Source organism: Mytilus californianus, unplaced genomic scaffold (genome assembly GCF_021869535.1).
Source record: "Mytilus californianus isolate M0D057914Y unplaced genomic scaffold, xbMytCali1.0.p SCAF_4, whole genome shotgun sequence".
Taxonomy (NCBI): domain Eukaryota; kingdom Metazoa; phylum Mollusca; class Bivalvia; order Mytilida; family Mytilidae; genus Mytilus; species Mytilus californianus.
Genome location: NW_026262690.1, coordinates 5081884 through 5340211, shown reverse-complemented (window position 1 = coordinate 5340211; position 258328 = coordinate 5081884). Strand labels below are relative to the sequence as shown.

The 258328-nt window shown below is 32.1% G+C and overlaps 7 protein-coding genes and 2 long non-coding RNA genes across 23 annotated transcripts; 3 read left to right on the top strand and 6 right to left on the bottom strand.

The window, feature by feature from the left end:
- Window positions 1-9221: 9221 nt before the first annotated feature.
- Window positions 9222-32242, bottom strand: LOC127739403 (sodium/potassium-transporting ATPase subunit beta-like). The gene is made up of 6 exons (XM_052251157.1): window positions 32061-32242; window positions 26558-26698; window positions 26166-26273; window positions 25479-25660; window positions 14535-14651; window positions 9222-12733 (listed from the first exon to the last, which is right to left on the bottom strand). The coding sequence occupies exons 1-6, from the start codon at window positions 32173-32175 to the stop codon at window positions 12461-12463; spliced, it is 936 nt and encodes a 311-aa protein (XP_052107117.1). The 5' UTR covers window positions 32176-32242; the 3' UTR covers window positions 9222-12460.
- Window positions 16840-18780, bottom strand: LOC127739422 (uncharacterized). Its single transcript, XR_008000440.1, has 2 exons — window positions 18197-18780; window positions 16840-17560 (listed from the first exon to the last, which is right to left on the bottom strand). It is a non-coding gene; the product is annotated as an uncharacterized LOC127739422 (long non-coding RNA).
- Window positions 32243-58458: 26216 nt separating the features above from the next.
- On the top strand, window positions 58459-102060 carry LOC127739391 (serine/threonine-protein kinase 26-like). 9 transcript variants are annotated; one of them, XM_052251118.1, is made up of 15 exons: window positions 58459-58693; window positions 74957-75232; window positions 76537-76702; window positions 77718-77875; window positions 81311-81496; window positions 82127-82272; window positions 82883-82991; window positions 84169-84231; window positions 88160-88225; window positions 88774-88872; window positions 90797-90895; window positions 91457-91555; window positions 94216-94329; window positions 97549-97757; window positions 98837-102060. In XM_052251118.1, the coding sequence occupies exons 1-15, from the start codon at window positions 58682-58684 to the stop codon at window positions 98844-98846; spliced, it is 1812 nt and encodes a 603-aa protein (XP_052107078.1). In that variant the 5' UTR covers window positions 58459-58681; the 3' UTR covers window positions 98847-102060. The 9 variants fall into 9 exon arrangements, with proteins under 9 accessions (XP_052107078.1, XP_052107080.1, XP_052107082.1 ...); XM_052251120.1 differs by lacking the exon at window positions 84169-84231; XM_052251122.1 differs by lacking the exon at window positions 88774-88872.
- A 6469-nt stretch (window positions 102061-108529) lies between these two features.
- On the bottom strand, window positions 108530-142613 carry LOC127739382 (BRCA2-interacting transcriptional repressor EMSY-like). 2 transcript variants are annotated; one of them, XM_052251083.1, is made up of 25 exons: window positions 142503-142613; window positions 137861-138027; window positions 137185-137259; window positions 136198-136373; window positions 135098-135220; window positions 134458-134678; window positions 133902-134079; window positions 131767-131864; window positions 130759-130894; window positions 130231-130389; window positions 129520-129663; window positions 128067-128173; window positions 126618-126746; window positions 126159-126324; window positions 124820-124976; window positions 123403-123470; window positions 123003-123103; window positions 120756-121113; window positions 115635-115834; window positions 114854-115067; window positions 113104-113242; window positions 112445-112527; window positions 111838-111917; window positions 110429-110593; window positions 108530-110097 (listed from the first exon to the last, which is right to left on the bottom strand). In XM_052251083.1, the coding sequence occupies exons 2-25, from the start codon at window positions 138019-138021 to the stop codon at window positions 110035-110037; spliced, it is 3501 nt and encodes a 1166-aa protein (XP_052107043.1). In that variant the 5' UTR covers window positions 138022-138027; window positions 142503-142613; the 3' UTR covers window positions 108530-110034. The 2 variants fall into 2 exon arrangements, with proteins under 2 accessions (XP_052107043.1, XP_052107044.1); XM_052251084.1 differs by lacking the exons at window positions 136198-136373; window positions 137185-137259; window positions 137861-138027; window positions 142503-142613 and adding an exon at window positions 135774-135992.
- A 224-nt stretch (window positions 142614-142837) lies between these two features.
- Window positions 142838-154873, top strand: LOC127739407 (centrosomal protein of 19 kDa-like). The gene is made up of 2 exons (XM_052251167.1): window positions 142838-142955; window positions 154016-154873. The coding sequence occupies exon 2, from the start codon at window positions 154024-154026 to the stop codon at window positions 154519-154521; it is 498 nt and encodes a 165-aa protein (XP_052107127.1). The 5' UTR covers window positions 142838-142955; window positions 154016-154023; the 3' UTR covers window positions 154522-154873.
- A 5470-nt stretch (window positions 154874-160343) lies between these two features.
- LOC127739379 (putative leucine-rich repeat-containing protein DDB_G0290503) lies at window positions 160344-218605 on the bottom strand. Its single transcript, XM_052251076.1, has 24 exons — window positions 218065-218605; window positions 216859-216929; window positions 216107-216141; window positions 208818-208878; window positions 208017-208080; window positions 207632-207712; window positions 205589-205698; window positions 204195-204232; window positions 187687-187769; window positions 187384-187423; window positions 186398-186469; window positions 182271-182401; window positions 178695-181078; window positions 177491-177566; window positions 173169-173241; window positions 172476-172603; window positions 171229-171375; window positions 170835-170923; window positions 170163-170194; window positions 169186-169308; window positions 168599-168675; window positions 167617-167749; window positions 164669-164848; window positions 160344-163093 (listed from the first exon to the last, which is right to left on the bottom strand). Exons 1-24 carry the CDS (start codon window positions 218182-218184, stop codon window positions 162804-162806), a joined length of 4638 nt encoding a protein of 1545 aa, XP_052107036.1. The 5' UTR covers window positions 218185-218605; the 3' UTR covers window positions 160344-162803.
- LOC127739419 (uncharacterized) lies at window positions 187777-190387 on the top strand. Its single transcript, XR_008000434.1, has 2 exons — window positions 187777-188004; window positions 188731-190387. It is a non-coding gene; the product is annotated as an uncharacterized LOC127739419 (long non-coding RNA).
- A 6713-nt stretch (window positions 218606-225318) lies between the features above and the next one.
- LOC127739388 (basic immunoglobulin-like variable motif-containing protein) lies at window positions 225319-244874 on the bottom strand. Of its 6 annotated transcripts, XM_052251112.1 has the most exons (12): window positions 244858-244874; window positions 240395-240518; window positions 238237-238344; window positions 235482-235667; window positions 233746-233881; window positions 231520-231987; window positions 230521-230626; window positions 230055-230150; window positions 229439-229543; window positions 228202-228429; window positions 227528-227611; window positions 225319-226811 (listed from the first exon to the last, which is right to left on the bottom strand). In XM_052251112.1, exons 4-12 carry the CDS (start codon window positions 235659-235661, stop codon window positions 226304-226306), a joined length of 1911 nt encoding a protein of 636 aa, XP_052107072.1. In that variant the 5' UTR covers window positions 235662-235667; window positions 238237-238344; window positions 240395-240518; window positions 244858-244874; the 3' UTR covers window positions 225319-226303. The 6 variants fall into 6 exon arrangements, with proteins under 6 accessions (XP_052107072.1, XP_052107071.1, XP_052107073.1 ...); XM_052251111.1 differs by lacking the exons at window positions 240395-240518; window positions 244858-244874 and adding an exon at window positions 240231-240343; XM_052251113.1 differs by lacking the exons at window positions 240395-240518; window positions 244858-244874 and adding an exon at window positions 239933-239967.
- Window positions 244875-249201: 4327 nt separating this feature from the next.
- On the bottom strand, window positions 249202-251415 carry LOC127699067 (glucose-dependent insulinotropic receptor-like). Its single transcript, XM_052202807.1, has 4 exons — window positions 251394-251415; window positions 250937-250947; window positions 250132-250269; window positions 249202-249996 (listed from the first exon to the last, which is right to left on the bottom strand). Exons 1-4 carry the CDS (start codon window positions 251413-251415, stop codon window positions 249202-249204), a joined length of 966 nt encoding a protein of 321 aa, XP_052058767.1.
- Between the last annotated feature and the right edge of the window lie 6913 nt (window positions 251416-258328).

Below are 258328 nucleotides of genomic sequence, written 5' to 3'. Positions count from 1 at the left end.
TTCAATGTTATTGAAATTTGAAAAGGAATGCTTTCTTTACATTAGTATGAAACAACATTTAGTTGACCCAAGTGTCTGGATGTCTGCTTTCTTTACACCAGTTTGAAACAACATTGAGGTGCCCCAGTGTCTGGATGTCTGCTTTCTACACACTTGTATGAAACAACATTGAGTTGCTCAAGTGTTTGTTTGTCTGCCTTCTTTACATCCTATGAAACAACATTGAGTTGTCCATGTGTCTGTATGCCTTCTTTCTACACACTTGTATGAAACAACATTGAGTTGTCCATGTGTCTGGATGCCTTCTTTCTACACACCCGTATGAAACAACATTGAGTTGTCCATGTGTCTGGATGACTTCTTTCTACACACTTGTATGAAACAACATTGCGTTGTCCAAGTGTCTGGATGCCTTCTTTCTACACACTTGTATGAAACAACATTGAGTTGTCCAAGTGTCTGGATGTCTTCTTTTTATACACTTGTATGAAACAACAATAAGTCAAGTGTCTGGGTGTCTGCTTTCTACACAATAGTATGAAACAATATTTAGTCGCCCTAGTGTCTTGTGCATTCTTTCTACACACTTGTACGAAACAACATAGAGTAGCCCCAGTCTCTGGATGTCTACCTTCTCTACATCACTATGAAACAACATTTAATTACCATAGTGTCTGGATAGATATAAGAAGATGTGGTATGAGTGTCAATGAGACAACTCTCAATCCAAGTAACAATTTGTAAAAGTAAACCATTATAGGTCAAAGTACGGCCTTCAACACGGAGCCTTGGCTCACACCGAATAGCAAGCTATAATGCCTGCTTTCTACACAATAGTAAGAAAGAACATTGAGTAGCCCTGTGTCTGGATGTCTGCTTTCTACACAATAGTAAGAAACAACATTGAGTAGCCCTGTGTCTGGATGTCTGCTTTCTACACACTTGTAAGAAACAACATTGAGTAGCCCTGTGTCTGGATGTCTGCTTTCTACACAATAGTAAGAAACAACATTGAGTAGCCCCTGTGTCTGGATGTCTGCTTTCTACACACTTGTAAGAAACAACATTGAGTAGCCCCTGTGTCTGGATGTCTGCTTTCTACACAATAGTAAGAAACAACATTGAGTAGCCCTGTGTCTGGATGTCTGCTTTCTACACACTTGTAAGAAACAACATTGAGTAGCCCTGTGTCTGGATGTCTGCTTTCTACACACTTGTAAGAAACAACATTGAGTAGCCCCTGTGTCTGGATGTCTGCTTTCTACACAATAGTAAGAAACAACATTGAGTAGCCCCTGTGTCTGGATGTCTGCTTTCTACACACTTGTAAGAAACAACATTGAGTAGCCCCTGTGTCTGGATGTCTGCTTTCTACACAATAGTAAGAAACAACATTGAGTAGCCCCTGTGTCTGGATGTCTGCTTTCTACACACTTGTAAGAAACAACATTGAGTAGCCCCTGTGTCTGGATGTCTGCTTTCTACACAATAGTAAGAAACAACATTGAGTAGCCCTGTGTCTGGATGTCTGCTTTCTACACACTTGTAAGAAACAACATTGAGTAGCCCTGTGTCTGGATGTCTGCTTTCTACACACTTGTAAGAAACAACATTGAGTAGCCCCTGTGTCTGGATGTCTGCTTTCTACACAATAGTAAGAAACAACATTGAGTAGCCCCTGTGTCTGGATGTCTGCTTTCTACACACTTGTAAGAAACAACATTGAGTAGCCCCTGTGTCTGGATGTCTGCTTTCTACACAATAGTAAGAAACAACATTGAGTAGCCCCTGAGTCTGGATGTCTGCTTTCTACACAATAGTAAATAACAACATTGAGTAGCCCCTGTGTCTGGATGTCTGCTTTCTACACACTTGTAAGAAACAACATTGAGTAGCCCCTGTGTCTGGATGTCTGCTTTCTACACAATAGTAAGAAACAACATTGAGTAGCCCTGTGTCTGGATGTCTGCTTTCTACACACTTGTAAGAAACAACATTGAGTAGCCCTGTGTCTGGATGTCTGCTTTCTACACACTTGTAAGAAACAACATTGAGTAGCCCCTGTGTCTGGATGTCTGCTTTCTACACAATAGTAAGAAACAACATTGAGTAGCCCCTGTGTCTGGATGTCTGCTTTCTACGCAATAGTAAATAACAACATTGAGTAGCCCCTGTGTCTGGATGTCTGCTTTCTACACACTTGTAAGAAACAACATTGAGTAGCCCTGTGTCTGGATGTCTGCTTTCTACACAATAGTAAGAAACAACATTGAGTAGCCCCTGTGTCTGGATGTCTGCTTTCTACACACTTGTAAGAAACAACATTGAGTAGCCCCTGTGTCTGGATGTCTGCTTTCTACACACTTGTAAGAAACAACATTGAGTAGCCCCTGTGTCTGGATGTCTGCTTTCTACACACTTGTAAGAAACAACATTGAGTAGCCCCTGTGTCTGGATGTCTGCTTTCTACGCAATAGTAAATAACAACATTGAGTAGCCCTGTGTCTGGATGTCTGCTTTCTACACAATAGTAAGAAACAACATTGAGTAGCCCCTGTGTCTGGATGTCTGCTTTCTACACACTTGTAAGAAACAACATTGAGTAGCCCCTGTGTCTGGATGTCTGCTTTCTACACAATAGTAAGAAACAACATTGAGTAGCCCCTGTGTCTGGATGTTTTGCTTTCTACACAATAGTTAAAAGTAAAATAACAAAAATAACGAACTCCAAGGAGAATTCAAAACGGAAAGTCCCTTACCAAATGGTAAATTCCACGCTCAAATACAATGTACATCAAACGAATGGAAAACAGCTGTCATATTTCTGGCTGAGTGGTCTAAGTAGTTACTACTGTAATCAATAGCCAGTCAACACTGAGGTTGTGAGTTCGAACCCCGCTCGTGCGGGTGCACTCGACTCCAATCTTAATTGACTAGGAATGTCAGTTTTCCTATCGAAGGTCTGTGGTTTTCTCCGGGCACTACGGCTTCCTCTGCCAATAAAAACTGGCCGCCATGAAATAGCCCAAAAGCGGTGCTTAAAAGTGGCGTTAAAACACCAAAAAATCAAATCAATCATATTTCTGACTTGGTACATGCATTTTCTTATGTAGAAAATGGTGGATTAAACCTGGTTTTATAGCTAGCTAAACCTCTCACTAGAATACCATTATATTGACAACAATATGTGAGCAATACAAACAGACATAACAGATAAAAATGTTAAAAAAAAAAGAAACAACATTGAGTACCCCTAGTCTCTGGTTGCCTGCTTTCTATACAAAAGTAAGAATCAATATTAAGTAGCCCAGTCTCTGGATGCCTGCTTTCTACATAATAGTAAGAAACAGCTTTGGGTAGTCCTAGTGTGTCTGGGTGACTCCTTTTACTGTGACCTGACTATAGGTGTTGCTGTTTACCTTTACCTATTATTAAGAGTGCATTTCTTTCTAACACAAACGATGCAAACAGCTAAGCGCGCACATGTTTTGATCATTTGTTTCTAATATACGTTTGCAAAGTTTACATAAACTTTGACAAACTATGCACTCGCTAAAAATGCGTCTACAGTTTGTCGTTCATCGTTTGTTAGTACAAACGCTACATTTGTTTCTAACTTCAACCTGATTAAACGATGTATTTGTTTCTACGTTTGCAAAAAGTCTGTTTACCAACAACATGTGCATGCATTATTGGAAGTTCAAACAGGGTCAGTAAACACTGATTTAACGATGTATTTGTTTCTACTTTTGTAGCGTTTAGAAAACAACAACAAACGCCACACAACATTTACAAAATTTTGGTTAGAAAGAAATGCACTCTAAACCAGATTGTAAAATTGACAATACAATTGGGACCAAGTGGTATTGTTAGAGTTGAATCTACCCTGATGCTACCTGTACTGTTCTTTATTCACCTAACCCAACCTTACAGCATGCCTTCTTCATGAAGTTTTTTCTACACCTAGGGATATTCTATTATAAAATTGATAGGGAAGAAAATATTATTGGTTTTCATTGTTTTAAGTCCCCATTTTAGATGATTAATCTAATTTTGACCCAAAAATCTTAAACAGTCGAAGATTTTCTTAACTGCATGTTAATATGTGTACAAATTAAAACTGTTTTTACATAATAAATGAATCTTTAAATTTTTAACCCTCATACATAGTATTGTCCAGTTATCAGTGAAATTAGAAATAGCTATTCAGGTATTTTCAGTTTCAGTTTTCAGATGGATATGTTATGCATTTCTTCTTATATCCCTTCTTTTTTTTTTGAGTATTATACGCAGTGTTTGAAATCTATTGGAATCAATGTGCATAAAATATTTGGATTTATTTTATTTGAATTCACTTCTTAGATGCCCTCTATTTTTGCTTCTTTGAATGGGACTTGGTTTTTTTCCTTTCCAAAAATGGATTGTCATGAATGTATCAAGTAGGAAATGATTCATTCATGATGTTTGTGTGGCTTTCACATGATGATGTACATATAAAAGCCAAAATAATTTTGGAGTATATCTTGCAGTGTTTTTCTTTGAAATCTATTAGGATTTTTGTGTGCATAAAAATACTGTGTTTACTCAAGGGAATTCACTTTTTATAAGATGGGATTTAGTTAATCTAAAAGGTAAAAAAAATCAAAACTGGAATGCAAGTAGGAGTAATAAGTTCATCCAACAAATTGAAAATAATCATTATAAAATTCTGGATCTAATAGGAAGATGATTCACCTATTTAAATGGGATATATATCATTGAAATGCAATAAAATGTGAATATAGTGGATTTACTCAAATCTAGTGATAAAGTGAATAATAAAAGTAAAATATTCCAAAAAAATCATAATGTGAGGATAATAATATTGAATGTGATATTGGAAATAATCATTATAAAATTCTGGATCTAATATTGTTTAATTTTGACATATATCATGGGAAATGAAATAAAAACCAAATACTGTTGATATAGTAAAATCAAGTGATATAGTGAAAAATATAAATAAAATAGTAAAAAAAAATTGTATAGTGAGGAAAAATATTTTGAATGTATTGTAATATTGGTAAAAATCAAAAATTACAAAATTCTGGATCTAATAGAAAGACTCTGCACCTGTTTAATTATGATATATATCATGGAAATTAAACAGAACACTGTGGATATAGAAAATAATATCTAGTGATAAAGTGCAAAATGTAAGATCGTATTCAAAAAAGTTAATAAAATTAGGAAAATATTTCATAACTACTTCAAAGAGCGAAACTGGAATAGTGGATTGGATACTGTAAATTCAGATATTATTGCGATGATTTTATTATTGTGAAAAATGCGAACGGGTTATAATCTCACTAATTAAAACTTGCATTTTGAAATTTTCTATATGAGTTAAACAGGATTTTTCTTAATATCGCAAAAATTAAAATTGCATTTTAGTCTAAAATGACAAAATTGCAATAATAAATGCACGCAATAATTTCTGAATTAACAGTATCAAATAAAGTGTCCATAAATATATAAATGAAACCTGGGACTATTACTAGTATACCAGAGACATATATACATATACACATGTGTATATATGTCTCTGATTATATTAACGTTAGTATAATAATCCCAGATAAAACAGTTTATTCATAACTATTATTTTTGATATTTCATTATGCATAAACACTTTGTATAATGCTCATGTCAATAAGTATTGAACAAATGTCTAAATGAAGGAATGCACACACTGGTTCTGGTGTTTACTTATCCTGGAAAATTATGGAAATTATAAAATAATTAAGATTTTAACAAGAGTAAAAAAAAATATTTTGAGTTATCTCCCATTAGAAAAAGCCAAAGCGATAAAAGAGGTCTTTTCAACAATATAAAAGAAATCGACGCACTCATAGTATTTGGCTATGAAAACATTAAGAGGAAATGTAGTGCATTATATAACATGCAATTAAATAACCTGCAAGAAAAAAAACATATGTATTCTTGTTCTGGCTTGCTCACTCATAAAATTTGAAATGACAGTATAATAAAAAATCTCTCCTTTTCCTTCTAATTGTGTTTCTTAGGCAATGGTATGGCCAATTACTTTAAGGAATACATTCATTTCATTGAAAGAAAGACTGTAATTACAATCTTTATTTCCTTAACTTGCTCTACTATTCTCTAAAGAAAAACATGGGGAAAAGAAATTTTTAAAAAATCAGCAATTTTTAGCACAAAGATAAAACTTGAAGCATAAATGCCACATGGATAAGTTTACCTACCTCAGTTATACTACACCAGTAACAATTAAACAGGTAAAGTAATGGGACAGCATCAAGGTAGACTCTAATTGCATGAGTGATCACCTATTCATCAACTCTGTCAATTTAAATTTCCCAATTGTATTGTAAATTTTACAATCTGGTTGAACAATAGGTAAAGGTAAAAAGCAACACCTATAGTCAAGTCACAGTAACAAACTTGTTTGAAACAACATTGAGTTAACACAGTGTTTGGATACCTGCTTTCTACGCACTTTTATGAAACAACTTTGAGTTACCCCTTTATCTGTATGTCTGTCTTTTAGTGTCTAGAAGACCTAGATAGTTCAGATCTAGTATATACATGCCTTATGTTACATAGTGTATTGCATCTTGATCTTGATATGGTATGGTGATTGCCTGACAGACATTATTACATTATGTAAACGTCATGTAGCACTTATTCTACATAGCCCCACCCTAACAATATCTGCAATAATCTTGTGTTGTCTGTTGAAGATTCTATCTTATTTAACATGTCTGGTGATATTTAGTTCCAGTTCTTCTCATAGTAGTCAGAATGAAGTTAAATTTGAATGAGTCTGTTCTGGTTGGAAGTCTGGAAATGATATTTAGGCATGGAACTTGTGATTCTTCCTTTTTTTAATGCCTTGCTGGTAAATGGTCTTGATTGTTTAGTCCTTTATGCAAAAGTATTCGCCTATATGTGTTCTTCTTTCTTTTAGTGATGGTAAATAGAGCTGTTTCCGAATTGCTGTCATTGATCCAGGTCCATAGTCTTTGTTGTATACTGTAATGAAGCTGGCTCCTCTTTTTGAACATTCTGTCTAATTTGTCTTAAACAGAAGTTTGACTTGGTTACCAAGCAGCTCTTAAACATTCAAGGACTGGCTGTATAATTCCTTTATACACTTGACATTTTACTCCCTTGGGGCAAAATGATAAACTCCGCTTTAATAATCCCTATGTTCTGTATGATTTATTAGGATTTCTTAAATGTGTTTCCCCCAATGTAGATTACCTTTGACTTCTGGAGACATACAAGTTACGTGTCTTTAAGAATGTAATTAATCTCTACAATATTTTATTTCCTGCTATCAAAGTGCCGGTTGGAATCTCATACCCCAGTTGTTGCCGATTTCCTAGTCTGTACGTCTTCCTGTAATTTGGTACAATCATTGGGGATGCATTTGACCGTGGCCTCATTTTCATGGTTCAGCAACTGCTTAAAAAGCTGTATAGTTCATCAAGTAAATTTCTTTTCAGTAATAGGATAACTATAATTTCACACTTGTGAGTAATAAGATAACTATACTGTCCATTGATTATAATTCGTGGGATACCAATTTTCATCGATTTCATGGGTATAGGTAAAACTCGAATTTAAATGTTCAGCAAAGAAAAAAATTTCTAAAGCCTTGTATGTAGACTTTGGTAAAATATCCACGATAATACAATGTTTCCTCAATCCACAAAAATTGGTATCCAGGGAAAATAAATGAATCTACAGTATTTAGTTCAAGTCTGTCAGACAAGGTTATCTAACCATGACCTCGTGTGCATGATGCATTGGTCAATGTTTAGTTTTCAGTGTTAGGTCAAGACCTCGAATAATTTAATTGAGATGTCAACTATATTTGGTGTATTGTATGATTCCCAATGTGTACATGTCCTCCCGGCAGTGTTCATCTGACCGTGACCTCAGTTTTACGGTTCATTGGTCAACGTTTAGTTTTCATTGTTAGGTCTTTGTTCAGATGCTATAAGCAAACTGGTCAACTTTATTTGGTGGATGGAATGACTAAAATGTGAACATGTCCGTCTTGCAGTATTCGTTTGATCTTTTCGATCATTTTCATGGGCCATTGTCCAATGTTATGTTTATGTGACATTTGTTGTTAAGCCTTTCAACATAGATTCATTCATGATTAGTAAAGCAGGACAGACATTTCAGCATGTGAACTTTATTAAAATTTAAATGAACACTGAATTTGAGATAAATCACTGGTAAACAAAATCTATAAATGAACATGTTATAAGTTTACATGCCAAATATTCAACCTACAAGGAATAAATTAAGAGCTCCACGAAGAAATTCGTCTACAAAAGTTTAAAGAGGAAATGTGACATATGTGAGATGAACATCTACTCCTCCTATTCTTCTGATCCTCATACCAAGATGTGTTAATTGTCCATATATAGTCATCAGAAAACTAAATCTGACGACTGGAGCATGAAATCAGATGTCAAAAATGTCAGATTGATAGGTAATCCTTGCAAACAATTAACATACAGATTATTGACTACCAATCAACTAATGTTGCCAAAAACTAAACCCGTTGTGTGAAATTGAGGTCAAGGACATGGTCAGATTTATGCTGTCTACAACCCATCAACATACCAAAATTTGTTGCCCTATCATGTTAAGTTATGAGGAACAATTCTTATCCTGAAAACCTGAAAACTGGAGCATGAAATTGAGGTAAAGCTGATGACATTTGTCAGACAGGCAACTAATCAATGAATGAGATATTGTTGGTTATGCTGCTGAGTCAACTTTACCATGTTGTGTTTTGTATACTGATATTTGTCTTGTTTTTCTTTTCTTGCCATATCTGTCTGTTTGTTTTTGACTTATGAGTTTTATTATCACTTTGGTATCTTTTGCCAGTTTTTACAGTATTCAGAAACAAACCTGTATGTCCAGGTTAGTAAATATACAGTCCAAACAGGGTGCTCATTAAACACATACATGGAACTGAAATGAGTTATTTTAAAGTCTCATCTATGGGTTGGTGTTCAATATTTTTTGAACAATTAAAATGCAAGTGACATTCTAAAGTTAGCTCCATAGATAGCAACTTCATTTAGAAAGTGCCTTCCCTGTGTACCATTGTTTTGTAGGGAACATTCCAAAGACTTGAAGAACACCTTTCAGTCAAAATAAACACAAAGAAGTTCATTTTTAATGTTTTTATTGTATTTCTAATTTGTTAAACTTCATGTAATAAAAAAGTGATTTAAACATACCACAACTGACAATATATATTCACAAGTTAAGCATTTTGTGGAGCAGACATACTGCATACCTGTTATCCATCCCAAATGTTGAGGGAGACTTCAAAATGGAACCATATCTCCTTGAAGTATCACCCTCAAACACCTTTTTCTCTCCTTTAACATTCTCTAAAAGTTTTTATCATTCAAGCAAACTATTTTATAGGACCTTTTATTCTTGTCAGGTGAAATAACATAATGTATGGTTTTTGATAACATTGATATTAGAAATGTTCTTCTTTTAAACCATGAAATAAATTTAAAGTTGGCAAAGTAAATTCAAATTGATATCATTTGATTTATTTTCTCTTACATTGAAATTCTTCAGCTTTAATCACTTTATTTCTATTTTCTATTTATTAAACTAAGAAATACAATTCTTTTGTTCAAGAGAAGCTGTCATGAAAAATGCACTGTCTACGCTAAAGAAGAGATGGAATTGGAAAGTTCAATCTTAAACAGCTATTGGAAGGTTAACAGGTATGATACTATAATTTAGGCCAACATTCTTTCATTTTTAGATATGTAATACCCCAATCTTTAAAAACAATTTAATATATATCTATACTGAAAATATGCAAACTGTTTATAAACTATCAACTAAAAATTATTCTTGAAAGAATAAAAGGCATTTATATACACTTTTTGAAATTTAATTTAGTCATGATAAAAAAAAAAGAATTGAAATGCAATTTGAAAAACTTATATATGAAAGAGATTTCATGAAAGTCCTCCATCTTTTTAACCCATTAATAAAAAAATGTTGGCCTCACTTGTGTGAACACCTGAGAAAATACAACTTGAATCCTACTTTATCAAAAATCAAAATAAGACTAGAAACACATTAATTTCGGAATTTTTTTGAAAATGAGATTTGGACAAATTTAAAAACAAAAAATGTGCTAATTAAACATAAAATTTTGAATTCTAATACAACCAATGACAATTGAGTGAAGTTTAAGTAAAACAATGGTGAACAGAATGAAATCATGACAGATGATCATGAACTTATGTGCTATATTCAGATCAAAATTCAATTCGTAAATGATATGAAAAATAAAATAAGTCCTTTTCAAAATTGGACAAACTTTGTACTATTGCACTCAAGTCCTATTATTATATTAATGATTGCAAGAAATATAAATATTATTAACTGGTCAACCGAGTTTGAAATTTAAGCATATGTATAGTTCATGAAAATTTCATTTTAGATAATAATCAACACATCTTTTTTTTTCAAACAACAGTCAAATTAGATATAAAGTAATGAACATGTCAGGAACCAAGTGCTTAACATATTTTTATATTTATGATGTAACTAATTCAAAGAAGATGGTAATCTTTGATTTCTAATATATTTACATATTCATTACTTGTAGCTATTTTGACCATTATCTTCCTTTTTTTTATATTATAAACTTTTAATTCTTTTTTTTTTTAAACTTTTTTCGGGGTACTTCATTGACTGTATCAGACTACTAACACACATCCACACACATACTAACACACTTCCGCACACATACAAACACAAAATTAGGGAAAATTTCACGAACTATACATTAAAATAAAATTCTTTTCTTGAAACCAATAATAAATGATAGGACTAGATACTTCATAAACATAAAAAATTCCACTCAAAACAAAATTCTGAAATCTGTTAGGAGGCTGACTATATAAAAATCTAATTGACACAAAGGTTTAAAAATCAGATGTGTTGTGCTAAACAAGCTAGAACCTGTTTAACAAAACAATCCAAATCCAAACCCCTTTCTGTACATGCTAACTATTTACATTTATAATAAAAACTATATCCAAGGCAAAAAAATAAAAAAATAAAAGTTAACAATATTATAAAAACATCTTATTTCTTACACATAATTTTTTTACCAGCTGTAACTGCCAAATCTTCGGTTTAAAAATTACTTAACAGTTTACTGTAAATACATTTCAATCGTTGTCTCATTAAATGCACTGATTAATTTATAAGCTCTTCCATTTGTGGAATGGGTTTTGTTCAAAGTTACTTTCCTGAGTGGTCAGGGTTTCACCTCATATTGGAAATATGAATCAGTAAATGTACTGTTAATGAATTTACAAGTAAAACACAATCTCTCTCAAACTATGAAATATACTGTTTTCTTAAATCTAATCGAGATTCTGATTAAAACCAATCATTTAATACATTTTTCATACTGAGTATTAAATGCTATTAAATTGCTAACGATATCAGTGCTCTTTCACTTTTCAAATGGATTATGCTTCGGAACAACACGTAAAAGTCTGGTTTAGATTCAATCCTCACACTATCTAGAATCTACAGAATACATACAACATTTCTATTGCATACAAAAACTATTCCACTCGCATGGAATGTATAGAATCATTATCATAACATGTACATATATGTGTGTGTGTGTGTGAATATTACATTGCTGAGCATCAATTACAGTAGTCTTAATAAATACTTCCCATAATAAAATATAAATACAACAAATTCAAAATGCAGATAACAGATATTTGCATGGAGATTTTTTTATTTTTCTAAGATTTCATATTTACTTGTATATCTAATTTGCTTACAAATTCTAGATTGCATGAATGTCTAAGTTAAACAAAAATCTTTATGTATAAATTAGTTGCTCATCAACACCAAAGACAAAATATATATTTGTTTAACTGATTAACTACTGCACCCATTAGATACCAAAATATGTTGCAACAAAAACAGCATTTAACTTTCTTTTAACAATTCATAAAAATTACTTCATATTTCTTCTTATAAAGTTAACAGTAGTCTGATGTTTACAAATATTTCCAACGAATTCAAAAAGGTTCTGATTAAATATATAGAAAAATAAAATGGAAAGGAAAACAATTTTACAATGGTGAGAAAATAACTGTTTCTCCCCTTCCAATCATTGAAAGCTTCTGCTATAGCTAGCTTTATTCAGTATTTAATTTGTTTTTTTTTTTTAACTTTTTATATTAGCTTGCTCATATTGTAAAAGCCTTTACATTTTCTTTTTTTTAAATCTACAATTACTGTTTTTATAAATGAATCCTTTAAAATATCTTCCATAGAGATGACTCAAATTTAGTTTTCAAACCTCCCCCCAATTTGTACCTAAATTTATTTATAATTATTTTCCCACAGAGGACACATTCCTTGGGCCAATATCTACCATCATTTCAAAGTGAACAGCTCCATCTAATTCCAACTTGTCATATTTAATATTTCTGGCATAAGCTCTACATTCAATCATAAGTAGAGTCTGGACTTTAGGGGCCTTAAATTTGACCATGACTATTGGAGAAAGATATCCTTCCTGGTTCTTGTATGGAAAATACTTGTATGCAAGTCCACCAGATGGCAGATACATGACATCTCCAAGGTTATCAACATCAGCTGGATTCTGTAAAAATAAACATAAGGTCAGGTAAGAAATATAAACTCAATAAAATGCTTCGCTGAGAGCAGCCTTATATGACCGCAGAGGTCGAACCCTGAACAGTTTGGGCAAATTTGGACACAATATTCAAGCTTGATACTGTCTGAATTTGGATTGTGATCAAATTTTTGACATAATATAGGTTTCTGACACAAAATATATGTGGTCAAAGATCTTACAAATATATTGCGCAATACTGTCGATTGAAGATTTCTTCTTGAAACTTTTCAAAAATTCACGAAATTTGAAAAATTTTGAAAAAAAATATGAATCCCTTAAAAGAAATTGGAAAAAAAATCCCCTCCCCCACCCCAATTTTTTGAAACCCCCCTTGGAGCAATAACCCCAAAACTCAATCCCAACCTTTCCTTTTGTAGTATAGAACATTGTAGTACAATTTCAGAGAGATCCATACACTTTAACACAAGTTATTGTCTGAAAACTAGAAAAATGCTTGTTTTTGGCCCCTAATTCCTACATGTTTGGGGCAATTAACCCCAAACTCAATCACAGCCTTCCCTTTGTTATATGGAACCTTGTGGTACAATGTTAGAGAGATCCATACACTTACACACAAGTTATTGTCTGGAAACTAGAAAAATGCTTGTTTTTGGCCCCTTTTTGGCCCTTAATTCCTAAACTGTTGGCCCCATAACCCCTAAAATGAATCCCAACCTTCTACTTGTGGTATTAAACATTGTGGTACAATTTCAGAGCAATCAAAATACTTATACACAAGTTATTATCCTGAAACTAGAAAAATGCTTGTTTTGGGCCCCTAATTCCTAAACGGTTGGGACCATCATCCCCAAAATCAATCCCAACCTTCCTTTTGTGGTATTAAACCTTCTTAAAAAATTTCATAGAGATCCATTTACTTAAACTAAAGTTATTGTCCGGAAACCAATGTGTCTTCGGACGACGACGCAGACGACAGCATACCATTATACGATCCTAAAAAAATTTTTGCGGTTGTATAAAAAGAATTAAAAAAGACTTCTTTCTATTTTACAGATATAGCTTAACATCACTGAAAAGGTTAATGACAAATGAAGTCTACCCAATTAACACCTGTGCCTCCAAGAAGTTTGAAAATTTTGAAAGTTTGAAACATAATCAGGTACTGCACTAACCTCCAAAATGTATTCCCCCGGAAAATTACCAGCATCCAATTTTTGTCACCAGATTTAAAATATTTGCCCAAAGTTCCATGTATCCCCCTCTTTTCAGACAAGTATCAAATTTATTGTGCTTCATATGAAGTTAATTCATACATACAAGACATTAAATATTGTACCAAAGGTTTCCTTGTTCATTGTTAAACTGGTGGAAAAGACTTTTCAACTTAAGTAGCAAGCACACTAGCACATGGATGATCTTCAACTTTAAAACCAAAAGTGATACCTAATAACCTTAAAGTAATTGCAAAACATTCATTTTGCTTAAAAAAACAAAAACTAGTACCACCTTTCAAATTATCGTTATAACTTCCAATTTTCCCTAGAGGGTCAAAATGACAATTGAACTGATGATAAACAGGTACATTTTTGGGTCAATCAGTTGGTAATTTGTTTACACAACAATAAGGGGCTATGACATTTGAATTGTCGAATGATCAAAAGAAGTCATAAATAAATGAACCTGTATATTTATCTATAATTCTTACAATACTATACTGAATCATGTACAATGGCAACTTCATTTAATAAAACAGAGAGGAAACTCCATTGTTATACCCTCACTATGAATATCTTATTTGACCCACCTGTCCTGAACATTTCACTGTGACCATATAATCTTTGTACAAGCCTTTAATTGCTGCTGGAAGGGCAGCAGTATCATTCAGTGTATCCGAATAGGCCTCAGGCTGCCATCCATAAACCTTCAGAAAAAAAGAACAATATTTCAAACTAATGTCTGCAAATCGTTTTCACAGGTTAGGCAAAACAATGAAACAAACTCCAGAATAGAGGGATTTGACAAATTAAATGTCTCACATATTGAAATAAAATGCTCCGCAGGGCGCAGCTTGATACGACCACAGAAGTCGAACCCTGAACAGTTGGGGCAAGTATGGACACAACATTCAAGCTTGATACAGCTCTGAATTTGGATTGTGATTAAATATTTGACACAGCATAGGTTTCTGACACAGAATGAATGTGGTCTAAGAACTTAAAAATTTTAAATTGGACATTCACCTATTATGGTCCAATATCCAAAATCTAAATACATGGTTAGATTCAGCATATCAAAGAACCCCATATATTCAATTTTTGATGAAATCAAACAAAGTTTAATTTTGGACCCTTTTGACCTCAATGTGGACAAAATTGATAATGGGGCCCAAAAATCAAAAATCTAAATACATGGTTAGATTCAGCATATCAAAGAACCCCATATATTCAATTTTTGTTGAAATCAAACAAAGTTTAATTTGGGACCCCAATTTGGACCAACTTGAAAACTGGGCCCATAATCAATAAAATGCTTCGCTGGGCGCAGCTTGATACGACCGCAGAGGTCGAACCCTGAACAGTTGGGGCAAGTATGGACACAACATTCAAGCTTGATACAGCTCTGAATTTGGATTGTGATTAAATATTTGACACAGCATAGGTTTCTGACACAGAAAGAATGTGGTCTAAGAACTTCAATTTTTTTAATTTACCTATAATGGTCCAATGTCCAAAATCAAAATACATGGTTAGATTCAGCATATCAAAGAACCCCATATATTCAATTTTTGTTGAAATCAAACAAAGTTTAATTTTGGACCCCAACTTGGACAAACTTGAAAACTGGTCCCATAATCAAAAATTTAAACACATGTTTAGATTCAGCATATCAAAGTACCCCAGGAATTCAATTTTTGTTAAAATCAAACTAAGTTTAATTTTGGACCCTTTGGACCTTAATGTAGACCAATTTAAAAAACGGGACCCAAAATTAAAAATCTAAAAACACAGTTAGATTTGGCATATCAAAGAACCCCAATAATTCAATTTTTGATGAAATCAAACAAAGTTTAATTTTGGACCCTTTTGACCTCAATATGAACCAATTTGATAGCGGGCCCACAAATAAAAAATCGAAATACAGGGTAAGATTCAGCATATCAAAGAACCCCATATATTCAATTTTTGTTGAAATCAAACAAAGTTTAATTTTGGACCCCAATTTGGACCAACTTGAAAACTGGGCCAAAAATCTAAAATCTAAATACATGTTTAGATTCAGAATATCAAAGAACCCCATATATTCAATTTTTGTTGAAATCAAACAAAGTTTAATTTTGGACCCCAATTTGGACCAACTTTAAAACTGGGCCAAAAATCTAAATACATGTTTGGATTCAGCATATCAAAGAACCCCAAAAATTCAATTTTTGTTAAAATCAAACTAAGTTTAATTTTGGACCCTTTGGACCTTAATGTAGACCAATTTAAAAAACGGGACCCAAAATTAAAAATCTAAATACACGGTTAGATTTGGCATATCAAAGAACCCCAATAATTCAATTTTTGATGAAATCAAACAAAGTTTAATTTTGGACCCTTTTGACCTCAATATGAACCAATTTGATAGCGGGGCCCACAAATAAAAAATTCTAAATACATGGTTAGATTCAGCATATCAAAGAACCTCATATATTCAATTTTTGTTGAAATCAAACAAATTTTAATTTTGGACCCCAATTTGGACAAACTTGAAAACTGGGCCAAAAATCAAAAATCTAAATACATGTTTAGATTCAGCATATCAAAGAACCCCATATATTCAATTTTTGTTAAAATCAAACAAAGTTTAATTTTGGACCCTTTGGACCTTAATGTAGACCAATTTGAAAACTGGACCCATAATTAAAAATCTAAATACACGGTTAGATTCGGCATAACAAATAAATAAATGTGGTCAAAGATTTTACAAATCTAATGCGCCATACTGTGCAATTAAAGATTACTTCTTGAAATTTTTCAATATTTGAAATTTGAAAAAAAAAACAATATTTGAAGAATAATTCTTTTTAATTTCTGAAATCTGAAATGAGAAAAAATTGACCCCCACAATTTCTTTTTACCCCCCCCCCCCCCCCCCCCCTTTCCCCTAAAAAATTCTTTCCCTCAAGATATGGTCATAATCTCAATTCAAATTTCCAATGGAATTTGCAGCCATAATTACCCATTTAAATTTACCATAGTGCTAACTTAATCTATTTTATAATAGAATTTAAAATATAGTGTCAAATCTTTCATATGGATTTTTTTGTAAAAAAAAAAGATGCAACATTTGCAGATATTTTTACTGGTCTTCCTTTATAAATCTGCATTTCTTTAAACATAATTTAAAAGCAGTGTAAGGGAAGTAACCAAAACGTTGTATTTGGATTACCTCCCTTACACTGTTTTAAATTATCTTAATTGTTCATTAACCATTACTTTATACATAATTTAATAGCAGTGTAAGGGAGATAATTTCAATGATGTATTTGATTTATCTCCCTTACACTGCTTTAAATTATGTTTTGTACTAAAGTATTTGTCCATTAACCAGGACAACCTTGTTTTTCCCCCTTTTTTGCCCCTAATTCTTAAACGGTTTGAGCCATAACCCCCCAAACCAAATCCTAACCATCCCTTTGTGGTATGGAAACTTGTAGTATAATTTCAGAGAGATCCATACACTGTTCCACAGTTATTGTCTGGAAACAAAAAAATGCTTATTTTTGGCCCCTTTTTGGCCCCTAATTCCTTAACTGTTGGTACCATAACCCCCAAAATCAATCCCCACCTTCCTTTTGTGGAATTGAACCTTATGGTAAAATTTCACAGAGATCCATTCACTTAAACTAAAGTTAGAGTGCGAAAACTAATGCGTATTCGGACGACGACGACGACGACGCCGGACGACGACGACGACGACACCAACGTCATACCAATATACGACCACAAAAATTTTTTTGCGGTCGTATAAAAATCTCAGAGAGATCCATACACTTGAACACAAGTTATTGTCTCGAAACTAGAAAAATGCTTATTTTTGGCCCCTTTTTGGCCCCTTAGTCCTAAACGTTTTGGGCAATTACCCCCAAACTCAATTCCAGCTTTCCCTTTGTGATATGGAACCTTGTAGTACAATTTCAGAAAGATCCATACACTTACACACAAGTTATTATCATGAAACTAGAAAAATGCTTGTTTTTTGCCCCTTTTTTGGCCCTTAATTCCTAATATTTTGAGGCAATTACCCCCAAAATCAATCCCAGCATTCCCTGTGTGATATGGAACCTTGTGGTATAATGTCAGAGAGATCCATACACTAACACACAAGTTATGTCTGGAAGTTACAAAATTGCTTATTTTTGGCCCCTTTTTGGACCCTTATTCCTTAACTGTTGGTACCATAACCCCCAAAATCAATCCCAACCTTCCTTTTGTGGTATTGAACCTTATGGTAAAATTTCATAGAGATCCATTCACTTAAACTAAAGTTAGAGTGCGAAAACCAATGTGTCTTCGGACGACGACGACGCCAACGTCATACCAATATACGACCGTTGCGGTCGTATAAAAAATAGCTATACAACATGTTGTATCCTTTTTTTAATATATGATAGTCTTAAAAGCAGCTATATACATTTCTAAACAAGCATTCTGAGAGTATTGCATGGCAATACATAGTCACCTACCAGGTAAAAATTCATTTTACTGGAACAAAATGTTAACTTTTTCTATAACTTGTCATGGTGTAAACAAAAAGTAAATATCATGTCAATATCTTCAAGCATGACTAAAAACAGTTTGGAAAACTGATTATATGAGTGAAAATAAAATGCTTCGCTGGGGCGCAGCTTGATACGACCGCAGAGGTCGAACCCTGAACAGTTGGGGCAAGTATGGACACAACATTCAAGCTTGATACAGCTCTGAATTTGGATTGTTATTAAATATTTGACACAGCATAGGTTTCTGACACAGAAAGAATGTGGTCTAAGAACTTGAATTTTTTTAATTTACCTATTATGGTCCAATGTCCAAAATCAAAATACACGGTTAGATTCAGCATATCAAAGAACCCCATATATTCAATTTTTGTTAAAATCAAACAAAGTTTAATTTTGGACCCCAACTTGGACAAACTTGAAAACTGGGCCCATAATCAAAAATCTAAACACATGTTTAGATTCAGCATATCAAAGAACCCCAAGAATTCAATTTTTGCTAAAATCAAACTAAGTTTAATTTTGGACCCTTTGGACCTTAATGTAGACCAATTTAAAAAACGGGACTTAAAATTAAAAATCTAAATACACGGTTAGATTTGGAATATCAAAGAACCCCAATAATTCAATTTTTGATGAAATCAAACAAAGTTTAATTTTGGACCCTTTTGACCTCAATATGAACAAATTTGATAGGGGGGCCCACAAATAAAAATTCTTAATGCATGGTTAGATTCAGCATATCAAAGAACCCCATATATTCAATTTTTGTTGAAATCAAAAAAAGTTAAATTTTGGACCCCAACTTGGACCAACTTGAAAACTGGGCCCATAATCAAAAATCTAAACACATGTTTAGATTCAGCATATCAAAGAACCCCAAGAATTCAATTTTTGTTAAAATCAAACTAAGTTTAATTTTGGACCCTTTGGACCTCAATGAAGACCAATTTAAAAAACGGGACCCAAATTAAAAATCTAAAAACACGGTTAGATTTGGCATATCAAAGAACCCCAATAATTCAATTTTTGATGAAATCAAACAAAGTTTAATTTTGGACCCTTTTGACCTCAATATGAACCAATTTGATAGCGGGGCCTACAAATAAAAAATCTAAATACATGGTTAGATTCAGCATATCAAAGAACCTCATATATTCAATTTTTGTTGAAATCAAACAAAGTTTAATTTTGGACCCCAATTTGGACCAACTTGAAAACTGGGCCCATAATCAAAAATCTAAATACATGTTTAGATTCAGCATATCAAAGAACCCCATATATTCAATTTTTGTTGAAATCAAACAAAGTTTAAATACTGGACCCTATCTTGGACCAACTTGAAAACTGGGCCCATAATCAAAAATCTAAACACATGTTTAGATTCAGCAAATCAAAGAACCCCAAGAATTCAATTTTTGTTAAAATCAAACTAAGTTTAATTTTGGACCCTTTGGACCTCAATGTAGACCAATTTAAAAAACAGGACCCAAAATTAAAAACCTAAATACACGGTTAGATTTGGAATATCAAAGAACCCCAATAATTCAATTTTAGATGAAATCAAACAAAGTTTAATTTTGGACCCTTTTGACCTCAATATGAACCAATTAGATAACGGGGTCCACAAATAAAAAATCTAAATACATGGTTAGATTCAGCATATCAAAGAACCCCATATATTCAATTTTTGTTGAAATCAAACAAAGTTTAATTTTGGACCCCAATTTGGACCAACTTGAAAACTGGGCCAAAAATCAAAAATCTAAATACATGTTTAGATTCAGCATATCAAAGAACCTCATATATTCAATTTTTGCTAAAATCAAACAAAGTTTAATTTTGGACCCTTTGGACATTAATGTAGACCAATTTGAAAACTGGACCCAAAATTAAAAATCTAAATACACTGTTAGATTCGGCATAACAAATAAATAAATGTGATCAAAGATTTTACAAATCTAATGCGCCATACTGTGCAATTAAAGATTACTTCTTGAAATTTTTCAATATTTGAAATTTGAAAAAAAAATAATATTTGAAGAATAATTCTTTTTAATTTCTGAAATCTGAAATGAGAAAAAATTGGCCCCCCACAATTTCTTTTTATTCCCCCCCCCCCCCCTTTTTCCCCCAAAAAAATTCTTTCCCTCAAGATATGGTCATAATCTCAATTCAAATTTCCAATGGAGTTGGCAACCATAATTACCCATTTAAATTTACCATAGTGCTAACTTAATCTATTTTATAATAGAATTAATAAAAATATAGTGTCAAATCTTTCATATGGATTTTTTTGTAAAAAAAAAAGATGAAAACATTTGCAGATATTTTTACTGGTCTTCCTTTATAAATATGCATTTCTTTAAACATAATTTAAAAGCAGTGTAAGGGAAGTAACCAAAACGTTGTATTTGGATTACCTCCCTTACACTGTTTTAGATTATCTTTATTGTTCATTAACCATTACTTTATACATAATTTAAAAGCAGTGTAAGGGAGATAATTTCAATGATGTATTTGATTTATCTCCCTTACACTGCTTTAAATTATGTTTTGTACTAAAGTATTTGTCCATTAACCAGGACAACCTTGTTTTTCCTCCTTTTTTGCCCCTAATTCCTAAACGGTTTGAGCCATAACCCCCCAAAGCAAATCCTAACCATCCCTTTGTGGTATGGAAACTTGTAGTATAATTTCAGAGAGATCCATACACCGTTCCACAGTTATTGTCTGGAAACTAGAAAATGCTCATTTTTGGCCCCTTTTTGGCCCCTAATTCCTTAACTGTTGGTACCATAACCCCCAAAATCAATCCCAACCTTCCTTTTGTGGTATTTAACCTTATGGTCAAATTTCAAAAAGATCCATTCACTTAAACTAAAGTTAGAGTGCGAAAACCAATATGTATTCGGACGACGACGCTGGACGACGACGACGACGACGGACGACGACGACGACGACGACGCCAACGTCATACCAATATACGACCACAAAATTTTTTTGCGGTCGTATAAAAACATTAGATATGATTAATAGTTCTCTAAAATTAGATATGATGTAATTCAGTGTATATCTTTTTTTCAAATTATAATCAAATATAATTAATAGTTCCAAATATTCTTTCTTTCATTTGTCACAAACTAATATAGATTTGTAACTTATCTATAAAATGTCAACAACTTTTATCTACACAATGTAATGTATTGAAATATATACCTTAATAAAAATAGATTATTATCTAATTAAAGGATTTCTCTTCATAATTTTTTTTTTATTTATATATATATATATATATAGCATTCAGAAAATTAGTTTAAACAAACCGGCCAAAAAATTCTTCAAATAATTTAACAAAGAATGCTTTTAAAAAATGAGTTATCTCCCTTTGTACAGAAATATGGTTTAACATAGTACTCTAACATTAGATATGGTCCAGAGTTATGGTCCATAACTCTTGACTAAATCATCAGACCAGAACAAGATTCGAACTCGATCTATAACTTGTCATGATAAAACTATATAACAAATATCAAATCAATATCTTCAAGAACTAAGAAAAAAAGTGTGGAAAGCTGATTTGCCGGACTGACGGATGGACAGACGGACAGATGGACAGACGGAAAACCTAAAGTCCCCTTCGACTTCGTCGGTAGGGGACTAATAAATGAAGAATGTACCCATGGGACACAGATGTAATGCAAAAAGGGACATTACTCAAGAATGATAAAAGAGACACAACCCAAATTTGAACTTGATTCTGTGTTTTGTGGTAATAAGCATTGTGTATAAGTTTCCTAACTTTTGGTTGAGGGAAACTTAAGTTAGAGAATGGAAACTAATTATGGGATGTACATACGGACAAGGGTAACATTAAATGTCACCTCCGCACGACGAATAATAACTAGATGCAGAAAAAACTTAGCAAAACAAGAATGTATGTCCATGAAACACTATGTCCTGCTCCCACTATTACACAGGCTGAAACCCAGTTGAAATTAAACAAAAGAAATGAAACTCTTTGTTAGAGAAGGTAAAAAAGGCCAAGTTGGTAAATTTGAATTGTTTACATCTGTTTCTATGGGCTTTAAAAGTTTAATGAATGTGCCTTATTTAGGATTTTATGCGTCTTACGTATGTGTTTTTACTTAAATTATGGTATGGAGCTTCGAGTTATTTTTAAATTTTAAATTATGGACAAATTTTCACAAAACAGTCGATTGTGGTAGGTGCAAATACATGTGGATCTTTTTTGTGCATAAGTATAAATTCCACCCAAAAAAATTCCAAAGAAAGATAATAGATTGATCTTTATAAAGCATTAATTTGCATCTCTGCCCCCGGCAACAGTTTTTTGGGAAAAAATCCCAAAAATACAATAATTTCATCAAAAAGAGAAAGTCGAGTGCACCTTTTTCTGTTAGGTGTGTTTGAGTTGACTATTCTGTCATGAAAACGTATAAAAGAAAAATATTTAATACATCATCTCGCTTCAGATTCTTTTATTTTTATATATTTAGGCTCTAGGTTAATATGATAATATTAAAAATTTACAGTACTAGAAAATGAAATATATGGGTCAAGTGAAATACCTTTCTAATGAGTCAAGACAACAGAGTAGGTGTGTTCGAATAACAATTTTTTACTAAAAGTACTTGACAGACTTTTCAAGTGGATCTTAAAAATACATAACTTCAAAAAAAAATCTTTATTTTTTGTGTGTGTTATCTAGGGTAATTAGTCTTCAACCTCTGAAAATTTTTAGTCTGCCCTTCCAAGAAATATTTAATTAGAATTTTTTTAAATATTTTTGAACTTTCAAAAAATTCCCCCTGACAACCGATCAGACAACAGTTTTAAGTTGACCAAATGCATAAAATTACATTAAATAATGCTCAATAGCTAGTAGATACATTTGTCTTTTAAAATACAACGGGCATATAAGGATCGTAATGATGCGTGGATAAATTTTTCAAGAGCTAAATTGACAGCGCGTCATCACTACAATGGCTTCCATTTTTACGATTATAAAAATTAGGTAGCGTAATGGGGAGATAATTTTGACGAAGTAGAATCCGGACTGTACATTTCAATGCTGAATGAACTGTGAAAGATAGGTCAAAACCCTTATTTGGCATATATAATAAACAACTCACTTCATGTTGAACACATGTACAACAAAAGGTTTCAAATTGATTTTACCATAAACTACCTTAAATCAAAACTTTAATTAGAACCTGATATAGGATGTGTGGACTGAGTCTAATAAAGGTCATATATCACAGCAAGCTTCACATATTTTTAACATTTTTTTTTAATAGAAAATAAGTTTAGAAACGTTCTTTCAAATCTTTGTTTTGGCTAAAAAAAACTTTTTGATAAAGGTTATCATTATAGTTTTTGTAGTATGAATTGTATCTGGAAAATTTTCAAATTAACATCAAATCACTGTTTATGCCTTTTCGTATATATTCTTTACAGCTGCCGATAGTGTGTAGGAGACAGCATGATTGCATAACCCTGCCACATGTTCATGTGCCAATTCCTAGTGAGGAAACTCTTTGACTGATTGCCTTAGTTAATTTGAGGAATTGCGTATAGACAGCAGATATTTGCTAACTCAGATATATCAGTGTTCTCCTCAGGCCCTTAAAGGACCGCGATGTATAATTTTCTACCGTGGTGGTATCGTTCTCGCCGCGATGTATAATTTTTCTCCGTGGTGCTAAAATTTTCGGTAAAAAAATCGTAAATCGGTAGTTTTAAACGCCTTATTAAACCTTTTCCGTGGGGTATAAAATTTCAGATGAAAATTGACCAGTTCAAACCAGTTCAATCCAGTTCTTACAACTAGATTGTTTACACCACGTGATCGATTTACCTTTTGAGGTTAACCTTGATGATTGGATTTAATCGATGTACATGATTCTTTTGTGTTTTAATTAATTAAGAGATCATAATTAATGATCAGATTTGTGAGGGACAAACAGACATTTGTTAATTAACTCTATTACTCCAGCCGTTGGTCATAAATAATTTGCGTATTTTAAACGTGTTGGAGTTACTTCCCCTGATTTAGCTTATTACAAATAAGTGCTCCTAAAATATTATCTATCATTGAAAATAGAAATAAAGTACAAATTGAATGCAAAATTATATAAGAATGTTACCTTAAGGATAATAACTTTCTTTGAACATACCAAAAAAATATATTGCAAATTATTTTTGATAATCATACTTTTATTAATGCACAGACATATTATAATAAATAAGTAGTATTTTCCAATTTGAATTTGATTTGTGTTAAAGTAGTCCCAGTCTTCAGATCCCGATTGGAACTCAGCTAGATATGATACATGGGTGTATAGATATATGATATATATTTACTCTTCATGTCTGTCTACCAAGTAATACAATAATGATTCTAATAATAATTGTATTATTGTGTAAAAGAATCATGTCTAAAGCTAAGGAAAATAGTTTTTAATTTACTAAAGGTTCTGCATTAAAATTTTATCTTGTTTAATTTACTACAGGTTCTGCATTAATATTTAATCTTGTTTAAATTTAATTGTTATGGTGTAATCTAACAAAAATGGAGAATGTGTAGTGTAACTACAAGTATCAGGACAAATTGGCTTGATCAAAATATAAAAAGTGACTTTAGTTTAAAGACTAATAGTGCTTTCTTTTAATTATTCTTAAAAGAAATTACCAGTAATTTTTTGACCCAAAGTCTACATAACACAGTAAACAAAACAAAGACAAAAAGGTAATGACACAAAAACTAACAAGAAAAAAAAAGCGATGCAACGCGACACAACATATTGTACAAATCATTTTGACACGCGTTACCCTGGTGCTATCCAAAAATCCTGGGGAGAACACTGTATATTCTTATGACTTAAAAACAATTAAAACATTATTTAATTATATATTTATAAAATAATTGATATATATACAAATTTCAATCTATTTTAATCTTACCCTGTTCAACTTGATAAGCATACATGGTTTTCCTTGATCATATCCATACTTAGGGTCAGCAGAGGGGTTACAATCTCCTAAATCATTTATGTCAAACTTACAAGCTTTATCATGGGCATTAGGATGTCTTGGAGAATTATCACCTGGACAATCAATGGCACCATCCTGGCTTCCAGTGTATGCTATAAACAAGTCAAGCAAATGGTCAAATTTTATCATCAATAAAATAACTTTTCAAAATGGTGTATTTATCTTTCAACATTGTTTTTATGTCTGCTACTCCAACTCTAGTTAGAGAGTAAGCCAGTGTAGGACACAGTCACATAATTTGATATAACCTTATCAAACTTGAAGAAAGTCAACTCTTATAGAATATAGATGTAGAATGTATACATGTAGTAGCTTTCTCGTATAACCATAGATATTAAAGTAGAAGAAAAGGACAATATAATATCTTAATATCTGAGTATGTCGAAAAATAACTTGGTTGAAACCATTCCATACAAGGATGAAGCATCCGTTTTTTATCTTCTGCACCAGTGTATGAAAACATTTGATCTTATATTGCAAAAAGTTAAAAATGATTTGTTGGTCCTAGCAAAGTACAAAATTTTCTAAAATTTAACACAAAAAAATCTATAAAATATGAAGGGGTTAGTATCCCATCAGTTTACTTTATGTACTCACGTTTGAGGAAGGTATCCAAATGGTCTATGTATGTCTGGTATGACTTAGGGTCAGCAGTAAATCTTACTAATGTTGTTTTTAACCCTGGCATTGGTCTATAACCCAAAGCTATAAAGAAATTCAACTTATGTCAATACAAAATCTTTATCACTAGTCTTGACTTGATGAAAACCCAGGTCCCTATTCCTTCTTATTAAGACTGGCAAGACTAGGAGGTCAGCATAAAAATAAAACCAAATTTGCCCAGGAAAAATTGAACTCATTTTGTTATCATTTTGTTATTTTCTATATAACAATGAAAAGTTTCAGGAAAGGATTCGTCTTTGTAATACATTAATCAACTTAATCATTATACTGTAGATTTTTGGCAGTAAATTATAACAAAAACTTACCTGGATTAGCTTTGAGAAGACTGTCTGCTCCCATTAGTCGTGGTTCTTTATCATCAACCAACTGATAGAAGATGGCTAAGGCAGCAGCAAAGAAACCAGAAAGACATATGTAGTAGATAACGTAGAAGAAACCAATTCCAGCTGAAAAAAATACAACTGACAATGAATATATATCAATTTAAAATGGTAAATTGGTAATGAAGCAAATTTTTGCATTTGATTTGCTAACATAGAATAATTTATAATTTTTAACTGCTATCATTCTACATGTATCTATAATTTCAACCTATCAAACCTATCACAATGGCAAGTCATCTTTTACATGGGACCCTCATTCATAAATCATGATTGTCCAATTGGTCCAATTTAGTTTTCTTGTTTGAATTGTTTTACATTTGTCATTTCGAGGCCATTTATAGTGGACTATGCTTTATGGGTTTCAATCATTGTTGAAGGCCATACAGTCACCTATATTTGTTAATTTCTCGGTCATTTGGTCTATTGTGGAATGTTGTCTCATGGCAATCATACCACATTATTAAATATGAAACCAGAAGTCTGCTCCTCTATATCATAAAATCAATCTAGCAATTCAATTTTGCATCTGTGTAACCTTTACGTAAACTTGGTTTGTACCCAGTTATATAGCTACATGGTATTGGTGTACAATATTAAATGACTATAACAAGACTTGGAAAACACCATTTCATTTTCAAGATAAAATGCTCTGCTGGGCGCAGCTTGATACGACCGCAGAGGTCGAACCCTGAACAGTTGGGGCAAGTATGGACACAACTTTCAAGCTTGATACAGCACTGAATTTGGATTGTGATTAAATATTTGACACAGCATAGGTTTTGACACAGAATGAATGTGGTCTAAGAACTTAAAAAAATTTAATTTACCTATTCAAACCATATCATTATTATTTGCTTTTATATATAAATCAGAAATAACCAATTTAAAATGGAAAATTTTAAAGAAAAAAAAAGGAAAAAAAAAATCCCTCCCCCAAATTTTTTGAACCCCCTTATGATTCATGATCACCCCCAAACTCAATCCCAGCCTTCCCTTTGTGGTATGGTACCTTGCAGTACAATTTCAGAGAGATCCATACACTTGAACACAAGTTATTGTCTGGAAACTAGAAAAATGCTTGTTTTTAGGCCCCAAATTCCTAAACGTTTAGGGCAATTACCTCCAAACTCAAACCCAGCTTTCCCTTTGTGATATGGAACCTTGTAGTACAATTTCATAAAGATCCATACACTTACACACAAGTTATTGTCCTGAAATGAGAAAAATGCTTTTTTTTTTCCCTTTTTGGCCCCTAATTCCTAAAATTTGGAGGCAATTACCCCCAAAATCAATCCCAGCCTTCCCTTTTGTGGTATGGTACCTCGCAATACAATTTCAGAGAGATCTATACACTTGAACACAAGTTATAGTCTGGAAACTAGAAAATGCTTATTTTTGGCCCCTTATTCCTAAACGTTATGGGCAATTACCCCCAAACTCGATTCCAGCTTTCCCTTTGTGATATGGAACCTTGTAGTACAATTTCAGAAAGATCCATACACTTACACACAAGTTATTGTCATGAAACTAGAAAAATACTTGTTTTATGCTCCTTTTTTGGCCCCTAATTCCTAAAATTTTGAGGCAACTACCCCCAAATTCAATCCCAGCATTCCCTTTGTGATATGGAACCTTGAGGTAAAATGTCAGAGAGATCCATACACTAACACACAAGTTATGTCTGGAAGTTACAAAAATGCTTATTGTTGGTACCATAACCCCCAAAATCAATCCCAACCTTCCTTTCGTGGTATTGAACCTTATGGTAAAATTTCATAGAGATCCATTCCCTTAAACTTAATTTAGAGTGCGAAAACCAATGTGTCTTCGGATGACATCGTCGACGAGGACGCCGCCAACATCGTACCAATATACGACCGCAAATTTTTTTTTTTGCGGTCGTATAATTAGTGTGGTGACCCCTGACTTGGTAACTTTTTTATTCAGGACAATTTGCAGGTGAAATCTATGCATAAGGCATCTACTGATATTATCTGTACATCAGACTGTTCATAAGTTGATACTTCAATGTGTTTATAACGTGCAAGTAAATGTTCTACACTGTTTAATTCTGTTAATGCACCTTTCACAATGTATGCAAGTTCCTTGAAAAGGCCCGAGACCACAATTAATGACCCCGCTTTTCGATGTCTACGAATATAGTTCATTGTTATTTATATGGTGTCTTTTTTCTTTATTTTTGTTCTCTGCCTTCCTGATTAATTTCTTATTTTTTATAGGGTGGACATGAAAGAAGAGAGTTAGAATAAATGTTTAGATGCATTATTTTAACTATTCAGTAGTGGGAATGAGTGATTAGGCCAGTTGCAAAAGGTAACATTTATAGTTTTCGGATAATCTCTCGACTTGTAGTATGGATGTGTTTTGGCTAATTTAATGACCTGCACAGAAGGGATTTTCCTAAAAGTTGGATATATTGTGAGACTTGTACTGTACATTACACATACCAAAAATTTGGAAATTTTCAGGTAAATTTTTTTTAATGTAAAAAAAGTTATTAAGAAATGACAGGGAAATTAATTGTGGTCTCTGGCCTAAGAGGTGCATTTCAGCAAATATTGAATTTGTACTTTGACATCTTCCCTGAATGATCTATTGGTATTAATTTGTCAAACTACATGGGAATAAATGATTTCCACTTTTATTTGATAGAAATTTTGTAAAAAAAATCACATTTCAGCTTACATGCCCCAAATTTAGCTTTTTCAGTTGTTTCAATATTTTTACAAAAGTAGCATGCTAATTACTTTCTCTCTGACATTATTATTTTAGTAAAATATATATATATATATATATATATATATTATGATAAAAAAATGTATTTCATCATAAAAAAAAACACAATATGTTTTTAAGCAAGCCAGATAAAAATGACATTTATTTTACTACAATACAATATAATACTAACAAGCAAGCTCTAGTGTTATAAACAGTTCAAGTAAATAAACATAATAACATTTACACAATTAATTCCTCCTAGACATACATTATACAGTATATTTGACTCTCCTGTCAATTCTTTACAATGAAGTTATGTAACATTACATTAACACAGAGATAATGAATTACCTGGTCAGTACAACAATTACATCACATGCCCTGGAGTTCACACTTAAAATTACAAAATAAATCTCAAATGCCAACATTCAAACCTTTGTTCTCAGACAATACAATTCATATTATTATCATATCTTTGTAATAATGTGATAAAATATCAAAATTTGATAATATCACAGCATGTTTTTAAGCTCTTATAAATCAATGATTTTCACCCAAAAAAAAAATGATTTTTTTGTGAAATATATTCTGCAATAAAAAATATCCAGACTTTTTAACAAAGTGTATCAAAATAGTCATTGTATCAGATAAGAAATTTTAACTATATAGATTCCCTGACATACATTTGTATTTCAAATTTTTCATCTTCAGCTTTTTTGAGCACTTTGTTGTCAAGGTTGAAGAATTAAATAATTAAAAGAACTATGGGGTGTTTAACGACATTGACTACCCATGAGGGCTTTGCATGTTTCATTTCAATATACTTCATTGTTATATCATTGTGATATCAAAAGTCATTTAAGATTGACCCGAAAAGTTATGACTATGAAATTGTTCCAGTATACAAAACAAACAAATGCACTTAAAAGGCCTTTAAATTTTAAAACCTGCACATATATAATTCACTCAAAAATGCAGCACCATGTCTTGAGGAACTAAGGTCCTGTAACTTACTTCTACAGTTAATGTATGAAATTAGGAAAATTTCAAATTTTAACTCAAATTATGTTTGAAACTTATTTAAATCCACTAGAACAGCATGTGCCAGCAGCCTAATAACTAAATTGGCTTTCTAGCTTGCTGACAAAAGGTTCTGGAATAGACTTCATGTAATTAAACTATATGTGCTTTATTTGTCCTGGAATTTTTTTTTAAAGTAACCACCTCCTTTCCAACTACTTTGTCAGGTTAGACACAACCCACCAAATGGGGAATAGTTCCCCAAATGAGTTTAAGGGATATTTTTTCAAGAGTTAACAAAACTTTTTTTTATTCCAAATTCATTACTTGTAAATGCCTCATGGAAAATGCAGCTGCTTTTCCAAAAGTTGGGAGTCCTTAACTGATATACAAAGACAATAGATTTAAGAAAATTATCATGACATAATTTTTGGGCTTGAACACCTTTAATACTGTCATTTGGCTATTTTTCCTATATTGAAAGTCCATAATTGTTTATCAAGCAATTTTCTACTCATTAAGTTTTCATTATATTCGAAGATTGTTTGAAGTATATTTGTTTGTTATTTATATAATTTTGTCTTCCTTTGCTTTCTCTTATTGTGAACATGTGTACATGTATTTATTTTACAAATTAATTTGATTGAAATATATATATATGACAAATTTAGACAAAAAATACTTGTTCTTTATCATCAGAAAACCAGAATGCTTTAAATTTGAGAGATAATATTATGAAAAATACCCAAAATAAGCTAGTGACAATCTAGTTGCGGAACCGTAGCTCTTAGGACCTTATGATATTTTTTGACAATTTGCGGACAAGAGCTACGGTTCAGCAGCTAGTGACAATCATGCTTCCAAATTTTTGGTACCACTGAGATTTAAAGCCAACCACAATATTCTTGTTTAACTGTGTAGTTTTATGTGAATAAGAAAAAAATGTAGAGGCCCATACTCATTGCATAACACTGCAGTACACGTCATATGCATGTGCAGATTTAAAATATCAGAATCAACATGAACTATACCTCAATAGTAATATTGAGAATTATCAAATCAAGAAATGTCATTCATAACTAAACAAGTATTTAGACAGATCAACTTTCATGTTCATTTATATTGTGTACACATCCCATGTATTAATCACATGAAAGTTTCTTTTGACATACAATTTACTTGCTACCTTTCTTTGACCTTTTGTGGTTCACTATAGGTAAAATTAACTGTTCAAGGTGACCTATTTGAAGTTGTCCTATCAAACATTTTGTCCAATATCAGGGTAACAATTAACAATTTTCAAAGCGATGATAAAAAATTATCTGTGATGTGAACATGTATTTAAACTTATATTTTTTTAAAAGTTTATCAAGGAAATGCATGGGCATGCTTGCAATCGGATTATCAATAATTTGGTTTATACCCCAATCGTGCCCCAAAGCAAGGACGATTTTACAAAGGTCAGAACCAAAGTTATATTTTAGTAGGAGTAAATATTAAATTTTAATCATTCAGGGGTTTAAATATATTTATTTTTTGCATGAAAGGACATTGAATTATTGAATATTTAAGGAAAACAAGCAAACCGGCATATTCAAAGCAAAGTGTACCGAAAGGTGCCAAGAGGTTTCGGATCTGTTAGGTAATCCAATTTCAGCGAACTTACCCCAGCTTTTAGCTCCTCGACCCATTACAGTTCCATCTTCTGTGTTGCAAAAGAACTTCCCACAGGCTCTGGCTTTGTCGCCTATGGTCTCTTTATGTGGTCCTTTATCCGCCATTTCGTGTCCTTGCTGCTCAAGATGCCAAAATACTACTGAAGCCCCGGATGTAACATTTGTACATTACCCACGTGACATTGACGTAAATTTATTCATTGCGAAATTCAAGCTAATCAATTATACATGCGCCCTCTGTCGGCCCTGTCATCGAGTAGTACGCGAACAACTGGATTATTCGGGATAAATAAAATTTTTACGGCTTGCAGTCTTGTTATTGACTGCTCAATAGGCTAACATGCTAAACAACTGATCTTTGAAAATAAACAAAAAATGCTACATAGAATTTTTTTCCATGTACATATCATGCAAATCAAATCAAATAATTTTATTGGTGTAAATTCCAATACAGGAATGATACCAGCTGACATTTACAAATGTACAAGTACAAAAATAAACAAAAAACAAAGACATATTTTCTGAGTTGTCTCTTATCATTGAGATTCTCAATGATAAGAGACAAATATTTTATAATATAACTGCATTGCGTATGTATGTAGTAATGTGAAATTGTGATTTAATGAAAAAAAAAGTGCCTCATGCCACGAAGAATAAAAAGTTATGAAACCTAGGACTAGTATACGAGGGTAGGAATGCCCGTTGACGTCAGGCGTCAAATGAGCCTTAATTTTCAGTTATCGTCATTCGTCAGATCTCATTTTGTAACTACCGTTAGCGTCTATTGGAGTAAAATGTTTATCGTTAACGTTATCCTAACAAATATATTCATGATCGTCATTCCTACCCTCTTATACTACATAAACATTATTGGTTTTAAAGAAAATAGTCGCACTGCTGATCACATTTTTACACTAAAATCAGTAATTGATCATTTTAAACAACAAAATAAAAAGGTATTTGCAGCTTTTATCGATCTTAAAAAAGCCTTTGATACAGTTTGGCGACTATGATTGTTTTATAAACTTTTGATACATGATATTCCAAATAGATTTTTTTTAGAATTGTTTATTCATTAATGTATACTGACTCAGTATGCAGAATCAAGTTCTCAAACGGACTCAGTTCGGCATTTTTATCTGAGCGAGGAGTAAAACAAGGAGATACATGTACTGAGCCCTGTACTTTTTAATTATTTATATTAATGACCTTACCAATGCTTTAAGCAGTTATAACTCTGATCCAGTTGTAATTGGGGTCTTTTCTTTAAATATTCTTCTATATGCAGATGATGTTGTTTTATTGTCTCAAAGTAAATAAAATGCTCCGCTGGGGCGCAGCTTGATACGACCGCAGAGGTCGAACCCTGAACAGTTGGGGCAAGTATGGACACAAAATTCAAGCTTGATACAGCTATGACTTTGGATTGTCATTAAATATTTGACACAGCATAGGTTTCTGACACAGGATGAATGTGGTGTAAGAACTGGAAAAAATTTAATTTACCTATTATGGTGGAATATCCATAAACTAAATTGTTTGTTAATTTCAATATATCAAAGAATATGTAGAATTCAATGTTTGATGTAATGTAATAAAGTTGAAATTTGGACCGTTTTTGTTCAATGTGGACCAATTTGGTAACATGTATAAATAATCAAAAATCTAAATACATGGGAGCCCATTTAAATACATCATAAAGGTATTAAAATAGAAAGTGACATCATAGTCATGGCTAAAAATAAACAAAAATCCTTAATCAGCAACATTTAAAGTAATATCTAAAAATAAAATTCCTTTGTAACCATAAAAGCCCATTTAAATACATCATAAAGATATTAAAATAGAAAATGACATCATAGTCATGGCTAAACATAGCAAAAAACCCTTAATCAGCATCATTTAACAGTAATATCTAAAAATGGAAATTACATCATAAAGGTATTAAAATAGAAAAGACATCATAGTCATGGCTAAAAATAAACAAAATCCTTAATCAGCATCAGCAACATTTTATAGTAATATCTAAAAATAAAATTCCTTTGTAACCATAAAAGCCCATTTAAATACATCATAACAGATATTAAAATAGAAAATGACATCATAGTCATGGCTAAACATAGCAAAAACCTTAATCAGCATCATTTAACAGTAATATCTAAAAATAAAAATTTCTTTGCAACCATAAAAGTAAAATAGAAAATGACATCATAATCATAGCTAAAAATAAACAAAATTTTTTTTTATTGGCAAATTTTAAATGGAGTTTATTATACTAAAACAATAAATTTGCAACCATAAACATGATAAAACCCCATTTAAACACATCATAAAAGTATTAAATAATTCAACTACATCATAAGGCTATAAAAATAGAAAATGACTTCATAGTCAAGGCTAAAGGTAAACAAAAAACCTTCATCAGCAAAATTTTATATTGGCAAATTTCCAATGAAGTTTATTACACTAAAATTGTTGGCAAATTTCCAATGCATTTATTAACAATAAAGTTATTGGCAAATTTCCAATTTACATAATTTAAAAGCAGTGTAGATGAGATATTTAAATGAGTTTGAATTACCAACCTTACACTGCTTTTAAATAATGTTGTTTACTCAATTATTTGTCTATTAAAATGGAAACCCTTGTTTTTTAACCTTTTTTCCCCTTATTCCTTAAACATTAGAGCCATAACCACCCCCCCCCCCCTAGCCAATTATTACTTTCCAATGTAACCTAAATTTCCAATATACATAATTTTAAATTTCAATTCTTCATGATATATAACCGTATCATTATTATTTTCTTTCATATATAAATCTGAAACAACCATCTTTAAATGGAAAATTTTAAAGAAAAAAAAGGAAAAAAAAAAATCCTACCCCCCACACATTTTTTCAACCCCCTTTTGATTCATCATCCCCCACCTCAATCACAACCTTCAATTTGTGGTATGGTACATTGCAATACAATTTCACAGAGATCCATACACTTGAACACAAGTTTTTGTTGCAAACTAAAAAAATCTTTATTTTCGACCAATATTTGGCCCCTTATTCATAAATGTTTGAGCAATTAACCCCAAAACTCAATTCCTACTTTCTCTTCGTGATAAAAAATAACTAACTTAAAATGTAAATTTTAAACAAAAAAAAAAGGAAAAAAAAAAATTACCCCTTTTTTGACCCCCGCCCCCCTTATGATTCATCACCCCCACCCCCCTTTCCCCCCAAACCAAGCTCAATAACAGCCTTGCCTTTGTGGTATGGTACCTTGTAATACAATTTTAGAGAGATCCATACACTTGAACACAAGTTATTGTCTAGAAACTAAAAAATGCTTATTTTAAACCCCTTTTTAGGCCCCTTATTACTAAACGTTTTGGGCAATTACCACAACACTCAATTCCAGCTTTCCCTTTGTGAAATGGAACCTTGTAGTAAAATTTCAGAAAGATCCATACACTTACACACAAGTTATTGTCATGAAACTAGAAAAATGCTTGTTTTTTGCCCCCTTTTGGCCCCTTATTCCTAAAATTTTGAGGCAATTAACCCCAAAATCAATCCCAGCATTGACCCTTTGTGATATGGAATCTTGTGGTACAATGTCAAAGAGATCCATATGCTAACACACAAGTTATGTCTGGAAGTTACAAAAATGCTTATTTTCGGCCCCTTTTTGGCCCCTAATTCCTTAACTGTTGGTACCATAACCCCCAAAATCAATCCCCACCTTCCTATTGTGGTATTGAACCTTATGGTAAAATTTCATAGAGATCCATTCACTTAAACTAAAGTTAGAGTGCGAAAACCATTGTGTATTCGGACGACGACGCCGGACGACGACGACGACGACGACGACGCCAACGTCATACCAATATACGACCTCAAAATTTTTTTGCGGTCGTATAAAAAAAGGAAAAAAAAAAATCCTACCCCCCACACATTTTTTCAACCCCCTTTTGATTCATCATCCCCCACCTCAATCACAACCTTCAATTTGTGGTATGGTACATTGCAATACAATTTCACAGAGATCCATACACTTGAACACAAGTTTTTGTTGCAAACTAAAAAAATCCTTATTTTCGACCAATATTTGGCCCCTTATTCATAAATGTTTGAGCAATTAACCCCAAAACTCAATTCCTACTTTCTCTTCGTGATAAAAAATAACTAACTTAAAATGTAAATTTTAAACAAAAAAAAAAGGAAAAAAAAAATTACCCCTTTTTTGACCCCCGCCCCCCTTATGATTCATCACCCCACCCCCCTTTCCCCCCAAACCAAGCTCAATAACAGCCTTGCCTTTGTGGTATGGTACCTTGTAATACAATTTTAGAGAGATCCATACACTTGAACACAAGTTATTGTCTAGAAACTAAAAAATGCTTATTTTAAACCCCTTTTTAGGCCCCTTATTACTAAACGTTTTGGGCAATTACCACAACACTCAATTCCAGCTTTCCCTTTGTGAAATGGAACCTTGTAGTAAAATTTCAGAAAGATCCATACACTTACACACAAGTTATTGTCATGAAACTAGAAAAATGCTTGTTTTTTGCCCCCTTTTGGCCCCTTATTCCTAAAATTTTGAGGCAATTAACCCCAAAATCAATCCCAGCATTGACCCTTTGTGATATGGAATCTTGTGGTACAATGTCAAAGAGATCCATATGCTAACACACAAGTTATGTCTGGAAGTTACAAAAATGCTTATTTTCGGCCCCTTTTTGGCCCCTAATTCCTTAACTGTTGGTACCATAACCCCCAAAATCAATCCCCACCTTCCTATTGTGGTATTGAACCTTATGGTAAATTTCATAGAGATCCATTCACTTAAACTAAAGTTAGAGTGCGAAAACCATTGTGTATTCGGACGACGACGCCGGACGACGACGACGACGACGACGACGACGACGCCAACGTCATACTAATATACGACCTCAAAATTTTTTTGCGGTCGTATAAAAAGGACTACAAAACAGTCTTAATGCTTTATATGATTATTGTGAATGTTGGAAACTACTAGTAGTTAATACGGATAAGTCCAAAGTTATTGTATTTAATTCAAATGGTAAAACCTTTTTGGACGAATTTACTTATAATGATTCTTGTATTGAAACTGTTACTCTTATTTAGGTATTGTAATAAAATGACATGGTAATTTCAATTTAGCCATTAATACTCTTTTGGAAAAGGCAAGAAAAGGGACTCTGAACCCTTTGAAAAACTACACATTAAATTTATCAAAGAAGCACTTGGTTTTCATTGCAAGGCTTCAAATGTTGCTTGTCGTGATGAGCTTGGTCGAATTCCACTCAAAAATAAGATCGTATTTTCAAGCATAAATTTTTTAGAACATATACTTTCATCAGAAAATACACTTGTAAATCAAATTTTCTGTGCTACAATGTTATCAAACCCCTGGATCAAAAAAACTAAATACATTTTACAAAATTTAGGATATTCATAACTTGCAGATAAAAGTTGTTTAACAAAGCAGCACTTGGGACAAGTAAAACAAAGAATTTATGATCAGTGCTTGCAAAATCAAAATGCAAACATACAGGAATCTTCTAAACTCAGATTCTTTTGTCAAGTCTACAAAATGGGTCAAAGACCATGATATGTTGATTCATTAAACAGTTTAAATGATAGAGCAGCAATATGCTAAATACGCATAAGTGCACATTCTTTAATGATTGAAAGGGGAAGACATCTTAACATTCCTAGAGAGGAAAGATACTGTCCTGTCTGTAATAATGGGAAAATTGAAGACGAACAACATTTCTTATTACAATGTAATAGATTTACCTCAAAACGAGAAATATTAGAAAATAAAATAAATGTTATATTTAAAATACAGCGTAACATTAACACTGTTGAAAAATATCTCTATTGGTTAACAATATAGCTCAGCATTATTACTTAGACTGTCTTCCTCTTTCAAATCAGAGTGTCTAAATATAAGGAATATAGTGAACTAATATGATACATCAATATGTAACTTTTCATTCTATCATGTCAATTAATATAATTATATATATGCAATATAGGTCTTAACCATTTATTGTTAATGAGTTTGTGCCAATAAAAATATTTGTATTTGTATTTGTATTATGTCCAAGATGAAATCCAGAAGTCAAAACTACTTTTTTCCACTTTCTGTTTGCTGTTTTAACAAGGCTGCACCACTTCCAGTAAACATGATATCCATCCACTTTCCTGGTTTGATATCCCTAAAAAGATGCAACATTTTTTAATCAAAGTACTGAAGTACTGAACATCGGATGACCGCAAGTTCTTGTGGATGGTCACAAGCACTTGTCTCAGAAAAAAAAATCACATCTCTATACCTGAAAGTGAGGTTAATGTACAGAGATATATTTTTTTCTGAGACAAGTTCGTGCGTGGATGATGAATAAATGACCGTAATAACTATTATATTGAAGTGATACAAATCAATATACGCTCGTTTGTTGGTATATATTATATTAATATTTGTATATAACAGTTACATGTATATTTAATTTTCATCCATTTGTATATCATTCTATTCTACTATTCTAATAATAATAGATGGATGGCGTCAAAAATAAAATAAAAGTTTTTTTAAAATTTTTACTGAACTAAGAAGGACAGTACTTGTTGACCAAATTCATTACTGTACTTCAGTGCTACCATACCACACAGATGATAAAGATATGAATTTATTTTACACATTATTATGTATCTCAATGAGTGTATGAAATTCACACGAACCTCTTTGTTTTAAGAATAAAATCTTGATAAATAAGAAAATACTCAGTATTTTCAATGTCGGATATCAAAGGATTACCATATAGTAAGTTATGTATATTAGGCTGACATGACAAGTTACTCAGCATGAACTATCTAAGTAGTTGGTATTGCGGACAACTCATTTAACAACATTATGTTAATCTTCCATGAGTCCTTCAAAAACCAATAATACTAATAGAAAAAATACAAACAAACAAAAAGCATAATACAGTTAACAATATCAGAGACATATAATACAATTTATTTTTACTCTGAATATATGAATCAGCTTAAATATTGAATAAGCACATATGTCACATTTGCCTTCAATCAAAGAAAAATATATCTGATTCAGTTATCTTCATTCTGTAAAGTAAAATGGTAGTTTTAACATTTGATCTTATATGTATCTAGATTTTCCTTATAATTATTTGGCAAATTATTCCAGGTAATAAGACCAGAACATGACATTTAAATGTGGTTTTTTTTAATAATTAATTATCCGTGATCTCGGTTTCCAATACGTGATTTCAGATAAGTAATCCTCGATCTCGGATTCTCAATCCATGATCTCGAATTCCCAATCCGTTATCAGAATCTTATCTCGGTTTCCCAATCTGTTGTCTCGAATTAATAATTTGTGATCTTGGCTGGCCAATCCGTGATCTCGGATTCCCATTCAGGTCACTCTGACCTTGACTTTGACCCCTGTGCTCGTAAAACAGTGTCTGATTTGTGAACGATGCGTTACCGTACGTAGCAGTTAGATTGCATGTCAATTAAAACTTTGTATGAAGAAGAATCATGATGTGACTAATATCAAAAATCAGGTAACTTTGACCTTGACCCCTATGATAGTTATTTGGGTTTGGGCATAACTGTTCTCTGTAGAACTTAGGTTAACCAAACTATGTCAAAAATAAGTGTGCAGATGCATTATTACTATTAAACTTTTGACATTTCTACCCTATACACAAGTATTCCCCATCTCAAACTAAAAGGACACATTCTTTCAATTTGTCCTCCTTTGTTCAATAAAAAAGTATGACCAACGTAGATACAAGTATCTTGTCTAAGGGAGGATTGATCGTTCTTTGTAAAAAATCACTCATATTCAAAAAATCTCTGAAACTGACATTATCAAGATGCTTCATTTTTGTTACGTTTGGAGGACGTGTATTTCAACAAAACAATCGGCATTACTAGGGAAACTAACTGTGTTCCTCTTCTTGTCGACTTATTCCTTTATTAACATGAGACTGACCACCCAGTAGCATAATATGCACGAATTAACGAAGATCAGACGGAATACTGGCTCGGACGTCTCCCAGTATAAAAAGCTCCGAAACAGACGTCACCATGGACACAGTGTCGTCTGAATGGCAAGTGTCCCCCTCATCACCAGACATGACAAAGTATCTCGAATATGCACATTCAGATTATCATACTAATGGCAACAGCAATAATCTTCGTACACGGCGTGTTCTTCTGTAAGACATTTTGAACTTAAATGACTCTGAACAACACTTTCCCCATCTTCACTAGCCAAGGGTTACGATCCAGAGGAGGCAACACTTGGCTAGCGAAGATGCACTTTCTCATTTCAAAATAAAAAACCAAAAACTGCAAAACTTGCAAATTTGAATTACAGATGCTCAATTCACTAGGAATTTAACTAAAAAAAATACTTTACCAGTAACTACGATGATCTAAATTGTAAATCAACAAATCTCGTCTACGGATTAAAGTGTAACCTTTGCGGATTGGTATTTGTCGGTGAAACGAAAGAAATGCTTAATAAACGTATGTGCGGCCATAGATCAGACATCAACAACAATGCTAGCGACATTGTTTACCAGCATTTTAATCAGCCTGATCATTTAATACTTTCTATGCACGTTCGCACTATCGAAAAAATGTACTACAGGACTAACAATCCTCATCTTCCAACACCTCTCCGTAGACAAAAGGAAGACTACTGGATTTGACAATTGGAAACTGCGACACCATGTAGTTGCAATGACAACATTGATGGTATATTTATTCTATCTAGTCCTTTCTGTAGCTCGATGAATGTGATGAACATTTTCAACTTTACTCCTCGACGTAAACGCAGTCATGGTCATCGTCATTACTTACTCTCTATGATGTCTCTATTAATGACCTGCTGCCATTTACACAAAAACCGTTAGGTATTCATCACATTCGTACGAAGCTTTTTTCATTATCCCTTTCAAAACTTCATTATCTGTACAACTTATGCTTGGAAACACTGTTACAAACCCCCATTCAAACCAATACAAACTTACAGCTATCATCTCGGATATTGCCAGTCACAGACTTTACAAACCAGTTCGCACTGAAAAAGATGAAAAGGAGAAAAGATCTTATTTAAAACTTTCTTTTGCCAACAAAGGTCTCGATGTCATCGACTTGGGCAATATCCTTGTCATAAATCAGTTCACTCGAAAATAACTCCATATTTCAAAGACCAGTCTGTACCTATATCATTTCTTATACAATTGGAACTCAAATTTTCAATTATAAACACGTGTTACAGGATCTCAATATTGACGACTTCAAGCCTAAGCCTCCTGATTGCACCTGTGCTAGTAGAGATTTACGGAAATTCTCGGTACCGACTGTTTGCACCAACCTAGACAGGCAAAATGAAGGGAATTGTCTCAAAATAAATAAGTACTAAACAATTAGCATTTCAAGGTAAAATATGCAGATAACTGTTAAACAAGATTGTACAAAACGACTTATTTAATTCGATAAAGATTGTTGTCGGTTCACAAGTCCTGTAGAGGTCTTCATAACTTGTCTGAGCTTTTGTCTTGCGTGCCTCCATAAAGGTTTTTTATTGATAAAAATGAAATGTGGTATGATTGCCAATGAGACAGCTCTCCACCAGAGTTAAAATGAAATGATAGTTAGCAATTATTGACCGCTGTATGGACTTTAACAATGAGAAAACCCATACCGTATAATAGTCGGCTATTAAAGTCCTCGATATGAAATATTTGAAACAATTCAAACGAGAAAACTAACGGTCTAATTTATAACAAAACAATTTACGAAAAATAAATATGACAGACAGGAACCCATGCACAACAACAACTGTACTACAGGTTCCTGACTTTTGACAGGCACATAAAGAATGGGGCGGGGTTAAACATGTCTATGAGCTCTTAAACCCCCCTTAAACCGGGACTGTGGTGTAACAGCAAAACATGAGAACAAACTGCAAAAAAATAGTTATAATTGGCTCAACTCAAAAAGATCGAAACGAGGCACAAAAACAACTAGCATAAACACAATAGACACAAAGCACCAAAGTAAGGTACTCGCAGTTAATGAAAGCTAGTTCAAAGCAAATTACAGCTAATTAATAAGTCATGAAAATACGGATACTGTTTTGATTGAAGTTTACTGTTATGAAATTTTAGAAATTAATTCAAATTAAGGAACATATCTCCCTCATGCAAAGCTTTGAGTCCTTGTCCGATTTTGGCTATACTTTAGGTTCTTTTGGTTTATCAGCTCTTCAACGTTTGTATTAGGTTTTGGATTTTTAAATATTTTGGCCTCGAGCATCACTGAAGAGACATTAATTGTCGAAATGCGCATCTGGTGCAGTAAAATTGGTACCGTTTATATTATTCTCCCAGACTAATGTCTGCTGCTTTGCTGACTCGCAAATGATGTAATTACGGGATGCCGATTTTGATTAATTTTATCTCCTATTGTATAGCAGCTCATATTCTTCCGAAAAAAAAATCGGTGGATCAGGTCAATTCTGTCTCATCATCATGTACGGTTGTGCGTCATTTTGATGGTCTAAAAATTCTCTTTCACCGTAACAAATGTTCCATCGTTGTCAACTATAACTTGCATATGCATGGTGTGGTAGTGACGACAGGGTTGGCAAAGTATTACCCGGGTGGGAAAACCCGGGTCCGGGCAATACTCACAGAAACGGGTAATAGTGGGCAATACTGGGTAAGTTGATTTTTTAAGTTTATTTTTACACAAAATAGTAAAAACTTGTTTTAGTTTAATAGTATTATAGCTACATATATGCATTTTATACAGATAACCATTGAAAGTCATTCCTGAGGATTGAAAATTCAATATCTTTCTTTTCTCCACTTATTCTATGTAGGCAAAATACAAGTTTTGTACATTTCAGGATACCTTGTTAATTTCCAAGCTTTGTTTCAATAATCCAATTTGAAACTTTGAAAAAATGGGTGTCTTCTGGCTATTCCTACATGGGAGATTATGGGATGAACAATACGTAAGTGGTTTATTTCCGATTGTCCCACTTTTAAAAATTATAGAGTTCTGATTGTCCCACATGAAAAGTTCTGATTGTCCCACATTATTTTATTATGTAAAATGTTCCTAAATAAACAAGGTAGTTGTTGTTTGTATTACTAAATAAACAAGAATTAAAATATGATTTTTTAAATCATCACATTAAAGCACTTTTGATGAAATAATATAAAATTTCTGAGTTATAAAATATAATGTTACTCTTATTTGTAAAACAAATATCAGTATTGTATTTTTAATTACATTTTTTTATTAAAGTTTTTAAATAAATTTATAAATAATACATGCAATGATTCTAAATGCTCCTGCGGTTCTCCTGTTGAAGATGCCATCCATTACTTTCTAGAATGCCAATTATATTATAACCAAAGAATATCTCTAGTTAATGATCTTATACATATGAACATACACATTGATATTGAAACGCTATTGTTTGGAAAAGATGCATATAATTACGAAACTAACTCTAAAATTTTTGATAAAGTTCGTTATTTCATTTAACAGTCAAAAAGATTTTAACGTTCTAAGTCAGCAGCTTTCTTTTTTCTCTCTGTCCTATTTGCTTTTTTTTGTTGCCATGCCAATGTGTGACTCCTTCCTTTATAAGAATAGCGAAGTTATTGAGTTTCAGTATGCTGACATTGCTTCTAACTTATTTGTTACATTTTGACTAAGTTTGTTGCAATTTTATGATGTTTTGTGATGTTTAAGTTATTAATTATGTGTGCTTTATTGTTGTACCTTATGCATTGTGCGTGCTTAATAGTATCTGCTCTTCGTGTCATGTGTCATGTGTGTGCTTTAATGAATTAATTTGTTTATTGTGTGTACTTTATTGTATTTTGCTGTTTGTTATGTGTGCTTAAGTGAAACTCTTTTTATTATATATCAATGTAGAATTGAGAAGTTATTGATATGTGCTATTTTATGACTAAATATATATTATAGTCTGTGTTTGTTGATACTTTGTTGCTAATATATGCAAAAAAGAAATATTTAAATATTATTATTTGTTCATGTTTATTTCTTATTTTATAAGTTACATTGGTTAGTTACCTTTAATTACCTGCTACACACTATAAAAACAATTTAATTACTATCAAAACAATTCCCAATTGTCCCACATTTAAACTTCCCAATTGTCCCACAAAATTTCATTACTTTTTTCCTGTAATTTCAAAAAGTGGGACAATCGGGAAGACACCACTTAAACACTGCAATAAAATTCATTTTTTCGGTTTATTCTGGCTATTCCTACATTTTGAATTTTATAGGTAAAATAGTAAAATTTTATGTTGGAGTTCCCAGAATTTTTATGTAAACAATGGGATTATGTAGGATTATGTTGTAACAACACTAAACTAGTGAACCAAGGTAAATCCAGGTAAATCTTGTGGAAAATAAAGATAAAGAATAGTTCATATTACAATATTTTATTTAATAATTTCATAATTTTGTGTAAATAATATTCAAAAGCAAAATATGAATTTATAGGCACAATGTTATTCATAAGTAATTGAAATTAAATATTTAGGTGAAAACATTAATATATATACAAGTAAATAATGTCAATTGAAATATAAATATATTAACATTGTAGTAATTACTCTTTGAAACAAAGCACTAAATTTTGAGTTACACTACATGTTCATTGAAAAAAAGCACCGAAAAGTACAATAAAATGACATTAAAACAGAGCACTAACACAGTAATACATTGCACTAAATTGAACACACAAGAGAATATAAAGTCTCAATCAATGTGCAGGAGATGAGATTAAGCAGCATCTCCATACACTACTGGACTGGTGTAAGTTCATCATTCTGTGTAACCTTGTTTTCAGTGTTTGAAGTCTGTCATCTATTTCCCTGTATTTTCTCTTTCTTGGAACACGTTTCCCACCGACTCTGTATTGGATAAGTGTGAGAGCATGGAAGGCTTCTTCTTGTCTCAACAACTTGATTATGCCGGAGATGTTTGGGTGAGGTGTTTACAATGCCAACCTTCTAAATGATTTGTTATTCTAGGACCTTCTGTTGCGTAGTGATTTCATAGGCTTTGGTTGTTTTCTACCCAGTAGCTTGTTACATAGTCTGTGAAGTTAAGAGTTGGTGTATAATCATTTGCAGCATCGATGTCCTCCAGTGTATTAAACCAAACATCTTCGACTGTATTGGGTGGTAAAAGTGGCAGAACTGCAGCTCTCCGAACAAGTTGGTGAATGTCGCCTTTTTCACTGTATGCAGTCTGCAAACCACGCTTCTGTGCATTTCGCCAGATACACTGAGTGTAGTAAAAACAGCACCCTTTAATGTTGATTCCTGGGAAGATTGAAGTGACTGCGTTTCTGATGAATATTTCGTAAATGCTTTTACTACCTTTTCTTTTAAATGATTTTATTTTCGATAAATCTATATTAGAAACACTTAATTATAACACTTGATATATGTTTTCAAACGAAAAAACCCATTTTTATACGACCGCAAAAAAATTTTTGTGGTCGTATATTGGTATGACGTTGTCGTCGTCGTCGTCGTCGTCGTCGTCGATCGGCGTCGTCGTCCGAAGACACATTAGTTTTCGCACTCTAACTTTAATTTAAGTGAATGGATCTCAATGAAATTTTACCATAAGGTTCAATACCACAAAAGGAAGGTGGGGATTGATTTTGGGGGTTATGGTACTAACAGTTAAGGAATTAGGGGCCAAAAAGGGGCCAAAAATAAGCTTTTTTGTAACTTCCAGATATAACTTGTGTGTAAGTATATGGATCTCTCTGACATTGTACCACAAGGTTCCATATCACAAAGGGAATGCTGGGATTGATTTTGGGGGTAATTGCCTCCAAATTTTAGGAATAAGGGGCCAAAAAGGGGCAAAAAACAAGCATTTTTCTAGTTTCATGACAATAACTTGTGTGTAAGTATATGGATCTCTCTGACATTGTATCACAAGGTTCCATATCACAAAGGGAATACTGGGATTGATTTTGGGGGTAATTTCCTCCAAATTTTGGGAATTAGGGGCCAAAAAGGGACAAAAAATAAGCATTTTTCTAGTTTCCAGACAATAACTTGTGTTCAAGTGTATGGATCTCTCTGAAATTGTACTGCAAGATACAATACCACAAAGGGAAAACTGGGTTAGAGTTTGGGGGTAATTGCCCTAAACGTTTAGGAATTTGGGGCCAAAAAGGGGCCAAAAAACAAGCATTTTTCTAGTTTCCAGACAATAACTTGTGTTCAAGTGTATGGATCTCTCTAAAATTGTACTTCAAGGTACCATACCACAAAGGGAAAGCTGGGATTGAGTGTGGGGGTGATGAATCATAAGGGGGTTCAAAAAATTTGGGGGGGGGATTTTTTTTTCCTTTTTTTTCTTTTAAATTTTCCATTTTAAATTGGTTATTTCTGATTTATATATAAAAGCAAATAATAATGTTATGGTTTGAATATTATAGGTAAATTAAAAAATTATAAGTTCTTAGACCACTTTCATTCTGTGTCAGAAACCTATGCTGTGTCAAATATTTAATTACAATCCAAATTCAGTGCTGTATCAAGCTTGAATGTTGTGTCCATACTTGCCCCAACTGTTCAGGGTTTGACCTCTGCGGTCGTATCAAGCTGCGCCCCAGCGGAGCATTTTTTTTTACATAAATTTCATATAAATAACTATTTTTATTTAATTTTCACAGGTAAATTTACCTGTGACCTAATTAGACACCAAGTAATTTGAAAGAATGGACATTCAATCTCACTTCAGATTTCGTTTATGGTAATACATAATTCTGATAGTTGTGTAAGTTTTTGTTTTTAACTTAATTTCATACACTTTTTTTTTGTGCATTAATTTTCATACTGTTATTGTTACACCAAGATTGTTCAGCATTAAAATCATTTTGCAAAATGCTGTTATTTTTTTTCAATTTTCTTATCATTTAAATGCAATGTTGAATCATCAGCATATAAATCCATGTTGGATTGTTTAACATGAAGTGGTAAATCATTGATGATAAATTAAAAATAACAGATGACCTTAAATAGAACATTAAGGCACTCCATATTTTAAAAACGTTTTATAAGATTTAATATTTTCGTATTAAACTTCTTGTTGTCTTTCAGACAAATATGATTTTATCCAATTTATCATATGTTCTCCGATATGATAAATTTTTAGCTTTTCTATAAAGTATGACATGGTTAAAAAGGTCAAAAGCCTTACTGAAACCCCAAAACACAGTACCAACTATTTCTCCATTATCCGCTAAATATTTCAACCAGTCGTCAATTAGTTTAGTCAGGGAAGTTTGACATGAATGACCTCGCTCGTCTAAAACATGACTGAGCTATATGTTATATTTTTTTATTATTCAAGAATTCATATAACTTTATACATACATGTCTTTCAAAAATCTTAGATATGGTATTTAAAATAGAAATTGGACGATAATTGGAGGGAACATCTGTTGGTCCTCCTTTATGTATAGCAGTTACTCAGTCTTGCATGTTTTAATCTAGTTTTCCTGGAAAACGATTATAGATGTTATACTTTTGTTTATTAGAAAAGTAAGTGATGGCGATCGTGATTATCTCTTCACTAACCTTTAAAAATCGGTGTTGGGACCAATTCCATCTAAACCTGTTGATTTATCAACATTGAGTGTTTCGGTTGTGTACATGTATACCTTCCCAACAGAAATGAGGTTTAATCTAAAGAAAAATCCGTATCTGAATTATAATTTGTAATAAGTTTTTCAGCAACCGAAGAAAATAGAACATTTAATGTTAACAATATTTTGGGGGTAATAAAAAGTTTTATTGCTATAAACTAATTTTGTTGTTGTTGTTACGTTTTCAACGTTGTGGACATTGGTAGCAAGTGTCCTTAATATTTCGGTTTGTATCTTTCCATACACGTTTTCCTCATTCTAAAATTCATAACTGTGATCATGTCTGTTCTATAAAAGGTAAGATATATAACTGCTAACTTATTGAAAAGAAAGCCTGATAAAAACTATATTTCTTTGCATATTTATTAGTGATGACCAAAACAAACTTCGCACAAATAAAAAGCTACAGAAAAATTAAACCTGAGACATATACAACTTGAATCATGACTTCAAACTGACAATATGTATAAAAAGTAAAATCACAAAAATACCGAATAAAAGCTCCGGTAACACAAATTTAATTTACAAGTTGAAAGAGGCAGTTCTACAATGGAGTTAAATAATTAGTAAGTAATGCATTGGTAAAAAAAATTGAAGAAGAAAGAAGAAAGTTTAACTTAACAAAGAAGTTTCTACGTAAGTATCGTATATGGACAAATAAACCGTTCCCCTCCCCCCAAAATATCTTTAAGCAAGGTTGAATGACAAGGAGCAGGTTTACACCTGAAGCTTTTTGATATACTGATTTAGATTGAAGAATGCATTTTATATCATAGATAAGATAATAACATAAATTTCCGGCCAAGTTACAAAAATATTTGTGAATCCGATTTGGTATTTAGAAATTCTCTTGAGATGGTCAACTACAAAACCTGACAGCCCTATGCAATTTTCAAAATGGCCATCGCAGCCTTTGAGCGGTCGACTTCTTGTCAAAAACTACTTAATTGGTTTGAAATTAGGTGAGAAATGTTCATGTGATTATCCTCCACCAAAACTGGTTCTGATTATTCCGACAAATTTAAAAATGTGGCCACCATGGCCGGTGATTGGTCGGTAAATCTTCCACCAAAACTGGTTCTGATTATTCCGACAAATTTAAAAATGTGGCCACCATGGCCGGTGATTGGTTGACTGATTTTTTTTCGAACCAAACTTGATAGAAATTTACCTGGATTGCCATATTCCAAAACTGTTTCCGATAGTCCATGAAGGTTGTCTGAATCATCGGGCCCCTACAGACCCTAATTGGTTGGCACATTTTTTTCAGCACTGATAATCTGCTCCCGCTTCTCCCGCTCCCCCTTGTTTTAAACTAACCTTCCCTCTTTTTCAGTATTTGTGGAACAGGAATGTTTTTCTATCAGTAAACTGGATTTGTTTTTATTTGTACACAATCCATGGCATTGTAGAAAAAAAAAGCATTCAAAAGAGCTTATCTGGCTTCATATATATATGGGGGGGGGGGGGGGGTCATACATGCCATTAGCTTGACGCCATATCTGATTGAAATGTTCTGTTATACGGAATATCTGGATTAAAATTTTGCTGCTTATTGTCGGTGGAGTGATAGTATGCTCCGTCCATGGGATTCTAGTTTTATTTGCACAAAAATACCTTTTGAATCAAGTACACCGTAAAATTCACATTTGAGACGACCCCTTTCATTTTATCTGTCAAAGTCGGTGTCAACAGTCAGTATCGAGACTTTCCGTAAATCTCTAGTTCCTCATTCATACATAATCCGACTGGCCACGTTATTACTGGTGACCTAAACATTGTCTATAACAATTCTCTGCGAAATGTGTTATCAAAAGACCCGAAATGTCGTGAGAATTGGAAAAAAGTTAAATAACAAATAAACCGAACTCCAAGGGGAATTCAAAACGGAAAGTCCTTTATAAAATGGCAAATCAAAAGCTCAAACACATCAAACGAATGGAAAACAACTGTTATTTTCCTGACTTGGTACAAGCATTTCATTATATTGGCCTGAGAAAATGGTGAATTAAACATGGTTTTATAGCTAGCTTAACCTCTCACTTGTATGACAGCCGCATAGAATTCCATTTCATTGACAACAATATGTGAGCATAACAAACAGACATAATACCGGGTGAGATAGACACGAGAAAGGAGACGTAGATACTCTTTCAGAATGGAATAAGGCTATGAGGTCGTTGATACAAATCAGAATTAAAAAGCTGCATAGGTCTATGAATACCCATGCTACATCAATCTTTAAAGACCCAAATGTTGGAAAACACCTGTCCTACCTCCATGACGAATATGATGTTGTCCCCGCGGTGTCTTCAACCTATGCCCACATTTGATAAAAACATATTCGATCTATGCCCACATGCAAAATACAATAGGTGTTGTTTTTACAATTGACTATTGATTACAGGTAAAATATAGTCAGTTTTTTTTAGCATTAAAATTTTACCTATAGTTGTAAATAAGAAAAATAGAACACTGTGTATCAATAATTACTAAATTTAAAAAAACAATCATAAATATCTATCAAAATAGAAATAAAAAAGTTAAAAACATTATATTAATTTTATTCTTCATATTCAAGTTGAATTTAAACCATATTGTTGTAGAAAATATGAATTAATTAAAATAAAACACTTTAAATGACTGAACAATTCTAATTCAGTTCTAATTCTAATTTGGGTTAGTTACGACCATGGTTACGACTAACTGTTTCAAAGTGTTTCATACATATCGTTACTATTAAGGTAATCCGCTTTTTCATTTTTGTTGATTTCCATTGTTGTCGGGAAAACGCACTTTAGCGTATTGAGCCATCGGACTTTAACATGTTCCATTTAATAACACAGACCATCGCACTTTAGCGTATCAAACCATCGCACTTTAGCGTGACCATCGCGTTTTAGCGTCCCCATCGCACTTTAGAGTCCTACATATACATATATAAAACAATCATTCATACATTTAAATTTAAACAGTTTTCAGATTCTAACCATAAAAGAAAATGTTTTAAACTTGCATAGAATTTTCAAGAAAATGATTGTAACAATGTTTTTTGAATAATTCCACATTACGACAATGTTTTATTGTGAATGGTAAATCATTCCATACCTTGGTTGCAGAATAAAAATTTGTATTTGGTCTTGGAACAAATAGATCGTTGTTAGAGACAGGTCGTAAGTTGTTTTATTCCACTGTTTAAACATATTGATAGTTTAATCAATATTTGATTGGTTGAGACTATCCCACGTGTCATTGAACAAATCTTCATATTCCATTCTGAGGATCATATTCCCCTCTGAAATGTCGGGATTACTTCGTGCGACGTTACGCGCGGTTAATGTACATAACGTTTTGAACTTCTTATTCTTCTTAAAATAGCGATAGCAAAAATCATTATCATGTTCAAATTTATTTCAGACGATAAAACAAAAAGACTTATAATTAAATTTTGATCCTTACTGTTTATCAATGGGTATGTCGTGTTTAGTTTGATTTAAAAAAACAAGCGGATAAGAAAAAAAAATGTATACAAAATAATATTTAATGTATTGATAGTAAACAAAGCATAGGCAGTGGAATAAAACATTCATTTCCCTTTGCCTCGGGAGATATGAAGATTTGCTCACCCTCGAAAAATCATATTTCCCTCGGGCAAAGCCCTCGTGAAATATGAATATTCTTGGGTGAACAAATCTTCATATCTCCCTCCAGCACGGGGAATAAATGTATAGTGTTGAACATCATCATTAATTAGCATTGATAAGTAATCAGGTGTTAGTCCAGTTGGTATTTTATTTTTTCTGCAAAGGATAGCCATTTTAAAGAAGAAAACATAAAATTTGATGAAACAGAAATATAACATCTAAGTATAATTCTTGCTACTCTTTTCTGAAGTTTTACAATACTTTCTGAATCTGTTTGTACTAAATTTCCCCAAACAGAACTACAATAGTCTATATATGGTAGAATATATACATTATAGAATAGTTATCTTATGTATACAGGCAAATATATTCTTTTTTTTAAGTTCATACAAAAGTGATATTTCAGATGAGATAATCTTACATATACGATCAACATGTTCTTCCCAGCATAAATTTTCATCAATGTCAATTCCAAGTAATTTGAAAGAATGGACATTCAATCTCACTTCAGATTTCGTTTATGGTAATACATAATTCTGATAGTTGTGTAAGTTTTTGTTTTTAACTTAATTTCATACACTTTTTTTTGTGCATTAATTTTCATACTGTTATTGTTACACCAAGATTGTTCAGCATTAAAATCATTTTGCAAAATGCTGTTATTTTTTTCAATTTTCTTATCATTTAAATGCAATGTTGAATCATCAGCATATAAATCCATGTTGGATTGTTTAACATGAAGTGGTAAATCATTGATGATAAATTAAAAATAACAGATGACCTTAAATAGAACATTAAGGCACTCCATATTTTAAAAACGTTTTATAAGATTTAATATTTTCGTATTAAACTTCTTGTTGTCTTTCAGACAAATATGATTTTATCCAATTTATCATATGTTCTCCGATATGATAAATTTTTAGCTTTTCTATAAAGTATGACATGGTTAAAAAGGTCAAAAGCCTTACTGAAACCCCAAAACACAGTACCAACTATTTCTCCATTATCCGCTAAATATTTCAACCAGTCGTCAATTAGTTTAGTCAGGGAAGTTTGACATGAATGACCTCGCTCGTCTAAAACATGACTGAGCTATATGTTATATTTTTTTATTATTCAAGAATTCATATAACTTTATACATACATGTCTTTCAAAAATCTTAGATATGGTATTTAAAATAGAAATTGGACGATAATTGGAGGGAACATCTGTTGGTCCTCTTTTATGTATAGCAGTTACTCAGTCTTGCATGTTTTAATCTAGTTTTCCTGGAAAACGATTATAGATGTTATACTTTTGTTTATTAGAAAAGTAAGTGATGGCGATCGTGATTATCTCTTCACTAACCTTTAAAAATCGGTGTTGGGACCAATTCCATCTAAACCTGTTGATTTATCAACATTGAGTGTTTCGGTTGTGTACATGTCAACAGAAATGAGGTTTAATTTAAAGAAAAATCCGTATCTGAATTATAATTTGTAATAAGTTTTTCAGCAACCGAAGAAAATAGAACATTTAATGTTAACAATATTTTGGGGGTAATAAAAAGTTTTATTGCTATAAACTAATTTTGTTGTTGTTGTTACGTTTTCAACGTTGTGGACATTGGTAGCAAGTGTCCTTAATATTTCGGTTTGTATCTTTCCATACACGTTTTCCTCATTCTAAAATTCATAACTGTGATCATGTCTGTTCTATAAAAGGTAAGATATATAACTGCTAACTTATTGAAAAGAAAGCCTGATAAAAACTATATTTCTTTGCATATTTATTAGTGATGACCAAAACAAACTTCGCACAAATAAAAAGCTACAGAAAAATTAAACCTGAGACATATACAACTTGAATCATGACTTCAAACTGACAATATGTATAAAAAGTAAAATCACAAAAATACCGAATAAAAGCTCCGGTAACACAAATTTAATTTACAAGTTGAAAGAGGCAGTTCTACAATGGAGTTAAATAATTAGTAAGTAATGCATTGATAAAAAAAATTGAAGAAGAAAGAAGAAAGTTTAACTTAACAAAGAAGTTTCTACGTAAGTATCGTATATGGACCAATAAACCGTTCCCCTCCCCCCAAAATATCTTTAAGCAAGGTTGAATGACAAGGAGCAGGTTTACACCTGAAGCTTTTTGATATACTGATTTAGATTGAAGAATGCATTTTATATCATAGATAAGATAATAACATAAATTTCCGGCCAAGTTACAAAAATATTTGAATCCGATTTGGTATATAGAAATTCTCTTGAGATGGTCAACTACAAAACCTGACAGCCCTAGGTATGCAATTTTCAAAATGGCCATCGCAGCCTTTGAGCGGTCGACTTCTCGTCAAAAAATACTTAATTGGTTTGAAATTAGGTGAGAAATGTTTATGTGATTATCCTCCACCAAAACTGGTTCTGATTATTCCGACAAATTTAGAAATGTGGCCACCATGGCCGGTGATTGGTCGGTAAATCTTCCACCAAAACTGGTTCTGATTATTCCGACAAATTTAAAAATGTGGCCACCATGGCCGGTGATTGGTTGACTGATTTTTTTTCGAACCAAACTTGATAGAAATTTACCTGGATTGCCATATTCCAAAACTGTTTCCGATAGTCCATGAAGGTTGTCTGAATCATCGGGCCCCTACAGACCCTAATTGGTTGGCACATTTTTTTTCACCACTGATAATCTGCTCCCGCTTCTCCCGCTCCCCCTTGTTTTAAACTAACCTTCCCTCTTTTTCAGTATTTGTGGAACAGGAATGTTTTTCTATCAGTAAACTGGATTTGTTTTTATTTGTACACAATCTATGGCATTGTAGGAAAAAAAAGCATTCAAAAGAGCTTATCTGGCTTCATATATATGGGGGGGGGGGGGTGGGGGGGGGGGAGGGGGGTCATACATGCCATTAGCTTGACCGCCATATCTGATTGAAATGTTCTGTTATACGGAATATCTGGATTAAAATTTTGCTGCTTATTGTCGGTGGAGTGATAGTATGCTCCGTCCATGGGATTCTAGTTTTATTTGCACAAAAATACCTTTTGAATCAAGTACACCGTAAAATTCACATTTGAGACGACCCCTTTCATTTTATCTGTCAAAGTCGGTGTCAACAGTCAGTATCGAGACTTTCCGTAAATCTCTAGTTCCTCATTCATACATAATCCGACTGGCCACGTTATTACTGGTGACCTAAACATTGTCTATAACAATTCTCTGCGAAATGTGTTATCAAAAGACCCGAAATGTCGTGAGAATTGGAAAAAAGTTAAATAACAAATAAACCGAACTCCAAGGGGAATTCAAAACGGAAAGTCCTTTATAAAATGGCAAATCAAAAGCTCAAACACATCAAACGAATGGAAAAACAACTGTCATTTTCCTGACTTGGTACAAGCATTTCATTATATTGGAGAAAATGGTGAATTAAACATGGTTTTATAGCTAGCTAAACCTCTCACTTGTATGACAGCCGCATAGAATTCCATTACATTGACAACAATATGTGAGCATAACAAACAGACATAATACCGGGTGAGATAGACACGAGAAAGAAGACGTAGATACTCTTTCCGAATGGAATAAGGCTATGAGGTCGTTGATACAAATCAGAAATAAAAAGCTGCATAGGTCTATGAATATCCATGCTACATCAATCTTGAAGACCCAAATGTTGGAAAACACCTGTCCTACCTCCATGACAAATATGATGTTGTCCCCGCGGTGTCTTCAACCTATGCCCACATTTGATAAAAACATATTCGACCTATGCCCACATGCAAAATACAATAGGTGTTGTTTTTACAATTGACTATTGATTACAGGTAAAATATAGTCAGTTTTTTTTAGCATTAAAATTTTACCTATAGTTGTAAATAAGAAAAATAGAACACTGTGTATCAATAATTACTAAATTTAAAAAACAATCATAAATATCTATCAAAATAGAAATAAAAAAGTTAAAAACATTATATTAATTTTATTTTTCATATTCAAGTTGAATTTAAACCATATTGTTGTAGAAAATATGAATTAATTAAAATAAAACACTTTAAATGACTGAACAATTCTAATTCAGTTCTAATTCTAATTTGGGTTAGTTACGACCATGGTTACGACTAACTGTTTCAAAGTGTTTCATACATATCGTTACTATTAAGGTAATCCGCTTTTTCATTTTTGTTGATTTCCATTGTTGTCGGGAAAACGCACTTTAGCGTATTGAGCCATCGGACTTTAACATGTTCCATTTAATAACACAGACCATCGCACTTTAGCGTATCAAACCATCGCACTTTAGCGTGACCATCGCGTTTTAGCGTCCCCATCGCACTTTAGAGTCCTACATATACATATATAAAACAATCATTCATACATTTAAATTTTATAAAACAATCATTCATACATTTAAATTTTATAAAACAATCATTCATACATTTAAATTTAAACAGTTTTCAGATTCTAACCATAAAAGAAAATGTTTTAAACTTGCATAGAATTTTCAAGAAAATGATTGTAACAATTTTTTTTGAATAATTCCACATTACGACAATGTTTTATTGTGAATGGTAAATCATTCCATACCTTGGTTGCAGAATAAAAATTAGTATTTGGTCTTGGAACAAATAGCTCGTTGTTTGAGACCGGTCGTAAGTTGTAGTGTTGAACATCATCATTAATTAGCATTGATAAGTAATCAGGTGTTAGTCCAGTTGGTATTTTATTTTTTCTGCAAAGGATAGCCATTTTAAAGAAGAAAACATAAAATTTGATGAAACAGAAATATAACATCTAAGTATAATTCTTGCTACTCTTTTCTGAAGTTTTACAATTCTTTCTGAATCTGTTTGTACTAAATTTCCCCAAACTGAACTACAATAGTCTATATATGGTAGAATATATACATTATAAAATAGTTATCTTATGTAAACAGACAAATATATTCTTTTTTTAAGTTCATACAAAAGTGATATTTCAGATGAGATAATCTTACATAATACGATCAACATGTTCTTCCCAGCATAAATTTTCATCTATGTCAATTCCAAGTAATTTGAAAGAATGGACATTCAATCTCACTTCAGATTTCGTTTATGGTAATACATAATTCTGATAGTTGTGTAAGTTTTTGTTTTGAACTTAATTTCATACACTTTTTTTTTGTGCATTAATTTTCATACTGTTATTGTTACACCAAGATTGTTCAGCATTAAAATCATTTTGCAAAATGTTGTTAATTTTTTCAATTTTCTTATCATTTAAATGCAATGTTGAATCATCAGCATATAAATCCATGTTGGATTGTTTAACATGAAGTGGTAAATCATTGATGATAAAATTAAAATAATAGATGACCTTAAATAGAACATTAAGGCACTCCATATTTTACAAACGTTTTATAAGATTTAATATTTTCGTATTAAACTTCTTGTTGTCTTTCAGACAAATATGATTTTATCCAATTTATCATATGTTCTCCGATATGATAAAATTTTAGCTTTTCTATAAAGTATGACATGGTTAAAAAGGTCAAAAGCCTTACTGAAACCCCAAAACACAGTACCAACTATTTCTCCATTATCCGCTAAATATTTCAACCAGTCGTCAATTAGTTTAGTCAGGGAAGTTTGACATGAATGACCTCGCTCGTCTAAAACATGACTGAGCTATATGTTATATTTTTTTATTATTCAAGAATTCATATAACTTTATACATACATGTCTTTCAAAAATCTTAGATATGGTATTTAAAATAGAAATTGGACGATAATTGGAGGGAACATCTGTTGGTCCTCCTTTATGTATAGCAGTTACTCAGTCTTGCATGTTTTAATCTAGTTTTCCTGGAAAACGATTATAGATGTTATACTTTTGTTTATTAGAAAAGTTAGTGATGGCGATCGTGATTATCTCTTCACTAACCTTTAAAAATCGGTGTTGGGACCAATTCCATCTAAACCTGTTGATTTATCAACATTGAGTGTTTCGGTTGTGTACATACCTTCCCAACAGAAATGAGGTTTAATTTAAAGAAAAATCCGTATCTGAATTATAATTTGTAATAAGTTTTTCAACAACCGAAGAAAATAGAACATTTAATGTTAACAATATTTTGGGGGTAATAAAAAGTTTTATTGCTATAAACTAATTTTGTTGTTGTTGTTACGTTTTCAACGTTATGGACATTGGTAGCAAGTGTCCTTAATATTTCGGTTTGTATCTTTCCATACACGTTTTCCTCATTCTAAAATTCATAACTGTGATCATGTCTGTTCTATAAAAGGTAAGATATATAACTGTTAACTTATTGAAAAGAAAGCCTGTTAAAAACTATATTTCTTTGCATATTTATCATGTGATGACCAAAACAAACTTCGCACAAATAACAAGCTACAGAAAAATTAAACCTGAGACATATACAACTTGAATCATGACTTCAAACTGACAATATGTATAAAAAGTAAAATCACAAAAATACCGAGTAAAAGCTCGTAACACAAATTTAATTTACAAGTTGAAAGAGGCAGTTCTACAATGGAGTTAAATAATTAGTAAGTAATGCATTGATAAAAAAAATTGAAGAAGAAAGAAGAAAGTTTAACTTAACAAAGAAGTTTCTACGTAAGTATCGTATATGGACCAATAAACCGTTCCCCTCCCCCCAAAATATCTTTAAGCAAGGTTGAATGACAAGGAGCAGGTTTACACCTGAAGGGGTCAATCAGGTTAAAATGTGTAGCGGATTGATATGAAATACAAAGATTTGCCTGGATAAATTAATTGATAGCTTCTTTTAAATTCACAGACTACTAGTATGAAAGAAAAATGATAAAATAAGATTAATAATACATGAATATCGTACCAAATCAGTCCGATTTCTAGAACTATTTTGCTACCTTTAAAAACTGGAATGATAGCCACGCCCATATTACATGTGAAGTAAGATGGCGGAAACAACATGGCTGAAACAGGAATAGATCGCCTGATGGAGCGAAATTTGCATTTATCCGACATCATTCAATTAATTATATTCACTAATGATATCAGAAAAATTCAAAACATTTAAACTGAACATTTTAGAAAGGCATAAAATCTGTCCGTACTCCATTTTCACACATAGGCCTTCAGTTGTTTTCGTTGTGGGATATTTGACACTTGTGTAAAAATGATGGCGCAGGTAAGACCATAAAAACGACTTGACAACCCCATCTGCCGTTATACAAGATTAAATTGTGAATTGAGAATAATATTTATTTCACTCCGATAAAGTTGTATAGCCCTTCTTTGATTGCTCAGACAAGCAAACTAGTCCAATGATAATTTCTTTGGACTATTATTCAAGGATTATGTGCCCCTTCTGAAATCTTAATCATAATGTACTCCAAATACACAGAAAGAGTTATGCACTTTAAAACGTTTAAGGCATGATTGGACTAAGAAGTTTAATGCATTTTTTTATTCAGAAAATCAAAACTTTCCTTGAGATTTTGAAGTGCAATTTTTCTGTTCCTACATCATGTACATCATACATGTACTGTGTATATATACAGAAGGTAAAGCTAATGTTTTTATTGACATGATATGTGATTCCAACTGTGTAACTGGGAGGACCATATCAAATGAAACTCAATTGTTTGTTTATTTGACAATTCATTATAAAATTAATCACAAAATCCAAAAAGTTTTTAATTGTCTGTAACACAAAATGCATATTACTTCTACGTCTACCATTTTGCGGCCACCATCAATATACTGATTATTTTGCCACTTTTTGATGCGCATGTAAATATTTTTTGAAAATATAATGTGAAGATTTGTACTATACATTCTATATACAGCAACAGTGAGGTTAAAAACATCCTGACGGCGGTCTAAAACGTCTCCTGAAACATTCAAGATTACCTGCACTGGTGGTGGTTAGTGGTGGTGCTTTCCAGTCCCTTATTGTTCTTGGATAGAACGATTCTTTCCTCACTTCTGTTCTAAATGATGGAAATTGGAAACCATTTTACAGGATACTCTGTCTGGTGGAATGAGAGTGTCTTCTATATTAACATTAACCATCCCGTTGGCAAGTTTGTACATCATTGCAAGTCTTGCTGCTTTTCTCCGATCTTCAAGGGTTTTCCGTTCGAGTTGGGTAAGCATGTCACTAACAGATGAGGTGTTGTGATATCTGTTAGTGACGTATCTTGCTGCTCTTCTTTGTACCATTACCAGCTGGTGTTAGTTGTTCAGCTGGAAAGGGTCCCATACTGTGCATGCATACTCCAAGGTTAGTCTAACTAGGGATTTGTATACAGTTTCCTTTATAGTGGTGTTGTTGATGTTGAGGTTTTGTTTCAGAAATCCAATGGTCTTGTTTGCTTTGTTACATATGTTTCTGATGTGTTTGTTCCATTTCAAGTCTGAACTGATTGTACAACCTAAATATTTAGCAGATTTTACAGATTCAAGGGTGTGGCCATGCAGTGTGTACTCTCTACCAATGTGTTTGCGTTTTCTTGAAATTGTTAGTACATTGCATTTATTGAGATGAAAGACCATTTTCCATTTTGTTTCCCTGATTGCCAGTTTGTTGACTCAACAATGTTGAGGTCCTCTTGTAAGTTCTTACTGTCTGCATCTGATGCAATGGTAAGATATACTATGGTATCATCAGCAAAGAGTCTAACCCTTGAGCGAATACCTTCTGGCATGTCGTTTGTGTAGAAGAGGAACAAACTGGGTCTGAGTACTGTACCTTGTACATGTGGGACTCCTGATTCTACGTTGATTGTATCAGATTTTCCCCCTTCTACAACTACCACTTGTTTCCTGTCAGAAAGGAAATTTTGTATCCATTTGTTGGTTTTACATCTGATACTTATTTGTATCTAGGTCTGTACATGGAGTAAATAATGTGGTGTAAAAATGCCAATATTTGTCAATACCTTGGGATGAAGTTTAAACATGTTACAAATATACATGTACGATGTATTGTAACAGTATACCCCGATTTTCCTTTCATTTAAAATCAAGGAATCGCTGATAAAAATCAGAATACAGGACTGCTGGTTGAGATAACCATTGCTCTACCAACTGAGCTTAAGAAATACATGTACCCCACTTGATAAATTATACATGAAGAATATCATGAAACTACTAGACCAAGGGAAATACCTCTACACATTCCACAACCTTATAAATTATATGATGTAACTCTTTTCACACATAAATCCTACATTTTATACCTAAAATCATTCAGCTTCTTTAACCAGTATTGGTTTTTGTCTTGCCTGCGACTGCAAGACGGGTATTACTATCCGGCGGCAGCATAAACTTTTTGTATAAAGCTTTATATTTCACAAGGTAGGAGACCTGGATGCTTTATATCTTGTATGCAGATACCTTATGTTACAAAGATTCCAACTGTCATATGTCCATTGTTCTTGACCTCATTTTCATGGTTCAGTGACTGCTTGAAAAAAAATTGAGTTTTATTGTCGTGAATTTCTCACTTATGAGTAATAGGATAACTATATTTGGTATATGGGTTCCTTGCAACATCTACATGTCCATTAGACAGGGCTCACCTGACCTTGACCTTAGTTCATGGATCAGTGAACAAGGTTAAAGTTACATAATTAGGTGAACTCTATGTGGTGTATGGAATGACTGTAATTGGTAAATGTCTGTCTTGCAGGTTTCATTTGACCTTGACCTCATTTTCATGGTTCATTGGTCAATGTTTACTTCTTGTGTTTTGGTCTGTTTTTCAAGTACTATAGTCAGTGATAGTACTATAAGCAATAGGTCAACTATATTTGATATATGGAATGATTGTAAGGTGTCTGTCTGGCAGGTATCATCTGACCTAGACCTCATTTTTATGGTTCATTGGTCAATGTTAAGTTTTTGTGTTTTGGTCTGTTTAAGCAATAGGTCAACTATATTTGGTATTATATGGAATGACTAAGGTCTACATCTCTGTCTGGCAGGTATCATATGACCTTGACCTAATTATTCTTATGGTTCAATGTTCAATATTAAGTTTTTATGCTTTGGTCTGTTTTTCAAATACTTCTAGCAATATTATAGGTCAGCTATACTTGGTGTATGGAATAATTGTAAGGTGCACATGTCTGTATGGCAGGTATAATCCGATCTTGACCTCATTATCATGGTTCATTGGTAAATGTTAAGTTTTGTGTTTTGGTCTATTTTCAATTACCATAAACAATAGGTCAACTATATTTGGTGTATGAAAAAATTGTAAGGTGTATATGTCTGTCTGACAGGATTTATCGGACATTGAACTCTTTGTCATAGATCTTTTAAAATGTTAAGTTTCTGTGATGCTTTTAGTATTAGAATTTAATACCAACTGGTTATAAAATACTTAATATTCAATGTGTATGATACAGTTTGCGAAAAAAAATGATTTTCTGTAAGAAAAACTTGATGTTGAAAATCCGAGTGTTCACTCCCGCTTTGGAGTCATAGAATATTGCAACAAAACCAAGTTTATTCTTAAGCTTATGTTCGAAAAATCAGAAATTTAATGAACAACACTGAGATATGCAGTCGAGTTCCTACAATTCTTTTCTGACCCATTATGGACAAAAATATATCAACTTGCAAAATATAAATGTGCTTGGGGAATCCCATTATACGACTTCCTGCGAGTCAAAAAGTGGGTGGGAACATACCAATTTTAATGACCAGAAAAAACGTTCAACTTACAATCTTCCAATGTTTTTGCTTATAGAAAGTGACATTTAAGTTTCAATCATAATTATTTTTATTTTTCAATCAAATTAACGAGAATAGCGAATCATTTAACAATATTCTGAATCCGTAAGTTGTGATTCTAAGCCCCGCCCACCGATCGGATTTACCGTTTTTACAGTGATTTTTTCACAAATAAAAGATGATAGATATTTTTTCCGCCATCTTTATTTCAGCAACCATAAACACATACTGTTCCGTGAACGGCTTTGTTTAAGTAGTAGCAATTTGACTAAAAAATTACAGAGCCTTAACTTTTATGTTTTGCCGTTTTTTTGGTTATCTTGAATATTATTATAGATAGAGATAAACTGTAAACAGCAATAATGTTCAGCAAAGTAAGATCTACAAATAAGTCAACTTGACCAAAATGGTCGGTTGACCCCCTAAGGAATTATTGCCCTTTATAGTCAATTTTTAACCATTTTTCGTAAATTTTTGTAATCTTTTACAAAAATCTTCTCCTCTGAAACTACTACGACAAATTTAACCAAACTTGTCCACAATCATCATTAGGGTATCTAGTTTGAAAAATGTGTCTGATGACCCCGCCCGCGAACCAAGATGGCCGACATGGCTAAAAAATAGTACATAGGGTAAAATGCAGTTTTTGGCTCACATCTCTGAAACCAAAGCATTTAGAGCAAATCTGATGAGATAAAATTGTTCATTAGGTCAAGATCTATCTGCCCTGAAATCAATCAATCAGGCAACACGCTGGGTTGCTGCCCCTGAATTGGTAATTTTAAGAAAATTTTGCAGCTTTTGGTTATTATCTTGAATATTATTATAGATAGAGATAAACTGTAAACAGCAATAATGTACAGCAAAGTTAGATCTACAAATAAGTCAACATGAACAAAATTGTCAATTGACCCCTTAAGGAGTTATTGCCCTTTATAGTCAATTTTTTACAGTTTTCATAAATTTTTGTAAATTTTTACAAAATATTTTACACTGTAACTACCGGGCCAAGTTTATTATAGATAGAGATAATAGTAAGGAGCAAGAATGTTCAGTAGAGTAAGATCTACAAACACATCACCATCACCAAAACTCTATTTTGTCATGAATCCATCTGTGTCCTTTGTTTAATATGCACATAGACCAAGGTGAGCGACACAGAGCCTCTAGTTACTTATTTATGAAAAATTATGATAATAAAGATAAAAACATGGACATATAGACGTATTTACACTTGTATGCAAATTTGTCCACTATTACGTAAAATCACACAGGTTCCCGTAAACTTTTGACATCATAATTCAAAACATTTGACGTCACAATTAAAAAGTGATTGTTGTCTGACGTCAAAGGGTGATTCGGAGTAGATCTAAGGTCATTCGGAGGCAAAATATAGCTAAATACCAAAAGTGTAAATACGTTTATTGCTGAGAATAAAATAGAAAATTAAATATAGAAATGTACTTTGAATTTATATTAAAGGAATTTCCGAATATTTCATACATGACAAGTACTGAGAAAGAAAAGGCTTAACCCTGCCTTATTCTTTATATGCTGTCGCAAGTCGGGAGCCTGTAGTTCAGTGGTTGTCATTGGTTCATGTCAGTCATATGTGTTTTGTATAAATTATTTTGTTATTAGTTAGGCCGTTATAGTTTTCTCGTTTGAATTGTTCACATTTCAAAATATCTAATAATGAACAGTAAATTTCAATCTATATTTATACATAACAGTGTTCCAGCTTGAATCTCAGGGCAGAAGGGTGCTAGTTGTCTGAAAGGGCACTTTAGCGTAATAACCTAGATTGTAAGGGCACTGTTGGACAGTGTATAAATAATTACCTTGAATACTGCTAGGCTCAACTGGAGAACATTAGTTGTATTTAAACCATATTCAGAAATTAATCTGTTCTTGATGTTGGTTCCAGTAAGAATTTTTTTTATCAAATTATCATACCATGAAGCAAAGCATATCATTTTGATGTTAATCTAAACAAACTTGTACATTTGATAAGGAAAATAATTATCAGAAATTTCAATGTTTTATAACTTATACCAGTCTACAAAAATAAACAAGTATGTTTTGAAAGATGGAGTTATATATGCAAAATTGAATGTTTAATCTAATTAAATTATCTACATTTAAATTGCTTGAACAAAGATATAGTATATTGTTATTAAAGTTATTTATTATCATTTCAATTGTTACAAAAAAATATTTTTAAGTGCACACCAAAGTGCTCCTAAGTAAGGAGTTTTATAAATATAACAGGTGAGACAGGAGATGATCATATTATATTGATGCAATAATATATTGCATATATTGCAGAAGTTATAAACAGTTACTTTTTTCTCCATCATTGTTAAAAATAAAAGCATTTGTTGAGTGCTCCTATGAAAGGAGGATTATAAAATACAAGAAGTAAAACAGGAAGTGGTGCAAACTTGTTATGTTCAAAGTACAAATTTCTTTGATTCTTCTTTAAATTTCATACTCATGGTTATGAAACAAAACATTTTTTTTACTAACTAAGTCAAAACTATGTGTGCCTTTAAAATTGTTTTAGATTTTATTTTTTATATTATGCCTACTGAAATACATTTTTTCAGGTGTACATGCTGTACATAAACATTACAAATGGATAACATGTGGACATTTCATTCTGTATTAAATATCTAGTATTTCTTCAATTATCTTAAATCCACTAATTAGCAGTAAACAATCATTAACAAAGGTGATAAAACTGTTAAAGGCATTAGGTATTTAACTTAATCCCATTGTCAGTTAATTAGTGTTACACAATCAGGTAACAATTTTACCGGAAACGCCGATAGGCATGAAATTTGGAAATTTTAAATTTTTGAAAAGGCAGAGGGGTGCATTCTTTTGCTTTGGAGGGCAGAAGGGCGGGGGTAAGGGCACCAAGGGCGGGCCGCCCTTCTATTTAGGGCAGGCGGGAACACTGCATAACATCTTCTCTAAAATTAAAATTTGAAGATGTATCTATTTTGAACTATGAATCTACTTACATATTTTATTAATTGTGCAATACTGATCTGAATTTGGATTGTGATTAAATATTTGACATAGCACATAGGTTTCTGACTCAGAATGAATGTGGTCTAGTGTGTGCCCTTATATTTTACAGTTATGGGTTTTTAGTAGAAAATTTTTTTGGTCGTATATTGGTATCACGTTGTCGTTGTCGTCGTCGTTGTCAGCGTCGTCTGAAGACAGATGGTTTCCTGATAATAACTTTAGTATAAGTAAATAGAAATCAATAAAATTTTAACACAAGGTTTATAACCACTAAAGGAAGGTAGGGATTGATATTGGGGGTTATGGTCTCAACTGTTTAGGAATTAGGGGCCAAAAAAGGGGCCCAAATAAGCATTTTTGTAGTTTCCAGACAATAACTTGTGTTAAAGTGTATGAATATCTCTGATATTATACCACAAGTTTCCTTACTACAAAGGGATGGTTAGGATTGACTTTGGGGGGTTATGGCTCAAACCATTTAGGAATTAGGGGCAAAAAAAGGGGAAAAACAAGGGTTTTTCTGGTTAAAGGACAATTGAGACAATTTAAAAGCAGTGTAAGGGAGGTAATCCAAATCAAAATCCAAATCAATTTAAACAACAATGTTTGATTACCTCCATTACACTGCTTGTAAATTATGTATTAAGACATGATGATTGTTTGAGATACTGACCATAACTTGAGGGAAAGAATTATTTTTTTGAATAAGGGAAAGGGGGAGGTGAAAAAAATTGGAGGGGGACGATTTTTCTTATTTCAGATTTCAGAAATTAAAAGAAAATTTCTTCAAATCTTTCTTTTTGGGGGTTGATATTCAACAGCATAGTGTATTGCACAAACGCAAAAAGACGGGGTAAAATTTAATTTTTTTTGGGGGGTCAATTCGCATAGTGTAACGCACAAAAGCAAAAAATTGAATATAAATTCAAATCATGTAACCAATTTGAAGTTCTTTGACTACAGATATTCTGTGTCAGAAACCTATTATGTGTCAAAAATTTAATTACAATCCAAATTCAGACCTGTATCAAGCGTGAATATTGTGTCCATTTTGGCCCCAACTTTTCAGGGTTGGACATCTGCGGTCGTATCCAGCTGCGCTCAGCGAAGCAATTTATTATTATTACATTTTTTCTGTTTCTTTAAATTTAAATTGAGGTTACATCCACTTTATTTTAACATTGGTGGATAGTTGTCTCATTGGCATCATACCACATCTCCTTATTTTTATAAGAACTTAAAAAAAAATTTGAAATTAGACATTTACCTATTATAGTCCAATATCCAAAATCTAAATTCATGGTTAAATTCAGCATATCAAAGAACCTCAAGAATTCAACTTTTGATTAAATCAAACAACGTTTAATTTTGGACCCTTTGGAACTCAATGTGGACCAATTTGATAACGGGGCCCAATCCAAAATCTTAATACACAGTTAGATTCAGCATATCAAAGAACCCTATATATTCAATTTTTGTTGAAATCAAACGAAGTTTAATTTTGGAACCAGATTTGGACCAACTTGAAAACTGGGCCCAAAATCAAAAATCTAAAAACATGTTTATATTCAGCATATCAAAGAACCTCTTGAATTCAATTTTTGTTGAAATCAAACAAAGTTTTAATTTTGGACCCTTTGGACCTTAATGTGGACCAATTTGAAAAAAGGCCCCAAAATAAAAATATCTTAATACATGGTTAGATTTGGCATATCAAAGAACCTACATAACTCAATTTTTGATGAAATCAAACAAAATTTAATTTTGGACCCTTTTGACCTCCATGTGGACTAATTTAAAAATGAGGCCTCCAATCCAAAATCTAAATACACAGTTAGATTAAGAATATTAAAGAACCCCAAGAATTCAAGTCTTTGAATTAAACCCAATTGAAATTGGTCAAGAAATAGTAATTTGTACAAAGTATTAGAAAAGTACTGTTTTTGGCCCCCATTTTCCTCTTTACTCGCAAAATCAATCCCAACCTTCCTTTTATTGGTATGGAACCTTGTGTTGCAACTTCATACAGACTTATACTCAAGTAATTGTCAGGAAACCACACAATCCTAGTTTTTTGGCCCCTAATATGAAACGGTTTGGGCCATTACCTCCAAATTAATCCCAAACCTTCCTTTTTAGCTCACCTGGCCCGAAGGGCCAAGTGAGCTTTTCTCATCACTTGGCGTCCAGCGTCGTCCGGCGTCGGCGTTAACTTTCTACATTTTGAACTTCTTCTAGAGAACCTCTGAATGGAATGAAACCAAACATGGCATGAATGTTCCTTATGAGGTGCTGACCAAGTGTTGTTACTTTGTAGCCGATCCATCATCCAAGATGGCCGCCAGCGGGGGACTTAGTTTAACATAGGACCCTATGGGAAATGCATACAAATGACTTCTTTTAGAGAACCACTGAATGGAATGAAACCAAACATGGCATGAATGTTCCTTATGAGGTGCTCACCAAGTGTTGTTACTTTGTAGCCGATCCATCATCCAAGATGGCCGCCAGCGGGGGACTTAAATGAACATAGGACCCTATGGGAAATCCATACAAATGACTTCTTTTAGAGAACCACTGAATGGAATAAAACCAAACATGGCATGAATGTTCCTTATGAGGTGCTGACCATGTGTTGTTACTTTGTAGCCGATCCATCATCCAAGATGGCCGCCAGCGGGGGACTTAGTTTAACATAGGACCCTATGGGAAATACATAAAAATGTCTTCTTTTAAAGAACCAGTGAATGGAATGGAACCAAACATGGCATGAATGTTCCTTATGAGATGTTGACCAAGTGTTGTTACTTTGCAGTCGGTCCATCATCCAAGATGGCCGACAGCAGGGGACTTAGTTTAACATAGGACCTATGGGAAATACATACAAATGTCTTCTTTAATAGAACCACTGAATGGCATGAAACCAAACATGGCATGAATCTTCCTTATGAGAGGTTGACCAAGTGTTGTTACTTTGTAGCGGATCCATGATTCCAAGATGGCCGCCAGCGGGGGACTTAGTTTTACATAAGACCCTTTGGGAAATACATAAAAATGTCTTCTTTTAGAGAACCAATAAATGGAATGGAACCAAACATGGCACGAATGTTCCTTATGAGATGTTGACCAAGTGTTGTTACTTTGCAGTCGGTCCATCACCCAAGATGGCCGCCAGCGGGGGACTTAGTTGAACATAGGACCCTATGGGAAATACATACAAATGTCTTCTTTTAGAGAACCACTGAATGGAATGAAACAAAACATGGCATGAATGTTCCTTATAAGGTGCTGACCAAGTGTTGTAACTTTGCAGTCGGTCCATCATCCAGGATGGCCGACAGTGGGAGACTTAGTTTAACATTGGACCCTATGGGAAATACATATAAATGTCTTCTTTTAGAGAACCAGTGAATGGAATGAAACCAAACATGGCATGAATGTTCCTTATAAGGTGCTGACCAAGTGTTGTTACTTTGCAGCCGATCCATCATCCAAGATGGCTGCCAGTGGGTGACTTAGTTTAACATAGGACCCTACTGGAAATACATACAAAATGTCTTCTTTTAGAGAACCTCTGAATGGAATGGAACCAAACATGACATGAATGTTCCTTATGAGGTGTTGTCCAAGTGTTGTTTCTTTGCAGTCGGTCCATCATCCAAGATGGCCGACAGCGGGGGACTTAGATTAACATAGGACCCTATGGGAAATACATACAATTGTCTTCTTTTAGAGAACCACTGAATGGAATGGAACCAAACATGGCATGAATGTTCCTTATGAGTTGCTGACCAAGTGTTGTTACTTTGCTGTCGATTCATCATCCAAGATGGCCGCTTAGGGGGGGGGGGGGGGGGCTTAGTTTAACATAGGACCCTATGGGAAATACATACAAATGTCTACTTTTAGAGTACCACTGAATGGAATGAAACCAAGCATGGCATGAATGTTCCTTATGAAGTGCTGACCAAGTGTTGCTACTTTGTTGCCGATCAAGATGGCCACCAGGATATTTTATTAAATAACAGGACCAATATTAATCAAAATATGGCCTCAATCATTATTTGGGTATCTGTTATGATTTTTATCTATCTTTACATGATTTCTAAAACCAAAGTAGAGTCAGGTGAGCGACACAGGCTCTTGAGAGCCTCTAGTTATACGACCTCGTATATTGGTATGACGTTGGCGTCGTCATTTATAAAAAAATTATATTCTCTGCCAAAATTAGACTTTTTCCATTAAAGGTTAACATTGGCATTTATTTAAAATAATGACTACTAGAAAGCCATTTGTTTGGTTTAATCGATTGAATAATGTTTACTTTGATTGGTTATTTATACATGTTATACATCAGCCATTTGCCTTATTTTTATATATACCATATTTTCATTAATTAATTTAGGTAGAGGTATCATGAACTTATGTTTTGTATTTACATTGCAATGAGGAAGTTCTTTTTGCTGTTTCATAGTAATAGAGATCATGGGCGTTTTCTTAAACTTGACATAAAATTGATGAGCAATTTTCTATATTGGGTCATATTTCAACTTATTTCATTGTATTGAATACATATATGTCAATTCAGAACATTCAAGATAAAATGTGTTTAAAGATAAACTTTTGGCCTTTAAATAAAAACAAAAGCAAAACTAGACACTTCTAGTCTTGTTATCACTATTTAAAGAATCCATCGCCTCACAGCAATTTGTTTATTTGATAGGTAAATTAAATTTTATTCATTTTTTAAGGTTGAAACATGAACATGTGAATGTATACATTTCTCAAATAAAATTAAATGTAATCTGTAAGGGTTATGTGACAAAATATAGCAAATTTAGAAAGAAGGAAGTAAAATTGGCGGATAGTTTTATTGTTTAAGTGCATTTGAATTAGATTGTTATGTTAAATGTTAAGCATTTATGCAGATAAGGTATCAGTGAAGATGGTATCATATTTTAGATTTGATTACACTTTTTATAATATTGACTTATTTGCTGTATAGAGCAAGTAAATTCTGTAAGGCATCCTCAAATTTGTTTAATTGCATGAGATGAAAAAAATCAATATATCATCAATAGTCTGTTTAATCTTTTATCTAATTATGTATTTATAAATACATAATTTATTTGATATTGCAGAGTTAATATTAATTCGCCTCCCCTTTCATCTTCAAATTCTCTTGTCATTTGAATTTCTTGTCCTATAAAGTGAAAGTTTGATTGATATATATGTAGGCTTGTTCATTTTATCATTATGGACCTGGTTATTCATCCTTTGGTTAAATTATTCAACAGAGGGTTACGTAACCAAGGGTTAAAAAATTCTGTTGCTTAACTTCTTTTAACCCTTGGTTATGTAACCCATGGTTATGTTTTTTTTAACTTTCGATTTTTTTCACAATAGAAAATTATCATCCCTTTCCTTAGTCCTAGAAACTGTTTTGATCGAGAAATATGATTACTTATTAAAAACAAAATGTATCTATGTTCAATATTTAGTACAACTACAACACGAGCGTGGCAGAAAGCACCTTTTGTTTTGAAACTTTATAAGTGTTGATTGTTGAATTGTACTTGTTATGGATGCATACATTCTCTTATGGTTGTGGCCTGTTATCTATTTCTTGCTTGAAGAGAGATATCTCGTATCACACTGCACGGAGTGTGATATGAAAAAGTGATACAAAAACTGCGTTTATTTGTTTGGCTTATCCAGCATCATGAGACGATATTGTGACATTTCCATTGGCTATTCGTTAGGGCATTGATAACTTTCAAAGGTTAAGACGATGAACATTTCATCATGGCAACCGACATATTTGATTTCATCAATAATATAGAAAACACTCACACTTTTCGCCTGGAAATCTTCTTTTTGTCAAATTTTATTACATTGTGATGCATACAAAAAGTTTTAAAATGTCTGATGTTAAAGTTTGACGCCAGAAAAGGACATATGACGTCACTCATGGTATGTGCAAAAGACTTGATAAAGGATTCGTGGAATTTTTAATATAACATAGAAACACAAAAAGAGTTTTGACCATAAGACTAAGAGAAATAGTTTTAAGAACTCATGAGAATTGGATATCCCTTGATATCAACTCTCGTTATTTAATTTAAAAAGTAATAATAAACGAGCCTTTTATATTAAAATTAAATAACTAGTTGATATCAAATGATATCCAATTCTCACTCGTTATGAAACCTATAATTATCTTACTTAAATATACTTAATTTTGCTGCACAATTTTTGACTGGGTTTTCGGAAGGATCTGAACAATTCAGTTATTAAATTGATGAAGTACGATGGGTGGGTGGACAGGCAGCTGCCAACAGTTTCCATGCAATAACTTGTGAACCGTTCAATCTGACACTAATGACAAAATGGAGGTCAAGTTAGATATTAACGATTTTTATACGACCGCAAAAAAATTTTGTGGTCGTTTTTTGGTATGACGTTGGCGTCGTCGTCGTCCGGCGTAGTCGTCGTCCGAATACATATTGGTTTTCGCACTCTAACTTTAGTTTAAGTGAATGGATCTTTTTGAAATTTGACCATAAGGTTAAATACCACAAAAGGAAGGTTGGGATTGATTTTGGGGGTTATGGTACCAACAGTTAAGGAATTAGGGGCCAAAAAGGGGCCAAAAATGAGCATTTTCTAGTTTCCAGACAATAACTGTGGAACGGTGTATGGATCTCTCTGAAATTATACTACAAGTTTCCATACCACAAAGGGATGGTTAGGATTTGCTTTGGGGGGTTATGGCTCAAACCGTTTAGGAATTAGGGGCAAAAAAGGGGGAAAAACAAGGTTGTCCTGGTTAATGGACAAATACTTTAGTACAAAACATAATTTAAAGCAGTGTAAGGGAGATAAATCAAATACATCATTGAAATTATCTCCCTTACACTGCTTTTAAATTATGTATAAAGTAATGGTTAATGAACAATAAAGATAATCTAAAACAGTGTAAGGGAGGTAATCCAAATACAACGTTTTGGTTACTTCCCTTACACTGCTTTTAAATTATGTTTAAAGAAATGCATATTTATAAAGGAAGACCAGTAAAAATATCTGCAAATGTTTTCATCTTTTTTTTTTACAAAAAAATCCATATGAAAGATTTGACACTATATTTTTATTAATTCTATTATAAAATAGATTAAGTTAGCACTATGGTAAATTTAAATGGGTAATTATGGTTGCCAACTCCATTGGAAATTTGAATTGAGATTATGACCATATCTTGAGGGAAAGAATTTTTGGGGGGGAAAAAGGGGGGGGGGATAAAAAGAAATTGTGGGGGGCCAATTTTTTCTCATTTCAGATTTCAGAAATTAAAAAGAATTATTCTTCAAATATTTTTTTTTTTTCAAATTTCAAATATTGAAAAATTTCAAGTAGTAATCTTTAATTGCACAGTATGGCGCATTAGATTTGTAAAATCTTTGATCACATTTATTTATTTGTTATGCCGAATCTAACAGTGTATTTAGATTTTTAATTTTGGGTCCAGTTTTCAAATTGGTCTACATTAATGTCCAAAGGGTCCAAAATTAAACTTTGTTTGATTAGGTAAAATTGAATATATGAGGTTCTTTGATATGCTGAATCTAAACATGTTTTTAGATTTTTGATTTTTGGCCCAGTTTTCAAGTTGGTCCAAATTGGGGTCCAAAATTAAACTTTGTTTGATTTCAACAAAAATTGAATATATGGGGTTCTTTGATATGCTGAATCTAACCATGTATTTAGATTTTTTATTTGTGGACCCCGTTATCTAATTGGTTCATATTGAGGTCAAAAGGGTCCAAAATTAAACTTTGTTTGATTCCATCTAAAATTGAATTATTGGGGTTCTTTGATATTCCAAATCTAACCGTGTATTTAGGTTTTTAATTTTGGGTCCTGTTTTTTAAATTGGTCTACATTGAGGTCCAAAGGGTCCAAAATTAAACTTAGTTTGATTTTAACAAAAATTGAATTCTTGGGGTTCTTTGATTTGCTGAATCTAAACATGTGTTTAGATTTTTGATTATGGGCCCAGTTTTCAAGTTGGTCCAAGATAGGGTCCAGTATTTAAACTTTGTTTGATTTCAACAAAAATTGAATATATGGGGTTCTTTGATATGCTGAATCTAAACATGTATTTAGATTTTTGATTATGGGCCCAGTTTTCAAGTTGGTCCAAATTGGGGTCCAAAATTAAACTTTGTTTGATTTCAACAAAAATTGAATATATGAGGTTCTTTTATATGCTGAATCTAACCATGTATTTAGATTTTTTATTTGTAGGCCCCGCTATCAAATTGGTTCATATTGAGGTCAAAAGGGTCCAAAATTAAACTTTGTTTGATTTCATCGAAAATTGAATTATTGGGGTTCTTTGATATGCCAAATCTAACCGTGTTTTTAGATTTTTAATTTGGGTCCCGTTTTTTAAATTGGTCTTCATTGAGGTCCAAAGGGTCCAAAATTAAACTTAGTTTGATTTTAACAAAAATTGAATTCTTGGGGTTCTTTGATATGCTGAATCTAAACATGTGTTTAGATTTTTGATTATGGGCCCAGTTTTCAAGTTGGTCCAAGTTGGGGTCCAAAATTAAACTTTTTTTGATTTCAACAAAAATTGAATATATGGGGTTCTTTGATATGCTGAATCTAACCATGAATTTAGATTTTTTATTTGTGGGCCCCGCTATCAAATTGGTTCATATTGAGGTCAAAAGGGTCCAAAATTAAACTTTGTTTGATTTCATCAAAAATTGAATTATTGGGGTTCTTTGATATTCCAAATCTAACCGTGTATTTAGATTTTTAATTTTAAGTCCCGTTTTTTAAATTGGTCTACATTAAGGTCCAAAGGGTCCAAAATTAAACTTAGTTTGATTTGAGCAAAAATTGAATTCTTGGGGTTCTTTGATATGCTGAATCTAAACATGTGTTTAGATTTTTGATTATGGGCCCAGTTTTCAAGTTTGTCCAAGTTGGGGTCCAAAATTAAACTTTGTTTGATTTTAACAAAAATTGAATATATGGGGTTCTTTGATATGCTGAATCTAACCATGTATTTTGATTTTGGACATTGGACCATAATAGGTAAATTAAAAAAATTCAAGTTCTTAGACCACATTCTTTCTGTGTCAGAAACCTATGCTGTGTCAAATATTTAATAACAATCCAAATTCAGAGCTGTATCAAGCTTGAATGTTGTGTCCATACTTGCCCCAACTGTTCAGGGTTCGACCTCTGCGGTCGTATCAAGCTGCGCCCCAGCGAAGCATTTTATTTACTTTTATTAGTGTTCAGGAGTTTATGTTCCTTGATCTATTGAGAAATGGCACTTTAAGTTGTTTCTGTGCAATTGTAATGAACCACTTGACCAATGCTCTTTAAATTTTAATATGTTGTTACTGATGAAAAATGGAGGTCAAGTTCGATATTGATGATTTTCACTTTTGCCATGTCACGAACAAATGATCAGTTATCATTTTTTATTGATACACAATACATGCAATATAAATAAGTAGTTACAGACTAAATGTAGGTCTTTGTTCATTGTATATGTATACATTTAGTTATTTTTGTCCTAAGTATATATACACTGGATGTTAAGCAATCAACAATCAATCCTAAGTATATAAATGATCTTTTACAGCAGAGAACACGCTCTAGAGAAGAGCCTCCAGTAGAAAGAACATCAAAGATGTATGTTGATCCTGAAATTCGATTTTCAAAAATGGAGAAGATTGGAAAGGGATCTTTTGGTGAAGTGTTTAAAGGAATAGACAATGAAAGTCAGCAAGTAGTCGCTATTAAAATAATAGACCTAGAGGAAGCAGAAGATGAAATTGAAGATATACAACAAGAAATTATGGTCCTTTCACAGTGTGACAGTCCCTTTGTCACTAAATATTATGGTTCATATTTGAAGGTAAGCAATGTTTGTATGCTCCTAAAATGTCTTTAATATAAAATTCCAGGCAATGTTGGTTAATAAGTTGTAAAAAAATACATCAGTTGCGACTTTTCCAAGCAGTATTTTAACTTTGGTTTTAGATTTTGTTATCAAATTTCTTACCAATTGAGAGAGAAGAGCAGTCTGCCAAAAAAAAAAGTCAGTCAATGATCTATATTCTATGTTTTTACTTGGAGTAAGTTATAGTTGCAAATTTAGATCAAAGATATTAAGTTACTCAATCATGTTACTTGCTATATAGATGTGTGTTGAAAGATATAAAGTTGCTTATTATACCCCACTGAACTTTGTTCTGTGGGGTATAATGTTTTTGACCCATCCGTCAGTCCTGTTCTTGTCATTGCAAATCCTCTGAAACCACACAACAGAATTTCATGAAACTTTGTAGATAATAAGGACATACTATGTATATGTGCATATCGTCAGGGAAATTATGATTCAATTTTTTTTCTAGGAGTTATGCCCTTTGAACTTAGAATTTTTGCCTAAATATACTACTGTAACAGTTTGTCATCGCAACTCCTCTGAAACCACACAACAGAATTTCCTGAAACTTTGTAGATAATAAGGACATAATATGTAGATGTACATATCCACAAGAAATTATTATCAGTTGACTTTTCTAGGAGTTATGCCTCTTTGAACTTAAAATTTCTGCTTGAATATACTACTGCAACAGTTTTTCATCGCAACTCCTCTGAAACCACACAACTGAATTTCCTAAAACTTTGTAGATAATAAGGACATAGTATTTAGATGTGCATATCCACAAGAAATTATTATCAGTTGACTTTTGTCAGAGTTATGAGTCTTTGAACTAAGGAATCTAGTGAGATTTTGTTTGCCCACTGACAATGTGGGGGCGTGGGGTATGTGAGCGTGCTCACAAAGGTTCTTTAATTAAAAGTATGCTTTTCTTACATACATTAATCTCTTCACCCTTCATTGACATTTGAGTACATATTTTAGATAATGTCCTACAGACATATTGCTAATGTCTGGATGCATTTAAGTACAACAATATCTCTCCTGAAATGAGTCAGTCAATTAGACTCATATTTCACTCTTCGTTGATTCATGTTAATTTTTTAACATTTAAGTTGATTTCTGAGATGGAAATATTTTACTTTGATTCTTTTTCATACTCAATTTGAATTTTACTAGACAATCATTTTAGTAATTATATTAGGGTTGATAAAAGCAATTTTGAGATCAGACAAATTTTGTAAATGTATGTTACCTTTGTTTTTATTTTGCAGGGTTCAAAATTATGGATTATTATGGAGTATTTAGGTGGTGGTTCAGCATTAGATTTAATGAAAGCAGGACCATTTTCAGAAAATGACATTGCTATTATAATAAGGGAAATTCTTAAAGGATTAGATTATTTACATTCTGAGAGAAAATTACATAGAGACATAAAAGGTAAATAGTAAATATTTTTTTAAGAATACATTGAAAAGATTGGGTTACAACCAAAACAAGAATATGGTTAGAAGTTAGAAAAAATTAGTCAAATTCAATACACAGGCAGACATACATTAGAAACAGAAGGACATAATTAAGTCAGCCCTATTTAAAGGTATTGCTTCAGTTTAATAATGGACATTTGTATTATGTTGTTTCTGTACTTATAACCTGAGGGGTGTCATACAACTGTCAAAGTGGAACATGTTATAGCATATGGTTGTCCGTCTGTCTGCCTGTCCCTGAGCATATCTTGAACAATCATTTTGTTTAAATTGATGTTCGAAACAATTTCACACTATGATAAGTTTGCTCAGACAAATCTTTTTACAAAATTTTAACAGAATGTTTGGTTCCATTTAAACAAGCTATGCACCATAAAAGTGGTCTTATAAAGTGAAGGGACTTTTTAGCCATCCAAGTTAGATATTACAAGAATGAATTAATCTTGTTAAAGCCCTTCAATGGTGCCTTTAAGTTTTCACTTTTTCTATCTGTTCAACAAATTTTGTGTTAGCAAAAACTTGAAAAGGGAGGAAATTTTGTACAGTTTTACATGATATGTAGATTTGCATATTATATTTATTTTCAAATTGGAAACCATAAATTTTTTGTTGTTGAAAATGTCACAAATTTTGAAAATTACTTTTTGTGAACACAAAAGTATGAGTAGGACTGGTGTCAAAAGTTATCCGTTGGCTTTTATTTTCAAAATATCTGCAGGCATACATGTAATTTTAAGATTAATACACAAGAAATCCAAGGAAAATATATATAATTTATGTAAAATTTTAACAAAAAATATTCTCTGAAACTACAGTTCTAATTTCAACCAAACCTGAAAAGAATGATCCTAATAGATTATATCTAGTAATAAGTTTGTGTTTTTTATTCCTCTCAATCAACATACATGGCCGCCTCAATCCACTACATATTGTACTATCCACATTTTATGTAATCTTATTTCACACAGCTGCCAATGTATTACTGTCAGAAAATGGTGATGTTAAATTAGCAGATTTTGGAGTTGCTGGCCAACTTACCAATACAACCAATAAAAGAAACACATTTGTTGGGACGCCATTCTGGATGGCACCAGAAGTTATTAAACAGTCAGCTTATGATACAAAGGTAACATTTACAACAACATAAAACAAGCCATTTTCCTGTCTGGTAAATATTTTTGTGTAACATAATTAATTTCATTTCATTGGGTGTTGCTGAATCTTCTATTATATAAGGGGCAAGAAAAGGTAAATATTGACAGGGGCGTAGCTAGGCCAATATGATGTGTACTCAATGCCGGAGGAGGAAGTCAAACGGCAGGGGGTTTGGGGGCCGCTTAAGGCCCCCAGAAGCTCTGGGTAAATGTTGCAAAATCCTGCATTCTCGCAATTTCCTGGGACTTAAAATGACCTCACCGAAATCTTATTTTCATGAGTAACAAGTCAACTTTTGAAAAAAAAAAATCGAGAAAAACAAACAAGTACTGTTGGCTTAGGAATTTGGATTTTCTAATCAGTAATGTGTAGTGGGTTGAGCTTGATTAAATTAAATTAAAAATAATATTCGTTGCTAGTTAGTTTAGGTTAAAAGGGGTGGTAAAGGGTGGTACTTGCACGAAAAAAACGTTAAATACCAAGAAGGAATAACGGTGAACGTGAAATAATTTCGTCCATGAACGTTGAAAAAAAGTACTATATAACGAACGCATATCATAGATTGGAAACCTTTAACTGGCAAGTATATAATATATACGTTATAACAGAGACATATATACACATGCGTATATATGTCTCTGGTTATAAGTCCCAAAATCTGAATCAAATCTGTAAGGAAAATCATCAAATTATTTCCGATTTCTTTTTATTCACTTCCTAAACGATAGTCTTTTAATTTTACCAAGCATGGAATACAAGCACTTTAAATCTCGAAGCATGGAAAATAAGCACTTTTAATCTCGAAGCACGTATAATTAAGTCGGGGAAACACTTTGAACGAGGCACCCGTCTTGCACAACCGAACGTAAAAATAAAAAAAAAAGTCAAAACTCGATTATCGTCAATTTAAATAAAAAAAAAAAAAAAAAAAAAACGGCAAGCACTATGCACGAAAATTACCCTTTACAAACCCCGTTAAACTTAAGTCAGACTGGACTTTTAAAAGAATCTGTTATGACGACGTATGTAGTTAAGACTATACATACCTCACATAAAAATCATGAGAATGAATCGTTGTCCATGGTCTCTTTAGAACGTCATATTTTATTTCGTCAGTTATTTTGAAATCTTCAGAAAAGATGTCAGGACTGGGTAAGGAGGCATAGAATTTTTACTTGATTGCATCAGCAACATAATCATGATGCTGGTTCCGAAAATTAAAAGTAGTTTCAGGAGGAACGGAATATAGCTACAAAGTGATTATTAACATGTTTGTAAGATAGTTTTTAATTTGATTTATTACTTTAGTTTTATTCTTACTAGATTTACCATATTTTTATTTTTGTAAAATTTTCGATGTGTACGCAACTGCGTTTTTGCGTACGGGTTGCTACGCGCCTGATTGATAGTGATTTCTGATAGCCAAATTGATATCAATACAAATGTAAACAGATGAATACTTAACACCTGAGTAATTATTCAGATCAAACATGCATATTCAAGAACACTTTTATGAATTTAGAATATGATAAATGTTTTTCCTGTCATTGAAATTTAATCAGGGTTCAAGCTAGTTGCTGGCACATCCCTTAATATCTCTTCCACTCTATAGTATGAGAAAATATGATTTATTTATTGAGTGATAATTTGAACTAGCTTTCAGCAACTGCAAGTTCTCTTAGAGCTGTAATTTGCATCTTTTGTCTTTATGTTTACTGTTTTTTGTTCTTTGTACCAATCTGAAGGGTCAAGTCATTTCCCAGCTGATCGTGGGAGGCAGAAAAAGGTCTAGTAATTGCTCTACTCCTTCTGTCTGTCTGTCCATCCGAAAGAAAACTTTTGTCAAGGTTTTCTTGGCTTTTATGAAATGGAATGATTTAATATTTGGTCTGCAGCTTAATAATGTTGACTTAGCAATTTAGTAAGCAATTTAGACATCTGCCGTGTAGCCACTTCCTGTTTATCGATAGATTTTTACAACACTCATTGTACAAGGAAGATTTTTGTCAAACTTTTCTTGGCTCCTATTGAAGTGAATGACTTTAATATTTGGTCTGGGAATGATCAGTTATGCTTGGGTATACATGTTACCTCAATCAATTTCATGCAGTGACGCAGGTCTAGACCCAGTATTGATCTTGTTACAGTTTGTTCTTAAGGTAGCACTCCACAGTTAGGTGTGTAGTTTCGCATTTTGGCCCCTGTGGATTTTTCAAATATGAGAGCTAGTGTGCAATAAAATTCATTTTTGGATAGCTGAAGATTAACATAGCCTTCATAGTGGGTTTATAGGAACATCAAGATTGTGTAATGTATGTATTATGGGCTGTTTTCTGTATGACAGTCCGTATTTTCATATCCATACAATACATCAGTCCGGCAATTATTGCATTGTTTTTTTCTAACTTTTTGTCGCACGAACTTTGTGATTAAATTTTACAAAAAAATGAGGCGAAAGTCACCCAATTTTCATTTGATCACTTTGAAGATTAATGTCAACAGTTTCAGAAAAGGTATCACTCATAGGCATTGAAATTCTAGTTTAAACCAAATTTTGGGGGAATATGTGACATTTTCATGCCCCTTTTTGCAATATTTTATGATAAATAAATGCAGAATGTTGCCATGGATACACAAAGAAAGGAATTATTTTCCACCATTTTAACTTTTGAAAATTAAATCTATGGAAGATACTGATTACATACATATGCACATGTATGACACAAACAGTTGGCAGAATGTATTAGAAAGCCAGGAATAGAAGATGATTAAACATTTTGTGGTTCAATTTTAATTTTATTTTCTAACTGTGGAGTGCTACCCTTATGGTGTGGTGTTAAACCAATGTCCCAGGTAAGAGAGAGAGTTAGGCTATCACAAACATGTTTAAACCTGCAACATTTTGTATGTACCTGTCCCAAGTCAGGAGCCTATAATTCAGTGGTTGTCATTGGAAACTGTCTGTCTTTTTGGTTTATTATTTGTCATAAATAAGACTGGTCTTCTTGTTTGAAATGTTTCACGTTTATTCATGTTTGCCCATTTATAGTTAAATACACAGTATGTGTTTTGCTCATTGTTGAAGGTAGTACAGTGACCTATAGTTACTAACATCAACATCATTAGATGAATTTCTCATTGGCATTTAAACCATATTATTATTTTTAAATCAGTTCAAAAAATTCTTTAGTAAGATGAAAACAAGTAATTTTGTTCTTTCCATATGTCTTCATTTTATGTTGTGTCCAAAAAAAGCAGAGACTTATTTGGACAACCAAAATTCATACTTTCCGTATATACATATATTAAATACCCACACAATCAGATATCTGAAAATTAACATGACCTTATTTGTTAAAAGCATATTTGATGCTGTCAGAATTATATTGAGAGCTTTTAATTTCAGGCTGATATATGGAGTTTAGGTATAACTGCTATAGAATTAGCTAAAGGAGAACCTCCAAACTCAGAACTTCATCCAATGCGGGTATTATTTCTCATTCCAAAAAATCCTCCTCCTCAACTCACGGGGAATTACTCAAAGTTTTTCAGAGAATTTGTAGAGCTTTGTTTGAATAAAGAGCCTGCAAATGTAAGTACCTAAAAATTATTTCATTTATCAAATAACATATATGAGTGATTCTGCATGTTTATTTTTTATAAGAATACACATTTTTTCAAAAAGCATATATACATGTATACCGAATCAGAAAAGTTATGGCAGATATGCTCTTGCAACAAATCTTGAAGTAAACTAAATAAATGTCTTGACATGTTCTTTCAACTTACAATAAGAAAAGGAACTTGTCTACAAGCAAGTGAGAGATGTCGGATAAAATTTGCAGGTCTTTGTCAGAATGAAGTGTAAACAAGGCTACACAGCAAGACCTAAAACAAGAAAATATGCAACAGTTCAAAAGAAACTACAATTTAAATGAAAATGATTTAAGAAATATAGCAAACCACCTAAATATAGGCATCCATTGTAAGACATCCACATGGTTGAAAAACAATGGATAGGCTTTACACCTAAATATAGGCATCCATTATAAGACATCCACATGGTTAAAATGGATAGGCATAACCCCTGACTTGTGACAGTGTTATCATAACAATTACAAAATGACACATTATATAAACAAGGAACCAACTGAAAATACTTTATGTTACTGAAAGCTATTTCGCAATTCCAGTTTCATTAACATAAGCTTTTATTTAATAGCGACCAAGTGCCAAAGATTTATTAAAACATAAATTTATACTAAGAGCAAGAAGGACAACATATCTTCAAGATTTAATAGATCGTTACAAACGATGGAAGTCTGAGAAAGGAAACACTGGTGACTCTGACAGTGATGAAAGTGAACCGTATGTTTATCATTATGTAGAACTTTTTACAGATTCATTTTAAAGGAAGTAATATTTATAGTTAATATAAAGAATTATTAATATCTTCTTTTTAACTCAGTAATTGTATTAATTTAGTTTAAAATTGTTAATTGTAGTTTGCTTAGCATCAATGGCAGATGTTTTTGTATATATTCATCATATCCCAACAAGGCAGTACACAATTGTATTCGCTTTTCATCTTAAATCCCAAATCTTGATTTAATGAAACTTTTTCAGAATCTTAACCAGATAATGCTATCTCCTATTTTGTTTTTTTTGGTCCAAATTATTTATGGGATTTTCCAGAGCAAAACATGGACTTTGCAAGGGTTGGGGGGTATTATTTTGTGGGCTTTGCTTGCAGTACCTCTAGTTTTGTATTTGTATCATCATTAATGATCACTCCTTCTAGACATTTCTGAAATGTGGTAAGTAGATTTTTTGGATGAAATGACATTATTCATTGGTATTCTTGTATTAGGGGAAAAACATATTTTTATTTATTGATTATTAGTTTATTATGTGGAGTGGTAAATATAATTAGTTTTTCAAATTGAATGAATGTGTTTTTGTTATTGCAACTAAATAGAGATGAAGAAGACGAAGCAGATGTAGATACAGACTGGATTATGACGATCAGACAAGCAGATCAAGATTTAAAGAAACAGTTACAGAATGGAGATAAGATGCCAGATCAGGTAACTATAAGAAATACAAATATATCTACAGTTCAAACAAGGGATATATATCAGAAGAAAAAAAGGCTTCAAGTTTTAAAGAAAATCTTGAGTCATATAAACAGTTCTTTTTTATGGGCTTGAAATACATATAACAATATGATGTAAATAACTGAATTGTGATAGAGTAAGCCAAGCTATATTTTAAGTTAAGCTGCTGAAATTGTTCTGACAAAGACTTATGCAATAGAAATTTATTGTTGTTTAAAGGAAAAAAATGTATGTAATTTAAAGACTTCAATTTAATATAAGATAAATTTATAAGATGAAAATATTACAAGAGCACCCTTAATGTAGGTTTATAAGCAGAGAAAATTGGTATTTGTTTTATGTGTTGTTATTAACAATAACATTGATGTTGTAGCAGTTTTTTTATGCATATTAAATCTCTATTAAAACACATGTGTTTGTAAAATTGTCTTACTAAAATCTATAAATGCTTTTTATTAGAAATGAACCCAATAAAACACTATTCTTAAAAATTTTGGAAGCTTAATTATTTTATTTCCAGTACTTATAGAACTCTTTTTTTTTTTTTTTTTTTGCTTATTAAAGATCAATTAATTTGTAACTTAATTTGAAGATTGAAGTATTAAGAATGTGTCTTGTAACAGTATGTGAAGCTTTATAGCAGTGATGGTGATGGATGCATGGAACTGGTTTTAACTGGTTATAAACATTAACTGCTTTCTATGTTCAACATTGCATGTCTGTTCTAGTAACAAAAAAGTACCCACAGGAAAATCAGTTGCTAAGTAATTATACATCAAATGTGTGTCATAATTTAACTTAACACATGGGCATGATTTGGATGTTTCAAGACCCTAATTGATTTTGAGTCTTGAATTATATATGTTATTGCTTTAAAAATCAAATTTATATGTTTTGTTGCAGTGTGAATGAGTTGGATTTGTTCATTATGAAAAAAATAAATTGTAGCAGGAAAAACAGCAGTAATAATTTAACTTAAAACGATTACAATATTTATAAAAAAAAAATTCAGGTTACAAATAAAAGTCTATTTTGACTTATGCTGTATAACCAATACTTTGATCAGCAATAACAATGATAAGTCATTCTTGTTTAGAAAAGTGGATTTAATTTGTAAGCTGCAGCAAAATTATATTGAATTTTACAGAATCAACAGAAACGCCCTGCCCCTCCGGCTCCCCCCAACAATCCCATGCATGAGGACACTAATGTAAGTCCTGTGGTGTGCAGTTTAGTGTGGTGTGATAGTCAGATATTTACTTACAGCTTACTTTCCATTTAGTGTACTGTAGTTGAGATATCAAAATTCATAGCTTTAATGTAACAGTATTTAGTTTCTAAAGCCTAAGTCTGGTATGTCCTGATGGTTTGGTTAATCTCGTAGACATAAAAAGAAAAAACATATTGTTACTTTCACCTCACAGTTTAAAAACTTTTAGGAATAACTTTGATTTGATTTGGCAGAAAGTTTTTCAGTCATAAAATGGTATGCATGTTATGTTCACTGTTTCATGTGTTTTAATGGAAAGTGTTGTTTTTCTAAATCATCAACATTTCAAAAATTTCTGAGGGATTGTTGGACTCAATAAATACACCCTACTCATCATAAGCTTCTTCTGTCCCCACTGGGTAAAAAAATAATCTGCTCATACAGAGAAGTTGGCTGACAGTATTGAGAAAGTAATATGTTTAGATATAGATACCTGAAGTTTCATTTTATTCCCCCGCCAGAACAGAGGGGGTATTAAGTTTTACCCTTGTCTGTCTGTATGTCCTTCCATATGTCCTTACGTCCTGAAATTGGTTTCCATTCTCTAACTTTAGTTTTCCTCAACCAAATGTCATGAAACTTGTACACAATGCTTATTACCACAAAACTCAGATCAAGTTCGAATTTGGATAGCGTCACTTTTATCGTTCTTGAGTTATGTCTGTCCCTTTATAACAATTTATGCGAGAGGGGGCATCATCTGTGTCCCATGGACACATTGCCCATTTATTTATTGAATATTTCAAAGCTTCTTATGTATTCTCAATTACAGTAACAGAAATATTAACATTGTCAATTAGCATATAGTGTAGGATAAGATTACCCCTAGTTTAACTTGATAGTTTGAGCTAGATATACTTCTCATCAATAATATTCCTTGTGTTGGTTTTCACTGTATTTGATTTATTTCACTAAATTTTGAGGGAATATCATGTGTTTTTATAACTATTCCTGTCATATGTTCAGCAACTGTTTTACATAAAAATTTGAAAGCTTTTTTTTTTTTCATTTTCATTAAAATTCTTAACTAATTATTTTTTTCTCACATTTTTATATGACCGCAAAAATTGAAAATTTTTTGGTCGTATATTGGTATAACGTTGGCGTCGTCGTCGTCGTCCGAAGACACATTGGTTTTCGCACTCTAACTTTAGTTTAAGTGAATGGATCTCCATGAAATTTTACCATAAGGTTCAATACCACGAAAGGAAGGTTGGGATTGATTTTGGGGGTTATTGTACCAACAGTTAAGGAATTAGGGGCCAAAAAGGGGCCAAAAATAAGCATTTTTGTAACTTCCAGACAATAACTTGTGTGTAAGTGTATGGATCTCTCTGACATTGTACCACAAGGTTCCATATCACGAAGGGAAGGCTGTAATTGATTATGGGGGTAATTGCCTCAAAATTTTAGGAATTAGGGGCCAAAAAAGGGGCAAAAAACAAGCATTTTTCTAGTTTCATGACAATAACTTGTGTGTAAGTGTTTGGATATTTCTGAAATTGTACTACAAGGTTCCATATCACAAAGGGAAAGCTGGAATTGAGTTTGGGGGTAATTGCCCTAAACGTTTAGGAATTGGGGGCCAAAAAGGGGCCAAAAATAAGCATTTTTCTAGTTTCCAGACAATAACTTGTGTTCAAGTGTATGGATCTCTCTGAAATTGTACTGCAAGGTACCATACCACAAAGGGAAGGCTGGGATTGAGTTTGGGGGTGATGAATCATAAGGGGGTTAAAAAAATTTGGGGGGGGGGGGATTTTCTTTTTTTCTTTTAAAATTTTCCATTTTAAGTTGGTTATTTCTAATTTATATTTAAAAGCAAATAATAATGATATGGTAGGAGATACACACCAAACAGGATGTGTAAATTATTATATAATAAGTATTGTGCAATAGCAAGAAATTTTCAATTCCACAGTATTGCACAATAGCAAGAAATCTTCAATTGCACAGTATTGCACAATAGCAAGAAATCTTCAATTGCACAGTATTGCGCAATAGCAAGAAATATCCAATAGCACAATATTGTGCAATAGCAAGAAATTGTCAATTGTACAGTATTGCGCAATAGCAAGAAATATTCAATTGCACAGTATTGTGCAAAAGAAGATAATCGTATAAATTGCTTATTTCTTGATCAATTTCAATGGGGTTTTATTCTTGAATTCTTGGGGTTCTTTAATATGCTGAATCTTACCGTGTATTAAGTTTTTGGATTTTGGGCCCCGTTTTTAAATTGGTCCACATTGAGGTCCAAAGGGTCCAAAATTTAACTTTGTTTGATTTCATCAAAAATTGAATTATTGGGGTTCTTTGATATGCCGAATCTAATCGTGTATTTAGATTCTTAATTTTTGGTTCCGTTTTCAAATTGGTCTACATTAAGGTCCAAAGGGTCCAAAATTAAACTTAGTTTGATTTTAACAAAAATTGAATTTTTAGGGTTCTTTGATATGCTGAATCTAAACATGTATTTAGATTTTTGATTATGGGCCCAGTTTTCAAGTTGGTCCAAATCGGGGTCCAAAATAAACTTTGTTTGATTTCAACAAAAATTGAATATATGGGGTTCTTTGATATGCTGAATCTAACCATGTATTTAGATTTTTGATTTTTGGGCCCCGTTATCAACTTTGTCCACATTGAGGTCAAAAGGGTCTAAAATAAAACTTTGTTTGATTTCATCAAAAATTGAATTCTTGGGGTTCTTTGATATGCTGAATCTAACCATGTATTTAGATTTTGGATATTGGACCATAATAGGTGAATGTCCAATTTAAAATTTTTAAGTTCTTAGACCACATTCATTCTGTGTCAGAAACCTATGCTGTGTCAAATATTTAATCACAATCCAAATTCAGAGCTGTATCAAGCTTGAATGTTGTGTCCATACTTGCCCCAACTGTTCAGGGTTCGACCTCTGCGGTCGTATCAAGCTGCGCCCTGCGGAGCATTTTATTTTACTTTAAAACTTTGGAAGATTTGCATGAATTACTTTTATTCTAAGCTAATGATTCTCATACATTAAATCACACTGGATTCTCTAACAAACCAATGAATGTTAGTTTTTGTGTAACTCAGTGCTGATAGCTTAGTCATAGGGTAGCAGGTTAGATTAACATGTTGAGGATTTTTTTCAGCGGAAGTCATCAGAAGAATAATTTTGTATATAAGTTTTAGTTTTATATAGTATGAAAAGTATAAAAACCAAATTAGATTGATATGCCTGTCATTAGACTGCCATTCAGTTTTAGTAAACTGATCAAGTAAACACATGTAAAAAAATAATTTAAAAACCAGACAGTTTCTTCTGAATTCCGTGATTACTAGTAAAACTATAAATTTATATAGTATTGCTCATCTCTAATGACCAGTGAGTGATTCAGTAGCTCAACATATACTTGCTTAATGTTTTTTAAATGAATAATTGCCTTTTCAGGAATAGTTTTCTGTATATAATATGCTTGTTTGCTAAATTCTAGTATTTATTTCAGTAATTGTTGTAATATTGATAATCTTTATAACTGTTTTATTTATTTCTTTTATGGCCAATATAGGGACATATGTTATCCCCCAAATTTGCACATTCATTGGATATTCTTGTAAATAAACCATTCCTTTCCTGGTCATAGATATTCACTATCAAATTGTTAAATAACCATACATCAAAGTATTTTATATCCTGAATAATATATGCTACCTGTCCCAAAAAAGAAAAGGAAAAAACTTGCGTCATAAAAACAAAAAGTGCAAACATATTACATCTTGTATTGATAATAAAAGCAGATACCAAATATTTTGACCACCCTCCCCTTAATCTGTACATTGCATGTGATTCGAGACTGCATGATTCTTTGTGTTACAGAATTACAATATTGGTCCTAGAAAACAAGAGAGAATACCGGATAGTCAACCATATAATCACCCAGCTGTAAGTTTACCTATAATCTTCACATGTTAACCTTTTGAGCTTTAACCCTGTTGATGATGGGGAAGATTAATGACATTGTTTTATTAACCAGTTTTATTTGTAATATGTTTAGTTAAAAGTAGTAAAAGACACCTTGAATATCTCTGCTTCTGGGAAATTTGGTAAAAATTTCTAAATCTCTTATCACTTTGCTTGATATGTTAGAGTAGAATTAATGGTGTAGGTAGTTTTTTCCCTCATTTATTTGAAAAAGAATCTAGGCAGACAGGAAATCTACGGGTTGACAAGATTTGATAATAAAACCTTGGAGATATTATTCCTGAGTGTTAAAATTTATAGGATAAGGGCAACATGATGCCAAAATGAGATAGGGAGAATAATGTTAAATTAAGGAGAAAATTACCTTGTTAATGTTCTGTTAAAAGTAGAAAAGAGAAAGTTAAATTAATAATTGCTGTGATTTTGAAATTTTTTTGGTAAAATCATTTGTAAGAGAAACAATTTACATGTGTATAAAGTTATTGACATTTTGTAAATGTCTCTGACAGAGAGGTCCTACTCATGGACCAATAGTTGGACATATAGGTCCACAAGGACCATTAATTGGACGCACAGAATCAGCTCCAGTTTTAAATGACCGTAAAGATGTAAGTCAATTCTTTCAAGGCTTTGGTGGTGTTTCTATATATAGTACTAAAATTTTGCATCGTTATATCAACTATAGCTTCACTTTAACCTCTCTTTCATATTCTGAATCTTAAGTTCTTACTAAACGTATGACACCATTCATTTTGATAGTTGTATTTTCAGCATGATAAAAAAAAGGGACAAATCTTGATTTCAATTCATTTGAGGGATTTATCATTACTAAACAGAGATTTTGCCTTGCCTATACGAATAGAAGGTTGGATATGAATTTGTGAAATATGCTCATGTTTTTCAAATGTAGTTGGGCTAAAATCCTCTGATAGGTAAAAAAATGTTTCTACTTTTACAATAACTAAAGTTTCTTTACATTGATAACACATTTACATTAAAGAAATGAAACCCACTTGAATTTGATGGTTTTGGATTTTTTCTTTCAAATATGTATAAGTTATGGAACTTAAATCATCAGAAATTGGCGAAGATTTTTTGGTATTTTTTTTCCATGGAATTAATTGTTTTTATGTCATTATCTATAAATGATATTTAACTTTTGTGCAATACTGTCAAAGGTACATCTGTATCGCTGTAACCAACAATTTTGTCATTGTCTTGTAAGGCACGTCAATTGGTTTATATTTTATGTTTTGTTTTGTGTGTTAGGCACTTGTTGAGTCAATGTATTAAATTGATATTGCCAAATTAAGACAGACACTTTTAATTAACTTGTGGTACATCAAAATTTATAAAACTGGTCAGAACCAGTTTAAATGAATTCTAATTAAAAAAAAAACACATAAATTATATACACAAAAATAGAACATTGAAACCTATATCATAGATTTAAAAAAAAAAATACTGATGCTATGCAAGTGAATCTAAACAGGTTTGTAAACAGAAATATGCTTTACACTTGTAACGGTATATAGAAATCTCGTAGGAAATTATTAAATACTTTGTGTGTATAAAGATTCATGTCTTTAAAATATCTGTTATTGTTTAGGTGATGATATTATATATATACTGTGGGTTTAGTATCATTCTTAGTGTAATAATTTTGATAGATTTCTTGGGAATTGGCGAAAAACTATTTCAATGTTTAACAAAAGAGTTTTTATAGACTTGTATGGAGAATTTTTCAAAACCATGAAATCAAGTATCCACAAAATTACAGTTTTTCTTCGAATTCCTGAAAATTGGTTTCTAATAAAGTAAATAATTAGGGTCATATTGTCAATACTTTCGTTTATCCAAATGATGCATTAAGTCTCAGTTATTGTTTTGGGAAACTACATCATCAAATATACTTGGGAGTTTACTTACTTAAAAAAAAGCATTTTATTTTATTTTGTCCCTTTAATAAAAGTGGTATTACTACTTAATACCAAATACTCATTGTTGTTATATATTAGTTTTCTTAAGAAATTATTGTATGTAGACTATTAAGACTTCCTCAAGTCATTTCCAGCTGCATATTTGCCTCATTACTAGTAATGCATTTTGCTTATTTTTAGTCAATAAATCTTTTGACATTCATTGAGTTTGTCAATGTAATGTGACATATTTTATTTGTAAGATAAATATACCTATATATTCTTTAACAGTCAGTTGATTTATTTTATTATACCTCAGGGAACGAAGTGCTTTATTTTTGTAGGGAACTTGAACGGTTTCTGTTTAGGTGTTTTCTGTTCTAAATCAAAGTATATATGTATGTGTATGTTGATTATTTCTAAATCAAAGTATATATGTTTATGTGTAATGATTATTTCTAAATAAAAGTATATATGTATATGTGTGTTGATTATTTCTAAATCATAGTATATACATGATATATGTCTATGTGTAATGATGATTTTTCTCTTTAGTTGCTTGCTGTTGTGTTGCTTGACAGTAGAATATTATGTGTCTGCTTGGTATTTACAGGGCGCACCCATTCACCAACGTAGTCACTCTGACGATGCACAACCTTCATCTTCATATTACCCTGCGTATCCTGCAAACCCATCCAATCATGTCAATCGAGTAAGTCTAATGCGTTGTCTTACATCCAATATTCGATTGTGTGAAAGGTTAGGTATTAACCCTAATGTGTTGAAGTGGATTTAACTATTAATTGTGTGAAATTTCGTAAAAATAATGATTTATTAACAGATTTGGTTTAATTATGTGAATTTATTGAAAATAGTGATTATATTAACTGTGTGAAGTTTTTTGAGTTAGTGGTTTACTAATAATTTGAAATGTGTAAAGGGGTCAAGTTTGAAGAAAAAAAGAAACCATGTTGTACAATACAACTATAAACTGTAGTAAATATAAATAGAATTTATCATGAATCGATTTCAAAGTTAATTTAGCATACATTTTATGAAATTCTTTGAAAATATCTATTTAATAGATTCATTTAGAAAAATATTTACTTCAAAAGAATGTTTCCAAAATATTCATAGTCTTGATTTTGGGTGGAAAACTAGATTTTGTATACATAGGTCCTTAGTAATTTATTATAACAGACACAAGATAAAATAGATATATGTCACGTCTGTATATACTTTATAGTTATGTCACGTTTCTATCTTTATTTAGCCATCATCACGTCCTAAATCTCAGTATGATATACCTGCAAATATACCGCCAAAACCATATGGGGTCAACAGGGGCCCTGATATTATACAATTTAGACATGTGAGTCCTTCCTTTGTTTCGCCTCTTGATATAACAATCTGTTCTATTCTCTTACACATTTCTAAAAGAATGTATTTCATATATAATATATTTATATTAACTAACACCTTGGCTAGATGAATTAGAAATGAAAGTTTTCCAAGTTTTAGAGATCTGTTAAGGTTTTGATGTTTTGACTCCTGAAAACATCTCATAAAAACTTTGCTAGTATCATCCAATTGTGGGTGTTGCATTGCAAATTCAAATGTAAATTTACCTTTTCTTGGAGTTCTGCAGCTTGAAATTTTGTGCAGTTCTTGCATCAAATTAAGCCCAAAAAAGTTCATCTAATCAAGGGTGCATGTCAGTCTAGTACATTAAAGCTTCTCACTAAAGTCAGGGTTTGTATTTTATGGTATATGTAATAATTATGAATTGTTTGCATGTTTAGTCTGTGAATACAACAGTGAATACAGCGATTAGGAGGGGGATCAAATTTTATTTTGATAGTTGTCTGGACTTACAGTTGGTTAAATGATCTGTTGTATACGGTAAATATTTAAATTGCCGTGATAGAAACAAACTAATTTACAATGACAGTCGTGATCTGCTTTACAAACATCTAAAATACTTTGACAGGAACTAAACTAATTTTACAATGATAGACGGGATCTGCTTTATAAACATCTAAAATACTTTGACAGGAACTAAACTAATTTTACAATGATAGACGGGATCTATCACCGAGACTCCTTTTAAAAATTTGTATTTGCCAATCCATCTTTTGATAGCCTCTACTTGTGTTCCTGATTGACATAGTCCACGACATCGTTTTTTTTTTATTACTATGTATTTCTTAAGCATTTTATTTAGAAAATTTTTGACAAAGATGAAATATTCTCAGTATATTTTGATTCATTAATTTATGTTCTCCAATTGTTCTACAATGCTCATTAGGCATAATAAAAACAACCTGTCTATTTTTGTCCTGATCAGAAAAAGTTTAGTTTTTTTTAAGCTCCCGACACGGTGGATGGGGCATTAAGTTTTACCCTTGTCTGTCTGTCCATATGTCCCAAATTTGGTTTCCCTTTAACTATATGTTATGAAACTCAAACAATGCTTATTACCACCAAATTCGGATCAAGTTTGAATTTAGGTGGTGACACTTTCACCCTTCTCGAGTTATGTCACTAAATATAAATGAAAAAATTGCTAAATTTGCTGTTTCCACACTCTAACTTTAGATTGCCTCAATCAAATATACAACAAACACAGATCAAGTTTGAATTTGGGTGGCGTCACTTTCACTATTCTCGTCCCTTTATAAATGGAGAAATTGACATTTTTGCAGTTTCCCCACTCTAACTTTAGTTTGCTTCACCCAAATGTTATAAAACTTTAACACAATGCTTATCACCACCATACACAGATCAAATTTGAATTTGGGTGACATCACTTTCGTCGCTATTGAGTTATGTCCCTTTGTTAATTAAAAATTGCAGAATTTGCCGTATTTTTACAAGCGGTTGCATCTGTGTCCCATGGACATATTCTTCATTTATTGGTATATGTGCCAAATGAGGATGGATTTTTTATTGTAAGCATGTTTATATGTTATTAAAACAGTATTTCTCACTTTATACCAGTTGTTGTTCACTGTTTAGGAAGAGCACATGATGTCTTCTACATGAACCTAAAATGTGTAATTATTGAAGCAAATTCATGTTTTATTTAACAATCATTACTTGTTTATGTTGTTGTCTCTATTAATGTTTTCTAATTATATATAAGGAGGAAATGTAAAACTTTGCAGGTTAGGCTATGATTTATGAAGGAAAATTATTTTTCGGTGTTTCAATCTAAATTAATCTGAGTAGAAATACCAAAATGTGTGTAGCTAAAATAAAATAAAACTTGTGTAGAAATATAATTGAGAAGGACATGGTGTTAAGCATCTGAAAGTTATTCAAAAGAACTAGAAATAAGGACTCTTAATTTTTCTTATGTGCAATTTTATGTACCAATAATATGATTGTGAAAATTATGGGATTCATATAGTACTGCAGAAAATACATAAAAACATACATGTTATACCTTTAGATTTAGTATTTTGTGTAGATTATTACCTTAATAATGGGACCTGTGCATGAATATTAGCATGATACTTGCATATGATATTGTAGATTATTTTGTAACTGTTTTATATCTTTCTCTATTCTCCAGTCCCTTCAAAGCTTGTTGAAGTTGTCACGTTATATGTTATATTGTTTTTACTATTAAAAACGACTCTCTCACAGGCAAACTTTTCTAAAAAAAAACAGCTACAATAAACATAGCTATGCTGCTAATTTATTTATTTCAGGTGATTGTTTGTGTTATTTTATAATGGTAATGAGCTCTTTTAGATAGATAAGCTTTCCTAAGTATAATATTTGATAATAGTAATGAGGTCTTTTTAATAGAGAAGCTTTCCAAAGTATAATATTTGATAGTAGTAATGATAATGAAATGATTATGTTGTATTTGATGTTGTACATGTATATCTTAAAAATGTATTATAACATTCTTTCAGCAGCATGTTCTGTCAGTTTGGACAATTGTTTGAGCTTCAGGAGAATTCAATGATTAAAATGGAAGTCGAGAAAAGAAAAAAAATAATTTGTTTTTGTATATTGTAGCAAAGTCGACAGCCAGCTCCCCAGCCCCCAAGTCCAGGCCGACCAACGTCTATGATAGAATTACCGCGCCAGTCTTCCAGTCTTTCTAACACAGTAGTACCTTTACTTTCTACAGTAAGTGATGTCTTTTGATAAACTCCTTAATCTTTTATAGACTACATACTGTTTTATGGCTATATCAGGTTTTTATCACAACTGCATTTTTGGCCAAAACACTGAACAAAAACTACCCTGTCTGCTATGGGTAGATGGGTAGATTTTTTTTTCTCCAAATTATGAAAGGTTTAAAGTTTGTATATGAAAATTGTGTCATAAAATTGTGTCATTTACATTGACATTACTTGCTAAAAAACATTTAGGTTGACCACTGAAGATGAACCAAGACATAGTGACTGATAGTAAACAATCTATTGCACAATGCAAAAAAAGTCTGAATTGGACGAAGCATTCAGCAGAAAACCACTAAATACCATTTTATTTATATTTGAGGCATCAAATATGTACACTTGTTTCAAGTGTACACAACAGGATGAAATTATTTTTAATGCTGTAAACATAGCTTGGGTAGACAGTCAGAGATATAACTCTATAGGGTTATTACAGAAAATAACTTGCGTGTGTTATTACAGATACTTTCATGAGTTGTCTACTCTTTATTCCTTAAATTTTCAAAATCTGCAATAACATATGTTAGTTATTTGTAAAATAAATCAAAAATATTTTAATTTATATTGGGCTCTAGGGAACTCTTGAGACTTTGAGCAGAAACTAAATGCATAGCCTTGATAATTAATTTTTTAATTAAATTAATACATTTTTTATTAACCATGGTAAATCAAATAGGACGAGGCTTTTAAGGGATAAAATTAGCTGTAATAACATAGCTTAGTTATTAAAGGAATTTAACCTATTATATTAGACACTTGGGAATTACTGGGAAGCTTGCCCAGAACCTCATTACATGCTCTGGTCATTATTTCTTACAATAAATTAAAATACATTGTAATTAAGCATGATGTATGTCTGAGAAAATGCTTTGGAGTGATATAGAGAAGCTGTGATAACACCCTTTAGTTATTACAGGCATATTTTTTCTGTAATAACATATAGGTGTACTATGCAAAATTGGCAAACTATGAACTGTTATATCTTTCTATAGTTAAGTATACATAAAGGCAATAGTAATATCAATAGAACTTGTAATCATTTTAACTAAACTAGTGATGTATATTGTCCCTTTGAAACATGTAACATACATATGTTATTACAGTTCTTTGATTTTTTAGTCCACAATAACAAATGTATGTTATTATTCTGTAATAACCCTATAGAGTTATATCCTTGACTGGTAGAATTTTTTTTAGCAGACATGCTATTCCTACTCCTGTAAAATAGTACATTCGATCATTTTTGTCTTGCTTGCAGTTGCAGAATGCACCATAGAAATTACAATCGGCAGACAGCATTAAATATTTGTAAAAAGCCTAATATTTTAGAAGTATGCAGATACTTTGTTACGAATAAGGAGATGTGGTATGATTACCAATGATACAACTATCCACCAGAGTTCAAATGAAGTGGATGTAAGCAATTATAGTCATGTCATATGTCCATTGTTTTTGACCTCATTTTCATGGTTCAGGGACTGCTTGAAACAAGTTTATAGCTTACGGTTCGGTGTGAGCCAAGGCTCCGTGTGGAAGACCGTACTTTGACCTATAATGGTTTACTTTTATAAATTTTGACTTGGATGGAGAATTGTCTCATTGGCACTCATACCACATCTTCTTATATCTATTTATAGTAGTTTTGTCATGTGATTTTCTCGCTTATTATGAGTAATAGGATAGCTATATGTTGTGTATTTGTGTCTTTGTGTCTTTGCAAGGTCTACATGTCTGTCAGACTGGTCCACCTGACCTCAACTTCAGTTTAATGGATCAGTGATCAAGGTTTAGTTTGTGTCCTCAAGTTTCTATCTCAGATACTATAAGTAATAGGTCAGCTATGTTTGCTGTATGGAATGATTGTAAGGTGTGCATATCTAACTGGTAGGTTTCATATGACCTTGACCTTTTTTCATGGTTCATTGGACAAAGTATATTTTGTGGTTTGGTCTATTTCTCAGACCATTTATGCAATAAGTCCACTTTATTTGGTGTATGGAATGATTGTAAAGTGTCCATGTCTTTCTGACAGGGTCCATCTGACCTTGACCTCAATTTCATGATTCATTGGTCAGTGTAATTTTTCATAGTTTTATTAGTATATCAGATGCTATAAGCAGTAGGTCAACTATATTTGGTGTATGGAATGATTACAAAGTGTACATGTCTGTCTGACAGAGTTCCTCTGACCTTGACCTCATTTTTATGGTCCATTCTTCAGTGTTCAGTTTTCTTTATTAGATCTGTTTCTAAGATTCTTATAGCAATAGGCTTACTTTATGTGTTGTATGGTATGAAAGTAAGGTGAACATGTTCATCTGAATTTGACCTCATTTACATGGATCATTGATAGTGTTAAGTTTATGTGATACTTGTAGTCAAACCTTCATATTACAGACTTTCATCATACATTCAATCATGATAAGTAAAGGAGGGGAGACATTTTAGCATGTGCAATCTTGTTAGAAGTTATACTTAAAACAATGAATTAGCATTCAACAATAGCATTTAAAGACACAAATTAGGCTTAAAAAGGTAAAATACACTGAATTGTATATGACATTATATTAGAAATACAAATGACCAAAAAAAAAAAAAAAAATTATTCTAGTCTTTGAATTGAAACTTATCAGAAGAGGATGTTAACAAAAGAAATAAAAGTAGTATGGAACAGGCAATACATACACACAGTACAGCTTATATATATAAAACTGTGTACCAAATAAGTTGTTGTACTTGGTCAACTATTTTTGATATGCATTTCATATTTATATAAACAGAAAATACATATGTTTGGCAAATAAGTAGGATAAGTGAGTTAATCTCTAAATGCAATTAAATAAAGCTTGATATTTAGATATCTCACACCTTTTCTAATTACTCCACATTCCTCTGCAACCACGCAGCACTGAGCTGGTAGTGCTACCATGTTCTGTGACCATCTTGCTAGGATTTGTTTTTCTTAACCCACTTGATAGAAAGTAGGCGGCACTTAGAGAAAACATTAATACTAACGTTGTAATTAATAATCTTCTGTAATATCATTGCATACACCAGTGTTTCTTCCAGATTTTTTCTGAACACATTAAATGGTCTTATGAAGATCAAAATTTTATTTTGGTGATGTCTTGTCATTTTAAATGTAATCTTTATGATGTCATTGCAGCTAAAATCAGAATACTATGAAGATTATCGACGCAACGGTAGACCTGTTCAAAGAACCGAAACGGTAGATGAACTCAAAAATGCTTTTGAATTGGTTGAGAGATCATGTCCTGGTATTGTTGACGAATTTTTAACGAGTGTTGTAAGTCGTTTAGCCTCAGTATCACAGGGAGGAGTTGATGTTAGACGAGCTGTAGATAAGATTAAAAGGTAAGATTAACAGGCTTTCATATAACGGCTGATATTATCATTGTGTAATGGTATGTTGACATTTTCAGTTGATCCAGAATAAAAGCTTTGAATAAGTCAAATATGTATATCTTGTCTCTGAGTTTTGATTATTAGATAGGCTTATATAATTATCTAGTCAACAAGATATGATGCACTCAGTTTATTGACCTCAGCTATTGAAAGAAAATATTAAAAAAAAAAATAAGCAGAGTTTTGACAATGTAAATAACTATACACAACTCTGGTCTGTTCCAGAAACAACCTGTGATGACATTGGGTTGAGAATCATTAGAGTACCCTCAGAGTTCTGAGACCCATTACAACCATTAAACTTTGTATGTAGCTGCATTTAAATGTATATATATATATATATATATGAGTTATGAGACCTAAAGGAACCTAAACAGAACAGCCAAAATCATCTAAGTTCAATTTTGTCTGAGGGAGTTGGAACCTTAAGTTTTTTTAATAATTTCTTATTTTATCAACAGAAAATTTTAAAAAGAAATATATGCTATAAATCATAACAGTGTGGAAGCCATGGACTGATGATGCTCTGAGGGACTAGTAGTCCACCAACATCTGTATCAACCCAGTGCTAATTAATTTTGTAACTTTTGTGTGTCCACTGATGTTAAAAAAAGGGGTGTTTGTTATTTGGAGTGATTGTCTTATGTTAAATCTTTATGTTGTTTGTTATTTGGAGTGATTGTCTTATGTCAAATCTTTATGTTGTTTGTTATTTGGAGTGATTGTCTTATGTCAAATCTTTATGTTGTTTGTTATTTGGAGTGATTGTCTTGTGTAAAATCTTTATATTGTTTGTTATTTGGAGAATTTGTTGTGATTGTCTTATGTCAAATCTTTATGTTGTTTGTTATTTGGAGAATTTATTGTTGACGGCAGATCTGTAATAGTCTATATTTGATTTACTCTAAACATTTTAGACTTGACAACTAAAAGCTTGACGTCAAGTATAGACATCTATCAAATTTTGACCCTGAATCTGTAAGGATTAATTGTAAAATGTTATATAATGTTTACTTTGTTTATTTTAGGCCTTCCTAGCAGTTGTAGTTGCCTAGGTTACACCAGTTAGCATTACCAATACGGTTACATACATGATGGTCCATAGACTGATTCTACTGTGATAAACAAACATTTTATAGAAAGTGCTAACATTACTTGACATGGCAAGAAGTGATGGTGCTCTCCTTCATTACATCGTCAATCCTTGTACAACATCATTATAAATGGGTCAAAATGTATATCTGACAGAAAGAAAGCTTAAACCACTGCATTATTGTACAGGAATTTCTTATTGTTGGAGCCTATCAACATTTTGTAAACCTTTATTATTTAAGTAAAAATGTTTGTATTCAAAAGATTTGAATACAGGCAGCTACAAAACTAATTGTTCTTTGATATCACATGAATGCAGGTTATATAGGATCAATGACTTCTAGTGCAGAAGAAAACACAGTGTGTTGAATTTTTATGTAGAACTCATTTACTATTCAAAGCATTAATGTTCGTTAATCAAATTTGAAAAAAATGGATCCTATTTCTAATTAGAAACATTTCATTGTTCTGATGAATATATTATATTGACTTAAAAATGGTATAATCATTTTGGTCAACACTAGGATTAATTATAAACATATATATTCTAATTAAACTGTGTTGCCATGGAAATGGAACATTTATATACAGATAATGAGGAAAGATTTGTTCCTGTGATCCTCTGTAGACTGTCTTTTATATAGATAAGAATCATTTCTAAAAACAAAATCAGGAAGTTACTGTTTTCCTCCCAGTTTTAGCCAATTATTAATTTGTACTAATTTTGATCATTTTTGAGAACATTGGAAGGATAACAGTGCCAACTTAGTTGTATAATTTCATGTTACTTTATTTATCTTTGTTAATGTATTATTATATATATTATGTTAAATGGCTATAATTGACCAATATTTGATAGTGACCCAATTGATTAATCTGTATATGTATTTATTTAACAAATTTAGACATAATTGTGCAATTCTATATATAGACTTGAGCAACTATTCTGTAATATCACTTTTAAACATTATATAATGATGAACAACAAATTATTTCCCTTCTTTCTTGTTTGAAAGTTTGTTTGTTAGTGTATGTTTTCAATGTGTTATAATTTGAATATGTCAGTGATGAAAGAATGTATTAGACAGAATGGGTGTAGTTTGTTATGGTAAAGTTTATTTTCTTATGTGAAAATGGCATGGCATACCAAGGCCATGCTCAAAATACTTTTACTTGCAGTAACTTGAATGGCTGATAAAAATGTCTGCTCATTTCCTGCTTGTTATTTTTTTTAAACTAAGGATGAAATTTAATTTGAAGTTCCCTTTCATAAAAAAAGATCTAATGTGGTCAACTTATTGAAGTAGCTTGAATTTTAAGTTGTAGCATTTACTAGTTTATTTTCAGAACTGTCGTTTAATTTTAATTTCAACATAGAATGCTTACAAACTCATTGAATTAAATTTATTCTTGTGTAATTTAGATCAGCAATCTTACCAAAATTGTTAGATCTTTTGGGTATCCAATGATAGTTTAGACAAAATTAGACGAAGTAACATGTTAAATATGGGTGATAATTATAACAAAGGGTGTTTATGACCTTTTAAAACTTTGTTTTTCTTGTTAATTATAGGACATGTAATAGAATATAGTTCTAGTATAATTTTATTTTATCTATTTTCTAAACTTTGAAGATATATTATACCTGTATTTATGTAGTTCTTGTAAGTAGTATATCATAAATCAAACAACCAAAATGATATATGCATTTTAAAATCAGTTAATATTAAACCTGTCATATTCTCTTTGATGTTAGACTAGAAATGCTTAAACTTTAAGTTAGCTCAACAAAGCTTCATATTTTGACTGAAAATAGTAAATACAAAGGGGCCAAAAGTTAATGAGTTTCATCAATGATTGACAATCAGAATTGTTCAGGATAAAGTGTACATATATACATTTTGTAATTTATAACAAACTATGTACATTTTCATTAAGATTGAGATCTAATTTCTTATGTTTTTTTTTGCGTATGAAATGTCTGTTTCTTTGGATGCTGAAAATGTTAACATTAAACCAATATTGATACCAGATAGGTTACATCTGATTGTATTTCTGAAAGATAAAATTAGGTTAATACATTCATCATTTGATTTATTGTTTTTATGGGAAAATATTTATTACTGAAACTTTAATATGTTTATATTTGAAAGAAAATCTGAGGGACAACAATCAATTTGATATGGCTTTGAAAAAGCAATGTTATTTTCCGTGTCCGAGAGAGCTGCAATTTCCGTTTTCAAATAAATAGAACAATGATCAGTGACAACGTATTGTTTTTGAAAATAATAAAACAATGGTAGCTGACAACAAAGTTTTATTTTGAGATAATTTTTGCTACCATGATTTTGATACATCACCAAGCTTTACAGGAATACTATACTTAGTTAATTTTAACGACTGAATGCCATGCTCACATAACTCTTCTGGTATACAGTTATTTTCACACATTAGAATGACTTGTGTTTTTTAAAAATCATAAAGCAATTTCATTGATAAATTTCTTTTTCTATTTAGCTGCATTCAAATTTCTAAAATGTATAACTATTTTTGTTCTATCTTCAAGCAAATGTCAGTCTATTTGTATGTGCCATCCAGTGAGATCTTAATTTAATAGTGATTCAATATGGTTACAATAATTTAATCTCTCATTTTTTGTAGATCATCTCTTTGTAAGAAATTTTTTTCAAGAGTAGTTGGCATTGGAAGCCTGGTGAATAAATCCTCCATAAAAAAAAGCTCTATTTTGAGGAGACATCAACATATTCCATATATTAAATGCTAAGGGCTGTCCCAAAATTAAACACATTGGGACATGGAAGGCTCTTTTTTAAGACCTGACCACCCATAAAATAAAAATTCTGAGGAAAATTCAACCACCAATATTTATTTAATTTGAGTGCCTGTCATACCCCCACCCAAAAATTTTGAAACAGCCCTTAGACAGACCACTATACCAATTCTGTGAAATCCACAACATTTGTGAAGAGAGGATGATGTATTTATTTGCATCCATTATATATGTATGGTTATGTTTGTATATTAACAAATTTATTTGTAAATATTTGCTTATAATGTATATTATATACATATATATATATATCATATCATTCCAAAGGACTTCTCAGATGTATTACTGAATAAATACATTTTAACTTTTTCCTTTTTTCAATGATTTTCAACTTATTACAGAACTCACTTATGTCCAGTTTGGCACTGATTGTGATTGATTTTTGCTTGCTTAACGTCCAATGGCAAATATTTGATGCATATTCAGGACTAGAATAAACAAACAAATTATACTTAGTTAAGGATATTTGCTCCTCTGTCTCAAAATAACAAGCTTTTTAAAAGACCATTATAAATTGATAGTTTATAAATAACGGTACTTAATAATCAGAAAACAATTACAGGTCCATGTCCTTGTTTTTAAGATATAATCATTTGAAAATTTGGCGGGAAATGATTCTCTCTAGACTTTTCATACATTTATCATTGCTTCCTATTCTCTCTCAAAAACTATGAAAAAATAACAAGGATTTTATAAGATTTTCAAAAATGGCCTTTAAGAACTATATGTTATAAAATTATAAAAAGAAAAGTAATGGTTAGCGGGCAAAATTTTTATTGGCACTACATGGATAAAACTAGAGGATTCCGAATATCTGACAAAAAGTCAAAAACAAGAGTAGCGAACATCCTTAATGTATATTCTGCAAGGTATGTCAACCAGGTTGAAGGGTTGGAAATTTGGACTCGCTGGAAAATAGGTATAACAAAAATACTGAACTCCAAGGCAAATTTAAAAAAGGGAAGTCCATAAAAACTGACAAAAACAAATGCTATCAATCCATGTAACAATTGAAAAACAACTGCCATATTCCTGCCTTAGAATGTTCTATAGGAGCAGAACATTTACCCAAGCAACAGGCATCCTACAGACCCCTCAGAGTTTTGTCCAAAGAATTCTTAATTTAATTTTGGCACTCACCCTATACGAGGCATCAAATTTAACGTCCTAAATCTAACTGAACATGAAAAGGTTTTACTGCTTGAGTGCAGAAGTTTAGCAATTACCTTTATTCTATATCCCAGTCAACCATTGGGGTATGAAGCTATGAAAGAAAGGGTTAAACAGGATTGAACAGTTACTTGCAGTTATAGTGGGTACGTCGATGAGATTAGCTAAATAAAAGTGGAACCAAAGAATGAACATGACCAAATTTGTGGCATTTAAAGTTTAAAGTACTAGCGATAAGTGAAGAAAGATCAAAAGGGCATTAAAGAGCAGTCACGAACCTCATCAGTAGTTGTCATATTGTAATTTTTTTTTTGTCATTTGGGGAATCTGTTGATGGCGGATCTTTTATAGTCTAATTTGTTTATAACTTTTTAAAAATATGGGTAGTAAAGAGCTGGGATGGTCGAATGGTAAACACATTCATCTGTTTTTGTCTAGCCTGCGATGAAAGTCGCTGAAAGCAAGACTTAAGAAATGCTTTTCCGGCGACAGTTGTGATGACATCATCAACAATTGTTAAGTTTTCTGCTTAAGTTAGTTTGAAGGGAACTACTTGTGATAGATCAATGATATTTTGTATGAAGTTGCATTACTAGCAGTACATATCAGTTTGACGACAATTTTGAGGCCCTGCCCCCTAGGCCATGGTTCAGTGACTCAATTAATTAGCAATTTTCAATGTTAAGTTTTCTGCTTAGTTTGATATGAACTACTTGCGATAGATCAATGATATTTTCTATCGAGTTGCATAACTGTCTGTACATGTCAGTTTGTCAACTACCAACTAGTTGGTCCAGCGACTTTGAATTAATTAGCAATGTTGCTGTCCATCAGATTGTCTTTTTCTGAATTTAATGCCAACAGGCGAGATATATCTCTGTGTAAACAGTTTATTGAAGATCATGTTTACCTCTAGATCCTTCTATATTGTGTATACCGGTAAGTTTCATAACATTTGGTTGAGGCAAACTAAAGTTAGAGAACGGAAACAATTAATTCTGCAGTTTTTATACGCCCGTTTACGGGACGTATTATGGTATACTGTTGTCCGTCTGTCCGTCTGTCCGTCCGTCCGTCTGTCCGTCCGTCGTCAACATGTCGGACATTAACTCATAAACGCTTTAACCAATTTGCATAAAACTTTGGTGAATTGTTTATATCTATTGAAGTGAGCTCCCTTTCGTTTTTTATAAATTTTGAATTTTACGTTTCTGAGTTATGGGGTTTTATTCATTAAAAAAAGGGGGATTTTCCAGTTTTCGGAAAATAACTCAAGAATGCTTTCACCAACTTGCAAGAAATTGTGGTGAATTGTTTATATCTATTGACATGAGCTCCCTTTTGATTTTTATAAATTTTAGATTTTACGTTTCCGAGTTACAGGGTTTTATTCATAAAAAAGGGGGATTTTCCAGTTTTCTGACAAAAACTCAAAAATGCTTTCAGCAGTTCTTATGAAACTATGGTGAATTGTTTAAATCTATTTAAGTAAGCTCTCTTTAGAATTTTATAAATTTTACATTTTACATTTCTGAGTAATGGGGTTTTATTCATTAAAAAAGGGGGGATTTTCAAGTTTTCGGACAATAACTCAAAAATGCTGTCAGCAATTCTCATGAAACTTTGGTGAATTGTTTATATCTATTGATGTAAGCTCCCTTTTGATTTTCATAAATTTCTAATATGACATTGAGAATTAATTGAACTTTATTTGTTTATAGTATGACAACAGATTTACTAAGTATTGCGCAACAGCACAGTGTATTGCACAACAGCAAGAAATCTTTAATTGAATATAAATTCAATTCATATAAACAATTTCAAGTTCTTTGACTACATTTATTCAGAAACCTGTAATATGTCAAATATTTAATTACAATCCAAATTCAGACCTGTATCAAGCTTGAATATTGTGTCCATTTTTGCCCCAACTGTTCAGGGTTGGACCTCTGAGGGCGTATCCAGCTGCGCTCAGCGAAGCAGTTTATTATGTTTCTAAAGGGGCATAACTCAATAATTGTAAAAGTGACACCACCCAATTTCGATCTTTATCTGTTTTATGTGGTAATAAGCTTTGTGTATACGTTTCAAACATTTGGTTGAGGCAAACTAAAGTTAGAGAAAGGAAATGAAAAATTCAGCAATTTTTATACGACTGCAAAAATTTTTGCAGTCGTATATTGGTATGACGTTGGCGTCATCGTCGTCGTCAGAAGACACATTGGTTTTCGCACAATAACTTTAGTTTAAGTGAATGGATCTCTATGAAATTTTACCATAAGGTTCAATACCACAAAAGGAAGGTTGGGATTGATTTTGGGGGTTATGGTACCAACAGTTAAGGAATTAGGGGCCTAAAATAAGCATTTTTGTAACTTCCAGACAATAACTTGTGTGTTAGTGTATGGATCTCTCTGACATTGTACCACAAGGTTCCATATCACAAAGGGAATGCTGGGGTTGAGTTTGGGGGTAATTGCCCAAAGGGTTTAGGAATAAGGGGCCAAAAAGGGGCAAAAAATAAGCATTTTTCTAGTTTCCAGACAATAACTTGTGTTCAAGTGTATGGCTCTCTCTGAAATTGTACTGCAAGGTACCATACCACAAAGGGAAGGCTGGGATTGATTTTGGGGGTAATTGTCTCAAAATTTTAGGCACTAGGGGCCAAAAAACAAGCATTTTTCTAGTTTCAGGACAATAACTTGTGTGTAAGTGTATGGATCTTTATGAAATTGTACTACAAGGTTCCATATCACAAAGGGAAAGCTGGGTTTGAGTTTAGGGGTAATTGCCTCAAAATTTTAGGAATTTGGGGCCAAAAAGGGGCCAAATAAACTGTTATCACAGAGATATGTCTCGTTTTTTTTATAACTTTGATAATGCAAATGTTGAAATTAAAATAGCAATACTTTAACATGTAAGTTATGCAAATATATTTAAAGTCGATGAACCATGACTGAAGGTACATGGCTAAACAATCTCCATGGAAGGAGATATGCCAATGCTAATACAACTGCATACCAAATACCATTGACTTATTATAAGTCGTTCCCTTTAAACAAACCTAAACACAAACATTAACTTGTAAACTATGTAAAAGTTTCAAAGTCAATGAACCATGATCAGGGGTGGGGCTATATTATCTCCATGGAAACGATACTTGCAAATGCCAATAAATTTGCATACCAAATATCATTGACTTAACATAAGCAGTTCATCTTAAACTGATCTAATCACAAACTAATACATGTAAACTAAACAAAAGTTTCAAAGTAAATAGACCATGACTGAGGCGGCGGGGCCAAATATTCTTCATGGAAATGAGATGTGCTAATGCTTATACAACTAAATACCAATTAACATTGGCCTACCACTAATGGTTCCCCTTGAACTGATCTAATCACAAACTAATACATGTAAACTAAGCAAAAGTTTCAAAGTAAATAGACCATGACTAAGGGGGCGGAGCCAAATAATCTCCATGGAAATGAGATATGCCAATGCTTATACAACTGCATACCAAATATCATTGACCTAACACTAGTGGTTCCCCATAAATTGACCTAATCACAAACTAATACATGTAAACTACGAAAAGTTTCAAAGTCAATAGACTTTGACTGAGGGGGCAGGGCCAAATCATCCCCATGGTAATGAGATGTGCCAATGCTAATACAACTGCATACCAAATATCATTGACCTACCACTAGTGGTTCACCAAGAACTAGACCTAATCACAAACTAATACATTGTTGACGCCGCTGCCGCCGCCGGAAACAGAATACCTATGTCTCGCTTTTTTACTCCGTCAAATTCGATCTGTGTTTTGTGGTAATAAGCATTGTGTACAAGTTTCATAACATTTGGTTGAGGCAAACTAAAGTTAGAGAAGGGAAACCAGCTTTGGGACGTATGTACGGACGGACAAGGGTAAAACTTAATGCCCCCTCTGCTGCGGCGGGGGCATAAAAATACAATTATCTTTCTGAATTTAATGAAAGAGTGATATATCAAGGTTTTTTTTTTCAAAATGACTGGATAACAGCACCGACAATGCTTTGATTTTATTGTGTTGTTGGGTTGCTATCTCATTGATGTATACCCTATTTCTTCGTTCACATTTATCTTGTGTACACTTTTCTGAAGGAGTTTAAACCATAGTAATAGTGGAAAATATAACCTTAAAGACTGGGTTATGTCAAAATGTGTGGATCATCATAATAATGCTGTAACACAGACTATCTAAATATCAACTGAGGCGAACAACAGTACTCGATTCCCGTAATTTTAATCTTCTGATAAAATGAACATTAAATGAAACATATGTATAAACACCTATTGCTGTTTTTTTCTTTCCCTTCGAGAATAAGTAATATTGACCAATTTGCATCCAAATTAAATCACGTTGGATAGGTTTTGACACATTTGGACCCAATGTTAAAGCTTTTGATGTTCATGTATTATCTTTGAATTGGAGTGACTTATGCACATATTTTTCCACCTTAACACTGCAGTTTTACTGAAAATTTGACAAGAAGGAAAAAACTGTAACTGTCATAGCTGCTTTGTTCTCAACACAACCTTGGTTTCCTGTGCAATTGGTATGCAAACAACCGTATATTCTCCCAAACATTCAGACTCTTAAAAAAATCTAATCATAAGCCAAAGTCATCAAAAGCAAAACATTAGAGTAGCAGTTTTCATGATCTTAGGGCAGTGTTCTCCCCAGGGCCTATTACCATCATGGTAATGTGATGCTACATTGCTTGAATGTGATGCTATCTAAGATTATTATGTTATAGATTGTGTTATGGATGTGATGCTATAATTTCTAGAAATAATATGGTATTTTAAAATTCCCTGTTTACCAGGATGCTATATGAAATTTGTGGGGAGAACGCTGCAAGTTGGGGTAGAAATTGTGTGAAACAGGCTTATCAACAGACATTGCCAACATTTGCATTGGATCTTGATGAGAAAGTACTCAAAAACAATATGAAGCATATGTCTAGTTGCATTTTTGTTAAAAAGAAAAAAAATATAAATTTGATCCATCTACAAACAATATTTTATAGTTAATATTGAAACTAAAAATTAACTAAATATTTACTCTCATTTTTGCCTCTGTTACCCTTTACATGTCTGTTGAAAGAAACAACAGGTTGGTCGGCTAGCAGTAATCAGATATACTTTTAAGGTAAAAATCCTTTGTAATATTGTGACAGTTTGGTTTAAATTGGCTCTGTCATTTCCAAAATTTTTTACTAAGTTAAGTCTCTCCGTAACACAAGCCACACTGATGTGAAAAGCACACAATGGACCTTTGGGCAAGCTGAGCTTAAAAGCAATACCCATTTATAATGATGATAATGATGATGGATGGCTGTTTTCTGCACTGGCAATTTAAATGCAAATTCAGGACAAAACATGTTAATCAGGTATGAATATAAACCTTTCTTTGTACAAGACCAACTGTGGATGGAACCCACATTTGAGACAAGCATGCTACCATGTATATGAATCTTCAACTACAAATGGGCAATCTTATTTGAAAAAGAAAATATAAAATAGCCACTACTTTTGGTCAGTAAACAAGAAACAAACTATGCTATAGATACTATTTGTTTTTATTATACTTAACAATGATCATACATGTCAACAATAATGTACAGTTTATAATAGTTTATGGTCTGAATGAGACCAAATGACTTGCACCATGCCCTTCATTAAAACTTAGTATTTACAAGCACTTGTTAAAAATTTGATTTAATGATAAATACTAGTATCTTATAACATCTTGTTCACAATATTTAATTAGATTAAAATAATAATTTTGCACCATCATTAATATTCTACTTCTATCATGTATAAACAGCAGATCTTCTATCATCAACACTCAAAAGGTGTAGGATATTTAGGCCAATCACTTTCATCATTTTAACCCATGTCAGTTTTGCTTGAACTGCTTTCTTTACCATAATGTTCTATTTTTAACATGGCAGTGATGCTTGTTGTTTATGTACTTTCATACACATGACAGAATTAAATGTAATAACCAGCATTAGTCATACTCAAGCTATGGCAATCAATCAACTAGACGACTTGACTCTCATTGAACCTAATATTTCACCATGACTGACCAAAAACTGTGTCTGAACAATGAAGTACAAACTGAGTACAGAATGTTTCATCCTATGGCATCAGAATTAGGGAAACTGGTAATTTCCTTCCATGACAAAGGAATATTAAAATACCATTTTAACTTGAGGATCAATAGCATTTTCAAACAATTTAAGCCATTAAATTGTTACAAAAAAGAACAGTGAAAAAATATACTATACAACTGTACACCATTAATCATTTTCGACGTTTGTCGTTTATAACCATGATTCAAGTCTAGACATAAAACATAACAACTGGACATAACAATATATCTTTTCACTGCATATGAATACAATATTTTTGGCACATTGACTGCACATGATCAGAAAAAAAAGTAATGAATACACTCAATAAAATTCAAGATGAATAATTTATAATTATATTACAAGATGATGAGTTTTGAGTACTGATGTGAATTCTTGACGAAATCATGCAAATAAAACAAGACAGTTATGCTATGGAATAATTAGAACACATTACACAGGTCATCTGAACACACTACACAGGTTTTGCTGAATGACTAATCTGAACACACTACACAGGTATTGTTGAAGGACAAATCTGAACACACTATACAGGTCCTGCTAAAGGACTTGTATGACTTCACTACACAGGTCACACAGAAGGACTTGAAGACTCTGATCAACCATGCTTTTCACTGTACTGTATTTAAAATTTTACTATTTATATAATGGCATAAATAATAGAGAAACATCCTAGGCACAGAAGTTTCTATCTTTCATTCATTCTCACTCAACTAACTTAACCATGTAAATGACTTGTCTATTGACTATACTGTTTCAATGCACAATCAAACTGGTTGGTATAACACTGAACATGCTTGGCATGTTACTTTACTGTTAGGGTACAGTATATTCAAGTTGGTTAACAACTGTTCCAATTAACACATGTGTTAAATTACTAGTAAAAACGTTCATGTTATTAACTGGTTCACTTCACAGGACTCCTGCTTTCAAATTTCAACTTTTTTGATGCTGGTGATGGAAACTGCACCTACAAAATTCCAATTTCAAAATATTTGATGAAATTCTGTAAATGTCTGAAATGATTAAATAAGAAGAAAACCACTAAAAAATCTTTAAGAATTCATCAAGTTAAAATAACTACTAATCTTGCAGTGAAAAAACAAAACAAACCTCCCCTATGCCACAAATTTTTACACAAAAGTGAGAAAAAAAATATCCTAATATTTTGCTCTTTACATTCTACACAGAATCTAACCAAACATGTGTTCTGCCCTTAACTCTATATGTACAATTATTAATTTCAAAATTCATTTTAAATCAGGATTTGATATTTTTCAGAGAAATGAAGCAATATTTACCTTCTGCCATTTTTCTAATAATTTTTCATATTCTGACATATAGAATGCGAAGACTTCATCACAGTCCCTTCTCACAACACTGCCTGGTGGATTATATGTTCTACAATTGTCTCTTACTAACAACATGTCTGAATGGAAATCCTCATAATCATTGCAACTTCCCATCTGTAAGAAGAAAATTAGGTTATAGTAGCAGTATTTCTCAATTAACTGATGACCACAAGGGTCAAATAATGTCTATTTCTTCCTTTATATTTATCAACTTGTGGCTTTTTGTTAAAACAAACATGAATGAAATAAAAGTTACTACTTTTAATAATCAAAAACTATAGAGGACTTAAAGAGGGGTGGCAGGAGGAGGTGTCATCCCAAATTCCCCCAAAAATTAAGTATTTTTTTCTCTGATCCTAAACAAGAATGTGTCCACAGTACATGGATGCCCCACGGGCACTATCATTTTCTATGTTCAGTGCACCATGAAATTGGGGTCAAAACTCTAATTTGGCATTAAAATTAGAAAGATCATATCATAGGGAACATGTGTACTAAGTTTCAAGTTGATTGGACTTCAACTTCAGCAAAAACTACCTTGACCAAAAACTTTAACCTGAAGTGGGACAGACAGATGGAGGGATGGACGGACGGATGCACAGACCAAAAAACATAATGCCCCTAGGTGGGGCATAAAAATTGATCATTAATTCCTGAATCCTGATAGGTGTAAATCCTGAATTCCCACGAAAATAAAGGCCCAATCCCAAAATCCAGCAAGAATACAGGCCCAATCCAGAAGTCCTTCCGCCCCTCTAAAAATAATGTTATTTGTCTCTTGTATGATTATGATAATAACAGTGTAGGATGGGTTCAGTCATTCAGTGTCATGCAACAGATTTCTTTAATTTCTTCTGATATCGAATTTTTACTATATAGGAACATTTAAAGTTCCAAGTTTTCAACTAAACAAGAATTAAATAAATTGTTGACACAGATAACATGATTTATTAATTCAGTCCCTGGACCATTATCTAAAAGGCAGGGCCTGCAAATAATCGTCAAACTGATATGAACTGATAGTAATGCAACTTTATGTTAAATATCAATGATCTATCACAAGTATTTCCAATCAAACTAACTTAAGCAGAAAACTTAACATTGAAAATTGCTAATTAATTCAAAGTCACTAGACCATGACCTTAGGGGCAGGGCCTCTAAATAGTCATCAAACTGATATGTACTGATAGTAATTCAAATGAAAATTAAATATCAATGATCTATCACAAGTAGTTCCTATCAAACTAACTTAAGCAGAAAACATAACAATTGACACCGTCGCCGGAAAAGCAATACTTATGTTTTGCTTTCCACGACAGGCAAGACAAAAACTACACTCTTATTATAAGCAGTCATACTTCTAATTTTCTTTTGATTGTTCCAAAGTCCATTGGATTCTTTATAATGTTGTAATAATCAGGAGCATCATTGGGATCCACTAAAATAAAACAAATCTTATATATTTCATTGTTTCAAATAATCTAAATACTACAACTAATTTTTAACAATGAAAAGTAACTTTCTAGTTCATATCAAATAAAAAATATGAAAAATTTAGCAAGTCAAATAAGTTTTACTTAATCTTATTGGAAAAAGACATATTTCAATCAGCTATGACTTCATAAAAAAATTGTAAAGCAATAAACGTTAGGTAAGAAAATTGTATAGCAATAAATGCTTGGTACAATAAACAAAGGTTTATTATTAGCATTATTGTAGGGTTTATTGATGGTATTCCAAACTTATGAACAATAGTATAGAAATTAACTTTAAATGGTATCCACAACTCGACTTTGTCATAAATCTGTCAAATTAGAAAGATGAATTATAACTGGCATATTATTTGGATTTATATGAATAATTTCAAGGGATGCTTTCATTTCTGAACTTTTTTAATGAGGCTTGGTGAAAGCTAAGGCAGTGCTTTTCAAATCAAATTTGTATTTAAAACATCATTAAAGATACCTGGTTTTAAGAACCATGATGCAGCATTCATTTCCCCTTTGTCTCTACTCAAACCTCTATACTTAGATACTCTCTGTATTAACCTGTAGAAATATATCTATATGTTAATGAGTCTGAACACCTTGTCATTGGTTGTCTGTAGTTTTAAGGAACCTTGTCATTGGCTGTCTGTAGGGTTTTGTGTTGTCGGGTTGCTGTCTGGCTGGCATAACCCCATATCTCCTTTTATTCATTCAGGTATGATTACTAGTGTAACATGTATGTTCAGTGATACAATACAACTTAATAGTTAATAACAAAGTAATCAGAATATTCAATAACACACAAACTAGTGAAAGCTGAGTTCAACTGAGATCAGTCACAAGTCAATATAAGAATTCAGTAATATAACGATTTATAACAGTGCTTTGAATGCTAAAATAATTATAAAATATATTACAATATTGTATATATCCTTTGTGTAAGCACTTATTTGGTATTAACCTTGTAAAACAACCTTCCAAAGTCAATACCTGATTCCTGTACTGACATTTTGCTAATGTTTGCTTGTATCAATTCCACGAAGAACACAGTATTCAATTTATATGTAAGGGCATTTTTATCAATGTCCATGACAGAGAGGTCTGAAATTTCTTTAAAAAAACCCAACATATACTTACCATAGACAAGATTTGGCCCAACCAATGGATTGTGAAGTAGGACTGTCCTCTAATGCACTGGGTGGTCGACGTTTTCGTTTACTTAAACGTACACTAGCGTCAAGATTAGAGTCTCCAGAATCAACACCACTATTAGCACCTACAAAATATAATTAGATAAATTTGATTATCACATATAAGTTTTGATAGATGTAGACAGATAAACTGTATTACACAGTGTTATTAACTGCCCATTTCTATATTTCTATGGTATAGATTTTCATCAGCTGTATTGATCCTCAACCCTTCAGTGTCTAGGCTAATACAGTTACAGGAAAAATACAGAAGCAGCCTGTTGACAACACCATTAGAAAGTAATTATAGATCTTAAAAATAAATTAAGAAAGAACTGGAATTAATATATGAACTAATCTTTTCTCAGTTATGATGCATTTTTTGTCAATATCAATGATATTTTTAATTCCCCGTCCCAAGTACTTAATCTATGCTAATACAATTCATTTTATCTAATAAATAAACTGTTGACACATAGATATGTCTCTGCTGTCAGCATATAAAGTAGAAAAAGACAATCTGATGGACAGCAACATTGCTAATTAATTCAAAGTCACTTAACCTTGAACTGGTGGGCAGGGCCTCGGAATGGTCGACAAACTGAGATGTACAGAGAGAAATGTAACCTTATAGAAATATCATTGTCTATTGTAAGTAGCTCCTATCAAACCAACTTAAGTAGAAAACTTAACATTGAAAATTGGTAATAGTTGAGTCACTGGACCATGACCTACAGAGGCAGGGACTCGTTATAGTCGTCAAACTGTTATGTACTAATAGTAATGCAACTTTAAAGAAAATATCATTGATCTATCACAAGTAGTTCCTATCAAACTGATTTAAGCAGAAAATTTAACATTGAAAATTGCTAGTTAATTCAAAGTCACTGGACCATGACCTACAGGGACAGGGCCTCGAAATAATCGTCACTGATATGTACTGATAGTAATGCAAATCTATAAAAAATATCATGGATCTATCACAAGTAGTTTCTATCAAACTGATTTAAGCAGAAAACTTACTTAACATTGAAAATTGCTAGTTAACTGAAAATCATTGGATCATGACCTAGGTGGCAGGACCTCAAAATATTCGTCAAACTGATATGTCCTGATAGTAATGTAACTTCATACAAAATATCAATGATCTATCATAAGTAGATCCTATCGAACTAACTTAAGCAGAAAACTTAACAATTGTACCTAGGGAGAGTTAGACATTTAACAATCTGAGTCCTTGCAGTTTTAGGTCAACCATAATGTAACTCAGCTATTCTTTAATTGACTGATTTTATACAAGTCATACTAAGTCATTGTTGAATTAGAAATTGATTGTTGGTGTTGAACACAATTTTCAGAACTCAGCTATTTAATGGTGGCCAGGAGAAAATCGCCAACCCTCCACAGGAAAACGTGCATTCCTAGTTAATTAAGATTGGAGTGGAATACACTTTGCCAAGAGCAAGGTTCCAACTGACAATTTGAGTGTAGACAGACTACATCACTGTAGATGAACTACATAAAGTGACTCAGCAATGAGATGATAAACACTTCTTATATTAAACATTACTTTAATAACAGTAAAAATGAAAAAAAAATTTCAAATTCGAAAAATTAATTTCAGTAAAAGAGAGAAATACATTTTTTTCAACACAATTTTCTTTTATTTGTACTTGATGATGAATTGCTGACCCTACCTAGGTCTTCTAATCCAACAATTTCTCCTTCAACTTCTACTGGGTCAACTGAGGTTGTTTCTATGGTGACTGGCACATCACTGGATGGAACAGTAGTTATGAAGGAGGAGTCTATGTTTTGAGTGATGTTTGGGTTAGAGTCGTCTATTATTTCAGCTGTATAGATGCCTTCTTCTTGTGATAAAACTGCTTCATGTATAACACTTGTTGATGGCTAAATAATAAACAATGTCTGACCCCATTAACAGAAGTAAAGAAACAGAGGCTTATCAACACAATATGTCTAGTCACAATGAACTTTTTGTTTTGCAAGTTTTAGTTTTGACATGACATGAACATGTTTACTAAGTGTCTAGTTGATGTGACCATAACTTCATAGTAAAATACCGTAAACCAAAACTTGAACCTGAGTCAATGCTATGTTCAAGTGTAATTTTACAACTGAACTAGAAATTGTGATTTGTTCAATAATTATGGGATATATATATGTATCATTCTGTAAGGACCTAAGTGTTAACCTAAAATCAGTCTAAATAGATTTAAATTGGTCAATCTAGAATCCAATAGCAGAAACTATGCAACAGTCTGAAGGGATCTCAGTATCAATCTAAAATCATTCTGTATCAATCTCTAAAACTACTGTAAACCAAAACTTTAACCCAATACTGAACAGATGTACCAAAGGGCACATAGACCCCCCAAAAATGCACCTTTTCTATTGTAGAGGTCATTATATAATGTACATGTCATTAAAGTAAGAATAATAAACACTATAGCGTACCTGTGTATGTGTGGTGATATTTATGGTTGATGATTTTGAGATCTCTTGTATTGGTATAAAACTGCTAGATGATGCTGATTTGATCCGGATCATTGGACCCATGTGAGAACCTTCATTGCTACTGGATACAATAACAGTTTCCTGGCCAACAGATTCCCCAGTACCTGATGTATATACTTCATAAGGTGTCGATGATACTTCTGTTCAAAAATAAAATATCAAAATTTACCAATTCTGATAAAAATACATCACTGTAAAGAAGGTAGACATACTGGAAGTCTTCATACAACCTTTATAAGGTGTCAGTTATATGATTATTAAAATTGCAAGGTATGTAACAAACAGGTACCACAACACATCATCAGTTGAATCTATGCTACAATAAAATGCTTCGCTGGGCGCAGCTTGATACGACCGCAGAGGTCGAACCCTGAACAGTTGGGGCAAGTATGGACACAACATTCAAGCTTGATACAGCTCCGAATTTGGATTGTGATTAAATATTTGACACAGCATAGGTTTCTGACACAGAAAGAATGTGGTCTAAGAACTTCAATTTTTTTAATTTACCTATTATGGTCCAATGTCCAAAATCAAAATACATGGTTAGATTCAGCATATCAAAGAACCCCATATATTCAATTTTTGTTGAAATCAAACAAAGTTTAATTTTGGACCCCAACTTGGACAAACTTGAAAACTGGTCCCATAATCAAAAATCTAAACACATGTTTAGATTCAGCATATCAAAGTACCCAAAGAATTCAATTTTTGTTAAAATCAAACTAAGTTTAATTTTGGACCCTTTGGACCTTAATGTAGACCAATTTAAAAAACGGGACCCAAAATTAAAAATCTAAAAACACGGTTAGATTTGGCATATCAAAGAACCCCAATAATTCAATTTTTGATGAAATCAAACAAAGTTTAATTTTGGACCCTTTTGACCTCAATATGAACCAATTTGATAGCAGGCCCACAAAATAAAAAATCTAAGTACATGGTAAGATTCAGCATATCAAAGAACCCCATATATTCAATTTTTGTTGAAATCAAACAAAGTTTAATTTGGGACCCCAATTTGGACCAACTTGAAAACTGGGCCAAAAATCTAAAATCTAAATACATGTTTAGATTCAGCATATCAAAGAACCCCATATATTCAATTTTTGTTGAAATCAAACAAAGTTTAATTTTGGACCCCAACTTGGACCAACTTGAAAACTGGTCCCATAATCAAAAATCTAAACACATGTTTAGATTCAGCATATCAAAGAACCCCAAAAATTCAATTTTTGTTAAAATCAAACTAAGTTTAATTTTGGACCCTTTGGACCTTAATGTAGACCAATTTAAAAAACGGGACCCAAAATTAAAAATCTAAATACATGGTTAGATTTGGCATATCAAAGAACCACAATAATTAAATTTTTGATGAAATCAAACAAAGTTTAATTTTGGACCCTTTTGACCTCAATATGAACCAATTTGATAGCGGGCCCACAAATAAAAAATCTAAATACATGGTAAGATTCAGCATATCAAAGAACCCCATATATTCAATTTTTGTTGAAATCAAACAAAGTTTAATTTTGGACCCCAATTTGGACCAACTTGAAAACTGGGCCAAAAATCTAAAATCTAAATACATGTTTAGATTCAGCATATCAAAGAACCCCATATATTCAATTTTTGTTGAAATCAAACAAAGTTTAATTTTGGACCCCAACTTGGACAAACTTGAAAACTGGGCCCATAATCAAAAATCTAAACACATGTTTAGATTCAGCATATCAAAGAACCCCAAGAATTCAATTTTTGTTAAAATCAAACTAAGTTTAATTTTGGACCCTTTGGACCTTAATGTAGACCAATTTAAAAACGGGACCCAAAATTAAAAATCTAAATACACGGTTAGATTTGGCATATCAAAGAACCCCAATAATTCAATTTTTGATGAAATCAAACAAAGTTTAATTTTGGACCCTTTTGACCTCAATATGAACCAATTTGATAGCGGGTCCACAAATAAAAAATCTAAATACATGGTTAGATTCAGCATATCAAAGAACCCCAAGAATTCAATTTTTGATGAAATCAAACAAAGTTTAATTTTGGACCCTTTTGACCTCAATGTGGACAAAGTTGATAAGGGGGCCAAAAAATCAAAAATCTAAATACATGGTTAGATTCAGCATATCAAAGAACCCCATATATTCAATTTTTGTTGAAATCAAACAAAGTTTAATTTTGGACCCCGATTTGGACCAACTTGAAAACTGGGCCCATAATCAAAAATCTAAATACATGTTTAGATTCAGCATATCAAAGTACCCTAAAAATTCAATTTTTGTTAAAATCAAACTAAGTTTAATTTTGGACCCTTTGGACCTTAATGTAGACCAATTTGAAAACGGAACCAAAAATTAAGAATCTAAATACACGGTTAGATTCGGCATATCAAAGAACCCCAATAATTCAATTTTTGATGAAATCAAACAAAGTTAAATTTTGGACCCTTTAGACCTCAATGTGGACCAATTTAAAAACGGGGCCCAAAATCCAAAAACTTAATACACGGTTAGATTCAGCATATTAAAGAACCCCAAGAATTCAAGAATAAAACCCCATTGAAATTGATCAAGAAATAAGCAATTTATATGAAGTATCTTCTTTTGCACAATACTGTGCAATTGAATATTTCTTGCTATTGTGCAATACTGTACAATTGACAATTTCTTGCTATTGCGCAATATTGTGCTATTGGATATTTCTTGCTATTGCGCAATACTGTGCAATTGAAGATTTCTTGCTATTGCGCAATACTGTGCAATTGAAGATTTCTTGCAATTGTGCAATACTGTGCAATTGAAAATTTCTTGCTATTGCACAATACTTATTATATAATAATTTACACATCCTGTTTGGTGTGTATCTCCTACCATATCATTATTATTTGCTTTTAAATATTAATCAGAAATAACCAACTTAAAATGGAAAATTTTAAAAGAAAAAAAAAAGGAAAAAAAGAAAAAAAAAGAAAAAAAAAAATCCCCCCCCCCCAAATTTTTTGAACCCCCTTATGATTCATCACCCCCAAACTCAATCCCAGCCTTCCCTTTGTGGTATGGTACCTTGCAGTACAATTTCAGAGAGATCCATACACTTGAACACAAGTTATTGTCTGGAAACTAGAAAAATGCTTATTTTTGGCCCCTTTTTGGCCCCCAATTCCTAAACGTTTCGGGCAATTACCCCCAAACTCAATTCCAGCTTTCCCTTTGTGATATGGAACCTTGTAGTACAATTTCAGAAATATCCAAACACTTACACACAAGTTATTGTCATGAAACTAGAAAAATGCTTGTTTTTTGCCCCTTTTTTGGCCCCTAATTCCTAAAATTTTGAGGCAATTACCCCCAAAATCAATTACAGCCTTCCCTTTGTGATATGGAACCTTGTGGTACAATGTCAGAGAGATCCATACACTTACACACAAGTTATTGTCATGAAACTAGAAAAATGCTTGTTTTTTGCCCCTTTTTTGGCCCCTAATTCCTAAAATTTTGAGGCAATTACCCCCAAAATCAATTACAGCCTTCCCTTTGTGATATGGAACCTTGTGGTACAATGTCAGAGAGATCCATACACTTACACACAAGTTATTGTCTGGAAGTTACAAAAATGCTTATTTTGGCCCCTTTTTGGCCCCTAATTCCTTAACTGTTGGTACCATAACCCCCAAAATCAATCCCCACCTTCCTGTCGTGGTATTGAACCTTATGGTAAAATTTCATTGAGATCCATTCACTTAAACTAAAGTTAGAGTGCGAAAACCAATGTGTCTTTGGACGACGCCGGACGACGCCAGACGACGACGACGACGACGACGACGACGACGACGACGACGACGACGCCAACGTCATACCAATATACGACCAAAAAATTTTCAATTTTTGCGGTCGTATAAAAACTACAATGGCCAACACTAGAGGAGAGAAGAAAGAATGCTAGACTAACCCTCTTATACAAAATTTCAAATGAGGAAGCAAAGATTGATGCTGATGACAAACTGATACCACCAGACAGATTATCATGACATACTAACGTTCACTCTTTCCATATACCTTCTTGCAAGACCAGCATCAGGAAAGAGTCCTTCTATCCACAAACGATAAGAGATTGGAACACTTTACTAGCCTCGGTGATCGCTGCAGAAAGTCTTCAGTAGTTGTCGTTTGTTGATGTGGTTCATAAGTGTTTCTCGTTTCTCGTTTTTTATATAGATTAGACCGTTGGTTTTCCCGTTTGAATGGTTTTACACTAGTAATTTTTTGGGGCCCTTTATAGCTTACTGTTCGGTGTGAGCCAAGGCTACGTGTTGAAGACCGTATTGTGACCTATAATGGTTTACTTTTATAAATTTTGACTTGGATGGAGAGTTGTCTCATTGGCACTCATACCACATCTTCTTATATCTATTGACACGTTCAAGAGACTACTGCATGCACATTAAATTTCAAGTCCCATGTTTTTATTAGCACCATGTATGCAAGCGCACACCAAACAGTGACAGGATAGTCAACCTAATGACGGTGGTCACTTAGTGGAAGAAGTAGAAAATGCTGCATCTGTTTATAATAATCTTAATTGTTTATAATGTGATAATAAATTTAAATTCTTGTCAAATGATGAATATCTACATTGATAAAATCTGATTTCCTATTACTGCATATTCTTACACTGTATAATGGCATGTTTTAGTTATACACAGTTTGCCATAACTCTTTTTAGAGTGGCTCTTGTTTTACTTATCATTCATATTCTGTTAAAACCTAATGTGAATGTTTGATTTGAGTAAAATATTGTATTTCCAATCAATATAATGTTATTTTTTTTAGTTCATCAAAACCGTAAATTCAATATCTTATTAAATCCAAACTCTCCATTTATTTCTACTTCAAAGTTCCAATCTACAAACACCAATGAAGCAATAATAAGACACCATTCCATGAACAAAAATACTTTATGACAGAGTTATATCTCTTCTTTCTGATATTATATAAATATGTATGAACCAGATATCTCATGAAAATGCATGCAAATAAACAGTAAACATACCTACAACTTCTGTACCAGGTTGACCGACAGCTTCTGCAGTAACCTTTTCTGTTAAAATATCCTCTTCCATAAACTGATAAGAATCTAAGTTAATTTGAGCTTGTTCTAAGGAACTACTTAACAAGTCAAAAGATTTGGCACCAGCGGACACTACTATCTGAGATTGTGTTATGTCTGAAGATGAGGATGAAGAATTATCTGTAGACGAGTTTGTGTTATAGAATATTCCAGTCTGAGGATCAAGCTCCCCTTGTAAATTTAAACGTTGTGCAATTTGTTCTAACTCAGATTGAGAATTTTGATTTGACACTTGAATTGCTGCACCAGGGATTTCCTCTTGAATTACTGTTGTTTCCACCTGAAACAAATAAATTATCTTATTGGACTAATACTAGGAAATAAAACTCCATATCAAAAAGTAGTATTATAGTGTAATACTAGAGGCTCTTGAGAGCATTTACTCTTCACTTGGGGCTCTCTTACAGGGTTTTCACAATTTTTCATTGCATTTTAAAATTGACCAGAATTAAAAATGACTCCAAAATATGGTGGGAATGCCCTGTTTCTCAGTTGTCTGGAATGAAATGTGAATTGTAGATGCATAACTTTAACAAGAATGTGTTCATAGTACACGGATGCCCCACTCACACTATCATTTTCTATGTTCAGTGGACCGTGAAATTGGGGTCAAAACTCTAATTTGCCATTAAAATTAGAAAGATCATATTATAGGGAACATGTGTACTAAGTTTCAAGTTGATTGGACTTCAACTTCATCAAAAACTTCCTTGACCAAAAACTTTAACCTGAAGCGGGACAGACTGAAAAACATAATGCCCCTCTATTATCGTAGGTAGGGCATAAAAAGAAGTCATGTTCCAAATTTTGATTTTGGCTTATTGCTTCTCCTCAGAAACCGTACAAGATATGGACAAATTACTAAACTTTTAATTGCGACATGTTGTAACATAACAATTTTGGTTATAAGGGGGCATTGACATTAAATGGGAGTTTTTTTCCCTTCTAATGTTTAAAATTAGCTGCATTGTGATATAACTCTTTAACCATATATAGTATAGACTTAGGGTCTTTTGATTTGAGGTCCTTGCTTTATGATCTTGAAATTAAGGTCAAGGTCAAAGCTAAAGTTGTCATTCTAGATTTTGGCCTTTGCTATAAATTCATATATATATATATATATATATTTATACATGATAAAGCCATGGGGTCTTTTGCATTCAGTTAGTAGACACAACACCTTGAAAAGGTCAGTTGGAATTGACCTAATGTTGGGAAGTAGCCATTTGCCACACTGATTTCATTTGAAAGTACCTATAACCATATGTTTTGGGAATCAGTGTGAAGTAACCCAATATTTGCTTAGCATCCGTGTGAAGTAACCAATCAGTTGATACCGGAAGTAAAATTTTGTAAACCGGAAGTAGCAACTTATCTCCCTTATTTCAAGCAAAAGTATATAGAAACCATATATTTTTGGAATCAGCATAAAGTAAGCTTTAATTTGACACCAGAAGTGACTTTGATTTAAACGGAAGTGGCTTAATATCTCCCTTAATTTGTGAAAAAAAGTGCCTTAAACATTTTTTAGTTTTAGTTTTAGTTTCTTGTGTATAATTTGGAGTTTAGTATGACGTCCATTATCACTGAACTAGTATACATATTTGTTTAGGGGCCAGCTGAAGGACGCCTCCGGGTGCGGGAGTTTCTCTCCCTGCATTGAAGACCCAGTGATGGCCTTCGGCTGTTGTCTGCTCTATGGTCGGGTTGTTGTCTCTTTGACACATTCCCCATTTCCATTCTCAATCTTATTATCCAAATTTTCTTATCTTAAATGAATTTGGTTGAAAAGACCTACAATTGTTCTCCGAACAATAGGTTATTCATTCTAATTGAAATAATTGTCAAATTGTATATCTTTAGCATATAATGGTGGCCAATTGCAATGTTGAATGTGATTAGAACCTTGACTTATAATTCTTTTAGGAAAATCTCTAAGCAATAAAGTTGGTACCAATTTGGAATTCACATGATTTTTTTGAAAGAATTTTTTGTTAATTTTCTATTTTCGCAAGCAGCATTGACCATTTCTGAAGGTCCTCCAGGGAACAAGAAATCCAGTCGGAAAACAGAGACTGGGTAGTAAAAGAAGCAGAAAGCTTTTATATTTTTGTTATAAAGCAGGCATTGCCTCCAGGGATTTATGTTTAGGTAGAACACTGAACTGACCTCTGATGTCTGCTGAGGCTCTCCTTCAGTAGAGTCCATTCTAAGAATTGATACTCCCTCAGCTGTTTTGTCTGGTTGATTTAACATCCTCATGGCTTGTTCTGAAAATAGAAATCATTACTCATTCTTTAATTTGATACATTTTAACTGCAATCAAAATGACATAGAATAATAATAATTCCAGTTGTATAAAAAGTTTTCAAAGACAAAAAACATTCATGAAGATTTTATTTTCTTCAGTTTCATAAGTTTCATACCATACAATAATATATTGGTGGCTATAAAAGAAAAAGCACAAGAAAAAATATTTGCTCTTATACCCTTTCAAATTGAATTTTTATAAAAAGTTGTCATAAGATCTTTAAATTGTAATTAACCCTTTTAATGATACTGATCTTACCTATTGTGTAGTATTGTTGCTGAGATAACTGATCAACATTTAACTGACTCAAATCTATACTGGAAGCCCTGTAATTATATAGGTTTGATTTATTGTTCCATATTTAACAGGCTTGTATGTGTTCAAAGCTTAAAACAGATCACAGGTTTCTAATTTATTAATTAATAAATGTAAGTAAATACTTGAAAGCTACATATCCCTCCATTTCCTTTCATATCTCTTCAATGATATGTGACCCCAAGGGTTGACTGTTGTATAAAAATATGGCCATCCCTGGATTTCTCCCATTTGGCGGGTAGTCTGTTGAGTGGTTCTCCACAAACAAAGATCTGAATGTGAAGTTAACAGACAGAGAAGGGATGACAATTGATGGCTTCCAGATGAGATAAAAAGTGTAAACTGGTTTCTCCTGAGTAATAATTTATCCTTAATTTGCTTTCTTATCAGTATCTATCAATTGGCATAATTGTCTATCGCATCATTTGTTACTCATTCAAAATAACAATAGGTTTTTTAATACCATAAAAGTTAACAAGAATGTTGATTCTTAAAAGTGCTGCCATCTTTACTGATCATGATTGAATTTAGGTTGAAATTCTTCAACATAATGTGACAGGTATCAAATAAACTTTCACATTATTGTAAGTCTATGAAAATGTTGTTGATCAGATAGAATCTGCCAGAAGGACATGTACTAGATACTTCTTTAGGTGTCTAAGTTCAGAAACTGTATCTGGTCTGTGCATATATTTTCTAATCAAAACTAAGAAGGGAGTCTTACCTCTGTGGATTTTTCATGAAAAGTTGAATCAATAATGGCATGTATGGCTTGATTATCTAAGGGGAAGGGGGCCTTACTTCTGTACATAAACCTAAAGTTTATCCTGAGAGGTGGAAGGCTGAGAATCAATGGTTTGGTTATTTAAGGGGAATGAGAGCCTTACCTCTGTATGGTAACCTTAGGTTTATCCTGAGAGGTGGAAGGCTGAGAATCAATAATGGCCTGCATGGCTTGGTTATCTAAGGGGAAGGGGGCCTTACTTCTGTACATTAACCTAAAGTTTATCCTGAGAAGTGGAAGGCTGAGAATCAATAATGGCCTGTATGGCTTGGTTATCTAAGGGGGAGGGGCCTAACCTCTGTACTGTAACCTTAGGTTTATCCTAAGAAGTGGAAGGCTGAGAATCAATAATGGCCTGTATGGCTTGGTTATCTAAGGGGAAGGTGACCCTACTTCTGTACATTAACCTAAAGTTTATCCTGAGAAGTGGAAGGCTGAGAATCAATGGCTTGGTTATTTAAGGGGAATGAGAGCCTTACCTCTGTATGGTAACCTTAGGTTTATCCTGAGAAGAGGAAGGCTGAGAATCAATAATGGCCTGTAATGGTTGGTTATCTAAGGAGAAGGGGGCCTTACCTCTGTACGGTAACCTTAGGTTTATCCTGAGAGGTGGAAGGCTGAGAATCAATAATGGCCTGTAAGGCTTGGTTATCTATACCCTGACTGGTGTAGGCCTGGTTTCCATCATCATACTCAAACCATTCATTACTAGGCAGAGCTTGACTAGTTACAACTGCAATACAAAAAAAAAATAATCTAATACATCATAGTTGTTAAAGAATGCCTACACAAATCTCTGTTTAATCAGAACTGTCTATAAATTGACTGATTTACATATTTTCTTAGGCTACTGGCCAGATGGTTATAAATGTTCACCATGATCTTATTTATATTTAGATTTCATACCCTAAATATGCAGTTGGGATAACAGAGTTCCAAAGAGGTGATATTCACAAGATAAATTTAATTTTTGATCTGCTCAGATATAAAAATAACAAGAAAATGCACAAGTTGTTGTGAAAAGCATATCCATTTTGTAATTCTATTTCAGGAAAAAAGTACTCATCACTGCCAAATCGCTGACTAAATATGAAGTCATTCTGTTCAAAAGAACATGAGAAATGTGTGACAATTTTTTTTCCAGTTTCTTCAACATATGACAATCAGTGCTTGTGAGCACTGAAGAATGAAAATTGCATTCATTTTGCAGTGGAAACTAAAAATTAAACACTGCATTGTATAAGGCATTGGAAGGCAATACTATGAATTGGAGACATAATTGTAATTGTTTCAACTAAAATTAGGTCTAATTTCTTGAAATTTTCATAGCTAGGATGTATAGAATGTTGTGCTCAATGCACTGTTTTCTGTGTATATCAAAAGCAGTGATAAAATCAGTAAAATTGAATGCAATCTTTACCCCAAAAATCATAGTATCAGTTAATAGGAAGTAGGTGCTTAACTAACTGAAAAGTATTAATTTACGTTTTTTGATTGAGTTCAGCCTTCCAATTGATATTTTATAGTGTGTCTTTCTATGTTGTGATGTTATACTATTGTTTCAGAAAAAGGGAGAAGGTTTGGTACCATTAAAACGTTTAATCCCGCTGCAAATGTTTGCACCTGTCCTAAGTCAGGAATTTGATTTACAGTAGTTGTCGTCTGTTTATGTAGTTCATACGTGTTTCTCGTTTCTCGTTTTTATATATATTAAACCGTTGGTTTTTCCCGTTTGAATGGTTTTACACTAGTAATTTTTGGGGCCCTTTATAGCTTGCTGTTCGGTGTGAGCCAATGCTCCGTGTTGAAGGCTGTACCTTGACCTATAATGGTTTACTTTTATAAATTGTTACTTGGATGGAGAGTTGTCTCATTGGCACTCATACCACATCTTCCTATATCTATTTAAACTAACCTCTGTTCTGTTCGGATCCCTGACTGGATGCTGTAAGAGCAGCCATTGTAGCCTCATCCAGATTAATGGTAACATCTCCACTACCTTCCCCCTCTTGTATGCCGGCAGCCTTTATTAAATCTGCTAAAATGTTGTTATTCTTGGCTTCTGCTTCCATTCTGATTCTCTACAAAACCCAGTACGAAATAAATAGTATTTTCATTTCTGCTTGATTTAATGGTATATTAATATTAATCTTTAAACAATGTAAGGGGACAAGGATAAAAAAATAATGAACAAATACAATTTCTACCACATTTTATTTTGCAAGGACAGTGATTCTGTCAAAAGTAAGTACAAAGTTTTAATTTGAAACTCATCATTATACATAAACAAATTAAAAATCAAGCTATATATACTGGATAAATGTAAGTCTAGTCAGATACAATATTTGTGATGTTTTCTGAGAGTATAACAAACCTGTCTAGTGGCTTCCAGCTGACCTGGAGTAGTCACAATAACCTTTCTCTCTATTGTTCTTTGACCACTTGGTGTTGATACTACAATATGTTTTGTAGAATCTTGTCTTTGCAAAAAATTTACCAATTCCTAAAACAAATAAAAAGTATTTCGTTATTGTTATTCTTAATAAACTGTTATCACAGAGATATGTCTCGCCTTTTTTGTAATTTTGATAATGCAAATGTTGAAATTAAAATTGCAATACTTTAACATGTAAGTTATGCAAATATTCAAAGTCGATGAACCATGACTGAAGGTACATGGCTAAACAATCTCCATGGAATGAGATGTGCCAATGCTAATACAACTGCATACCAAATACCATTGACTTATTATAAGTCGTTCCCTTTAAACAAACCTAAACACAAACATTAACTTGTAAACTATGTAAAAGTTTCAAAGTCAATGAACCATGATCAGGGGTGGGGCTATATAATCTCCATGGAAACGATACTTGCAAATGCCAATAAATTTGCATACCAAATACCGACGACTTAACATTAGCAGTTCATCCTAATCTGATCTAATCACAAACTAATACATGTAAACTAACCAAAGTTTCAATGTAAATAGACCATGACTGAGGGGTGGGGCCAAATATTCTTCATGGAAATGAGATGTGCTAATGCTTATACAACTGAACACCAATTAACATTCGCCTACCACTAATGGTTCCCCTTGAACTAACCTAATCACAAACTAATACATGTAAACTTAGCAAAATTTTCAAAGTCTATAGACCATGACTAAGGCAGCGGAGCCAAATAATCTCCATGGAAATGAGATATGGCCATGCTTATACAACTGCATACCAAATATCATTGACCTACCACTAGTGGTTCCCCATAAATTGACCTAATCACAAACTAATACATGTTAACTATGAAAAGTTCCAAAGTCAATAGACCTTGACTGAGGGGGTGGGGCCAAATAATCTTCATGGTAATGAGATGTGCCAATGCTAATACAACTGCATACCAAATATCATTGACCTACCACTAGTGGTTCACCATGAACTAGACCTAATCACAAACTTATACATTGTTGACGACGCCGCCGCCAGAAACAGCATAACTATGTCTCGCTTTTTGACTCCGTCAAGGCGAGACAATAAACTAAATAGTATACCAATTTGTTACCATTATATGTATAAAACTGTCTTCTATAGATGCAGATTATTCTTACTACTTTTTTTTTATATAAATAATTAATTTAGGCTAATGCTCCTTTTACATATGAATAACAAAATCGTAATTAAGGATATATATATAAGATTAAGAACTCATCTCTTATTCATCATGCTTTGTACATCATTTAAGACTTTTTAATATATCAAGGGTATTTTATCTCCAGTGAAATGCATACTGCTAGTATTTAATATTAAAATCAAAGCACATCAATGTTTACCTTTTCAAAAGCAGATGATTTGATTGTTTTGGATGCAGTACTAGTTGGAGTACTGATAGATCGTCTTGGTTGAGTTTTCTGTACCACTATAACATTTGGTTTACCTCCTGAAATTTAAATCAAACTAATATCAGCTCACACAAATGTAACAAAGATACTATTAGCCAACACAATCACATACAACATATCTTATTTCAGGATATTTTTCTCACTGATAACTAATTCCAATGAGAAATAATATTTCCACTGTAAACAAGAGGAAATAACTACAAACTGATTTGATCAACAAGGAGTTAAAATTGTGATTTTCATTCATATGAATAAATCATATCAAATATATTTTTGACAGGACCATAAGCCTAGTTATATAAGTTGAGCCTTTTAAAGACATCCCACTAATAAACATAAGCAATGCTGAGGGTTCATTAACATTAAAAATACGGATTGATTGATTGTTGGTTGCTTAATGTCAAGTGGCAATTTTTTTCATGCATTTTCAGGATGAGAACAAATTTACAATAAATACAATAGATAGGTCCTGTAATAGAGGCCATCTGGGATGAAGGTCAGGGATATTTGGACTGCCACTTGAAAATGATGGTAAATAGGATAGGGACAGAAATTTTGCCTTGCAACAAGCCACCTATGGACCCCTCTCAGAGTTGTTGCAAGGGTTCTTAATGTGCAGAGAGCGCATTGGATTTAAAGTCCCCATTCTAACCAGACATGGCTGTGTATTTGTAACATATTTGGTTCTTACACAAATGGTTATTTTTTATGTAATTAGGTGTAAATAAAAATGAAATACTCACAAGACATCTATCCCTTAAGGCATTGATCTTTTCAAACAATAAAATTAATTTGAAATTGAAATTAATCCCACACAGCCAAATGGACGCCCCATTTTGGCAACGGTTTTACTGCCGTCAGAAGATGACCTGTAGTGACCATATTTCAAATCCCCAGGCACCTTCGGGGGGAATAATACGGAGGGTGCTATACTCCTGATAAGCAATTGTGTTTCTAAGAGGTTAAATCTTTTTCTCTGTGTGTATACACAGTAAGCACATGTATAAAGTTCAAGGTAATAAGTAATACAAAACAAACTTTTGTTTTGATATTTTCATTTAAAGAATGTATTCGATTAAAAATTGTCCTTTTTTGTGGCAGAATAACTTGTTTTTCTATACTGTTGACAGTAATATATTCAAAGTTCTTTATTCAAAGAAAATTTTAAACTGGAATCAACCATTAACCATTGACAGATTATAAACAAACTGCTAGTAAATTGAAATGCAGCTTGCCATCCTGCCATTTATTATCATGATCCAGAATAACCAAGTGCAAAATAAGTCTCAAATAGGATTGCGGAGAAATCTGCAATGGGAAATAAATCCACCATGGTCAAGCAAATGCAAATACCAAACCATATTTGTAATTCAGGTATAATTACCAAGTTTATTTCCAGAGGTTTTAACAGCATGAAGTTGTAAAGTTTTAGGGTTGACAGTGACAACATTAGGGTTCCTTGCTGTCCCTGTTGAGATTATCTTTCCACCTTGTGTTGTGATATTTAAAATCTTTGCTCCACTCTGACCTACAAAAGTAAATTATGTAAAACTTTGCCAAATGAGTAAAACTTAAGAATAATGGAACTCTAGTTATTAAGAATTAACCATTACTTATAGCTAAGCATTACAGAAGATAGTCTAAAATTTAAGGACATATGTATACTTACTAACAAACACATTTGAAACTTTTACTATTCATTAACAACATTGTAAGTTGAAAATCTTATTCAGCCTGTCTTACAAATATATAATAAATACTAATGTAAAATGTTGAAAAAAAATCATTTATTGGTGTTATCGTATGGACATCTACTGATTAAGCCAACTTTCAAAAAATAACAATAATACTCTATCTGTTTTATTCATTAATTACTGTTCATTTACAATGAGATTTCAAGTTTGAAGATTAATCCTGCAGTGGTAACAAAAAGCCTTGGCAAAACCTTAAAGATTACAATATAAAATCCTCCGTATCTTTTTACTGATTGCTAATATTACTAACAGGAAAGTTAAAAACTGTAGGAAACTGTAATAAAAAAACCTATTATATGACTCATGCACATATATTGAATAAATGTTACACTATGTCATACCTATTGAAGTGATAGGTCTGGTTACCATGGTAACATTAGATGAACTTGACAATGATGAACCAGCACTAACCACAACCACAGGGGTACCAGAAGCTGATGTTGTCTGAGAGATTTTTGGTAATATTTTCCCAGATCCTCCAGCACTAATTATTTTCATGCCTATAAATGTATATCAAAGCAAAACTGTAAGTCTATTGCAATCTTGTGTAAGTTATGTTTCAATTATGAAATTGGATATCAAAATCTATTTCTTGAGCAAATAAATTTTTCTTACCAGATTTCTCAACTTCCTTCTTTTTGGTTAATATTAACAGATCTATTTTATAATACACAGTTGAGGTTTAGCCTATGCTGGACCTAAAACTAATCATGAAAGAGTACCATAACTGAACAAATAGCTGTCTCCTTTGAACAGCATACACAATTCTTCCTGTTGGCATGCTTGTTGATCATATTTTGTTTGTCTTTACTTATATTTTATATGCATCCTTTTAAGTTAGAATTTAAATATCAGTATAATAAACATACCTCCTTCCTGTCTGATCTGGACATTGGGTGATTTGACAGATTTGATGTGTATGTTTTGAACAGTTTGAGGATTTGGCTGAACAGGTTGAGGACCCATTGGTATCACAACGCCTGGTTTCTGCACACCTTGCTGGACCTATAAGTAAATGTTAACTTAAAATTGATATTCTCAGTCCTTAGCAAATATTGAACTTCATGTCTTGTAGAAGAATTTAGGTAGGATACTGTCAAGATGTCTTGAAGTTGTTGCAATTAACAAAGTGGTGACTTAGATGACAACAACACAAGACAACAGATCTAATCGTTGCCCCAGCTTGACACGGTCAGACAACAACACAAGACAACAGACGTAATCATTGCCCCCAGCTTGACACGGTCAGACAACAACACAAGCCAACAGACGTAATTGTTGCCCCAGCTTGACACGGTCAGACAACAACATAAGACAACAGACGTAATCATTGCCCCAGCTTGACACGGTCAGACAACAACACAAGACAACAGCCACTATCGTTGCCCCAGCTTGACACGGTCAGACAACACAATAAATGTAAGCATCATCAAATAAAGCTCACTGCATTAAATGAATGTTTAAATTTAGTGACATTTGAAGACTGTAATATATATAAGACGTTTGGAAATTTAACCCTTAGTTGTAAGAGAATGCAAGTTTGTCCAAATCACCTCAAAAAGGTATTTTTGAAGAAAAGTCAACATCAATATACAGCTGAATTGATGTTAAAAAATTATTTTTATAACTCAAAAGAATCACAAATCTACAAAAAAAAAACTGTATTTGATTATATCTCGTAAGTTTTATGCCATTCAAGTGGTTTGATATTAACTGTTAGAATGTTATAGGTACAGAGCAAATGTTTTTAGTGCAGAAATTGTAAAAAAAAATAATTAGGAATCACAGGATACAGACAGGTTTTCTCATTTGGGTGAAAGAACTTCAAAGTTAATTACATTTGTAACTTATCACAACTGTTTTCAGATTGTACTTACATTAGGAAACCTCTGTCTGGGGAAAGTCTTCACTCTAGGTCTTGGTATACTAACTGTAGGTGTTAAGAAGGTCATTGTAGAACTTGTAACTGAAGTACCTGTCAATAAATTATTATTATTTCTCAATTTAATGGGGCATTAGCTATGAAAAATAAATAACTCTAGAACCAAAATTCAAACTTGATCTGTGTTTTGAGGTAATAAGCATTGTGTATAAGTTTCATAACATTTTGAGGCAAACTAAAGTTAGAGAACAGAATCGAAAAATTCAGCAATTTTTCCATTTGTAAAGGGGCATAACTCTAGAAGGGTAAAAGTGACTTGATCTGTGTTTTGTGGTAATAAGCATTGTGTATAAGTTTCATAACATTTGGTTGAGGCAAACTAAAGTTAGAGAACGGAAACCAATTTTGGGACGTACAGACGTACATACAGACGGACGGACAAGAGTAAAACTTAATTCCCCTCCGCAAGTGCAACTGTGAGCTTCTGCTCACTGATGATACCCCCGCCCAAATACTTGAGGGTAAACAGGAAGTTGTTGAGTGATGAATCTGAAAACGCATCACACGGTATAGCTGACTTATATAAACCCTGAAACCAAATTTCAGAAATCCTTGTAATGTAGTTCCTGAGAAAGAAGCGACGAAAAATATTCATGGGATGGACGGACGGACTGATGGATGAACGGACAGACAGAGGTAAAACAGTATACCCATACTTTTTTAAAACGGGGGTATAATTAAAATATGATTTTATTTTTGTTCAATTATTATTGAAAGTGAAACAGTGAAATAATAATTCCCTTTACAGTGATATTGTTTGCCTCAAATTACAGCCGAAATTCGGCTTTTTCCCCTAGAGAAAATTCCCAATTACTAAAAAAAAATGGCTTAAAATTCCTCCCAAAAACGTTTTACATTTTCTCAAACAGTGATGGCATTGGTACTAATGTTTGTAAATATCGTATTCATGTATTTTGATATTAGAAAGCACTTTTGAGATCCAGTTTTCTGATCAGAATTATCATGGTGTTTGTAACACATGTGGTTTTCAATGCATTAAGTACCATCATTGCTTCTGTTTCTTTCCCCTCTCTGAAAAGTACCTTTCAGATTGAAAATGTCTGACAACCAAAATATACATAAAAAAACGGTGCAAAAAAGACAGCAAAGGTCAGCAAAAAATTGGAGATGTGTTTAGAATAAAATATACAAATTTCCCAATAAAAAACGGTAGAGGTAGTTTTGAAAAAAAACAACAATATCACTGCTTTAAGCAGCCAGCTTGGTTAAATTTTGTCAAAATAAGCTAAGAAACATCGCTGATGAATTATTCACTTGCAAGTGAATAATTGGACCTCATTTAAACCATATTCATGTGACCTTCAAGTTAACCCCTTAGCTAGAGATGGCTTACGAATTAAGAAGGCGTGTTCAGCTTTTAAAAAGGAAAGAATGTCATTATTGAAAGTTAAACAAGAGTAAACCATTTGGTTGACTGACTCTATCCACAAAAACTCATTTGTATACAGGTACAAATGAGGATTAACATATTTTTTAAGCTATAATATGAAATAAAACAGAACTAGAAAAATCCAATGGCATGTGTTCTATATTTATGTTTATATCGGGTTATATGACCATCGGCAGTCTTCGGAGGTTACCCCGATGGTTTATTAGATGACATCTAGACTAAAATACACATGAAATGCTGATACATATTATCGAGTCCATGCATCGTTAATTGTTTATTTTAGACTTTTTATAATTCACATATACTTTTCAGTATGTTATACATCAAATATGAGAATTTGAGTCAAATCGATGAATATAAATTTGAAAGCTAATACCCCTTTAAGTAATTTTGAGGGTAATTAGTAGACAGAATATTCATAAATATTTCAAAACAAATCACATTTACTACCATCTTCAATTTTATGCACTACCATTTCACACACAATCCTACGTTGCTTTTAAAAACTTCTCTTCTTTTTAAAATAACACCATGAAATAGGCACACCATCAAGCAAGTACTGGTACTATTTCTATGTGCATTCTCAGCAACATTTTTTACTTTTTCAAAATTATTATATTTTTAAAACTTATATGATATATATATATATATCTATCTACCTGAACCAGCAGATACCATAGTTGGTGTGGTGATGACAGTAGATGTCCCTGTTGAATTTGGTAGTATAATGGAGGCTTTATTGCTTCCTGTCAAGTTGGTTGATGTTTTTACAACTGGAACTGTGATAGATTTCTGTAGAACATTTGGAGAAGTTTGACCAGAAGATACTAAAATAACCTAGTAAAAATAAAATAAAATCTCTGTTATACCTATATTTGTTTCATACTGTTTTGTTTACTACCAATCCAATAAATATTACCCTATATCTTTTTTTAATAACACAAATTATAATGTATCCCTTCATATTTAGTACTTATCAGGCATTGGTAACATTCAAATAAATAGCACTATAGCAAAATCAAATGAATAGAAAAGAAAAAGATATCACAGTAATCAATCAAAATTCAATTTGAAAATTACTTTATTTGATAATTTAACATTACATCCCATGAAATAAGGCATCATTTATGAAATTTTAAATCACTAAAAGCCATGAATTTGAATTCAGAATTTCGAAATAAACATTCTAGTTGAGCTAATAAAAATATTGAATACCTTTTGTGACTGAGAAGCAGTGGTTGTCATTTGACTTCTAGGACTTTTACTGATAGTAATTTTCATTGGGGATATACCAGTAACAGGACTGGGGGTTGTTGTAGTATATGTTACTCTTGGTGTCTGTGTTGATGCTGATGGAGATACCAAGCTCTCGCTGGAATGACTTCTACGTCTTTTCCTTTCAGGTCCTTCGTCTTCATCTTCTGTGTTCAGTCCACCTATGAACGTAAAATCATTTGGTACAATTAATAAGTACATTCAAACAGATAGCAGCCAGTTTGCTATCACAAAATATTTATCAGGGCCTTGTAAAAAAATCTCCTTATTTCACTTTTCAATAAATGTGTGGTAAAAAAACAATAACTTTTCTGATTAACTTCCTCAATCATGCGTATTAAACCCTGCTCTCAAAAACATTCCATAATTAGTAATTAAGAATAATTATACTGAAGCATTACTTAATTCTGAATTTACAGTAGCTACAACAAATCATTCTTCAAATGTCAATGCACTAAGATTCTGTACACAAGGGTGGGTATAAGTGTACAGTTTTTAAACCTTGCCTTTTGCATTACTAATCAATATAAAACATATCACCCTGTCCAATCTTATAAATTTTATGCATATTAATAGTTACCTTTGATGTGAATTGACATTCCACTAGGCAGGACTACAACATTAGAATTTGGACTACTTGGTCTGTTTGTTTTTGTCACAATATTATTATTCACTGGTAATGGAGGAGAAGAGCTGACTGTCACTAAAAAAAAGTAAATGATTTTTTTTCAATCAATACTATACTATATTGACTTCCAGATATAACTATTCTCTCAATATAATAGAGTTGTCACAAGATTTTTTGGGTGGTGGAGAATATTAATACATTAGATAAATTGTTCACTTATATGCTTATAGCAAAATCATAATAAAAAAAATTAAATGTGCAAATCTATTGTGTTCTCTTATCTTGTTTCAAGACAGAACAGAACAGTTAAATCCATTACTAAGGGAAGGAGTAGGCATTTTTATTGATGGAAGTTAAACATATGTTTAACTAGATGAATATATGTGTATACATTTATTTGAATAATGAACACTTACAATCTTTATTGCCTGTCAATGATGGAACAGGCATACTAGTAACAAACACTTACAATGTTTATTGCCTGTCAATGATGGAACAGGTATACTAGTAACAAACACTTACAATCTTTATTGCCTGTCAATGATGGAACAGGCATACTAGTAATGAACACTTACAATGTTTATTGCCTGTCAATGATGGAACAGGTATACTAGTAATGAACACTTACAATCTTTATTTCCTGTCAATGATGGAACAGGCATACTAGTAATGAACACTTACAATGTTTATTGCCTGTCAATGATGGAACAGGCATACTAGTAATGAACACTTACAATGTTTATTGCCTGTCAATGATGGAACAGGCATACTAGTAATGAACACTTACAATGTTTATTGCCTGTCAATGATGGAACAGGCATACTAGTAATGAACACTTACAATGTTTATTGCCTGTCAATGATGGAACAGGCATACTAGTAATGAACACTTACAATCTTTATTTCCTGTCAATGATGGAACAGGCATACTAGTAATGAACACTTACAATCTTTATTTCCTGTCAATGATGGAACAGGCATACTAGTAATGAACACTTACAATCTTTATTTCCTGTCAATGATGGAACAGGCATACTAGTAACGAACACTTACAATCTTTATTTCCTGTCAATGATGGAACAGGCATACTAGCATTCTTTTCTGCCTGCAAGTTGGCAGCCTCATTAGCTTTAGCAGTAAAAGCAGTCTGTGGAACCAGTCTTGGCATTAATGGTATCAATCTCCTGCCTTCTATCAGCCATTCTGACATTGTATTTGGCCCTGAAATACTACACAGACATTCCCTTAAATAGTACATTTATCTCTGATAAACAGTATGATGTTGTTACAATAGCATCTTGGAATATGTCCAAAGGATGCAATGACTCTCGCACTTTCACATTTTCACATAATCAGCAAAACCTGGGCCACAGCCCTAATTCGGCATTTATTCTGAAAAGTTCATAACCTTAAAGAACAAGTTTATGTTGGTCTGCCACTGATCCGTGGCGGTGATATCATAAATTTCAGAAGGGGATGAGAAAAATTAACAAAACTAAACAATATTTGACATCTGATTTGGAAAGGAATATAACGTGTTAATGCAATAAATGGATTAAACATTAAATAAAAGCAATTTTAATCACCTTTAAATGAAGTGAAATTTCTTTTGCTTAAATCCTAATCTTTTGATGTTTGCTGGTGTAACAATAGACCGGAATTAAAAGAAAATAGTTTAATTTGTTTGCATACAAAGTTGTACCTTCAAAAACATACCACAAGTCTACAAAAATCAATGCTGTCACTTCGTTTCTTAAGAAATATATTGTCTTTGAATTTCTTTAATCATAAATTTAAAATTACTGTTACATCAACTTGACAAAAAAAAGGAAAATTACTGATGATGAAAAGGACTGTTTGAATACTCAGGCTACTAGATGTTCGTTTTGGTGGTGTCAACAGGAAAGAGATTTCTTTATCCTAGTCACCCAGTCACATGAAACCCTGATCATAAAGGGTATTCCAGATAAATTTAAGATAACAATTCAATCTTCACTGTTTAGTCATTTTTCACAACTTAATAATAAAATAGCTACATACTAATCAGCTACTGTGCAAAGCTTTTCATCATTAATGGCCCTTCGTACTTCAGCTCTGTGTCTTTCTGTTGAAATACTAAATAAATATATACATGTATAATTAAACAAACATAATGTGTCTGTAACAGATACCTGCACTCAACTAAAAGTTAAAAGTTTTTCTTGGTTATGTCAATGAGTAACCATGTCATAATACTCAAATATAGACAACAGACAAATATAGACAACAGACAAATATAGACAACAGACAAATATAGACAACACACAAATATAGACTACAGACAAATATAGACAACAGATAAATATAGACAACACACAAATATAGAAAACAGACAAATATAGACAACAGACAAATATAGACAACAGACATATATAGACAACAAATATAGACAACAGACAAAATTAAACTGCTACTGGTTGTCTTCCTGTAACATGAATGTTACAATGACCAAATTGGATAGATTTTTTTGTTGAATAGTACAAAAATTTTAAATATATCAAGCAAAGAGAATGACACTTAAAATGTCCCTTAACTATGTTGTACAATGTGATTGGATAGAAATGGTGGAATATAATTATCCTTCCAACCACCCACATATAATAGTTAACCAGTCATTCATCTATAAAATGGTGATCATAGTGTCCAACTGTGGTTTAAATCTGTTGTATCCTATTACCTCAAGTAGTACTGCAAGTCCTGTAAAATCTTCTTCTTTTCTTTGGTCAAATCTCCTTGAGCTCGGAAGGCTGATATTAAAGAAGAGTATGCTTCTAATTCGAGTCTCCGTAGTATTCGTTTTGAGTCATCACGAGTCATATCCAGCAGTAATGGCCACATTTTTACCTAGAAAAAAGGATGCTGCTATATCATTTTAATGTACTTACATGTATGTACAAGATCATTACTGGACAGCTATTCCTCTAATCTTGAAACAATGAAAAAAGTATCAAGGAAAGACATCTATCTATTTGACATGCTGTGTATGCATTCTGATAAGGTGAATTCAGATAGAGGATGAACTGAAGTCCTTCAATTATTGCCTAATAAGTTTGATTACTTCTCAGCGGCAATAATTAACCTGACTAAAGTAATCAACATTTCATAATTTAATTAGAAAATAAACACTCTCAGGAGTTTTTCTGGTTATTTTGGGAAAAAGGACCCTGGGCAGTTTTTGGAATTTTTCACACGGTTTTCAATGAAATTGGGAAAACCCAACAAATATTCCAGATGTGAGTTTTAATGTGTATGGTTCATTAGAAATGATCTTTTTTGTGAAAATAAAGTAAAGTAACTACATGATTGCCATTTATAATTTTATTTTCCTGTCGTTTTTGACTTCAAACTTGACAAGGCAATCAAGTTTATATTAAAATCAAAATACCATACTTCTTAAAGCGCACATGTGATAAGAATTTACCCCCTTTTTCACCTTCATAGACAGTAACAGTTTAAAATAATAAATTCAGGGATATCCTGAATAAAATTTTTTTTAACTGGCAAAGCAGACTAACACTTTTCTAAATTCAATTGCCAATCCAGATTTTTACTGTCCCTTCAAAACTGAGAAGAAATTACCTCCTAGATCTGTAGAAATGGTTTTACATTATAAAAACATCCAATATCAATTTTTTTTTAGTGATAAAGAAAAGTGAAAGTAACATTTTATTGGATTTTAACAGGAACATTTGTGAAATAAAAATGTCTTCAAGTTTCTGTAAAAAAATATTTCCTGTTTCTTCTTTCTTTTCTATAATTCTTTTAGTAGCCATTTGTCAAAGTTGTACAAATGTATTTTGTCAGTCGGATATGTTTTTACTCGGTTTTACACATTACTTAACTTGTTTGCGATTTTCAGCATAAAGCTAGCGGTTGAACAAATAGAACATCGCTGTCACAAATAATATAGGTGAAAACGTAACTTGAACAATTTTCAGATGTCCCTAAAAATATTGTTGGGAATTTTTCCTCATGAGTTGGGAAAACTGTAGGGGTTTAGCCATCGGGAATGGGTCCGAATACCGGACCCTGTGGAATGCTAGAAAATTCCATGACTTTGAAAGATTAACAATTAAGGCACAGTGGATCAATAATGTAAGCACTGTAGTCACAACGAAAATATTCTGAAGGCACTGCATGTCCCCAATGTCATATCGGCCTAGGGAGAACACTAAGGATACTGCATTTTTCAAAATGAAATTACATTTGTAAAAGTTCTTCCTATTTTCCTAGTTTGTCCAGGTCTTCATGTATATTTTGGCAGTCGTAGTCCAAGGAAATGGAAAGGTACTATAGAATACAGTATCTTCCTATATAGTCTCACTGTTGAGTGGAGGCCTTGTGGTAGGTTGCTGATGTAAAAAAGAAAAAGACATGACCTAAAATTGATCCTTGTGGTTCTCAAGATTCTACTTTCACTTCGTCATATGTTTTTCTTTTGATCATAACTACTTGTGCTCAGTTTGTGAGAAATTACTTTATCCATGTGTTCATCTGACTTTTAATGCTATAATGGTGTAGTTTATGTTGGAGTTTACTGTGAGAGACCTTGTCAAATGCTTTGGAGAAGTTTAAAATTAGCAAATCTGTTTGTTTTCCTTATATCAGATTTTTACTTGTATTTTCAATACCGGTACGTTGAATGAGCTGTGTTTCACATAATCATTTACTCCTGAAGCTATTTTGGACAGTGTATAGGATTATATGCCTCTGCAAGTTTAGTCTTGTTACTGGTAAATTATTTTACAACAGATGCATGTTGGGGATATTAGCCTGTAGCTTGCTAGTATGTATTTCTTAATCTTTCTTGTAAGCTTGTGTGACAGTTGCTGTTCGCCAGTCATATTTCCTTTCTCCATTGCAAAATTATAAATGATCGTTGAATTAGGACAATTTCTATTTTCAGTTTTTATTTATAATATATACTATACATGCTATAACATATACCAGTTTACTAAAAATATTCACTATTGTAAAATTGAGAATGGAAATGGGGAATATGTCAAATAGACACAACAACCCGACCAAAGAGCAGACAACAGCCGAAGGCCACCAATGGGTCTTCAACACAGCGAGAAAATCCCGCACCTGGAGGTGGTCCTCAGCTGGCCCCTAAATAAAATTGTGTACTAGTTCAGTGAAAATGGACGTCATACTAAACTCCAAAATATATAATTGAACTAAAATTAAAAAACATACAAGACTAACAAAGGCCAGCGGCTCCTGACTTGGGACAGGCGCAAAAATGGGGCGGGGTTAAACAAGTTTTGTGAGATCTCAACCCTTCCCCTATACCTCTAGCCAATGTAGAATAAAGAAACACATAGCAATACGCACAGAAAAACTCAGTTTAAAAGAAGTCCGAGTCCGATGTCAGAATAGGTAACAAAAGAAACTAAGCAAAATGACAATGATACATAAATGAACAAAGGACTACTAGCAGTTACTGACATGCCAGCTCCAGACCTCAATTAAACTGATTGAAAGATTATGTCTTCATCATATGAAAATCAAGTACAATCCCTCCCGTTAGGGGTTTAGTATCATACCATCATAAAATATATGAGAAGAACATAACCTGTATCATGCCAACAACTGGTTTTAGAATAAATGTGTTTATTTCCAATGCAAAGACCCTATGAGTGAATCAATACTAATACCAAAATATGCAATCCTTAATGACTTGAAAACAGTATCGTAACTATATCCTTTCCGAATAAGTCTGTTTAAAGGTTTGGTTAGCTTTTGAGGTGAATGCTGACATTTTTGTGCTTTGTAAAGAATATTACCATAAAATATTGGATGTGAAATACCTGAACGTATAAGATGTTTATTTGTTAATTATATAAATATTTATCATCAATTAAATATCTTTCTAAAGCAATGCCCTTTAATTGTTTTATTCACAATACTTTTTATAAATGAATTTTATAAACCTCAGCTATAATTAGAAATCAGTTTTGGGTAATATGCTCCTTTACACAGGAGGAAGATAAGAGAAAGAAGAAGCAAGTATGTTTACTTCCAGTGCAATATCTAGAGCATATGGATTTGACTCGAAGATTTTATATTTAAGTGGTAACAAAATTAAATGGTTTAAAATAGTTTATCAGGGACTTGTATCTCTCCAACAGAAATGTATTAAGAGGTTCAAATTGTTTCAAAACGATTTTTATAGGATAATTGATATTTGCAAATGGCAAATCTTATAGTCAGGACATAGAATTGTATGTCAAACTTGACTGGCCTTAACTTTCTGGGGTACAATTAACGAAATAATAAGCGATTTGTTACTTTTCAAACAAAGGAGTGTCAAAATATGTTTTGATAGCTGTATTCATTCAATTAAGGGCAAGATGAATAAGCAAATCCTAAGTTTTGACTTTCATTGACTTTTATTGTTTTCTTTTTTAAAATGTATATTTCACTTCTAAATACTGGTATCAATACCGGTCAGAAATATGGGTGAAAACGAGTCATTTTCTGAATTCCTGGGTTATTTGATCACCAGACGGGTATTAAAAACACAGGTGTGCCCTGCAAAATATATGTTAGTTGACAGGTATGTACATGATGTAGCTAATTCTTTCAGGATCATTAGCTTCATGACGTCTTCTCCAGCAACCTTGTGTGGATAAATATTTTTCTGGCTTTTTTTCCCACTCAACTATTTGTGATGATATTTTTCAATGTTTGGATATTTTCTGGTGGATCTGTCATTAGTTTTTTTTTCTATCAAATTCTCATTTACTGTTTGGTTGTGCATGGGAAAAGACAGATTGGAATTGATCCATTTTTTGTTTTATTTATATGATCAATTTCAAATTTGCCATTTTTTATAGTGAGGCTACCCTGTTTTTAACAGTTGTCTTTTGTTTGATGTAGGTCCAAAATCCTTATGTGGTAATATGTGTCTTCATTAATATGTTGAAAAGCTCATGTTTTCATTCTACTTTGTGTAAATATATTTCGACCACTTTAAATAAAGTTTACTTACTTACTGTCACTGATAAATGCCTAAATGGTTTCCCAACACAGGGGTTTACATACAAAGGTAATGATTTTTAAGGACAACTGAGCAGTTGAGATTAATTTTTTTCAGAATTGTCACTGTGTGCACTATTTGACTGTATTAACATATTAAGCCAAAAGTTTGCATTTCCAGGAAAAACTGCTATTGACCATTCTGAGACCTGAATTGTGTTAGGAGGGTAAAAATTGTGTTCTTCTGAAAGAAATATAAGCAATAAAATGCAACATTTGGAACTTTTCTTTGTTTAAAGTCTCACTAAAAGTAACTTGTGTCATAAAATACGTACTTCAAAGATAATTAATGCGTCTAAATCAGGAATTGCAATCAACACCAAGCAGAAATAAAAGAAAAATCCAATGCAGCGATATCACATCGTTCCCTTTTCTTCCATCTTGGAACGGCGGGTGACTGGAGCGCATGCGCCAAAAAGTAAAAAGCACAGGAAAACAGATAAATTTACAGATCGCAAAGACAAATTAACTGAAAGTAAGAGAAAATTATCTTTAATGTGTAATTGAATTAAGTACAGTGATGAATATATTAATCAAAATTTGGGATTGAAGGGGTTTTCAGTTTTGTTATCATTTATATTTTACTTGCAGAAATAATTTTCTTTTGCGCCTGCGTTGTTTACAATATGGAGGACACCTGAACTGAAAAATATAAAGAAATGAAATTTCATAAACAATATAGAAATAACAGCAATAATTTCACTTTTTGCAAAACAGAGATGTAATAGGTATGTCTTAATTTGGGTGAATATTTAAATGTTGTAGTAACTTAGCACTAGCATCATAAAACTGGTAGCTCAAAGCCAAAGGATATTTTCCAAGATTGTTACACTGCCCGAATATTGACTATTGTAGTGGAAACAAGGCGTTTCGGCCATGGAGCCGTTTCTGCCTTGGTCCATTCAGCCTTGGTCGTTTCGGCCACATACCACTTCGGCCATGTAATAAAAGACGTATTTTTCCCAAATTGGCCTTTATGAAATGTTTATTTTTTATAAAATAATTGTACAAAATCACGCTCAAGTAACTTTATATTTGTTGAAATGTTTTTTCCGTAAATAGAATATAATAATTAAAATTCTTTACGATAAGCTAAAAACAATCGTGACATTCCGTAAATGTTCGATCAATCAAAACGCTTCAGTACCATTAGCTCAACGATGGCCAGGTGCTTGCCTGTCAACGAAATTTTGACAAATTATGTAGTCAAACAAAATGTTCTGACATAAAACTTGTAATTCCCTATACCAATATGACATGAAGAAGCTTTACAGATAAGTAAGTTCATATGACACAATCAAAAATGTACTTACGAGTCAAAAACATCACTCGTTCAATGAAAGTGATAATTACGGGGATTGTCTCATAACAGTAAATAATAAATACAATTTCAATATTTCCCAAAGTAAATGTTACCACAATAAAAAAAAGACTGGCATTATGGTTTATTTTGTCAGTTATCAGTTATATGATGCTGAATAAAAATCATAAAAATAATCCTGAACAAGAATGCACTGATTCCATCTTTTATATCTCATTGTAGAGAGAAATTTAGGAATGAATGGCATACAAAATATAACTTTTATGAATATGAAGGAATAGTTAAAGTTAAGTACAATTAACAAATTGGTACCCGTCACAATATTTTCATTTATGCAGTCATGAAAGTAGTGTCCAGTAATTCCACCCGTCCGTTAAACCGCCCACTCCCATTTACTTCCGTAATTGTCACTTTCCGTGAATATTTCGTCTTCTATTTTATTCAAGGGACTGTACTTATCATCACTGCATGTCAAATTTTAAAGAAAAATCCTTTATTACGAAAATATCTAGTAATATATATAATACAGTTCCTAAAGCTAAGGATAATCATATTATTGCTTACAAAACTCATTTCTGACTTGAAATTTTTTTTTGGATTATCTGGAATCCCTTTATAAGTGGTCTTTTGATAAATAGATCACTTTTCCTTTTATAAATTTGTGATAAATTGGCCCTCCATACATATTTACTGTGCATGGGCGGATTTACCGGACAATCACATTTCCGATAAAAACACTTGTTGTGTTGATTTAAAAATTTATTTCAGATATTTTTTGGGGAAATGAGATTAACTACTCAAAGTTGATTTATCAGTGAATCGATTTATATTAAATTTGATACGATTTGTATATAACTAAGCATAAATACACACAATCAAAGCCTTATGTGGGTGGATTTACCAGACTGCATTGTACACCTTTTTTAACTTAAAAAATAACTTTAATGCACTTTTATAGTAATGTCCAATGATGTTTTAATAAAAAAAAATGTTTTAAAAGGTTATGTAGATAAAATTTTAAAAAATCATGATTTTTAGTGAATAAAAGTGCATTTCTTTGTCGTTTTTAACCCTCATTTAAAACATTTTATCCATTGTTAGGTAGATGTTTTACGATGTCGGTACTGGTGTCAAGACTAGATCTAATACACTATTTTGTTCTTTTGTTTGTATGCAACTGCCTACATACCTTCACAGTGATCTTCACAAAATGACATAAGCAAATGAATTGGTGACAGTCTTGTTTTGAAATGATTAAATTAAATAACAAGTTGATTAGTTTATTATGAGACACACACCCAGTGTTCTCCCCAGGGCCTTAAAGGACCGCGGGCCCGCGATGTATATTTTTTTACCGTGGTGGTATTGTTCGTACCGCGATGTATTATATTTCTCCGTGGTGCTAAAATTTTTAGTTAAAAAATCGAAAATCGGTAAAGTTTTAAACGACTTGTTAAATCTTTTCCGTGCAGTATAAAATTCCAGGTGAAATTTGACCAGTTCAGATTGTTTACACCACGTGATCGATTTACCTTTATGAGGTTAACCTTTGTTGATTGGATTTAATCGATGTAATTAACACATGTAAAATGATTCTTTTGTGTTTTAATTAAGAGATCATAACTTTATGATCGTAGACAACTATTTTATGGCTTCACTCACCACCTGACAAGTCGGCGTATACTTTGTACACAAACCGTGTTGACCCGATAGTTGTACACACGACGGTACACATTTTGATCATTATAAAGATGGCTCATTACGTATAATTGACCATTATACACTTCTCAATACTTATATGATAGTATTATATGTCTCTGATTAAACCATGGCCAAATTATCTTTAATTTTGACATAATTTATATTGCATGATATTCCGGTTTCAAACTAGTTATCATAGTATCTGTCAACAAGTAATTCAAAGGGGACGGATCACATGACCCAGTTAGTTCACATAGAATACCCAAGATTATTTACAATTAACTGCAATCTATTCTATTTTATAAATAAAATGCATGACTGTACCTTCAAACTGGATATCTATATCCATATGATAATTAATGAATAACAGAAGTGATTTGCAAATTTTATCCATAAGCACATGTTAAATCTATTTATATCTACTTCCTGTCATTTAGGCGGGAAAATAGGGAGACTTAGTTGTTGACATTGAATAGGGTTACTTATCGATCTATAGAACTAGGATAAATTTATAGATTTAGGAATTCTTTTTAAATGGATCATGACAAAAAAAGATTTAGATTTCAGTGCAGTATAAAGTCTGTATCTATGTTTGATTATCACTAAAGACAAGTAAAGTTAATATTTACATGAAATCTAAGGCAAAATGTTTAGAAATTTATGAAAAATTTCTGTTAATAAAATTTAAGAAAGAAACTGGTTCAAATAATAATACAATATTTATTCTTGTTAGTTTTATATCTCCTTATAACAGTAATCCTTTCACAATACAACATCTTTCATTCTAGAAATAAGAAAGTTTTTTAAATTGAACATTTTTGTTCTCTTTTGAATGATATTTTTTTCTTATTGATCATTGATTTTATAAAAGATTTAATAACTTTAAATTTAGATGAATATTTTGTAATGTATCATGTTTTATTTATTTTTAAAAAATATTAAAGTTAGTATACATGTCAAACTGTTTATTGATTTACTTCTTTTTTACCAATAATATTCAATGTCTACATAACACAGTACCACAGCATTAAAACAAAACAGGAGACATAAAAACTACAGTTACTAGAAATATAGCTAAGCGACGTGACGCGGCGCGACACAACTGATTGTATGAATCATTTCACCAAGCAGTCCACACACGTTACCCTGGTGCTATCCAAAAATCCTGGGGAGAACACTGACACCTTTTCAATCACTTAGACACTAATTTTATCACTTAGCTAATCTAATTATCTAATTAAATATACAAACGTATCTGTAGTGGAATCGAGAATCTTAGTAATATAATAAATATAAAAAATGTATTAGTAAATCCAGTACAGCATTATTATAATATTTTGAAGCAAAACAATACATTAATTTTCTTTTTTTTTTTTAAATTTTTTTTATTGATCATTTGAAATAATAGATGTGGGGTATATATTTTCCAGACTTCAATCTACTGATAAAAAATAAGAAAATTTTAATCTTTACCTGGCTCTGCTGACTGTGACATTTTCTAGATCTAATCATATATAAAGAAATATTTACTTACCTCTTTTTTTTGATTCAAAACATTGACAAGCACAGACATTAAGAAAAAAGGCATAATGGACCGAAATGACCAAGGCGGAAGTGGTGTATGGACGAAACGACATATGGCCGAACAGATTTATGGCTGAAACGTCTCAAAAGCATTGTAGTCTCTTCGGCACCCGGTATTGTCAAATCGGGACTTGGTTAATTTGGCACCCATAGTTAACATGATGGTTTGCAAGTAAAAAACACCTCTTTTCCTTATTTAAAGAAAAAAATCACTCGATAATTGTGCCAGTAACAGGTTGGGGAGGATCTGTAACATGAAATTTCGTTTGTTGATGTAGTTCATAAGTGTTTCTCGTTTCTTGTTTTTTATATAGATTAGACCGTTACTTTTACTAATTTTGACTTGGATGGAGAGTTGTCTCATTGGCACTCATACCACATCTTCTTATATCTATCTACTCCATGAAATGACAGACAAATATTTCATATAAAATATTTTCCGCAGATACGATTTCATAAATTGTCCATGAAATTTTGTCACTTCCTTTTGGACAATATTTCACTATGAAATTCTGTCCATGACAATATTTCTCTGTGAAATACTGTTCATGAAAACATTTTTCAATCTAATAATGTCTTCCCTGAGAAATCCTCTGCCATAAAATTGTGAGCACTTCTGGATTTTTAAAAATAGTTTTCATATAAAGTATGTGTATAATCCATAAATTGCTGCATAAATAGTAATGCAAAGTTTGTTTGTTATTATCATTCAACAAAAATGCCTAAATGATATCTTCATCCAAAATATTAAATGTTTATAACTTCCCTTTCATGGGACAAAATTTCATGAAAATCCATCTATGAGTCTCAGTATACACAATATATAACCTTGGATAATCTCCCTTTAAAAATTCTAAATTTCATACTATCCATCTATGAAACATTGTCTGTACATGTATATGGACAAAATTTCATATGAAAATTTGTCCTTCTCTGGACATTATTTCATAGATGGGGACAAGATTTCATGATACAAAGTCATGAAATATTGTCTTGGGGAACAATATTTTGCTTTACAGATCCTCATAAATGGGTACTATCCTCATTTATAGGTATTATACCCCAAAACACTTATCAATTTTCAGTTATAAAAATGTGAACTTTGCATTTACAGATATTTTCTGTCATGGCGCAAACATTCAGGTAAAGGACAACATTTTGCCTAAAGACACCATGACTGAAATATTATCAGGATATAAAAAGCTAACAGCCTTCAAAAAGAAAGATTTTTGAAGTCAATTATCTTTGTATTCAGCTCTCATTTGAACTATGGTCTTAAAGGGAAAAATGTTGCCATTTATATGAATATTTGCGCCATGACAACTTTTAGGATGAAATATATCACTGTTTAAATTGATACCGGATTTTGGGTAAAATACCCACAAATGTGGATAGTACCCATTTATGAGGATCTTCCCCAACCTGGGTAAGTCAGTTCGGCCCTTTATTACTGATCTCACTAATTAGCGACAAGAAGAAAAAATTAGTGACAAGAATACAAAGGACAAGGTACGATAAGGCCTGTTTTTGGCCCCCTATTTTCTCATTTTTTAAATTTTGTTTTGGAAAGCTACTTATCACCTTAAAATATTCCATTAGGTTTGAAGTTTGTTTGGATGAACTTCAAAACCATTAATTTCAGAAAATGGGTGAGGTGAGGGGAGTAAAAGGGCATCAAAAACGCCAAAAGAAGTAAAAAGTATGATTTTTGGCCATTGTTTCTTAAGATTTAATAGCGTGCGCCTACGTGACCCGGAGAAAATTATGGCGATTTAGACAGCAAAAACAATTCTCATGACATTGGAATAAAAAAATTCCTGGGTCAAGTTGGTGCAGGCACTAAAAAACTAAAAATTAGTTGTACGGAACACCTGCAAAGTGAATAATAATTACAATATTTGAATAATAACAGAAAGATTACCCCCCTCACCTCACCCAGTTGCTAAAATTAGTGGTTTTGAAGTTCATCCAAACAAACTTCAAATCTCAGGGAATATTTTAACATAATAAGTAGCTTTCCAAAACAGAATTTGAAAAATGAGAAAATAGGGGGGCCAAAAACAGGCCTTATCGTACCTTGTCCTTTATATAATTAGCGACCAGAAAGTTTATATTCTATTAATACAATAAATTTACAGTAAAGGTAAATTAAATACAGTTGCTTATTTGTTGTTTTAAAGAGTTTAAAATTTTGTTTTAATTAATAGCACTAGTCTTGTAATGAATTTGTAGTGCAAAACAATTATTGCATTAATTTACTTTAAAGTATGTCCCAGAATCATTATAATGTCACAACAGTGAGTTAATTGAAAAATTAATTATGTAAATAAAAGCACAGAACAATTACTCTAAATATAAATTTAAGAGGATACGGGAGGAGCTAGTTCTTCAATCATATGATTATACTAAGTGTCAAATAACTATAATCAATAATGTAAATATTTTAACATTTTGTTCTGTTTATAGACATAATAATATGTATCTAAAACATATCTTTGGAAATAAAAAATAACTCTTTTCTTGAACAAATGTTTATTTTCTTCTATCAGTACCAGTATATTAAAATAATGAAAACACACATAAATTAAAAAAAAAAACACACTGTAATGTATTTTTTCGATATATATTTATTTGAAATATTTGATATTTAGATTTTTTACGCCAAATTTAGTTTCTTGACGCTAAATTAGTCTTTTTGTCACTAAAATATTCTTCTTGTTGCCTCTTGTCGCTAATTAGTGAGACCCTTTATTACTTGTATCTAGTCCATTTGCTCCCATAACACATATGCACCCAACACGTTGGCCCCCTAGGTTTGTTCGCACCCTATTTTTAATTAAATACAGGTTGAATTATTAGATGTTTTCTGGATGGATATAGGCCTATATCAAAAATATTTATATTTTCATAAATAAAATTTTTTTAATGAAATATTATTTTGTTTGTGATTAGATGATTATTTATTAAATGTTAATTAATTATTATTACTGTTATAAATTGGTATTTGCTAAGCTTATTTGGTATTATTGTTATTAGTTTGAAAATCAAATCTGAAATGCAACACTATGAACACTGTGCCTTTAAAAAAACATGTGTGCTTTGTGGCCCAATTTAGCTCACCTGGCCCATAGGTTATTTTAGATTTTGATCTTAGTGAATTTTGGGTTTTCCCATAACAAAACATGGACAGCCATTTCTGCTTATAACAGTTTATTAATTCACAACTCCTTGAAAATGGAATGACAAAATTTCACCAAACATATATTTTTACAGGACTCAAAGCTGTGCTCTTGCCAATTTAGTTTTTGATCTGGGTGTTTTTGGGGTTTTCCAACTTCAAAGCATTGACATTATTGAAGCATCTGTATAAAACTTTTTCATGACCTTAATCCCAAATACCATTTCAGTCATTGACTTTTAAGATGAAGACTTGTGTGGCAAGTATGACTGTTTCCGAATCCTTGTTTTGGTGATTATATTTGTAATACTCTCAAAAGTGTCCATCCCCCCTAATGTGTCCCAATCCCGCAAACCCGTCTATTTTGCTAAAACGTGTCCTACAATTGTTATTCGCCGAAACGTGTCCATTTTAACAACGCCAAAACATCTGAAACCTTTTAGCGCTAATATGTCGTCTGTGACGTCAGTTATGTTGCAAATTCACTCAATGGACACGATTGAAGATGTCGGATTTCTGCCCCGTTCAAAAGAAAAACAAATAATAAAAACGGCTATCCTAGTTCAATGCAGATGCATTTTTGGCACAAGCTCGAAGATTAAAAACAATACACATTCAAAAGATAAAAATGCAAAATGGAGACTTCGTAATATTCGAATGGATGGTCAGAGGTCCAAAATGTGAATTGAAACTATTTCAAATTGCAACTTTTTTCAATTTAATGAACAAACAAAATAATAATCATATTTGTTGTGAAAGTCAAGCTGTGGAAACGTACATGGTATAAACATGATAAATGAGATGTAAAAATGAATTCATGAAAACTATCTGATACACAGTGTTCTGTCTTTGCAATTTTCAATTTGGACAGCGCTTGCACATTTTATTTGACATTCTGTTCCCATTTTCCTTAAAATCGTGGAACCCTTGTTACTGTCCTACTGTCACCTTTTTAGCTCACCTGGCCTGAAGGGCCAAGTGAGCTTTTCTCATCACTTGGCGTCCGTCGTCGGCGTAAACTTTTTACATTTTGAACTTCTTCTAGAGAACCACTGAATGGAATGAAACCAAACATGGCATGAATGTTCCTTATGAGGTGCTGACCAAGTGTTGTTACTTTGTAGCGGATCCATCATCCAAGATGGCCGCCAGCGGGGGACTTAGTTTAACATAGGACCCTATGGGAAATACATACAAATGTCTTCTTTTAGAGAACCACTGAATGGAATGAAACCAAACATGGCATGAATGTTTCTTATGAGGTGCTGATTGAGTGTTGTTACTTTGAAGCCGATCCATAATCCAAGATGGCCGCCAGCGGGGGACTTAGTTTAACATAGGACCCTATTAGAAATACATACAAATGTCTTCTTTTAGAGAACCACTGAATGGAATGAAACCAAACATGGTATGAATGTTCCTTATGAGGTGTTGACCAAGTGTTGTTACTTTAAAGCTGATCCATAATCCAAGATGGCCGCCAGCGGGGTACTTAGTTTAACATGGGACCCTATGAGAAATACATACAAATGTCTTCTTTTAGAGAACCACTGAATGGAATGAAACCAAACATGGCATGAATGTTCCTTATGAGGTGCTGACCAAGTGTTGTTACTATGAAGCTGATCCATAATCCAAGGTGGCCGCCAGCAGGGGACTTAGTTTAACATGGGACACTTAGGGAAATACATACAAATGTCTTCTTTTAGAGAACCACTGAATGCAATGAAACCAAACATGGCATGAATGTTTCTTATGATGTGCTGACCAAGTGTTGTTACTTTGAAGCCGATCCATAATCCAAGATGGCCACTAGCGGGGGACTTAGTTTAACATGGGACCCTATGGGAAATAGATACAAATGTCTTCTTTTAGAGAACCACTGAATGGAATGAAACCAAACATGGCAAGAATGTTCCTTATGAGGTGTTGACCAAGTGTTGTTACTTTAAAGCTGATCCATAATCCAAGATGGCCGCCAGCGGGGTACTTAGTTTAACATGGGACCCTATTAGAAATACATACAAATGTCTTCTTTTAGAGAACCACTGAATGGAATGAAACCAAACATGGCAAGAATGTTCTTTATGAGGTGTTGACCAAGTGTTGTTACTTTAAAGCCGATCCATAATCCAAGATGGCCGCCAGCGGGGGTACTTAGTTTAACATGGGACCCTATGAGAAATACATACAAATGTCTTCTTTTAGAGAACCACTGAATGGAATGAAACCAAACATGGCATGAATGTTCCTTATGAGGTGCTGACCAAGTGTTGTTACTATGAAGCTGATCCATAATCCAAGATGGCCGCCAGCAGGGGACTTAGTTTAACATGGGACCCTATGGGAAATACATACAAATGTCTTCTTTTAGAGAACCACTGAATGCAATGAAACCAAACATGGCATGAATGTTTCTTATGATGTGCTGACCGAGTGTTGTTACTTTGAAGCCGATCCATAATCCAAGATGGCCACCAGCGGGGGACTTAGTTTAACATGGGACCCTATGGGAAATACATACAAATGTCTTCTTTTAGAGAACCACTGAATGGAATGAAACCAAACATGGCAAGAATGTTCCTTATGAGGTGCTGACCAAGTGTTGTTACTATGAAGCTGATCCATAATTTAAGATGGCCGCCAGCGGAGGACTTAGTTTAACATAGGACCCTATGAGAAATACGTACAAATGTTTTCTTTTAGAGAACCATTGAATGGAATGAAACCAAACATGGCATGCATGTTCCTTTTGAGGTGCTGACCAAGTGTTGTTACTTTGAAGCTGATCCTTCATCCATGATGGCTGCCAGATGGAGACAAAGTTTAACAAAGGACCCTACGGACAATACATACAAATGTCTTCTTTTAGAGAACCACATACTGAATGGATTGAAACCAAACATGGCATGAATGTTCCTTATGAGGTGCTGACTAAGTTTTGTTACTTTGAAGCTGATCCTTCATCCATGATGGCCGCCAATGGGGGAACTTCCTTTAACATAAGACCCTATGGGAAATACATACAAATGCTTCTTCTAGAGGTGCACTGAATGGAATGAAACCAAAACATGGCATAAATGTTTCTTATGAGGTGTTGATTAAGTGTTGCTACTTTGTTGCCAATTTACTGTTCAAGATGGCCACCAGGATTTTTTATTAAATTACAGGATCAATATTAAACCAAATTTGGCCTCACTCATTATTAGGGTATCTGTTATGATTTTAATATATTTTTACATGATTTCCAAAACCAAAGTAGAATCAGGTGAGCGACACAGGCTCTTGAGAGCCTCTAGTTACAATAAAATAGCACCCTTTAAAATAACAATCAACGAAGAACATTTTCAATATTTTCAATATGGTCCAATATTTTTTTTCTGTGCACTAAGGTCCTTGTAATAACCTCGACTGGAATTTATTTCAAACAACATTTATCAAAACGAAACACTTTTTCATTAAGGTTAATACTTTTGGGCGTTTTTAAAATATGGATATGCGTTTATGAAAATAAAAGCTTTTTGGGTCTTTCATCAACTTATTGTGATTGGGAGTTCAGTGAAGTCGTATGACATGTTTGGGGGATCTGTCACGTTTGGGGGGATGAACACGTTTCTGATTTAATAGATCAGTCATTCTGAAGGTCCATCAGATATTGGCAAATGACTGGTAAAATTGGGTTTGGTCGGGAAAAGTTGTTACGCAACTGGACCAAATGTCTATTTAAAAATATTCAGAATTTTTTATCTAATGAATAACAAAATGACCGGTAAGAATGGTCTTTGGTCCAGTGAAGTCCCCTCATTAACTGGATAGAATGTCTGGTAAGATTTGAAAGACCCTGAGAAATATTAGATAGAGTAAAACTTTGACAAGCAATCTGCTTCATTGATGTTGCCCAACATCTGTTTTTTTCACAATTATAATAAGCTTTCATTACCAGAAGATAATAATACATGTACCTATTATGTAAATATTAATCAAATGTCTTATATTTTTTCCAGTGTAAACGATGGGTGAAGAAATTGAAGTGAAGAAATGTGGGGTTAAATTCAAGCCTCCAGCTATTGTTGTAACTTACCTACTGGTAGAAACTAGTAAATTACACAGGAGAACTATGCCTCTTCGTAATTTCAATAAAAACTCTGATGTTTCAAAAGCTGCTAGTGATTTAAGAACACATCCACGACATGGTCAGTTTGTAAAGGGTCTTCCTAAAAGTCAGTTAGAAAGACTTATTTGTATTATTCGTGACAAACTTTGTGGAATGAGCTTAGAGGCTAGTTTAGCTAGGAATGAAGAAATGCAGAAGATTGATTCTGATGAAGACTTGAACAAGGTTGACCCAGAACTTCTTGCAAGAAAGAAATCCGTAATGGAGGATACTTTTGAAAAGAATCAGAAGAAACCAGGTGATGCAGACTTTGAATATGATCTGCAAGTTGATTTTGATAACCAAATAGTAGAAACTTGTGAATGGGACTCTGAAGGATCAAATGAAGATTTTTAGTTTTGATCTTAATGATTGAAAAAAGAAAATGTCTATGCAATTGAACACTGATTATTGTCTGATAAATTAAAACTATCTTATACAAATTATAGGATTTTTAAAAACTTTAAACTGTAAACTTTAGGAGTGTTGGTTATATGGCATTCACCATGTCAGTTTTTTTAGTCCATCAAATATTTTTGTTACACATTTTTCAAGTGCAACTTAACAGAACATCTTCATATTTTAGCTTGACAGTGATGAGTTGTAACATGTGAGAGTTTTTCTAATTTGTCAGTCAAATACTTCTTTTTTTCTCATATTTCATAGTGTTTGATTTTGAAAACATTAAATCACAGACATGACAGATATAACAGGATCAATGAGAAGCTTGTAATGATCCATCTGCTGATCTGCAGAATTCAGTGTTGAAAGCTTCAATAAGAGACCAATTTATAGACTCCTGTCTATTGAATTGAATTTGACTCACTAATAAAAATAAGAACAAATGATTTATATGAACTTATAAATGTCAAAATGCTTAGAAGTTTTCGTAAATAAATTGAAATCATGTTCAGAATGATTTACCAGACATTGTTTTGGGATAATATATTATCTTATCCCTTAAAATTTCTTTTAAAATAATGTAAGGAGATGTGGTATGATTGCAATTAAGACAAGTAATCATCAGAGTTTAAATGACGTGAATATAAGCAATCATAGGTCACTATATGACCTTCAACAATGAGAAAACCAATACTATTTAGTCAGCTGTAAAAAGCCTCGACATGAAGAATGAGTAACAAATTAAGTGAGAATACTTACTGCCTAATTTGTAACAATGCAATTAACAAACAAAAAATAAAATATGACAGACATGAACCAGCAACAACCACTGAATTACAGGCTTGACTTTGGACAGGAACATAAAGAATGTGGCGGGATTTAACAATTTTGTAAGCACTCAACCCTAATTAATCTATTTGAATCAAGGAATTTGATATTGACTCACTAAAGCTTGAATGTAGCTCATCTAAATAGATGCATATATCTTAATTTTACAGTATAAAACAACTAGAGCAGCTAAATCATGTTGTACAGTAATATATTGATGTATAATTACTGATAGAATTCTCATTGCACATACATGTATATGTACATACCATGAACATAAGAAATTATAATTGAGTAATAGCTATGATTGGCTGGTTTATAGGGAGATTATATAAATGTTTCATTTACACTATATTATAACTTGTATTGTTTGTTTGTATGTCCATGAATAAGAGTACATATTAGCTGAGAAACATATCTAAAGCCTTTTTAGGATTTGATAGCTATTTACTTACATGTAGTATAAATGACATTAAGGAAAATTAGTAAGGGAAACATCATCAGTATATCAGTTACATAGATAAAGTTTAGTTCAGATTAAAAAGAAACCCTTTTTAAAAACTTAGGGGAAATAGGGTATTACTAAATACAATTTAAATTTAATTTTGCTCTTTTTGCAATGTTTAGAAGAGAAATCCAAATCACTAAAGCATTTTCAGATTTGTTAGAAAATAACTGGTAAGGTTTTGCATAAAATTATTTTTTTTATTGCACACTTTTATCTAAAATATTTTTATCCATATGTATTGCTGAACTGGTGATGCAGGTTTTTTTTCACTTAAGGTATCTATTTTCTAAAAAGTGCTCTTACAGCCCATATCTTAGAAGTAGAAAATCCTTGACAAAATCCCCTAATTTTGGACAGGTCCTTAACATGTGCAGGGTTAGCATGTAATCATATTTCATAAAATAAAAATACTTTCACCAAAATACATGTATAAATGCTAACAAATGTTCACATGTGTTCCATGTTTTTTGTCTTGCCTATTTGTTTTAATATATGAAGAAATTTATTAGAGTGATTTAGTTTATGAATATGTTGATGAAATGTAATAAGAGACATGCAACCTTTCTTGAATAGTAGTCAAACCAAATAATTATGATATCTGCAAAAACTATGTGATTATTTGGTTTTTTTCTCTCATTTTCTTTGAGGATTTTAAACTTTTTAACAGCTACAATGAAAGAATAGGAAAAAACCTTGATTATCAGTACCAAGTAGCTGTCAGAACATTTAAAAAAAAAAAATTTATTATTGGAAATATGGAGATTAGACAAACTTGCAGACTTTTAAGTGTATTATATTTTATCTTCCAATAAGTGTATAAGTGGTGACATTTGTTATGTTGTAGTCACTTTATATGACATTTCCATGGAAGATTCTTAATCTACTGTTATGTTTTTACATTTGATGCATATTTTGTTTTATCTGAGAGGTGGAAGAAAGTTTTCTATATGAGTATGTTTTATTATTGTATTATGAAGCAGCTTATGTTTTACTACACAATAAGTTGTACATATGATAAACTATCATATTTATAAATTAAAGGCTATACAAACATTTTTGCTTATGAATTATTTTTGGTCATGTAACTCACAAAGACCAAATCATTCCAAATACTATTGTGAATAACAGGTAGGAAGGATTGATTGATTGATAATTGTTTGCTTAATGTCCAGTGGCAAGGAAGTTGGGAAAAAAAGTGCCTGTTCTGTGTAATCCAGTCTTATAGTTTTCAACACTGAAAATATTTCTACTTCGAGCTTTTAAACTTTGTACTATATTTGTACATATGTATAGACATTGAAGATATATACACTCATAGTCTGTGTACACATTTGGATAAGTTTTGCAGATTTTTGAGATGGTGAAACATTGTCTAGTTTTAGCAGCAATCTATAAGGATGGTACATTTATCGAATTCTTCTTACAGTTTTGAAGACAGTCTTCAAACTTTCTAGAAACACAATGCTACAGATATAAGTCTTGTCTTAACGACGAATAATATCAATTAAACACTTATTTCCAATTCTGAAGTGATCTTTTTTGTTCTTGTCACATTCTGTCAAAATACACAACCGGACAAATAATGCTATGAATGATCTGACCTTACATGAAAACAATGGCAAAAGAGACAACATTACATCAACAAGAAACTATAAAAAGGTAAAAGGACAGGTATTCACAATGTTTAACTCCAATTGTTTATTTCTTTTGTCTATTTTGTTATGAATGTTGCCTATTAATCTCCTGGCTGGGTCAAACCAGTCACTGTTAAACTATTCTTTGCTGCTTCTCTACCAAACAACAGGCATTTAGGAGCATTACAGAATTAAGACCTGTCATCTCCGAGTTAAAATAATGTTTCTTGAGTAGGTGAAATGTCTTTTTGCGGACTATTACTATGTGAGTTGGCATGTTTATAAACCCAAATAGGCATGTCAGTCTAGTACAAAGGAGGTTATATTCATATTGCATTACTATGCTATCGCACTTTATGTGCATGCAATGTTTTCTGCTGGATGTTAAGAAGACATCCATTTTTGAATTAATTATTCTAAATCCAGGTTTTTGTCGAGCCTGCGACTTTTGTTGCAGAAAGCTCGACATAGGGATAGTGATTCGGCGGCAGTAGCGTTAACATATTTCTTAAAAGCTTAATATTTCAGAAGGTAGAAGACCTGGATGCTTCATACTTTGTATATAGATGCCTTATGATATGAAGTTTCCGTCTGTCATATGTCCATTGTCCTTGACCTCATTTTCATTGTTCAGTGAGTACTTGGAAAAAAAGTTTAGATTTTTTGTAATGTTAATTTCTGTCTTATGAGTAATAGGATAACTATATTTGGTATGTGCGTACCTTGCAAGGTCCTCATGCCTGTCAGACAGTTTTCACTTGACCTCGACCTCATTTCATGGATCAGTGAACGAGGTTAAGTTTTCATGGTCAAGTCCATATCTCAGATACTATAAGCAATAAGGTGCACATGTCCAACTGGCAGGTGTCATCTGACCTTGACCTCATTTTCATGGTCCAGTGGTCAAAGTTAAGTTTTTGTGTTTTGGTCTGTTTTTCTAATACTGTATGCAATAGGTCAACTTTATTTGGTGTATGGAAATATTTATTGATGTACATGTCAGTCTGGCAGGTTTTATTTGACCTTGACCTCATTTTCATGGTTTATTGCTCAGTGTTAAGTTTTTGTGTTTTGGTCTGTTTTTCTTAAACTTTAAGCAATAGGTCAACTATATTTGGTGTATGGAATGATTGTAAGGTGTATATCATCTGACCTTCACCTCATTTTCATGGTTCATTGGTCAATGTTCAGTTTTCCTGGCTAACTTTGTTTCTTAATACTATAAGCAATAGGTCAACTATACTTGATGCATGGAATGATTTTAAGGTGTACATGTCTGTCTGGCAGGGTTCATCTGACCTTGACCTCATTTTTATGGTTAAATGGTCAATATAAAATTTTCAGCTATATTCGGTGTGATTGTATTAAAGGTGTACATGTAGTTCCGGCTTGGTTTATCTGACCTTGACCTAATTTTCTTGGATTATAAATGTTAGTGTGATACTTGTAGTAAAACTTTATATTTAGGACTATCAACATAAAATCAATGGTCAGTATAGTAGGCGAGACATTTCAGTGTGTGCACTCTTGTTTAATATTTTTTGTACAAAATAGTACATAATTTAGAAATTAAATGAATTTATTTGAAAGTCCCAAGGTCTAAATTGTTATCAGTTGAGTTTATGCTTTGTGTTCATATTTTCCATTGTATTTTAAGGTTTTAGGACTGGTTTGTTGATTTGGATTCTTACTTTATTATGACATCAAATTGGACTTGTGATTTGAGGAACTGAGATTGGTTTGAGACTGGATGTCCATCAAATATAGTAGACCTGTTGCTTCTATTAATTGAAAAGATCACCTAGCTAACTAAAGTTTGATGTTATTTAGTCAATTTGTCATTAAAATTGGGTCAAGGACAACTATATGTCAGATGTAATTTTCAATCTATATGGCATTTTTCATACAAAATGTGAATCATGTTGTTCTTGTTCTAGAATATCAAGCTTTACCCAAAAAGCTTATGCCAATGCCAGATTAGCATACATAATTCTAATCTTCAGTGAAATCAGACCCAGGCAAAAATCTACAGTACTAGCTAGGGTTGACAAACTTCAAGTCTCACCTGCTGCGATTTCGGAATTTATTTAAGTACACAATGAACTTGAAAACGTCAATGGTCAAATGCAATCTTTAAGGTGCACATGTTCATGTAATTAGTTTATCATGCAGAATATTTTCAACTGCTATCTAGTTTCTGAGCTATACACTTCAATCACAAGCTTAAATTATCACTGGAAATAAGATCAAGGCCTTATGGCACATATTAGACAAACATACTCTTCAAAACCAATCTTCATACCAAATATTGTTGACCTTATTAAGTATAATTACTGAGGAACAGACTTCATTCTGAAAACTTAACCAGCCCAAACAGCTATATGGTTATATCAATCAGCTTTCATTTTGGTGGAAATAATTTTCCCTGTATTCAACATGGCAGTCATAAACAAACAATCTAACATAATTTTATGCAGGGCATTATAGGACACAGTTTTCAATGTTTAATTCTTGGATGGACTTGATCATTCTGACACATTAATTATCAAATTGTCCCATTCAGAATAATATATGTGTGTCAAATGTAACACTTGTATGAAGTAAAAAATCTGTACGGAAGCATACAGTATCAAGTTATTGTTCAAACACATTTTTTCATCTTAGTTTGGTGAGTGTAGTTGATTTAAGGTTATCCAAAGTAATAATATGGAAATTTATTTGCAGCAGATAAGTGCATCTTAGCTAGTCCAAAAATCTTGAACTTTTGATACAAATGCAATTAGCATGCAGGCATAATGAAAACAAAGTTATTTTAAGCTGTCATATAAATTTATCAAATATAACAAACAAACAAGTTCAAATGCATATTCAAAATCATAGCACTGGTTTATAAGCAAAAAATAACAACACTATTTCAACTTCAGATTTTCAACCTTAACTGAAAATATGATATACATGAAACTTTTGAAGATACATTTTCAATATAATGGAAAAAAAATAATAAAAAATATGAATGAAACAGCTCCTAAAATATCTTGATATGTTTCTAAGAATACAATTCTGTTTTACTAGTCAATTGCAGTAACTTAAATGGGTTAATTAAGTGTGTCCCCATATATATAGGTGCTTCACTTGATAAATTGCAAACAAGTATCAAGCAAAAATTAATCACTCCAGTTGAAAATGAAAAAAATAAGTTATCTAAGATTATAAAATTTGTCTTGTTCTTGAATAATAAGTTAAAACTCAAGTCAAGAAACATTTGATGTAAACTTAATCCAAAACTAGTTCAGAAAGAACAGTAGTCCAATTTACCCACATAAAATGTTGACATACACTTTAAAATACAATTTTAAGCCAGTTGAAATTCACATAATAAAGCAACCAATAAATGAACTTTTGACCACTGGCAGTGATTCATGTAAGGGCTGTTCCATTAAAACATACATGGTACCCAGGGAAGGCACTTAAAAAATGGGGTAACCACCTATAGAGGCAAATTAAAATTTCACTAACATTTCCACTATGCAAAAACAAAGATGACACCCACCAATAGTTGAGATTTGGAAGTGCCTTCCCTGGGTCCCATGTATGTTTTTATGGAACAGCCCTAACTTAATTTTATCTTGTAATGACAGAAGGCACATGTATACTTTAAACTAGATGGAACTACAACTTAGAGAGTTCTGATGTGTACTAGATGCTAATTTGGTGAGTTGGTACATTTCCATGGTACTATAAATGTGAGTTCAGCAATCTCAGAGAGATGGATTCTAAGAGTATTGGAACATCTATTCTTATTTCTTGCTGGAGAACTAAATATCTTCAAATTAACTCAGTTTATTCATAAAAATTTGAACCTAATTGTTGTTTTAAGTTTATTCCTGTAATATTTAAAGGGCCATTTAATCTTCTTTGAACTATACAGAACTTGAAGTGATGTCAATTTTAGTAAATTTAGAGGCATCATGGTTACGAAAAATACACGTTTTTAATTCAATCTGTATTTGTAGATGCAATCTGTTATTTTCTATTTTTCTATTTTTGGAGCTTAGAATATAATTAGGTAAATTCAGTCATATACATCTAATATTGAAGCTGCCACTTTATTGCACAATTAATGGTATCCAAGTACATACTTAGTATTTTTATGTAATATACATATGATAATAATGTTTTGTTCTTTTCAACATTCTGATTTGTACAGTACAATTTTTTCCAGAGTATCAAGATATAATTTCACTGAATATGAATATTATATAAATATTATTATTGTGGTATAAAGCTTTATGAACCTTCATTTTACTTCTACATGAGCGATGTATGTACTCATTTGTCAAAAATGATTTCAGTAATCCAAAAAAGTCTTTTGAGGAAATAAAAATAAATAAGATGAAATTTCACAGAACTAAACTCTGTTAAACTGCAAAGTAAGTGTTAAGAGCATTTTACTTTGACAACAACATGAATATAAATAAAAACAAATTTCAAAGAACATGAACCATAACTATAAATTTTTCACAATAGAAAAACAAATGATCGTGATTAACTATGCTAAGAACATTTGAAATATGCACCTATTATATTTTATTGAAAGTTAATTGCATTTTGTGATTTTTTTTACCCCTTATTTCAATGAAATCTCAATAACTGATATCATGGTGTTTTTTTGCCTAACTGCCAATATTGGTATCAACATCTCTGCTAAAATCTTCTAAATTAACAAATTTTAAAATGAAACTTCATAGTTCATTATTATAAGTATTTTCCAAAGTGTTTACTGGAATCCCTGCAACATGGTAAAATAATACACAGCATCAAAGATAATGTTTCTAATTTTGCTTCTTTTTTTTGACAAATGCAGTGATGAAAAACCTCCTAGTTTTATTAAATTGTATATTGAGAAGATATAACCAGGTAAAAGTGGTTTTGTACACATTGAAATTCTTACATGACCGGTAATTCTTCTTTTCATTACAAGCCTTGGCTTCAACAATAGTAATGTTAAAAGATTATGATCAATTATTCTGAAATGTTGGATGCTAATTAAACATAGAACATACAAATGTGCCTGGACTGATTCCTATATATAGGAAATGATTCATGAATATGGTTAATGATTTAAATGCATACATGAATTCAAAAATAAAATACAACACATATTTGTTTGTATAAATCTAATTCATATCAAGACAACAAATTTAAGAAAATTCTAATACTGTTAATTTAAAACATGCATAATGGTCAAAAGAAAGAGATCAGGAACATCATCTAAATGAAAAGGAAGACAATTTCCCTTCATATGATGTCAACACAGTTCTGGTATGTTCAAGACGTTGTTTTAGTTGAGAAGATATGCTTTTCTGGTCTTTCTGAAACCATTCTTTTAACTGAGTAAAAATAGGCATAGGAGCTATAAATGCAATATCCAACATAGCATTGGCAATAATTTCCTTTGCTTCCATGGAAACAGTTGCTAATATCAATAGGCCAAGCATAAATTTTCTAGTATTTTTTTGTGCAAATTTAGGATCCATTTTTCTTCCCAATATAGTAGCTGAAATTAAAAGAACAAATAACATGTTATATTTCGAATCCTTGGTTAGAGCTTACATCTAGAAAACAACTGTCAGCATAACAATATGGAAACAATGCTTTAAATGCTGTTTTTGTGAAGTTCTAAATTTCCACTATAAATACATTGTGCAATATAATTATATTTAACTTTCTTTTGTTTTTGTTTTTTGTAGCATGTAATTGACAGTAATCGAAAAGTAATGTAATTACTTTTGATATAGTAATGGATTGCAATCGAATCGATTACATACAAAAATCAGAGAAATCAATTAATAATAATCAATAACACAAAAATCCTTCAAGAAATTGAGTGTTAATGGATTACATTTGTCAGTAATCATGCCCATACCTGAGCATAATTATCCTTTTTTACATAGAAAACTGTATTCTATACGTTTGTCTTCTTATTTGCTGGCTATTTTTATTGGCTTTATCTGTATCTTAGCAATCATGAAAGTTACATGCAACATTTACAATATTCATATGCAATTATGTGTGCTCTAGTTGCATTCAAAATTTCATAATAAAGTTGATCTAAAACAAGTGTTACACAAAAATATTTTAGAATCTGGTAAATTAAAAAATTAAGAGCATGTATAAATATATACATTTGACACAACCAAAAAACAATATTCAAATATGAAATGTGTTTATATAACCTTTCTTTATATAACAATAATCTAAATACTGTTGCTGCATAATAAGCAAGAGACACATTAATGATTTTTTTTTTGGTGTCATTTTGATATCCATGGCAGTAACAATTGTTTAGAATTTCCTAACAACTATTGCAATGTCATATCCAAAGCTAGAACATATGTAGCCCATGTTCAAGCCACAGTAAATATCGTTTTTTGCATAAAGGTCACCTTAAAGTTTTTATTAAAGAACCTTATTTGTTTTTTTAATTAATTCTTGATTCTTTGTTTTTTTTAATTTTGTGCTGTTGATTTCTGTCTTAATCTTGCTCTGTGTTTTGTGTTTTTGATGTTAAATATTTGGATCATGATTTTGTTGTTGCTAATTTGTAATATCTCTATTGTGTTCTGGAGTTTAATGAAATTAATTTGTGTGTTGTCATTCTTACATTGTGATTTTGTGTGAACTATTAAAAAATAGTGGAACTGTTTTTTTAAACTAGTAATGAAATGGAATATAGAAAGGTTTATTTAGTGGAGCAGGATCTGATTACCCTTCCGGAGTACCTGAGATCACCCCCAGGTTTTTGGTAGAGTTTGTGTTGCTCAGTCTCTAGTTTTCTATGTAGTGTTTTGTGAACTTCTTGGTCGTTTAGTCCTTTTCCATTTTTTTTCAATGGTGTTGACAGTTTCTCTCAACTTATGAGTTTTGAATGACTTCTTGGTATCTACAGCCTCTTTTTTAATTGAACTACACAAATTATAGTTGATTTAGCTACAAGGTTATGGATATATTTAAAGTAGGTTGTTCTGAAATCAAAGATTTAAGGGGACCTTCTCATACAAAAAAGGGTATAAAATGATTTTCTCAGGCTTTAATCTTTAGATGGATTCTTTTATTTCTAACAATTACTTACCAGCAATATTGACAATACTTTTAATGTACATAAGAGGAAATCCTCCATTCATATGAATATTTCCTTTTACTTTTTGAAAAAACTGATTCAAGCAAATTGGAGTAAAACTGTTCTTGAAGAATTCTGAGTCCTCTGTCAACAGCAACAATTCCAAACTTTTGTAAACCTCAAATTGTTGGTCTGAAATAATAGAAATAAAAGCAAAGTCATATATTTATACACTGTCAGCTTTCCTATGTATTGTTATATATAGGGGTATAGGTTGATACTTAGGAATTTAGCCCCACTCTATAGCAGTTGATACCTATGTCTTGTCTTAAAAAGATCAATCATGCTGCTAACAATTGTTTATCTTATTGAGAATATATCAAAGTTTAATTTCATTTTGGTTTTCCAATCCAAATTCAAAAGAGACATCACATTTTAATTTTTAGATGACGTTCTGATCTTTCAATCAAAGAAAGTTTCCTTCCAGTGTGATTATTTGAATTCAGTTGTATATTCTCCCAAAATAAATTCATTAAAGTACCTTACATTCTTTCGAGTGTTTCCATGCAATCATCAATATAAACAAAATAAAATGTGTAGGGTATACATCAATGAGAGAATATTTACCAGAAATGGAATATGTAGGGCATACATCAATGAGTTAATATTTACCAGAAATGAAATGTGTAGGGTATACATCAATGAGAGAATATTTACCAGAAATGGAATATGTAGGGCATACATCAATGAGTTAATATTTACCAGAAATGGAATATGTAGGGCATACATCAATGAGAGAATATTTACCAGAAATGAAATGTGTAGGGCATACATCAATGAGTTAATATTTACCAGAAATGGAATATGTAGGATATTCATCAAGGAGTGAATATTTACCAGAAATGAAATGTGTAGGGCATACATCAATGAGAAAATATTTACCAGAAATGAAATGTGTAGGGTATACATCATTGAGCGAATATTTACCAGAAATGAAATGTGTAGGGTATACATCATTGAGCGAATATTTACCAGAAATGAATTGTGTAGGATATTCATCATTGAGTGAATATTTACCAGAAATGGAATACGTAGAGTATTCATCAATGAGTGAATATTTACCAGAAATGGAATACGTAGGATATTCATCATTGAGTGAATATTTACCAGAAATGGAATACGTAGGGTATTCATCAATGAGTGAATATTTACCAGAAATGAAATGTGTAGGGCATACATCAAGGAGTGAATATTTACCAGAGATGGAATATGTAGGATATTCATCATTGAGTGAATATTTACCAGAAATGGAATACGTAGGGTATTCATCAATGAGTGAATATTTACCAGAAATGAAATGTGTAGGGCATACATCAATGAGAGAATATTTACCAGAAATGGAATATGTAGGATATTCATCAAGGAGTTAATATTTACCAGAAATGAAATGTGTAGGGCATACATCAATGAGAGAATATTTACCAGAAATGGAATATGTAGGATATTCATCAAGGAGTTAATATTTACCAGAAATGAAATGTGTAGGGTATACATCAAAGAGTTAATATTTACCAGAAATGAAATGTGTAGGGCATACATCAAGGAGTGAATATTTACCAGAAATGAAATGTGTAGGGTATTCATCAAGGAGTTAATATTTACCAGAAATGAAAGGTATTCATCAAGGAGTTAATATTTACCAGAAATGAAATGTGTAGGGCATACATCAAAGAGTTAATATTTACCAGAAATGAAATGTGTAGGGCATACATCAAGGAGTGAATATTTACCAGAAATGAAATGTGTAGGGTATTCATCAAGGAGTTAATATTTACCAGAAATGGAATATGTAGGATATTCATCAAGGAGTGAATATTTACCAGAAATGAAATGTGTAGGGCATACATCAAGGAGTGAATATTTACCAGAAATGAAATGTGTAGGGCATACATCAATGAGTTAATATTTACCAGAAATGGAATATGTAGGATATTCATCAAGGAGTGAATATTTACCAGAAATGAAATGTGTAGGATATTCATCAAGGAGTTAATATCTACCAGAAATGAAATGTGTAGGGCATACATCAATAAGTGAATATTTACCAGAAATGGAATATGTAGGATATTCATCAAGGAGTGAATATTTACCAGAAATGAAATGTATAGGGTATACATCAATGAGAGAATATTTACCAGAAATGAAATGTGTAGGATATTCATCAAGGAGTTAATATCTACCAGAAATGAAATGTGTAGGGCATACATCAATAAGTGAATATTTACCAGAAATGGAATATGTAGGATATTCATCAAGGAGTGAATATTTACCAGAAATGAAATGTGTAGGGCATACATCAATGAGTTAAAATTTACCAGAAATGGAATATGTAGAATATTCATCAAGGAGTTAATATTTACCAGAAATGAAATGTGTAGGGCATACATCAATAAGTGAATATTTACCAGAAATGGAATATGTAGGATATTCATCAAGGAGTTAATATCTACCAGAAATGAAATGTGTAGGGTATACATCAATGAGCGAATATTTACCAGAAATGGAATACGTAGGGTATTCATCATTGAGTGAATATTTACCAGAAATGGAATACATAGGGTATTTATCAATGAGTGAATATTTACCAGAAATGGAATACGTAGGATATTCATCAATGAGTGAATATTTACAAGAAATGAAATATGTAGGATATTCATCAAGGAGTGAATATTTACCAGAAATGAAATGTGTAGGGCATACATCAATGAGTTAATATTTACCAGAAATGGAATATGTAGGATATTCATCAAGGAGTTAATATTTACCAGAAATGAAATGTGTAGGGCATACATCAATAAGTGAATATTTACCAGAAATGAAATATGTAGGATATTCATCAAGGAGTTAATATTTACCCGAAATGAAATGTGTAGGGCATACATCAATAAGTGAATATTTACCAGAAGTAACACTGGTTGCCTCATCTTGTTTAGTAATTTTTAGTAACTCTTGTAACAATATCCTCAACACTGCAGCATTCTCCATGTTTTGTGGTTTAGACCAATTACATAATCTAGAGTAACAGACAATTACCTACAATACAATTATTATTATTATACCAATAAAACATTATTGTAAAGTACTGATGTTGACATTAGGTTTTTAATAGGTCTTAAAAATGTTGTCAAGTTAACTCACACATTTCTACAATAAGTTTTTTAATAATTTTGTACAGTTACATCAAACCAAAGATAATAACATATATATCAATTTTCTATATTAATAAAGAAATGCAATTGATTCTTTGGTCTTTAATCAACTTAAAAAATTTTCATCAATACATGTACTTCAAAATATCAGACCTCCATCAACTTTTTCTCTTTCTTCCTCCCTGATCTAATTACTTATTACTGACAATCAAAAGTTGTCAGATGCTATAAAGTTTACAACCCCAAAAAGGTAAATAACAAGTAATTTGATCTATTTAAAACATTAACGGTACCAATTTTTCTGCACCAGATGCACATTTCAACATTGAATGTCTCTTCAGTGATGCTTAAGGCCAATTGATATTGATATGCAGTTATGTGATAAGTGTGTGTTTTCACTTTCAATGTTTTTAGTGTTTTTTTTCTTCATGCAAAAATTAAACATTGACCAAATAATCATAAAAAAGAGGTCGATATCTGGTGAACAGAGTCAGATGGATATATTTGCCTTACTAATATTTAATATGCTAAATATATTAGACCTATTACATATAATATCTAAGGAACTGACCTGATCACAAAAACTAAACATTGGTCACAGAACTTTAAAATTAGGTCAAGTTCATGTTGAACCCTTTCTTTAATACCTTACGATGATAATAAATACCACATATAGGTGAACAATGAAAAGATTGTGTGATAAAAAAAAAACTATACAATAAACATTTCTTACCTTTTCATGTTTTTCTTTATCTGTTAGTAAAATTTTCATGATGCAAAATTCAAATGTTGTCAACAAAACACTTGGATCTGAAAAGGAAACAAGATGGAATGTGAACTATCGAACACTAATGATATCCACAATATATGATTTTGATAAACAGGAAGATGATGAGCAATGGATGTGAAGATGCATTACATGGTGTAGCATGTTCACGTACAGCATGGTAACAGATTTCAGGAAGCCTGGATATAGTTCCTATGAAAAATGTGACCAAAACTTGATCACCTAAGACTGGTTAAATTCCCCACATTTGTACAGAGTCAGGCTATCTGGACCATGTTTTGTTGATTGTTGTTTGTCTTTTTGTATGGCAGGTATGGTCTGTTTTGCTATAAAATATTGTTATTCCTGATCATCTTTATTTTTCGTATTATCCAATTACTAGAGGGACCTTTGGTAACAGGCTTGAGACATGAAACACTAAAAACTTTCCATTAACTTATTTTTATGAAACGCTGGTATTTAATTTGTAGACTTCAGGCAATGCCCCAATTATTGAAAGAATAAAGGTTATATCACTAGGATATCCAACTCACCTGTATTAGATTTGTACAAGACTTCAGGCCAAACTCCTATTATTGACAGACCAAGGGTTATATACCTCGGGTAACCACTGGTTACTATATGGTAAAACAATACTCTGACAGAGCCCACATTTCCTGTCAAAACATAAAATAAACAGAATTAACCTCAATGTGAAATACATTCATCAAACCATTCTGTTATAAAATATGTAATAAACAGCTGTGCCAGAAGCACAAGATACACCAAATCATCTGCATATTGATATTGTTGCAAGAATAAAATAGAATATTGGAGAGGACATTCTATCAGAAGTCAGTACTATAAAAAAACTCAGTCAATGCAGCATAAAATGAGGCTCAGAGTGAGTGAATTCTCAAATTGAGAGACTGCTACATTCCCCTAAAAAAGCAACTTATTACCATGCTATAGGATTGCAGTTTCCTTTGTTTCTTTAAAATGAATTTTGTTTTAAGATTCAAATACCAAAATTATAGAATAAAAGAACAGAGTTCCAATGTCCCCTGCATTGCATATATTCTATATGTCCAAGGGCAACTTTTTTTTCTGGTTCTTTTAAACATTTTTATAAATATCTTAGAGAAATGAAGGCTTGAGAGCAAATGCAATGCAATTTCCGATTAATAGTTAATATTTCCAAGGGGCATAACTCTTTTAAAAATATTTGACCAGCACTGATTTTCAAAATTGTCCAAAACATTATTGATATATTGTACATGTGAGAGCACTTCAGTGCAATTTTCCATATAATTAATATTTCCAAGAGGCAGAACTCTTTTAAAAATAATTGATCGGCACTGATTTTTGAACTTGTCAAAGACATTGCTGATATAAGCCTATGATATATTTTTCATAAAAATCTGGCAAAAACTATACACATGAGAGCGCTAACAATGCAATATTCCAAAAAATTGGAACAATCACATAACAATAATTAAACTTTTTTCCAGACTTAAGATATATCACTTACCTTCTTTCTGGCATATTCCTGTGAACATTCGACTGAAAATATGAAATACAAGTTGTTACAAAACTTTCTTTTTTCAAGAAAAGTATTCAAAACACATTTCAGGGAAGAACAATTTGAGTTGCAAACTAAATTATCAAGATAAATTGTTAATTTCTCCCTATCTTTATAATTCACCTTCAAAGAATGTTAGTTTGTTTGATGCTGTGATTTAAAGCTGAATTCTATAAACTCCAGGGGTTAAATATTCTGACAGACCCACCATTAGCTGGGGTATAAAAAGCAAAATGGAAAACTTAATGACTGAGGTGGACGCTTTGCTATAGGTAGATTTCATTAAGTTATCTAAACCATTCCTCATGGTAGATTTTTATTTTTACTGAATAAATAAATTACTGAAGATTCTCAAGAAATAATAATGACAAAACTTCTTTAAGAAATAACACTGATAAAACTGATCTAAGAAATAACAATGATAAAACTGCTCTAAGAAATAACAATGATAAAACTGCTCTAAAAAATAATAATGATAAAACTGCTCTAAGAAATAACACTGATAAAACTACTCTAAGAAATAACAATGATAAAACTGCTCTAAGAAATAACAACGATGAAACTGCTCTAAGAAAAAATAATGATAAAACTACTCTAAGAAATAATAATGATAAATGTTACCATAGTGATGTTCTTCCTAGTATGGTTACCACATCTCTAAGCATAATACAATTCCATAATGCATCCAACAATCTGGTCTTAAATTCAACCTAAAATTCAGCAAATTGAAAAATAATTAGAAGCAGACCTTTATAAAACAAAATGAAATATGTTTGTAATCTTTCAATGACAAATGTCATGATAAATAGTACTGGGAGTCTAATAAATATCTATCTACAGTTTTTGTAGTCTTTTAAAATTGTTACTCATTTAATGTGTTATAGTCAAATAATATCTTTCTCATTTTATTCATGAAATCAAATATACTGTTGTCTTTCTAAGGAAAAATAAAGTCAGCCTCAAGTATCGATTACTTGCCAATAAATAAATACATCTTTTAATACATTGAACATACCCAAATGTTGTTGTGTATTATGTAAACAAATAGATCTACAAGTCTTGACTCCTGTGTAGTGAGGAACGGTCCTGGTTTGGATTCCTCTCCATTTTTACAGAATCTATACATACTGTTTAACATCTCTTCCTCACTACTTCTTAAATACTGAAAAAGTTATAGCATAGATTAATTGTTAAATAGAAATTTCACTGATGCACTTTCTTCCAAGTTTGGCTACAAATTTCAAGATTAAATAAGGTGTTTATTTATAGAAAGCTTTAGCATCAGAATATGATCTTTTATTTATATCAACATTGTAAGGCAAACACTTACAACTTACATTTGGCGAAGCAATAATCTAACGTCTTTTATTTAGATGGGCAATATTTCTTTAAATATACTGTTCACACAGAGATATGTCTCGCCTATTTATTATTTTGATAATGCAAATGTTGAATTTAAAATAGCAATACTTTAACATGTAAGTTATGCAAATATTCAAAGTCAATTAACCACGACTGAAGTTACAGGGCTAAACCATCTCCATAGAAATGAGATGTGTCAATGCTAATACAACTGCATATCAAATACCATTGACTTTTCATAAGTTGTTCCCTTTAAACAAAGCTAAACACAAACATTAACTTGTAAACTATGTAAAAGTCAATGAACCATAATGAGGGGGTGGGGTTATATAATCTCCCTGGAAATGAAACTTGCAAATTCCAATACATTTGCACATCAAATATCATAGACTTAACATTAGAGGTTCATCTTTAACTGACCTAATCACAAACTACAACATGAAAACTAAGCAAAAGTTCCAAAGTTAATAGAGCATGACTGAGGGGGTGGGGCCAAATAATCTTCATGGAAATGAGATATGCCAATGCTTATACAACTGCATACCAAATATCATTGATCTACCACTAGTGGTTCCCCATAAACTGACCTAATCACAAACTAATACATGAAAACTAAGCAAAAGTTTCAAAGTCAAAAGAGCATGACTGAGGGGGTGTTGCCAAATAATCTCCATGGTAATGAGATGTGCCAATGCTAATACAACTGCATATCAAATATCATTGATCTACCACTAGTGGTTCACCATAAACTAGACCTAATCACAAACTAATACATTGCTGACGCCGCCGTCGCCGGAAACAGCATACCTATGTCTTGCTTTTTGACTCTGTCAAGGCGAGACAAAAAAACTTAATAATCTAATAAAATACACACAACAAATTATTAAGGATAATGTGTACCTGTGTTGTCCATAGTATAACAGCAGGCAGTACAGCAGCAGGATCTTTATCTGTTAGTAACTTGACCTTGACATCCTCTGGGGTCATGTGATACAAACATATATACTGCTGCAGGTATATCTCAACATCTGAAAATACAATAAAAATCTATTAATGATACAAAAGATAATATATGTTGATTAATTATACCTTATATATATCCTGGGAACAGATTGCTGTATTTTTCATGTATTTTTTTTTATCAAACGAAATTTGATCATATTTCATCATTGCCCGGGTATAAAAGGGAATTGCCATTTTCATCCTCTCTGTCACAACTTGATAGCAAAATAATAATGCAATCTAATTCTGAATGTTTAACTTAAGTTTTAACCATCTAAATTGATATTCAGTATAACTAATCAGATATGTCATGTTAAGGAGGGATATTTAAAAAACAATATCAAGAGAAGGTAAATGTTATTGAGTCTCTGTTCAATATTGTTGTTATTATATTATAACATTGTATTCAAGGAAAACACATGTACTTTAAAATAAAAATATACATACGCTTGTCACAAATTATATTTTATATTAGTAATAAGAAAAAAAAAATTTTTTTGCTTTTTGTTTTCACACAGTATTTAGATGAGATATGTTAATTTGACTTTTTAATTTTAATTTTTACTGACATTTTAGTAAGGATTATCTTACCTTTCCAGTAACCTGTTTCCTGCTTTAAGATTACCTTCTCCTCTTGTGTTTCAGATATCTTCTCTACTGTACACTAAACAATTGAACATATATAAATTAATATAAAAGAATGTATCTTACCTAGAGGATCAAAACATGTATATAGTTTATCATTCCGTGGTATGGGGGTTCCAAAATGATCAGTGATATTTGGCGCAAGACAGCAAAGGAAATGCAGATTAAGTTAAGTATTTTGAGCTTGTTTTTCAGAAACTGTGAGCATTCTTTTATATGGTATAATGTGTTATTTTTTTTGTTGTTATCTATTATACCATTATTTTAGAGTTAAATGCTGTATTGCTTTTTATTGTGAACTTTCAAGTACATCTTTTCAGCTGATCAATACTTAAAAAGGGAAAGGATGGAGATCTAGAAAGGGTAGTTTAACATTTTCATGTGACTGTCAGGAACCTTGTCAGTAGTTGTCATATGACATATCTTGACATTTTTCATTAGTTGGAGAATTGGGAGTTAATCATGTTAATGGCAGATGTTTTTTATTGTTTCTTCTAAATTTATCCACAACTTTTATGAACTCAGGACAAGCTTGGCATATGGTATAGCCACCTGAAGAATGAATGTTGCTCTCAATATGACTTTCTGTTAATTTTTATGTTGGGTTTTAATCTCATTACCATAAACTGTACATCCCCTTTTATTCCTATTAAGCCTGAGGTATAGTTATTAATAAATATAATGTAGATAAAACGGAGAACACAGAGATATCTCTTAATCTGATAAACTGTTGGATGCCTTTCTGTCAAGTTAAGTTCAATTCTAAAGTAAATAAATGTGGATAGTGTCCACATGTGGACACAGATGATGCCCCCGCTTGCATATCATATAGTTATAAAGGAACATAACTGAAGAACGGTAAAAGTGATGCTACCCAAATTTGAACTTGATCTGAGTTTTGTGTTTAAGTTTCATAACATTTGGTTGAGGCAATCTTAAGTTGAGAACAGAAACTAAAAATTCAGCAATTTTTCTATTTGCAAACACGCATAACTCTAGAACGGTTGTGTATAAGTTTTATAACATTTGGTTGAGACAAAATAAAAAATTCAGCAATTTTTATGTTTATAAAGGGACATAACTCAAGACTGGTAAAAGTGTCGGCACCTTATTTCGTACTTAATCTGTATTATGTAGTAATATGCATTGTGTATAAGTTTCATAACATTTTGTTGAGGCAAACTAAAGTTAGAAAACGGAAACAAAAAATTTGTACTTGATCTTAGTTTTGTGGTAATGAATATTGTGTATAGGTTTCATAATGTTTGGTTGGGGCAAACTTAAGTTACAGAATGGAAACTAAAAATTTTGCAATCTTTCGATTTATAAAGGGGCATAACTCAATAATGGGTAAAGTGACACTACCCAAATTCAACTAGATCTGTGTTTTATCAGTGGAAGTCAAAATTAAACATTGCATTGTATAAAGTATTGATTGTAGTTGATTCAACTATAATCATGGACAAAGGAAGATAACTCCAATTTTAAAAATAAAATGCTACGCAGGGCGCAGCTTGATACGACCGCAGAGGTCGAAACCCTGAACAGTTGGGGCAAGTATGGACACAACATTCAAGCTTGATACAGCTCTGAATTTGGATTGTGATTAAATATTTGACACAGCATAGGTTTCTGACACAGAATGAATGTGGTCTAAGAACTTAAAAATTTTAAATTGGACATTCACCTATTATGGTCCAATATCCAAAATCTAAATACATGGTTAGATTCAGCATATCAAAGAACCCCAAGAATTCAATTTTTGATGAAATCAAACAAAGTTTAATTTTGGACCCTTTTGACCTCAATGTGGACAAAGTTGATAACGGGGCCCAAAAATCAAAAATCTAAATACATGGTTAGATTCAGCATATCAAAGAACCCCATATAGTCAATTTTTGTTGAAATCAAACAAAGTTTAATTTTGGACCCCGATTTGGACCAACTTGAAAACTGGGCCCATAATCAAAAATCTAAATACATGTTTAGATTCAGCATATCAAAGAACCCTAAAAATTTAATTTTTGTTAAAATCAAACTAAGTTTCATTTTGGACCCTTTGGACCTTAACGTAGACCAATTTGAAAACGGAACCAAAAATTAAGAATCTAAATACACGGTTAGATTCGGCATATCAAAGAACCCCAATAATTCAATTTTTGATGAAATCAAACAAAGTTAAATTTTGGACCCTTTGGACCTCAAAGTGGACCAATTTAAAAACGGGGCCCAAAATCCAAAAACTTAATACACGGTTAGATTCAGCATATTAAAGAACCCCAAGAATTCAAGAATAAAACCCGTATGAAATTGATCAAGAAATAAGCAATTTATACGAAGTATCTTCTTTTGCACAATACTGTGCAATTGAATATTTCTTGCTATTGCGCAATACTGTACAACTGACAATTTCTTGCTATTGCGCAATACTGTGCAATTGAAGATTTCTTGCTATTGTGCAATACTGTGCAATTGAAAATTTCTTGCTATTGCACAATACTTATTATATAATAATTTACACATCCTGTTTGGTGTGTATCTCCTACCATATCATTATTATTTGCTTTTAAATATTAATCAGAAATAACCAACTTAAAATGGAAAATTTTTAAAGAAATAAAAAAGGAAAAAAAGAAAAAAAAAAATCCCCCCCCCCCAAATTTTTTGAACCCCCTTATGATTCATCACCCCCAAACTCAATCCCAGCCTTCCCTTTGTGGTATGGTACCTTGCAGTACAATTTCAGAGAGATCCATACACTTGAACACAAGTTATTGTCTGGAAACTAGAAAAATGCTTATTTTTGGCCCCTTTTTGGCCCCCAATTCCTAAACGTTTCGGGCAATTACCCCCAAACTCAATTCCAGCTTTCCCTTTGTGATATGGAACCTTGTAGTACAATTTCAGAAATATCCAAACACTTACACACAAGTTATTGTCATGAAACTAGAAAAATGCTTGTTTTTTGCCCCTTTTTTGGCTTATTCCTAAAATTTTGAGGCAATTACCCCCAAAATCAGTTACAGCCTTCCCTTTGTGATATGGAACCTTGTGGTACAATGTCAGAGAGATCCATATACTTACACACAAGTTATTGTCTGGAAGTTACAAAAATGCTTATTTTTGGCCCCTTTTTGGCCCTTAATTCCTTAACTGTTGGTACCATAACCCCCAAAATCAATCCCAACCTTCCTTTCGTGGTATTGAACCTTATGGTAAAATTTCATGGAGATCCATTCACTTAAACTAAAGTTAGAGTGCGAAAACCAATGTGTCTTCGGACGCCGACGACGCCGACGCCAACGTCATACCAATATACGACCAAAAATTTTTTAATTTTTGCGGTCGTATAATAACTTGATATTAAGAAGAAAATAAAAATTTTGCAATTTTCCATTTATAAAGGGACATAACTCTGGAACGGTTAAAGTGACGCCACCAAAATTCAAATTTGATCTGTGTTTTGTGGTAATAAGCATAATGTATAAGTTTCATAACATTTGGTTGAGGCAAACTTAAGTTAGAGAACGGAAACTAAAAATTTTGCAATTTTTCCTTTTATAAAGGGGCATAACTCTAGAACGGTTAAAGTGACGCCACCAAAATTCAAACTTGATCTGTGTTTTGTTGTAATAAGCATTGCGTATAAGTTTCATAACATTTGGTTGAGGCAAACTTGAGTAAGAGAACGGAAACTAAAAATTTTTAATTTTCCATTTATAAAGGGGCATAACTCTAGAACGGTAAAAGTGACGCCACCAAAATTCAAACCTGATCTGTGTTTTGTGGTAATAAACATTGTGTATAAGTTTCATAACATTTGGTTGAGGCAAACTCAAGTTAGAGAACGAAAACCAATTTCGGGACGTACGTTATACGTACACACATATGTACAGACGGACAAGGGTAAAACTTAATGCCCCCACCGCTATGGCGGGGGCATTAAAAACAATATGCAGTGATAAACTTTCCTGTCCATGTTTTGCTAGGGAAAACCAAAATTGGAATAGAGAAGGCAGAAATAATTTTCTAGGAATATTTTTTATATGTCCGTTCATGATGAAGGGTATATGTCTGAATTGGGAAAACAGATGAACAGCTGCCAATGTGATAAATTCTTCATAAAAATAATAAACCCTTAAAAGTGTCCCCTTTACCAGACTGCAATCCTCTACCATTAGAATTAAGCTAAATCACACAAAAGTTTCCTGTCAAGTTTAGTTCCACTTAAACATAAAATATTTGAGATTTTGTCAACAAAAACAAACCTTTTTCTTGTCTTTGATTTCACTTGCTATAGGTTCTAAACTTTTTCGCTTTAGTGCTGCTCCTTGTTTTGGAACTCTGAAAAAAAACCAACAATTTCATAAGCTCAATTCAAACTTTAACCTGTACAATGTGTGTGATTAAACCATCTTTCATTTCAACAATTCCAACAATTGTGTAAAGTTTCCAGTGAATCATTCAAAGCTTACTCAAGTTATGGTACATGAGAAAAATTTACTTCAATCTGTTATTGTCCTGAACTCAGAAACGACTATTAACAATAAAATTTTAAAAATCAAATGAGCTTCCTTTTATAAAACAAAAGTGTAAAGTTTAGAAGAACCAATTCAAGGATACTAAAGTTAGTGCGCGAAAGGTTAAAAACGTTTAAATTTTCAGGAATAAAGTCCCATAACTCAGCTGGAATGATGAAAGCGAAAATCATAAATATTAAAAGGGAGACTACTTTGATCAATTCAAGTCCTGTGATAAAATTTCAGGAAAAAGTATCACAGCAAAATTGAATTATTATACAACATTTGAGAAAAATGTCCAATTTTCCATGAATGAAGTCCCATAACTCTGAAATGAACAAGAATGTGTCCATAGTATAGGATGCCCCACTTGCACTAAAATTTTCTATGTTCAGTGGACCGTGAAATTGGGGTCAAAACTCTAATTTGGTATTAAAATTAGAAAGATCATATCATAGGGAACATGTGTACTAAGTTTCAAGTTGATTGGACTTCAACTTCATCAAAAACTACCTTGACCAAAAATGTTAACACAGGTCAGGTGCATCATTTTATATACAAGCATTCTAAAAGTTTGAAGGACCTGGGTTGAAAACTGAAAGTGGAATTGATAATACAAAATGGTTATCATCCATTTAGAAAGTTAATGAAAATTTCACTATCTGAAAAATCAGTAAAAGGCTTCAAATCTGACCACAAAATGAGGTAGGACTGTCTGGTTTCAGGAAAGGTATATATGTACTTAAAGTAAACCTATCAAAAATATATATAAAGAGAGAAATACTAACTGCAATTTTATATTAATGCTAAATATTTGTTTTGTAGATCATTAGCACAAGATACCCAAGTTTTAGTGAACAGTATTACCTAAAGGTTACAAAAGGTAAACTCTTTTTTATATTCCTTAAAGTTTTTTGAAAGCAATATAGCATTACTAACAATGACTAACTACCTGCTAATCCTTTGCTTTCTGTTTAATGCTAATGGATCCCTCTCAGCAGGTACCGGTTTCTTTGCACTGCTGGTCTGGCTTGTACTAGTAGTAGCTGTGGCACTGATAGGTTTAACATGTATGGCATGTGTTGGCACACTGGATGAGAAGCTACAAGGCCTATTCTTTGTTCTTTTCTTTGGAACATTGACAGGTGTACTCCTGTTTGAATGAGTTTCAGAGACATCATCCTCTATCCATGGGGAACCAGGTAGTGGTGAAACTGCTTCACTTTGTTGAGCTGGTGATGGCGGTAGTGGTGAAATCATCATTGGAATGGTAAAATCAAATGGTGAAACAGATAACGGTGATAGTGGTAATGGGGAATGTAACGACTTTGGTCGACTCTCAATCTTAAAACAAAGATCAGGTATATCTGGTGATATTACTGTTGAGGAAGGAACAGTTTTAGTATTTAATCCATGTAGAACTAACTGATGTAGAGTCTTTTTGCTAGTTGGAATGTTTACTTGACTAGATTCATTTGCAGAATTAGAAATCTGTCCAATGTCATCTTTTTTGTTTTTTTCGATTAGTTTCTTCTTATCCTTATTTTTTTTCTTAACTTTTGCTGGAGGTAATGCTTCCTTCAAATCTTTAATATTACTTTTCTCACTAGTGTTTGTTTGATAATTATCTCTCTCTCTGTTTTTATCACCACCTTTATTATCTCCCTTAGAAAGTATTTTGGGTTCAATATCTGTTGAAAGTCTTTCTCTAGCTTCAATACTATCCTGGCTAGATCTCCTTGATTCAATAAATGTGATGTATTTTTCTTTTAATATGTCATTTTCACTCTTTTTATCATTCTCACATATAAGAGAGGAAATGTTATCATTTTTATTTTGGTTCACTATTTCCTTTTCATTTTTTGGATCAGTCACATTAATCACCTCCATCCCAGAATGCAGTGCCACTAATTCAGTATTTAAATTACAATCTGAATTATTCAAATGATTGTCAATAATATCAACTTTAAATCCTAAGCTTTCCTGGTGAGATATCCTTCTATCTGAATGTTTCGCTTCACTTTCCTTTTGCATTGTTTTATTTTCTGTCAGTTCATCCTTTGTTTTGATGTTTTTATCATTTTCTATAACAACTTCTTCTAAGTTCCCAATAGGATAAAGATCATCAGTTGTCAATATTTCATTTTGTATACCTTGACTACATGAAGACTTTGCATGCAAGTTTTCACTTTCAACAGAGTATTGTGATTTCAATGCGAAGCCACCACTTTCCTGCCTGATCATATTCCTAGTCAATTTTTCAGAAGTTTGTATTCTATTTTCATCCTGAGCACATTTTACATGTAATGAGTCTTTTTGAGCATGATGTGTATGAGATCGCTGTTGAGTATCATCTGATTTGCATAAAGGTTTTTCTTGCTGATGTAAATTATTTTCATCCTTCTTATTCACCAAAGGGAGATCATCCAAAACTGGAGTTTCACAAATTTCTCTTGCTGAATTATCTTCTAAATTACAATTGTCATAAATTAAGTCATCTAAATCAAATCCATTATCACCAGCATCTATTTTCTTTTTTAAGCCATTATTATCAATGAAACCTGTATCAGTCCTCTGGTTAGTATGACTTCTATTCACTTTTTCTACCAATCTATTTGTATTCTTTGTATTCAATCCATCACTAGACGGTTTCTCAGCAAATTCAATTTTACGAGATGTATTCATAGAGGGTTTATTTTTACTAATTTTGTCAACATATGTGTCCTCTGAAGTTTTTACTGGTTTGAATTCATTAGGATACACTTCTAAGCAAGTTGTTTTATGAATAGGTTCAGTTTGTTTTACTAAATTAGATTTTATAGGCATATCTGAAATTGTTTTTGGTTTGAATTTCTTAAAAGCAGAATGTTCACTCAGTTCAACTTTGCTATCAGATTTTTCATTTCTTTTTTTCTCACTTTCAAACACTTTTTCTAAATTGTCACCTTTTTCATTAGGTTTCTCCAAAATATCCAATGAAAACACTTTGAAGTTGTCATCCGATTGTTTTCCAGTCAAGTTTCTGTCCATTTCACATTTCACATTTTCAGAATCTGAATCTGATAAACTTTCACCTTCACCTTCATTCATCTTTGTAAAAGAGTTTGATTTCAATAATGCTATTTTTCTGTCATTTTTACTTGTATTTGAAACTTTATTTTTTGGTTTTTGTTTACTTTCCACCAATGGTGATAGAGTTTGTACTTTCCGGAGTAACGACTGTGACCTTGATGTTTGCCGAACAGGTGATGACCTCAGAAGTTCAGACTCCAATATATTTGCCATATCATCAATGTTTTCTTCGTCACTTTCCATATTACCTATCAAAGGCTTGTTCTAAAAAAAAATTTATAAGGATTAATTAAGAAAAGAAGACTCTTTTTGTAGTTCCATTGTAATGTTAAACCATAGATCAAGTACACATTTTAAAGAATAAATCACTTCATACCAGCCACAGAATGATTCAAATGCTTCAATCATGTTTAACTCTGTCACATTCTGTGTGTTCCTGTCTCAAGTCAGGAGCCTGTAATTCAGTGGTTGTTGTTTGTTGCTGAATATCATTTTTGTTTTTTGTTTATTGTTTTGTACATAAATCAGGTCCTTGGTTTTCTCATTTTTTTTATCTTTTATATATTCAGGATCTATTTTATGGAATAACTTACCAATATCCATGAAAAAACCAACCTCAAGTACAAGCTCATTCAAAAAAGATTTAAAAAATTACTTGTTGGAACATAAGAAGCTGTGTAATTTTATATGCATAATAATTTTCACTCACTTACTTAATATGGTTGAGGTAATTTGAATGATGCCAATATTATATGAATTCATCATTTTTTACCTGTTTTGAAGATTGTATATATTATAACAATTTCTTATTTGATTTTTCTTATGTGTGTGTTTGTTTGATTATTTGGTAATTGTTTGTTTGTTATATTTCAATACATTTCATGAGGGCCTCAGGGAAGATTAGTGTTATAGCTAACTGTGTAACCCTCTTTAAATAAAGAATTATTATTTTTATCATTATTATTATTTGAATTGTTTTACAATTGTCATTTCTGGGCCTTTTATAGGTTGCTATGCAGTATGGGTTTCCTCAATGTTGAATGCTGAATGGTGACCTATAGTTGCTAACTGCAAGGCAATTGGTCTCTAGTGGAGATTTGTCTTATAGGCGATCATGCCACTTCTTCTTAATTTTAAATGCAAAAGTTTCAAAGCCAATGAACCATGATAAGGGGTTGGGTTCAACTTTAAATGACCTAATCACAAACTGATACATTGTTGACACCGCCGGAAACAGCACAACCAAGTCTCAATTTTTTCAACTGTTTTAAAGCGTGGCAAAAAACCTGAATAGATCAGATATGCATATATTGTTACTTATGATCCTACAAGGCAAAAGGAAGAAAAAAATTATTTATTTATGGTCCGTAGCTATTTTACCTGTGTAATACAGGAGGTAGTGTCGAAAAACCTACTTAAAGGATAAGATTTATATATTATATACACAGTAACTTACCATCCTACAAAGCATTGGTGATGGAGGTAGAGGTGACAAGGCCTGAACCAAAGGACTGAAAATCCAAGGAAATTTATTACTCTCACTAGACTCTTCTTCTTCCTCTTCTTTATTTTCCTCATCCACATTTTCTGAAAGATGACATTTCTTATCAAAAACATATTACAACAAGATTAATCTACTAGATATGTGTTCAGTTCTAAAACCAATAATAGAATTTTTCTAATGCAATCTGTGACTACTCATATAAGGCAATATATAGCAGTGCTCAAGCTAGAAATTGAAAGTTTCTGTGTGTATTCATTGTGGCTTTTTATCACATGTTCACATTGTGTATAACTGTATATGAAGATAACAAAGATTGCATAAGTTGTTGTTGATTATTTATCATATTATAAAAACTGCAAAACATGACTTTACATTGTTTATAATTGTGCCAGAAACTTGCTCACTGAGTAGGTTAAGTAGCCCAACATTCCTGTCCTTATAATTAGCTTATGGAGTGTATATGCTACGGAAAAGAGAAAATGTTTTGAAATCAAAAATAAAGAATTGCAAAAATTGGGCAAAAAAAATGAAGAAGACAGAATAATGGGTGTTTATTTGTACAGAATAGAGAACATTTGTATAAAAATAAAGAATTCAGAAAATGATGACCCAGGCCTTCTCACCCAACCCACTACCAAGACCTTCTTAACTTTGCACTATAACTTAAAAGACCTTCTAAACCTACAAGTCCTAAAGTCAGAAGTCAGAAGTATGAAGACAGATCTTGAGCAGGTATTTCAAAACTAGGAAAAATCATAATTGAGTTATCTTTCTTGTATTCAGGAGTGTCGGTAATAAAACTTTACTCCGTACTCGGAGTACAAAATTTGTGCTCGAAACACCAAATACAGTATTTTGATTGGTTGATTTCTGAGTCTGAGTACTATAATCGTGCTCGAAATTTTTATGACCGCAAGGCCTTGTGTGCTCTTACTTCTTCGGAGGATTATACACAGTAGAAGTGAATACAACCAATGGTCTTCGTTTTGTTATTTTTAAAAATATCAAAAGTGAGGGCAGAGAAAGACTAAATATATGTCAGATTTTACATTTTAACGGAATTCTAATAAACAATGTTTTTTTTTAAATAAGTTCATTTTGGTTTTCGACTTTCTGTCAATTACTGTATGTTTTCATCATGAAACTTCAGTAAAAGTTGCAAATTGTGTGATCATATGAAATTTTTATATTTTCTATGTAATAGAGTTAATACAATTCCTAAATTTCCCAGTAAAAATATCTTATTTTATTTAACTTTAGCATAAATTATGATAACAAATTAGATAACACTTTCATCGACCTACTCTCCAACTTATTTACGATTTGTCAAAAATTCTATCTTTCATCTCGAATAACTTAGAGCCCTCTATCCATTATCATTTCTCGAGGAATGGAGTGATCATAGCGAGCGGAATATAATGATTGTATTATTCGGGTTATCTATCTTTTTGATAAATTACGTTTATAAAACTCCCTAAATTTTCTGCTAATAAATTGTTCTTAAATTTTCAATTGAGCTTTTATTCTATCCCCAAATTAGATAGATAAAAATTTAATGTTGAAGAAACCAGAGATGCAAAATCAAATTGTGCCACAGTTACAAAAAGTTATTTTAAGCTCTCGAAGCCATTTTTAGATCTGTCAAAGGTCACGATCACAATGGTCACTTTGTACATTATGTTACTTCCTTAAAATAATGATCAGATTTTTGAATTAGTCAAATAAAAATTGTACATGGTAAAAAACTATCAAATTTTAAGTTGAAGGACTTCGCCAAAACGGCACATTGGCATTTTGGAACAGGGCAGAATGGCACGGCTAAGGACACCAAGGGCATGGCCACCTTCTATTTTTGGATAACAAGACCACTGAAGAATCTCAGTCAATATTCTGAAGTACATATACAGGCAAGACACTTAAAGTGACATAATTATGGAACCACCAACCAAAAATTGTTAAATTTACATTCAACCAATGTTGGAAACTTCATATTTGTCTATAAACAACATACTTGAAATGTGTCAAATTCAAACATAACATTTTTGTTCAATATTTAGTGGTTCTTATTAACATTCTGTTAAAACATAAAATGATCTAACTGCACAAAACTTTGACAAGATGTTAAACAGAAACTTCGTATTTGTCTATTTCCCAAGTAATATGATGGCACAACTCTGGAACTACAAATCAAAAGCCATCAATGTATACACTCACAGTGGTTGCTAACATTATGTTAAAGAAGAGTGTACACACTGACCTATTGATTAAAACATATAGCATCTGAGAAACAGACTTAATCACAGGGAAACTATCTCCCCCACCCCTATGTAAATCCACACTTATTCAAAACATTATAATAGGAACTAGGACACAATGGGTAAATGTACTGATCAGACGACTAAACTGGTATCTAAAGATCTAAGACAGAGCTAAATCATGTCGTTAGTGAGACTAAACTGGTATCTGAAGATCTAAGACAGAGCCAAAACATGTCATTAGTGATTCAATAAACAGACACATTACACTAGTCCATCAATTATTGACAGTGGTGGTAAAAATTATGAAAGGTCCATTTCAGTCAAATTTGAAATGCACATTTTGATGCAAAATTTGGTAAAAGTTAGTAAAATTGCTGCTGACGTCTTGACCATAAAAACAAACAAATAGTGTTTTATGGCTGTTCAAAGTCAGATTCATCTCTAGGATATTGAAAGGGCCTGCCAACAAGACAACATTAGAAATGGCATTTTTAATAAACTGCTTCGCTGAGCGCAGCTGGATATAAAATTGAGAATGGAAATGGGGAATGTGTCAGAGACAACAACCCGACCATAGAACAGACAACAGCCGAAGGCCACTAATGGGTCTTCAATGCAGCGAGAAACTCCGGCACCCGGAGGCATCCTTCAGCTGGCCCCTAAACAAATATGTATACTAGTTCAGTGATAATGGACATGCCTGCAGAGGTCCAACCCCGAACAGTTGGGGCAAAAATGGACACAATATTCAAGCTTGATACAGGTCTGAATTTAGATTGTAATAAATATTTGACATATTATAGGTTTCTGAATAAATGTAGTCAAAGAACTTGAAATTGGTTATATGAAATCAATTTATATTCAATTAAAGATTTCTTGCTGTTGTGCAATACACTGTGCTGTTGCGCAATATTTAGTAAATCTGTTGTCAGGCTATAAACAAATAAAGTTCAATTAATTCTCAATGTCATATTAGAAATTTATGAAAATGTAAAGGGAGCTTACATCAATAGATATAAAAAATTCACCAAAGTTTCATGAGAATTGCTGACAGCATTTCTGCGTTATTGTTCGAAAAATGGAAAATCCCCCCTTTTTTAATGAATTAAACCCCATAACTCAGAAACGTAAAATGTAAAATTTATAAAATTCTAAACGGAGCTTACATCAATAGATATAAACAATTCACCAAAGTTTCATACGAACTACTGAAAGCATTTTTGATTTTTTGTCCGAAAACTGGAAAATCACCTTTTTTTATGAATAAAACCCTGTAACTCGGAAACGTAAATCTAAAAGATATAAAAATCGAAAGGGAGCTCGAAAACTGGAAAATCCTCTTTTTTTATGAATAAAACCCTGTAACTTGGAAACGTAAAATCTAAAATATGTAAAAATCGAAAGGGAGCTCATGTCAATAGATGTAAACAATTCACCACAATTTCTTGCAAGTTGGTGAAAGCGTTTTTGAGTTAATGTCTGAAATGATGTTGACTGACGGACAACAGTATACCATAATACGTCCCGTAAACGGTTGTATAAAAAGTCTATGCATTAATCATATATGAAGCTCCACAAGGGGGGCTACCCCCCTAAATCCACCTCTGAAAGTTACAGTGAGACCTTCAAAAAGGAGCAAAAACTCACACCTCACTGCATTTTAAGATGGCCCCTCAAATCAGTTTTAGTTGAATTCTATGCTATTTGTTAATCAAGCTACATCTGTGCATTCAAGAACACATGTGCAGGGTAATATCAACAATCTTTAATCATACTGGGCAAACAAAGTTTAAGTCTTATCAAATTACAAAATCACTATACCTTCTTCATCTTGTGAGACTGAGAAGTCTCCATGTTCTGTCAGAGGTTTCTTTTCTCCCTTTGGTAACAATCCTGTTAATATAACAAAAAACCTTGTACTGCTCATCTGTATCAATGTCAACAATTACTACTATCAAAAAAATCATTTTCCAGATTCAAGATTTGCCTATAGTGAACATATTTTAGTTGTCCAGTGAATGAGAAAGTTTTATGAAAGACCTAAAACATACATTATTCCTTTCAAACTTGTAGCAGATTAGCCATAGTGATACGTTTTCAGAGAGGAAGATGTAAACTGGTTTATTTCCATAGAGTTTGAATTTTCCCATGTTAAGGTTTTCACTTCTGACAATTTTCTTGTCCCTGATTCTGGTCTTCACCATCACTGGGATATTTTTGGGATAGAAACTTATCACAAAATTAGTGAAATTATTCCAATATCACAAGGACCAGGAGTATGAGCTATGGTTCAGCAGTAAGGATTATCCATGCAGTTTCAGAGAATGAAATAGAAAATGTTATTTCCTATGGGTTCAGTGGGAACCTATGAGACATCATAGCTGCTATGCATGCTACCCCATTTCACAAAATGAAGTAACTTTGTAATGGGTTTCCCAATAATCATTCCTATAAAGCTTGAAAAGGTTTGGTTTTGTAGTTTCAGAGAAGAAACAGATGAATTACCTCTTGTAGCCATGATTTTTGTACCATAAGAAAATGAAACGAGGACATTTTTTATTAAGGGCCTTGCATACATTATTCTTGGTATAGATTAGAAATGCAGTTTCATAAAAAGGGCTAAAATTTAGATTTCCAATAGATTTCAATCACTGGAAACCTATGTGGAATCATTGCTTTTATGTACACCACCTAATCAACCTATTAGACAGAGCAATCTAGTAAAGAGTCTCAAAATCATTATTCCTATGTACAATTCAAAATCAAGAATATATGATTTTAAAGCGTATATTGGTTCTAAATCTTACCATTTAGTCTCAGTATCCCCCAGTATCTTTCCACTTTATCCTATAATAAAAACAAAATCTGTCAAAGACTTTGCATTCAATTACATAAGATTATGTAGATGAATATTTCCTATCTAGAGATGATAAATTACACTCACACAAAAAAAGAATAATTCAATAAAGCTAAATTTTATTTATCTTAAGTGTTAAATCACAAAAACACATATAAGGTGTAAATAATTCTGCTACCACAATAATAGATTATTTTTCTTATATAAATCAACTCATCATAGATACCAGATAAAAGTTATTTTCAGTACTCACAGCAAGCCTTTTCATTTTCTCTTCCAGTCTTCTTTGTTTTCTCAACTGATTTGAACCATCTGATTTTAAATTCTTGTTTTCATCTGAAGAAATATTTTTTGTTACAAAATTATGCAAATCTAAAACATTTTTAAAGTTTACATGCACATATCCTTTATCATAATTCATTAACCCTTCAAGTACCTCTAATGAAATACAGGAAACCAAGGCAATGCTGTCTATTTTGATATGCTCCCCTGTATGAAGTGTATCACCATGTGACAACTGATAAAGATTGTCTCTTCTCTAACCCATAATCATTTAAATCATGTAGTGCAGGTAAGAAGATTAAATGAACTATGTCAGAAATTGAAATATATGAACTATAGAATACCTTGAACAAGTTGTGTTTATTATAAGGATGTGTTTACCGAACCTAAACAGTAAAATTATATAGCTTTAATATCAGAGTAATAATAATTCAACAACTAAAATACAGGTAGGAAGTTTAAACATTTACCTAATTTCACTTATACTTTACAATAATGTTAATGAATAAATTAAATGGGAATAAATGACAGTTAGACAGCAACTAAACAACACAGTATAACCATAAATAGACATAAATATGTCACAATACAGTCTTCAATAAAATACAAGTGACCATACTCTATGGCAAGTTATAAAAACAGTCCTAAGTCTAAATAGTTTCCCAGGCATCAACTTAAATGTCCACAATCACTGACCCTGTATTTTATTTATCAGAAAAGTATTCAGCTATAGATCAATTGCCTCAAGGGGAAAATATCAAAATGTATAAAAATGTTTACAGATAATTTATCAGAGCATGGTTCTTCAATTAATTTAGCCATAAACATTGCCAAATCTCATATTTAACCACTAACAGATAAACATCAACATTCTGTATAACTATGTACATGATCAAAAAATGTACATGATCAAAAAACTTTCACATGTGTATACACTATGATAGTAGATTAATTATTTCTGAATTAATTATTATTTTCTGCTTATTTTACAGTAGATTTCTATTTTTTTTTTCAGAACAATTATACCTTTCCTATGAAATTATGAAGATGGAATTACCAGTTTTAGGCCTTTTTACTTTTATTATTTGTTTAACATCCCAATCAGCCATGGGGGAAGAAGCAACAGACTTGTTAACAATAGAACCAGTTGTTTTAGCTAAACAAGTTGGTCAATCAGCAGAGTTTGTTTGTTCAAATAACTCAGCAATCAATTCAGATATAGTATGGATGTATATCAATGAAACCCTCATTCCACAAGTCAGAGCTAATGTTAACATTGTAACAGAAAATACTTTACACATAGAGTCAGCTGTGGTAACAGATCAAGGAGAATACATCTGTACAACTAAAATGAGAGAGTTTAATGCCACTGCTGAGCTCAAGGTTTACACCATGCCAACATACTTTACTGAAGGAATGATTGTAATAGGAATTAATGCAGCTTTACTTGTTATATTTTTCATGTGTTTTGCATATCATACAGTGAAAAATCGTCGAAATAATTCTAAAATTAAAAGAAATGCTTTATAGATGGATGTTTTCATCAGTTAACTATTTACTGGCACCATGCAATAGAGTCTTCCTTCCTGATACCTTTCTCAAGAGAAATGGCATTAACTTGTACTAAATGACAATTCTTCACTATCAAAAATTACTTTCTGAAAAAAGGATATAGCCATACATGTGGAAAAAACGTTTTAAAAAATCACTGTGATGTAAGCTTGTATACCACATTTGTAGTCAAGAACATACCCATCAGTATAATCCTTATTGTATACTGTACTTATATATAACAAAATTATCAAATAACTCTTAGTCTTGTGATCAATTGGAAATTATTTCCCTACCACTTTAAATTTGTAATTTCAAGAGTAAAATGATTCTACTTTTATATTTTTTCATCATTTGTTCATCTTTTATTCATGACTTCTACACATTCTAAAATCTTCCACTGAGTCAAATATTCCATACATTTTTCATCAAATATGATTAAAGCTACCTCTTGCTTGTGTATGAGGTGTAGACATGGAAAGATTTTGCCATGGAATGTGAAAGAATAGTAATTGAAATTTTCTACCTGCATATCTTCTTACAGAAGTTCGAAATGATCTATGATACCAGAATGAGTCTTTTTAAGAAGCTTTGTAATACAACATATTGTATTTATATATCCTGTAATCATGGTAATGTTCAATCTTTATTTTACATGCTTCCACTTTAATATATGTAAACAGGAAAGATAATGTCCTTGTACATTCTCAATAAGTTAGGTCATATAAGCTTTAATTGTTTATTTATATATAATTTGTTTATGCACAAACTGGTAATATTTTTGACTTCAGGACTGGTTCAACAATTCTAAAATACTTTCTGAGGATTTTGCAGCATATATTTTTTTAAATCATTATAAAAATTTATTCTTCTCTTGATATTTTTGTAATATACAGTTGAAAAAAACCTGCATAATTTTTATTGATTAAACTTACATTTTTTATTAAACAAAATCAATATTGTTTATAGATTTTCATCTTTATGCATGTCTTTTTATCATGGTCTAAATGTTAATTTAGAAGGAAAACTTGTCATTTTAAACATTATTGTTTTCTGTTCCAATCTAGATTACATTTTACACAAATATTAAACAGAAATAAAGATATATATATTTAAATAAGTTTGGTAGTTGTATTCATTATTGCATCTATGAGTAGCTTCATGGTATAGAGTTATGTTTATGTGAACTTCTTATGTATGTACAATCACTTCAGCTCTGATTTGGAAGTTAAATCATGGCAGCTTGGGCCTGTACTGGTCTCTCTGCATTCAAACTTTTGGCCATGAACAGTTTGGGCCCGTGCCGGTCTCTCTGCTTTTCAACTTTTGGCCATGAGCAGCTCGGGCCCGTGCTGGTCTCTATGCTTTCAAACTTTTGGTCATGATCAGTTTGGGCCCATGCTGGTCTCGCAGCTTGCAAACTTTTGGCCATGAGCAGTTTGGGCCTGTGCTGGTCTCTCTGCTTTCAAACTTTTGGCCATGAGCAGCTTGGGCTTGTGCTGGTCTCTCTGCATTGAAACTTTTGGCCATGAGCAGCTTGGGCCCCTGCTGGTCTCTCTGCATTCAAACTTTTAGCCATGAGCAGCTTGCATCCCTGACAGTCTCTCTGCATCCAAACTTTGGCCATGTGCAGCTTGGGCCCCTGCTGGTCTCTCTGCATTCAAACTTTTAGCCATGAGCATCTTGGGTTCCTGACAGTCTCTCTGCATCCAAACTTTGGCCATGTGCAGCTTAGGCCTGTGCCGGTCTCTCAGCATTCAAACTTTCAGTCATGAGTAGCTTGAGCCCGTGCCAATCTATCTGCATTCAAACTTTTGGTCATGAGTAGCTTATGCCCGTGCCGGTCTATCTGCATTCAAACTTTTGGCCATGAGCATACCTGATGAAAGTTATTCCAGAAACATGTTTTGGCATCATACATTATATAAAAAAATCTAGCCAATCAACAACTAGAGATGATCTTTTGATCAGCCTTCATATATGTCTTTTTTTCAAATGAGATTCAAATAACTGTTTCATGCAACCCACCTTCAGGTGACACACTTCACAGATCCTACCAACAAATGTTCTTTTAATAAATATGCATGAAATATTTGCCAACTGATGTAAAACAAAACAAAAAGTTGCATGTGGCTGAGACTAATTTTTAAGTGTAAAAACAGTGTAAGACCTTCAATGAAGAAGGTCATATGGGTTACGTCCTTCCAGATAAAAACACACAAGCTACTGTGCAATATATGTTATACATTACAATCAACACAAGAGGGCACACATTGAAATGCTTAACTAACCATGATTGGTTTTATGTTGATAGTTCTTAAGATAAAGTTTTATTATAAGTTTCACATAAACTTAAAATTATCAAAGATCCATGAAAATAAGGTCAAGGTCAGATAAACCCTGCCAGACAGACATGTACACCTTACAATCATATCATACACCAAACATATTGACCTATTGGCCCCAGACCATAATTAATAATCCCGCTTTACGTTGTCCACGAATATAGTTCCCTTTAATTAAAGTGTATTTTTTCTTTATTTTTTTTCTTTCCTTTTCTCATACATTTCTTAGTTTTTATAAGGTGGAAATGAAAGAAGAGAGCTGAAATAAATTTTTGGAAGTTTTATTTCAACTGATTTTGATATGGAAATAGCGATTAGGCCAGGTGCAATAAATTGCTTCGCTGAGCGCAGCTGGATACGACCGCAGATGTCCAACCCTGAAAAGTTGGGCCAAAATGGACACAATATTCACGCTTGATACAGGTCTGAATTTGGATTGTAACTAAATTTTTGACACAGAATAACTGTAGTCAAAGAACTTCAAATTGGTTATATGATTTGAATTTATATTCAATTTATTGCTTTTGTGCAATACACTATGCTGTTGCGAATTGACTCCCCCCCCCTCCTCTACCAAAACAAAAATATTTTACCCCAGTTTTTTGCTTTTGTGCAATACACTATGCTGTTGAATATTAACCCCCCAAAAAAGATATTTAAAGAAATTTTCTTTTAATTTCTGAAATCTGAAATGAGAAAAATTGCCCCCCCTCCAATTTTTTTCACCTCCCCCCTTTCCCTTATTCCCCAAAAAAAATCTTTCCCTCAAGATATGGTCAGTATCTCAATTCAAATTTCTAATGCAGTTTGCAACCAAAATTACCCATTTAAATACATCATAAAAGTTTTAAAATATAAAATGACATACATAGTCATGGCTAAAATTAATATTAATTAATAGTAACTGCTAAAAATAAATTGACAGCTAATCACCTCAATACAATCATCATTTCTTAATACATAATTTACAAGCAGTGTAAGGGAGGTAATCAAGCTGTTCTTTAATTTGAATTGGATTACCTCCCTTACACTGCTTTTAAATTGTCTCAATTGTCCTTTAACCAGAAAACCCTTGTTTTTCCCCTTTTTTTGCCCCTAATTACTAAATGGTTTGAGCCATAACTCCCCAAAGTCAATCCTAACCATCCCTTTGTTGTATGGAAGTTTGTGGTATAATTTCAGAGAGATTCATACACTTTAACACAAGTTATTGTCTGGAAACTACAAAAATGCTTATTTGGGCCCCTTTTTTGGCCCCTAATTCCTAAACAGTTGGGACCATAACCCCCAAAATCAATCCCAACCTTCCTTTAGTGGTTATAAACCTTGTGTTAAAATTTTATTGATTTCTATTTACTTATACTAAATTTATTATCCGGAAACCGTCTGTCTTCGGACGACGCTGACGACGACGACAACATGATACCAATATACGAACAAAATTTTTTTTATTTTTGCGGTCGTATAAAAAGGTAACATTTACAGTTTTCGGAACATCTCTTGACTTGTCCATAGGGGTATGGATGTGTATTGGCTAAATTTGTAAGATGTAAACATTCAATTTTTCTGAAACTTGGATATATTTTTGGACTTGTACTGTACATTACACACACAAAAGATTTGACAAAAATACAGGTAATTTTTTTTAAAGCGACAAAACATTATAAAGAACTAATAGGTGGAATTAATTCTGGTCTGTGGCCTAAGAGGTGCATTTCAGCAAATTTTGAATTTGTACTTTGACAACTTCTCTGAATGATCTATTGGAATTAATTTGTCAAACTACATGAGAATAAATGATTTCCACCTTTATTAGATAGAAATTTTGTAAAAAAGTCACTTTTCAGCTAATATGCTCAAAATGTAGCTTTTTCACTTGTTTCAATATTTTTACAAAAGTAGCATGCTTACTTTCTCTCTGACACATTTTTATGATTTTCTATTTGTCATTGTGGTATTTAATTTAGATGTTTTACTCAATTAGGAACTCTGAACAGAAAGAAAAGTAGATAAAAACATACAAAGTGTGCAAAATGTGCTGTTTTAATGGTCAAAGTCTAACAGTCCGTACGAAGCAAGTGAAATGTGAGGTTCTATGCACATAAAAGTTGAATTCCTTTCAACAGATTTCACTGAATCTGTATCAAAAGCACTTATTACTAGTTGTTTTACTGAGTACCTTTAATTTCTTCTGTTGGATAGCTAGTGGTTAAAATATTGGCCTTTTGAGGCTGAAATTTCATGCAGGTTTTAAACAGTAAAGTGAATAAACTTTGCATCAGACCATACTGTCTACATATATAGTTGAAAGCAACAGTCTTGTTTTATCCAGGCTTCATGTTTCATCATATCTAAGCAAGGATTTGAGCAAAAAGAAGCATATTTCCATCTCCCATATCATTTATATACTTTTTAATATGGAAATAAGGGGAATGACCTAAACTGACAACTTGTTTTTTTAAGCTTGACATTGCTTAAGACCATGTCATCCTCATGTGTTATGCTATTTGAAACTTATATTTCCATGAAAAGTACATTTATGATATGCAGAAGGTTTTTTTTTAACTTAACAACTTCAGAAAATTGTTGTAAGTGGAAAATATTACATTTCATATAAGGCCTCGCTTCATTTGAAAACCTCTATTTTTTGGCACAGGCTCATATAAGATTAACTGTTTGCCAATTTTTATAAGTCTGATACATTCAGTATACTATCTATTACTTTAAATAAATAATATCTTATACATAGAGACATTAAAAAGTGCACATTTTTGTTTTTTGTTTGTTTTTGAAGCCAAACTTTGATAGTTGAAATTGTTCTTTTTCAACGTCACAATTCAGCAACCAAAGATCAGATATAAAAAAGGCCACATTTTCTATGATTGATATCATATGGCTTTGAAACTGGGTAAACTGTCTCACAATACTCTAAGCTTAAATCATGCCAAGTTTTATTGGAATTGGTCAAGTTCTTGACCCCTGATAGGCCCCAGACCACAATTAATGATCCCGCTTTTCGTTGTCCACGAATATAGTTCCCTTTAATTAAAGTGTGTGTATTTTTTCTTTATTTTTTTCTTTCCTTTTCTCATATATTTCTTAGTTTTTATAAGGTGGAAATGAAAGAAGAGAGCTGAAATAAAATTTTGGATGTTTCATTTTAACTGAATTTGATATGGAAAGAGTGATTAGGCCAGGTGCAAAAAGGTAACATTTACAGTTTTCGGAACATCTCTTGACTTGTCCATAGGGGTATGGATGTGTATTGGCTAAATTTGTAAGATGTAAACATTCAATTTTTCTGAAACTTGGATATATTTTTGGACTTATACTGTACATTACACACACAAAATATTTGACAAAAAAAAAACAGGTAAATTTTTTTTAATGCGACAAAACGTTATATAGAACATGAAGAACTAATAGGGGGAATTAATTGTGGTCTGTGGCCTAAGATTGCTTATAGTATACAAGAAACAGACAAAACCATGAAAACTTAACAATGACCATAAACCATGAAAATGAGGTCAAGGACAAATGAAACCTGCCAGACAGACATTTAAAACTTATAATCATGCCTTTGACCAAATATAATTGACCTATTGCTTATAGTATTAAAAAAGACCAAAACACAATAACTTAACATAGATCACTGATCCATGAAATGAGGTCGAGGTCAAGTGAATCCTATTTGACGGACATGTAGTCTTTGCAAGGAACTTATATACCAAATATAGTTATCCTATTACTTATAATAAATGAGGATTTCACACAACAAGATAAATGGAGAATGTGTCCATGGTACACAGATGATGCCTCCACTTGCATTTAACTTTATAAAAACAAAAAATTCAGCAATTTTTATGTTTATAAAGGGACATAATTCAAGAACAGTAAAAGTGAAACGGCCAAAATTCAAATTTGATCTGTGTTTTGTGGTAATAAGCATTGTGTATAAGTTTCATAACATTTGGTTGAGGCAAACTAAAGTTAGAGAATGGAATCTACTTTTGGGATGTACGGATGTACGGACAGAAGGACAAGGATAATACTTAATGCCCCCTCCAGCGCGGCAGGGACATTAAAACTCCTGATTTTTTTCAAGCAGTTGCTGAACCATGAAAATGAGGTTAAGTTCAAGGACAACAGACATATGACAGATAGAAACTTTGTAACATAAGGCATCTGTATACTAGGTATGAAGCATCCAAGTCTTCTACCCTCTGAAATATAAAGCTTAATACAAATAGTTTACGCCGCCGTTGCCCCCACCGGATTGTAATCCTTATGTCTCGCAAACTGCGACTTTCGTTGCAGGCGAGACAATAAAACTCTACCTTATATATTACTATCCAGTTATTAACATTTTAATCTGGTCATCCAGTCTATTCTTATATATTAGCATTGTATAGAGTCAAGCTTTTCTCAGATAAATTTTAGTATAAGAAAAATATGGTCTATTTATTAGTTGAAATTGGGCTTTGAACTAGCTTTCAATAACTGAGAGTACTCTTAGATGGGTACTTCAATGTCTTTTATCTATTTTGTTAGTTATACTTATCTGTTTAGTGAAGCCCTTGTGCAAGAATTTATTGTTGCAATTGTTTAACAATGGACAAACATGTGAGGTTAATTATTGTCAATTTGATATTTTTAAAATATGTGCTTACAAATAATGCTTTCAAAATTTTAAATGCAACTTAATATTTTTGCAAAACCTATCCAGTTGCAACTTTTTTAATAATAAAAACATTGCAAAAATTTCTGATTTTACAGTATACTGTACTTAAAGAGTTAAGTACTCTTTCTGTACTGATTTGTATTGAATTTTCTTTTCTTTATCTTTAACAAGTCCTCTTAACACATGCCAATACACATAAGTTTAAGCTATTTTGTTAACTTGAATTAAAATTTACCAAATTTAAGTAGCAAGAGGGTGAGGCCTCATACCAATGGAATTAAAATTTTACTAAATAGCCAAACTGAATATGCATATGAATAGATGGTTGGGAAAAGTTCACAGGGTATCTTATAAACAAGCAATTTATTTCTCTTACAACATGTACATATTTTTATTCTAATAAATTCTTCAATATATTCTCTAAAGAACTGAAGTTTGTTAGAATAACAGTAAATGTTTCAAGGTTTCATTTTCGCAATTACAAAATTAGCATTCAGAGGTCACCACACTTCAAAATTTTAGGGAGAAGTGACTTCTCCCTGGCAGCCAAACAGGGAAACTTCAGGGAAAAATGAAGGAATGTCTTAATACTTTTTATAAACTAAATTTACCAGCATCTATACCGTCTTGTTATTTTTAGGAGCCCTTTGTGTGGCAACTGTTAACGTGTTATTTCCTTCGCTTGTGGTCTGAATGAATTAATGAAGGAATTGAAAAATAATTCATTGATCAAATTTTGCTGCATCTCAAAGCCTTTTTAAAACCAATCTCTGTTTAGGTTTGCCCACAATTGTGCTTAATAACATACATAAAGCAAGAACCTAGGACCACCTCCCCTCTTCCAAAAAAAATTTAAATAAAAATTTAACAAGAGTGCACAAGCTGAAATGTCTTGCCTTCTTTACTGACCATTGATTTTATGTTGAAAGTCTTAAAGATAAAGGTTTTACTTAAAGCATCACAGAAACTCAGGTCAGATAAATCCTGTCAGACAGACATATACACCTTACATTTTTTTTATACCCAAAATATAGTTAATCTATTGCTTATGATAACCAACAGACCAAAACAAAAAAAACTTAACATTGAACAATGAACCATGAAAATGAGGTCAAGGTCAGATGATACCTTTCAGACAGACACTTACACCTTACAATCATTCCATACACCAAATATAGTTGACCTATTGATTATAGTACTTGAAAAACAGATAAAGGTTTTACTTAAAGCATCACAGAAACTCAGGTCAGATAAATCCTGTCAGACAGACATATACACCTTACATTTTTTTTATACCCAAAATATAGTTAATCTATTGCTTATGATAACTGACCAACAGACCAAAACAAAAAAAACTTAACATTGAACAATGAACCATGAAAATGAGGTCAAGGTCAGATGATACCTTTCAGACAGACACTTACACCTTACAATCATTCCATACACCAAATATAGTTTACCTATTGATTATAGTACTTGAAAAACAGATAAAGGTTTTACTTAAAGCATCACAGAAACTCAGGTCAGATAAATCCTGTCAGACAGACATATACACCTTACATTTTTTTTATACCCAAAATATAGTTAATCTATTGCTTATGATAACTGACCAACAGACCAAAACAAAAAAAACTTAACATTGAACAATGAACCATGAAAATGAGGTCAAGGTCAGATGATACCTTTCAGACAGACACTTACACCTTACAATCATTCCATACACCAAATATAGTTGACCTATTGATTATAGTACTTGAAAAACAGATAAAGGTTTTACTTAAAGCATCACAGAAACTCAGGTCAGATAAATCCTGTCAGACAGACATATACACCTTACATTTTTTTTATACCCAAAATATAGTTAATCTATTGCATATGATAACTGACCAACAGACCAAAACAAAAAAAACTTAACATTGAACAATGAACCATGAAAATGAGGTCAAGGTCAGATGATACCTTTCAGACAGACACTTACACCTTACAATCATTCCATACACCAAATATAGTTGACCTATTGATTATAGTACTTGAAAAACAGATAAAGGTTTTACTTAAAGCATCACAGAAACTCAGGTCAGATAAATCCTGTCAGACAGACATATACACCTTACATTTTTTTTATACCCAAAATATAGTTAATCTATTGCTTATGATAACTGACCAACAGACCAAAACAAAAAAAACTTAACATTGAACAATGAACCATGAAAATGAGGTCAAGGTCAGATGATACCTTTCAGACAGACACTTACACCTTACAATCATTCCATACACCAAATATAGTTGACCTATTGATTATAGTACTTGAAAAACAGATAAAGGTTTTACTTAAAGCATCACAGAAACTCAGGTCAGATAAATCCTGTCAGACAGACATATACACCTTACATTTTTTTTATACCCAAAATATAGTTAATCTATTGCTTATGATAACTGACCAACAGACCAAAACAAAAAAAACTTAACATTGAACAATGAACCATGAAAATGAGGTCAAGGTCAGATGATACCTTCCAGACAGACACTTACACCTTACAATCATTCCATACACCAAATATAGTTGACCTATTGATTATAGTATCTGAAAAACAGACCAAAACACAAATAAACTGTTAACACAGAGATATGTCTCGCCTTTTTGTACTTTTGATAATGCAAATGTTGAAATTAAAATAGCAATACTTTAACATGTAAGTTATGCAAATATTCAAGGTCAATGGACCATGACTGAAGGTACATGGCAAAACAATCTCCATGGAAATGAGATGTGCCAATGGTAATACAACTGCATACCAAATACCATAGACTTATCATAAGTCGTTCCCTTTCAACAAACCTAAACACAAACATTGACTTGTAAACTATGTAAAAATTTCAAAATCAATGAACCATGATGAGGGGGTGGGGCTATATAATCCATGGAAACGAGACTTGCAAATGCCAATACATTTGCATACCAAATATCATTGACTTAACATTAGCGGTTCATCTTAAACTGATCTAATCACAAACTAATACATGTAAACTAAGCAAAAGTTTCAAAGTCAATAGACCATGACTGGGGGGGGCGGGACCAAATATTCTCCATAGAAATGAGATGTGCTAATGCTTATACAACTGCATACCAATTATCATTGACCTACCACTAACGGTTCCCCTTGAACTGACCTAATCACAAACTAATACATGAAAACGAAGCAAACGTTTCAAAGTCAATAGACCATCATGAGGGGGAGGGGCCAAATAATCTCCATGGAAATGAGATGTGCCAATGCTTATACAACTGCATACCAAATATCATTGACCAACCACTAGTGGTTCCCCATAAACTGACCTAATCACAAACTAATACATGTAAACAAAGCAAAGTTTCAAAGTCAATAGACCTTGACTGAGGCGGCGGGGCCAAATAATCTCCATGGTAATGAGATGTGCCAATGCTAATACAACTGCATACCAAATATCATTGACCTACCACTAGTGGTTCACCATGAACTAGACCTAATCACAAACTAATACATGCAAACGAAGCAAAATTTCAAAGTCAATAGACCTTGACTGAGGGAGCGGGGCCAAATAATCTCCATGGTAATGAGATGTGCCAATGCTAATACAACTGCATACCATATATCATTGACCTACCACTAGTGGTTCACCATGAACTAGACCTAATCACAAACTAATACATGTAAACGAAGCAAAGTTTCAAAGTCAATAGACCTTGACTGAGGGGGCGGGGCCAAATAATCTCCATGGTAATGAGATGTGCCAATGCTAATACAACTGCATACCAAATATCATTGACCTACCACTAGTGGTTCACCATGAACTAGACCTAATCACAAACTAATACATGTAAACGAAGCACATTGTTGACGCTGCCGCCGCCGCTCGAAACAGCATACCTATGTCTTCGTCAAGGCGAGACAAAAAATTAGCATTGACCAATGAACCATAAAAATGAGGTCAAGGTCAGATGAAACCTGCTGGACAGACATGTACACCTTACAATCATTCCATACACTAAATATAGTTGACATATTGCTTATAGTACTTGAAAAACAGACTAAAACACAAAATCTTAACATTGACCAATCAACCATGAAAAAGAGGTCAAGGTCAGATGAAACCTACCAGACTGACTTGTACCCATTACAGTCATTCCATACACCACATAGAGTTGACCTACTGCTTATAGTTTTGAGAAACTAACCTAATCATGTAACTTTAACCTTGATCACTGATCCATGAAATGAGGTCGAGGTCAGTTGAACCCTGTCTGACAGACATGTAGACGTTACAAGGAACCCATATACCAAATATAGTTATCATGCTACTCATATCTAGTGAGAAATTCACATGACAAAAAACTCAAATTTTTTTCAAGCAGTCGCTTGGGAGGGATAACTTTTATTGTTCAATTTAATGTGCATCTATTTTTCTTGTCTGATCTGGAAATTTTTATTGAGGGCCTAGATATAGACTAAATACAGTATTAAAATCTAAATGTTCATTTGTCATGATCCAGATAAAAACAATTCTAAATATATTTTTAGATCTATAGAGGTTACAACGTCAACAAGGAGATCCCCAAATTTTCCCGCCTACATAACAGGAAGTTGTAACCAAACATTGATACATGTGTTTATGGATAATGTTTGCAAGATACTTCTTTTATTTATTAACTTTTGAAATAGATATCCAGTTTGAAGGTACATTCATGCATTTTTATTTATAGAATAGATTGCAATTAATAAAATAAACCTGAATTTTCAACTTAAGTAAATTGGGTCATGTGATACATGTACTGTGCTTTGCTTTTGTGCCAACAGGCATTTCATTTGCACAAAAAAAGTCTTTTTATTTGCACTACAAAGCACATTTCATTCGCGTCAAAAATAAACATTTCATTTGCGCCAATAATACAGTTGAATATAAATAATAAATATATATATAGAAAAGAGACTTTTAATCAGAACTTTAAAACATTATTTTGTTTGTACAATTTAACATATTCATCATAAATCACCACATCATGACAACCACTCTCTTTTTCGGTAAAGTATGAACATGAACACTAAGTGACTCTCAGTTTTAAATGAGGAATGGGTATGAACTCACTTAATTTTTCAGGGGGGTTATTTTTGATACAAGCATTGAAACTTTTTTTGTCATAAAATGGTACAAAAGCAATATTTATTTTTGGCACAAATGAAATATATCCTTGTGGTACAAATGAAATAATGCATTTTTAAATAACAGTTAACACAGAGATATGTCTCGCCTTTTTGTTATTTTGATAGTAATATGCAAATGGTGAAATTAAAATAGCAATACTTTAACATATAAGTTATGCATAATATTCAAAGTCAATGAACCATGACTGAAGGTACAGAACCAAACAATCTCCATGGAAATGAGATGTTCCAATGCTAATAAGTATGCATACCAAATATCATTAACCTACCACTAGTGGTTCCCCAATAACTGACCTAAGCACCTTATACATGTAAACTAAGCAAAAATTTCAAAGTCAATAGACCATGACTGACAGGGCAGGCCAAATAATCACCATGGAAATGAAGATGTGCCAATGCTTATAGAACTGCATACCACATATCATTGAACTACCACTAGTGGTTCCCCATAAACTGATTTAATCACAAACTAATACATTGTTGATGACGCCACAAACGCCAGAAACAGCATACCTATCTCTTGCTTTTTGACTCCGTCAAAGTGAGACAAAAAATTGGTGCAAATGCAGTGCGCCCATGTGATATGAACAGATAATGCCAGTCCCCTGAAATTTACCTGGTTAACAGGTTATAAAGTTTGACACTTGACTATTAAGCAATAACTGTGTCATAATCAAGGATAGCTTTAGCCATGGTTACATGTTTATTCCATTGAATATCGGAATCATGTGCATTCGGATCCAGAATTTTTCAAAAATCATGAGGCGACATTGGGGAATTTACTGAAAATCAAGGGTGACTTAAACCTCTACTTCAAGCTTCAGTAGAGCAAAGTTCAGAATTCAAGGGCAATATGTCGCTATCTTCGCCTGGTGTGGTGACACCTGAGCATTTTGTGGAGAAAATGTTATAATTTCGTCTCTTCAGATTATCTTTAGTAGGAAGTGTGTGACGTTTTTTTTCTTTCATTATGAAAATTCATTATCAGTGCAAACTGGTCAATATGAGAACAAGTGACCCTAATGATATAACATGTGACAATATTCTTATCTCTATCTATTTTTTTATTCCCATTTTTTTATCTTTGATGCCTTTTAATTTTTCAATTTACAAATTATTTCATTTACAACTCACATTATTGGATATAAAAATAAGGAGATTGTATGATTGCCAATGAGACAACTATCTTCCAGAGTTTAAATGACAAAGATAAAAGTAATTAAAGGGCATTGTGGGTCTATTTTTTATTCTATCAAGTTTCCAGTTTAATTTTTTCTATTTTTTGTATTATATTGTTTCTAATTTGAAACAGTAGTTTACAAAATACTACAAAAATAAAATAAAATATGTAAACATCAACTATTTTATGTTTATTTCAAAACTTATAAGGCATTGATTGATTACGTGTAATTATCTGCTATACACTTACACATATATGTTGCTATCAAAACAATTCCCAATTGTCCAACATTTAAACTTCTCAATTGTCCCACATAATTTCTTTACTTTTTTACCTGTAATTTTTTGAATGAATGTGGCATTTATATTAAATTGTTCACTTCGTCATCAACATGTGTATTAAGTTTGATGTGACCACAAAATATCCTAAACCAACACTTTAAAATACCTTAAATCAAAACTCTAACCCTGATACTGGACTGAAAGAAAAACAAATGGGAAAACAGGAGATTTGGAAATTTTGGTCAGGAGATTAGGACTCAGATCAGGAGGTTTTTTATCAACATCATTTTGTCATAAACTGTGTGATGCGGAAATAGTCTTTTAAAGTGTTTTTTTTTCAACTTTCCATCCGATTGTAATATGTTTATAGTACCCTTGTACTGTTAAATTTTCTTTATCTTTATTCAAACTAACATTCTTTTTTTTTTTAGAACATTCTTTAATTCAACTTTTTGTCTCTTCTGTTTTATCATTATTCGTTAATAACAATCACTGCAGATTGAACTTTTTTTTTATCTTTATTCTGCAACATTTTTTCATGCTAATAAACAGGATCATCATATAAAATATGGTCATACTTTATTATATAAATTTCAATTTAAGCCTTGAAAAGAAGTATAGAACTTAAAAATACTTTCCCAATTAATATTTTTTTATTTCGTCCTTAGACATTTAAAATCATTTTATTACCATTCTTTTACATGATTATTTGTTCAATTTATATTTCATTTATATTTTTTTAACAATTTACATTATTTAAAAGAAAATAACTTTAAACAGCATAAATCAAGGGAAGTAACCCAAAATTTATTTCAATTATTTTAGATTTTATTACACAACGGTAGTTAGCCTGAGGTAAAAATCGTTGATTACCAGTATGTGTGACACCCAAGCTGGTAAGTGAAGCCATATAATTATGCATGTTCTTTGATTTACAAGTAAAATTTAACTTCAGGTAATGTTAGTTACACTGGATTTGGTGGCTGAAGTTTCATTCATGAAATATTTCATACACAGTATTTTTTTCTCTTCAACGGGAGGACGGGAGGAGACCCCTGAAAACGGGATTATTGTACTCCCGTCGGGAGGTTCACATGTATGATTGTAGGTGGGGATTATAAAAACAGATATTTTAGTGGCACAAGACATATGCCGTAGTGAATCCTCACACCAAAAGGCATCTTAATACTGTCCCATGTGAGCTAAAAACTGATTGGTTAATCAAAAAGTAGAATCTTACCTCTCAGTTTATTCAGCAGTGCTTCATTTTTCTGGTTTCTGAAAATTTAAAAGAAATTTTGATTATAAATTTTTTAACAATAGTGATTGAAAAGCACTAATAATCAATTTTAAATCAAATGATTCTTCTAGGAGATTTTGTTCAGATCTTTACTCTTGACTCAGGAAAACAAAAATGTTAAAAGACAAGCAATCATAACTATAGGTTTCATAATGAGTGAGAATTGGATATTGCTTATCCAAGTTATTGAATTTCAATATAATAATAATAACCAAGCCTTTGCTGATTTTATTATTATTATTATTGAAATTAAATGACAAGAGTTGATATTAAACGATATCTAATTCTAACAAGTTGTTCAATGGTAAAAAGAAAATTCTAGTAAAATATTTTCAATTTCCAAAGCTCCACTAAATTTTTACACTATTTTGTCAGAAACACAGACTATTGTTAAATCAAAAGTATTTAAGCTTTTTGTACACTTCAAAATGGAATCAAATTTGACAAAAAGAATATTTTCAGCTGAAACATGTGAGTGTTTTGTATGTTACTGAAGAAATCACAAATATCCGTTGCCAAGGTTATGTTATGACCTTTGAAAGTAATTATTGACCTAATGAACAGCCAATTGAAATGTCACAATGGGACAATTTGGTAAGACATTTAAGGATAAGACCAAATCTAAAAGATCAAAAGAGGTCACCCTCTTCATATGTATGGTGAATGTGCATATCTAACCGCCATGAAGACGACTGAGCAGCGAACTGACCTGTGCTATGTTGAAATGATTCTAACCTGGATCTTTCTCAGGCTGACCTCGTTCTTGATATCAATTTTGACAAAAAGAATATTATTGATTGCAATGTTGATTCTTACTTTGAAACTTCAATTTTTGGCTTACAATTTTAAAATTTTAAAATGAAATAAGGATTATCATCTTTTAATGTTGATGTTGATAAAGACTAATTAGTTTCATTGGTCTATCACATTAACAAGGTCTTTTTTATACTGATTGTAAATAAACCTCAATTCTTTCAGTTTGGACAGATTGACTCAAGGATAAACAAGGTCAATGTAGTATACCAACCGCACTACATGAGGACTGAATTTTAAAATTTTATAATGTCCATAACTTTGGTACATTTCAGTATCCTTTCCCTTACAACAAATCCCTAACAATGTGCATAAAGTATATAAATGAAAAACATTCAACAAAATAAAAACTTAAAAGCTTATAAACTGTAAAAAAACAATATCTAGTTAGATAATCTATATATTGTCATCATAAGACATGATGTTACGTATGTGTTGCTTTATAAATGCTGGAGATACTAATAATTTTAAATGCTTTTCAAGAATAAAATTTCTGGAATAAAACTTATCATTTGAATTACATTGTTTCCAAGTTCTGTATTTTCTTCTGGTTTTCTTTCTTTAATACATCGTATCTGTCTTTATAAGTGGATGTCTCTCTACTCATTTCTTCATACTGCCGCAGTGTCAACTGAAATTATAAAACTAGAATCTTACACAGTATTTGGACTTAATGTCTGATCCACCAAACACCAAGTCAAACCTGAATCTCCCGTTTTCTAAAAGCCCCACCTAGTACAATTGGACTTTTGCACAATGTTGAATGTGTTTACTTCTGACTTGCATGGAGCAATATGTATGAATAGAATTCTGATGGCATTGCAGGAGACACATAGGAACTATCTATGTAAGTGTATTTATTAAAAGAAATAAGACAAAAGGCTTCACATTTTTCATTCGGGCACATGAGCTGTGAAAACTTGAAAGTAGTTGATTAAAATAGTGTTTTATACTTTTTGCAAATCATTTTCACATTTATGTTGTAAAACTCTAATTTGGCATTTAAATAAGAAAGATCATATCATAGGGAACATGTGTACTAAGTTTCAAGTTGATTGTACTTCAACTTCATCAAAAACTACCTTGACCAAAAACTTTAAACTGAAGCGGGACAGAAGGACAGACGAATGGACGAACGAACGGATGCACAGACCAGAAAACCTAATGCCCCTACTACTATCGTAGGTGGGACATAACATGAATATGTCCATCAACTTCATCAATAAACTGCTTCGCTGAGCGCAGCTAGATACGCCTGCAGAGGTCCAACCCTGAACAGTTGGGGCAAAAATGGACACAATATTCAAGCTTGATTCAGGTCTGAATTTGGATTGTAATTAAATATTTGACATATTATAGGTTTCTGAATAAATGTAGTCAAAGATCTTGAAATTGGTTATATGAATTGAATTTATATTCAATTAAAGATTTCTTGCTGTTGTGCAATACTTAGTAAATCTGTTGTCAAGACTATAAACAAATAAAGTTCAATTAATTCTCAATGTCATATTAGAAATTTATGAAAATAAAAAGAGAGCTTACATCAATAGATATAAACAATTCACCAAAGTTTCATGAGAATTTGTGACAGCATTTTTGAGTTATTGTCCGAAAACTGGAAAATTACCCCTTTTTTTAATGAATAAAACCCCATAACTCAGAAATGCAAAATGTAAAATTTATAAAATTCTAAAGGGAGCTTACAGCAATAAATACAAACAATTCACCAAAGTTTCATAAGAATTGCTGAAAGCATTTTTGAGTTTTTGTTCAAAAACTGGAAAACCCCCCCTTTTTTTATGAATAAAACCCTGTAACTCGGAAACGTAAAATCTAAAATTTAAAAAATCGAAAGGTAACTCATGTCAATAGATATAAACAATTCACCACAATTTCTTGCAAGCTGGTGAAAGCATTCTTGACTTATTGTCCGAAAACTTGAAAATCCCCCTTTTTTTAATGAATAAAACCCCATAACTCAGAAACGTAAAATCTAAATTTAATAAAAAACGAAAGGGAGCTCACGTCAATAGATATAAACAATTCACCATAGTTTTATGCAAATTGGTTAAAGCATTTTTGAGTTAATGTCCGACATGTTGACGACGGACAGACGGACAATGGTATACGATAATACGACCCGTAAACGGGCGTATAAAAACTACCTTGACCAAAAACTTTAACCTGAAGCGGAACAGACGGACGGACGGACAGACGAACGGACGCACAGACCGAAAAACATAAAACCCCCTCTACTATCGTGACTGAGTTTTACTGTGCGTACTGTTATACGTTTGTTTTTTTCTACATTGGCTAGAGGTATAGGGGGAGGGTTGAGAACTCAAAGACCCATTGGTGGCCTTCGGCTGTTGTCTGCTCTATGGTCGGGTTGTTGTCTCTTTGACACATTCCCCATTTCCATTCTCAATTTTATTACTTGATTCAAGTCTCAACATTTGTTTGCATTCATTCTACGAATAACCAAAATTAAATGCATGCATATTGCCAGTATATATAATAACTGTAATATTCGTTTGACCATAATCATGATAACCTTAACCTACCTCTAAACCAGCCAGTCTATCTTTTAAAGACTGTACTTCCTGTTGTTTCTGTTTATTGTCAACTTCTAGGATGGTCTTGGCCTATAGAAGAAAAAACACTATTAATTATAAATTACATGACCTATGTATTTTATATAACTAATGTTCTTGGTTTTAAAGGATTATGAAGTGACTTCTTGATAAAAGCAGTATTCTTATTATTCTATGCCTCAGATTTGAAACAAATTACTATTCATATTGATTAATTAAAGAATTTTCAATTTCCATATTTTAAGAATTTTTTAATAAGTAAATTATACAGGGTTTATTTAAATGATCTCCAGAAAGTGAAGAAATCAGTCTATATCTTGTGATAGTTTCCACACACAAAAAAATTTATACTGACCTTCCTCAATGGTTCCAGTTGTTGAAGAGTAGATCCCAGTTGTGTATTTAAAGTTTCAGATTCCCTGAAAATTTAAAAGGATTTGTAAAAACTATTTTCATGAATTGAAAGTTAAATTCTGCTTTTCCAATAAATCAACAAATTGAAATAAAGAGCAAATAGTTGGAGCATTTCCTATGAAAACCATTTTTGATCTTTCTGTGCAAAAACTATATTTATACATATATGATGTACATATATTAAATAAACTTTTGTCACAGAGATATGGCTCGCCTTTTTGTCATTTTGATAGTAAAATGCAAATGTTGAAATTAAAATCGCAATACTTTATCATGTAAGTTATGCAAAATATTCAAAGTCAATGAACCATGACTGAAGGTACAGGGCCAAATAATCTCCATGGAAATGAGATGTGCCAATGCTAATACATATGCATACCAAATATCATTGACCTACCACTAGTGGTTCCCCATAAACTGACCTAATCACAAACTAATACATGTAAACTAAGCAAAAGTTTCAAAGTCAATAGACCATGACTGAGAGGGCGGGGTCAAATAATCTCCATGGAAATGAGATGTGCCAATGCTAATTCAACTGCATACCAAATATCATTGTCCTACCACTAGTGGTTCCCAATAAATTGACCTAATCACAAACTTATACATTGTTGATGACGCTGCCGACGCCCGAAACAGCATAACTATCTCTTGCTTTTTGACTCTGTACAAAAATGTATGTTTCAAATGTAATCTAAATATATGTCGGTTTTCTGTAGAAAATAATTTTATCAATACTCACCTTTGTAGTTCTTCATATTTCTTAAAGAATTCTTCATGTCTCCTGTTTTGAACATCATAATGTATCTTATTAAGGAAATTTGCATTTAAAACACTCACTATGGTGACAGTTGACCAAAAATTTAAACAAGAAAAAAAAAAGATCACCAAAATGCAGTAAAAATTATATAATAGTGGAGTTTTGATAGTACCACAAAAATTGCTTCAGAGCAAATAACACTTTCTGGTCTCTATATAAAGTGCAAAGATACATGTATAAACAAAAATGTTTAAAAGTCTATGGTACATAGAACAGGTTATTTTCATCAAAATTTGTCACTTGGCTTACGCCTACCTAATTCTGACTATATCATAAAAGTTGCAAAAAGATCTTTAGTTCAGATGGTATCGTTCTGTACAGGAGTTCTTGTTTTACAAAGTGCGAGTGATATTTTAACTCATAATATCACTGTACTAAATCAAAATGTAATCTTACAACATCTTAAATCATTAATAACCTAATTTAGATGCAATTTTTTCTTTATTATATGAGTGTGAGATCCTTCAGAAGGAGAAGATACAACTGTAATAGAGAGTGTTAAATGTGTAAGAATTATACTTATTAAATAAGTTACTGTAACTGCCCATAGTAGAAACCTGGGCTTATATGCATAAAACTACTAAGTTCAGATTTGTTCCAAACGGATGGATTTTTCTACATGTCCTACGATAAATTAATAATATGATTGGATATCTTAACTTAAGTGGTTTTATGCATTCAGCCCTGGTCTTTTATTTCAATTTCCATGTAAAACTTTAATTTAAACATTCAGGAGACTAACTATGAAATTCAATTAGCATTTATGAACAAATGTACAGTGGTGTGAGCTACTGATAAATTATACTCCTGCTTTGGTTTTAAATAAAATGAAATATATTTCCCAAATAATGTGGAAACAGAAAATCGAAACTTGATAGTTCATAGTTCAGTTTACCAATGATAAATTTTGTAACAATTTTTAGAAGCTATTTGTAATTGCTGAAAAAGTGGAACAAAACTTCATACACAATTAAGTGATGAACATAATCATACATGTATCTGGCAACTAGGAAAACTTCAAACACATTAATGTGAAGAACAAAATCATACATGTATCTGACAACTAGGAAACCTTCATACACATTAACGTGAAGAACAAACTCATACATGTACCTGGCAACTAGGAAAACTTCATACACATTAACGTGAAGAACATAATCATACATGTATCTTGCAACTAGGAAAACTTCATACACATTAACGTGAAGAACAAAATCATACATGTATCTGACAACTAGGAAAACTTCATCCACATTAACGTGAAGAACATAATCATACATGTATCTGGCAACTAGGAAAACTTCATCCACATTAACGTGAAGAACATAATCATACATGTATCTGACAACTAGGAAAACTTCATACACATTAACGTGAAGAACATAATCATACATGTATCTGACAACTAGGAATACTTTATACACATTAACGTGAAGAACATAATCATACATGTATCTGGCAACTAGGAAAACTTCAAACACATTAACGTGAAGAACATCATCATACATGTATCTGGCAACTAGGAAAACTTCATACACATTAACGTGAAGAACATAATCATACATGTATCTGGCAACTAGGAATACTTTATACACATTAACGTGAAGAACATAATCATACATGTATCTAGCAACTAGGAAAACTGCATACACATTAACGTGAAGAACATAATCATACATGTATCTGGCAACTAGGAAAACTTCATACACATTAACGTGAAGAACATAATCATACATGTATCTGGCAACTAGGAAAACTTCATACACATTAACGTGAAGAACATAATCATACATGTATCTGGCAACTAGGAAAACTTCATACACATTAACGTGAAGAACAAAATCATCTGGCAACTAGGAAAACTTCATACACATTAACGTGAAGAACATAATCATACATGTATCTGGCAACTAGGAAAACTTCATACACATTAACGTGAAGAACAAAATCATCTGGCAACTAGGAAAACTTCATACACATTAACATGAAGAACAAAATCATACATGTATCTGGCAACTAGGAAAACTTCATCCACATTAACGTGAAGAACATAATCATACATGTATCTGGCAACTAGGAAAACTTCAAACACATTAACGTGAAGAACATAATCATACATGTATCTGGCAACTAGGAAAACTTCATACACATTAACGTGAAGAACAAAATCATCTGGCAACTAGGAAAACTTCATACACATTAACATGAAGAACAAAATCATACATGTATCTGGCAACTAGGAAAACTTCATACACATTAACGTGAAGAACATAATCATACATGTATCTGACAACTAGGAAAACTTCATACACATTAACGTGAAGAACATAATCATACATGTATCTGACAACTAGGAAAACTGCATACACATTAACGTGAAGAACATAATCATACATGTATCTTGCAACTAGGAAAACTTCATACACATTAACGTGAAGAACAAAATCATACATGTATCTGACAACTAGGAAAACTTCATCCACATTAACGTGAAGAACATAATCATACATGTATCTGGCAACTAGGAAAACTTCATCCACATTAACGTGAAGAACATAATCATACATGTATCTGACAACTAGGAAAACTTCATACACATTAACGTGAAGAACATAATCATACATGTATCTGGCAACTAGGAAAACTGCATACACATTAACGTGAAGAACATAATCATACATGTATCTGGCAACTAGGAAAACTTCATACACATTAACGTGAAGAACATAATCATACATGTATCTGGCAACTAGGAAAACTTCATACACATTAACGTGAAGAACATAATCATACATGTATCTGGCAACTAGGAAAACTTCATACACATTAACGTGAAGAACATAATCATACATGTATCTGGCAACTAGGAAAACTTCATACACATTAACGTGAAGAACAAAATCATCTGGCAACTAGGAAAACTTCATACACATTAACATGAAGAACAAAATCATACATGTATCTGGCAACTAGGAAAACTTCATACACATTAACGTGAAGAACATAATCATACATGTATCTGACAACTAGGAAAACTTCATACACATTAACGTGAAGAACATAATCATACATGTATCTGACAACTAGGAAAACTTCATCCACATTAACGTGAAGAACATAATCATACATGTATCTGGCAACTAGGAAAACTTCATCCACATTAACGTGAAGAACATAATCATACATGTATCTGACAACTAGGAAAACTTCATACACATTAACGTGAAGAACAAAATCATACATGTATCTGGCAACTAGGAAAACTTCATACACATTAACGTGAAGAACATAATCATACATGTATCTGGCAACTAGGAAAACTTCAAACACATTAACGTGAAGAACCAATATCATACATGTATCTGGCAACTAGGAAAACTTCAAACACATTAACGTGAAGAACAAAATCATACATGTATCTGGCAACTAGGAAAACTTCATACACATTAACGTGAAGAACAAAATCATCTGGCAACTAGGAAAACTTCATACACATTAACGTGAAGAACAAAATCATACATGTATCTGACAACTAGGAAAACTTCATACACATTAACGTGAAGAACATAATCATACATGTATCTGGCAACTAGGAAAACTGCATACACATTAACGTGAAGAACATAATCATACATGTATCTGGCAACTAGGAAAACTTCATACACATTAACGTGAAGAACAAATCATACATGTATCTGGCAACTAGGAAAACTTCATACACATTAACGTGAAGAACATAATCATACATGTATCTGGCAACTAGGAAAACTTCATACACATTAACGTTAGAACAAAATCATCTGGCATTTAGGAAAACTTCATACACATTAACATGAAGAACAAAATCATACATGTATCTGGCAACTAGGAAAACTTCATACACATTAACGTGAAGAACATAATCATACATGTATCTGACAACTAGGAAAACTTCATACACATTAACGTGAAGAACATAATCATACATGTATCTGACAACTAGGAAAACTTCATCCACATTAACGTGAAGAACATAATCATACATGTATCTGGCAACTAGGAAAACTGCATCCACATTAACGTGAAGAACATAATCATACATGTATCTGGCAACTAGGAAAACTTCATCCACATTAACGTGAAGAACATAATCATACATGTATCTGGCAACTAGGAAAACTTCATCCACATTAACGTGAAGAACATAATCATACATGTATCTGACAACTAGGAAAACTTCATACACATTAACGTGAAGAACATAATCATACATGTATCTGGCAACTAGGAAAACTGCATACACATTAACGTGAAGAACATAATCATACATGTATCTGGCAACTAGGAAAACTTCATACACATTAACGTGAAGAACATAATCATACATGTATCTGGCAACTAGGAAAACTTCATACACATTAACGTGAAGAACATAATCATACATGTATCTGGCAACTAGGAAAACTTCATACACATTAACGTGAAGAACATAATCATACATGTATCTGGCAACTAGGAAAACTTCATACACATTAACATGAAGAACAAAATCATACATGTATCTGGCAACTAGGAAAACTTCATACACATTAACATGAAGAACAAAATCATACATGTATCTGGCAACTAGGAAATATTCATACACATTAACGTGAAGAACATAATCATACATGTATCTGACAACTAGGAAAACTTCATACACATTAACGTGAAGAACATAATCATACATGTATCTGACAACTAGGAAAACTTCATCCACATTAACGTGAAGAACATAATCATACATGTATCTGGCAACTAGGAAAACTTCATCCACATTAACGTGAAGAACATAATCATACATGTATCTGACAACTAGGAAAACTTCATACACATTAACGTGAAGAACAAAATCATACATGTATCTGGCAACTAGGAAAACTTCATACACATTAACGTGAAGAACATAATCATACATGTATCTGGCAACTAGGAAAACTTCAAACACATTAACGTGAAGAACCAATATCATACATGTATCTGGCAACTAGGAAAACTTCAAACACATTAACGTGAAGAACAAAATCATACATGTATCTGGCAACTAGGAAAACTTCATACACATTAACGTGAAGAACAAAATCATCTGGCAACTAGGAAAACTTCATACACATTAACGTGAAGAACAAAATCATACATGTATCTGACAACTAGGAAAACTTCATACACATTAACGTGAAGAACATAATCATACATGTATCTGGCAACTAGGAAAACTGCATACACATTAACGTGAAGAACATAATCATACATGTATCTGGCAACTAGGAAAACTTCATACACATTAACGTGAAGAACAAATCATACATGTATCTGGCAACTAGGAAAACTTCATACACATTAACGTGAAGAACATAATCATACATGTATCTGGCAACTAGGAAAACTTGATACACATTAACGTGAAGAACAAAATCATCTGGCATTTAGGAAAACTTCATACACATTAAAGTGAAGAACAAAATCATACATGTATCTGGCAACTAGGAAAACTTCATACACATTAAAGTGAAGAACATAATCATACATGTATCTGACAACTAGGAAAACTTCATACACATTAACGTGAAGAACATAATCATACATGTATCTGACAACTAGGAAAACTTCATCCACATTAACGTGAAGAACATAATCATACATGTATCTGGCAACTAGGAAAACTGCATCCACATTAACGTGAAGAACATAATCATACATGTATCTGACAACTAGGAAAACTTCATACACATTAACGTGAAGAACAAAATCATACATGTATCTGGCAACTAGGAAAACTTCATACACATTAACGTGAAGAACATAATCATACATGTATCTGGCAACTAGGAAAACTTGATACACATTAACGTGAAGAACATAATCATACATGTATCTGACAACTAGGAAAACTTCATACACATTAACGTGAAGAACAAAATCATACATGTATCTGGCAACTAGGAAAACTTCATACACATTAACGTGAAGAACATAATCATACATGTATCTGGCAACTAGGAAAACTTCAAACACATTAACGTGAAGAACATCATCATACATGTATCTGGCAACTAGGAAAACTTCAAACACATTAACGTGAAGAACAAAATCATACATGTATCTGGCAACTAGGAAAACTTCATACACATTAACGTGAAGAACAAAATCATCTGGCAACTAGGAAAACTTCATACACATTAACATGAAGAACAAAATCATACATGTATCTGGCAACTAGGAAAACTTCATACACATTAACGTGAAGAACATAATCATACATGTATCTGACAACTAGGAAAACTTCATCCACATTAACGTGAAGAACATAATCATACATGTATCTGGCAACTAGGAAAACTTCATCCACATTAACGTGAAGAACATAATCATACATGTATCTGACAACTAGGAAAACTTCATTCACATTAACGTGAAGAACAAAATCATACATGTATCTGACAACTAGGAAAACTTCATCCACATTAACGTGAAGAACATAATCATACATGTATCTGGCAACTAGGAAAACTTCAAACACATTAACGTGAAGAACATAATCATACATGTATCTGGCAACTAGGAAAACTTCATACACATTAACGTGAAGAACAAAATCATACATGTATCTGGCAACTTAGGAAAACTTCATACACATTAACGTGAAGAACAAAATCATACATGTATCTGCAGCTGGCAACTTAGGAAAACTTCATACACATTAACGTGAAGAACATAATCATACATGTATCTGGCAACTAGGAAAACTTCATACACATTAACGTGAAGAACAAAATCATACATGTATCTGGCAACTAGGAAAACTTCATACACATTAACGTGAAGAATAAAATCATACATGTATCTGACAACTAGGAAAACTTCATACACTTTAACGTGAAGAACAAAATCATACATGTATCTGGCAACTAGGAAAACTTCATACTCATCAACGTGAAGAATATAATCATACATGTATCTGGCAACTACAAAGTAGGAAAGTGAGGGATCTGAAATGTGTCACAGGATATAGGGTACAAATATTAAGCTTGGTACCAAATATCAAGAAGCTATGACTTGTAGTTGCTGAGAAAAATGAGACAGAAATGTTATATGGACAGATGCATGGAGGGACAGAGTAAAACCAGTATAACATGCCAAGTTACAGAGCAGGAGTATAATCAGGACGTAAGTCGTAAATAACAAAAGGATATCATCACACTTAGACTTGTACTTCTTTATCAGCAAACTGAAACAGAAACATAAATATAAAAGATAAATTATTTTACCATTTGTTACTAAAAATATTATAAGTACTATATATCACAGTCGTCATAACAATAATAAGATGATGCTGGATTATTTGTAGAGAAATAAATACTGATATTTGCATTTGTAACCAGTCTTACCTCCTAAGTTAGACGTCACATACATTTGTATAACCCATTCACATATTTATGTGTCTGTCCCAAGTCAGGAAAATTGTCAGTGGTTGTCATACATGTCTAGGTCACATCTGAGTTTGAAATATAGTTCAGACACCTATCTAGTTTTAAAGGCTCTATTGTATGTTGCCCTCTTGATGTATTCTTTTTAATTTGTCGTTGGATCGCTGTATCATTGTCATACAACCCCCATCTCTTTTTATTTATGGAAAATTGGGTCATAAAAAAAATAAATGATCCATTGACAGATATAAGCAACAGTAAAACAATTAAAAAAAATGTTCAATTGCTTTTATTTTGCATATATAATATTTGTTGGTTGTTTGTTTTTTCATTACATTTTTATGTACATGTATTTCTTTAAAATTACATTATCTTATTGATGTTCCAAGTGAATGCAACCTTCATGACCTTTGTTCACTTTTGCCATTTGTTCTATGTATATACATTTTAATAGTATAAATAAGTTTTTAGCTGATAACATTTTGTATTTATAACACAGATCAAGATGTTGGACTTACTCTGTTGATATTATCTTCTTCTTAAGAGTGCTGTAATTCAAGGCATGTTCATCTTGCAGTTTTTTTAATTCCTGAAAGAAGAAATGAACATTTTTGACAATGTCAAATGAATGTGAAGTTCATGCAAATACTATACATGAATTACATGTAATACAATGTACATGTACAAAATATGTATGTACATGTATACACTGTATATCCCTGAAGAAATTTCAGAGAGTCTCCTGACCTACACATGAGGAAATTTTAAAACAGCATCTAAATGCAAAGATAAGAGCAAACCAATTAGCATAATTAAACCTATGGATTTTTTTATACAATAGTGGTAAAAATATCATGGCAACAGTATACCATTATGCCTTATACCATCAGAACCATAGGGAAACACAGAAGCTACATAAAAGAACATATTTGAATGTGTAATTTTTTTACTGTAATTATTTTGAAATTTATAAACTCTTTCTTAAGTTAAATCTAGTTACATAACAAACATAACAAATGTTTACTGTGAACATGTTGAACATGTTGAACAAAAAATTACTGTTTTCATGATCAAGATCCTGTATTTTGAGACAATGGGTAAAAATCATGTAGTTCCTCCTTAATCATTAAAGTTGGCAGGTATGCTTCTGTTTCTGCTTAAGCATTTTTGTGGCAGCCATCATTTCTAATTATTCTGCCATTTATGGTCAAAAACTGTGTGCACATACTTACATGTAACAAGAAATTAAAACAACAATAACAAATTAACAAAACAAACAAATGGTGCTGTACATATCAAAATGTGATAGTAAAAAAAACTGATTTATATTATTCCAGACTTGAATTGTTCTTTGATAAAATGATTCCATTCAAGCAACTATGCTGCAAGATGATACTTGAAAGGAACTGCTATTTCGACTAAAATCGTGTTGGTATGATTACTCTTTCAGATGCATCTTTGAGGACTAACCCATTTATGATTTTGTACAATAGTACTACTCTTGATTTCATTCACCCATTCTTATTTCTCTAGCATGTCTGTGACAGATGAGGTGTTGTGGTTCTTATGTTATATAATAGATTTCTGTTTAAGAAGCTCATCGTGTTGGTTGCTTTCTTACAGATGCTATCAGTGATTTTACTCAAATAATAGAAACTGCAAATACAAAAATTACTTACAGACGATTCTCTCAAGTAGAATCAAAATCGTTGGTATGAACTTACCTGTTTAAGACTTTTGCACTGATCACACCATATATGATTTTCTTGCAAATCAAAATCCTGAAATCCCAATGGCTGAGATAAACCAAGATCTGAAGAAGACCTGTGTTTGTCATTCTCCATTCTCCTTAAAAGCAACCAAGTGTTTCACTTTACATCAAGTTACGTGAAAGCTAGAACTGTTCAGTACACTTCGATATTTGTATGATCCCATGAGGAAGAAAAACACAAAATTTTAAGTTCACTATGAAACTGATAATGTATCATTTCTTATTTTTGTTTCAACTGTAAGCTAAACTGGTATGTGATGTAATTTTTCATAAATAATTTGTGGTTTTTCCACGTGAGGGAAACATGTAAGAGTTCTTTTTCAAAAGGAAACGGGTTCTAAGATATTTACTAGAAATCAAGCTTTTCTAAACGCAATGAATAAGCAGTTCGGAGGATGACAATGGTTGTCAGTACAAGATAATGCTTCTTTCCTTGATCCCACCAGAATAACGTAAACATTTCGTCTGTAAATTGTCCTTTTCTACACCGGAAATATCAATATACAGGGGTGTGCATAAAAGAAAGAATGAATAAAAGAAGGATTTATTTTCAAATATTGAAATTGGTATATTTCTGAAATGTTGACTTTTTATTTGCAAATTTAGTTTTAATTCAAGCCAATCAATTATATCACAATCATGTTGAAATGGAGATCAACATATGAATGGGATACCCAATGATTATTTAAGCAAGAGGCTGCCTAGGTTGGTTCCCTCCGTAAAATATCCAGTATGCCTTCGTAATATACAAATATTAATATAAAATAATTTTTCAATTGTTTTTTGGTTAGTGTATTGCTATAAATATTTTTTTTGGACTTTCTTAAAACGATTTTTGTGTTGAATTATTTTTTCAATCATGTTTTGGTTATTGTTTGGTATAAAAAAGTTTTTTTTCATTGTTTCAAAATAAAGTGATGTTTTTTGTGTTGAATATTTTTTTAATCGTGTTTTGGTTAGTGTATTGCTATAATATTTTTTTTCATTGTTTCAAAATAAAGTGACTTTCTAAAAAGGTTTTTTGTGTCGAATATTTTTTTAATGTTAAGATACCAAACCGTTATTAAACTCAACAACACTAACATTTTGAATCTTCATTGTTTTTACTCATACCAAGCTAAAAACATGCTAAGTACATGCAGAATTTACATCAAAGCTGGTTAAAACAACAATCACAATTTTCAAACACATAACAATAACACCAAGTTTATCTGTGTAAAGCTTTCATGTGGATCCGGCCCCATATTTAAAGTCGGTTCGGCCCCAATATAAAAAAAATATTTATAAGGAATAAAAATAAAGATATATTTGAATTGTAATTCATAAATGTTTATGAATTTTATAATAATATAATAAAGGTGGACGGTAAAAAAAAAATGGCTTTTTTGAATATTTGAATATTTAATTTTCATAAGATGAGACATTTATTTGAATATTTTTATAAAATTTATTTTTAAGATTTCATATAGTATAATATTATTTTAATATAAAATATCTATTTATATATCTCTTCTATGTGTGAATTAAATAAAAACTTTTTTCCCCATGATATTCCAAGTTATCATGGAAAATAACTTCACATTTACATGCTGATGCTGCTTTACAAACAGTAACAATCATACTCATTTTCGTATCGATTTGAAATACTTCATCTGAATATTACTCCAATATTAGGCATACTTCACTTACCTGGTGTCATTAATCATTGATACTTTTTTTACAAATTTCCTTTTCTTGATTCAAATATGTCACCAAATCCTCCAAAGTTAATATAAATTATTCATTATTTTATTATGGGACTGGATCGACATGGGGCCGGTTTGACATGCCACCGATCGACTTGGGACAGATCGACTTGACACTGGATCGACTTGGGGCCTGATCGGTTTGGGGCCAGAACGACCTGATACTTGTGTAAACACCATATTAACAGTAATCATACATAATTAACATATAATAATTAATCATCAAATCAATTTGAAACAATATTTCATTTAAAAATTCCTGAATTTTTATTTATGAAAATAAAAATAATTTTATATCAACACCTTATTATTCATCAGGTTTTTGAATTAAAAAGAAGGGTGTTAACGTACACAGGGGGAGAACATGTGGGGTGCGAACGTGTATTGGGCATGAACAGTGAAAATATGCCATCTCATTCAATATTCTATTTTACTTTTATTTTAATCAGTAATGTTTGCTTATTTGTAAATCTTATTTAGTGGCATTTATGTAGATCATCATTTTACTGTTTCCAGTTTACAATTATTTATCAAAGTATCGAAATAATTGACAAAATTTTAGAAATAAATAAAACTATAGATAAACTTGAAAAAATACAAAGTCGAGCTGCACGATTTGTAACCAGCAGACATAGAAATAGGTCAAGTGTAAGCAATATGATAAATGAATTTGGATGGAAAAGCTTATAAACAAAATGAGAATTCATCATGTGCTACAAAATAAAAAACGACCTTGATGTCATAGACAAGAGCAAATACCTACAAAAACCAACAAGAAGCTCCAGTCAGACATGACGTCATACTTACCAATTACAGCCAGCAACCAAAGATTGGATCTTCTATGTAAACATTGTCAAGGATTGGAACAAACTGCCTCCAGATATCGCCACAGCAAAGTGAAAGTCTCTTGAGATAATCAAGTCTCAAGTGACCAACAACTCTAAATGATCAACTCAACAATTTGTTTTTAACTAGTTTTTAACCATGCGCAACTTGCCAGAATATTCATCATGTTGAATGTGAGCAGTATTTGGAATAAGAAGAAGAAACTAGAGGCTCACCTGCATCTTTAGCAATGGCCACTTTTTGGTAAAAAATCATCATAAAAGGGGAATAACTCTATTAAGAGTTAACTAACAATTTTAGTCATGTTGACATGTTTGTAGACCTAATCCTGCTGATAATTTTTCCTTTTTAGTTTCTATTTATCTATTATAGTTTTCAATAGGCAAAAATGCACAAAAATGTCAAAAATTATCATTCAAGGGTAATAACTCAAATAACAAGTCGACTGAAGTTTTTGACCATTATAGCACATTTGTAGATCTGGTCTTGCTGATCATTTGTGCTATTTAGATTTCTATCCATCTATTACAGTTTTCAAAATGATAGGCAAAAATTGGAAAAATGCGGAAAATCATCTTTAAAGGGCAATGACTTCAATAAGGAATTGACTTACAATTTCAGGTATGTTGACCGATTTGTAGATCTTGTCTTGCTGATCTTTTTTGCTTTTTAAAGTTTCTATCTATCTGTTATAGTTTTTAAGATATTAGGTTTATACGAAAAAATTGGTAAACATCATCATTAAAGGGCTATTACTCTGATAAGGAGTCAACTGAGGATTTCGGCTATGGTTACTTATTTGTAGATCCTGTTGTGCAGATCATTTTTGCTTTTAAAGATTATCTACAGCTGTTATAGTTTTTAAGATATAAGGCAATAACACAAAACTAGAGGCTCTAAAGAGCCTGTGTCACTCACCTGCATCTTCAACAATGGCCACTTTTAAGTAAAAATCATCATTAAAGGGGAATAACTCTATAACGAGTTAACTGACAATTTCAGTCATGTTGACATATTTGTAGATCTTATCCTGCTGATAATTTTTCCTTTCTAAAGTTTCTATTTATCTATTTATTTTTTTATCAAAAAAATGTGAAAATTATCATTAAAAGGTATCAACTCCAATAATGAGTCGACTGAAGATTTCTACCATATGGCTTATTTACAGATCTTTTTTGCTATTTAAAGTTTCTTTCTATCTATTACAGTTTTCAAGATAATATAAAGCAAGAATAGGAAAAAATGGGAAAAATCATCATCAAAGGGCCATTACTTCAACAAGGAGTCAACTTACAATTTTGGTCATGTTGATCTTATCTTGCTGATCATATTTGCTTTTTAAAGTTTCTTTTTATCCATCATATTTTTTAAGATAGTAGGCAAAGAATGCAAAGGCCAAGCGAGCTAAAAATCATCTGACATCTTAAGTGAATGAATCCTATAAGGAGTCTTACAATGTGGCCATGTTGACTTACTTGTAGATCTTATTTTGCTTTTAAAAGTTTCTCTCTACCAGCTAGAGTTTTTGAAAAAAATGCACCATAAAAAAGGGTATTAACTCCTATAAAGAGTCAATTGATGATTTTGGCCATTTGACTTATTTGAAGATCTAATTTTGATGAACATTTTTGATATTTTGATATAGTGTTGAAGACCATGTACTGGTACACCTGTTAAAAATAAATAACAATAAAAAAATATTCGCACCCATTCACAATGAGAAATGTCAAATGGAAAAGTTGTGCATGTCACACAAATAAAAAAAAGGTGTATTATTTAGAGGTGCTTAGCTGTACATTGAGAGAAATTAAATAACACTATCTTTTATAGTTTCTGCACAAAAACGCAAAAAATAGGGAACACTTTCTTTCAAGAACAATAACTCCTATAAGGGGTCGATCGATGTTATTGTCATGCCCGCTTAAGCTATTTGTAGATTTTATTTTGCTGAACACTTTTACTGTTTCTCTGAATCTATTATAGTTTCTGGAAAAATCATCATTCAAGGGCAATCACCTTTATAAGGGTTCAATTGATTGATTTTGGCAATGTTAACTTATTTTAGATCTTATTTAACTTTATTGTTTAAACAATTTTTTCTCAATCTATTACAGTTTCTGCAAGAAAACACATAAAATGGGTAAAAACAACTTACACGGGCAATAACTCATGTAAGGGTATAATTGAACATTTTATCCATGTAGACTTATTTGTAGATCTTATTTGCTGAGCATTTTAATTTTGAAAGATTTTCTCTATCTTCTAAAGTATCTGCAAAAAACACATGACTAATTCTGTCAAGTTGACTTGTAACGGTAGATCTTATTGTTCTGGTCATTTTCGCTGTTCTATATTGCTCTTTGTTTGTTATAATTAATTTGCTAAAAATTGACATTTAAGGGACAATTAATCCAAAATAGGTTTTCCAATTATTCTGAAAATTTCATGGTAGATAGAACTTGACCTGCTTATCATTATGCCCTTGTCAGTTTTGCTCTGACAATTTCAACCTAATTCCGATCCCTATGCATGAGACCTATGATTTGACCTCAGGTGGAGCTGAGTTGCACATGTGCTCAGCAAGCTCAATTATTAAAAAGAAAACAATAACACAGCTGAAAAGTGAAACAAGGGTGCCAAGCTTGAAGACATATTTCTTTGACTAATTCTTCTTGCAAAATCATTCTTATGCTATTTCACATCTTTTTAATCTATGACATGAAATCAAACATAGTCCTAGGAAAATCATCATTATACTGTGCACTCACTTATCTTTCTATTAATGTTTAATCAGGGTTACATGACCACTGGCAATCTTCAGAGGTAATCTTAATGTAAATTAGATGGCGTCTTAATCCTTATACACCGAAAATGTACTGGATTCCAAACATAATGTGTTATTGTTTCCTTTGTAACTTTTCTAATTCTGATAAATATGATTAAAATAACAGTTGTTTAAATAATCACAGACACAATAATCCTGTCTGCTTCATACATGCATGATATCAGAGACATATAATACAATATATGTCTCTGATGCTATCAAATTGAGTTTTCCAGGATTTTGTGAATTCAAGGTCTGTTCCAGTCCTAGAACAACTGAATGGAATTCCAAGCCTTTTCCAGTTTTAAAGATATGGTGGGAACTCTAGGTATGGGAAAACTAAAATCTCTCATATAATAGAATTCTGTAGAAGAATCTATGCATGTTTGGTTGAATTCCCTAATAAGTTTAATCAAGGAGCTGTGGATTGACAAAGTGTGATGTGAATGGCAACAAAGCAAGACTACAGAAGAAATCCCTATGTGTTGCTACAGTTCTCGATCAGTGGACAATCGTTAAACTGTTGTTGTTTCTTCATTGTGTCTAGATTGATTTATGGTGGATAAACATCAATTTGCTAATTTATTGTTGGAAGCAGATTAAAATGTTTTATATGTTTTTCTGCAATAACTTCAGTAATTATTTTACTAAAAACTTTTCTTAAAAATTATCTTTAAATTAAAGGTGAAAGAACACTAACAATGCAGATTTTCATATTTTTTATTTGCAAAGGGGCATAATTCCAGGAAAAATATGTAAACAACACCGATTATCCAACAAGAAATGTAGGTGAGAGTGAGCTTAAAATGTAATTTTCCACATTATTTACTTTTCCATGGGTGTGTAACTACTTTAAAACTTAAAAAGGTCCTGTTGGCAGATCTTTGATAGTACCTGTTATTAATTTATTTACAATTTTATAGATTCTTGGCTATTTATAGCTTGACATATTGTAAAGACATATGTCAATTGTTGAAGACCGAATGTTGGCCTGTAGGTGTCTTTTGGGATTTTGTGACATTGGGTATTCGTACTTAAAACAATGAAAAAAGTATGCTCTCTCAGGTGTTATGGAGCTCCTGAAATATTTCAGCAGTTCCTTGATGATTTATGGATATCCTGAATGGTCCAGAAATATTTCAGGAGCTTCTTAGATACAATAATTTTGACTAAATCTGCACCTCTTAAGATATGCCATCAACATAAAATTAGCAAGTTATCAGTTGCTTCAAAAAAAATCATTGTCTTGTGCTAGCATCAATGCAAAACTTGTAGGTTCCAACCAAGACAAGTCAAATGACAGCCTCTGAAATAGTGTTTTCTGCTACTTGACTATGCACAGATTACTGGTTACATAATTCTTTGCCTCTTCCTAGTACAGTTGTATTACCACTAGTTATTCATGATGAAATTTTCTTTTTCTAATTTTAAATACCTAAATACTAAATCAGTCAATATTCATTATTTATATCAGACTCTTTCTGTTACAATGCATATGGACAGTGTTTTTGTAACTGACTGCAAACAAAAATGACCCACTTGGTGTATTGTAATTATGTTCTATATATCATAAAGATCAACTTGAACTTTTGAATAAACTTAAAAAGAGGCACCCTAAAAATGATTTTGGTCCACTTTTGTTTCAACTGAGAAAATATTATGAGAGGATATTTTTTTCAAAATGTTAAATGATGAGGAGTGCCATCTAATGGTAATAGCCCATACTAACCCTATTAACAATGTCAGGTACATGTAAACAAAAACTGCACTTGAATGATAGGCAAACTCAGTATACTTCATAATAATAATACTTTTATTAGTATTGGATATGTATAATAAGATAATCAAGTACAATTACTGTGAGATAATAATAAATAGATTCAAATGGAAATTGCATTTCACAAAAATATCTCAAATTTAATCAACATTAACAATTGCCTCCCGTTAACTATTGTCATGCATACAGCATATAGTTTATTATGCAAAAACCATTATCATAAACTGAAAGTCAGCACATTATTTACTGTGAACATTCAATGTTCTGTAACATTCCTCAGCCTCCAAAATTAAGCCAAAAATATCTTTGATCTTTTTAGTTGTGGAAAATATTGACCTGATCAATTTTTATCTCTTCATTTGTTATTTTTTTTGTCTTGTCTGTAGATGTCATATTTCAAACCAAAAAAAATCAAGCTAAAGAAAACAAATATATACTTTAAAACAGTGAGAAATTGATACAAATCTTAAAATACATGCATATAAATTATATGATGCTGATCCATAAATAGGATTCCACTATAATCTTCTGCCATAGACTATACCATATGAATACATTACATACAGTCACAATGAACACGTGAGTCATGCTTATAAACACAAAATGTCCATTTATGCAATGGCTGATTGCTGGTAATTAATATACAAATCTTTTCTACCGTATATGTATGAAAAAAGTAAAAAACTACTTTACAAAAAAACCATTTCATTTTATACATATCTGGCAAAATAATAAACCTGTTTCTGCAATCTGACATGATGAAATAGTCAAATGTTGATATGTGTGACCAAAAAATATGTTCTTTGCAATCAAAAACAACACCAGAAAGTGGAAGGAGTTTTAAAATATCCAAGAAAAATATGGCACATTTTGAATCCTGAAACAGGACATTTTTCTAAAGTATCTGCCTAAATTTTCCATGTCAATATAAGATTTTTTTAGCGTGATATTTTTGTAACAAAAATTTTTTTAATGGTATAACACAGCCTAAAAAATAACATCAGTCATTACTTATAACCGATTCAGTTTCTGTGTCATCCTCACAGACTTCATCTTCATCTTCGTTGTTAATTTGGCTTGCTATCAATTTTTCATAATCTAAGTCATTAGGATTCTTTTTTATATGATCTTGGTTCTTGTTCTGAAAGTTAAATGCAGATTCTGATCCACTTTTGATATCCTTTTGAATAAAACCGAAACGAGAAGAACTAGGACTAGCAGGGCTTATGGGGGAACCTCCAACTGGTTGTGGTGGACTGCAACTTCTAGCAGGGCTTGTATTTGGTCTTCCTCCAGAGGAGGATCTTTTCACAGCACCTCCTAAAACAGGAATTTGAGTTCTGCGTGAAGCATGGGTCTGAGGCATTTGGCATTTTTGAAATGCCATTATACAATGCAAGTTTCCACCAACTTTTTTAGTATTACGTTTTTGTAGTCCCTTTTCCAGCCGTCGTATATCAACATAATCTGGATTCGTGCAATTGAGATCTACTGATATATCTTCCCATCTGCAAATGAAAAAAAAAAAGATAACAGTTTTCTATCTTCATGTTTAAAACATGTCCCAACATCTAATGACATGAACCATCTAAATATCATTTTCTAACAGTCTCATACCTTTTAAAGTTAAATACTTTCATTGTATTTTCTCCGGAAAGTTTGGTTAGATTTACCAAATAGCTTCAAAGAAAATGAAAATGTACTTTCCATAGAAGTTAATGAGAACTAATGTGTTTTTGTTGCTGTTGTAGGCTTTCAATTTTCATCTTAAAATTTGTATTTACAGGCCATGTTTATCCGTCCTTTAGAAAAAAGATGGGATCCATAAATTTAAAGTTGCCACAGTAAACCTATACTCACAAACCTAACATAAATGCATAGTGCAAAAGACCAAAACATACCTTTAAATGTTGCTAAATAATAAATTAAAAAAAGCCATAGTAATCTTGAATCATCTGATTCGTGTGTTCAAAAATTTGTGTGAATAGGTTGTACACTTAAGATCACTTAAAAAAGCCATTATAGCTTGATTCTTTGTACAATTGAAAAAAATTATACAATAATTGTCACAATGGTATATTACAAAGAAGAAAAATCAGACAAGTGAATTGACAGTCAGATACATGCATCTATTTCCTGTATGCACATTACCGGTAGTCTTTTATTCTTCACTAATGATTGATGGACCTAAAATTAAATTTTCTTAATTCTTTCAAGTACTGACCGTTTACAATGTATACATGGGTGTCGTTTACTAGGATCTCCTATTAATAGCCATGTGTTACAATCTTCCTCTGATAATTCACTACTGAAAACAAACAATAATTTATAAAGTATATGTAATTTGCTTTGAACTAGCTTTTAGTAACTGTGAGAACTCCTAGATGGGTAATTTTTGTCTTGTCATTTTGTTTGTTGTTTTTTGTGATTTGTGCTGATGATTCAAGCCCTATCCAACTGATTTTTACAAGTGGTTGTAATGGTGTGTTGTTACCACTGTCCCATGTTAGGGGAGGGTTGAGTGCTCAAAAATATTTTTAACCCTACCAAATTCTTTCAGCATCTGTCCCAAGTCAGGAGCCTGCAATTCAGTGGTTATATTGGTTGCTGTCTGTCATATTTTTTTTTTTTCGTTTAAGCACAATTCAGGCAGTTGGTTTTCATGTTTGAATTGTATCACATTTCGTCATGATAGGGCCTTTAATAGCCAACTATACAGTATGGTTTTTATTCATTGTTGATGACAGTACCATGACCCATGGTTGATCACATCCTCATCTTTTGGTCTGTGGGTGATAGTTAACTCATTGGCAATCGTTACACATATTTTCATAATGTCTAATTTCATATGCTTTCCTTGCAAGCAATGGTATATAAAGGTGATTAAGATATTTTTACCTGTAAGCCTGCTCAGCTTTACATGGAGTATCTTCATAACCAATAGGACAGAAGTAATGATTCTGGCAGTGGTATATAAAGGCTATATTAGGATCCTGGAGTCCTTTCTTTAATATGACTAGAGCTTCATCTGATGTTAATCCACTGGTTTTATTTTTACCCTGTGGTTTGTACAAGTTAAAACACCTCCCTTTCACTTTGTAGTGGTCATTCAACTGTCTAAACCATCTATAATGAATGTAAGATATCAATAAAGTTTAGATGCATATATTGCTGATTGGACTGAATTCAACTGTTCTTTTTATTAAACTATCATAGAAATAGAAATTAGGTGATCTAGGGATCACAGATACCCTTGATTGCAGAAAAACTTTTTAACTGTAAATGCCAAAGATTTTGTCAAGCAGTAATAACATAATCATCCAGAAACAGAAGAAATATTTTTAAAAGGTAACTAAGGGGAACAACTCTTGAACTGTAAACATCAAACCCATCAAAATTGAACTTGACCTGCATTTTATTGTATTTATAATGTTCAACTTTCAAAAGATTTTGTCATGACATTATCATTATCATTTGAAAACTGAAATAAAAACCCCAACAATTAAGGTAACTAAGGGACATAACTATTGAATAGTAAATGTCAAAACCATCAAAATTCAATTAACTGATTTTTCTATGGTCCAACACCTAATGATAAAGTTTCAAAAGATTTGGTCATGCAGTTCTTATCATCCAGAAACTTAATTTGTGACTCAATCACTAAAGGATGAAGGGACAAACAGACAGATGGACATGTGCATCATTATATACTGCATAATGAAAGATTTATCCTGTTTTCTTTTATTATCTCCCCTCCCCATGTATACAAAAAATCTCTCATTTAATTTTTTAACTAAACTGAGGACAGGCTATAATTTAATAATATTAAAAGAAACCTTAATTATTCCATATCTCCTCTCACAATTCATTTAATTTCCTTAATCAATAATGATTTTTTTTATCAATATTCTGAATTTCAGAAATATAAGTATTTAAAATAACTTTCTTCAAAGTTGCCATTTACTGAAGAAGGATATTTGTTCTAGAAAATATTGATTCATTAATGTATTTTTGTTTATTACCTTTTTTTGTATTGTTATACACTTTTTAGGGAAATATCTTATTTACTGGGCGAGTACTTCCAACAATTTTCATATTGATTTGTTAAATTCTGTTTCATCTAACATATAAATACCTCATAAGAGTAATGTTTCCAGTAAAAGGTCCAAATCTTATTTCACCAAATGGAGGTTTAAATCCCAAAAATATTAAAGCTTCTTCTTGAGTAATTGGAGAAAGGCTGTAAAACAAAAAGTAAAATGAGTTTTTTGGCATTTCTCAACAGGTGACCAAAGTTATATTTTCTAACATTATAAAAGTTAAAAAATACATATTTAGCTTCTTTTTCAAAGTTACCAGTAAATTCAATTAAGCAATAAAAAACATATTACTTCTGCTTTATACAATTGTACTATTTAATTGATTTATTGATACAATTTTCACTTAATTTAGTTTCCCACATTAATGGACAGTAAATAACATGGTACTTTTCAAATTTCTGAATCAAAATCACACACCATTGTTGTTTTCTTGATGAGTTGCTGGAAGGCAGCCATCCATGAGTTACACAATAAACACATTATAATATGCATTACAATAAAATTCAAGCTCAATTTCTGAGTATAAAACACAATTAAAAATTAAATAGCTAGACCTATAGCAACCTGTATTATCATATTTTGAAAATAAAAAAAAAGAAAATGTTTGTTGGACAAGTTTAATAATTATCTTAAAGTAGAGTTTATACAAACCTTCCATGTCCTAAAGTACTAAAGAGGTAATTCCAACACGAAACAACAGACGAAATACCACACGATTTACTGTACTGTGGTCTACTCATACAAATCCTAAAACAAAAAAAAGCTTACATCAAATAAATTACCATAACATCATATTGCAGCTTCAACTATCATAAGTAGTAGCATGATGCAATGCAAATAATGTAAAATTGTCTTTTCAAACTTTAAAATTAAGTAACACACGGTGGGAATCATTCTCTAGCAAAATTCAAACTGTCTATCACTCTGATTAATCCATGGCAGCAATTCAAATTCTTAAAATCTTTACTGGTTGTAAAATATTGATGCAAAAACTAATATCAGAGAAAAAGATTAACAACACTGATATAAAATTCTAAAAAATACATGTCCACTTCTTTTTTCAACATTTCAAAATATTTTGTTCTATTTGTATTAAAATATAAAACTAGAAATTAACCATCTTTTTTGGTCCATGACTTTCCGAGCAGCAATTTGGGAGTATGTAGCAGTAACAGTTGGGGGAATATAATCTGTAAGTGCATCTTCTCTCTCACTAGGCAACACTGAAAAAGAACACTAATCTAAGTTTTGAAGTATTATAGTAGCAGATTATCATAAAGTGCAAACAAAATTTAATTATCTGTCTGGTATAAGGTATGCTTACAATGTAAAAGATCTAGATTTAGGGGTATAACTTTCAAGTGAATCTGGCACTAAACAAATTATATGAAAATATAAGAAAATATTATTCAAAAATAACTTTACAGTGATCAAGCTAGACCGCTGTTTTGTTGGAATTTAACATATGCATATTAAGGCAGTGGTGGTGTGATTCAAAATGACAAGATTAAAGAAATTTGTAACATATTTTTACAGAAGGAGTAATATGTGTCTGAGTTTTTATATGCATTTAAAAATTTAGAGGAAACATGAGATATCTCACAAAATTTCATATATCTTGTATATTTTGAAGAAAGATGTTAGGTCAAGAAATAACAATCATTCAACCAGAGTTTGCAGTAGTTAGGTAAGTATTTAATAAAGTTATGAAATACTAGATTATGTGTACACTTGGTATGTTCTTCATTATTCAAAATTCTATTCTAAGGTCAAAATTTGTTTGTCTTTTGCTTTTTGCTACTGTTGATTTTGATCTTTACTGAATGACAATAAATTTAGTCCTGCACAGACTAGTAATAACCTTGAATATTGTGGTCGTCTTTTTACGACAGCAAGTTACCTAAATATAAAGGGTGGCATTTGCATTTTTTCAAGAAATTATCATCTATTTACAGTTAAGAATCTTAAAGCTTTACAGGATAATTTCATTGACCACATCAAAATAAAAATCAAGTTACGTCATTGATGATATGTCCAATGTTAAGGATCTTAAACACAGAATTAAATCCAACTGTTTTATGTTTAATCCTGAATAATCATGAAAGTAGATAATCACCTGGCTTCTTCACAGATCTTTTAGCTGTTATATCAGCGACATCAACGTCCCAAACTAGACTATCTTCATTTAAATCTGGTGTTACTCTTATCAAATCAGGAACAGCACCAACCTGATTGGTCAAGGAAGATGACAAACGTTTTACATTATTGTTGTTCTCACTGGTTGTTTTATTCACATCCTTTTGCATTTGAGCAGTGTTATTTCCCTTGTTTTTATATACATCTTTGTTCAAAGTAGCATCACTTTTGTTTTGTCTCACTTGACTGGTTAAATTTGGTCGGTTAATTTTAGTCACATGACCTGATGATGTAGTGTCATCTCCACTTGAACTGAGCCTGGAAGGACTAGAACTTGAGTATCTTACTTTAGGTTGAGGAAGTTGTCTTCTGATATTTCTTATTTTCTCTTTTTGCAGTTTTGACGTTATCTCCAAGGATTTAATTCTGTCACCAGTAAAGGCAGATCCTACAAATATATTACAAATCTCAAATCTTAATCTGTAAGTGTATTTCAAATGTACTTTTTTTTATGGAATGCAAATTTGATTTTTTCCCCATCCACATAATCAAGTTGATGTTTTACAGCCATTAAAGTATCTCTGTGGTCTTCCAAAGAAGCAAAACAAAACAGAGATAAAAAGTTGAATTGTGAGCTATTACTCACTTATCTTACCATGCTTATCATACCCCTGCAACAAGTATTCAATTAACAGGAAGTCGAAAAGTGATGAATGTAAAAATGCATCACAGGTTATAGAATGCTCACATGAAGGTTGATTCCAAACTTCAGAAAGCGTTCATTTGTAGCTTCAAAGAAAAAAGCAACGAAAATGTCATACATGGCCATTATCTGAAAGAATACATAACCTGTGTATTTAATTGGTATAAGGAAGTTGATAAACAATGTATCTAAAAATGCATCACATAGTATGAATTATGCTCACATGAAGCTGGAAACCAAAAATTCAGACACCTCAAATTTATAGTTTCTGAGGAAAGTGCAACCAAACTTTGTGGGACAGAAAGATATAACAAGTATAGCTATTTAACTTGATAAACTTGAAATAAATTTAAGAGTTAGATAAAAGGCATTCTTCCAAGAATCAAGTCTTGAAATAAATAGTCATCTTTGTATCATGTACTATGAATATCACCCAGGACAATATCTTAAGGGTCAAATTTACCTGTAAATTCTGTAATTACTCGACATCTGTTTATGTCACATTGCTATGTTGTAATCATCTTTAATATATACAAAGAATTCTTAAACCGATGTTTATTTTAAGAAGATTATTTCAGGATTAAGTTCAGTAGGTAGTATACAATAACTTACTACAGAGATCCATGATTGGATTTAAAGATTTTCACTCCAATCTATTTTAAACTTTGGGATTAGCAGATATTTTTTACCAATTACTAAATATATAGACACTGAAATGACCATTTACAGGATTTCCTGATTTTAATTATGTTTTTATTTTATTTATGAGTTTAATTCTAATTTAGGTCTTGTTATTTACAAAAAAAGGTGTAGCGTCTCCAATCAGCCTATCACTCAATTTTCATTTAATTTCCTACATAATAGGTTATAAGGAATTTTGCAGTGTGTTAATACAACTCAAACCAAAGGAGGAGGTATGATAAGAGCTATTATTTGGTCAGAGAAAATAGTGAACTTATTCAAGCCTTCAAAATTATGATAAATGAACGGGTTAATGTTATTTGGATACTTTAGTGCAGAAAAATCATATGTTATGTTACTAAGAAGTCATAAACATTGGAAACTTATGTATTTGATCTAAAATGGCCATTTCACCCATTGTTTTTGGTCAAAATAAAAATATATATGAGTATCAGCTTTACCCGAAATGATATTTTACACACATAAACATCCTTGAAAAATATATTTTGGGGTAAAGCTGTTGTTCATATCCAAATACTAATGACAAGATCTCAAAATGAGGCTATTTTGTTGTCAGTATTTGCAGTTTTGCACTAAATGTAAGAAGTTTGAGGCCCTAAGGCCAATATGTAAGACAAAATTCAAAAATATAAATACTGATGTCCGACAGACTATTATGTATTATGAACATCTGATGGGTTTTATTTGTTAGAATTATAATAATTTTTGATTTTCGAATTAAAGGAGCTAAAAAAAGTGGCCTTATCATACCTTTAATACGAGTTTTTTTGAAATTCAAAACTAAATAAACTTATCTATTACCTATATTGACTTGCTGTAATATTTTGGCTGCATCATAAGCAGCCTGGTAATCCTGTCGTGTTACATGGTTCAGAAGTTCTTCAACTTCAGTCACAAGCTTGGAAACAATGGATACATCAATCAGTGTGGGAGGACGCTACATAATATAGTAACATAAATATTAATAGGAATTAAGGGAGGAACAATTTAAAGCAATATTCTTTTCTTCTGGCCTTTGGTTCAGTTTCCATACTTTTAACTGTATTTCAATATTGCTTCCATCAGTATTTTCAATAATTGTATGTACAATAAAACAAGAGTGCACACGCTGAAATGTCTAGCCTACAATACTGACCATTGATTTTATGTTGATAGTCCTAAATATAAAGTTTTACTACAAGTATCACATTAACATTTATGATCCAAGAAAATGAGGTCAAGGTCAGATAAACCAAGCCGTAAATACATGTACACCTTTAATACAATCATTCCATATACGAATATATAGATGACCTATATGTATTGCTTATAGTATAAAAGAAAAAGACAAAACCATGGAAATTGAACGATGAAAATGAGGTCAAGGTCAGATGAACACTGCCAGACAGACACGTACACCTTAAAATCATTCCATGCATCAAATATAGTTGACCTATTGTTTATAGTATCTAAGAGACAAAGTTATCCAGGAAAACTGACCAATAACCATTAAAATGAGGTGAAGGTCAGATGATACCTGCCAGACAGACATATACACCTTACAATCATTCCATACACCAAATATAGTTGGCCTATAGCTTAAAGTTTAAGAAAAACAGACCAAAACACAAAAACTTAACAGTGAACAACGAATCATGAAAATGAGGTCAAGGTCAAATAAAACCTGCCAGACTGACATTTACAATGTAAAATATTTCCATACACCAAATATAGTTATCCTATTGCACACAGTATTAGAAAATCAGACCAAAAAAACAAAAAAATTAAAATTGAGCAATGAACCTTGAAAATGAGGCCAAGGTCAAATAAAACCTGTCAGACTGACATGTACATCAATAAATATTTCCATACACCAAATATAGTTGACCTATTGCATATTGTATTAGAAAAACAGACCAAAACACAAAAACTGAACTTTTACCACTGAACCATGAAAATGAGGTCAAGGTTAGATGACACCTGCCAGTTGGACATGTACACCTTACAATCATTTCATACACCAAATATAGTAGACCTATTGTTTATAGTATCTGAGATATGGACTTGACCACGAAAACTTAACCTTGTTCACTGATCTATGAAACGAGGTTGAGGTCAAGTGAAAACTGTCTGACAGACATGAGGACATTGCAAGGTACACACATACCAAATATAGTTATCCTATTACTCATAATAAGACAGAACTTAACATTACAAAAAATCTTAACTTTTTTCAAGTAGTCACTGAACCATGAAAATGAGGTCAAGGACAATGGACATATGACAGTAGAACACTTCATAACATAAGGCATCTATATACAAAGTATGAAGGATCCAGGTCTTCCATTTTTTGAAATATTGAGCCGTTAAGAAGTTAGTTAACGCCGCCGCCGGATCCCTATCCCTTTGTCAAGCTTTCTGCAACTAAAAGTTGCATGCTCGACAACCAGTTATTTTTTTGTGTATATTTGCTTCCAATAATCATAAAATTGAAAATATTGGTATCTTTTGGTATGCATATGGAGACACGCTTATTTACTAGATATTAATTGCTTTACCTTTTCATTAAATTCATCTGCATCATAGAATTCATCATCGCTATCATCCTCTTCATTATCTGTGTCCTCCTGAATTTCATCGTCTTCAAAACCATTATCCCTCAGATTAAGAGGTTCAATGATTTCTATTTTACCTTCATACTGCTCCAGTAGACTATCAGTAGAGTTGGAATTACCCATGTCAGTCTGTAGAAAATATAATAAGTTGAAATGAAAATATGTCACAAATATCTTTTCTCTGAAATAAGCTGATGGTTGGAATTTTCTTCTTTGCATGACCTATTGCCATTGTAGACTAGTACAATTTTTTGTTAGAATTTTTCTGTAGAATGCAGTGCACTAAAAAATATCATATAATTTTTCTCAAATTCAAAAAAACATATTGCCAAATCTTATTTCCACTGATTAGGCACAACTTAATACATTTTTTAACAAAAATTGCCTAAACTTATTTTGACTGACACTACTAAACTCTTCCACCCCTTTATTTACCCGAAAGCCTACCTCATCAACCTCCTTTATACATGCCAAACCACATGCCATGTTATAAACCAGAAAGTTTTAAAGTTCTTTTTCTTACTATAAACATGTACATAAAATGACTAATTCTAACAAGCTGACACTGAGTGAACATCTGTTGACAGAACTATTTTATATGTATGAAAGAATGTGATAAATTGTTTTATTCAGATATTAGTAATGCTGATCAATCATGTACTCATCAATAAATACATGTAATTTTTTATCAATTAAAAAATATTAATGTTTCAAAAAAAATATTTTTGCTTCTTTGAATTTATAGGACACTTTTCCAAGGCTTACAGATCTTTCATCTTTTATCATTTTAGCTGCAATAATTCACATTTATCTTCAAATTCTTGAAAAGCAAATATAAAAGATACCATTTCAATTACCTTTTCTAAAGGATACATAAATTTTTAATACAGTGGCATTGGAGGAGGGTCGTTAATCCCATATATATGGGGCCCCATAAATTTACAAAAATATTTTTTTTAGATACCAACAAGAAATTACTACATTTTGCATGCAAAATAAATGCATAATTAAATGGACTCCCCAAAACCACACCAGTAGAACATTATACTTTACCAATATAAGTCACTGTGACCTTAAAATACATTAAAAATCAGATAAAAACAGAACATTTAGAAATTTAAATTCCAAAATTACCATTATCTTTAACCTGAAATGACAGTCCAACCTCAGACCTTGCAGACATTTCAACAGAAGTGGGCTTCTTTATAGCTTTATTGCCTTATTTTCAGTGACTCATCTAAAATGATTCTTTTAACATAAAAAAGGCATAACTTTTTACAGTTTTCTAAATCCACAACACTAATCTTGTCATATATATATATGATGATACACAAATTGTTAAATGAAAAAAGGTTTTAATTTTCATTCAAAATTTGGAGCCCTCTTAGGTCCTTACTAAAATGACCCCAATTTGTTTATTTTCACGGACTTGTATTTTTGAATTCAAAATCAGAAAAACAAAGAAGTACACTCATCTTGACATGTAGAAAATCATTTACCAAATATACCCTAATGCATTTTTTCTGAACACTACTGGAAACTTCAAGTAGCGTGTTTATTCTGTCGGAAATAAAACATTTAGCTGAAATCCATCGTTTATTTTATTTTTTACACTAGCTCATTTATTCCATAAGGAATTAATACAAGCACTCAAAAGATTCACTGTAAAACAAAACCATCATTCAGAGGCAAATTTAGCCAGTATGGAGCTACATATATGATAAATGCATAGGCTTCTTACAAGTATCACTCCAAACATTGGCTTTCTAGGGCCCCCCTTTTCAAAATCCTGGATACACACCTGTCATTTCTGTTTCAAGAGATGTTGGAGAAATAATGGGTATGACTGATGATATAGTAAGTTAACAATACAGGCTGTCTCCCATATGTTATTAAGGATGTACATAAAAGGTCTACTAAAGTGTCCCAAAGTACACTGTCAAACTACATTATTATGTTATTTAATACTCTACAAAACTAAAGATTTTAAATATGTACTTATTTTTTATGTAAAAATACCCATTAAATTTGACAACTTGTATACAAAAGTAAACAAAGGTAAACACAAGGAGGGTTGAAATTTTAAAACCGAAGGTGTCAGATAATTCATACTTACCAAGTGGCCATAAACTTACTTCATGGGTGGTTGATTCAATTGTAAACATTTTTATGTTCAATTCAAATTTAAAGGCTCTCAATTCTATTCATGTTACGACTTTTCAACTGACAAGTGGAGCAAAAAAAACTTCTTTTTTATTTCAAAATATATCAGTTAACTCCATAAAAAATGTACAAAAATCATCAATTTATTCATAGGTCTTAAGCTTTCTATAGTTATACTACTCCTGATATGTAAATTTCTAATGAACAGCAATTAAACCATACTTTTTTATATTGATATATTTTTAACCAATGCACTGCTTAGGGTCTAGTATAAAATAAAGAGGATAAAATAAGCATCTCACATTGCATTTTTTCCTTTTTAAACAATTATTCTTCACTTTAAGAGATGGCATGTATAACCAATGCCAACCTCCCTTAATTATGGACCAGTTAAGAAAAAATTGGATAATGCCAAAGGCACTTTTTCTAGATCACTGAGAAATTTGTATTTCTGTTATTCAAGCACCACATGTATGTTACAGTAGAACTATAAAATCCACCAAGCATTGAAGCTAGAAATTCAAAGAATGTTTACCTTAAATCTATACTTTTCATGCAGGTATCTTAGTCTGTTGAGAGATTTACTGCCCTTTATTCATCATTGTAGGCATACGACATTTTCCATTGTGCTTATTGGAAAAATCTGCAAAAACACTTTGGCATTACAAATTACATTGTTAGTTCAGAATATAAATCTTTTTATTGAATAATAGGACCATTATAACAGAAATCAATTTAAAGAAAAAGTATACACTTTATAACTAAATTTTGTTTGTATGCATTATCAGCAGGCTGTTATTAAAATGACAGAATACCAAATACTAAAAAAATTAATCTGATATAAATTATATTTGAAATATATATCGTTGTTAAAACATACATATATACTGAGTAAATTGATAATCTTTTAAATATATATATTTCAATGCAGACAATTATTTATCAGATCAATTGTATATACTAGGTCTCAATTGATTATTAGTTTTGGATTTGTCTGTTAGTAGTTGATAACTTGTACACATTTGGTTGTCTCATTGGGAATCATACCATATATTGTATCATCCTATTTTTATATTAAACAAACATCAATTTTATCATATCACATTTTACCATAGTTTTAGTTATAATATTATAATAATACTCTCATATATTTCTTTAATAACAAACAAATGCACTCAGTGTCTGCAAGACAAATGTCCTTGCCTATAAAGAAACATGTGAAAAGCTAACATTTGGACCTAAATACAAAACTATAAACTTATAAAGGTTAATCATTTCTATTCTGTGAGATAGCCTTTCAGACTTGATCTCAAAGAGAAGCATATCCATACATGTAAACTATTACAGTAAGTCATATCTTAAATGTGTTACCTAAATCAGCTGTTTCAACTCTCTTTTTAAATATTAAAAGTGATGTGCTTGTGACTTGGTAAAAAGTATCTTATTTATAGATCTTATTCTAGCAGAATTTGGTTACTCATCATCATGAAGCATAACAGTTAAGTAAACTTGTAAATGAGAATGGTTCATGATTTTGGATAAAGACTTTACTTTTGTTTCTTTATTTAAAAAAAAAGCTTGGGAAATTAACTTTGATACCAGTACACAGCTTGTACTGAATTTCATTCAATTACTTCTACAGGCATAAGATCCTGATAAAATACTAAGCTTATGTGATTGCCAGTCAAATGTCTCATGAACAACTAAAGTATGTTATATTTCACATTTATAATACTTTTTAATTTTCTGGGGGGCCAAAAAATTGGCCTCATCATTTTACCAGGGTAATTCAAGAAAGAAATGCAGGTCATTGTTAATCAAATTTGATTGATTTATTGTAAAATAAATTCAAGATTGCAATGGTCAAATATTAGTAACATACAGGCAAGAAACCTTAAAACAGTTCTCTCACTTACTTTCAATTCAAATACACTTTACTTTCAATTGAAATACACTGTACATTGAATAAATTCAACATATTTTTTTCTTCCAATTTATATTCATCATTTCCTCTCTATCTGTGATTTAAAGAACTTTTATATACCAAGTTTAATATCAATGCTATTAAACCCAGTGGAAAATGAAAAAGAAATCCTGAAATATTTTAATTTTCAAACAAATACTCCTACAGAAACATTATTCATGTCATAAAATATGCAAATTTTGTATAAAATCTGACAGCTCAGGTGAAAAAGGAACATAAAAAGTGCAAATAAGGCAAAGATACTGACCGTAAAATTTATTAACAAACTGCAAGCAAGCTGTTACAGAAATGATAGTATCTACATATACTATTTAAATTATCAAGTTACTTGATACAATGTACATTAAAGATCTTACAAAATATCCATTCTATCCAATATTTACACACTATATAATATTTCTTCCCACAATATAAACATCAGTAATCTTATTCCTCTATTGATATAGGTACAAAAGCTACTTAATACAATATTAAAAAGAGGTAAACAAAGTTTCCAGATTTTCCATACCTGTCCTAATAAAGTGTTAACAAAGTTTCTGTGTTACCTGATAGTGATATAAACATCCATGTGTTGTCTCTCAGAAATCCTTTTAAAACTATTGTTTACATGTTAATTATTTTGTGTGCTATTTAAACTGAAGGTGGATTACATGCAAAAAAAGATTTAAACTGAAAATACAAATTTATAGTCTATTTCTTCTTTACCTACATGGATCAATACTTGTATGGGTCATTTTCATATTCATCTACAAAATCTTCTTTTTCTTCTTGCTCACACTGACTTTAACTTCTAACACCATATTTAGTTCATATATGAAGTGTTACACATAAACCTGAAAAAGATTTTAAATATATGAACTTATTACTGATTATTTTAATGCCCCTTTGATTTCAAATTCAGTTATCATGGGAAAGAAGTAGAGGTTACAGCATGTATAAATTCCTTTACAGAAATTTTATATGTGTTGACAAGTCTCCTTATTTTTCAATTACACTTCAAAAACGTTCTTCTCCTGGAGTAATAATCTAAATTAAAAAGTTATACTTTTGACAGATCTCTCAAAGGACTTCAAACCATATAAAGTGTGACTCAAATGAGATGTTGGGTAAAAGTCTGAGACAGCAAACCAATAAAAAAATTCATCTTGATCAGATGTTTGAATAATGTCAATTTTTAAATCGCTAAATTGTCTTTATAAGATTTAGGATAGTAATTTTATACAAGCAAGAAAGTACATTTTTTAGTCTCATGTCCGTCAGAAAATCAGAAGTTTTGTAAAAAATGTTAGTCCAATGTGTGTGTGTTTGTTTATAAGCCTACAATTTTAAACTATTTTTCAGTAATGGGAAATAAAATGCAGCCAAATGAGGAAACCTGTATAAAAGGTTCACCCTCTAGACCAGACAAAATTAATCTTATAAGAGAGATGACTTTTAAATGTTGTTGAAAATTAATAGGTATTACTACAGCCAGACAAATGCTTGTATGTCAACAAAATGGTGTTTTCCATTTTCAAGAACTGTGGATGAAAAAAACTTATAAATCAGGCTGTTTTTTTCTCATTTGTATTGTTTCACATTCTGTCATTTTAGACTATATTGTATGGGTTTTGATCTTTATTACAGAAAATTGAGGCCTAAAGTTGTTTACATCCACTACATTTGGGCTCCGGTGGATAGTTACCTCATTGGCAATCATACCTCATTTTCTTATTTTCATACTGACATTAAATATTTTTAACAGATTTGAAGTAAAAAAATGACAAAGAAACTCAAATGAATTGATGAATAAGACATGTAAGAAGTGGACTTCCAAGTTAAAACAATCATAGTTGCACAAGAATATTTTGTTATTCAAACACACCTACTCTGTTAAGATGACTCATTACAAAGGTATTTCACTTGACGCATATATTTGGTTTTTAGTAATGTGAATTTTGAATATTATCAAATCAACATTTAGCTTTAAAATACAAAAATAATGCATTTGGAGGATTATGCAATGAACCCAAAACACTTTTGAGTATAAAAGCTGTACCCAAGGCCAACTTTCTATTCACAATAAGATTGTTACCATTCTGAGATTTTATTTCTCGAAGCACTATTAGCTTTTGCAACAACCAAAAATGGTTGTTGTGAATATTTGTCTTTGATTAAAAGATGAATTATATCATTTAGCTCTGTGTTATAATTTGTGTGTAAAGAAGTCACAGTCCATGACATGCAAACAAAATCTTTTCACAAACAGCTGCATTAAACTTATATCTAACACATGTGTATTAAGCATTCAAAACGTCACCGTAGTCCTTTTCACCTGAGACTACTATAACACTACATATGTGTTACAGTAGTCTTAGTTTTCACCTTCCATAGTAACTAGTTCATTTCTATTGTTTAATTTTAACTGCATATCTGCCTGCAAGTTGGACTCCGACAGACTTTATGTGAATAATTTAGTGTGTGTGGGATTTTCTGGACTGTCAGAAAGTGTGTATTTGTAAGCATAATTTCATTCCACCGTGTATATATTCCGGGTAACTGTTTTTCACTAGAGAATATTGGATGTAAATAGTGTGAAAGCATCGATCTTGATATCGTTGTTTTGTTTATATTAGACCGGTTTATTGTTTACATAAATTAATGGGTTAAAAATAGAATAATTTTCAAGGAACTAGTTTAATTAATCTGAATCAATCTAGCATTTTATGATATAGCATTAAAAGTCTTAATACATAAAATATAATTTGACAGGGTTTTCGCACTAACTTCCGAAATGGATGAGAAGGAATATGAAACAATTCTCCAGTAATTAAAATTGCAAAAATACCCTGAAGATTCAAGTGAAAATGAAAAAAGAAGATTAAGAGCAAAAAAGGACATATTTATAATCAAAACACACAATGGAATGGATTATCTGTATACAAAAAATGAGGGACAGGCAGTTGTAACACTTCATCACTATATGGATCTAAAACACTAGTGTAATCAATCCCGGTTCAAAATTACTAGTGCAATCATTCCTGGTACAAAATCACTAGTGTGTAATCATTCCTGGTTCAAAATTGCTAGTATAATCATTCCTGGTACAAAAGTGTAGGATTTAATAATGTCCCCCATGAAATAATGTCCACCAGACATTATTTCATAGTAAATACTGTCCATGGACAATATTTACTTATCTAAATGTGTCCCGGACACAATTTCCTATGAATACTAATTAATACTATAATTCTGTTCAGGTGGACATTTTTTCACAGGACATTATGTCCGACAGAAATTTTTTTGATATTATTAAAAGTATTAAAAGATATCCATTGCCTCATTATTACTGGACTTATTTTAACCTATAATTGCGAACTTTAATACATTGTTACTTTGACAGAGAGATGTCTCATTGGCACTCATACCATCCTTATCTTCTTATTTATATTTTTTAATATATATACATGTATAATGATTTAAATTCATACCATCCTTATCTTCTTATTTATATTTTTTAATATATATACATGTATAATGATTTAAATTCAAACAAGTAACAGATGCTGTTCAGTATTATTTTCCTTGGAGGACACAATTTATTAACAATTACTACGAAATATTGTCCTGTGTAAGTGGACCATATTTCATAACTGTTGCTGTAAAATGCTGTCCACTTAGGGGACAAGATTTCATGGCAATGGACATTATTTAATACCAAAATTCTGTATTTTCTTTTGCCTTCTTCTCATAATAAATATCGTAAAGTTCGTCACATTTGATATTATACTTTACACACTTCCTTCTTATTGTCATTAGCATTAGCTGGGTATTTCTTAGAACTTCAATGTCTATATGTTCACTTCCATCCATTATTTGTTTGTTTACATTTGTATAATAATCAATATCGAATGAATCGTTCAGATTTTATTAAAATTTAAGTATAATAAACTTTTTAATGACCTTTGTATTACTTCCCTTGGAGGACACAATTTAATAGCAACTACTATGAAAACTTGTCCTGTGGGTGGACACTATTTCATAACTTTTGCAGTAAAAATCTGTCCACTTGAGGGACAATATTTCATGGCAATGGACGGTATATATATATATTTAATACCAAAATTCTATGAAAAACTGTCCAGGTGGACACTTTTTCACAGGACACTTTTATGTCTTACATAATCATTCCTGAGATACAACTACAACGATCCCAGGTTATCAATAATCATTCACATAAGGATGTTTTTTCTATTTTCTATGGCAAGAAGTAAAGTCTGTTTACATGGTTTATGTACATGTATCTGTATCTGTATCGTTACTTCGAAGGTACCAATTCTGGCTTCAGCTTGACGGGAGAGAGCACCTATTGACGGTGTAATGTATGTTTTATGCCTATAGATGGTACTTATTATCCTTTTATGAAATAATAATACTAAAAAACAAACTTATTTTAAGGTTCATCATAACCTTTTGGCTAATATGGCTGCAGAGGCATATAATACAATGTATTATATGTCTCTGATGGCTGTATTTACACCACCATTTTTAGTCGAGTACAGACAAACCTGAGCACATGGACAAGTTTTAAGGCATGGCAGGATCTAGATAATTAAATTTTAAATGCATTTTATGTTTCAGAAAATTATAAACTTTTCTGGATTTTGCTATTCATTTTTTTTTTCATACCTGCAGAAGGTGCCAAAATAAACAAAGTTGGGAAAGAGGTTTGAGAAGCTCCCCTCATATAATAAATGTTGTGAGCAGTATTGATTTAAATGGACAATAGATGGACAATAGACATCTGCAGACAATAGGTGATTTTAACTGAGTGGACCGTATGGCGTATCAAATGAAACTCGTGAGTCGTGTGTTTGTTTATTTCGCCATCTCCTGCAGACTGGAAAAAAATGCACATCAACATCCAGGTAAGTTTTTAATTTTCTGAAACATAGACTACATATAACTTTTACATATCTAGGTCCTGCCATGCCTTAAAACTTTCCTACATGCATCAGTTTGTCTGTAGTGTACTGTGTAGATCTACTCATAGATTTTGTGGTGTAAACACGGCCATATTTTTCAATTCCTTTTAATGAACCTTAATCAGGATTATATGGTATAAGGTTTTTTGAGTTGAGACCAAAGTCATCATTGGAATGCACGAAAACGGGTTGAATTTGGTGGTTTTACCCTTCATCTAAGTTTCAGTTCCAGCATCAGAATCTTTTCCCGCCAAAATTAATGATTTAAATAAAAGACGGACGAACTATGAAAGATTTCCGTTCAAGTTGTAATATTTAACGAGATATGAAGGGGGGGGGGGGGGGGTAGGACCTTTATCGGAACTCCGGGATCGGGTGTTTTTAAGCTCGGGATTTCGGGATTGATCCTTTCGGAATCCGGGAATTCTTTTTTCGAATTTCGGGATGTCGGGATTTAATTTTTTTAAATTCGGGACCTCGGGATTCCATGTTTTTAAGCCCGGGATTTCGGGATCAGGAAATCAGGAAATCAGGAAAATATGAGTTCAGACTACATCGCACGTGTGTCAAGGTTAATCAAGAAAACTAACAACTGGGGATTTATCATTACTGATTGAGATCTTTGTTTGTATTTTTATATACTTTCTGACTGCATTTCCCGTAGTCAGTCGCCCAAATTTTGTCTTTTGTCTTCTTCTTCTTAATTCTTCTTCTTCTTCTTCTTCTTCTTCTTCTTCCTTCTTCCTTCTTCCTTCTTCTTCTTCTTCTTCTTCTTCTTCTTCCAGGTAAGGAACCGGATTCAAAACTGAATGTTATTGGTTCCGCGCGAAAACTTTACGCAGTGTCGGCCCGGGCAACACAGAAAGTTCTCTCTTGGCTATTTACAAATTACATTTAATTTTTTGGTATCTATTTATGTTATTGCTGCTGCACTGTCAGATGTTTGTCTTTATTTTTTACCTGTCATTTTTTTATAGTCTAGTATTTTGACGGTATTTTGTGATTTATCCAAGGTGCTTTATTTTTAAACTTTAAAATTGTTCTTGATGGTATGTCGTCGTCTAGGCTTTTGAAGAGTGTGTTATTAATGGTGTTCCATGTGTTCTCCCAGGATTATAGGCTCAGTTTTTGGTTTGTACCTCTCTTCGATCGTTGTTGTTAATCATAACCAAGCCCGGCTCTGTGTTGAAGACAATACTTTGACCTATAATGGTTTACTTTTATAAATTTTGACCTAGATGGAGAGTTGTCCGAGTCATTGGCACTCATACCACATCTTCTTATATCTATTTAAGGTCGTCTTTAATTTTGTCCCAATTTGTTAAGAAAAGATGTATCTTTTTATTTGATTTGTCTTTAGGTAGTATGGTTTGGTATCTATTTATGTTATTGCTGCTGCACTGTCAGATGGTTCTGCATGGTATATAGGTAGATGACATTACCAGTGATGGTTTTGTTGTAAATACTAGGTCAAATAGGTTTCTCAAAAGAGGTTGAGAAAATAAATATTCACTGTCATCTTGGGATAACATTTTAGTCATCAGCTTCATGGAACACACATATTGATATTATTTATAAAAAAGCATGCTCTCGTCTATCTGTGCTTCGTTAAGTTGAACATTTATTAGATAGGAGTTCACTTATACGTATTTATTATGCTTTTATTAGACCTATATATTAGAGTAGAGTATGGTGATGTTGTTTGGGGCAATTGCTCCCAGCACGAGTCTGAGCTTCTAGAAAATATTCAAATAGAAGCTGCTAGAATTATTACAGGACTACGGCGTAATTCCTCAAGACAAAAACTTTATATTGAATTAGGATTAGAAACTTTGGAGAAAAGACGAAATAAACATAAGCTTATACTATTCTATAAAATATTAAATGGGATGACACTTGCATGCTTATATGAGTTAGTCCAGCCATATCTTCCAGACAAAACCCTTATACTTTGAGGAATGAAAATAACACTTTTTACCCGCCTCTTGCCAGAACTAGCTCTTATTTTAATAGTTTCATTTCTTCCACTATAAGGCTTTGGAATAGTCTTCCTCTGAGTTTACAAAAATCCCCAAGTTTGTGTATACTTAGTAGTGGACTGGACAAGTTTTATAGGACTGATGAAATATTTAAACCTTTCAACTATGGGGTAAAGAAACTTAATATAAGTCATTGTCAACTCAGAAATAATGCTAGCAACCTAAAATCCCATTTGTTTAATCAGTTCTTATCAGAGAACACTTTTTGTGCAAACTGTGGTCACCCTGTTGAGGTTAACCAACATTTCTTTTTTATTTGCCCTAAGTACAATGATGTAAGACAGATCCTACTTGATTCCATTTACTCCATTGTTGATAATGTTGACATAAATATTGAATTATTACTTTTTGGAAACAGATTATTTTCATAAGATATGAATATTGCTTTTTTCAAATCTGTTCAGAAATATATCAGTGACACTCAACGTTTTGTTTGAAATTTTCTTAAATTTTGTTTTATTTAGTGTTATTTTTTTTCTCCACTTCAACATTAATTCCACTAAGCTAGCTTAGTGTCTCTTCCAAACCATATATATATATAATTCTAATGACTTATAAAGGATATTTACATGTTTCAAGGTACTTGAATAAATGATGAGTAGTTGCCTATATACATATACTTATATATACTTTACATTTAGTATTTAACACTGTAAACATATATTTGCTTGTGTGTGCTCATAATTAGCATGCATGTTCCACTATATTATATTATTTTAAATACAGTTGTTAATATTTGATTTATACCTTGTACATGTAATATGGAGAGAGCCTTTATAGGCTGTGCCTGTTGCTCAATCTTTTTCATATCTTAATGAATAAAATATGTTTAGAATCAAAATAGGTTTTCAGAGTTTCTCATGTGGGTTCTTCGTGAATCTGTGTCAGACCACAGTTCGTTGATATTTATATTATGGGCCTTTGCGTTTTGTATATCTTTGTATTGTGCCATTTTAATTTACTATTAGGTTACTTTAATCTATGTCTGGAAAGATTGAGTCTCAGGCCAACATCATAGAATAATTCGCAAATAACTACTAACATGCTGAACTCGCTCATGTCTACAGCAGGCTTCCAACAAAATAAAAAATCCAACTGAAACATATGGTACCAAAATAATCTTTATGGGCCATATTGACGCCAAGGAACCTCCTCCTATAGTTGCTCTGTCATTTCTGTATTATGGTATTTCTTAGTTGACTGGGAATGTCTCGCTTGATTTGATCGAGTCTTTTGTTGGATTTCCCCCTGATTTTATTTCTTAAAATCATTACTGTTCTCAGTAATAAGTCTGGTATTGAGTAGTTGAACATTACTAGGAATTCTGCTTTTATATCTCCAATACTTCTACAGTTTATAATTATAATTCTAATATAAAAATAAGGAAATAAGGTATGATTGCCAACGAGACAACCATCCACCAAACTTCAGATAAAAAGCATTCTTATATTCTCTATATTCTAAGGTATTCTGAAGTTTAAAGTCTCATTTCTAGATTTTTTTTCAGTGATTGTTGGTCTCGTGTAATTTTTTTCTCTGATGGAACTAGTACTGCTCTTTGAATTTCTCTGTTTTAGACTGATAGTTTTCATGGGATTAAAGGTGGTAAATATGTTTACTGTAATGATAAAAAGTAAGAAGAGTAGCAATAAGACTGATTTGCATCTTAATGATGTTCCAGTTGTTGGTTTATTTAGTTGTATGGAAATGTTTCGGAATGATGTTGCAATCAAGGTATATTGGACTATGGTGTTTGGGGAATATAGTTAGTTGTATAGAAATGTTTCGGAATGACGTTGCAATCAAGGTATATTGGACTATGGTGTTTGGGGAATACAGTCAGTTGTGTCATGCAGTTTGACAATCATGATACGTCTCTTTGTTTTGACAATCATGATACGTCTCTTTGTTTTGAAATTGTTGGCAGTGAAGTCAATCAACTACAATTGACAAAGAGAAATAAAAGGCACTGTTTACTAAAGTTTCAAACTGTTCAACGAACAGAATATCAATCATCGATCCCAATGTTTTCCAAACAAAACTGAGCCAAATTATATGTAACAAAATGAATATAATACCCATCAAATCAGGCATAGCCTAGTTGTAATCCAAGTTTGAAAAACTGTGTAAAAATTTCAATGAAATTGGTAAGCAACATTGATTAAAATTACTATCAGGCGGACCAAAATTATAAAACCCATCCATCCTTTCAAATTTTAAGTATATAAGGGACCCGTCTCATTGCTTATGGGTTTTTTTCCAGGTGGTGAAGTATAACAAACTTCAACATATACTTCAATTGTAACGAAGATATTCAACAAAATATAGAGAAATTATCGTTTACTAAAGACAAGATATTTACAAAGAAAGCAAGTCACCGAAATATTCAAAATTTTATTCCTCGTAAACAGGCGGACATTTTAACATAATACTGTTAAGAAAATGTTCCAGTAACAGAATTTGTAATCATTGATATTAAAGTAAGTCGTAACTTTCTGTTGAAGTTCAGTGCACTAAAGTTGTGTTCTAGAGAATACAGGGTAGATATTGGATCGCGACCGCGACGGTCTTTGATTAAAACAGGGCAATCTTCCAAAACAAGTGTGGACAAATGTTTCTCTAAAATCCTTTGTCCCAAGAGCATATATTACTGGATTCAAAAATGAATTTGAAAATCCTAATATCAGCAAATGTGTCCCGACAATGTCCTTAAGAAAACAAGCTTCGTCTCCGCAGATGATTTGTGCGATAGATGTGATCAAGAAAGGCATCCACGTTAATAGAACACATCCAAACACAACGGTAAGAGTTTTCAAAGATTTTGCCGTCCTTGGAGAAATTCGTAATTGTCCGTTACTTAATCTAGGCTGAGTAATGTTTTCAATAGATTCAATTCTTTTAATGTGAATTTGCGCATTTTTGTACAATCTCCCATATATTACAAACATGGCTGTAATTGGAATAAAAACGCAGCTGGAAAATAATACAATTATGTAGTTAGCCGGTACAACATACAAAAAGGAACAATATTTATGGTACGTTGGCACACGCCATCCCATTAATGGCAAGAATCCAACAGAAAGTGAAATGATAGATACCAGAACTATTCCGAATATTACTCTTCCCCGTTTCACTATTTGAATATATCTTAGTCCTTTAAAAACAGCGATGTATCTGTCTACCGCAATAAGCATTAGAACAAACAAGGAACCAACGCAAGCAGCTATTGTAAAACCAATCCGAATCAAGCATAAGTCGAGAGTTTTCTCTGATGCTCGTGTAACAAGAGTTTCAATTGAGACAAAACCAACACAAAGATCGGCAAACCCCAGAGCCGCAATTAGCATATATGTCGTGTTGTGAAATTTTTTGTTGACAGCAATCACCAACAAAACACAGACATTGATGGCAATAATCAAAATAGTCAGTGGTATAAGACAAATCTGTTTAATGCTTTCATGAATGCTGTCTGAGGTGGATATGCATTTCAGCGAATTTGAATAGTTATTGGAGTCAAGAACTTCTGAATTTTCACATGAGTTCCAGATAGTGCATTGTATATTCCTATTGTTAAATGTCGGCTGCAATATATCAATCCATTTAATAAAATTGCGCCTTGCAGGAACTAACGCAGTAAAATTCATTTAGTTGTGTTAAATGTTACTCCCAAATTTTACTTGGGGATAAAAATAGATTGTTTATCAACTATCACAATTAGTTAAGAAAACAAACTGATAATTCCAAATTTATGAATTAGATAAATGAATTATTAACTACTTTTTAAGAAGTATTTAACCGATAATCTTTTTATTCGTGTAAGAGACCTTATCAAAGTATGACGTGTGGCGATTACAAAATCGGTATGTACATCTGCGCCTTCCCTCTTCAAGTAAGTTGAAATCATCACAATTGCTTGTTCAGGAACGGATGTAAAATGACAAGATTATATGGAAAATGTTGATTATTGAATATAATGGACTTTAAAAAAAAATAACATGACGGCCGGCATGATGAAGATGTTTAGAAATGTCATTAAAATAGCGGTAAAAGAGGTCAAATACAAGTCAAATCTGTAAAAAAAGAAAATGTAATTATACATTGTGATTGTGATTGCGACTTATGATTTATGATTGCCCCTTTTCTATTTTCTACCAAGTTTTAAGCATGAGTGTCAAATAAATAAAAAAAAAACTTTTAATGATTAAATTTTTTCAGAGTATATAGCAAATAAATCTCATATTTACTTACTGTCAGCAACACTAAAATAGGTAGAATATATAAAGCTAACAGTTTTACTGTTTTTAATCAAGAGCTTAAAATTCCGTTCTCGAACATAAATTTTGTTCATCCAATCACTCAATTGAATAGGTTTTAAAAAGGGTTGTCATAAAAAAGGAACGAAAAACCAACATTGGCCTAATCATAAGATCTTAACGCTTCTCGTGCAAAGTTTAATACCTAGCTATGACCAATTTCCCCTGAATAAAGACGACGAAGCTAAGTACAATTTTATACCTGAAATACAAAGTGGTAAAACTAAACTAATTCAACTTAACCTTGATCACCGGTCAAGGTCAGGTGAACCCTGTCTGACGGACATGTTATCTTTGCAAGGATCTCATATACCCAATATATTTATCTTATAATAATAATAAGACATTCACGTTATAAACAGCTATACAAGTGTAGCGGTGCTTCCCCTTACCTAGTATGTAACCGCTCTCCATAAGCTGCGCTAGCGGATTGCTCCTTTAGCTCTGTTAAAAGTAGTGTACTGTGCCAAGGGTTCCTGGGTCGATTCCCGGCTGGTTCAGTCGTAAAACAAGAGGCTGCTAAGAGCCTACTTCTTCACCGTGTACTGTGTCAAGGGTTCCTGGGTCGATTCCCGGCTGGTACAGTCGTAAAGCAAGAGGCTGCTAAGAGCCTTCTTCTTCACCTGTCCAAATTTTTGTGTATACTGTTTCTTTTTATATTTTAAAGCTATCGAGATTTTGGTCAAAAATTGGAAATAAGTTTCTTTTTTTTTGCTGATCATTTTTGCTATTTACAGTTTCTATGTAACTATTATAGTTTTCAAGATAAAAGGCAAAATGCAAAAATTGGGGAAAATCGTCATTAAAGGGCAATAATTTCAATAAAGAGTCTACTAACGATTTGTGAGCACTGAAGGGTAAAGATTGCTTTCATTTTGTAATTTTGCAATTTTGTGAATCTTTAAATAAAACATTGAATTGTATTTTGCTAGGCAAATTAAAAATTTGAGTTGGAGTTACATGTATCTTCCTTTGTTCGTGATTGTAATTTGTAGTTGAACCTATTTTAATAACAGATTCATATTACCAATGTTATATCAACTGAGCGGGCGGAGCTTACGTTTTAATTTGCATAAGGACAGTCTATTTGAAGATGTGTGTGATAAGGATGATTGCCGTTATTATTATAATTGATTTCTAATCACCTATCAGTGTCACCAAACGGATATACACAAGAACTGAGTGTTTGATATGGGACGAATAGAATAGTTTAAAACTTATATCATAAAAACCTGGTTTAAGATAATTAAATATTGTTTTTATTGGTACTAATATTGATTTTGTTATCAGTAAATTAAAAGCAAACTAAATATTATTGTTATATACATATACACATTCATGGATCTACAATCTGTCGATACCTGTATCTTGGCATTGCACAAGGTTATGTTTTTCTCTGACTGTTTATGACGTCTTTACACTAAACCCATTGGATGTTGGATGTGTACGGATTGATAATTTAGTCTTAGATGCATGATTTTTTTATTAGTTGTTAGTAGCTTTGAACTAACTGTCAGTAACTGCGAGTACTCTCAGATCTGTACTTGGTGTCTTTTTTGTTGTTTGGATGTACAAGTACCCGGCCACGTCCACTTGTATTTGTAGTATTTGCATTTTTATTCATCTGATGAGTTAAGCCTCTTTCAACTGATTTTTATAGTTCGTTCTTATGTTGTACTGTTACACCACTGTCCCAGGTTAGGGGGAGGGTTGGGATCCCGCTTACATGTTTAACCCCGCCACATTCTGTATGTATGTGCCTGTCAGGAGCCTGTAATTCAGTGGTTGTCGTTTGTTTATGTGTTACATATTTGTTTTTCGTTCATTTTTTTAAACATAAATTAGGCCGTTAGTTTTCTCGTTTGAATTGTTTTACATTGTCATTTTGGGGCCTTTTACAGCTGACTGTGCGGTATGGGCTTTGCTCATTGTTGAAGGCCGTACAGTGACCTATAGTTGTTAATTTCTGTGTCATTTGGTCTCTTGTGGAGAGTTGTCTCATTGGCAATCATACCACATCTTCTTTTTTATATTTAGAACAGAAGTTATTCTGATAATTCTGGTGGTGATTTATTTGCTTTTGTTACTTAAACCTTTTAATTTCCTTTTGTTACATTAAATGTGCATCAAGTAAAATCTTTAAGGAAAATCTTTAAAGAAAATTCTTCTTGCTGTTCAATAAAGGTAATCAATAAGGTCGAAGTTCTGAATAAAAGGAAGAAAAAAACTATATCAAAACGTTATAGAATTACGACATATGCATATTTTGCAACTGCCATCGCCATAGTTATACATTCATATCCACAATTTCCAAAATGTAACAATTATTACATGTTTTTAAACTCCGTTTTACAAGAAAATCAACGGCTGTGTCTCACTATTTACTTTGCGAATACACATATAGTGTTTACATATTTTAACCTGATCGATGACCATAACTGGACACCTCATTGATGAGTTTATCCAAAAACACCTATCTATAGATGGACAGGTCTATGATAAGCGAACCGGTTAAACCCCGCCCAGTCAAGTGAAATAAATCGAGTAATACACCAAGCTTTTAAATAAAAAAATGTTTTCTTGACAAGTATGGTAATTCAAATATACATATTGTAACTTAAATATCAAAGTATAACATATGACCAATAAAGTGCATGATATGAACTGGATAGGATCTAAATACTGATCACTTCACTGCGCTATATTGTTTGAATTATCAAAGGTAATGATAAACCTTGGAAGATGTAGATATCAAGTCGATACCATGGGGTTTTGATTGCATTGCATGCAATCTTTACCCCAAAATTGGAAAATTTGTTATTTAAGTGCAATAACTCCTATGAGAAATGGGTTGTCAACTTCAAAAGAGATAAATAATTTTGACCCAATGTCAGTGTTGCTGTAACTGCTTTATTTTTAGAGGTGAAAGCCAAAAAAAAGGCCATATAATCTTCTTTTCACAACAACATCCATGTTTGTTGGTGGATCAAATCTCTGGGTTCACTAGATTCCCAAAGAAAAAATCAGGTAAAGTGGTAACAATTGGCCCAGTAGTTTATTGAAGATTTAAAAAGTTTATGATGACAAACAATGACAACAGATTCAAAGTGATGGCAATGGTTCATCTGGCCTGTTATGCCAGGTGAGCTAGAGATGGGTTAAAATCAATAACTCATGTAGATGTCAATTGATAATAAAGGCCATGATGACTTATTTGTGGGACTTATTTTGCTGATCAGTATTACTATTTAAAGATACTCTCTTTCTGCTATCATTTCCTAAAAAAAAAAATGAAAAATATAGGTAAAAATCATCCTTCAAGGATAATAACTCCAATAAGGAATCCTCTGAGATTTTGGTTATTTGTATAATTTGCAGATATTTTTTTTTATGAACTTTTTTACAATTAAAATTTCTCAACATCTACTATAATTTTTCGCAAAATATACAAACAAGGATAATTTCAAATGCAAACAAGGATAAAAATCATCATTCAAGAGTGATAAACTCATATAACAAGAGGCTGTCAGAGTGACAGCAAACCGGATTTCCTGCAGAGGTCGAACCCCGAACAGTTGAGCAAGTATGGACACTACATTTTAGCTTAAAACAGCTCTGAATTTGGATTGTGATTAAATATTTGACACAGCATAGGTTTGTGACACAAAATGAATGTGGTCAAAGAACTGAAAAATTTGAAATTGGACATTTACCTATTATGGTCCAATATCCAAAATCTAAGTACATTGTTATAATCAGCATATCAAAGAACCCCAAGAATTTAATTTTTGATGAAATCAAACAAAAGTTTAATATAGGACCCTTTGGACCTCAATGTGCACCAATTTGATAAAGGAGCCCAAAATCCAAAATCACTAAATACATGGTTAGATTCAGCATTTCAAAGAACCCCATAAATTCAATTTTTGTTGAAATCAAACAAGTTTAATTTTGGACCCTGATTTGGACCAACTTGAAAACTGGGCCCAAAAATCCAATATTTAAATACAGGTTTAGATTCAGCATTTGAAAGAACCCTATATATATTTAATTTATGCTGAAATGAAACACATTTTAATTTTAACAATATACTTATTGATTTTCTGTTCAAAGGGAAATAACTCAAACTGAATAAATGATATACAAATAGTTCTCTAAAATTAGATATGATTTAACCACTAAAACATTATTAAATTCAGCATATCAAAGAACCCCAAGAATCAATTTTTTATGAAATAAAACAAAATTTTAATTTAGGACTCTTTGGACCTCAATGTGGTATTATCTAATTAATAATGAAAATAAATACAGGTTTAGATTCAGCATTTCAAAGAACCCTATATATATTCAATTCATGTTGAAATCAAACACAGTTTAATTTTGGACCCCGATTTGGACCAACTTAAAAACTGGGCCCAAAATCAGAAGCCTAAATATATGTTTATTAATAGAATATAAGCTAAGTTTTTAAAGGACTTCGCTTTATAAAAAAAATATATATATAGCATTCAGAAAATTAGTTTATACAGAATAACAAACAAACCTACCACAAAATTCTTCAAACAATTTACAAAAGAAAAGAAAATAAAAATCCAAAATGTCATTTATCATTAATACAATGTCTTTTAAAAATCTATAAAACTTATCTGTAAGTTTAATCAAACTTTATATATATAATTAACCATTTCTGTTCAAAGGAAAATAACTCAAATCACATAATAAGTACCACTTTTGGTTACTGGAAAGGGCTATAACTCAAAAACGAGAAAAGCTAAAATCATGAAAATTGAACTTGACCTTCATTTAGTCACAGGAAACAACATATCTAAATTTGAAAAAATTTCGTCAAAGCATTTTCATGTTAATGAACGGACACTGTTTTGCAGCCGCCCGCCCGCCTGCCATACATTCCGAAATCAATAACGGATTTTTCCTTCGAAAATCAGGTTAATAAAAATTCAATATATGATTTTGGCCATTTGAAATATAAATTCTAGTCATTTTTACTATTTTAAGTTTCTCTCTATCTATAATAGTTTTCAAGATACTAACCAAATTTGAAATTTGCTTAAAATTGACATGTCAAGGGCAATAAATAAAAAAAAAAAGGTTTTGAAAATTCCACAGGATAGACCTTGACCTTCTGACCTATTATCTATTTTTAGAAGCAGTGGCCATGTTTATTGATGGATTACATTTTGGACAAAATTTTCAAACAAAATTCCCTAAGGAAAGTTCAGGTAAAGTTAAATTATATTTAGTCCTGTAGTTTCAGAGGAGAACAACTTTCTAAATTAATGATAACAGACAGATGGATGACAAGGACAGACGATAAGTCATGGCAATAGCTCATATAATTTTTCAGGCCAGGTGAGTCTAAAAAAAAGTGAACCACGACATCATATGGTTTAAGTTCTGAAAAGGTTTCAATAATTTCTAATAAGGGGTTTATGAGTTGCAGGTACACAATTAAACCTTTCAAAACAAAACAAATGTGGAGTCCATGATTTGCTAAAACTACAGATAGAATTGTAATAAAATGCTTCGCTGAGTGTAGCTGTATACGACCGCAGAGGTCCAACTCTGAACAGTTGGGGCAAAAATGGACACAATATTCGCACTTGATACAGGTCTGAATTTGGATTGTAATTAAATATTTGACACATAATAGGTTTCTGACACAGAATAACTGTAGTCAAAGAACTTAGAATTATTTATATGATTTGAATTTATATTCAATTTTTTGCTTTTGTGCAATACACTATGCTGTTGCGAATTAAAACCCCTCCCCCCCTCCCCCCCCAAAAAAAATGACCCCCCCCTTATTTTTGTTTTTGTGCAATACACTATGCTGGTGCGTATTGACCCCCCAAAATTTTTTTTATACCCCCTCCCTTTTTTTGCAAAGAAATTTTCTTTTTTAATATTCGAAATCTGAAATGAGAATAAAATGCTCCGCTGGGCGCAGCTTGATACGACCGCAGAGGTCGAACCCTGAACAGTTGGGGCAAGTATGGACACAACATTCAAGCTTGATACAGCACTATATTTGGATTGTGATTAAATATTTGACACAGCATAGGTTTCTGACACAGAATGAATGTGGTCTAAGAACTTAAAAAAATTTAATTTACCTATTCAAACCATATCATTATTATTTGCTTTTATATATAAATCAGAAATAACAAATTTAAAATGGAAAATTTTAAAGAAAAAAAAGGAACCCCCTTATGATTCATCACCACCAAACTCAATCCCAGCCTTCCCTTTGTGGTATGATACCTTGAAGTACAATTTCAGAGAGATCCATACGCTTGAACACAAGTCATTGTCTGGAAACTAGAAAAATGTTTGTTTTTAGTGCCCCTTTTTGGCCCAAATTCCTAAACGTTTAGGGCAATTACCCCCAAACTCCAACCCAGCTTTCCCTTTGTGATATGGAACCTTGTAGTACAATTTCATAAAGATCCATACACTTACAGACAAGTTATTGTCCTGTAACTAGAAAAATGCTTGTTTTTTTCCCCTTTTTTGCCCCTAATTCCTAAAATTTTAAGGCAATTACCCCCAAAATCAATCCTAGCCTTCCCTTTGTGGTATGGTACCTTGAAGAACAATTTCAGAGAGATCCATACACTTGAACACAAGTTATTGTCTGGAAACTAGAAAAATGCTTATTTTTGCCCCTTATTCCTAAAGGTTATGGGCAATTACCCCCAAACTCAATTCCAGCTTTCCCTTTGTGATATGGAACCTTGTAGTACAATTTCATAAAGATCCATACACTAACACACAAGTTATTGTCACGAAACTAGAAAAATGCTTGTTTTTTGCCCTTTTTTTGGCCCCCGATTCCTAAAATTTTGAGGCAATTACCCCCAAAATCAATCCCAGCATTCCCTTTGTGATATGGAACCTTGTGGTACAATGTCAGAGAGATCCATACACTAACACACAAGTTATGTCAGGAAGTTACAAAAATGCTTATTTTTGGCCCCTAATTCCTTAACTGTTGGTACCATAACCCCCAAGATCAATCCCAACCTTCCTTTTGTGGTATTGAACCTTATGGTAAAATTTCATAGAGATCCATTCACTTAAACTAAAGTTAGAGTGCGAAAACTAATGTGTCTTCGGACGACGATGACGACGACGCCAACGTCATACCAATATACGACCACAAAATTTTTTTTGCAGTAGTATAAAAATTGCCCCCCCCCCCCCACAATTTGTTTTTTACCCCCCTTCCCCTTTTTTCCCCCAAACAAATTCTTTCCCTCAAGATATGGTCATAATTTCAATTCAAATTTCCAATGGAGTTTGCAAC

Coding starts and splice junctions, on each gene's coding strand:
- LOC127739407 (XM_052251167.1), top strand. CDS start 154,024: ATGGGTGAAGAAATTGAAGTGAAGAAATGTGGGGTTAAATTCAAGCCT.
- LOC127739391 (XM_052251118.1), top strand. Junction 76,703..77,717: donor ATTACATAGAGACATAAAAG/GTAAATAGTAAA, acceptor TATTTCACACAG/CTGCCAATGTATTACTGTCA. Junction 84,232..88,159: donor CCATGCATGAGGACACTAAT/GTAAGTCCTGTG, acceptor TTTGTGTTACAG/AATTACAATATTGGTCCTAG.
- LOC127699067 (XM_052202807.1), bottom strand. CDS start 251,415: ATGGAGAGCGGTTACATACTAG. Junction 249,997..250,131: donor TTCATGAAAGCATTAAACAG/ATTTGTCTTATA, acceptor GATCTTTGTGTT/GGTTTTGTCTCAATTGAAAC.
- LOC127739379 (XM_052251076.1), bottom strand. CDS start 218,184: ATGGAGAATGACAAACACAGGTCTTCTTCAGATCTTGGTTTATCTCAG. Junction 204,233..205,588: donor ATACAGAACTTGGAAACAAT/GTAATTCAAATG, acceptor TTAAATTTTCAG/AAACCAGAAAAATGAAGCAC. Junction 177,567..178,694: donor AGAAAGCAAAGGATTAGCAG/GTAGTTAGTCAT, acceptor GTTTTTTTTCAG/AGTTCCAAAACAAGGAGCAG.
- LOC127739388 (XM_052251109.1), bottom strand. CDS start 236,024: ATGGCATGTGGTTTGGCATGTATAAAGGAGGTTGATGAG. Junction 235,668..235,985: donor GTATAAAGGAGGTTGATGAG/GTAGGCTTTCGG, acceptor TATTTTCTACAG/ACTGACATGGGTAATTCCAA. Junction 233,882..235,481: donor CAGATGAATTTAATGAAAAG/GTAAAGCAATTA, acceptor TATATTATGTAG/CGTCCTCCCACACTGATTGA.
- LOC127739382 (XM_052251083.1), bottom strand. CDS start 138,021: ATGTGGCCATTACTGCTGGATATGACTCGTGATGACTCAAAACGAATA. Junction 130,390..130,758: donor CCAGATCAGACAGGAAGGAG/GTATGTTTATTA, acceptor ATACATTTATAG/GCATGAAAATAATTAGTGCT. Junction 121,114..123,002: donor AGCCTCAGCAGACATCAGAG/GTCAGTTCAGTG, acceptor TATTTGTTTCAG/GTGGAAACAACAGTAATTCA.
- LOC127739403 (XM_052251157.1), bottom strand. CDS start 32,175: ATGGCGGATAAAGGACCACATAAAGAGACCATAGGCGACAAAGCCAGA. Junction 26,699..32,060: donor TCGAGGAGCTAAAAGCTGGG/GTAAGTTCGCTG, acceptor TATTTTTTTCAG/CTGGAATTGGTTTCTTCTAC. Junction 12,734..14,534: donor CAGTGAAATGTTCAGGACAG/GTGGGTCAAATA, acceptor TTATTTTTACAG/AATCCAGCTGATGTTGATAA.